General features: G+C 33.1%; 5 protein-coding genes across 9 annotated transcripts; 3 read left to right on the forward strand and 2 right to left on the reverse strand.

Moving 5' to 3' along the window:
• The first annotated feature begins 75,309 nt into the window (after positions 1–75,309).
• On the forward strand, positions 75,310–197,290 carry LOC145304516 (V-set and immunoglobulin domain-containing protein 10-like). Of its 3 annotated transcripts, none has more exons than XM_080146400.1 (9): positions 75,310–75,364; positions 91,445–91,516; positions 109,591–109,662; positions 144,969–145,013; positions 154,417–154,502; positions 155,861–155,935; positions 163,890–163,939; positions 194,946–195,056; positions 196,954–197,290. In XM_080146400.1, the coding sequence occupies exons 2-9, from the start codon at positions 91,510–91,512 to the stop codon at positions 197,003–197,005; spliced, it is 498 nt and encodes a 165-aa protein (XP_080002526.1). In that variant the 5' UTR covers positions 75,310–75,364; positions 91,445–91,509; the 3' UTR covers positions 197,006–197,290. The 3 variants fall into 3 exon arrangements, with proteins under 3 accessions (XP_080002526.1, XP_080002525.1, XP_080002527.1); XM_080146399.1 differs by lacking the exons at positions 194,946–195,056; positions 196,954–197,290 and adding exons at positions 178,350–178,460; positions 180,642–184,178; XM_080146401.1 differs by lacking the exons at positions 194,946–195,056; positions 196,954–197,290 and adding exons at positions 178,350–178,460; positions 180,642–184,178 and having other exon boundaries at positions 144,981–145,013.
• LOC145304515 (uncharacterized) lies at positions 98,804–105,929 on the reverse strand. Its single transcript, XM_080146398.1, has 2 exons — positions 105,653–105,929; positions 98,804–105,350 (listed from the first exon to the last, which is right to left on the reverse strand). Exon 2 carries the CDS (start codon positions 105,072–105,074, stop codon positions 99,459–99,461), a length of 5,616 nt encoding a protein of 1,871 aa, XP_080002524.1. The 5' UTR covers positions 105,075–105,350; positions 105,653–105,929; the 3' UTR covers positions 98,804–99,458.
• On the reverse strand, positions 129,976–136,494 carry LOC145304730 (uncharacterized). 3 transcript variants are annotated; one of them, XM_080146687.1, is made up of 3 exons: positions 134,991–135,500; positions 134,203–134,362; positions 129,976–131,075 (listed from the first exon to the last, which is right to left on the reverse strand). In XM_080146687.1, the coding sequence occupies exons 1-2, from the start codon at positions 135,400–135,402 to the stop codon at positions 134,211–134,213; spliced, it is 564 nt and encodes a 187-aa protein (XP_080002813.1). In that variant the 5' UTR covers positions 135,403–135,500; the 3' UTR covers positions 129,976–131,075; positions 134,203–134,210. The 3 variants fall into 3 exon arrangements, with proteins under 3 accessions (XP_080002813.1, XP_080002814.1, XP_080002812.1); XM_080146688.1 differs by lacking the exon at positions 129,976–131,075 and adding an exon at positions 136,186–136,494 and having other exon boundaries at positions 132,705–134,362; positions 134,991–135,277; XM_080146686.1 differs by lacking the exon at positions 129,976–131,075 and having other exon boundaries at positions 132,705–134,362.
• LOC145304518 (uncharacterized) lies at positions 169,694–177,269 on the forward strand. The gene is made up of 8 exons (XM_080146402.1): positions 169,694–169,725; positions 170,282–170,377; positions 171,259–171,350; positions 172,136–172,207; positions 172,929–172,988; positions 173,749–173,835; positions 175,581–175,637; positions 176,308–177,269. Exons 1-5 carry the CDS (start codon positions 169,723–169,725, stop codon positions 172,972–172,974), a joined length of 309 nt encoding a protein of 102 aa, XP_080002528.1. The 5' UTR covers positions 169,694–169,722; the 3' UTR covers positions 172,975–172,988; positions 173,749–173,835; positions 175,581–175,637; positions 176,308–177,269.
• Positions 197,291–229,292: 32,002 nt separating the features above from the next.
• LOC145304381 (uncharacterized) lies at positions 229,293–237,382 on the forward strand. Its single transcript, XM_080146257.1, has 12 exons — positions 229,293–229,310; positions 230,375–230,448; positions 230,731–230,895; positions 231,606–231,683; positions 231,847–231,911; positions 232,478–232,514; positions 234,040–234,072; positions 234,285–234,413; positions 235,665–235,754; positions 236,249–236,310; positions 236,546–236,624; positions 237,018–237,382. The coding sequence occupies exons 2-12, from the start codon at positions 230,382–230,384 to the stop codon at positions 237,035–237,037; spliced, it is 825 nt and encodes a 274-aa protein (XP_080002383.1). The 5' UTR covers positions 229,293–229,310; positions 230,375–230,381; the 3' UTR covers positions 237,038–237,382.
• The last annotated feature ends 50,976 nt before the right edge of the window (positions 237,383–288,358 follow it).

A 288,358-nucleotide genomic window follows, 5' to 3' on the forward strand; every position in this document is an offset into this window, starting at 1 on the left:
AAAGAATTACAACAGCGGGGTGTGTATCTATATAAGGGTAAGAAAATTAACCACCCTCTCACAAAGAAATACAACAGCGGGGTGTGTATCTATATAAGGGTAAGAAAATTAACCCTCTCACAAAGAATTACAACAGCGGGGTGTGTATCTATATAAGGGTAAGAAAATTAACCACCCTCTCACAAAGAAATATAACAGCGGGGTGTGTATCTATATAAGGGTAAGAAAATTAACCCTCTCACAAAGAAATACAACAGCGGGGTGTGTATCTATATAAGGGTAAGAAAATTAACCCTCTCACAAAGAATTAAAACAGCGGGGTGTGTATCTATATAAGGGTAAGAAAATTAACCCTCTCACAAAGAATTACAACAGCGGGGTGTGTATCTATATAAGGGTAAGAAAATTAACCCTCTCACAAAGAATTACAACAGCGGGGTGTGTATCTATATAAGGGTAAGAAAATTAACCCTCTCACAAAGAATTACAACAGCGGGGTGTGTATCTATATAAGGGTAAGAAAATTAACCCTCTAACAAAGAAATACAACAGCGGGGTGTGTATCTATATAAGGGTAAGAAAATTAACCCTCTCACAAAGAATTACAACAGCGGGGTGTGTATCTATATAAGGGTAAGAAAATTAATCCTCTCACAAAGAATTACAACAGCGGGGTGTGTATCTATATAAGGGTAAGAAAATTAACCCTCTCACAAAGAAATACAACAGCGGGGTGTATATCTATATAAGGGTAAGAAAATTAACCCTCTCACAAAGAAATACAACAGAGGGGTGTGTATCTATATAAGGGTAAGAAAATTAACCCTCTCACAAAGAAATACAACAGCGGGGTGTGTATCTATATAAGGGTAAGAAAATAAAATCTCTCTCAAAGAAATACATCAGCGGGGTGTGTATCTATATAAGGGTAAGAAAGTTAACCCTCTCACAAAGAATTACAACAGCGGGGTGTGTATCTATATAAGGGTAAGAAAATTAACCCTCTCACAAAGAAATACAACAGCGGGGTGTGTATCTATATAAGGGTAAGAAAATAAAATCTCTCTCAAAGAAATACATCAGCGGGGTGTGTATCTATATAAGGGTAAGAAAGTTAACCCTCTCACAAAGAAATACAACAGCGGGGTGTGTATCTATATAAGGGTAAGAAAATTAACCCTCTCACAAAGAAATACAACAGCGGGGTGTGTATCTATATAAGGGTAAGAAAATTGTTTGTTTTCTGTCTTTCTTTGACGTTTATTTGATGCATGTTTTACAAAAACCAAGCATAAGCATGGAGAGAGAGAGAGAGAGAGAGAGAGAGAGAGAGAGAAGGAGAGAGAGAGAGAGAGAGAGAGAGAATGAGGGGGGGTTTTATTACACTAGTCCTTAAAGTTTTATAATAACGTTTTCTTATTCGTTGGCTTAACAACCCTTGGGACATTGATTGGATTTTGATTGGTTGGTTTATTAAGTTCAGTGTCCAAATGATGTTTCAACAACTAATTGTAATCTACAGAAGGTGTAATTTTGTTTAACATCATTGGGGATGCATATCAATTTAACGGCCATTGTCTTATCCCTTTTGATCTCTGATGTAATACACAAACTAAGCTTTGGACAGGCAACAATATTCAAGAAATCAAAACAAAACACGGATGGCAACATCTAAAAGTAGCGTAGCACAAAAAAACGTGGATGTACAAACAGACAAAGTGAGTTATAGAGAAGATTTTTACTTGTTATAAAAAAAGGAGAATATGCCATAAATCCTTTATAACAAAATCTTGAAAACTTTTAGACGCTATGACAGACGCAATTATAGTTGGGATGCCCTGGACTTTTAACCATAAAGTTTTCTATATTTTGAATTAATTGTCATAATTTTGAATATAAAAGTGTTATTGCTATGCAAAATAAATGTCCTTGTTTATGTAAAAATAGGAAAAACACAAGTAGAATTTTGACCATAAGTAGCACAGCAAAAACAAGTTTAATAAGGAAAAAAAGTAATATATAAGTATGTATAAAACACAATTGTCTAATTTAGATAATTGTTGATAAATCACTAAAAATGACCATGGAGGGAGGGGACATTTGGCTGTTTATTACACCCATCCCAAAAGGCTCTACAACTTTGGAGACCTTTATTGAATTTTGATTGGTTATTGCATTCAGTTGAGTTTCCAAACGTTTTATTTTGTCACTTTGTGTGTTATCATTAAGGATGTACAATAATTTATCAGCCATTGTCCTATCCCTTTAAATCCGTGAAAAATGACACTCTCCATGAATATCGTAATTTGTTTAACTAGAATTGTCTTCTTCTTTGTTCTGAAATAGTGACGCCCGGACGTACAAGTAGATCATAATTTTAAGAATAGCTGCGCTACTGAAAAAAAGGATGTTTTATTTTGAATTTGTTAGTTGGAATAACTTTCAACAGGAGAAACATGGAGGATCAATATTTTGTTTACACAAAGAAATATAAATCCGTTAGTTGGAATAACTTTCAACAGGAGGATTTTGGAGGATCAATATTTTGTTTACACAAAGTAATATAAATCCGTTAGTTGGAAAAACTTTCAACAGGAGAAACATGGAGGATCAATATTTTGTTTACACAAAGAAATATAAATCTGTTAGTTGGAATAACTTTCAACAGGAGAAACATGGAGGAGCAATATTTTGTCAGGAATGAAGGTGACAATCATCTATTTATTAAGCTAGTCCCCAAAGTTTTTAATAATGTTTTCTTATTTGTTGGCCTAACGACTCTTAATGCATTTTTATTGGTTGATTCGGTGCTTGCTTACATGTGAAGACCGGAGCACCGAAAACCCCCCCCCCCCCGCTTAGTTTTGACAAAAATCAAAAATAAGGGGGGGGTAGTTTTTTAACCCCCCGCTTAGTTTTGACAAAAATCAAAAATAAGGGGGGGGTAGTTTTTAACCCCCCCCTTAATTTTGAAGAAAATCAAAAATAAGGGGGGGGTAGTTTTTTCACTGTATAACACGCCAGAAAGTTGAGTGAGGTAAATCAAGTAAATCCAGTATACCAGAGGGGAATGCTTATTACAGGGATATTCATGTTTTAGGGCATAATTTCCTTATTTATTGACTGATTTTAAAGTAAAAGTAAAAGGTTTTAATTTTGTGCGCACAAAATTAAAACCTTTTACTTTTACTTTAAAATCAGTCAATAAATAAGGAAATTATGCCCCAAAACATGAATATCCCTGTAATAAGCATTCCCCTCTGGTATACTGGATTTACTTGATTTACCTCACTCAACTTTCTGGCGTGTTGTACAGTGAAAAAACTACCCCCCCCTTATTTTTGATTTTCTTCAAAATTAAGGGGGGGGGTTTTGAACAAAAAGTCTTTGCCTTTCCCTGCACTTTTCCTCCTTGCCGTTTTCCAGACATTAAAAAACTACCCCCCCCTTATTTTTGATTTTTGTCAAAACTAAGCGGGGGGGGGGGGTTTTCGGTGCTCCAGTCTACCACATGTAAGCAAGTACCGTTGATTCATTGAGTTGAGTGTCAAAACAGTATAACTAATAATTGTAATCTACAGAAGAGGAAGTTTTGTATATATTCTTATTGGGGGATGTACTGTACATCAATTTATCGACCATTGTCTTCTCCCTTAAAGATCACTGATAATTTGCATTGATTTTTTTCATACACATATAACTCAACAAAACATTTTCCAGTATGGCTTCAATTTTATCCACTAGATTAGAACTGGTTCTCAGCTATGCTAAAATAATCCTGTTTTCTATTGTAAACAGCATTCAACGGATAATAAAATGTAAAATCATAATATTCAAACCAATATTGTAAGCCTGTGCCTTCGGCATCATGGAGCTCAAATCTTATAATAATCTGCAAGGATAGGGGTACCCTCCCCCAAGATAGTTATAAACCTTCCCAGGATCTATGGAGGGCTTTCCTGTAAAGGAAAACTATATCGGTTCAGCCATTAGTGAGATCCTTTGGTACACACAGACAGACTAACAAACAGCCAGAGATCCTTTTACTTTATTGTAAGGATTGACTTTTTTGTTGTCTTGTAAACACCTATAATTTTTAGATACACTTACATAACCTAAAATTAACAAAAAACAAAATATTGATCAAGACAAGATGGAACAAAGTTTAGAATTTATGCGAATTTCATGATTTGTTGGAATAAAAGTAATTTTGATACACAGCTGTTCATAGTGGTCATCATACTTGCAACTAATTTCCTATCCAGGGAGGGAGGGGACAATGGGCTGTTAATTACACTAGTTCCCAATGTTTTACATTAACGTATTCATGTTTGTTGGCTTAACTTTTTTGGGGACTTTAGTGAATTTTGGTTGGTTGATTTAATGATTCATTTAGTTGAGTGTCCAAAATTTTCAACCACTAATTTAATCTACAGCAGAGGTAATTTTGTGTATAATAATTGGGGATATACATCAATTTATCGGCCACTGTCTTATACCTGTAGATCTTAATTTCCTCTTCAGGTTTCTTATTTGTTTGCTTAACAACTTTTGGGACTGTTATGAAATTTTATTAGTTGATTCATTTAGTTGAGTGTACAAACGTTTTAACCAATATTGTAATTTGCAAAGAGGTAATTTTGTGTATAATCATTGGGGATATACATCAATAAATCAGCCACTGTCTTATCCCTTTAGATCCCTGTTTCCTACCTTACTTTGTGCTCTGAATAAAGAAAGTTTATAGTGATCATCATACTTGCAACCAATTTCCTCTCTTACTATGTGCTCTGTTTATAAAAAGTTTATACGCGTCATCATAATGCAACTAATTTCCTCTCACACTATGTGCTCTGTATATAGAAAGTTGATACTAGTCATCATACTTGCAACTAATTTCCTCTCACACTATGTGCTCTGTATATAGAAAGTCCATACTAGTCATCATACTTACAACTAATTTCCTCTTACACTATGTGCTCTGTATATAGAAAGTTCATACTAGTCATCATACTTGCAACTAATTTCCTCTCACACTATGTGCTCTGTATATAGAAAGTTGATACTAGTCATCATACTTGCAACTAATTTCCTCTCACACTATGTTCTCTGTATATAGAAAGTTCATACTAGTCATCATACTTGCAACTAAATTCCTCTCACACTATGTGCTCTGTATATAGAAAGTTCATACTAGTCATCATACTTGCAACTAAATTCCTCTCACACTATGTGCTCTGTATATAGAAAGTTCATACTAGTCATCATACTTGCAACTAATTTCCTCTCACACTATGTGCTCTGTATATAGAAAGTTCATACTAGTCATCATACTTGCAACTAATTTTCTCTCACACAATGTGCTCTGTATATAGAAAGTTCATACTAGTCATCATACTTGCAACTAATTTCCTCTCACACTATGTGCTCTGTATAAAGAAAGTTAATACTAGTCATCATACTTGCAACTAATTTCCTCTCACACTATGTGCTCTGTATATAGAAAGTTCATACTAGTCATCATACTTGCAACTAATTTTCTCTCACACAATGTGCTCTGTATATAGAAAGTTCATATTTGTCATCATACTTGCAACTAATTTCCTCTCACACTATGTGCTCTGTATATAGAAAGTTCATACTAGTCATCATACTTGCAACTAATTTTCTCTCACACAATGTGCTCTGTATATAGAAAGTTCATACTAGTCATCATACTTGCAACTAATTTCCTCTCACACTATGTGCTCTGTATAAAGAAAGTTCATACTAGTCATCATACTTGCAACTAATTTCCTCTCACACTATGTGCTCTGTATATAGAAAGTTCATACTAGTCATCATTCTTGCAACTAATTTTCTCTCACACAATATGCTCTGTATATAGAAAGTTCATACTAGTCATCATACTTGCAACTAATTTCCTCTCACACTATGTGCTCTGTATATAGAAAGTTCATACTAGTCATCATACTTGCAACTAATTTCCTCTCTTACTATGAGCTCTGTACATAGAAAGTTCATACTAGTCATCATTCTTGCAACTAATTTCCTCTCACACTATGTGCTCTTATTTAGAAAGTTCATAGAGGTCAAATTAGATGAGAAAGTTAAAGGAGTCATTTATTTTATAAAGTCAGTAGCAATATAAATTTGTGTTTCTTGTTTCTTGTGTTAAACATTTTAAAATAAATTACATGCAAGAAAAAATACATAGGAATTTTGTTTCATTTCTTTTTTATGTTCTAGGATACCAAAAATCCAATAAAAAAACATGCTAATGGCAGAAAAACTGCTTAACTTAAAGCTGATTTTTGCACATCATTAAAAACTGCCTACAAATCATCTTAAATAGTCAGTACTATAGCATGAAAAAATACGTGAAAAAAAACATTTATCCGAGATTAAAATATAAGACTTTAGTTTAATATATGATTCTTTAAAGTATATTTATAATTTTTATAACCTTCAAATTTTTAAAAGACTATTATAAGTGACTTCTCGTATTCATTCGAATCCGGTAGATAGGAACCGATTCTCATCCATACGAAAAAACTATGTCTAGTATCGAATTATATCCAGCTTTCTACGAATATAAAAATGAACAATCATAAGATTAATACCAGTTTTTTTTATCCCGTGCCTTAGGCACCTCGGGGCTAAAAAACTGGTTTTAATCTCATAATTGTACATTCTATATCCGCGATAAGCCGTTTATAATACGATGCTAGAAATAACTATTATTCTATTACGGGAAGATAAAAATCAATTTGTTATTGTCAAATGACAAATCAACGACTAAAAGTCAATTTCTGCTTGCACTAAGTAATCCCAAATATACAGAAACGGAAATCTTCAACCATTAAGAGTATTTATTCTAATACTTATTCAACATTATGTATTCTTATAAAGTAACAGGGTTCCCGTCTGTTTGTTTGTACCAAAGAATCTCGCCAACCACTGATCCGATATGGTTTTCATCTACAGGGTAGCTTCTCATATGTCATGAAAAGGTTTAAAACTATTTTGTGGGAGGGTACCACCATCCACACCCCTAAAAATATTTACACCAAAATTTGTATATCCCAAATATACAGAAACGGAAATCTTTAACCATTAAGAGTATTTATTCTATTACTTATTTAACATGTTACTTATATATTAACTTATATATTATATACTAATGCAATTAATGGCGTATACAAGGGGTTATTTATAGAATTAAAATGCCTTGACCGATAACAGGCCTAACTCATCACCATGTACAGTTAGAACTTCCACTGAAGGGTCGTGCAATCAAAGAGTTAGTTGTCAGCAATTTTTGAGATGTTAGAGTCTTAGGTCTATAAGGTCTATAAGGAAGCGTTAATGAAAAGGGGAACCATATCTATTTAGCGGTTTGTGAGATCTTAAGCTACCGACACACAAACTCAAGACAAGCATTGATAATTTTATATCACTGTAACACAAATTGCGATACACCCTTTAATAATATAACTTATTATAGAAAAGCCTCGCGACACCCTCTTTACTATCCTACAGGCTTTAAAAAGTCATACTCTCTTATTCCTGGTACCCAATGATTTCTTACTTATTTGTGTGAATCTAAGCAGAATACCCAAAGTTCTATTCCTTTATTCCTGGTACCCAATGATTTCTTACTTATTTGTGTGAATCTAAGCAGAGTACCCAAAGTTCTATTCTCTTATTCCTGGTACCCAATGATTTCTTACTTATTTGTGTGAATCTAAGCAGAGTACCCAAAGTTCTATTCCCTTATTCCTGGTACCCAATGATTTCTTATTTGTGTGAATCTAAGCAGAGTACCCAAAGTTCTATTCCTTTATTCCTGGTACCCAATGATTTCTTACTTATTTGTGTGAATCTAAGCAGAGTACCCAAAGTTCTATTCCTTTATTCCTGGTACCCAATGATTTCTTACTTATTTGTGTGAATTTAAGCAGAGTACCAAAAGTTCTATTCCCTTATTCCTGGTACCCAATGATTTCTTACTTATTTGTGTGAATCTAAGCAGAGTACCCAAAGTTCTATTCTCTTATTCCTGGTACCCAATGATTTCTTATTTGTGTGAATCTAAGCAGAGTACCCAAAGTTCTATTCCTTTATTCCTGGTACCTACTGATTTCTTACTTATTTGTGTGAATCTAAGCAAAGTACCCAAAGTTCTATTCCCTTATTCCTGGTACCTACTGATTTCTTACTTATTTGTGTGAATCTAAGCAAAGTACCCAAAGTTCTATTCCCTTATTCCTGGTACCTACTGATTTCTTACTTATTTGTGTGAATCTAAGCAAAGTACCCAAAGTTCTATTCCCTTATTCCTGGTACCCAATGATTTCTTACTTATTTGTGTGAATCTAAGCAGAGTACCCAAAGTTCTATTCTCTTATTCCTGGTACCCAATGATTTCTTACTTATTTGTGTGAATCTAAGCAAAGTACCCATAGATCTATTCCCTTATTCCTGGTACCCAATGATTTCTTACTTATTTGTGTGAATCTAAGCAGAGTACCCAAAGTTCTATTCCTTTATTCCTGGTACCTACTGATTTCTTACTTATTTGTGTGAATCTAAGCAAAGTACCCAAAGTTCTATTCCCTTATTCCTGGTACCCAATGATTTCTTACTTATTTGTGTGAATCTAAGCAGAGTACCCAAAGTTCTATTCCTTTATTCCTGGTACCTACTGATTTCTTACTTATTTGTGTGAATCTAAGCAAAGTACCCAAAGTTCTATTCCCTTATTCCTGGTACCCAATGATTTCTTACTTATTTGTGTGAATCTAAGCAAAGTACCCATAGATCTATTCCCTTATTCCTGGTACCCAATGATTTCTTACTTATTTGTGTGAATCTAAGCAGAGTACCCAAAGTTCTATTCCCTTATTCCTGGTACCCAATGATTTTTTACTTATTAGTGTGAATCTAAGCAGAGTACCCAAAGTTCTATTCTCTTATTCCTGGTACCCAATGATTTCTTACTTATTTGTGTGAATCTAAGCAAAGTACCCAAAGTTCTATTCCTTTATTCCTGGTACCCAATGATTTCTTACTTATTTGTGTGAATCTAAGCAGAGTACCCAAAGTTCTATTCCTTTATTCCTGGTACCCAATGATTTCTTATTTGTGTGAATCTAAGCAGAGTACCCAAAGTTCTATTCCCTTATTCCTGGTACCCAATGATTTCTTACTTATTTGTGTGAATCTAAGCAGAGTACCCAAAGTTCTATTCTCTTATTCCTGGTACCCAATGATTTCTTACTTATTTGTGTGAATCTAAGCGTGGCTGCCAAATATGGAGACACTCAACAACAAAAAACAAAAATGAAAACTTCCATGAAAAAGTTGAATAAGAAATTCAAGTTGATCCAATCACAAAAAAGTAGTAAGGTTATTTTATCTGATGGTCCGAATTAGCTGTACTTTTCAGGGAAGCTTTTTAATTATGTATTTTGGTAGATTTTTTGGCTATTTTAAGTTGTATTTGCTGCCCTTATCTATAGGCTAAGGCCGAAATAACTAATTTAAATAATAAGACAGCTCTTTAAAATAAAGATCAAATGGCCAAGAAGCTAAAAAATAAACATTTTTAAAATGATTTAAATGACATATGAGCATGGATTTAGAATTGCTACACTTTCAATATTTTTTATTTTATTTTACAAGAATCCTCATGTGAGGTGTTAAACAATAAGACCATTATATTAATTTTAAATATACGGCGAGGGCAGTAGATACACCCTTTATTTAGAAAAACTTTTTTCCTAATAATTTTTATATTATCAATTTATAGAAAGGGAATCTAAACTCTGTATAAAACACTTTACATGGAAAAAAAATGGAATAAAACACAAGATGATATAATTCAATTTTTCAACTTTTTATCGGCTCATGATTTTTCTATTGGATTTATTCCTTTCTAAAAGAAAAGGATCTAAAGGGATGGGAAAATTGCCGATAAATTGATGTACATCCCCAATTATGATGTACAAAATTACACCTTTCTGTAGTTTAAAATTAGTGGTTTAAACGTTTGGACACTCAACTAAATGAATTAACCAATTCAAAAAGTCCCCAAAGTTGTTACGTATATGAATAAATAGACCTAATTAAAAAACTTTGGGGACCAGTGTAAAAACAGCCCAATGTCCCCTTCCTCCTTGTATAATTGTACTTATATTTGAAATGAATCTGACAAAATGTAGATATGAAATAAAAGCAGGTAAACCTACACTCAAACACAACAACAATACAAACCAGCAGGGACAAGGGAATGTCTTTCTGACCAACAATTCTATTAAAATCATACAACATAATCACGAAACCTTTAAAAGTTTTGAATGTTATGGATGATTCAACTATTATCAAAAAGGGTTTATAGTAAAGTACATAAGGGTTTAAATTTGCTAAATCTCATCACTAAACCTCAATATTAAAAAAGAAATTAGCAGACAATTATTCAAAACAAACAACAGAATTCTTACTAAACAATTCAAAAGTAGGGAGATTAAAAAACATTTTTACTTACTTCCTAAAATTAAAATCTTTAATTTTTTTTCTTTTCCATAATATTTGTAACTGATTAAAGACAAAAAACAAAATATTTTATTAAATATTTACTTTGATGCATTTTCAAACACTTTTCTTTTACTTTCTTTTTCATGTTACTGTTTAAGGACATAATGACGTTCTTAGGACTTGATTATAGAGATGCTTCGCCTATAACACTATACCTTGTTGTAATAGGAATCAGTATTAAAAAAATCTGATGACTAGGATAATTTTAACATACAAAAACTTGTTGTAAAAAAAGTAAAAAATAAGCCTGTTTTAAATGGACGTATAAACTTTCTGGTAACGATTATAGAGTTGCTGCGCTTTCTAAGTGGTACCTAAAGGAATTAGCATGTAAAGTTTAAAATTGATAGGACAATTCTAACCTTTTTAAACTAACCGAAACAGCTAACTGTAACGGGAAGACAAACGGACTTACAGACTGACCCTAATTATAGAAAAGCTTCACTTTTAAAAAAGAAATAAACATAAAATACTAAATTCTATTTGACGAACAACTTAATAACAAATAAGCATAAAAAAAGATATATTGGTGCCTTACCACAAAGTTGCCTATTAAGCACTGATCCCCCTCCTTATTTAGATTATATCTTTTGGTTTCCTTAATGCTATACCAAAAGGAATCCCGCCCCTTTGATCATTTACAATTTGTTTTAAATTAATGGTAGGGAAAGTTGGGATTCTGTGCTCTACAAGGCACTTTGGGGATATTACCCATTTTTAAATTCTGTAAAAAGTTTGTAAATTGTTAATATTCGAGAAGATTTGTTGTTTTTATGTTCAAGTATTGCAGGACATGATAAATCATTTTATGATTTCAGGGAAGCTCCTTATTTACATTCCCTATTTTGACACTTCACTCCAACTTGTTTTGCAATTAGAGGCAAGATGTTGTCAAGAAATACCAAATTAAACCACAACAAATATTATTAAATGTATGATTTGGAAAAGCCCAGTTATGTAGTTTAGAATTTCATTGCTAGATGTCATAAAAACTTTTTTATTTTTAATTTTTAGCTGATATAAATATTTAAACAATCTTAAATATTTTTCAAAGTATTACAGCTATCCACTTTTTGGGATTTTCAATCAATTTTATTCACTATTTAACATATAATTTACGAGCAGTCTATGATTTAGATAAAATATTTAAGGTAAGTAAAATCTTTAATTTTTCCTGTCCAATTAAAAATTGAACAGGTAAATAAACTCTAACAATCATTTTTGCATGGCTCTTAGTAAAGTAAACAAAAACTGATAAAGTAATACTTGAGTTTCTTATCAAATTCTGCCAAAAGTTGCTTAATCTCATCATCTAGTTTTAACTGGAAATCTATGAAATCAGCTCTATAGCATTGTTTGCCAGAATAGCATTCCCTTGTCCCTGACAAACCAGAAAATAAAATTGAACTCGCAGTAAAAGTTTGAGTGTGCATTATCTTCCGCAAATGAATCATGATATGCATTAAATATATTATTGCAACATTGCCAGCTGCCTCTCCCCTTAACAATTTAATTTCATGTTTAACAAGAGTAAAGGCAAAGGAAACCAATCTCTCCTTTTGTGTCCAAACACCCGGGGTATTAGGTTAAGTAACACCCAACAAACATCCAACTAGACCTTTGTCTGAAACTGTGCATGGTAATGAGTTGCACTTTTTTTGGACCATGGCATTCCCCTAATTTCTTTAGTTATGTTTCAGTGTATAGCTGAGATTCAAAATCATCACCTCCCCCCCCCCCCCTCCACGATTAGCTGATGCGCAACGGTCGCCGTTCTACCTCTCCCCTTATCAACAGTATCTAAAGAGATAGCCATTTATTTCCAGATTTATTTAGTGCCTATAAAAAGGTGGTAAATTAAAAAAACTTTTTGCCTTAAAATCCCAAATTACGTCATATTAGAACAATGGAATATTCTAATATGACGCCCTTTTTAAAGGCACTTTAAAGAGGTTCGCGTATTTGATAATATGCGTAATAGATTGCACAGCAAAGTTTTGAATCCAAATAATAAGATTGGACAACAATACTTGTAATGCTATACACACTAGTTCACTGTGTGTCCCCAAAATATCACTAGTCCCCAAAGTTTTTAATCTAAATAATAAGATTGAACAACAATACATGTAATGCTATACCCACTATTTCACTGTGTGTCCCCAAAATATTACTAGTACCCAAAGTTTTTAATCCAAATAATAAGATTGGACAACAATACATGTAATACTATATACCCACTATTTCACTGTGTGTCCCCAAAATATTACTAGTCCCCAAGGTTTTTAATGCAAATAATAAGATTAGACAACACTACATGTAATACTATATACCCACTAGTTCACTGTGTGTCCCCAAAAATATCACTAGTACCCAAAGTTTTGAATCCAAATAATAAGATTGGACAACAATACATGTAATGCTATACCCACTATTTCACTGTGTGTCCCCAAAATATTACTAGTACCCAAAGTTTTTAATCCAAATAATAAGATTGGACAACAATACATGTAATACTATATACCCACTATTTCACTGTGTGTCCCCAAAAATATCACTAGTACCCAAAGTTTTGAATCCAAATAATAAGATTGGTCATACAATACATGTAATACTATACCTACTAGTTCACTGTGTGTCCCCAAAAATATCACTAGTACCCAAAGTTTTGAATCCAAATAATAAGATTGGACAACAATACATGTAATGCTATACCCCCTAGTTCACTGTGTGTCCCCAAAATATCACTAGTACCCAAAGTTTTGAATCCAAATAATAAGATTGAACAACAATACATGTAATGCTATACCCACTATTTCACTGTGTGTCCCCAAAATATTACTAGTACCCAAAGTTTTTAATCCAAATAATAAGATTGGACAACAATACATGTAATACTATATACCCACTATTTCACTGTGTGTCCCCAAAATATTACTAGTCCCCAAGGTTTTTAATGCAAATAATAAGATTGGACAACACTACATGTAATACTATATACCCACTAGTTCACTGTGTGTCCCCAAAAATATCACTAGTACCCAAAGTTTTGAATCCAAATAATAAGATTGGACAACAATACATGTAATGCTATACACACTAGTTCACAGAGTGTCCCCAAAATATCACTAGTACCCAAAGTTTTGAATCTAAATAATAAGATTGGTCATACAATACATGTAATACTATACCTACTAGTTCACTGTGTGTCCCCAAAAATATCACTAGTCCCCAAAGTTTTGAATCCAAATAATAAGATTGGACAACAATACATGTAATGCTATACCCCCTAGTTCACTGTGTGTCCCCAAAATATCACTAGTACCCAAAGTTTTGAATCCAAATAATAAGATTGGACAACAATACATGTAATGCTATACCCACTAGTTCACTGTGTGTCCCCAAAATATCACTAGTACCCAAAGTTTTGAATCTAAATAATAAGATAGGACAACAATACATGTAATGCTATACCCACTAGTTCACTGTGTGTCCCCAAAAATATCACTAGTCCTCAAAGTTTTGAATCCAAATAATAAGATTGGACGAGAATACATGTAATGCTATACCCGCTAGTTCATTGTGTGTCTCAAAAATATAGTCAAATAATTTCATAGGAAACCCTTTTAATAAATGAAAATCCTATTCTTTCTATTCAAATTTTATGTTACGGTCCTTTTGGGAAAAAAACTACCCTCACTTTTTTTCATTTCATTAAAAACAAAACAAAGATGTACAAAGCATTTAATATCTAAAAAACACGAGAATGTAAATATTCATCAGGTGCAAATAACAGAAATATAATACATCGATCCAATAATCCTATCCTATAATATTAAGTAGTCTGTAGCCAAATATCTTGGAAATGGCTGGTCCGAATGAGTAACTCTTTTCAGGTTAGGTTTATATCTGGGTTGTGGTGGTTTACGGCAACTTTCCTGGCATATCCGTTCTTCCCCTAGAGGCTAGTGGCGCATCAACTAGTAAGATATAGAAAGAAAAGCCAAACGAATATAACTAAAATATTTATCAAATTACTAATAAAATTTATGGGACACCCTTGTATGTGTATGTATTGTATATGCTTGCAATGAAAGATCCATCATAGGTCATACACTTCACATGTAATTGGCTTCTCAGGGATCTAAAGGGATAAGACAATGGCCAATAAATTGATGTACATCCCACAAAATTACCCCTTCTACAGATTACAATTAGTTGTTGAAACGTTTGGCCACTAAATTTAATGAACTAAGCAATCAAAATTAAAAATAGTCTCCAAAGTTGTTGATCCAACGAATTATACAACTTTGGGGACTAGTGTAATAAAAAGCCCAATGTTCCCTCCCTCCCTGAATTGGCTTCCACATTCAAGAGATTCTGTTTGACTTTGTCAAGTCAAGTTTTTACAGTACATAGCAGAATTTACATTATTAGAAATGGTGAGTAACCCCTAATTTTTAAAAACGAAGCTTTTCTATAATTAGGGTCAGTCCGTCCGTCCGTCCGTACGTCTGTAACGGATAGCTTTTTTCGTTAATTTAGGCATGTTAGAATTATCCTATCGAAATCAAACTTTGTATGGTGATTCCTGTAGTAGTTGGGTACGATTTAGAAAGCGTAGCAACTCTATAATCATTACCAGAATGTCCGTACATCCATTTTAAACATATTGATTTTTTAAATTTTTTAACAACAAATATTTATGTGATCTAATTATCCGATTAATCTGATTTTTGGTATACTGATTTCTGGGACAACAAAGTACAATATTATAAGCGAAGCAACTCTATATTCAAGTCCTAAAAATGTAAGTATGTCCATAAACATTATCCTGTATCAAGAAGTTTTTCAACAAACTAACTTACAATTTTGCTTCGAATCTTTTATATTCTGATTATTCAGTTCTGACACTATACGTGTTAATGTCCGTTTGTTCTACCGTTTCAGTGCTTCGCTTTTATGGATGTTGTCATCCTTGTTTATTATGATTTAAATTGATTTCAAGTTAAGTTAGGGGAAGGTGATAAAAAGGACGTTTATCCTCCTCAAACTTTAAAAAATACAATATATTACCCCACTCAAACATTTAAAACCCCTAATTTTACTCCAATCGATAATTTTTTTCATGTGGTTACCTTTAACAGTTAGGGAGTTGAATCTTTTTTTTTATAGAAGCAGAAATATAATCTATGATTATGGTTTTGACCCTCTAAAAACGTAATATACCATTCCACTTTCTCCTCTCTTGGTTATGATATCATCAACGCTGCTATGATTTTTGTAATCTACCATTCCGATTTTGCCTCTCTTGGTGATGATATCATCAATGCCAATACGATTTATAAAATGTACCATTTCACTTTCAAGAGAGGCAAAACTGGAATGGTGGTTTACACTTTTAACATCATAACCAAGAGAGGGGAAAGTGGAAGGGTAGATTACGTTTTTTAGAGGGTCAAAACCGTAATCATAGATTATATTTCTGCTTCTATAAAAATGGATTCAACTCCCTAACTGTTTAAAGTTCTTGAGAATAAGAAACATCTAATATTTTTTTGTATTTATGTACGTTATAGCCGAAATTCTACAAAAATAAAGCAACCCCCTTTTTTTTTTATTTGCACTGTTGTTTTTAGAGATATTAAAAAATGCCTTTTATAAATCTGGTTACATTTTTATAGAGAATGTGGACAATCATGTTTTTCATAATCCTTGTGGATGTTTCTCAAAACCGGAAAACACAGTTTATTAAAAGCGAAGCTTTTCTATAATTAGGGTCGGTCCGTCCGTACGTCCGAACGTCCGTCCGTCCGTAACGGATAGCTCTTTTCGTTAATTTAGGCATGTTTGAATTGTCCTATCGATTTCAAATTTTTCATGGTGATTCCTTTAATAGTTGGCTACGATTTAGAAAGCGTAGCAACTCTATAATTATCACCAAAATGTCCGTACGTCCATTTTAAACATGTTGATTTTTTACTTTTTTTAACAACAAATTTTTGTGTGATCTAATCATCCGATTGATCTGATTTTTGGTATATTGATTCCTGGGACAACAAATTATAATGTAATAGCGAAGCAACTCTATAATCAAGTCCTAAAAATGTAAGTATGTTCATAATCATTATCCTGAATCAAGCAGTTTTTCAACAAATTTACTTACAATTTTGCTTTGACTCCTATACATTTATATTATTATTATTCAGTTCTGACACTATACAAGTGTTAATGTCCGTTTGTCCTACCGTTTCAGTGCTTCGCTTTTTATGGATGTTGTCATCCTTGTTTTATTATTTTTTCAGCTAAAAGTGAAGTGTAAATAACCATTAATTATAAATCTACATAGAGTTTAAATATTCAGGGATCTAAAGGGATAAGACAATGGCCGATAAATTAATGTTCATCACCAATGGTGATACACAAAATAAGCTTAAAATTAGTGGTTGAAACGTTTGAACACCTAGCTTCATTAACCAACCAATCAAAATTCACAAAGTTATAAAGCCAACGGATAATAAAATGTCATAAAACTTTGGGGACTAGTTTAATAAACAGCCCATTTTCCCCTCTCTATCTGATTAATAATAATGGCAAGAAAATTTATATAGGTTATAATTATCATTAATCTAAGTAAATAATTGAAGTACATACCAAATGATGATAAATTAAATTACCCTTTCTGTGGATTACAATTAACTTTATGATTCAATTAATCAGAATTCACTAAAAGTTGTTAAACCAACGAACAAGAAAACGTTATTATATAACGTTGGGGACTAGTGTGATAAACAGCCCATTGTCCCCTCTCTCTTTGAATAATTATAATGCAAAGAAAATTATTATTAATCTAAGTCAATAATTGAAGTACATGCCAAATGATGATAAATTAAATTACCCTTTCTGCGGATTACAATTAACTATATGATTCAATCAATCAGAATTCACTAAAAGTACCCAAAGTTGTTAAATCAACGAATAAGAAACACTATTACGTTGAGGACTATTGTAATAAACAGCCTATTGTCCCCTTATTCTGCTTTATAGGTTATAATTATTATTAATCCGCATTAATAATTTTTCACTCCATCATCGTGGTGTGAAGTTACGTATTACTTACAATCACGCAATATTATACTGGGAGGGAGGGGACATTGGGCTGTTTATTACACTGGTCCCCAAAGTTTTATAATAACATTTTCTTATTCGTTGGCTTAACAATTTTGGGGACTTTAACTAATTTTGTCAAGTGTCCAAACGTTTTAGCCAATAACTTTAATCTACAGAAGGTGTCATTTGGCGTTTTTGTCATTGGGGATGTATATCAATTTATCGGCCATTGTCTTATCCCTTTAGATCCCTGCAATACTATACAGGGAGTAAGGGAGGGGACAATGGGCAATTAATTCAATTAAAGAGTTTTTGAAGAAAGGCCATGAAAACCAGAATAATCCCGAAAATATGGTGGAAATTGTAAAGTGATTGTTGATTAAATCTAGAAAACCATAAACTAAGAAAAAAGTTCCAAGAAAAAAAGCAATCATTTGAAAATAAGATTACCAGTATTACAGTCTGACATAACCATTTTGTAATTAATTACTAGAAATATCTCCCTGGATCTCTTCAGATGACAGGGAAAGAGAAAAGAGAAGAGGGGGCAAGTGTGATGTGAACACGGAAAAAAGGGGCAGGCAGGCGTGTAGCTGGATGGGCAAGTATATGACCTGCACGCCTTCCTGCCCCTTTTTATACTGTTTATTTCCCCAACCTCCCTTCTCCATTTCCCTTTCTCGTCTACTTTTAAAAAGGAGGTGGGGATGAAGGGAGTGAAATATAGTATGGGAGGGGGGCCGTGTATTTATATTTGAACTACTCTCTGTCTGCAAAACTATATATATTCAAAACTAACATAGCGAGTAAGTCCCCAAACTCAGTCAGAAACTGCTAAATTCTTGCACATTCCCTTTAAGCCAGTCCCCAAAGTCTGAGACTCCTAAAGATTGAATATTCGATCCATTGTCCCCTCCCTTACTCCCTGAATACTATAACTTGTATCAGGATTGAACCGAATTTTCGTAGTGCTCAAAAATTGTTTATTCTAAAATCACCTAAAAGTGTCTCCTGAAGAAGGTGGCACATAAAAAAAACTTTTGGCAGAATTATTCTGATTGACGTCATATTTTCTTCTAATATGACCTCATTCAGAACAGTTTGACCAAACTTTTTTTTAGGAGAATCTTTTACTAGCTCTTAGTATCACTTTGAAACCGATTAATATCCAGTGGATTAAAATCGGTTCTCAGCCACACTGAAAAGTTATGTATAGCATCGTATTATGTCGTATTAGCCCATGTCTTGGACATCTCAGGGCAAAAAAACTGGTTTTTATCTTATAATTGTACATTTCCATATACGCGGAATGTTGTTGTTAATACGATGCCATAACTAACTCTTCTAGTACTTTGAGAAAAAATAATTTAACTTATTTTTACTTGTATCCTAATTTTTATCAATATTTAGTTCTAAAGAAATATATGTATTGAGCTATTAACCTTTTCTGTGAATGTGTTCTTTATTATCATAGGATGCATTAATATTAATAATAAAAGATATAATAATCAAACAAAGATTATCTTAATGTATAACAAAAGAAAGAAAAAAGTTATCAATAAAAAGTTTTGATAAGAAGTCCATCACAAACCCATGAGTAAGCAAAACATTGAACATCATATGAATAGAATTAGCTGACTCTACATGGAATATTAAATTTAGAATATTAGGCAGGTAATGTATATAAATATATAATAAGCTGACTAAACATAGAAAAAAATGTTTAGAAATAAAAGCAAGTACAGTTCTTATTAGCTGAGTCTACATGGAATATTATGCGTAGAAAAGCAGACTGGTACTTTGTACTTGAGTTCACGAATAGAAGAATATTGTTTGTAGAAACGTATGCATAGAAATATAAAATCTAATAAGCTAACTGAACATAGAAATTTTTTTTTGAAACAGAAGCAGGTAAAGTTCATGAAAGGAATTAGCTGACTGAATATAAAAATGCTGAAAAACAGAAGCATGTACAGTCATAAATGGATTTAGCATACTCCGTAAATCTCTCATATTATTTTATGTGTGAAAAGCATGGCATGGGGGAACACTTGTTTTTGCATATAATCTATTTGCAAGTAATATATTTAATATTCACTGTTTTGATTTGAAACGATTTTGCTTGTATTTGTCTAATAATCTGTTATCTTATTCTATGTGTTCAAGCATGGCATGGGGGAATCTCATAACTCTAGTAAATATATTGTTAGGTTGTAATAATAATTAGATGATTTGATTTCTAACAAGTTTGCACGTACCTGTCTTGAAATCTTTTATATTATTCTATATGTTCAAGCATGGCATGGGGGAATCTCATAATAAGAAGTAATATAAGTTGCCTTATACTCTAATAACAAGTATTCAATGTGTTAGACTTGTGCCAATTTTGCAAGGACCTGGCTGGAAATCTTTTATATTGTTCTATGTATGAAAAGCATTGTATGGGGGAATACTCATAACTCGAGTAAATAGTTTTCTTATTCTCTAATAGTAAGTATTCAATGTTTTAAAATTTTTACATGTTTTGGTTGTACCTGTCTTGAAATCTATTATATTAATCATGTGTTCAAGCATGGCTTTTAAACTAGTAAATAGGTTATTGTGTTATAATCTATTGGTAAGCATTCAATGTTTTTGCTTAGACGGATTTGCTTGCACCTGTCTGAAAATCTCTCTTAGTATTCTATGTTTTGAAGCATAGCACGGGGAATAATCATAACTCAATTTTTTTTTTTGCTTTATAATCTATTTAAAGTAATCTATGTTTTTGTTTTTTACCTTTTTGCGTGTACCTGAGTTGAAATCTCTCATATTATTCTAAGTTTGAAAAGCATGGCATGGGGAAATACTCATAACTCGAGTAAATAGTTTCTTTCTTTTCCATTATTTCTAGTCAAGGGGAAACGAAACCATGGCAGGGACATTTATTCTCAAAATAAAAAAATATAAAAACTTACATGATGAATATTTGTATAATTAACCTACTTTTTGAATTTAACTTTATATCAAAGCTCTTTATTGTGCCATTTAAATAACCAATTGACCAATAGTAGGCCGGTAATACGTCATTTTTTATAGGCACATAAAAAGCTTCCTATGTTCATATTTTAATTTTTGTTTGTTTGTATGTTTATTGTTTTTCCGTAAAAATATCCATATTTTTGAAGAAAAAAACACGTCTACAATATTGTTTGCTAGTTAATATTATTATTCTTAATTCAAATTTTAACCATAGTTTGTGTAATATAAGGCATTAAATTAGCAACTCTAAACCAAGAACATTAGGTTATTCATACTTTTTAAACTGTTGATTTTTAATCTTTGAATTTATTTGATAGGTTAGAATCATCTGATTGATTTTATATTTATACATTGATTGATTAGACATGCTAGCATGTTTATGTTAGCTTGTCATTTTTTTTGATTTGGTGAGATTAACTTTTATGAATGAGGTCAACTTGTTTATCCTGATTATAAAGTAACATGATGCTTGTCTGTCTTTACCGAATGATCATAAATGTTTATAAACAAGGATGACAACATCCATAATAGCGAAGCACTGAAACGGTAGGACAAACGGACATTAACACTTGTACAGTGTCTGAACTGAATAATCAGAGTATAAAAGTATCGAAAGAGTCGAAGCAAAATTGTAAGTAAATTTGTTGAAATACTGCTTGATACAGGATAATGTTTATGGACATACTTACATTCTTAGGACTTAATTATAGAGTTGCTTCGCTTATTACATTATACTTTGTTGTCCCAGGAATCAATATACCAAAAATCTGATCAATCCGATGATTAGATCACATAAAAATTTGTTGTTAAAAAGTGAAAAAATTAACATGTTTAAAATGAACGTACGGACATTCTGGTAATGATTATAGAGTTGCTACGCTTTCTAAATCGTACCTAACTACTACAGGAATCATCATGCAAAGTTTGAAATCGAGAGGAAAATTCTAACATGTCTAAATTAACGAAGAAAAGCTATCTATCTCGGACGGACGTACGGACGGACCGACCCTAATTATAGAAAAGCTTCGCTTGAAAAAAAATTATCGAAACATAGATTAAAAAGAAAACTAGTTAAGTATATTGAGAGGGAGTGTCTTAGCATATGTTTGATAGTGCTCATTTACAGTGAGGGAGGGGACATTAGGCTGTTTATTACACTAGTCCCCAAAGTTTTATAATAACGTTTTCTCGGCTTAACAATTTGGATTGGTTGGTTAATTAAGTTAAGTGTTTAAACGTTTCAACAACTAATCTTAATTAACACAAGAGGTAATTTTGTGATCATCATTGGGGATGTACATCAATTTATCGGCCATTGTCTTATCCCTGTAGATCTCTGCCTAGCATATGTTTGATAGTGCTCAATTGATGACAATATAATACATATATCCTCTAAAGACAACCATCGGCTAGGAAACAAAAGGGAATATTATAACCAGTCAAATGTTCAGTTATTATTATAACTATAATTATGCAGTCCTATTAATGTCATTAGAATACTGGGATCTACTGCAGTTCACGGTAAAATATTGCTGGTAAGCAATATTTCCCAAAATCTATGAAATTTAAAGGCTGCTTGCTGCCAAACGGCTTAACGTACAGATCATGCCCGCACACTGTTTTAAGCGGCATAAGAAGGCCTACAAATAATCTGGAATAGCCATAAATCAATAATGCATAATTATCTCACAGGGCAGAGAAATGCGCGAAAAAGACCTATTTTACGCGTTTTTTCTTCAGTGAAGCTTTCCCTGTGCATAATTGGATCTTGGCTATTCCAGATTATTTGTAGGCCTTCTTATGCCGCTTAAAATGGTGTGCGGGTATGATCTGTACGTTAAGCCGTTTGGCAGCTAGCAATCTTTAAAATTCATAGATTTTTGGAAAAATTGCTTACCAGCAATATTTTACCGTGAACTGCAGTAGATCCAAAAAACGGCATGTCGATATTATGCCAGTCATGACAACTTTCCTTTAGGCAACTTAGTAGACTTTAAGAACATGAAATAAAATATTTTTTAGCCCTGTGTATATATTTATAAAAAGTTTCATTTTTAAGCATATTTGACAGCATCCATAAAAGCGAAGCACTGAAACTGTAGGACAAAAGGCCATTAACACTTATAAAGTGTCAGAACTGAATAATTAGAATATAAATGTATTAGAGTCAAAGCAAAATTGAAAGTAAATTTGTTGGAAAACTGCTTGATACAGGATAATGTTTATGGACATACTTAGATCTTTAGGACTTGATTATAGAGTTGCTTCGATTATAATATTGTACTTTGTTGTCCCAGGAATCAGTATACCAAAAATCAGATAAATCGGATTATTAGATCACATAAAAATTTGTTGTTAAAAAAGTAAAAAAATCAACATGTTTAAAATGGACGTACTGACATTCTGGTAATGATTATAGAGTTGCTACGCTTTCTAAATCGTACCTAACTACTACAGGAATCACCATGCAAAGTTTGAAATTAATAGGACAATTCTAACATGCCTAAATTAACAAAAAAGCTATCCGTTACGGACGGACGGACGGACGTACGCACGGACGGACCGACCCTAATTATAGAAAAGCTTCGCTTTTAAAAATAGCATGTCGATATAATGCCAGTCATGACAACTTTCCTTTAGGCAACATAGTTGACTTTAAGAACTTGAAATAAAATATTTTTTAGCCCTGTGTATATATTTATAAATAGTTTTATTTTTAAGCAAACAAGGATGACAACATCCATAAAAGCGAAGCACTGAAACTGTAGGACAAAAGGTCATTAACACTTATAAAGTGTCAGAACTGAATAATTAGAATATAAATGTATAAGAGTCAAAGCAAAATTGTAAGTAAATTTGTTGAAAAACTGCTTGATACAGGATAATGTTTATGGACATACTTACATTTTTAGGACTTGATTATAGAGTTGCTTCGCTTATAACATTATACTTTGTTGTCCCAGAAATCAACATGTCAAAAATCAGATCAATCGGATAATTAGATCACATAAAAATTTGATGTTAAAAAAGTTAAAAATCAACATGTTTATAATGAACGTACGGACTTTCTGGTATCGATTATAGAGTTGCTTTGCTTTCTAACTCGTACCTAACTCCTATAGGAATCATCATGCAAAGTTTGAAATCGATAGGACAATTTTAAAATGATTAAATTAACGAAAAGAGCTATCCGTTACGTACGGACGTACGGACGGACGGACCGACCCTAATTATAGAAAAGCTTTGCTTTTAATAAATATTTAATCTGAAGCGCTGGAAAGTGTCATATGTGACGTCATAAAATACGTCTACAAAGGATGAGATGAGAGGAAAAGTCGGAAAGCAAACCCCTTAAAAAGAGATGGATTCAGACGTATTTTTATGACGTCACGCATGACACTTTCCAGCGCTTCTTAAATCTTACGAAAGTTACATTTGATAGTACGTGTAAATAGTGGTTCTTATAATGAAAACGAAGTAGCGGGTTTTGTCGTATTTTCATATTAGACCGTGATAGGTTATTTTAGGTAAATGTTAATGTTTTCCCCGCAGAGTAAGGAAATAGGTCCCGCAGGGGCTATAGATAGAAGAAAAGCTACTGTGAAAATACTTTGTTTTCTTTCCATGATCCAAACATTTCAATCAAATTAACAAATATATACATATTTTTAATGAATAACTTCTGATATGAAAATAAGAAAATAAACTACTTCTTGAAGCCACTCAACCACTCATGCGAAAGGAGAATTTATGGAAACTCTCAAATTTTATTAACTGCGGAAAGCTGTCTATATTACGATGCGATAAATAACTATTTAAATAGCAACTTCTAATATGAAAAAAAAGAAGAAAATGAAATACTTCTAGAAGCCACAAGAACCAATCATGCGAGAGGAGAATTGAAAGGAGACTCTCAAATTTTTTTTTCTTTCTTCAAATTATAGAAAAGCTTCGCTTTTAATTTTAATAAATATAAAAATATAAACATATGCGACCCTTGCATACAGTGACTTTGTCTTAAAAAGGGTAAGAATTAGCCTAAAACCACCCCTGGACCTATTTGGAGCTTCTTTAAATTTAAATAACTCCAATAGTTCTGTAGTTACTGAAATCTTAAGCTTCAAACAAAAAAAACCTTACTACTTTATCTCATACGATAAAGTAAATGTAGGAGTATCCTTTGAGAGAAAAAAAGAAATAAAGCATGTTTATAACTTAATTATATTCTTCATGAAACTTTGGGTACCAGTGTAATTTACAACAAATAAAATAAAACAAAGGAGTCTCCTTTAAGAGGAAAAAGAAATAAAGCATGTTTATAACTTCATGAAACTTTGGGTACCAGTGTAATTTCTACAAATAAAATGAAATATAAGAGTATCCTATGAGAGGAAAAAAGAAATAAAGCATGTTTATAACTTAATTATATTCTTCATGAAACAAATGTTACATAAATGGCCGGGAATTTATATTCTTTAGGAAAAAAATATAGTAGAACAAGGTACATTTTTTCGGAGTTAAAAAGCAGAACTTCAAATTGTTTTCTAGTCATATTCTAGAGCAAAAATAACTTTGCATTGGTTGCAATACTCCCTATATCACAACCTATGAGTTATCATTAGGTTAAGTAACATCCAACAGAAAACCAAACCTTTGATTCAGACATTTTTGTGGATGTCCCTGTAAGGCATGGTAATGAGTAAAGTATGTTTAAGGGCCTAGTCATACCTATGCTCTCATTAATAATGTCCGAAATAGCCAGACATAGCTGCAGATGGTACCATTTTTACCATCTCATCATTGGGTCAAAACTTTGGGTCCTTTTATAAAATCTTAATCAGTTGGTCCAAACTTTTCCACTATATTTTAAATTCCTAAATGTGGTAATTTTGTTTATCATCATAAGGAATGTATCATCCATTGTCTTATCCCTTTAGATCCCCTGAGATAATATGTATATAAATGCATGTTTGATTTGGGAAAAATATTTGTTGGCACTGTGGTACTAATTGTTGAGCCATATCAAACCAAATTTATACAAATATTGAGGGGGCAAGTTGGGATACTAAAAACCACGGATCTAAAGGGATAAGACAATGAACGATAAATTCATGTATATCCCCAATTTATACAAATATTGAGGGGGCAAGTTGGGCTAATGAAAACCCGAAGGGTTTATTTTTGATGCTTAAATATTATATTTTTTTCGAGAGAGAGAGAGAGAGAGAGAGGGGCAACGGACTGTTTATGACACTGGTCCCCAAAGTCTCATGAAACGTTTTCTTATTCGTTGGATTAACAACTTTGGGGACTAGTGAATTTTGGTTGGTTCTTTCATTAAGTTGGGTAATCAATCGGTTCAACCACTAATTGTAATCTACAGAAGGGGTAATTTTGAGTATTATCATTGGGAATGTATATCAATTTTTCGGCCATTGTCTTATCCCTTTAGATCCCTGCATTTTTGTATCCCAACCCCTGGAATGTTTGAGCAGAATAAATCTGGATTTGGAAACTAAAACTAATAATTCAAACGTTTTAACCAGTAATTGTAATCCACAGAAAGGTTAATTTTGTGAATCATCATTGGATATGTACATCCATTTATCGGCCATTGTCTTATCCCTTTAGATCTCTATCTTTTTTGTATCCCAACCCCTGGAATGTTTGAGCAGAATAAATCTGGATTTGGCAACTAAAACCAATAATTCAACTCAACAATAAATATACACAAGTATAACAATATACATAGCAAAAAATAGAATAGCCAAAAACCTGCTAAAAAGCAGTCCGACCACCATGAATGTTTTATAGTTAATTGACCTCCTTTGTAATCTGATTGTTGCCGAAAAGTTTTAGCCGTGTAACTTGAATTGGAGCCGAGATAATTACATTTTCCTCACTTCGTGTCTGAAGGACATACGGACGGATATTTAGAATTATAGAGTTTCTTCGCTACTAATAAATATACACAAGTATAACAATATACATAGGTAGTAAAGAATATAATAATCAAACTCAACAATGAATATACACAAGGATAACTATATCAGAGAGAGAGAGAGGGGACAATGGGCTGTTTATTATACTAGTCCCCAATGTTTTATATAAAGTTTTCCTATTTGTAGCTTAACAACTTTGAAGACAAATGAATTTTGATTGGTTGGCTCATTAAATTGAGTGTTCAAACGTTTCAACCACTAATTTAAATATAATAATTCAACTCAACAATAAATATACACAAGGATAACAATATACAGGATGTTTTTTTTTAATAGAATAAAAGTATTGCTTAATTTTTCCCACTTAACCCATTAGTGCCGAGCGCCACTTTTATGGACCGATCGAGCTGAAAATCTCAGGGAAGCTTTGTTATGGTAAAAACGGAATTCCAATTTTTTGTTTTGCTCTAGTGGCGTGCACAGGAAAGTTGCAGGAAAACCCGGTTCGGCGCGAGTAAAGAAACCGTTCGGCATAGGTAACCGCTTTTGGCGTTTTTTGGTGCTTTCCCCCGGCATTAAAGCCCGTTTTCGACCTAAATACCCGGTTATTTGGCCCAAAAAATTTAAAATGTAATTTTTGAACGCCCAAAGTGAGATGAACACTTTTTAAAACTACGATACGATCCGTAATTGAAAACTACATAACCTCATGTAATTGATAGAGCTACAACTAACATACAAAACAATTTATATCACATTTAAGATTTTGGCTATAGGTACTGCCCATTTCGAGGAATTTTTAAAACTTTGATATTATATGTGGACGGGTATCTTTACTCGCGCCGAGCAGGGCAATAAAACTAGCGGGTATCTTTACTCGCGCCGAGCAGGAGCTATATAGAACTTAAAAAAACGATAAAAAAATCATATAAAAAATAATAATTTGAATAAAACGAATTCACAAATGAATGTAGTTGCCAATAAACTTTAAAGAAGGTGTATCAACTTTTTTTTTTATGGCTAGCCGGTTCTTTTAGTAAGTAGTAGATGTAAAATTTTTCATAGAATTCAGATATGCAATCGGTTTTTTTGTAGACCTCTTATTTTTTAAGTAATTTAAGTTTTTTAAAAAAATAATTAAGTCGGTTTTAAGGTACTAAAACGCAACAAAATAAAAGAAGAAAATGGCCAGTAAGAACAAAAATAGTAAGATCTTTAATTTGACACCTTACTTTTAAAATTCTGTTGAGTAATTATTGAAAAAATCTATTTTTTTAACCTCGGTTTAATAAAAACTTTAGACCTAAATATTTTCTCAAACAGACATAAAAAACATGGGTTCATATATACCTTTAGAATCAGAAAAATATTACGAATCCATTGTAAGCAAAATTGAAAAAAAGTAAAAAAATAAAAAAATATAAAAATGGCCAATTGTATTTTTTGTTCTGGCAACACTATCGTCTTCCCTTTTTTACCCCCTCTTTACCCCCTCTATACCCCCTTCCCATTTTTATACCCAATTCAAAAGTTAAGACGTTGCCTGTACAATATAATATGATATTTTCATATAATTCCTTTTATTGTAGTTTATATACTATATTGTAAACTTTTTTTTTCAATTTTGCTTACAATGGATTCGTAATATTTTTCTGATTCTAAAGGTATATATGAACCCATATTTTTTTACTTGTGAAATGATAAAATTGAGTTCAAAGTTTTTATTCTCGTGGGTTTAAAAAAATCGATTTTTTCAATAATTACCTGACAGAATTGAAAAAGTAATGTGTCAAATTAAAGATCTTACTATTTTTGTTCATAATGGCCATTTTCTTTCTTTTTTTTGTAGCATTTTAGTACCTTAAAATCGACTTAATTTTTTTTTTTAAAACTTAAATTACTTAAAAAATAAGAGGTCTACAAAAAAACCGATTGCATATCTGAATTCTATGAAAAATTTTACATCTACTACTTACTAAAAGGACCGGCTAGCTATAAAAAAAAAAGTTGATACAACTTCTTTCACGAAAAAAATCACTAACTTTACTTCATAAACAAAAAAGTTAGGAGGGGTATTTTAAAATCACCTCGTTTTTCTTGGTTTTCAAATTTTGTTGAGCTATACCGGCAAACGGAAGTAAGCAAAACTGCCTGCTCCAGGGGGAAATGAAAACCAGGGTAGTAGAGGGGGGATTCATACTGAGAATGATGCAATCCTAAAACTGAGAACCGTTTTTTTCGGCATTTTCTGGAACCAGGCGTTAAAAGCCGGTTCGTCACTAATGGGTTAATAGTGACAGAAATTATTTGTCAATATCTTATTTTCTTAATAGGCTTAATTAGGGAGTTTTTTATAGGAAAAAAATATTTCTAACTTTTCAATACCAAACCACACTAAATTCCAAGGTCATTATTTTGACCAAATAACTTTAAATACAGCTGACAGAACAATCTCTGTTTATAATTATTAGAACATTGAAAGATCTAAAAGAAACAGGCAATAGTCAAAAACAAAAATTCACAGGAATGAAGCGCGCGATTCTTAACAGGTTTTTGAAAATCGCTAAATATTTTTTTTTTTTTTTTAAAACTCCCTAACCCAATGAAGAAAATAAGATTTAGATTAATAACTTCAGTCAATGATAAGTGGGTTTAATTAAGCAATACTTTCGTTCTATTAAAAAACACCCTGTACATAGGTAGTGAAGACTATAATACTTAAACTTAATACTAATATATAAGCGGTCTGCTAATATCCTTGAAAGCTTTAGAAACCTTAGAAGCTCAAGATTTCAATAGCTGCTCAAACGCTGAAGTTCAGGGAAGCTTAACATAATTCCATTATTGGTTTTAAGCAATTTTAGTTCTAGATTAAATTTTTTCGGATGGTTTTAGGCTATTTTTGTACTACCCAATAGATTAAAGAGCCCCTAGATAATAAATTTGCATTTGTTATATTTGAATTTACCAATAACCTATTATAAACCATTTAAGATTTATTTACCTATCTTATTTTACCTTTTTTCTCCAACACACAAACACTCACACACACAAACTTTATACTCATGACGGCCGCAGACCACCCAGAAGCCCACACCTCCTAACACCGCTCTGAGTTAGAGTTAGTGATAAAAAATCTGTTAAAAGGTGGAGACCAACCCCCTTCCCCTTCCCTTGCATTCCCCTCTCTTCTCTTATTTTTTTTCTTTACCCCCCTTCCTTTTAATCACCTCTATTATCTCCTCACTTCCCCTTTTATATCTCCGTTGGCTCCCCACTTCCCCTTTTTATACCTCCGATGGTTCCCACTTCCCTATAATATGTTAGTTCCCCCATCTCTTTATACATCCAAAGAACCATCTTTAATTCTCTTATATTTCGGTGCTCTCATGCTTGAGCAAAAACAAGTATCTCATACAATTTTACTATAAATTGTTTGTTTTCTCTTACTCCTATGTAACAAAACATTTTAAGTCAAAGCGTTTATGTCTTCTTTGGTTGTTATGTAGCAGGTATCTAAAGGGATAAGACAATTGATGTACATCCCCAATTATGATACACAAACTTACCCATTCTGTAGATTAAAGTTACTAGTTGAACACTCAACTTGATTAACCAGCCTATCAAAATTCAAGAAAAGTTGTTCGTCGTTGTCGATGGGGGGGCTTTGGGGGGTACTCAAATTTTCAAAATAGAAAAAAATATTTCTAAGAGGATAACGCCTTGTTTCCTATAACATGTCTATCTAAAACTAAAGATAGCTGAAATGGCAAATCAGAATATATAGTACTTTTCAGGGAAGCTTTATAAATGTCCTTGGATGTTTTTTTTACAGCTGAATGATATCGCAACTATGTATTTTCTCTTTAGTTGTTGTATAGCCACACCTTTATTGCTGTGTTGGCCTGACTTCCTGTAATATAGCCACACTTTCCCTGCAATTACATCTGTTTTCTCTGTAGTTATCTCCGTATATTATTTCTAGCTTTTATGTAGCCACACCTGTAATGCTATAAAGGTGTACCTTGCTGTAATATTGCCACACCTTCCCTAATATTACAACTGTTTTCTCCGTAGTTATCTGCGTATATTATTTCTAGCTTTTATGTAGCCACACCTGTAATGCAATAAAGGTGTACCTTGCCACACCTTTCCTAATATTACAACTGTTTTCTCCGTGGTTATTTTTCTTGCTATTGTATAACCACACCTGTAATGCTATATTGGCCTACCTTGCTGAAATATAGCCACACCTTCACTAATATTACATTTGTTTTCTCCGTAGTTATCTCATATCTGCATATGTTCTTTCTTGCTATTGGGTAGCAACACCTATAATGCTATAATGGTGTTCCTTGCTGAAATATTGCCACACCTTCCCTAATATTACAACTGTTTTCTCCGTAATTATCTTTCTTGCTATTGTGTAACCACACTTGTAATGCTATATTGGCCTACCTTGCTGAAATATAGCCACACCATCCCTGCTACTTAATGTGTTTTCTTTGTGGCCACACCTGTAATGGTATTTTAGTGTAGCTTGCGCTAATATAACCGTAGTTACCTGCATATATTCTTTCTAGCTTTTGTGTAGCCACACCTGTAATGCTATAATGGTGTATTTTGCTGAAATATAGCCACACTTTTCCTAATATTATAACTGGTTTCTCCGTAGTTATCTTTCTTGCTATTGTGTAGCCACATTTGTAATGCTATAATGGTGTACCTTGCTGAATTATAGCCACACCTTCCCAGCTATTAAATCTGTTTTCTTTGTAGTTGTCTGCGTATATTCTTTCTTGCTGTTGTGTAGCTATACCTGTAATGCTATAATGGTGTACCTTGCTGAAATAAAGCCACACCTTCCATGCTATAACGTCTGTTTTCTCTGTAGTTATCTGCATATGTTCTTTCTTTCTATTGTGCAGCCACACCTATAATGCTATAATGGTGTACCTTGCTGAAATATAGCCACACCTTCACTGATATTACATCTGTTTTCTCCGTAGTTATTTGCATATGTTCTTTCTTGTTATTGTGTAGCCAAACCTATAATGCTATAATGGTGTATCTTGCTGTAATATTGCCACACCTTCCCTAATATTACAACTGTTTTCTCCATAGTTATTTTTCTTGCTATTGTGTAGCCACACCTATAATGCTATATTGGTGTACCTTGCTAAAATATAGCCATACCTTCCCAGCTATTACAACTGTTTTCTCCGTAGTTATCTTTCTTGCTATTGGGTAGCAACACCTATAATGCTATAATGGTGTTCCTTGCTGAAATATAGCCACTCCTTCCCTAATATTACAACTGTTTTCTCCGTACTTATCTTTCTTGCTATTGTGTAGCCACTCCTATAATGCTATAATGGTGTACCTTGCCAAAATATAGCCACACCTTCCCTGCTATTACATCTGTTTTCTCCGTAGTAATCTGTATATGTTCTTTCTAGCTAATGTGTAGCCACACCTGTTATGCTATAATGGTGTACCTTGCTGTAAAATAGCCACACCTTCCATGCTATTACATCTGTTTTCTCCGTAGTTCTCTGTGTGGGTTCTCCGTCGATACTCAACTCACACTCCGATGGTGGGCGTGTAAAACTACCAAATAAAGTAGTATTGATCATAAATATGCTTTATTATGCCGAGAGAGAGGGAACTATGAGCTATTTATTATACCACAAATCTTTATAATAACGTTTTCTTATTCGTTGGCTTAATATCTTTGGGGACTTTAGAAAATTTTGATTGGTTGGTTAATTAAGTTGAGTGTTAGAACGTTTCAACCACTAATTGTAATCTACAGAATGTAAAATTTTGTGTATCATCTTTGGTGATGTACATTAATTTATCGGTCATTGTCTTATCTCTTTAGATCTCTGATTAGTCATAAACATACATATAGTATCTAATTATGGGTGTATTTTTGGTATTTATTTGAAGGAATTAACTACTTTTGTAAAACCAATTTAACTTTGATAAAGTATAGTATAATTTTTGTTGTTGATAAAATTTTCAATTTTTTGTATTATTGATGGGACGCCGTACATCTTTCTTTTATACCATCCATTCTCTTTCTCTCTCTCTCAATCTCTCTTACTCTCTCTCTCTCTCTCTTTCTTTCTCTCTCACACCCATCTAAAGCTCTGAGAGAAGTAAAAATAGTTGATATAAAACCATAACAGTAACACAGTGAAAAGGCTGCCCGATACAGCCATCTACCTTAATTAAAGCCGAAATATATTATTATTTAATAATCTTTTAAGGCATTTACATGTTATTTCATACTACTTAAGTAGTAAGTATATTTTGAAATATAAAATCAAAAAAGACAATCTATAGATTTATTAAAGTTTTTTTGTAAATGATTATTTTTATAATTTGTCAGCTATGAAAACTTTTTAATAGCTATTAAGTTTCAGGGATCTAAAGGGATAAGACAATGGCCGATAAATTAATGTACATCCCCAATCATTATACACCAATTTGCTAGTAGTAGTTGAAGCGTTTGGACACTCAACTTTATGAACCAACCAATCATAACTCAATTAACTTCCAAAGTTGTTAAGCCAACGAATAATTAAACGTTATTATAAAACTTTGGAGACTAGTTTAATAAACAGTCCATTGTCCTCTCTCTCTCTCATAAAGTCGGCATAATGTCGTTGAATTGTCAGCAATGGACACTTTCCTTTGATGGTAAACAGTTAACATCAATAATTTCATTGGATCAACGACATGTAATTTGACAGAAATGACCAAATTACCAATTTTACAAATTTAAAATAAATGACCATTTTTATTTTACACTTTATAGTCAACATCATCTATCTAATTCATATTATGCCATGTCGATAAATTGTCAGTCACAACCATTCCCTACCACGGGGTCGATATAAATAATGTCCCTAAAAAACGGAATGTTATGAATTTGTCAATAATGACCACTTAATCATCGATATATTGTTGAATTCAATACTACTACATAAATATAGTTACCTACTATTAGCTACACTCCTAGAGGCCTCTAGAATCACTTTAAGAAAAGGTGCCGATCCTTTACTTTTAATTCTCAAAAGTAAATATAAACATTTTCTCTTTGAGAGGATTTTATGAGAACAAAAACAGTATCGGTTCTGCGGTTATCGAGATCCTTCAGTACAGACAAACAGACAGACAGAACCACAGTTTAAGATCTTGTAACTTTTAAGGAAAATATATTGCTCTGGCTCATAGTTATGATATTACTAAATTGCTGCTTAAAAATATTTTTACGCTTATTGTTTTTTTTTTTAACTGTAGATTTCTATTTACGTTTCTATAAGTAAATCATTTAAAGTATCTATTAGCTTTATACAAATATTTGAGGTGTTTCTAAAAATAATTTTAGTTAGTTCAAATAAGTTTTTAGGGTTCTTATTATTTTCTTTAGCTTGCTTCTATTGGCTTCAGAGTAAAGTATATAATGTAAATAGTACATACTAGCTTTAATCATTATATACTAGGTGTCTTTAAAATAACTTCAAACAATAATGTTTAAATAGAAACCTTTGTATTTCTTTTAGATATTAAATCCTTATATTAAAGTACCAGGTTGTATAAATGTGTGTCTGTAATCTCCCTAACTGCTGTAATGATCTGGTTTTCCTTTACAGTAAAACTTCTTATAGGTTCAGAAATGGTTTATAATTATCTTGGGGGAGGGTACCTCCCCCCTCCAAAAGAGGAATCACCCTTTGATAAAATAAACCTTAAACACCCCCATTAACTAAAATTAAAAGTGAAGGTTCTACTTACCCCTGTACTACACCTTCCATTAAGTGCCCCTTGAGGCCTCTAGAGGCGTAACCGCTAGTAGAAAATGCACTAAAAAGGTTCAGTTTTTAAAGTTTGTCCTTTTTTCTGGACACACTGTTATGCATAGCTAGAGCTAGAGAGAGACAGGGATCTAAAGGGATAAGACAATGGCCTATAAATTGATGTACATCTCAATGAGGATACACAATATTAATCCTTCTGTAGAGTACAATTAGTTGTTGAAACATCTGCCTACTTAAATTATTGAATCAAAAATTTAAAAAAGTCACCAATACTGTGAAGCCAACGAATAAGAAAACGGTATTATAAAACTTTGGGGACTCGTGTAATAAACAGCCAATTGTCACCTCCCTGCCTGAGAGAGAGAGAGCACAATACAAAGTAATATATTCATAAACAAATCTTTTTAAACAAAACTACATAAAGACAATTTAGGCACTAGATTTTATGTCGTAGAGTGCCTTCAACCATAAGATACTCTAAAAGGACTACCTTTTGTGAGATAAAATTATTAAACTGAACTGATTTTATTTTTTGATTTTAGCATTAGGGTGGCTTTAGGCTACTTTTCTGCCCCCTTCTTACCCTCTAGAATGCACAGCCCCTGGATGCTAGAGGCACAGCCGCTAGTTTATTAAAAAGAAAAATTATTCTAAAAATTATGAGCCAACTAAAGGAGCTATTTAAAATCAAGTACACTAAAACACTGAGGCATTAAAAAAATTTCTATTTTTGCAGATGTTTTGAATATAAGCATTTTTATGCATATTATTCTGTGTCATAAATACAAAGATTGACTTACTTATCTACCAAAATAATAACTATTGTATCAGAAATCTCCATAAAACGTTTGAAATCGATTTTTCATGGTTATATTCAGGGATCTAAATTGATAGGGCAATGGCAGATAAATTGATGTACATTCTCAATAATAATACACAAAATATCCCTTCTGTAGATTAAAATTAGTGGTTGAAACGTTTCAACACTCAATTTAATGAATCAACCAATCAAAATTCAAAAGTCCCAAAAGTTGTTAAGACAACAAATAAGAAAACGTTATTATAAAATTTTGGAACTGGTGTAATAAACAGACCAATGTCCCCTTACTATCTGGCTTCGCATACATGGATATTTAATTTCCTTTTAAACATTCTATGTTATTAACTCTAGACAATGCTTAAAAGACAAATACATAAAGAGAATTTCTTTTTCAAAACTTAGTCAAAATTTTAGTTAATGGTTTAAGTTATGTACAACTATATACAGAATGGGGATAGATAGATAAATAAAAAGAGATAAAAGAGCTCTGAAATGGAAGGACAAACGAACATTAACACTTGTAGATTGTCAGAACTGAATTAGCAAAATATTAATGCATCAGTACAAACAATATTGTAAGTAAATTTGTTGCAAAACTGCATAAATAGATGATACTGTTTAAGGACATACTCACATTTTTGGGACTTGTTTATAGAGATGCTTCGCTTATAACATTGTACCTGGTTGTAATAGGAATCAGTAATAAAAAAATCAGAAGAATCGGATAATTCTAACATACAAAAATTTGTTGTCAAAAAAGGTAAAAATCGACATGTTTAAAAAGGACATACGGACATTTTGATATTGATTATAGAGTTGCTACGCTTTCTAAATTGTACCTAACTACTACAGAAATCATTATGCAAAGTTTGGAATCGATAGGACAATTCTAACCTGTTTAAATTAACGAAAAGAGCTAACTGTGACGGACGGACGGACCGACCCCAATTATAGAAAAGCTTCGCGTTTAAAAATAAAAATATCATTTAGAAATCTGAACACAAATTTTTATGATTATTTGTATTGAAATAGCTTTAAAAAGATTTAAATAACTTTTGTTGACTTATACTTCATTTCATATTTGCTTTAGACTTTTTAGCATGGATCTAAAGGGATAAGACAAATGCCTAGAAATTGATGTATATACCCAATGATGATAAACAAAACTACCCCTTCTGTAGATAACAATTACTGGTTGCAACTTGTAAACTTACTAAACCAACTAATCAAAATCCTATAAAAGTCCCTTAAGTTGTTAAGTCAACGATTAAGAAAACAGTATTATAAAAGCTTGGGGACTAGTGTAATAAAGAGCCCAATGTTCCCTCCCAACCTGCTTTTAGACATTCTTTTTTTCTTAAAGAAATACTATTGTTGCTTAGTTTTTTGTGTTTGTGCGGGCAATGTTTATTTATTTTTTATTGTTTCCTGACAATAATTATATTGATAACTAGAATTAATGCAACTCATACAAGGAGAAATATATTCATTAAAGCGTTGATTAAACATTAAAAACAAGCATTTATAGACAAATATGATAATTTGATTTATAAGCATATGATATAAAGTAGTAAGTTTTTTTTCTTCTGTACTTTAAGATTTCGATAATTACTAGTTCTTCGCATAGGTCATGGGATGGTTTTAAGCTATTTTTCTGCCCTTCGTTAACCCTTTCAAATACAAAGACTCTAGATACTGATATTATAATAATGCATATCTATCTGAACGGTAAAAAACTTTTGAAATATCTCTCCAAAAAAAAGCTTAGTCATCTTTTTGTTCTGTATTTTTGTTAGTTAGATTTTCATAAAGTGTTTAATAGACAAATGTAAGTCATATATTTAAGAGTGAGAGAGGGGACAATAGGCTGTTTATTACACTAGTCCCCAAAGTTTTACAATAACTTTGCTTTTTGATTATTCTCGCTCATGCACTATATACAACTTTGAAGCATTGAAGTCAATTTATAATTTCAAATGGAATTGAAATAAAATTGCCTTTTTGATATATTATTGTTATAAGATTCAACTTTATTGATACATATTTTTAAACACATTTCCACTAAGAAGCTGCTTTTAGTGCCCATAAAAAGGTCGCCATACAATACAAATGACCATTGAAAGGCCAGTAAACATTTTCATTGGACATTTGTATTGTATGACGTCATTTTTATTGTAGGCACCAAAATTTGCTTCATCTACTAACACTAATACTCAGATAACGCTATTCTAATAGTAAAATTTTAAATATAGTCTTTTGTTGATATAATAACTGCCAAATGTATAATGAAGAAATACTTTCAAATAACAGTCGAATAAGTTAGCGCTGTTTATTATCTAGTAAAAATTAAAGAACTACTATTAATAAACCCTTTTATACGAAGTTGAAAGCTAATTTGTTTAATTTAATTTTTACTTAACAAGACGTGAAGCCGAGAAGAGAGAAAAGTTGGATAATAGGATTACAAAAGTTCTACCCCCTACCCTCATGAAATTTGACAGTGGAATATTTGAGGAGTTTTCAATTCATTACAAAAGTTCTACCCCCTACCATCATGAAATTTGACAGTGGAAAATTTGAGGAGATTTTAATTCATTACAAAAGTTCTACCCCCTACCCTTATAAAATTTGACAGTGGAATATTTGAGGAGTTTTTAATTTATTACAAAAGTTCTACCCCCTACCCTCATGAAATTTGACAGTGGAAAATTTGAGGAGATTTTAATTCATTACAAAAGTTCTACCCCCTACCCTTAAAAAATTTGACAGTGGAATATTTGAGGAGTTTTTAATTCATTATAAAAGTTCTACCCCCTAACCTCATGAAATTTGAAAGTAGAATATTTGAGCAGTTTTTAAAAATAAACGTTTAAATATTTCAAAAACACGCTTTTTATGTATTACCTCATGGATTTTTTTCTGTTAGATTTGAGGATTTTTTATAATTATACTCTAAAATTATCATTTGCAAGCTGCAATTATCTTTTTATTATACAAATTTAAAAACAAATAGTTTATATGCAACACACTGTAGATAGGTTATAATATCAAGCTATTTTTGGATGTAATCAAATAATTTGCTTATTTCAACATGCAAAGTATTTAGTATTATATTTAAACACTAAATTGTTCATTCATTTAGTAGAAATAAGAATTAAAAGGCTTAAAACATTGTTTAAAAAGTTAAGAATTACACTTCTTCAAATGAACCTCATATTAGATTGGAAATGCTTTTTCTAACATGAAAATACAAGAACTAAAAATATGAAAAACTTTAATTCAAAAATAAAAAGAGCATACCATAACACACACATATTTTCCAACTTTACAGAGTTCAAAAGTTCAAACCAATTAAAAACCTAAATAACATATATATAGAAAATTAACAAATTTAAAAGAAAAATCAACATTTGCTACTTGCTGCCAAATATTGATGTAATGATAAAAGTTTCATTGTGTTCAATATTTTGTACCCGGATGTTATCCTACCCCTGATTCAAAACTTTGCATGTACAATAGAGTGTTTAAAATAGCATGTGAAATTTAAATATTGTAAATTTTGTTTGATGTACTATTTATTTAGACTAAAAATAGTATATGTAATATGATCTAAAGTAGTAAACAAAACACATTTTTAAGTTTTATTTTTAGATTTCATTTTAAATTTTATTTATAAGCATTTCCATTTTATTTTTAGGTCTTATTTTAAAACCTTTCTACAGCAATTTACATTTACATTTTTGAATGTATATTCTATTTTTATAATATTTTTGCTGACTCAAAGAAAAAGAAGATTTTCTTCAGATGAATTTACAATTGTGGCTACTTGATATTTTGAAACCATCTAATGTACAACTACCAATTCACAATTGGCAAACTATTCGAATATTTCTTCCATCAGAATTGTAGCAAAATTTAAAATTTTATTTTCATTGGTTCGTAATTTTTTTAAGAAAAAGGCAATTTTATGATTCTCAATATTATCAAAGCAGACCTAGTCTTAACAAAATATTATTTTCTAATACAATTTAAATCTTTTTTAAGAGTGAAAAAAATATATATTCCTTTTCAAAAGTAACCCTAAGCGATAGGTTGTTTTTTACAGTAATTCGACTGAATCCAACAATAGTCCTTATCTTTTACACTGTGCATATAGAATTTTCTTATAGTGCCTATAGAAAATCATGTCATATTAGATTAGTCTATTATTCTAATATGACATAATTTTTTGGCTAAAAGTTTTAAAATTTAGTGCTTTTGAAAAAAGGGGATACATTTTAAAACTTTTAGCTAAAAAATCCTGAATTAAGTCGAATTAGAATAATAAACTATTCTAGAATGGTTAGAATTTTTTTTTATAGGCACTATAAATTATAAAGAGCTTTCTGCATATGAAAACACTTTTTTTTCTACAGTGTCAACGTTCTTAATGAAAATATTTAAATTTAAATTTTTAAAAGTTTTTTCTTTTAGCGATTTACAATTTATTATAAAATCCGCAAAAGTTCAATGGTGTGAAAGTTCTTACATGGTATGTAAAACATCTACTGCATTGTGTGTTTTATATATTTTTAGAACACATTAACCTTTATCAAATGTAATGTACAATTACATTTATACCATATATAGTAATGTTAAAGGGATTTTAATACTTTACTTAACCAATGTCTAAGAATAAAACATGAAAATTCTATTGTGTTTTATTTTGTTTAGTGGTATTTTTAAAAACATTTAAACAGAATAATATCGTAATAAATTGACACTTATTTTGATAGAACAAACTAAATAAATTATTTGTTAATTACTCTAGTCCCCAAAGTTTTATTATAACGTTTTCTTATTCGTTGGTTTATCAACTTTGGGGACTTTTGTGTACATAAATTTATCAGCCATTGTCTTATCCCTTTAGATCACTGATGTTTAAATCCTAAATTAACAACCGTCTGTTTCTGAATCTTTAAAAACTACGTGGAAAAATTAAGGTTTTACAGACTGACAGACGGTCACAAATTTAACTTAGTTTCACAACTAAAAAAGCAAACTGTAGTGGTTTTGATATATGACTGCGTATATCTTCATACAGAAAAAATAATATTATTTCTTCATACCCTTTGATAAAACAAGGATGACAACATCAAAAACGAAGCCTTAAAACGGTAGGACAAACAAACATTATAAGAGTCTCAGAACTAAATTATCAGAATATTTAAGTAAATTTGTTGTACAACTTCTTTAATACAGGATACTGTTTAAGGACATACTTTTATTTTCAGGACTTGAGTATAGAGATGCTTCGCTTATAACATTGAACCTTGTAGTAATAGGAATCAGAATTCCAAATTTCAGATTAATAAGATAATTATAACTTACAATAATTTATTGTCAAAAAAGTAAAAAATCAGTATGTGTTAAATAGACGTACGGACTTACTGGTAACAATTATAGAGCTACTACGCTTCCTAAATAGTCCCTAATTGTTATAGGAAGCATAATGCAAAGTATAAAATAAATAGACCTCTTCTAAAGAAATCTATTAATCTATTTAATTAGCTTTTGACAGACATCTACGGACCTTAGTAATTAAAGTGTAGCTTCGCTACTAAAATGTTTTGTTTGATAATCGATCAAAATATTTTGACATTTTGAATTATTTTAAATATCACTCTAAATTTTTAAAAATCTCCCTTTAAAATGAAATTTTTGAAAACACTTTTGTAACAAGTATAAAGTAATTAATATACCTTGGGGACTTTGATTAAAATTTGGTTGGTTGGTTTAATATGTTGAGCGTCCAAACGTTTCAACCACTAAGTACAATTTACAGAATGGGTAATCATTGTGGATGTACATCAATTTATTGGCAAATCTCTTATCCCCTCAGATTCCTCAATTCAATTTGACTTATATTAAAAAAATCTCTGATCATATCAATCCAAATCTTTCATAATTTGTTTATTTAAATATATTCACAATTTTGAAATGATTTTAATAAATTTAAATTCAAAATTGATGTAAATTAAAATTTTAGTCAAATTTATTGAAAGACTCTAAATTGTGTAATTTGATTAAATTCTTTTCACTTCTTTTAAAAACATTTTTATTATTTAATTTTGTAATAAAAAAACAAGGATGACAACATTCATAAACGCGAAGCTTTGAAACGGTTGGACAAACGAACACTTGTAGATTGTCAGAACTATAAATGTATAAAATCAAAATCAAAGTTTCAAGTAAATTTGTTTAAAAACTGCTGAAGTAGAGGATACTGTTTAAGGACATACTTTCATTTTTTTAGGCCATGATTGATAGAGATGCTTCGACTATAACATTTTACTATGTTGTAATCAAATGAATAGGATAATTATATCTAATAAAAAAATTGTTGTAAATTAGGTTAATATCAACATTTTTTTAATGGACGTTTGGACTCTCTGGTAACAATTATAGTTATGCCTTTATATGTCAATAAAACACCTCCACGTAAAAATTTGCAAAAATTTGCAGATCCAAATGCAGACACACAGACACCCTTCTACCTACTTTATATGTGACTAAATGTCCATGATTTAATGCATAAATTTGAAACAAGATATCGTTTGCATTTGGACAGATCTGTATTTCAAGTGTTTTTATAAACTATGTAGAAACGGGGATCTAAAGGGATAAGACAATGGCCTATAAATTGTACATCTCCAATGATGATACACAAGATTATCCCGTTTGTAGATTACAATTAGTGGTTGGAACGATTTGACCATTAACTTCATGAACCCTCCTATCAAAATTCATTATAGTCCCTAAAGTTGTTAAGCCAACGAATAAGAAAACGTTATTATAAGACTTTGGGAACTTGTGTAATAAACAGCCCATTGTCCCCTCGCCCTCTGAGAAATCTGCTTTTATTATTTTTTAGCAATATCAAAGGATAACCATTTACTATGTATGTATAGCTAAATGCAAGTGTCTCTAAATGTAAACTCTTTAATTTTAGGATATTTTAATTGGTAGATTTTTAAATAATAAGTTACCGCGTTTTTTCTCAAAAGGAAATGATTTATAATAAAACATCTATAGATTCTAAGAATGCAGGGGGCATTTAGTTGTTTATTACACTAGTTCCTACAGTTTTTAAATAACGTTTTCTTTTTAGGGACTATTATTGAATTTTGATTAGTCGGTTAATTCAGTTAAGTGTCCAAACGTTCCAACCACTAATTTTAATCTTGTCATTATTGGGGATGTACATCTGTTTATTGGCAATTGTCTTATTCCTTTAGAACCCTGAGAATCAATGACATATTTTCAAATGCCTTGTTGAAGTCAACACTACATTTAAAAATTATTTTTTTTTTAACTCTAAAAATTTCATCATATGCTTATAAAGTACATTAATTTCATCAATTAAAGTTATGGATTACATTTTGTTGTCCTTTTTATAAGATATAATTTCATATTTGTTCATAAAATCCAAGTTGGGTAGGGCACCTTTAACCATTTCATAAAGGCAAGAAGGTAAAACGGATCTTGTGTAGGGAAATAGACCTGCATTTGCTCCAGGAATAAGGGGAAAGGTCAGGGATCTAAAGGGATAAGACAATGGCTAGTAAAACGGATCTTGTGAAGGGAAATAGACCTGCATTTGTTTCAGGGATAAGGGGAATAGTTATCATTGTTTGAAGTAAAGTTAGGCTAATTATTTACAGATAAAGAGGGGACAATGGGCTTTTTATTACACTAGTCCCCAAACTTTTATTATAACGTTTTCTTATTCGTTGGCCTTACAACTTTTGGGACTTGTGCAGGGAATTTTTATTGGTTGTTTCATTAAGTGTTCAAACGTTTCAACCACTAATTATAATCCACAAAAGGGGTAATTTCGTGTAACATTATCAAGAATGTACATCAATATATCGTTCATTGTCTTATCCCTTTAGATCCCTGCTTTTAAACTATTTGCAAGCATACAGACAGAAAAACCAAAGCTTGTTGCTTTTTAAATCAAAACTGTATTATTATTTATTTCCTATCCCTTTCCCCCATTTTATTTGAATATATACATGGACCCTCCGACCTTAATTCTTAATGCTTTACATATATGTGTGTGTGTGTGTGTTTGTGTGTGAGTGTGTGTGTGTTTGTGTGTTTGTTTGTTTGTAAAGGCATATAAATAGTCACAATTTTCCCTGTTAATATGATATAATGATGCCATGCAAATTAAACTTTGCATCGAATGATTTCTTATCAAAATTTGTGTACACTTTAAACAATGATATTGTCGGATTGTATTAATATTCAGGGATCTAAAGGGATAAGACAATTGTTGATAAATTAATATATATACCCAATCATGAAACATAAAATTACCCTAATGATAGATTGTTTTTAGTGGTTGGAACATTTGAACCCTCAACTTAATGAACTATCCAATCAAAATTCACTAAAATCCCCAAAGTTTTTAAGCCAACCAATAAGGTAAAACTTTGTGGACTGGCGTAATAAACAGCAACTTTTCCCTTCTCTCTCTGGGTTATATTAGTGCATAATATAAACTATAAGAAAACGAAGTTTCCGGTTTCGTCGTTTTTTCACAGTAGCCTTTCTCCTATTTCTAGCCCCTGCGGGGGGCTCTAGCCATGCGGGGCATATTTTCTAACCCTGCGGGGCAATCATTAACATTTACTTAACCTAACCTAACCTAAAATAACCCTTCAAAAGCTACTGTGAAAATACGATGAAACCGGCAACTTCGTTTTCTTTCCATGATCCAAAAATTATTCATAGTTTAGCTTTGCTACTAAATAAAGATAATTTCTTTAGGATATAACATAAAATAAACCATAATTACTTCTCTATAAATGTTCCAGTGGCTCAATTTCTAGAATCTAGGAGCTCTATATTACTAGGAGGAGTAAGGAAAGAATGAAAATAGCCTAAAACCTAAACCAATGACCTATGTAAAGCTTACATACAGAAAAAAACAGAAAAAAAACTTAAAGAAAAGGTCCATTTAAAACTGATACAATAATTATCTTTTAAAAACTGGCATCCAACCTTTTATGAAAAAAAGGTTCATTTTAGAAAAAAGTCAAAATTATATTCTTTTTATTATTATGATAATAACTTAAAGTAAAAGACTGACAAGTAACTTTAGAATATTTTCTTTTGTTCTATTGGTGATCAAAATTAATACTAATGCTCTGTATACTACACAGGCTTAGTGAAGCTTTTAAAATATTAATGCCTATGATAGGCCGATAAACAGAAAAAATTACCAATGGCAGGCCAGTATACATATTTATTTACCAATGGTAGGCCAGTATGACGTCATTCGTTTACTTGTTCGTTTATCTACAGTATTTATATTTAAAATGTAAAAGTACTACAATGTATAAATTAATAATGCTTAATGTTGGACATTTTCTTACACTTCTCCTTTAATGTATTAATATAACTTTTAGTAACTTATTATAAATTTATTTATAATTAAAACATATATGCCCTTTATTATGATTCTAGCACCTTCACCACTAGATTCTAGGATAAGGAGGGCAATAAAATAGCCTAAAACCATCCCTACACTAAATTTAAAAATAAATAGCTTAAAACTCTTCTGGGATCGATCCAAATCTAACATAAAATGAAGAATTCAATCGGTTCACCGTTTAACGAACTTAACGGACAAAAAAAACCTTTCAATTAATATAATAGGATTATTGATATTGTATGCGACCTTAACGATTATTATCCCGTTATTTTAAACGATTTTGCTCCAACATCAATAACGATTGCATGGCAAATAACTTTGCAGACAACCTACAAACAAAAATAACTTGTAGAATAACCTTGCTTTTTAAACATTACTTTACAATAAAAAAAATAAATATTCCCGAAATGACATTTTTTGTGTTATTATTTATTGTTTATTTTTAGTAGCGAAGCTACTATAAAAATTTGTCTGTTTGTCTATCAACAAGTGTTATATTAAGGGTAGAATGAGCGGGGACAATGGGATGTTTATTACACTAGTCCCCAAAGTTTTATAATTATTACTTTTTTTTATTCGTTGGTTTAACAACTTTGGGACATTAGTGAATTTTGATTGGTTGCTTCATTAAGTTGAGTGTACTAACATTCAACCACTAATTGCAATTTATAGAAGTGATTATTTCAATTATCATCAATGCCTTGTCTTATCCCTTTAGATCTCTGCCTTAAAAATATATATCCAAGAAGCTTTGTCTAATGTTGACAAAATCATCCTTGTTTGTTTTTATTTATTTGTGGTCTTGAGTTTTCATGTTAATATTCAATATTGTTACTTATTATTACAGACCCACTATTACGCATGGAGAAAGGTTTAGGTAAAGAGAGTACCTAATAGAAAGCAGGCATGCCCTCTAATAGGTTCTCTCTAATATTTAATATTGTTACTTATTATTATAGACCTACTATTACTCAAGGTGAAAGGTTTAGGTAAAGAGAGTACCTAATAGAAAGCAGACATGTTCTCTAATAGGTTCTCTCTAATATTGTATATTGTTACTTATTATTACAGACCTACTATTACTCACGGAGAAAGGTTTAGGTAATAGATATTACCTAATAGAAAGTAAGCATGCTCTCTAATAGGTTTGCTCCTATTTTTGTTAGAAATCCATATATAAAAGTAACATCAACTGCGTCTGTCTGTATTGAAAGATCTCTCTGACTGCTGAACTGATTCAATTCTTTTTCACCTGGTAGCTTTTTTTAGGCCCTGGAGAGGTTTATAACTATTTTGTGGGAGGGTACTACAACCTTCCCAAGAAAAATTAAAAAATACATGCTCCTAGAGACCTCTAGAGGCGTATTCACTAGTAAAAATAAAGTTATGCGGTATTTCAGACGTTATCGCCTTTCTTTATTATTTTACTATTCCCTTTACTTCACCGAGTTTGCTTTTCGTGATTTGATCAATGTACTCTGGTGAACAATTAACAAATATATGTTTAAATCATTAACTTATTGTTATCAAATCATTTATATTATGGTGAGGAATAATAGTTTAACACGTAAATGTTTTTGAAGATAAAAAAATTAAGCCAAGTTCCAGGGATCTAAAGGGATAAGACAATGGCCGATCAATTGTTGTACATACACACAATTATTCCTTCTGTAGATTGCAAGTTTGGTCAATTAACTTAATGACCCAACCCATTAAAATTTTACAAAGGTCCCAAAAGTTATTATGACAACAAATTAGAAATTGTTATAATAAAACTTTGGGGACTAGTGTAATAAACAGCTCAATGTCCCCTCTCTTTCTGGTCAAAGTCACTACCTATTAAAAAACCTTAGGATTTGGGGTAAGATTGATGTCAAATCTATGTAACTTAAATCAAATTTCTAAGGATTATTCTAATAATATATAAATGTTATTAAATGTTAGATTTCTTCAGAAAGTCTTTTACAAGCAGTAATACCATTTTATATTAGTAATTATTTGTTAAATGCTTTTAAAAAGTCAAGCTGACTTAAAGTACTTATATTAGATTACATATGACAATTTGATTAGATTAATAAGAATAGAACTTTTATACATTTAAAAATAAAAATATAAATTAACCCAATATTATGTTAATTATAGAAAATAAATTTTAATGGCAAACAACCTTCTTACATCCTTATGTATCTCTATGTTATTTAAAAATGAGCAATGTACTTTGTTAAAGCTTTAGAATAGTTGTGCTACTAAAGAATAGAAACGACTAAGTTGTTCTTTTTTTACAAGAATTGTTGTGTTTAATCTAATGTTGGAAAATTGTAAAAAGACAATTTGCACAAAGTAAACAACAATATTTGGATCATGTAAAGAAGCAGCAATTGTATACTGGTCTATCATAGGTCATTTTTATTATATGACGTCATTTTTTATTAGGCATTATAAGCTGCTTTTTATGTAAAAGATGTAAAAAAAAGGGAAATTGCTGACTATACTGAAATTGTTCGAATATACGCTTTTTTATGTAAAAACTTGCAATTTTGTTGATATCAAGAATCTAATAAGACAATGGCCAATAAATTGATGTACATCCCAGTGATGAAACACAAAATTACACCTTCTTTAGATTACAAGATTAAATTGAAGGGGATTTCTCGAAATAAAGTCCAACTTTGGATTTCCAACTTAGATCAACATTTTCTTTCCTTAAGTTATAAAACTATAGTTTCATTTTCAATGTATTTCATAGATACATAAATACTGGTTTCTTTTATATTTAAACATCACTATTCAGGGATCTAAAGGGATAAGATAATGGCCAATAAATTGATGTACATCCCCAAGTTTGATATACAAAATTACCTCTTCTGTAGAACACTCAACTTAATTAACCAACCAATCAAAATTAATTAAAGTCCACAATGTTGTTAAACTTACGAATAGGAAAATGTTATTATAAAACTTTTGGGACTAGTGTAATAAACAGCCCAATGTCTCCATTCTCTCTGTAAATTGGCTTTTAATTGAGTCTTTAGTTAAAATATCAATTTAAAAATAAATGCCACTAAGTTGACAATTTAAAAAAAAAATAATATCTTAAATGTAAAGCTTTAAGATATAAAATGTACTTTTTAATTCTGATACTTCAAAGTCAAAAGACTAACATTAGATCAAATTTAATTTAATATGATATTTCTCTTGAAACCAACCCCATATTTTCAATTCTATATAGAAAGAAAAATTTTTTGTGTACGACAAAAAAGATCTCGTAAACTGCTAGACTGCTGGAAAGATTAGAATGATGAGTGGGCAAGTCTTAGGCTATTTTGCAGGGAGTGAGGGGACATTGGTCTGTTTATTACACTAGTCCCCAACGTTTTACAATAACGGTTTTTTTATTCGTTGGCTTTACACTTTTGGAGACTTTTACTGATTCTTGATTGGTTGGTTTATTAGGTTGAGTGTTTTAACAGAAAGGGTAATGTTATGTATCATCATTGGGGATGTATATCAATGCCATTGTCTTATCCCTTTATAACCCTGGAAACTTGTAATATAAACTAATATATAAAATAAAGGACATTGTATTTCAATTTCAATTCTCTTGTTTCACACACACACAAGATCACAGGGATAGGGATAACACAATGGCCGATAAATTGGTGTACATCCCTAATGATGATACACAAAATTCTCCCTTTCGTAGATTATAATTATTGGTTATACAGTTGGACACTCAACTTTATGAACCAACCAAGTAAACCAGTAAGAAAACGTTATTATACAACTTTGGGGACTACTGTAATAATTAGCCCAATGTCCCCTCCTTCCCTGCACAAGATCAGAGGGACAGGGATAGAACAACCAAAGATAATTTGATCTTAAAGAAAAACCGGTTTAAAGACATATTTCAAAAAACCAATTGAATAAAATGATTACATTATTTATAATATTGTGTCTAAAAAAAAAAAAATAACCATTCATAAAATTGACATACTAACTTTCTGGTAATGATCCAGGAGTTGCGGCGCTTTCTAAATAAATTGTAACTTACTGCCAAAGGAATCAACATGACTAGTTTGAAATTGATAGGAAAATTCTAAAATTATGAATATGCTATTTTTTTTCATTTAGTATACATGTCTATAACTGTTTCATTTTGGAATCTTTGATGTATAAACTATATATGATGTATATATTAGGAAACGTTCAAAACTTTTAATAAATGAACAAATTTTTATTTAATTTTAGTTTTATTTACAAAGAGCACTGAATCCATATATCCATCCATCCATCCATCCATCCATCCATCCATCCATCCATCCATCCATCCATCCATCCATCCATCCATCCATCCATCCATCCATCCATCCATCCATCCATCCATCCATCCATTCATCCATCCATCCATCCATCCATCCATCCATCCATCCATCCATCCATCTATCCATCCATCCATCCATCTATTCATCCATCCATCTAGCATATCTTACTATCTCAAAACTTAGTGACAAGCCAAATTTGTTGTTTTCATGTTGAACTTGTTTATTTTTCTACTTGTCTTCTTTGTTTTCTTTGGGGAGTATTTTATTTCTCTCTTGGGGTCTGCAAATTTGATTTTTCAAATTAGTACAGCGTTTTTTTACAGCACAAACTAAACAAGTGCAACAAAATTATTGTTTTTATTATGTCTTTTAATTCAGAGAGAGAGGGGACAATGGACTGTTTATTAAACTAGTCCCCAAAGTTTAAAATAACGTTTTCTTATTCGTTGTCTTGTAACGACTTGGAGACTTATTCGTTGGTTCATTTAGTTAAGTGTGGTTTTGATACCAAAAATAGGTGGTACAAAAATTGTTTTTATTATGGCTTTCAATAAGATTTAAAAGCCTAAATCAAATGATTTATTGGACTCAGAGAGAGAGAGAGAGGACAATGCGCTGTTTATTACACTAGTAACCAAAGTTTTCTTATTCGTTGTCTTAACAACTTTGGGTCCTTTAATTAATGTTGATTGGTTGGTTCGTTTAGTTGAGTGTTGAAACGTTTCAACCACTAATCTTAATCTACAGAAGTGATAATTTTGTGTATCATTATTGGGGATGTACATCAATTTATTGGCCATTGTCTTATCCCTTTAGATCCCTGTATTGAACTATAATGTGTACTTTCAAAAGTACAATATAAACTGTATATATATTGTTATCACTTCTCAACCTCCACTTTATAATGTTGTTGTTTTGTGTTTCAAGGATTTATTAAGTAGCAGAGATGCTCTTTAATCATTACCATTAGTTGAGCCCCCTGTTCTTTGGAAAAGGAGGTCAATAAAATAGCCTAAAACTATCCTAGGACCTTTGTATAGCTTCCCTTAAATGGAAAACTTAAGTTACTGAAATCTTATGCTGAAGAAAAAAAACTTACTTCTTTATAGAAAGAAATTGATATCAAGAAAAAGTAACGGTAATTAAATGTGTATGTGTGTGAGTGTGTACTAGTCTATGCAGATTTTTCTTGGCAAATCTGGAGCTTGTTATGAGATATTAAGAGAGATGTACATTGAAAACACCAGTGAAATCCTATCATATAAAGTAGTTAGATTTTTTTGTCTATGATCTACTACTGAACTGATTGGTTTCTCTATTTTAGGTAAGCTTTACATAGGTACTTTAATGGTTTTAGGCTTTTTTGTTCAGATTTAAGTCTATTGGACTGTTTTAAGCTATTTTTCTTCGAATATAGATCCCCTAGAATCTATGAGCGCAAGCTCGAGTTTTGTAAAAAAAAAGTACATGTATATTATTATTATACTTGTGAAATGTATAACAAGAATTTTAAGAGTTGAGATAAATTGGCCAAATATTTACAGTAAAGTAATCCTTCAAGTGTGCTTACAACTACTACTTGGAAATCTATCTATCTATGCAACAATTTTAGGAGCGAAGTTACTCTATAATTTGACACACCTGTCCGTCTGTTAGAAACTGCATAAGGGTGAATTCTTCAGTTGACTAAATTTTTTTTGAAGACTCCTTGTAACAATGCACCTTTAATAGGCATGATCTACTTGGTCGGTATCGATTTAAAGAAAATAAATTTTAGTTAATTTTAGCTTTTCATTGCAAAATCAATCAATATTATAGACTATTTAAAATATTAAAGAATTACTATGATTTTGAAATCTAAAAATATTTAGATTTAGGAAATAAATGAATATATATATACATATATAGAAAAACACATATATTTTAGCGTATATTGGCAGATAAAAAATATTAGTTAGATTAAAGGCTTAACTAAGATTAAACAGTCTTAAAGATTTATTTTCCAATACATTTACCTCTAAAAATTTGTATGTATTGAATAGATCGGTAGATAAGAAAAAACATATTAGATTAAATTGTATGCTTACCCTCAAAATGCCTAGAAAGCTCAGAAACCCTCCTTATTTTTAAATAAAATGAAATAGGAGGTGTAGGCCTTTACCCCTGTGGTGCTTCCTGAATTTAAATAACCTAACCTAGCCTGACCAAATGTGAAACACTTTGAGGGAAACCGCCAATTGGTGAATACAGATACCTGGATGACAACATTCATACGAATCATAAGTATGAAGCATAATGAATCAGTGACATAGACAAAATTACAATGATAATTATATATCTACGGAGCTCTTAATTATAGGTATTCCTCAACTTCCTAGGAATCAGTATTTCAAAATATATTTTTGATATTTAATAAGGAGAAAAGTAGGTATATTTAAAATTTTAGTAAAATTTGATGTCACGCTGTATAAATTCTACCAAATTGTTAAAGGATTCATTAGAACAATCCAAACATGCCATAATTAGCGATAAGAGGTATCTCAATTGGGCAGCCGACCTTAGATGAAGAAAATAAAATTAATTGATTTACTTCCTAGAAATCTTATCCATTTGCAGTACACATGTGTTGTGCTTATCAAAGGTTGCTGTTAAGAAAGGTGCTCTATAGTTTCCACTAAAATGTATCCAAAGTTAAATAATATTTCAGTCAAAGTTATGTTTTTTAATATTTCAGATTTGTCTATTTTTTTGTTAGAATTTCCAAATGTTATGATGTTATTTTATTTGTTGGCTCAAAAAACTTTGGGAACTTGTACTTAATTTCGATTGATTGGTTCAAAACTAGATGTGTACAAACATTTCAACCAATAATTATAACCTACAGAGGGGATATTCTTCTCTATCATCATTGTAAATCATTGTCTTATCTCTTAAGATCCTTAGTATTTTGATTTTGATAATTAAGATAATGATTAATTTAGTTTTGCTTTGCCATTCTGATTTTTGTGAATTTAAAATTCAAGTTTATTTTTTTGCAGAATTGTTAATTCACTATTAAGAAATGGATCAGGTTTTATGGTGCATGGTTTTCAGAGATGGGGTGAATCTTAAAGAGGAAAATCTATGAATATTCTTGGTTTCATATTCTTAATTAAGACCATATAACAGTATGAATTTAACCATAAGAAGCTTGCTATTGTTCTGTTAAATTCAATTTAAAAGTTTTAAAAAATCAGGTATTAAATATATGTTGCATTTTTAATAAGCTTTATTCTTCCGGCCAAAACTCTTAGGAAAGGCGAGAGAAAAATTTTCTTTTAAACTTTACCCATAGTTCTAGTTTTAATATTTTCTTTTCTTCAAGGAAGAGAATAAAATCAAGGAAAAAGGGATTTATGTGTGGGAAATTAAAAAAACAGGATGTTTTAACAAGAATAACACTATTAATAAAAGTTAAGCTCTCAATTGAATAGATAGATATGTATTTCAACATAAGCATACAAAAAAATATCATACATATTTTCTTAAGTTTGGTACTTTCATAACCTGGGTTGGCCGTTGCAAAAGATGAAAATACCAATTTTGGACAAACATATTCAGATACATTTTATTAGGTTTCGAGCTACATTAATAAGACAAACAAATATTCGAATACCATTTATTTCGAAACCAAGAAATTTAATGTTAATAAGAAGCTTATCAAAAATCAATACGATGAAAAAATATGCCCTATTTCATATTCTTTTCATGCATGGTTTTATTAGCAATTGGTGAATTTTATGCTAAGCTGCTGCAACCAAGTAAAGTATAGTACACAATATAACAATAATAGTTAAAAATAAGGAGGGAATATTTTAAATATTTAAAAATTTTAACTTTATATAAAATTTGTTTTTTAAAGCCTATGTTGATATAATAAAAGCAAAATAATGTGGTAGGGAGGGGAGGTAATTTATAGTGTACCAAATGTTTTATAATTATCTTATCTTATCCATCAAATTAAAAACTTTGGGTACTTTACTTAAACCTAAATTAGTCCAAACTTTTAAACCAATAGTTCTAATCTACATGAGAAGAGGAATGAATCTTTGGATGTACATTAATTTATTGTTTATTGTCTTTAAGATCTCATTCAAAAATTTAGGTGAAAATAAATAAGCTCTTTTCTACTCATATCATTATTTTTTTACTTTTATTTTCTAGAAAACCTTTTTCCTAATCTTGAGAGAAGAATGAATCCAGTTTCTGTGGTGTAAAATGCACAGCATAACCATAGGTTTATTCAAACAGAGAAAATTATCATGAAAAATAAAATAATTCCAGTTCCTTACAACTTTGCTTTTAAAAGTAATACAGCAATAATAAATCCCAAGAAGGAACAGCTACGATTTTAAGATAATCAGTTCCTAACACACCAATGGGTATATTTGATGGCTATATAGGCCATTTTTTTCTGGTAGGTATAGTCTAACTTCTTTTGCCTTTAGTTCTTTCCTACAACTATTTTAGATTAACATTTGAATATTAATTTTAAATTCATGATAGTTTTGAAAGGATGTTATTTAATAAAACATTAATATTGTTGTTATGAAGTGAGCATAATTTTAACCAACAACTCTATAGGTTTTTAAAATCAATCAATTACTAGAAAATTTCAGCTTTTATTCATTGAAAACATTTAGATTGTTAAACAAACTGTGAAAATGTCTGTACGGTAAAAGATGCCACAAACTTTCTTTTATTCAGAAAATTAATCCGCAAGCCTAATTTACATTTGTGAAGATGATTAGAGGGATTTTAGTGCAGATTTACTAATTCAATTTAAATCTATATCAAGGAAAATTTGTACAAGATTGGTAATTTTATTATAAATTCACTATTGGCTGTGGCTCTAGCTCTTAATGGCTGTTGATAAGGAAGGGTTCCACTAGGACTAAAACTATAAACAAAAATGTGTATAGTCCTTTTCGTGGCAACGCCTCTTAAGGGGCGCTTTGATTGTATTTTTACAGTAGCTCTTCTTCTATTTCTAGCCCCTGCAGGGGGCTTTAACCATGCAGGGCCAATTGGCTAACTTTGCGGGGCAATCACTTAACCTAACCTATCAAAAGCCATTGTGAATATACAACAAAACGACCCTTAAGAGGCATTGAAAGAGACTATACCCAAATAATTCTTAGAAAAGCACACTTTGATCAGTTTGGCCATTTTGGATATCAATTGTGTCAGATAAAGAATCCTTAAAAATACAGATTGCAAATTGCCATTAAAAATATAATCATAAATTAAAAGATTTTTTGTTATTTTAAGCAATTTTCATTGCTAGATTTTTTCATTCAATGATGTCAACTTCATTTTATTTCATACTGTAAAATATATTTTTTATAAATGAAAAGTTGTTGGTAGAATATCCTGGAAAAGTAAATAAATGTATTTCATCTAAATTTAAAATTTGCCAATAATTCAATAAACTTTTTTCAATATATCTGATTTGTTTCTAATATTTTCAAATTTGGATTGGTATTTGGTAGGAAACAAATTTGCAGAAACTTTTTAGAATTTTTTTCAAAGAGTTTAAATTATTTAAAAAGTTAGAGTACCATAAAAATCAAATGAAGTAAAATATTTAGTTCATTAGGTGAACAAGTGGTGCAATATTATTTTGCCTGGATCCTTATAAATAGTTTATTGTTAAAGTAGATTTACAATCTTAATTTCCCTAAAAGTTTGCCCTAATTTTATAAAGATTTCAGAAATATAAACAAATTACTGAAAACCCAATAAAAGTCAAACAGACCTACTAATAAAGTTCTATCTCCAACAATCTCCAAAATTCAATAAAGTCCCCTAGGTTGTTAAGCCAACAAATAAGAAAACGTTATTTTAAAACTTTGGGGACGAGTATAATAAACAGCCCAATGTCCTATCTCTCCCTGACAGCACCGGTCTTTATAAACTCCTCTCCGATATATATCTGGCTGAAATGGGATAAGCGAGAGAAAATTTGTTCAAATTAGGAAGATAATCAGACAAACTTTTTCCATCATCTTCCCATGGTCACAAATATAAACCCCCCAGGGATCTAAAGGGATAAGACAATGGCCGTTAATTGATGTACATCCCCAATTATGATACACAAAAATAAACCTTCGGTAGTTTACAATTAGTGGTTGAAACGTTTGGACAGTGAGAGAAAATTTGTTGAAATTAGGAAGATAATCAGACAAACTTTTTCCATCATCTTCTAATGGTCACAAATATAAACCCCCCCAGGGATCTAAAGGGATAAAACAATGGCCAATAAATTGATGGACATCCCGAATCTTATTATACAAAACTACCCCTTTTGTAGATAACAATTAGTGGTTGAAACGTTTGGATACTAAACTTAATTAACCAACCAATCAAAAATTCATTAAAATTCCACAAAGTTGTTAAGCCACGTTATTATGAAACTAAGAACTAGTGCAATAAACAGCCCATTGTCCCCTCTTCCTCTCTGACAATAGAGCGTTTCTGTTTGTCTGTCGTACTGTGGATCTGTCTTTCTATCCGTAATGCTAAACTTTATATTAAGAAAATATCTAAATGAATATGAAAACGAACAGTATTTAAACCAAATTCAGAATTTAAAAATTTATGATATATTTGTTATTTTAGTTTTAGTTTTTAAGGAATATATTTCAATTTCAGATAAAAATGGTATATAATAATGCTGTTATGTCAGATGAGTGAAATATATAGTAATAGTGTTAGGTAATTCTATTATAACTTTTAGCATCCAGGGCTCTGTATTCGAAGGATTTAAATTATCCTAAAACCATCCATGAACCTATGTGAGGCTTTCATAGAATGGAGCAATCATTCGGTACAGTAGTTATCAAAATCTTAAGCTACAGACAAAAGAACCTTACTACTTTATATACTAGATAAAGAGGTGCAGTGAAACAAAGTTCATGCAATTAAAGGGGCGAATTAGAGGGTCAAAATTTACAAAATATAAATATAAAAAGTAGTCTTCAAACTTTTCTACATAGAATAAATTTTTTAATCTCATTTTTTTTCTACTCTCAACAAACAGAAAATTATAATTTGAGACTTTTTTTTTTGTTGTAGCGAAGCTTCTCTATAACTTAATTTGTCTTTACGTATGTCAGTTAGTCAGTCCGTGACGCAATGACAAGATAGACGGCTAATAATTTCAGGGAAGACTGCATCAAGTCTACATATTTTTTTGTATGTCTGTCTGTCGGTCATAAAAATATAAACCTTATGTTTTAAAGGTTTTGTTATCAACTTTAAGCTTTTGCATACCGTATCTTTCTTTTCTTTTATATGACAACTGAACACCTTTTTTATTACTCATTTTGTCCATTTGTCTATTCCATGATTGTGCTTTGCTACTAATGGATTTTGTCATCCTTGTTTGTTCTTTTCATCTCTCATTTCTTACAGAAAAATAAGAAAAATTAGAAATGCTACATTAATTTTTTTACAGAGAGAGAGAGGGGACAATAGGCTGTTTATTACACTAGTCCCCGAAGTTTTATAATAACGTTTTCTTATTCATTGGCTTAATAAATTTGGGAACTTTTGATTTTGATTGGTTGGTTTATTAAGTTGAGTTTTCAAACGCTTTAACCTCTAATTGTAATCTACAAACGGGGTAAATTTATGTATCATTATTGGGGATGTATAACAATTTATTGGCCATTGTCTTATCCCTTAAGATCCCTGAAATTTTCCTCTGAAATTACATTCTTTTCTTTCACATCAAAACTGTTCGTCATTCAGGGATCTAAAGGGATAAGACAATGACCGATAAATTTATATACATCCCCAAAGATGACACATAAAATTACCCCTTCTGTAGATTAAATTAGTAATTGATACGTTTGAGCACTCAACTTATGAAACAACCAATCAAGGCTTTCAAGTTGTTAAGCCAACGAATACGGAAACGTTATTTAAAAACTTTTTGGACTAATCCCCTCTCTCTGTTTTTTTTTTCTCATCAAAACTGTTTGTAATTAGAGTCTGTTTGTCTGTCTTTAATTAAAAGTATTTAATGTCTGTAACTAAATAACTTATTTTCTCACTAACCGCTGAACCGATATGGTTTTCCTCTAAAGGGTAGCTTATCATGGGTCCTTGGAAGGATTACAACTAATTTTGGGTTGGGTACCATCTCCCTCCCAAGAGAAATCACCTTAGAACTCTCCCCTCTTCAAGTGCCCCTAAAGGCCTCTAGGGGGCGTAATAGCTATTTTTTTAAAAAGTAATGTTAGATATTTGAAAAAATCTTACTGTTTGTTCCATTAAAAATACACTGGTACCCAAAGTTGTATAATCATGTTTCATTTTCTTGAGCTCTAATTTTTTGGGTACTTTTCTCTTTAATTCTAATTGGTAGTTTCCATTCTAGTAGAGTCCAAAATTTTCAACCAATAATTCAAACTACAGAAGGGTTAATTTTGTTCATAATCATGTGGAATACATCAATTTATCATACATTGTCTAAGAAGACAATGTAGTTTTTGCAGGGATCTAAAGGGATAAGGCAATGGCCGATAAATCAGTGTACATTCCCAATAAGGATACACATAATTATACCTTCTGTAGATTAAAATTAGTGTTTGCAACGTTTTAATACCAACCTATCAATAAATCAACTAAGGTCCCCAAAGTTATTAAGCCATCGAATCAGAAAAAGTTATTATAAACTTTGGGGACTAGTGTAATAAACTGCCCATTGACCCCTCTCTGTCTGCACGAGAATACTATTTGAGAACAAAAACTATTATTGTTCATAAATAATGGTTTAGTATTTAGTGTTTCAACCACTAATTTTGGTCACAGAAGGGGTAATTTTGTGCATATAATTGGTGATTTTCATCAATTTAGCGACCATTGACTTATCCCTTTAGATCCATGCTAGTTATATCATGAGAATACTATTTGAGAACAAAAACTATTATTGTTCATAAATAATAATGGTTTAGAGTTTATTGGTTTTGCATTATGCAAGGTCTGTTCTACAAGAATGTACATTAAGGAATACAAGTTTTTAATAAAAATGAGATTTTAACTTTTATAGGCTATTTATTACACTAGTCCCAAAAGTTTTATAATTCCGTTTTCTTATTCGTTTGCTTAACAACTTTCGGGACTTTAGTGAATTTTGATAGGTTGATTCGCTATGTTGAGTGTTTAAACGTTTCAACCGCTAATTTTAATCTATAGAAGAGGTAATTTTGTGTATCATCATTGGGTATATATATAAATTTGTCGGCCATTGTCTTATCCCTTTAGATTCCTGACTTTTTTCATCCAAGATAATGCTCTTTTAAAACTCCTTTTGGTAAAAAAAAACTTGCAATGGTTGAATCCTGATTGGTGTGTACAAAGTAACAGTGTCCAAACTTTTCCACCAATATTCTTAACTTTTTAAGGGTCAAATTTGTCTATCATAATTGGGAAATTTGGAAACAATTTCTGGCATATATAGTCTTCTCAGTGATCTAAAGGGATAAGAAAATGGCTAATAAATTGATGTACATCCACAATGATGATACACAAAATTACCCCTTCTGTAGGTAAAATTATTGGTTGAAATGTTTAAACACTCAACTTAATAAACCAATCAATCAAATTCACTAAAGTCCCCAAAGTTGTTAAGCCAACGAATATGAAACGTATAAAATTTTTGGAGACTAGTGTAATAAACAGCTCAATTTCTTCTATCTTTCTGATTGTAGAACCTTTGTATTAACCAATCTATATTCCATAATGTGGAATTGTTTGTCTATATGACATATTCCAGACCCAACTTTCACACACAAACACATATACTCACACAAACACACACACCCAGAAACTTTTTATTGGTTTCTTCTTGAGTATTTTCCATGCCTTGAGAGAAAACATAAAGACAGTTTCCAGTATGGCTACGAAACCAATTGATATCCAGTAGATTAGAACCGGTTATGAGCCATACTGAAAAAAAAACATCATGTATACCATATAATTACAAACAATTTTCCACGAATATCAAAAGAAAAATCATAATTTAAATACCAGTTTTCTTAGCGTGTGCATTAGGCCCTTTGCTAACAAAACTGGGTTTAATCTTATAATTTTTCATCTTAATATCCGCGGAAAGCTGTTTATGGAAGGTGAATAAGAGTTCTTTTGTAAACTGTAAGACCAGACTATATGATTGAATTTCATTAGTCATAATATTCAAGGATTTAAGAGTAAGACTGATGGCAAAAAAGATAAACCACCAGTTCTTTTTCTGATATTCTACTAATATAAAAATGTTTGGTCCAAGGGAAAGGAGAAAATTGTTTATCTAGCATGGATAGAATAAGGATGCTATCACTTCTGTAAAAAAACTTTGATTAGAACTGATAAAATCAGAATAGCATGTTATTGATGGCTTAAAAGCAAAGAAACAAAAAAATAACAATCATAAGATCCTTGATCGAATATTAGAATGGATCTAAAGGGATAAGACAATGACCGATAAATTGATGTAAGTCTCCAATGATGATACACAAAATTACCCCTTTTGTAGATTAAGATTATTGGTTGAAACGTTTAGACACTCAACTAAATGAACCAACCAATCAAAATTCACTTTAGTCCCCAAAGTTGTTAAGCCAACGAATAAGAAAACTGTATTATGAAAGTTATTATTATTTGCCCTGTTAATTTTAATACAGAAATGATAATACACCATAGAAAAACTCTCTAGTTTTTCTCAGCCATATTTTCTTCCAACTAATAATTGCTATTTGGATTGATTTATGTACTTATAATCTATCCTCTCTTTTCTGTTTACTTTTTGGGTATAAAATCTTCCTGAAACTAGTGGTTTTCAGGGATCTAAAGGGATAAGACAATGGCTAATAAATTGATGTACATCCCAAATGATGACACACACAATTACTCCTGCTGTAAATTTAAATTGTTTTATATTTTCACAATTTATCTTTTCTTACTATTTACTTTTTGGTAATGCGTTTTCTTGAAAATGGTGCTTTCCCCAGAGAGAGAGGGGACAATGGGCTGTTTATTACACTAGTCCCCAAAGTTTTACAATAATATTTTCTTATTCGTTTGCTTTACAACTTATAATGAAATTTGATTACAATTTATCATCTCTTACTGTTTTGGGTAAAGAAAATTATTGAAACTATTAATGTTTCCATACACTTGTTATAACTAGAGAAAGAGGGGATAATGGGCTGTTTCTTACACTAGTCCCCAAAGTTTTAAAACCTTTTCTTATTTGTTGCCTTATTGACTATTATTGAACTTTGTTTGGTTAGTTCATTAGGTTCAGTGTTTAAGCGTTTCAATCACTAAATGTAATATACAGAAGTGGTAATTTTTTGTATCAACATTGGGGATGTACAACAATTTATTGGCCATTGTCTTATCCCTTTAGATCCCTACTTTTTTCAAGAATTTATGTTGTAAATTTTTCTGTCCATTTAAATGATTTTAAGAGATAAGACAATGGACGATAAATTGAAGTACTTAGTAATTGATTAGCAATTGATTAGCAAAACCTTAGTTTCTGTAGAGAAAAATTAGTGGTGGAAAGGTGTTGACACAACTAGAATGCATAGATGCGGATAATCGCTTAAAAATCTTTGGGCATAAAAGCATCAAATGAAAATTATTTTTATGAATATCCCCACTGATGATCCACAAAATTACACATTCTGTAGATTACAATTTTTTTCTGAGGATTAAGTATTATGAGTCATAAAAAAGACATACATTGAGACAAATTAATGAATTCTACATAAATCGAGTTCAAAGGTTTTTAAAAACTTTTTTATTTATTGAATATTTTTAAAATTATGTTGCTAAGTTAGATAGGCTTCTGCACTTTGGTGAAGATTCCTATTGCAATGGATTGATTGAAGACCTTTTTTAAATAAAGTTATATGGGACAATGATCCGTTTATTGCACTAGTCCCCAAAGTTTTATAATTACGTTTTCTTATTTATTGACTTAACAACTTTGGTGAATTTTGATCTGTTGGTATGATAAGTTGAGTTTTCAAATGTTTCAACCAATAATTTTAATTCACAGAAGGGGTAATTTTGAGTTTCACCATTGGGGATGTACATCAATTAGTTGGCCCTTGTCTTATACCTTTGGTTATTCTTGCTTTGCAATCCATGAACGTAATTATCCTTGTTCTCAGTAATACTTCTTGATATGTATATTCAATACAAAGTTTCCTCTATTCATGCAGATTATTTATTCATTTCTTCAGTGCTTCATACACAAAAAGTAGATTATTTTCATAGAAAAATTTTATAGAATATTTATAGTATTTAATATGAGAAAGTATGAATTACTGTATTTATTTTGAGTACAGGAATATGCCTTACAATATAATTATACTGGTGTCTCATTGGTTATTGATTGGCGGCATTTTGTTATAAATATTAATGCACTGCTCTTTGGTTCAACTATTTCAGAGCCATCCCCCAGATTAGGTATTTAATTGCTATTTTTCTATTGATTTTCAATACTTAGCCTTTTAAAAATAATGGCTGTATTGCTTTTTTAGATTTTACCATAATAGATTTTGTATTTTATACTATACATGGCTTTAAGGATCGCTAAATGAACGGTCTCCAAAAAAGTTGTCTTATTGTGTGTCACACTTTATGACATTTGACTTATTATTTTTTTGGAATTATAATAACAATTTGCAGCATGGCATCAAAACCAAATAATATCCAATGGATTAGAACCGGTCATATTGTAATTCTGAAAAATTATGTATAGCATCAAATTTAGGTGGTAGGCTAAGTATTGAGTAAAATTGATATTTATAGACATTCTTTCAACTTACTTTTAAAAATGTTTCCAAAATTTAAATGTAATACATGATAGCTAACAAAGAACAATAAACTTCTGTATAAAAAAGAACCTTATCTAAAATATCAAACCAGTTTAATAAATGTCACTGTATTTATGAATTGTATACCTTATTGTATTGCACCTTTTATTGAATTTTAAAGCAAGATTATTTATGAATAAATGCTCAAATACATATAGACATACAGAAAAAGCCCTAATACTAAAGCATTTGCACTTCTAGTAATGAAAAAAAAAACTAGAAAAGGTAAAGAATGATTATAGAAATATTGAATACATCTAAAAGAATACAATTATAAATATGATGTTATGTAATATTTTTTTCTGTACTCCAATTGCACCAGTACACTACATATCAGAGAGAGAGAGAGGGGACAATGGGCTAGTTATTACACTAGTCCCCAAAGTCTTATAACAACGCTTTCATATATATTGGTTTCATAACTCTGAGGACTTTGATTTTGATTGGTTGATTCATTAAGTTGAATTTTCAAACATTTCAACCACCAATTGCAATCTACTGAAGGGTTAATTTTTTGTAGAATCATTGAGGAGTTAGATAAATTTATCTGCCATTGTCTTATCCCTTTAGATCCCTGATTACATATACACATTGATATGTAAATAATCATTATCTTTCTCTCTCAATACATGATTATGCTATAAGCCATAAAAAGCATGCAAATTATCATAATTATAGCTAAGGGCTCAAAAACCAAATACCCAGGGTTGTTAAAAAGGTTATATTGTGTATAGGTTTTTGCCATGGGGTTTACAAATGCAAAGCAAAAGTATTATTACCTAACAAAATTATATTTTTTCATATAATTGTGATAAATTTTTTAGGTAACTGATTATTAATATTTGTTTATTGGATGGTAAATTAAACTAAAAAGATTTAAAGGATTTACTTACAACTCTTAAAATCAGTAAACTTCTATTAATTGTATTAATTACAATAATACCATTATGTTTACTATATTACAAATAAATAAAAGAGGTCTTTGCTGACATAATTTTTACTATGTTTTCATTCAAATATATGGCAAAAAGTTTTCCTTTCTAACATAATAAAACATATTTTAGCTCAGTATTATGACTTAATATTTGCAAGGTTAAATTTTTTATATTTTCAAAAGTAAATATTGAAAATATTAGATCTTATTGCTACTTGAATGTAAAAATTAGTCTACCTGTATACATGAACTTATCTAACCTAAGGTTTTTAAAAGTCCAGGTTATTCTTATTATGATTTGTGACTTGTTATAGTTGTAAACAAATTATGATGTTAATATTTGCATTACTATCAGAATGTTCAAGCCCACTGTTGCAAAATCAACAAGGATAATTATGTTCATTGATAACAGGGCTTTCAATAAAAAATTACAAAGAAAGGAGCAAAAAAGAGATGAAAGTAAAGGAAGAGAGAAAGGGAAATATAGAAGAATAATATACTTTATAGCTCATAAGTTAATGGAACAACTTTTCAACATTTTTTTTAGAATCCTAGTATTGAAGGTTGAAGCAGGTTTAAGGTTATTTTGAGGTGGTTAGGTTAAGTCTTCTATAAGAGGTATCCAAGTCCAACAAAAAAAATGTCTTTTCTTAGTTCACCCTACCTCGAAACTAAGACTAGGAATACAGAATAGGTTAAAGCCAGGATTCTTAAAAAAGAAAGAAAAAAAAGGAAAGACAGGTGAAAACCAAAAAGCATAAAAAGACAAAAAAGAGGTAGGTGGGTTATTATTAGAGATTCCTTATGGTCTCAAAAAGACAGTAAGTTGAGTGAATGGACATATGGAGTTCCCTAAATTGTAAAGAAGCTGTGCTGATGATAAAAAAAACAAAAGTTGTTGTTTGCCTAAGTTGTGAAAGTAATTATTCAAAAAAATATCTCCACCTTAATTACAAACAGTACTTATACAAATTTTAATTCATGACATAAGCAAATTAAAGCTGTAGCTAGGAGGGTCTTACAAATATACAACAAAAAGTTTCTTTGAATCTAATTTATGTATATTGGATAAAAATTGATTTTGAACTTAAAAAATTATATATGTAGATAAATATTGAAATTGCCATTGCAAAAAAATACAAATCATTATTTTTGCAACTCATTTTCTGCAAAAAAAGGATTTTTTTATATGAAGACAACTGCCTATTTATTTATATTTTTTTGCTCTTAAGTGGGGTTGAAAAACTTTATTAGACATGATTGTCTTTGTGAATTTTAAAGACTTTAGTTTTGTGCACAAACAACATTCCTATCATGATTTCATCTTTCATTTGCATTGCATATTTACAGGGAAATTGGGATACATAGTTTATACTTTTGTCTTGAAGATTTAATTGTGTATGGTTTGCCTGTTTTGCGTGTAAATTAATCGTTAATTTGACATCAAAGCATCAGATAATTTTTTAACATCCCTCTTATGACATGGTGACAATTTAGGGATTTAGAAAGAGAAATTGCTACAAGTTTTTTGTTAGATCATTTTTAAGTGAGCTTATTATACTTGAATATTAGAGTAAAACACAGAGGAAGAAAGGGTTAAATAACTGTATCTCCCCATTCCATCTGCCTTGTTCAACTTCTCTATTGGTTTATTGAAAATCAACCAATGGTGTCGCTTATATTAACACAGCCATGTAGCAGAACATAGTTTAGAAGCAGACGAAAAAGGTCTTTGAAAAAGGATGGGAGGTAGTTGTCTGTATATACATCTATACTATAGATCTGTTACTTGAATGATAAGTTAATGATGGCATTCTTTTGCTTTTCCCCCCAAATGTACAATAAATAGCTAAAATATTAAAAGTTGCATTTGTTCTTTTCCCTTAATAGCCAAAACAACAAAAATAAAGATTTTTAAGTACTTTTTTATTCTTTATATCCCTGCATAAATCCAACTTACCCCTTACCATCCTACCCTTGCTCAGTACAACTTACCCTGGCCCCACCAGATTTCCCTCTGCATTAATTTCCCTACCAACAAGGGCTACCACGTACATTAGTGGCGAATTTAGATGCAAGCTTTTTCCTAAGCTTGTTTTATTTACATATGGTTTTCCTATGATAATTTTGATTTAATAGAAACAGTTAACTGTATTATTTGAGAATAAAACGGTCTTGGAGGAAGAAAATTAAATAATAGTTACTTATCATATCGTATCATAGACAACTTTCCGTGGATATTAAAATGAAAAATTTTAAGATTTTAAAAACCAGTTTTGATTGCCCTAAGGGCTAGAAGATTGTATGTAAAACGATGCTATTCATGATTAGCCATACTAGAAAACAGAATAAAGTAGGAATAACAAAGGACAGACATACATTACACATACACACAAAACAGTGTAGAGTAGCTTCGCTCCTCCAAAAAAAGTAGGAGAAAACAAATTTAGTGTTGTTTAGAGAAATTCTATGTTTGCTGCAAACACTGTTTTTCCTATTTGCATTTTTTCTTAGGAAAAACCCCATAATCTTCAAGTGAACTACACCTCCCCAGCCCCCATAACACTTTGTTTTCTAGAAAGAGGGAGAGGACAATGGGCTGTTTATTACGCTAGTCCCAAAAGTTTTATAATAATGTTTTTTTATTAGTTGGCTTAAAAACTTTGGGAACTTCAACTTGAATTTTGATTGGTTGGATCATTGCACTATTTATAGTCTAAAGAAGGGTTAATTATGTGTATCATTATTGGGGATGTACATCATTTTTTCAGACATTGTCTTATCCCTTTAGATCCCTGCATATTGCCATGTAAAGTTAGACACTAAGGTCGAGAAATCAAAGGGTTGGTTAAGGTTTTCTATAGACTGTCACTTAATCTAATAAACTTAATCTGTCTTAGTCTAATAAAATCCTCTGTGCGAATCTTTATTTACTCTTAATTAATTGCTTAAGTTTTCAAAAACGTAAATATATATATAAGAATAAATAATAATACATTTTTTAAATGATTTTTAATAAAATATGATTGAGTAATATTGATTTTCTAAAATATCCAATTATTTTATTCACGGATTTAACATATTTTAACGCTGAAACGAATGGGAATCTACAATCTAAATAAAAAGTCAAATGCCTTTGCTAAATGCCAGCTGGTTAATTATCACATCTGATTTGTGACTTGTGCTACACATTAAAAGGGGCGTATAAAGGGGCGTTGTCGAAATCCTATGACTTTAATTGGGGGGTTTATGACCTCCAAAAAATCATTTATTATTCATTTAAATTTATACACAAATCTAAGATATCAACCTTCTTTACTGCCCCTATTTATTTAATAAAGAATTAAAACAATATATTTAACTTTATTTTAAACTAAAAAGGGATGTAAAAAATACTCCCCCCCCCCCCCTCCAGCAAATATATACGCCCCTGCTCCTAAGAATGATAGTTTATTTCTCAAGGGAAGTTCTATCAACATTATGCATTTTTAAACATTCAAAGCTTCTTTACAATACTTTTGAATAGGTTAAACTAGTAAATAGAGTAGTAAGCTTTTTTTTTGGCTGTAGCGAAGGATTTCACAAACCGATGAACCGATATGGTTCTCTTTCTTATATGTCCTTAGGTGTTTTTAGGCTTTTTTATGAGACTGGGTAAGATTTTAGGCTATTTTTCTGTACTTCCATATCCCTTAGAATATATGCTAGGGGCACATCTGCTAGTAACATGTATAACTAACAATGCCCCCAGAGGCTTTTAAAGTCCCTTGAAAAGGTAGGCAGGTTGACATAGCTTTAAGCAAAGTATCACAATAGTTAAGTCGTAAAATGTAAGTATATTCTTATTAAGTATTTTAAAATAGATTATAAATGAAATTTTATTTCTAATTTGTCAATTTTCGCTTTCATGGATGTTAACACTTTTGTTATAGTAATAGTTCAATTTAAACCAGCTTATAGTGACTATTATTGGCATTATAAGCTGCTTCGTTCAATTGAATTAATTCAAATATGGATGCGCTTCTTTTTGCAAATACATGTACTTGTTTATTGTTCAGATTATGCTAAAGAAAAGAAAAAATGCAAGATTTCATAATATCATTTATTTCCAGTGCAACAATATTTTCAGAACTTTCCCGTTTTTATAGTAGATCCAGGGATCTAAAGGGATAAGACAATGGCTGATAAATTGATGTTCCTCCCAAATGATGTTACACAAAATTATCTTTTCTATAGATTATGATAGTGGTTAAAACGTGTGGACACTTAACTTGAGGAACCAATCAATCAAAATTCACTAAAGTCCCTAAAGTTGTTAAACCAAAGAATAAGAAAACCTTATTATAAAACGTTGGGTACTAGTGTAATAAACAGCCCATTGTCACCTCTCAATCTGATATCCAAGTTGTACAGTAGCCACGCTTCCTAAAAAAAATATGCTTCACATTTCGCAAAATATTTTGTTTGGAATTTAAAATATAAAATTTTGCATAATATTGAATTACAGTTTTTGGTCAGTAGAAGTTTTTTTATCAAATAAAAAGAATTTATGATTTAAACTTTTTATACTTATTGAAAACATACTTATTATACTTGATATTTAATAAATATAAAACAGGGATGACAACATCCATTAGTAGCTAAGCCCAAAAAGTCATCATGATGTATAGCCAATACTATTATTGAGAGGTAGGGGGGCTGGGGAATTAGAAAAATAGAATAAAACATGTATAAAGCAACCCTGTTTTTGTATAATCCAGCACTTTACACCATAACTAGCTTCGAACCTTACCCTCTTAGGATTAAAATAAAAATTGAGTCTCCAACTGTATTAAATGAAATAACGTCCCCCCACCCCTTCACCTCCTTATTCTCTGATATAGTTTAGATAGCTTTCCTGTAAAGAACAATAAAGAGTGCTTCATGAAGAATAAAGTCTAAGTAAGGAAAATTTAGCATAAATTTCACCACAAAAGAAGAGACTTAAATTGAAAAGTAACTTGGAAAAGATTTCAAGTAATAAAATTGAATTGAATCTTTTTTACTTCCATTCACAGGCCAATCCTTAAATCTTTTTTTTCTTTTGTTGTAATTGTTGTTTTAAAAAGTCATGGAGAAGCTTGTCTTACAACATTGTAATATGTGGTCCTGGAATCAGTTTCCAAAAAACAGACGAATAGGATAATTATATCACATGAAACAATGTTGAGAAAAAAGTAAATATTATGTTACATAAACCATCGTGCAAAGTTTAAAATTGGTTTTATCATGTCTAAATTAACGAAAAGAGCTAACTGTTATGGATGGTTGGACAGACCCTAATTATATAGATAAGCTTTGCTATTAAGAAGAATATAGAAATATTTAAAGTTTTGAGAACTCGAGCTAACCCATAGACATTTATTTCCTATATAGATCTGACATGGATCTTGATGCAATAAAGTAAGCTTTTTTGTAAATGTAAAAAATTATAATTTTCTGTGTATTAAAAGTTGTCACAAATATATTATTAAATAAATTGACACCTGAAATAATGAATTAAGGATCGAACCCTGAGTAAATCTTTAGAACATCGTAAAATGATTTTAAAACTCCAACACTTTGTTTTACATTTACAATATACTGTCTGGAGAACTCGAGCTCATTCAATAAAAAAAGGTAATTTGTAAATGTAGAAAGCTGAAAGTTTCTATTTTGTAAAAGTTGTCACAAATATAGGTATTAAATAAATTGGCACCAAAAAGGTTTATTTAAGGATCGAACCCTGAGTAAACCTGTAGAACATCGTAAAAGGATTTTAAATCTCCAACACTTTGTTTTACATTTACAACTCTGGCACACAAAACTTATATAAACTTGGTCAGCTATCATTGCCGCTTTAAAAACATTAATGATAACCAGAGAGAGAGGGGACAATGGGCTTTTTATTACACTAGTCCCAAAGTTTTATAATTACCTTTTTTAATTGATGGCGTAACAACTTTGGGGACTCTAGTGAATTTTGATTGGTTGATTCATTAAGTTCAGTGTACAAACGTTTCAACCAATAATAGTAATCTATAGAAGGGATATGAACATTAAGGAATATAAGTTTTCCGGAATTTTAATGTAGGGAGTATATTTGAAATCTGCATCAAATTTTAAGGATTTTTTATAAAATTCGTTTTTTGTAAAATTCTTTATCTAAAAGCGGAGATACATTTTAAGTTAATTAATTTTGACCAATAGGATAGGTGGATTTTAAACTACCTGCGTTCTAATTGGTTGAATGATGTACGACATCCAATCAGAGCGCATATTTTTTAAATCCACCAATCACGGATGCCAAAATTAATTAACTTAATTTGTATTTCCGCTTTTAGATAAAGAATTATACAAAAAACGAATTTTATAAAAAATCCTTAAAATTTGATGCAGATTTCAAATCTACTCCCTACATTACAATTCCGGAAAACTTATATCTCTTAATGAACATTGGGGATTTTAGGCGGAAAGAATGGTTTACTAGCTTAGATAAACTTATATCTGAGATAATTCACCAGTATTTTATATACGAGGGGTTGTTAACCCCCTTAGTTAGCGCAGTAGTTAAACCCAGGTAGGGAGGGGGCAATGGGCTGTTTATTACACTAGTCCCCCCCCCTTAAAAAAAAAAACACGTTTCCTTTTAGCTTAATATTTACATTTTTTGGGACTTTAGTGAATATTGATTGGTTGATTCATTAAGTTGAGTGTTGAAACTTATCAACCACTAATTTTGATCTACAGATGGAGTAATTTTGTGTATCATCATTTGGGATGTGTATGAATTTATCGGCCATTGTCTTATCCCTTTAGATCCATTGATATTACTAGTTAAGGCAACGGCCAAAAAGTTTGTACAGTACAATCATTAAAGTCCTGAAAGTTTTTAGGTAACGAATGAGGAAAAGTGTTAATTAACCTTCGGAAACTAATAACTAAAGAAAAAGTACATGGAAAAAAACATAAAACGAATAAGCTAGCTAACTTAATATTGTAAAAAATATTTACCATATAAGACAATGGCCGATAGATTGATTTTGTCCCCAATGACGATACACAAAATTACCTTTTCTCTAGATCAAAATCATTGGTTGAAACGTGTGGACACTTCAATTAAATGAATCAACCAATCAAAATTCACTAAAGTCTCCAAAGTTGTTAAGCCAACAAGTAAGAAAACGTAATTATAAAACTTCGGGGACTAGTGTAATAAACAACCCAATGTCCCCTCTCACTCTGCATGATTTTACTATTTTTAAGTCTATGAATATAAAGGTATGTCAATATTATGTCAGCTATTGTCATCTTTATTTGAATACAAAATAGTCGATATATATAAGGTATTTATCGTATAGTATTATAGACAGCTTTCCACTTATATTAAAACAAAAAAATATTAAATTAAAATCAGTTTTGTTAGCCACTGTTCGTTTATTTTACTATTCGTGGAAAATTATCTGTAATTTGATGCTTTACAAATACATAATTCTTCATTAAGGCTAAGAACCGGTTCTAATCCATACTGAAAAAATTATTCTTACTTGAAGTAAAAAACACTTTATTACAACTCAAAATTGTTTTCCTTATACAGTTTTACAAAAAGAAAAAAGGGAAGAAAAAAATGTGCTGCAACATTTTCTGTTTTTATTTGATAAAGTTCTTCCTAGGTTATATGAACAATCATAAATTGTCAGTAGTTTCTGCAACAAGAAAGTTAATAGAACAAAAACAAATAGAAATGGGATGTATATTAAAACTTTGGCATCTATGTCCTCTAGCTCTATATTTAAAACTAGCGGCTAGGCCCCCTAGAGGAGGGGGGAGTTGAATTTGATAACCCATTTTTTTTTTGATTTATAAAGAAAAAGTAAAAATTGAAAACCCTCCCCCAAAATAGTAATTCTCTAGGACCTATGAGAAGCTACCCTGCTTAGAGGATTAGTAACTTTAACACTCTATAACTCATAGCTCTATTTAGTAAATACACTATAATATTTAACGTTCTACTCTAATATTCTAGAGGATTAGTAACTCTAACACTCTATAACTAATAACTCTATTTAGTAAATATAATATAATATTTAACATTATACTCTACTATTCTAGAAAGATTAGTATCTCTAACACTCTATAACTAATAGCTCTTTTTAGTAAATGTAATATAATATTTAACATTATTCTCTATAGTTCTATGAGGATTAATATATCTAACACTCTATAACTCATAGCTCTATTAAGTAAATATAATATAATATTTAATATTATACTCTACAGTTCTATAAGGATGAGTATATCTAACACTCTATAACTCATAACTCTATTTAGTAAATATAATATAATATTTAACATTATTCTCTATAGTTCTATGAGGATTAGTATCTCTAACACTCTATAACTCATAGCTATATTTAGTAAATATAATATAATATTTAACATTATACTCTAATATTCTAGAGGATTAGTATATCTAACACTCTATAACTGATAGCTCTATTTAGTAAATATAATATAATATTTAATATTATACTCTACAATTCTATGAGGATTAGTATATCTAACACTCTATAACTAATTGCTCTTTTTAGTAAATATAATATAATATTTAACATTATACTCTACACTTCTAGATGATTAGTATATCTAACACTCTATAACTCATAGCTCTATTTAGTAAACATAATATAATATTTAACATTATACTCTACATTTCTAGAAGATTAGTATCTCTAACACTCTATAACTAATAGCTCTATTTAGTAAATATAATATAATATTTAACATTATACCTTACAGTTATATAAAGATTAGTATCTCTAACACTCTATAACTCATAGCTCTATTTAGTAAATATAATAAAATATTTAACATTATACTCTACAGTTTTAGAAAGATTAGTATATCTAACACTCTATAACTGGTAGCTCTATTTAGTAAAGTTAATATAATATTTAACATTATACTCTACAGTTCTAGAAGGATTAGTATTTATAACACTCTATAACTCATAGCTCTATTTAGTAAATATAATATGATATTTAACATTATACTCTACAGTTCTAGAAGGATTAGTATCTCTAACACTCTATAACTCATAGCTCTATTTAGTAAATATAATATAATATTTAACATTATACTCTACAGTTTTAGAAGGATTAGTATATCTAACACTCTATAACTCATAGCTCTATTTAGTAAATATAATATAATATTTAATATTATACTCTACAGTTATAGAAGGATTAGGATCTCTAACTCTCTATAACGAATAGCTCTATTTAGTAAATAAAATTTAATATTTAACGTTAAACTCTACAGTTCTAGAAAGATTAGTATATCTAACACTCCATAACTGGTAGCTCTATTTAGTAAATATAATATAATATTTAACATTATACTCTACAGTTATAGAAGGATTAGTATCTCTATCATTCTATAACTCATAGCACTATTTAGTAAATATAATATAATATTTAATATTATACTCTACAATTCTATGAGGATTAGTATATCTAACACTCTATAACTAATTGCTCTTTTTAGTAAATATAATATAATATTTAACATTATACTCTACACTTCTAGAGGATTAGTATATCTAACACTCTATAACTCATAGCTCTATTTAGTAAACATAATATAATATTTAACATTATACTCTACATTTCTAGAAGATTAGTATCTCTAACACTCTATAACTCATAGCTATATTTAGTAAATATAATATAATATTTAACATTATACTTTACACTTCTAGAGGATTAGTATTTCTAACACTCTATAACTCATAGCTCTATTTAGTAAATATAATATAATATTTAACATTATATTCTACAATTCTAGAGGATTAGTATATCTAATAGTCTATAACTCATAGTTCTATTTAGTAAATATAATATAATATTTAACATTATACTCTACAATTCTAGAGGATTAGTATATCTAACACTCTATAACTCATAGCTCTATTTAATAAATATAATATAATATTTAACATTATACTCTACTATTCTATAGGATTAGTATCTCTAACACTCTATAATTTATAGCTCTATTTAGTAAATATAATATAATATTTAACATTATACTCTACAGTTCTAGAGGATTAGTATATCTAACACTCTATAATTCATAGCTCTATTAAGTAAATATAATATAATATTTAACATTATACTCTACTGTTCTAGAGGATTAGTATCTCTAACACTCTATAACTGGTAGCTCTTTTTAGTAAATATAATATAATATTTAACATTTTACTCTACAGTTCTATGAGGATTAGGAAACAAACATCAAATTTTTATATCAAAGTTATATATAGAAGTCATTTGAATTTCATGATTAGAGAGAGGGGATAATGGGCTGTTTATTAGTCCCCAAAGTTTTATAATGTCGTTTTCTTTTTCGTTGACTTTGGGGAGAATTTTTATTGGTTGGTTAATTAAGGTGAGGATGTATCATTGGGGATGTACATCAATTTATCGGCCATTGTCTTATCCCTTTAGATCCCGGTTTATGTTTGTTCTGTCTACCCAAATACATAGCACTGATTTACTAACAAGCTATTTATTATCTACAGGCTAGGCAGATATAAAAATAATGCTTATTATTTCATTAACAAAACTTCCTCATACAATTTTATAGCTAGAGTATAGTAGAGAGCAGATTATACTATCTACCTAAATACACAACTCTGATTTACTAACAAGCTATTTATTATTTATAGGCTAGGCAGATATAAAAATAATGCTTATTATTACATTAACAAAACTTCCTCATACAATTGTATAGTTAGAGTACAAACAATTAACACAGGGTTGATAAACAAAACTACCCCTTCTGTAGTTTTAAGCTAAAGTGTCTACCTAAATACATAGCACTGATTCACTAACAAGCTATTTATTATTTACAGGCTAGGCTGATATTAAAATAATGCTTATTATTACATTAACAAAACTTTCTCATACAATTGTATAGTTAGAGTACACACAATTAACACAGGAATGATAAACAAAATTACCCTTTCTATAGTTTAAACCTAAAGTGTCTACCTAAATACATAGCACTGATTTACTAACAAGCTATTTATTATCTCCAGGCTAGGCAGATATAAAAATAATGCTTATTATTACATTAACAAAACTTCCTCATACAATTGTGCAGCTAAAGTACAAATAATATACATGTTCTTTGAAAGAGGGTTATTTTTTTGAATAACTTTATGTGTTACCATTTAGTCAAATGCGTTTATTAAGTCATACTGTTCTTAATTTTGTCCAAATGATTATATATTTGAAATGGTAAAAATTCAGGAAAGTTTTACTTAATAAGTCCATTTGACTAAACGATAATAACTTTACGGTAAATGCGCAAATGACATTCTCTTTAAAAAATGTTTGAAAATTGACTCCCGGCGCCCCCTGTTTAAATGGATGTAAAATAACCGCGCTGACGTGTAGTAATATAATGAACTCAGCTATATTTAGAAAAAAATAGAATGAATTAAAATACCATTTTATATTTTTATAATGATCAGAGAAGGAGAAGCGCACTAAATATTTTATGCTTTATAATTAAGAACAGTTTGACTACAACCAAACTCCCAAATTGACGGGAAAAATGGTATAATATATGGTATAATATATATAGATAATTACATGTATGATATGTAGATCAATATATTATAGAGTTGCTGTGCTTTATAAAATAATGGTCAGCAAAATATGAATAAAATATTTTATTTATTATTTATTTTTTTGTTGGCTTTTTCCTTAAAAAAATAAAGTACATGAAATAATATTACGTTCATATTCATTTTATCCAGAGATCTAATGGGATAAGACAATGGTCGATAAATTCATGTACATCCCCAATTATGATAAACAAAATTACCTTAACTGTAGATTAATATTAGTGGTTGAAACGTTTGGCACTCAACTTAATGATCCAACCAATCAAAGTTCCCAAAGTTGTTAAGTCAATGAATAAGAAAATGCTATTATAAAACTTTGGGGACTAGTGTAATAAACAGCCCATTGTCATCTTTTTTTTGATTTTAAATACACTATTTCATTTCTGTACAATTTCGTTTAGACCTAGAAATTAATGTTCTGCTTATTAAGTTCTGACACTTTACAAGAGTTATTCTTCTTCTGATTTTAGAGCTTCCCTTTATAGTATGATGTCAACCTTATTTTGTAGAAAATTGTTTTTTTTTGTTTAATATATTACGTAGTTTTTATCGTTGTTTTAAACACAAAATATTTATTTTTATAACACAATTCTTTTAAATTTCAGATATAATATGTAAAAATGCTCTGAATTGACGTTTGAAACTTTTTACAAAACAGGTAAAAATTAATTGATGCACATCCCCAATGATGACACACATAACTACACCTATTGTAGATTAAATTTAGTGGTTGAAACGTTTGAACACTCAAGTCCCCAAAGTTGTTAAGTATCGAAAAAAAGGTTTTAAATAACTTTGGGGACTTTTGTAAAAAAAAAAACAGCCCACGGTCCCCTCTCTCTCTAATAAAAGCCATATTATATATTTAAATCTTTGCTACTTCAAAAATGAAAAAGCAAAAAGTTTGAAATATGAATGTTTTTGAATAGTCTTAAGCTAATAGTATTTATAGTGTTAGTGTTTGTAGCTGACGCTTTATAAGATTTATAGAGTTAAATATTTTTAGAAAATTTCCTTTTAGTATGATTTGTCCCCCACCCCCCAAAAAATCTTTTTATGGATAATCATTTGAAATAGTAGCTTTTGAAATGAATATGATACATAATGTTTAAAAGCTCTAACTTTTTATAAAAGTTTTTTTAAAAGGAGATGCGGAAAGTGTCATGTGTGACGTCATAAATATGTCTTAAAAGAAAGGATGAGAGGAGAAGAGTGAAAGGAAATACTTAAAAAAGAGATGGATTTAGACTTATTTTTATGACGTTAATAGACACTTTCCCTATCTTCAAAACAAAAATCTTTTTAATTAGAGTCAAATTGAATTTTGATACTGTTGAAAAATGTTGAAAATCGGACTTAAAAAGTCCAAGATATAAAACAACTCCTTAATGCAATCCGACTGTCGTTTTACTTAAATATGCTGCATTAGAATAAATTAGAATATTAGCTTTTTTAGCAGCTGAGTAGTAGCTTTTAACTTTTAACGGGTTAGTTAAAGTTTCATTCAATGATTTATGGATAATACCTACTTTAATTTTAATACAACACAAAGGCGTATCTAGTTATTGTAAAAGAATTTTTGGTGCTTTTATTTATTGTGATTTATTGTCATAAAGGTTTTTGGATCAATTTATCAAAAAAGCAAATTTCAAAAAGGGATAAGACAAAGGTCGCTAAATTGATGTACATCATGAATGATGATACACAAAATTATCCCTTTTTTAGATTAAAATTAGTGACTTTAACATTTGGACACTCAACTTAATGAACCAAATAATCAAAATTCAATGAAAGTCCCAAAGGTTGTTAAGCCAACGAATAAAAAAAGTTATTATAAGACTTTGAGAACTAGTGTAATAAACACTATTTATCCTTTTCTATTTATACTATTTTTCCCCTTTTAAACAACTGATTTATAACTTATTATCAAAGTGATTTTGAAATATAAAAAAAATTCAAAACATTTTAGATAAATTGATGTGTTAATATCTTGAAAGCAGTCTAAAAGCATTTGCTGCTTTAACACACTGTGTTTTAAATGGAAGGGGTGTGTGAACCCCCCGCCCCCTCTCCCAATTTCTCTGGCCCCATGGGAAGTAATAAATCACAATATGACATGTTCAGCATAGATGGAAAAATGTGTAAGGGGGGGGGGGAGATGAGATGGTTTAATTTCAGGAATTAATGGACTATAATTTAGATAGAGGGGACATTGGGCTGTTTATTATACTAGCCCCAAAAGTTTTATAATAACATTTTGTTATTCGCTGGCAACAACTTCAGTGTATTTGATTGGTCGATTCATGAATTGAGTGTTCAAACATTTAATCACTAATTTTAATCTAGAGACGGGGTATTTTTGTGTCCTCATCATTGGGGATGTATATCAATTTATTGTCCTTAGTCTTTTCTTTTTAGATCCCTGATAAAAATGTTACATGGCTACCTGAAACCTATATCTAACATCTACCTATTTCTTTTCCGATTATGGATGTCTTTATTTCCTGATTTTGTAATATATTGTATTATATTTACTACGGAGTCTACCCCCTTGTAACCCAAAATATCAGGGGTATAAAGGGATAAGACAATGGCAGATAAATTGATGTACATCTATAATGATGACACACAAAATTACCCCTAGATTAAATTAGTTGTTTAAAAGTTTGAAAACTCAACTTAACTTGATAAATAAACCAATTATAATTTTCAAAAGTCCTCAACGTTGTTAAGCCAAATAATAAGAAAACGTTATTGTAAAACTTTGGGGACTAGTGAATTCAAAAGCCCATTGTTCCCTCTCTTTCTGCCATAATATACTTTTCCACGGGATAGATGGTTTGTTAATAAAATTTCAGTGTCAAAATGTTTCAACCGATACTTTTATAAGATAACAGGGGTAATTTTGTTCACCATCATTGGAGATATATATCAATTTTCGTCCATTATATTAGCCCTTTTTTACACCAAACAACTTTGGAGAGTTTTATTGAATTTTGCATCATTAATTTTAGAGTTCAAACGTTCCAACAACTAATTGTTATCTATATAATGGGCTATTTTGTTTATCATCATTAGGAATGAATCTCAATTTATCGGCCATTGTCTTATCCCTTTAAATCCCTGATATATACCACAACTTATTTAACATATTTATGCAAAATAGAAGAATACAAAAATCAAACAATTTTTCAACCGAAAAATTATTATGTAGGAAAAAGTAAAATATTAGGATTATATTTTATTTCAAGATAAAATAAAGTTTTAACCCATTTTTATAAGCAAAGCATCTTTATGATAAAGGTTTCTGGTAGATAAGCTACTCTATAATTCACAATGTATGTCCGTTTGTAACGCTATTTAAGATAGATTGCTGATAGAGCATTCAGCATACAACTTACTTGGTCTGTAGATTAATTTTATTGGTTGAAAAGTTTGGACACCACTTAAGTTGGAACCTATCAATCATAATACAATAATAGTAACTGTTTTTTTTACCAAGATAATAGAGCATAAACATTGGATATCAGTTTAATTTACATCCCAATGACCACCCCCCCCCCTTCCTAGACTTTTATGTATGACGCTTGAATAGTTGGTGACAGAAATAGAAAAACTGTAGACTAAGTAAATTCTGTATTGACATCATTTACAGACAAACAGCCAAGCTACAATTAAAGAGTAGCTGCTCTTTCAAAAATCAACCTAATTATTAGAAAAATAAAATTAATAAAAATCTTGGAATCATAGGAAATTGTCTTGTACGAACCATCAATAGCTTTGCATAAAAAAATTGTTCTTTGTTGTCATAGAAATCAATATTCTAAAAACAGATTGAAATGCTAATTAAATTATATCACACAAATAATTAGTGTTAAAACTGGTAAAAAGCAACATGTTTTAAATAGACGTAGGGGCTTCATGGTAACGATTATAGAGTTGCTAAGTTTCCTAATTCATGCCTATATTGTGAAAAGTTTTAAATCGATAGGACAATTCTAACATGTCTAAATTAACAAAAAGAGCTAACCGTTCCGAAATGACCCCAATTATAAAAAAGCTTTGCTTTTATTAAAATAAATAAAAATGTTGGAATTAAAGAAAATTGTCTGGGACGAACCATCATTCATAGTTAAAGATATAGAGTTGACATCACAGGGCAGGGATCTAAAGGGATAAGACAATGGCCGATAAATTGATGTACATCCCTTATAATAATACACAAAATAACTCCTTCTATAAATTAAAATTAGTGGTTGAAATGTTTGGACACTCAACTTAATAAACAAACCAATCAGTCCCCAAAGTTGTTAAGAAAACGAATAAGAAACGTTATAATAAAACTTTGGGGACTAGTGTAATAAACAGCCCATTGTCCCCTCCCTCTCGCTCTGGTTGTCATCGCGGGGGTAGAAAAAAATGAGAGATTTATGATCTACCAAACAAAACAGGACTTTCGGGAGAATTTTTCAAATGTTCGCAGAAAATTGCAAAATTCTATTCTTTAAGTGTTTTTGTCTGTATCAAATGACCGATTTTTAATTAAAGCTTATGATAGGTCCAGGGAATATAATTTCAAATAACGTTGGTGCTTTTGTTCTAAATTGTGCTCTTTTATCTAAAACTATCGGCAATGTCTCTAAATAGTTCTGACTTCCAACCCCCCCAAGTAAAACTACAATTTTTAGGGGGGGGGGGGTTCTGTGGGCATTTGCTCTTGAGAGGATGTTGAAACCCTCCTTATTTTTATTAAAAAACCTTCCCTGGACCTACATGATAAAGAAGAACCATATCGGTTCAGTGGTTAGCAAGATTCCTTGATTCACAAGACATATAGACATCCTGTTACTTTTTATATAAGGATAATTTTTTTGGCAAGATTGAATGCCCATTATCTGTGTGAGACCCACACATAAATCAGGGAGGAAGGGGACAATGGGCTGTTTATTACACTAGTCCTCAAAGATTTTTAATCACGTTTTCTTATTCGTTGGGTCTACAACCTTGAGGACTTTTACTGAGTTTTAATTGGTTGGTTAATTAAGTTAGTGTCAACCAAAAATTATAATCTACAGAAAGGGTGATTTTGTGTAACATCATTGGGGATGTTCATCAATTTGTAGGCCATTGTCTTATCCCTTTAATCCCTGCCCACATATATACGCACAGAAATATAAAAATTAAACTACACAAACTTTTACACAATTTTTCACAACAAGATTAGGTACACATTCCCAGTGAGGGAGGGGACATTGGACTGTTTATTACACTAGTCCCCAAAGTTTTATGATAATCAACTTTAGGGAATTTGAAGTTTTGATTGGTTGCTTAAGTGTATACTGTTTAACGACATACTATTTTTATGACTGTATTATAGGAATGCTTCGCTAACAATATTGTACCTTGTTGGTCTAGGATTCATTTTTCAACAATTTAGATGAATAAGATAATAATAAAAATTTTGTTGTCAAAAAGTAAAAAATATGGCACGTTTTGAAAGTATGTACGTCATCTTAGTAACGATTCAGGGAGTAAGGGAGGGGACAATGGGCAATTAATTCAATTTAAGAGTTTTCAAAGAAAGGCCATGAAATCCACACTAATCCATAAAATTTGGAGGAAATTGTAAAGGGTTTGTTCATTAAATTTAGAAAATTATAAACTAAGAAAAAATCATGCAAAGCGAAATCACATCTTGTTTTTGATGAAATATATTGAGGTTTTATGGTGCGATTTTTATATTACAATATTATTGGACCCAGCCAACTGCTGGCTGGCTGGGCAAAAATATGAACTAATACACCAGCCTGCCCCTTTTTATCCAGTTTATTTCCCTTGCCCCATGCCCCCACCTCACTTCTCCTTTTTCCTATCTTGTGCTTAAAAAAAGGGAGATGGGAGGAAAGGGGTGTGAAATAGAGTATGGAGGGGGGGGGGGGGGCTGTGTATTCTCAACTCTCTGTCTGCTAGATTAAAAACTAACACAACGAGTAGCGGCATTTTATGCGCTAGTACCCAAACTCAGTCAGAAACTGCTAAATTATTGCACATTCCCTTTAAGCCAGTACACAAAGTCTAAGACTACTAAAAATTGAATATTCGATCCATTGTCCCCTCCCTTACTCCCTGGTAACGATTATAGTTTTACTACTATTTCTAAGTTTTTCTAATTGTAATAGGCAAAATTTGAAATCGATAGTACAATCATAAAATGACTTGATTATAGATAAGAGTTTTCCGTCATATAACCTTATTGTAGAAAAGCTTTGTTTTTAATAAATAAAGCTTTGATATAAAATAAAATTAGATTCCTATAACCCAAACATCCAATGTTAAAGTTATGAAACGATGTTTTATTGTTTTGAGTACCTCATACTGACTTATTATCTTATTAATGGATAAAGTTAGATTGAATTAAATATTATTTACAGCTGCAATGTTAGATGCTTGAGGCTGAATTTTTTAAAGAATTCAAGATATAGAAAACAGTAAAAGTGTCTGACTATGACGTCAGAAAAAATTAACAATTAACCAATGAGAGGCCGTTATATATTTTACCATTGTGAATACTGGCTTCTCATTGGTTAATTGTTAATTTTTTTCTGACGTCATAATCAGACACTTTTACTGTTTTCAAGATATACGGCCGATGTTTAAAATAAGATTCCCTGTAGCATTGATCATCCAACTATGGTCTGTATCAAATATCCAATTGTATCCAATTTATAAACTACTTGGTCCGTCGATGATACAACAAAAACATGTACAAAACTATGTATAATATATTGATTTTCAATGACGACCGACCAACTGGTCAGTAACTGACTTTGTCCGTTCAATAATGATATTTTTTGTACTTCAAAACTTATGAATGTTGTCAACCTTGTTAATATCTAAATCCAGCTACATATATTAGTTGTAAAATTAATCAGAGATAAGACATTGTTTGTGTGTTGGAATGTATTTCTTGTATTCCCTGGCAAGTCCGAACCCATTAATTCCCTTTTCCTTACACCAGAGAATGAGTGTGTTACGCCGCATTCCTAACTATCTCCGCGCGTCGCTTGTAAACAAACAAAAAAGACGCGCACTTTTCCTTTGATGATTCCCATGTGAGGAGCTACGTGAATGAAAATAATGTATTGGTTGAATATACATGCGCTCTAATCCGTGGAAGATCTCAAATAAGCCTTCCTGCTTAGTTTGACATCATATGTGGTAAGAATTTATCTTTTAATTCTTAATAATAAGCGTAGAATGGTACAAATTTATGAAGAAATTTAAATCATTAATTTTTCAACAAATAGACCATTTAACTGCTAAGTTTTATCATACGAATATTTTCCTTAATTTTATTGATCATTTTAATCTAAAATTATCAATTTCTGATGCGATTTAATATGTTTCGTGCCAATTTAAAGTTTTTTAGAAATTTTATATTTTTAATTAAATTGAAATCACGCAACCTCGATCTTACAAAAATAATAACCATTAATTTTATGTAATTAATTCTTATATTTTTGTTTTAGACTTACTGTTTTCATGGTAATAAATACACATTCGTAAACTTCGCTATGTTGGTCATTCGGAGGGCTTGGAGATAAGATTTCGAGAACGGCTAGGCATTGCGTTCCGAAACAGTTTGATAAATTGTACATGTACATAAATTGTAAATGTACATTCCCAATAAAATACACAAAATTACCCCTTAAGTAGATTAAAATTAGTGTTTGAAACGTTTGATCACTCATACGTTTGTGTCAACCAAACAAAATTCGCTAAAGTCCCCAAAGTTGTTAAGCCAACGAATAAGAAAACGTTGTTATAAAATTTTGGGGACTAGTGTAATAAACAGCCCATTGTCCTCTCTCTCTCTCTGAAAATTAGAACTCTTTAAAGTTATGTTATATATCCTCAGCAAAGTGTTAATTAAATTATATATCCAACATAATAATAAATACATGCATAGTAGAGCCTTTCCAAAAAGCTGAAATTAATGGAGAGTAATGTAACGATTGGGCATAATTATCTTTTATCATTTTTAGATGTATTTTTTTTTATTTTGACCACCAATTTTGACAATAGTTTTTACTTTCTTGTGATTTAGTTTTTGAATTATAGATTTATATGACAATTGAGCACAGTTAAACTTCCAAATAATTTAAAATCGATTAAGGATTTGTATATTCATTTGAATTTGAAAGCATAAATTCTTTTGATATTACCAGTCTTGTTATCCCTTAATTCTTTCTATTATACCAGCGCCCCAAGAGGTGTTGAAAAGATTCCCTCCTATTTTTGGTGGGTGGGGGTGTTCCACCCCCCAAGAAAATAGCATAAAACCACCACAGAACAAGTAGGTATATTTTCTGAGTAGAACCTATTCAGGTCAGCTGTTACCTAGATCTTAAGACTCAGACAGACGGACAGACAGACATCGTTCTACTTTGTTTTATAGATATAAACATAAAAAAGTTAATTAATGAACAAGTCTAATAAATAAATATATGTATGTAGTTCGCATAATTGCATTTCTCGCCTAATATTAATATTTATAATATTATACAAAATAGAAAATTAAATTTAATAGCAAATTTTAAGCCACATCAAAGCTTTTGGGGACAGGAAAGGAGGGGTCTTTTCACTGTTTATTACAATAGTCCCACAAGTGATATAATAACGTTTTCTTATTAATTGCCTAAACAACTTTAGTTTCTTTTATTTAAATTTTGATTGGTTGGTTCATTAAGTTGAATGTCCAAACTTTTCAACCACTAAGTGTAATCTAAAGAAGGTGTAGTTTTGTGTATCATCATTGGGGATATATATAAATTTATCAGCAATTGTCTTATTTATTTATATCCCAGTAAATTTAGTTAATTTATATTTCTTTGTTATTTCTCTTAATTTTTTTCGCGTATTTCCAGTTGTAATCAACTGCTCTCATTAGGTCAAATTTTTCTTAATTATAACCAAATGTATAAATATATCAAATGGTCCATAATTAATAACAGTTTGATTTGATAAGAGCATTTGACTACTACCCAATACCTAACTTTACGGAATTAAGCAGAAAAATGACCCTATTTGCTCTTGTAATATTTCCATATTTCTAATTTGTAGGAATACTTATTATAACTCCCTGGGGAGGTGAAGTTAAAATGATGGATAATTTATCTGGTAGGCAGCAGGAATCTAAAGGGATAAGACAATGGCCGATAAATTGATGTACATCCCCAATGATAATACACAATATTACTACATCTGTAGATTACAGTTTATGGTTGAAACTTTGGAAACCAACCAATTAAAATTCAATAAAAGTCCCTAATGTTGGTAAGCCAACAAATAATAAAACTTTGGGGACTAGTGTAATAAACAGTCCAATGTCCCCTCCCTCCCTGGATAATTTATCTGGTTGGCTGGATGATATACATTCCGACAGATAATCTAGAATACAAAGTAATATAATGTTTAATTGTATATCTGTAGTAACAATTATTTTTCCAGTATGGCTTCGAAACCGATTAATATCCGCTGGATTAGAACAATTTCACAGCCATGCTGAAAAATCATGTAAAAATAAAATCATAATATTAATACCAGTTTTGTTGGCATGGGCCTTCGATCCCTCAGAGCTAACAAAACTAGTTTTAATCTTTTTATTTCAATATCCACGGAAAGCTGTCCATAATACGATGCGATAAATAGTATTCAAGAAATCCAATAATTCTACAATTATAAATGGAATAAAATAGAAGAAGAAAAAAGCTGTTTTAAAACATTAAACTTTTTTTTTGCTATTTAAAATTTATTTAAACTAATGTTTGATATCATTTTTAGCTTTCTTAATTCAAACAATAAAATGAAAATCAATAGATAACTTATTTCAAATTTCCTGTCAATTGATTATAAAACCTAACATTAAATACTTTAATTTTTACTTTAATGGACGGACAGACATACGAACATACACTAGATACTTAGAAAATAGGTTTGCTGATAAAAGTTTAGCTGTTTTGCAAGTTGATTAAAGTGTTATCCCAGTCAATTAACTTGACATACTTGGAATATTATCAAACTACAAATTAAGTAACATTAGACAGAGAGAGAGAAAGAGAGGGAGAGAGAGAGAGAGAGCAAGAGAGGGGACAATGGGCTGTTTATTACATTAGTTCCAAAAGTTTTATAACAACGTTTTCTTATTTGGCTTAACAACTTTGGACTTTGATTTAAAATTTGATCGGTTGGTTTATTAAGTTGAGTGTTCAAACGTTTCACCCACTAATTGTAATGTACAGAAGTCATAATCATTTATTCGGCCATTGTCTTATCACTGCATATAAATAAAGAAATAATGTTTTCTGTATGCATACTTCTAATGCATTTAATAAGAGTAAAAGTTATTCTATTTCCCCCAAAAGATGCGGCAACCGCTCGCCAGCCGCATTCTAACCGCATCTTTATTGCTGCTTGGCAGAAAGATAGAGGACAATGTGCTGTCTATTACACTAGTCTCCAAGGTTATATAATAACGTTTTCTTATAGGTTTCTTAACAACTTTAGGAACTTTCTTATTGCTTTGTTCTTAAAGTTGTATGTCCAAACGTTTTAACCACTAATTTAAATCTACAGAAGGTGCAATTTTGTGTATTATTATTGGGGATGAACATCAATTTATCGACAATTGTCTTATTCCTTAAGATGCGTGTGCATTGCCTTATATAAATTACAGATTAAAAAATTTAGTTGATTTTTCTGCAAATTATAGAAAGCTGACGGGCGGGTGCCGAGCCCTGGTATCCCCCCAATGTTTTATTTTCTATTCTATTCAAGTCTATTGTTCTTTTTTGCATTGGTAGGAGAATTGTAGAATAGATTACTGCTGTGGGAATTATTATTTACGTTGTTCCATTGTCCCAAATTAAAAGAATATTTTATTTATCGCATTGTATTATAGACAGCTTTCCGCGGATATCAAAATGAAAAATAAAAGATTAGTGGGTAACAGAACTGGTATTAATATAAAGATTTTTATTTTAATATTTGTGGAAAATTTCCTGTGATACGATGCTATACATGATTTTTCAGTATGGCTTAGAAACCGAATAATATCCGCTTGATTAGAACCGGTTCTCAGCTATACTGAAAAATCATGTATAGCATCGTATTACAGACAATTTTCCACGAATACAAAAATTATAAATTAATACCAACTTCATTAGCCAGGGTCTTTGGCCATTCGGGGCTAACATAACAAGTTTTATCATATTTTTTATATCTTATATTTTTTATTTTAACTTCCTCAGAAAGCTGGTTATAATACGATGCGATATATTACTAATAGTTTATTATCGTCTCACTTCAAGCATAGTACTCTATTGGTTTAAACTTATTTGGGAAGTGTTTGAGGTTATTTTTCTGTGTTTGTATGTATATGCTAGGGTGTGCTTCCTTTTCTGTAGAAATATAAAAAGCTAAAAAATACGTTTTTAGCCGAAGTAATCAGAGAGAGAGGGGACAATGGGCTGTTTGTTACACTAGTCCACAAAGTTTTTAATAACGTTTTCTTATTCTTTGCTTTTGGGGCTTTAGTGAATTTTGATTGGTTGGTTTATTAAGTTGAATGTTCAAACGTTTCAACCACTGATTTAAATCTACAGAAGGGGTAATTTTGTGTATCATCATTGGGGTTGAACATCAATTTATCGGCCATTGTCATATTCCTTTAGAATCATGCGACTCTCCGGGGTATTTTTCCAAGGGCGAAAATATAATAAACCTACCTATCTGCCTTTTGAAATTTCGTCGTTATTGAATAAAATTTATTTTGTGTGGTAGTGAAGAAACACCTTCCGTTAGTGGGAGGGTGGGTGGGCCCGATTTGTGTTATTAAATTAGCCCACCAGGCCTAGCAATCAGGGAGGGAGGGGATAATGGACTGTTTATTACACTAGTCCCCAAAGTTGAATAATACCGTTTTCTTATTTGTTGGTTCAACAACTTTGGGTACTTTTATTACACTTTGATTTGTTTGTTTATTAAGTTGCGTGTCCAAACGTTTCATCCACTAATTGTATTCTACAGAAGGGGTAATTTTGTGTATCATCATTGGGGATGTTTATCAATTTATCGACCATTGTCTTATCCCTTGAGATCCCTGCCTAGGAATACTATTTTCCTTTTTTCATTTCTTAGTTTGCTGGCCAAATTTATTTACATACCAGGATTAAAGGATTGATTTAGTAAAATTTTCAAAAGCGAAACTTTTCTATTATTAGAGTCCGTCCGAACGAGACATTTAGCTTTTTTCGTTAATTTAGCCTATCAACTCTATAATCATTACCTGAATGTTTGTACGTCCATTTAATTTTTTTTATTTCTAACCTTTTTGACAAAAGTTTTTTGTGTAATAAAAAAAACCTTGGGTAATATTTTGTGTAATTTTGTAAAGTTGGTTGTATTCTTTTTAAGTGAAACTGTTCTTAGTTATGGACCATTTCATATATATACATTTGGTAATAATTAAGAACAATTTATCTTAACTAGTGCAATTGACCAAACGGTAACATGTAACTTATAACAAGGATGACAACATCCATAAAAGTGAAGCACTGAAACGGTAGGACAAACGGACATTAACACAGAACTGAATAATCAGAATATAAATGTATAAGAGTCGAAGCAAAATTGTAAGTAAAATTTGTTGAAAAACTGCTTGATACAGGATAATGTTTATGGACATACTTAATTTTTAGGACTTGATTATAGAGTTGCTTCGCCGATAACATTATACTTTGTTGTCCCAGGAATTAATATACCAAAAATCAGATCAAGCGGATGATTGGATCACATGAAAATTTGTTGTAAAAAAGTAAAAAAAATCGACATATTTAAAATGGACGTACGGACATTCTGGTAATGATTATAGAGTTGCTACGCTTTCTAAATCGTACCTTACTTCTACAGGAATCTCCATGCAAAGTTTGAAATCGATAGGACAATTCTAACATGCTTAAATTAACGAAAAAAGCCATCCGTTACGTACGGACGGACGGACCGACCCTAATTATAGAAAAGCTTCGCTTTTAAAAAGATACGCATAAATGACCCGTTTATAAAAAAAACTTACGCAATACAAAATCCTTTATACTTGAAATGTAAAAGTATATATGTATAGTATATAAATTAGGTAAATATGGCTTGTATTTATTTACATTTTAAAATTCAACATTTAAAAAATAAGAACAAATGTAATTTTCATGTCTGCAAAGATATCTGAAACGATTGGTATGTGTATATTTTAAAAAAAATGATTTTAAATATTATAATTATGGGCAGAAAAGTTTGAGCACTAAAGATTTGTATTTAATTTTCTGCCAACAAATGAGAGATCGTGTTTATAAAACTTTGGGTACCAGTGTAATTTACAAGTTATCTAAAGGGATAAGCCATTGTACGATATATTACCCTCGATGTTTATAAACAAAATCACCCTTTCTCTATATTAAGATTATTTTTAGTGAAAAGATTGGACACTTCTAGTTTGAAACCAACCAATCAAAATTCAATAAAAGTACACAAATTGTTAAAGCAAAGAAATGAGAGATCGTGTGTATAAAACTTTGGGTACGAGTATAATTTACCTGGGATCTAAAGAGATTTAACGATATGCATCCAAATAATTATAAAAAATTACCTTTTCTCTGAATTAAGATTATCGATGAAAATGTTGGAAACTACAGTTTTTAAATCAACCAATCAAAGTACCCAAAGTTTTTGATCAAACAAATGAAAGATTTGAAAAACTTTGGGTACCAGTATAATTTGGGTACCTCTCTCCCTGGTGGAGGGTTGATATTTTTATAGTTTTAATCCAGATAAAAGGTTGTGTATCGAGGAAACTTTGGGAACCAGTATAATTTGGTTACTTTGGAATTTATTACACTAGTCCCCAAAATTTTATAATAACGTTTTCTTATTAGTTAGCTCAACAACCTTGGTGACTTTTCAATAAATTTTGAATGGGTGTCCAAAATTTTCAACTAACCTTTGTAATCTATAGATATTTTGTGTATTATCATTGTGGATGTACATTATTTATCGGCCATTGTCTTATCCCTATAGATCCAGGGTTAATATTTCATAGTTTTAATCCAGATAAAAGGTTGTGTATCGAGGAAAACATTAGTATTCTAGAAACAGAATTTAGGGATAGGCAAATATTTTTTTATTATGGGCGTGCGCGGGAGAGGAGTGTATTCACCCAAGGAGGGAGGGGAAAGTTGGGTGTTTATTACACTAGTCCCCAAAGTTTTATAATAACGTTTTTTAATCCCTAACTTAACAACTTTGGTGAGTTTTAGTGAAACTTGATTGGTTGAGTGTTCAAACGTTTCAGCCATTAATTTTAATCTACAGAAGGGGTAATTTTGTCCGTCATCATTTGATTTTGTGTCATTATTGGGAATATACTTTAATTTTAATCCCCTTTAGATCCCTATGATTTTCCAATAATTACAATATATTAAGAAATTGTTAGAAGATCTCTTTATCTCTGCAATCATGCCAATTTAATATTTTACTATTTACAACCCTTTTTCATTTGCTAATATCAGTATATCCTGCAAAAGAAGGGTTCCTTAAAAAATGGAATCACATCCAAAGATCTAAAGGGATAAGACAATGACAAATAAAATAAGTACATCCCTATATTAATTTACAAAATTACCCCTTCTGGAGGTTACAATTAGTGGTTGAAACGTTTGGACACTGAACTTCATAAACCAACATATAAAACTCTGAATAAAAGTCCTCAAAGTTGTTAGGCAAACAAACGTTATGAAAAAACTTTTGGGACTAGTGTACTAAACAGCCCATTGTCCACTCTCTCTCTGATTTACACCCCTTTTTTCATTCTAATATGAATATATCCTGCAAAAAGAATGGTTCCTTCAAATATTTCAATCACATTACTGTCCTGGGAGGGAGGGGACATTGGGCTGTTTACTATACTAGTCCCAAAAGTTTTATAATAACTTTTTCTCATTCCTCGGTTTAAAAACTTTGGGGACTTTGATTGAATTTCGATTGGTTGGTGAATTATGTTGACTGTCCAAACGTTTTAACCACTCTACTAATTGTAATGTACAGAAGGGGTATTTTTTTTATAACCATTGGGGATGTATTTTCAATTTATTTGAAAGGTTTAAATTCTGTCTTTGATATTAGATATGAAGATTTTTAAAAATAAATTATTCTGATTATAAAAAGTAAATCGAGAAAATAAACGTACAGACCTCATTGAAATATCTTCTTTATAGAGAAGTTTTTTATCTCCTAAACAATTACAGTAAATTAAAGTACATTAATCTACTGTAATTGGCTTTAGAACTGGTCCAAAAATAAAGGAAATTGTATAGCAGAAACAATCTTCATAATTTAATATGTAAATTTACTTACCTTCTATTATAATGTACCATAGGATAAGGGTATCAGTAAATGAGGTACTTTTTTGGGATCTTAAGGGATAAGATAATAGACGATAAATCAATGTACTCACCAATGTTGGTACACAAAACTACCCCTTTTTGCAGGTTGAAACGTTTGGACACAAAAAAAATCAATAAATGTCCCCAAACGAATAAGAAAACAGTAAAATAAAAGCTTTGTAGACACATTCTCTCATAGGCTGTCAAATACACTAGTCCCAAAAGTTGTATAATAACGTTTTCTTATTAGTTTGCTTTTGGAGACTTTAGTAAATTTTGATTGGTTGGTTCTTTAGGTTGAGTGTCCAAACGTTTCAATCACTAATTTTAATTCAAAGAAGGTGTAATTTTGTGTATCAACATAGGGGATGTACAATAATTTTTATTTTCCTGCTACCTAATATACCAATCCATTTATTATAGATATTTATAAGATATTTTACTTTGTATAATAAAAGCAATTTGCATATTGTTTTTATAATTTTAGCTAAGGTAATAAAGTAATATAATAATCTTACTAATAGAAAGTAATCTTTTAAGTAATAATATGAATATCTTTATAATTTTATCAAGTCATATATCTATTTTTAAAATTTATCTATAATACAAAATACCCAGGGATCTAAAGGGATATGACAATGGCCGATAAATTTATGTACATTTTCAAATTCCAATGATGATATAAAAAATAACCTCTTCTGTATATTAAACTTAGTGGTTGAATCGTTTGAACACTAAACTTATTAAATCAACCAATAAAAATTCACTAAAGTCTCAAAGTTGTTAATCCAACGAATAAGAAAACGTTATAATAAACTTTGGGGACTAATGTAATAAACATTTCTTTGTCCACTCTCTCTCTCTCTCTCTCTCTCTCTCTCTCTCTCTCTCTCTCTCTCTCTCTCTCTCTCTCTCTACCTACCTATATAGAAACCGTTCTTATATTTCCTAAAAGTAAACTTCATAGCGGTTCTATCGGTATGCATATCTTTTTTCTACCATTAACTCAAGCCACGCAATATTAATTTTATAAATCTACGCATTTTTTTGCACACCCTTTATATCTATATATCTATCTATCAATCTAACTAAATATATATCTATCTATTTAACCATCTAACTATCTATCTAACTAGCTATCTAATTTTCTATCTATCTATCTCTCCATGTTTTAGATATTGTGAAAAATGATCTATCTATCTATCTATCTATCTATCAATATATCTATCTATCTCTAAATGTTTCAGATATTGTGAAGAATGATTGAATTATCGCAGCAAGATTGGAGATAAATGGCTGTACTCCTACGAATATGCAAGGTACTTGTTTTTCTTGTGCATGATACTAAGCTATGCCTGTTTATAGGCCAAGACATTCCCGTTACTCCAACTATTTATGTCGCGCACCTGACATAGCTGCAATAGGAACCATTTTAACATCTATAGTTAAGACGCGGTGTCGGGCCGAGAGTCGAACCTTTCGCTTCCCCAACGACGAGCGGATGCAGGTCTTGTTGTGTATGATACTGATTTATGCCTGTTTAAGACCAATGCATTCCTAAAATTTTGTAATTAAATGGTGCCTAAAATAGTTGATATTCGAACCATTTACATACCTAGCAACCAACGGTTGCGTTCAAAATTACGCTTTTTTGATGTGATTTAATCCCATAAAGTATCTATCTATCAAGCACCAAAAATATTCCAAGTCATAATGATATTACAATACAACAAAAACTAAAAAACAGCAATTTGTCAAAGTGAAAGAGTGCAAAATAATATCGGTTATTTGATTTTTATCTACCCCCATTAAATAGCGTGAAACCTGCCTTGAACCTTAGCAAGATTCTCAGTCCAGAAGTTTACAAGATTTATTTATACACAATTATGCATGTATATGTACAAAACTTCTTACTTTTTATACCAGCGGTTACGCCCCCTTGAAGCTTCTAGGGACATTTAAGGTTGGAGGGGGAATAGTCGACCCAACCCCTCATTTTTTATTAAGGAAAAAAGAAAAAAATTGTAATTGGGGGGAGTCATCTTTTATTTGGAGGGAAAAGATACCCTCCCAAATATAGTTAAAAACCTTTCCTGTAAAAATAAGAAACTTCACTCTTCAGAAAAACCATTTCGGTTTAGCGGTTAGCAAGATCCTTTGCTACAGACAAAGAAAGCTTACTACTTTATTTTTAGATATTTGCTATTATGCAAATTTTGTTGTAGTTTTCAATGCAGCCTGGATATAACTCTGATAAATCCATGCTCGATTAATTGCAATAAAATATCTCATTCAATATCCAATTCAATCTTCCATCCAAATTTCATACACCATCCATCCGTAAAAGAGAGAGAGGGGATAGAGTTTTCACAAAACTGTCAAATTTCACAGTGTTCCTGAAGGCAAAAGAAGTTTGACTGAACCCACAAGAAAAGCGGGCTATATGGCCATCAAATATACCCATTGGGGGGCCAAGAACTGATTTTCTTAATGCCGTAGCTGTTCCTTCTTGGGATTTATAAAAGTATTTCATTCAATATTCAATTCAATTTTCCATCCAAATTTCATACATCATCCATCCGTGAGGAAGAGGGGAGAGAGTTTTACAAAACTGTTAAAGAGGAACATTTTTGAAAATTATCTGTAAAGTTGTGTTAGCGTTTAGTCAAATGCGCTTATGAAGTCAAACTGTTTTAAATTATGAAAATTTCATATATAAATACATTTGGTGAAAATTTAGAACACTTTGACTTAATGAGCGCATTTGACTAAATGCTAAACACAACGTTACAGAAAATTCACAAAAAAATACCCTTTTTTATCAACATGAGACTTGGGTTTATTGTCACTAACATAGCGTTATTGTGTTAATATGTCAGTCACAGCCCATTTTATTTAATCCCTTATAGTCAATGTATAAATATTGTTGAAATCTATGAATCAACATAAGACTATGTCAAGTTATATTAATATATATATTGTCAATAAATAGTTGTATGTCGATATTTTGTCAGCTACAACATCTCTTATGTAAAGCAAAATTGTGTAAGTCGACAAAAATTAAAATATTTTTGGGCAAAGTAGGGAAAACCCTCTCTATTCTTTATACTATACACTGCTAAGCCGGCGAAATTAATTTCTAAGATATGTGCAGCATGTATTGCTATGTGGAATTTTAGCGGCTGTGGTTGAAGGTTTAGTTTACCGGCTAAAATGCTATTAAGCATTCTGCTGATTTTGTTATAAAGTGATAAAAAATTTGTAAAACAGCTGCAGTTTTGTAACATAAATTCAGCTGCCTTTATTGGATGCAACTTTGCTTTGATAAAACTTGGCACGGGGCAAAAGTGGGTTTTGGCGGCTGCAGCTGAATAGTAAACCAACAGCTTATGGCGGCTTTTGTGTTTGGTCCCCAAAATAAGTTTATAAACATTTTTTTTCTTTTTTTTTCTCGAGGCTATTTTTATGCTTTGATATGTGAAGTACTTGTGGCTAGGCCCCTAGAAGCCTCTATAGGCACTTAAAGGAGGAGATATTATGCGACCCTCCACTTTGCATTTTAGTTTTATAAATAAAATAAAAAATTTTGGGTTTTTAAAATTTTTGACATGGGCTACTTCTCTTGGGAGGTGACGGTGTCCTCACTCATTTAAAACCTTACCAGAACCTATGAAAAGCTTTTGTAAAGGAGAAACATATCGGCTCAGTGGTTAGCAAGATCTACACACAGACAGACAGATGTTACTTTTATATAGTGATAACTTCTAGAAAATTGACAACACGTAAGAATGAAAGATATTTTAACCCAAAACAATCTTTAAGTATACAACTTTATGAAATAATTATTAACAATCTTTGTACCGCAGTGCCCTAGGCATACATTTCCACACATTAAGGTCCATTCCCAACAACATTTACTCCTAAAATCACAATAAAGTTACAACCTGATTTGTCAATCAATGGTAATGAAAACTAGTTAAAATGTGGACCTTGAGACTTTGTAAACAATCGACTTATCAATGTTAGATTTATTTGTTTACAATTATGAACAACTAGCTCGGCTACGCCCCCATAGGCCTCTAGTTGCACTTTTATTTCTTTTTCTCCAGAGAGGGGGTTGGTGCCCTTCCCAAAAATAGATAAAATCATTCAAGGACCAATGAGAAGTTACCCTGTAAAGGAGAACTATATCGGTTCAGTGGTTAGCGAGATCCTTCGGTACAGACAGACATCCTATCACTGTTTTAAAGCAAAAATACTTATTTTGAATTAAAAGAAACCTATGTTAAGATATAATTTCAATTTTTCCTTTTTTATACAAGTAACAGAATGCCTGTCTGTCTATGTGTACTGACGAATCATGCTGAACGCTTAGCTGATATGGTTCTCATTGCCAGTGAAGCTTTTATAGGGTTTAACCTATATATGGGGAGGGTACCACCAACCTCCCAACAGAAAACATACCTAAATATTTAAGAACCCTAAAACTTAAGTTTTACCTATGAACATAATAACATTTACATAGAAAAAAATTATGTTTAAATAAAAAATTAATTTTAGATTTTGGCAAAGTTATTTTTATACTTGATAACATAAAATAAAAAAGTTTAGGATTTTATAGAAAATCAGATGCATTTTTTTCTGCTTCACATTGCTTTAGTAAAATATACAAGGACATCTTCAACCAAAAGAGCACAAAAAAATATATCATATTTGTATCTTATTCATTGTTTATTGTTTTATTGAAGAAAAATAATTTTTTCCCAAGGTATTTAAGTCAGGGAGGGAGGGGACATTGGGCTCTTTATCAAACTAGTCCCCAAACTTTTATTATTCGTTGGCTTTACAACTTTGGGGACTTTTTAGTGAATTTTGATGTGTTGGTTCATTAAGTTGAGTGTCAAAACTTTTCAACCGCTAATTGTAATTTACAGAAGAGTTAATTTTGTGTATCATCGTTGAGGATGAATTCAATTTATCGGCCATTGTCTTATCCCTTAAGATCCCTTGGTTTGAGTGGACAAGGGTTGATCTACCCTCCCTAAAAATATCCTAAATTTTTCGTTCATCTAAATTTACCTAAAGTTTTGATGTATAATTTAGACAACTTCCTGCCCCTAGGGGCAAAGACCCTTTTCGTCTGCAAGCAAATCTTTTCTTTTGTATTGACTCGGCTCTAATTATATTTCCAACGCTATTTGAGTTGATTTCAAAGCTCCAAAGATTCTGAGGGGAGAGTTACATATAGCTCATGCCACATTTGTCTAATTACAGGCGTTAAATACGTTACTACACTGGCGGATGGACGAACGGACGGACTGGTATAAACTTATGTTGTAGAGTAGCTGCGCTACGCAAAAAGACATTGACGAAAATTCCTTCGTTTGCAATTTGAAAGGTACACAACAAACATTCAGGATAAAGAAACAGGTATTGTACAGAGACCTAAAGGGATAAGACAATGGCCGAAAATTTCATGAACATCCCAAATTTGAAAGGTACACAACAAACATTCAGGATAAAGGAACCTGTATTGTACAAAGACCTAAAGGGATAAGACAATGGCCGAAAAATTTATGTACATCCCAAATTTGAAAGGTACACAACAAACATTCAGGATAAAGGAACCTGTATTGTACAGAGATCAAAGGGATAAGACAATGGCCGAAAAATTGATGTAAAACCCCAATGATAATACAAAACATCACCCCTTCTGTAGATTAAAATTAGTGGTTGAAATGTTGTAAAATCAGTTTTATGAATCAACCAATAAAATTCATTGAAGTTGGTAAGCCAACAAATAAAAAAAACGTTATTATAAAACTTTGGGGACTAGTGTAATAAACAGCCCAATGTCCTCTCTCTTTCTGCAATGCATGCCTTATAACTAACATACTTCTAGAGGCCTCTACGTCCATTTGTATAAAGGGAAGGTTAATTCTTCACCCGAAATAGATATAAATCTTCCTTGGACCTATAATAAGCTTCACTGAAAAGGAGAACCATTCCAGTTAAGTGGTTAGCGATATCTAAAGCTATAGACAAACATACCAACATCCTGTTACTATTATTTTCTTCTTATCTAGTAAATATTCTTTGGGTATCAGTATAATTGACAGTTCATTGCCTCATTCCTCCCATTATATCATTATATCTAATATGTTTAGTTAGAGAGAGAGAGGGGACATTGGGCTTTTTATTACACTAGTCCCCAAAGTTTTATTATAACGGTTTTGTATTCGTTGGCCTAACAGCTTTTGAAAGTTATGATGGATTTTGTTTGGTTGGGTTATTAAGATGAGCGTCTAAACGTTCCAACCACTAAGTGTAATCTAAAAAGGGGTAATTTTAAGCATTAATTTTGGGAATGTACATCAATTTATCGGCTATTGTTTTATCCCTTAAGATCCCTAATGCTCAGTATTTTTTCTAGCTAGTTTCTATTTCTTTTTATCCCACGAACAAACAAATTGAAACAGACATTGGAACATTTTTGTAGAAAAATTTAAAATGAAATGTGCACTCCACTTAGTTTTGTGCATTTTTTGTAGCAAATATACTCTATAATACGCTTTGTCTCTTCGTAAGTCTGTATGTATGTATGTCCGTCTGTTTGTCTTTCTGTCTGTCTTTCTGTCTGTCTCTCTGTCCATTTGTCTTTCCGTCTTTCTGACCGGCTGTCTATCTGTCTGCCTGTTCGTTCGTCTGTCTTTCCGTCCTTCTGACCATCTGTCTCTTATCTGTCTGTTTGTCTGTCTGTTTGTCTGTCTTTTTGTCTGTCTGTTTGTCTGTCTGTTTGTCTGTTTGTCCGTCTGTATGTCTGACCATCTGTCTGTCTGTTCGTCTGTCTGTCTGTTTGTCTATCCGTCTGTCTGTCTGTCTGTCTGTCTGTCCCTCTGTTCGTCTGTCCGTCCGACTGTCAATCAGTAAGTATTTTCGTCAGTCTTTAAAGCTATGGGGTATCCATTGAAGCTCAAATGTTTAGTGAAGATTCCTATGACGTTTGCACATCTACTTAATTGTGATGTCCGTCCATCTGTCGGTTTTCTTCAAAAGACATAAAGCTTTTTATATTGATTTCGTAACTTTCTCTTAGATTTTGCATATTCTTTTTTTTTTCTCGGTTATTACAAATTGACTTAGGCTCTATGAGTCTACAACTCACTTTGTCCGTTTGTCCATTTGATGATTTTTACACTTTGCTACTTATGGATGTTGTCATCCTTGTTTTAAATTTATTCAATTATGTTTGCTTTTCTCTTTAAAAGTGCAGCTTTTATTTCAAGGCCTTTGTATGTTTGTTAGTTTTAATACGTCTTATTGTCGGATATTTCGCATTAAAAGTATATATGCTATGTCATCGAGATGCTTTTAATATTTACAGATTTAAGGGATTTTACTGGATAAGACAGTAACATATTTATAGTATACATGTATATACAGATTGTCTCAACCATGACACTTTGGTTGAGCTTGACTTCCGAATTAGCGGGAAGTTCACGAGATCAGTTGGCGAACATACAAACCCCCAATACCAGGAACCATCAAGTTTCAACAGCAGGTTTGAATATAGATTTATTGATGAAATTATTTCAAAAGACCTGAAATTACAAGATCAATTAATAAACAGAATAAAATATTATTCGTTATCTTAAAACTTTGAGCACTAAAAAAAATCTTTTTCTTTTCTTATGGTTAAAGAATCTTTGGAAACTTTGGCTTTTAAAGGAAAATTATTTGGTTTAATAAATCATTGTTAAATGCAACAATAAGGCACATAAAAATTACTAAAACATATATTAATCATAATTAAGTTTCATGCTTAGCTGGCTAAAGCCTTTTTTTAAAACTACATATAATCGTCCTATACACCATACTTCTTAATCAAATTAACAAATTCTACCTGAAGCTCTTATGGTTTCAAATCCCTGATATACTAGGGTAGTTCACACTCAATGAGACCAATGATAGGCCCAATTTTGTTCTCCGCAATCTTCACACTCTCATATCTCATTCAAAAGTAAAGAACGTGCGCTTCAAAATAAACAAACACTCTATGCCGCGCCACATTATGAAAGGAAAGCCCTAAAAGACGACATTTGCGCTTTGTTTTTGGTTTAATGATAAGGAATTTAATTTCGAACTTGATAAACACAAAGCTTCCTCGAAAAGAGGTTAAGACACACCCCCCGTTTGAAAGTCAAATTAACTTCCTTAACGAGATTCAAGGTTTTTTTTCGCGCTGAGCACTAGCAACATTTCTCACTAAACTCAACTCACCATAATCACATGAGAATGGCCACATCCCGAAAACGTGACAATTTTGCTCCTAACTAAATGAAACCCCGTGAAATGCATACACAATATTATACTCCTCACTAGGACTCATAATACCTCACATTTTAGGATAGAAGGGTGGGGATTGGTTTGTACCATACAACATTCCATGCACATGACAATCACAAGATCACCTACACAATCCTAAAATAGATAATCCTATTAATCATGATGTTGTAAATATAACAACTATACTAAATAATAATCATTTCATAATCAATAGGCAATAAATCATTATTAATAAATCAATAAGTACCTATGAAATCAGGTTGAAATGTAAATGTAAACAATAATGTAAAAATAAAACGAAATAAATCTTAGACAAGAAAATTAAGATTTATAGGTACTTAAAACTAAATTTGTTAAGCATCAAAAAGAGTAGTAAGAAAAAATTTTTCAAAATCCTTGGGCAGAAAGTTTTTCAAACCTAATGAATAAGAACTGTAATATCTTAATCAACAATAAAACTTTTTAATACTTAAAGAATAGCAAAATAATATCTTCGTTAGAATTTTCATTGAAATTATGAAAAAATACCAATTTTTCTTTGTAAAAAAAATATGAGACTTTAAATATGAATTTTCAATCATTCCTTGATCTAAATAAAAATGTTTTACTTGATTGAAATTCATATATAATTTTTTAAAAAAAATCTGCTAAAAAAAATACTTGATTTTTTTCTTAGAATAAATATCGAATCACGCAACCTCGACACATTTATTCCTTTTTGTTAAACTTTTCAGGTAAGTTTTAAAATGAATTGTACTTTTGAAAAGAAATTAAACTCAATAAAATTAAATTTGAGCATATGAAATAGAAGAATATTTAATCGCATTTCATTTGATTCTTATTTTAGGCATAAAAATAGGCATATGAAAAATGTGGCTTTTTACTAAAAAAAACTCAATTTCCATAAAATAAGAATCAATTATTAATCATAATTTTTAACAACTGCCTGACTGATACAGCATGTTCTTCTAGGGGAGATTTATCTGTCAGTCTGAACAAGACTCTTGCCGTCTTTCTTCCATCCTCAATTCTCGTCACTCGGCCCATCCTCAAACATCTCATCAGCGGATTGGTACTCGTAACCAGAACTACATCTCCATCAGCTAGTGGCTCTGCCATCTCATCCTTCCACTTGGACATCCGTAATATCTTCGGTAGGATCTCCTGGCGGTAGGCAGTCCAAAACTGGGCAGATAAATCTTCCAACAACTTCAACCTGGAGGAAATTTGGTCCTCCGGTTTCATCGCCACATTGCACAACGGCTGGCGGTCAACATTTCCCAGCAGCTGGCCAGGGGTAATCAGCCGCCAATTCTCCACGTCGTTCGCAGCTTCAATCGTCAGTGGTCTGCTATTCATAATTTTGCTGACCTCCGCCAACAGCACCAGGAGCTCGTTGAAATTAACAGAACTATTCACCAACTTCTTGGACAGCAATCTCTTGGTTAATCCCACCATTTTCTCAGCCTGCCCAATATAATGGTGGGCTCGGGCCGGGATCTGAGACCAAGAAAACTCTACCTGGCTGCCCAACTTCTGCTCTAAAACCTTGCGAGCACCGGATAATTGTGTGCCCATGTCGCTTACTATGATCTTCGGCAGACAATGAACAGCTTCCAACTTGCGCAGGGACAACAGGATACTGCTGGTATCATACTTTTCCAAGGCATCTAACCACAACGCCCCTGAGAATCTGCAGACCACCACGAACACCCACACCTTCTTCGTTGCTGTCTGACTCCTCGTTTTGGCGGCAGCTCTCCTCGTAACCAGCGGACCCATCAGGTCGACTTGCACAGCTTCAAAAGGCCTGCTCGGGACCAACTTGTCAGGTAACACCTCCTTCATGGTAGCACGACATTCCTTAGCCCTCTCAACACTGCAGGGCCAACACTTCTTCACTTCCATGATGGCCAACCTCCTTGCCTTTACAATCCAGCACCAACGGCGGCTCTCAGCTAAAGTTCCACGAACACCAGAGTGAAGCTCAACATGCGCTTCTCTCATAAAAACAGCAGCTAACCAATTACCAGGCTCCAAAATTATTAAACCTGGCATGTCTTCAAATATCATTTTACGGCCGCCAGTCATGGCGTCAATGACTGGCTGTCCTCGACCAACCATTTTAAGAATCCTCATCTCCCTGGTCACATAATTTCCACCGGGACCAACGACAGGCCAGGTCAATGATACTTCATGCACTAATGGATTTAATGACGCATAATTGCCTTTAGCGTCATTTATCCACTCATCCTCTTGGCTTCGTGACACAATGAAAAGTTCCGCCGCCGCCATAAAATTGTACAAAGACGGCTTGTACACAGCATCTGCGGCTGCTACATGACTACCAGCGGCTGTAGCCTTACCTTCTTGTCTGCTCTTTAGCTTCTTCAACCAGGTGTTCGCAACTTGCAGGACAGCTGCCATAATACGCTTGGCCTGTCCAAATGATCTCCTGTGCTTAAACCTAAAGACATCTTCAGCGGCTTCTCCGGCAACTTTCATTGAACATAACTTAACCATTTTGGTATTCAACTCCTCTGGGGGTAAAACCTGCTTGACTTCTTCGGCAGTTTTCACCGGCCACGCACTTTCATCCTGGCGCAACCATTCTGGGCCCAATCTGTACCTGGAACCTGGTCCCAAATCTGATACTTTGCAGGTGCTTCTGGTGCCCAAATCTGCAACGTTTTGCGTCCCCGGGACCCACCTCCAGTCATCCTTGTTGGTCGCAGATTGAATTTCTCCAATACGATGAGAATTAAATGTGTTCAACATAGCACTGTTGGAAACTATTTGTGATAAAACACACGATGAATCAGTAAAATACATCACTCTGATAATATCAAAGGGCAGGGCATCTCTGACGGACTTTGCCAACCTTGTGGACATCTGGCACCCCATCAACTCAAGGCGTGGAATTGATTCACACTTGACCGGCGCAACTCTTGACTTGGTGGCTAGCAGAAACGTTTCAAATCCTTGTCTAGTTGGCCACCTCAAATATGCATTACTTGCATAAGCCTCTGATGACCCATCCGAAAACATCATCAAGGATGGAAGGCCAGTTGGTTCATCCGGAACCACACAACGGTCAAACTCCAATTTAGCGACCTCAGCTCTGTCCTCCAGCGACTGAACAAGTTCATCCCGTAGACTTTTTGGAATGAAATCTTGCCAGCCCAAATTCAGCAAACAGGTTTTCCGCAGGACAAGTTTAATTCTCAACAGAATAGGGCTGCAAAGCCCGATCGGGTCGAAGGTTTGGGCGGCGAACCTATGGACCATCTTCTTTGTCAGGTTCTCGTCCAAGGCGTCCTGGAGGTTGTACAAATCAGCATCCTCTTTCACCTTCCTTCCCTTGACTTTACCATCTTGGTTGACTCTTGTGGCGATGGACAACACATCGGTGGCTGGCTTCCATATCAGCCCGAGAACCTTGGTATGCTGGCAATCATCTCCAGAATAAATGACTTGTTTAAAGGAAAAACTACCTTTACCGATAATCCTGTCGGCCTCTTTCATCATCTCCTTAGCTTCTGGCTTCGATCCTGCTCCCGAAATAACGTCATCTATGAAGCTGTGCTTCTCAAGCTTGACTGCAACTGGAATCTGAGGTAACTTGAATTCCTCATCAGGGTAGGTAGGTATTTGTGGCTCCTTCCATAATTCAGGTTTGGCAACAATTTCACTACCATTTATTTGTCCCTCTCCATACATCTCCTTGACCTCTGCTTCACTCTTTCCGCCGAACAGGCGGGACGTCAACTTCAGGGCTGTAACTGCCAAATTTCCCGCAGCTAACTCGCCGAAATTTACAACTTTGGTCAGGTAAATTTCAAGTGGACCATCTGGCGTCGGGGAAAATAAAACTCTCTTCATCTGGCTGTCGAACTCTGTGGCCAGGATGGAGTTATAAAACTTGGAGATATCCGCGGTTATACCAACCTTGTAACCGCGGAAAAGCATCAAATGATAAAATATCTTCTGCATTGGCGGCGGGCCTCCCAGCATTATGTTATTAAAACTGGTACCCTTGAACGTCAGAGAACTATTTGCACACAATCGCATGGGTGTGGAACTTGAATCCTCCTTGAAAGCAACCACTATTGATGAACAAGACTTAGGTCCTTCATACTGCAACTCTTCAAGCGTGGCTTTTTGGAAAACGCCTCTTCTTATGGCGTCGTTGAATACCTCCACATACATTCCATAGGTACCTTCCTTGACCATCCTGGCACGATCCTTTTCAGCAATTTTGCGGGCTAAACTCTCATTGTAGGGTAAAGTGTGAGGATCTTCAATATAAGCATATTGACCTGTCCACTTGTTGGACTGCAAGTCTAGTGTTAAACCTGCCTCAATTATCCTCTGCCTCTCACGCTGGTCCCAGGTAGTGCCGTCGGCCATAGCCTTGCACTCTTGACAAGCAGTACATCCTGGACAAAGTGCCTGCGGCTGTATGCCAAACGATTCAGACGTCAGAAAGTCTGGCAAAGTGCCTCCACTGACACTGACAGCCTTATAAGCTGACTTTTGATCTCCAGCTCCACCATCAGCACTCGTACAGATAAAACCACTACCAAAAATGGTTCGCCACAACATAGACTGGCCCACTTTCTGGTAGGTTGAAGGAAACACGTCAGGATGTGTATTTCCAATGATGATATCTAAGCCTCCACTAATATATGTAAACCTTTCTGGCGGCATTTTAAATATATCGGCGGCAGTTTCGGGGTGGACCGAGCGCATCTCGTTGGCCCCGCCGAGGGTAGGCATGACAGCTGCCTCAAACTCCCTCAGATTGCCGTCCCTATCCTTCAAATAAAACACAACATTGCGGCAGGAAGACTCACTACCATCAGCTACAGAAATAGTTGTATATCTGCCGGTAGATTTCAGCTTCAACTTGTTGGATAACTTCTCAGACACAAGTGGCAAATTTGCCCCGGAGTCAAACATTACCGTGGCGTGGCAGGTGCCGCCGCCAGGTGCTACAACAGGAACTAACTGAAGTAAGAAGGTACAGGGGCTGGGTGCAGAACTTGACTTGTAAACTGTATTCACACCAGCACTAGCCTCATGGAGTAACCTGGAATGGTATCTGTCGCAATTATTGGTACCACAAACACCAAGCTTATCAGACTTATTACACTTGTCAGCAGTATGGCCGTCACACAAGCAGAGTTCACATAACTTCTTCTGCTGGACAACTTTCTTCCGGTCAACCACATCCATCTTCTTAAACGTGAGGCAACGGAAAATCGGGTGTTTCTCCTTGCAGCTCTCCACAGGACATGCACTGTTCCACTTGGAAGCCTTGCCCTTTCCAGCCTTTCCATTCTTATCGTCGCTGCGGCCAGATACTTGCGCGGCGGCAGCTCTATCACGATTTCTCTTGCCGGCGCCACTATCATAGGACATATCACCGGCCAACATGGCACCTCTGGTCCTCTCCAGCAGTTCAACAATCTTCGGGATGTTTGGTTGGTTCATGCTACCAAGCTCCATCATAATTTTGTCCCTCAAATTTTCAGGGCACTTGTCTTTAAAAATATGAATGAGAGTTAGGTGGTTGTAATCCTTAGCTGCAGAACCAACGATGGCTTCTACCTCCTGCATCATGCTCTTGAAGGTAGCAATTGCGCTAACCACGTCCACAGGTTTATCCACAGGTTTCATCTTGTTCAACTTAGTTAAAATCCTCATGAACCGGCGAGTGTTTGATAAAAACATCTGGTCAAGAAACGCCCATTGTTCATTGTGATCTCTAATCGCTGACACTTGCTTGCGTAGTTCCGGGTTGGTTATCACCTTCTCCATACACAACATCAGACTTAACCTCTGGTCAGCAAATCCATAACCAGAGCATAGATCCTTAAAGACCTGTTTAAAGTTTGGGTAATCCGTGTCAGTACCGTCGAACGACGGCAACAAACTGTTGTCCCAGCGCCCATACTGCGGGTTGGAACTCCGAATATCCACAGCAGACATACTTCTGGAGAGCATGGCAGGTGTCCCACTCTCATCCAGATTAGATGAACGACGTTCCATCTCTCTAAGCCTTCGGTACATATCACGTACTTCTTGGCGCAACTCCACGGAAATTTTAAGCACTCCCATGTCCATCTTCACCTTCTCAATGACGTCAAGGTTCCTGGCGACAGTGCTTGACCTCGCGTCATCTGAATCATTGTCAAGCCAGTACAGAATTTTTGTACACTGCTCCAACGACGCATAAACTTTATCTGCAACAGTTTTCTGCTCACTAGCTTCATCCAAATCACGCTTAAACTCGCGCAGCTCACTAGTCTCCACGGCAGGTTTTAGACTTTTTATTAGGTCAGATTGGTCCTTGACCTCACTAAAAATGTCACGAATTGATTTTACATTCACATTTTCACATGAACTAAAACTTTGGCAGGCTTTTAGATTGTCATAAAACAATTTTAACTGTTCATCAAAAACTTCTAGCCTTTCACTGCCAATAGCGATAGCTCGCTCAATTTTCTGCTTTTTGGTTAGTGGCATATTGATTCACTAGGTACTTATTTCACAGAAAAATTGTCACAGTTTATTGCATCAATAATTCACTAGATGCTATTGATCTCTTGATGAATGCTAACGCCTATTCATCAGATATTTTGAAATTGTCTCAACCATGACACTTTGGTTGAGCTTGACTTCCGAATTAGCGGGAAGTTCACGAGATCAGTTGGCGAACATACAAACCCCCAATACCAGGAACCATCAAGTTTCAACAGCAGGTTTGAATATAGATTTATTGATGAAATTATTTCAAAAGACCTGAAATTACAAGATCAATTAATAAACAGAATAAAATATTATTCGTTATCTTAAAACTTTGAGCACTAAAAAAAATCTTTTTCTTTTCTTATGGTTAAAGAATCTTTGGAAACTTTGGCTTTTAAAGGAAAATTATTTGGTTTAATAAATCATTGTTAAATGCAACAATAAGGCACATAAAAATTACTAAAACATATATTAATCATAATTAAGTTTCATGCTTAGCTGGCTAAAGCCTTTTTTTAAAACTACATATAATCGTCCTATACACCATACTTCTTAATCAAATTAACAAATTCTACCTGAAGCTCTTATGGTTTCAAATCCCTGATATACTAGGGTAGTTCACACTCAATGAGACCAATGATAGGCCCAATTTTGTTCTCCGCAATCTTCACACTCTCATATCTCATTCAAAAGTAAAGAACGTGCGCTTCAAAATAAACAAACACTCTATGCCGCGCCACATTATGAAAGGAAAGCCCTAAAAGACGACATTTGCGCTTTGTTTTTGGTTTAATGATAAGGAATTTAATTTCGAACTTGATAAACACAAAGCTTCCTCGAAAAGAGGTTAAGACACAGATAACTACCTCTCAACCCATTTTTCAAAATCATTTTTCGTCTGCTAGCAAATTGTTTTCTGTTACTTTGCTGTGTTAATATTCCCGACCCAATAAGTTGATTTTCAAAGACCCAATTGAGAGTCGGCACAAAGTCATTGGAATAGGAAAATACAGTTATTAAACCTCTTCCCCCTCTAGTGTATTACTCAAATATCGGATTTTTCGCATTAAAAGAATATGTGATAATTTATAGACATGCTTTTTAAAGGCCTCAGGAATTTCACTGGATAAGACAATGGACGATAAATTGTTATACATCTCTAATAATTATAAAAAAATTGTTGGTTGAAAAGTTTAAACGCTTCTATAATTTTGGATTCGACCATTCAAAATGCATTAAAAGTTTCCAAAAATTTCAACCAACCAAAGAGAAAGAGCATGTTATAAAACTTTGGGTACCAGTTTTTTTTACAGTTCCATTTTATATAATTTTATCGTTTTAAAGACTTTAATATAACCAATAGATATTTATTTTACATATATTGGATTGGTAGATTTAAAAAAAATATGGCTTCGAGGATATTTTGTACTTATTAAAATTATTTGATATTAATTTTAGTTTTCACTTTAATTAATTGGCATTCTCTGAATTGAATTACTTTAATCGTTTCTTTTGTCTGAGCAAACAAAAGCGTCTTTCAGTGAGGTATTTGATTTGATTGGGGTTCAGTTATATTCCTTATATTTTCAGGAATCTAATGGAATAACACAATGGCCGATTTATTATTGTGCATCTCCAATGATGATATACAAAGGTAGCCCTTCTATAGATAGAAATTAGTAGTTGAAACGTTGTTCACTCAACTTAATGATCCAACCAATTAAATTCATTAAAGTCCCAAAAGCCAACGAATAAGAAAATTGTATTATAGGACTTTTGGGACTAGTGTAATAAACAGCCCATTGTTCTTTCCTCTCCTAGATGATAAATGCGCAGCAGATTTCTCTTTTTTAATTTCATTAAATTAATTCAAACCCCTAACTGGCGTTATTGTAGATTTGTAATAGGGTAGAGGAAAATATGTTTTTTGATAATGTTATCTTAACTCTGGGGACTTTTGTGAATTTTGATTGGTTGGTTCATTATGTTGGGTGTTCAAACGTTTCAACCCCTGATTGTAATCTACAGCAGGGGGTAACTGTGTTTCAAATTTGTTGTTGTACATTAAATTATCGGCTATTGTCTTATCCTTTAGATCCCTGTCTAAAAATGTGAAAGTTTTTATAATTGAAAAGAAAAACAAAAGAGATAAAGAGAGATAAAGGCTTTTGTCTCTAGATAATATTATTGATAGGATAAATATTTTAGAACAATATAACATTATTCTGGTATCTAAAGGGATAAGACAATGGCTGATTAATTGATGTACATCCCCAATGTTGATACACAAAATTACATCTTATGTAGATAATAATTAATAATTGAAACGTTTGGACACTCAACGTATTTTAGAACAATATAACATTATCCTGGGATCTAAAGGGATAAGACAATGGCCAATTAATTGATGTACATCCCCAATGGTGATACACAAAATCACCCCTTATATAGATAACAATTAATGGCTGAAACGTTTGGACACTCATCTAATTGAACCAACCAATCAAAATTCAATATAAAAAGTTGTTAAGCCAACGAATAATAAAACTTTGGGGACCAGTGAAATAAACAGTCACCTTCCGCCCTGGGATAAATATTTTAGAAAATGTAACATTATCTTATTAACAAAGAGATATTTGTTCATTAAAAAAAAATAATGGTGCTTTCCTTCAAGGTGCCTGTTGAGCAAATCCCTTTTTTTTTGAAATAAATTGAAAAAAGAGGGGAAGGGGAGTTAGTTGTTTTTTCTATGTCTAACCCCTACATGGTATCTTTAAGCCTGTGAAACCTATTCTTGCTGTTCCTAAACCTTTTAGGGCTACCCAGTATCCAAAATAATCTTACCTATCCTAAAGTAGTAAAGAAACAAACAAAAATATGAGGTATATTTTCTTAAAATACCTCACTTCTCTTTTTAATAAATCATAATCAACACTTTTTTTGGATCATAATTGTATCTTAACAAATGCGTTTTTATAGCAGAAATGACTAATAGAGCAGCTTAGCTTACATAAACTAATCATAAAAGTAATTGTTTAATAAAAATAAAAATACTTTTAGACAATTGTCTATTCAAACGAAAATATTTAGAAAATTAATAAATTGTTTTTAAAAAATTTAATCAAATAAATAGTTTTATAAATTATAAAGCTACTTTTTCATTTGTCAATCTGTTAAAGTAACCCATACGGGATTGCATCTAAGCCCCTATCCACTGCACTGCCTAAACCTTGAGGTAGCTTTACTAGTTGATTGTTCAATCCTAACCTAACTTAAATAGCCAGGAATCCTAAGGGATAAGACAAAATACGATAAATTTGTGTACAATCTTTATGATGAAAAACAAAACTACCCCTTCTGAAGATTAAAATTTTTTGTTTAAAAGTTTCTAACCAACCAATCACAATTCATTCAAAGTTTTTAATTCGATGTCTAAAACGTTGGGCACAAGTTAATTTAACATCCAATGTACCCTCCCTTTCTAATTTGTCTATCATATGACTATCAACGTATATTATTAATATTGTCAAATGCTTTGGTAATATCAATATCTTACTAAATTACTAGCCTAACCAAAAATTTAAATTTAATTGACACAACAAAGTTTGTGTTGAATACCTAAATAATATTAAAATTAAAAATAATGTGCAAAATTATAGCACTTTCACCCAAACATATTGAATTCCAAACCCCCCCCCCCCCCCTTCTTACATTTCTTTTACCTGCTGGGAGATTTATCCCTGCAGAGTTTATATTGTATATTATTACAGAAAGGGTCTAAAATTGACCTAACTTAAGCAAACCCCCAAAAATTCATCCAAAAGTTTGTATGTGGTTAAAATGCTATAAGAGGGTAACAGTAACAAGCCGTTTTTACTCCACAGGGGGAGCATAGGCCGCTGACAATTTGTCAGTGTTTCTGTAACAATGTGGTTTTTTTTATGGATATTGGATATGGTTGTCAGCCCTAAGCCCTATGATTGCGATGTAAAGCGTCCATTGCCCATCATTTGCTATAAGAGGGTAATCACCAAAAAATAAAAAAATAAACCTTGTAATTCAAAATAGTTTTTGGAAAATCCAGCAAATATTTATATGGAAAATTACAATGGTATCAAAGTATTATTTTACAGTATCATATTTCTAACAAGACATATTCATTTCAGATGTATCATATAACAATATTGAGGAAAATTAAATTACCACATTTTTGATGACATATAAAAAGATATGTTTTTGCCCAGGCGCAGTAAATATAAACAAAATCTTGAAAAACCAGATATACACATCAAACAAAATTTAAATTTTGTATACATATCTGAAAACAAGCAATTCTTGTACTTTTTTAGCATTGCATTATAATGTAATTTTATTATGTAGAATGTAAAGATTGAAATTCTCACGCAGAAAAGTAATTATTCACGATATTTAAAAGAAACTCAACTACAGCAGTATTCAGGGAAGCAGAATGCTTCTAATGTCAGAGTTATTAACCATTCTTATTTTATTTCAGGTTTTTGGGTGTTGATATTGCTAGCACTGACCCGGCCGGGGCATTCCGGCGTCGTAGACAAAATATTACAAAGTAAGATTCTAAATTTTTTTCCCAGGTTTTTTGGTGTTAATATTGGTAGCGCTACCACGACCTGGCCATACCGGTCTCTTCGACAAAATAATGCATAGTAAGTTTCCTAATAACCCGAAACCATCCGTTCGTCTTGGGGGAGGTGAAAGTTCGAATCTTGATCCGACACAGCGTCATAACTAAAGACGTAAAACATGTTTCCTATTGTTGCTATGTCAGGTGCACGACATGAACAATTAGAGTAGGGGGAATGCCTTGGCCCATAAACAGGCGAAACTTATTACCATGAATTGTTAGGACTTCTCACACAAAGGTCGTGCAATCAAAGGGTTGGTTGTCTGTTGGATGATACTTAACCTAATATCCACCAGTGGTCGTTGGAGAATCGCATTCCATAGACAAGGGGAAGATGCTCTAGATTCTTTAGATAGTTACTTAAAAATCTGAGGAGAATGTTAAAATAATCATCTCAGGACTAAAATATTACTTTGTATTGCAACCTAAAAGATTCTCTATATTAAATAGCAATAGCTTAAATACTCAGGGAAAAGACAATGGCCGGAAAATTACTTTTTTATTTATACTCTTTTAACTAAAATGTTCAATTTTTAAAAAGAATCTTTAAATCCTCAATATAGATTTAAATATTGGGGGAAAAGTTTCGACACTGTTACTTTGAACGATAAGGGGATTTATAAGCTACTTAACCCTCCCCAGCTACCAACAAAAATGGTTAAACAAAAAAAAAAAAAAAATAAAAAAAATATTTAGGATTCTTTGTGCAATTAATCTGCAAAATTGAAAGTGTTTTCATTTCATTAAATTTAAATGAAACAATAACATTTAGTTCTCTAAATACATTTCATAATATTTCAATTTCTATGAAAAAATAAGGATAACAACATCCATAAAAGCGAAGCTCTGAAATCATGCGGTAAAACTTTTTAAAGTGTCAGAACTTAATAAGCAGAATATTAATTTAAATCAAAATTGCCTAAATACAGTAAATATTTAAGGTCTTGATTATTGAGATGCTTTACTTAATATATTGTATCTTATTGTACTAGGAATCAATGTTCCAAAGATCACACAAAGCGGATGATTGTTTTATAAAAACGGACGGACATACGGACATTCAGACTATAATTAATTATTTGTTAAAAAAGGGAGGGAGTTGACATTAGGCTGTAAATAATACTGGTACCCAAAGTCAGTTTTATAACACGTTTTCCTATTATGAGAAGTCTAAATTTGGGTAGTTTAAAAAATAGTTTAACCAATAATTTTAATCCATAGAAGGGGTAATTTTGTTTATCATAATTAAAGTAGTATAATTTCATCGTACATTGTCTTATACCTTAAAATCCCTGACTAAAAGACAAATTTTAACAGATAATTCTGATCCAGAGAAGGGGTAATTTTGTTTATCATATTAGAATGTTGTTCATCAATTTAACCTAAATTGTCTTATCCCTTAAAATCCCTGACTAAAAGACAAATTTACCCTGGTTTGGTTGAAATTGCGGGTGATTAATTTTAATTTGGAAAATTTACCGCGGGGGAAATTGATATTACAATAATCTAAAGTAGATGAATGTGTGTGTTTTTTTTTATGTAAAGTAAGATCTTATAAACGGTAGAAACTATTGGTCCAATTTTTTGGGGGCGTTTGAAGCTTTTAGTACATAATAAAAATTACGTAATACAAAACAAATGACCAAAGATAGGCCAGTATACATTTTACCATAGGTCAATTACAATTCCTATTTGAAGATATAGCCAATGTTGTTTCATTATACCCCATCGTCGCAGTAATCGCCATGTTAAAAAATACAAACGACCTAAAATAGTAAAATAAAATTTTTAATCACAATTTGTATCTAACTGTTACAGGAATCATCATACAAAACTTTAAATAGATATAACGATAAATTATGAGCACCATCAACAGAGAGAGAGAGGACAATTGGCTGTTTATTACACTAGTCCCCAAAGTTTTATAATACCATTTTCTTATTCGTTGGCTTAACAACTTTTGGGAATAGAGTGAATTTTGATTGGTTTGTTCTTTAACTTGAGTGTTCAAACGTTTCAACCACAAATTTAAACTACAGAAGGGGTAGTTTTTTTGTATCATCATTTTGGATAAACATCAATTTATCGGCCATTGTCTTATCCCTTTGTATCCCTGAAAGTAAAGTCCCGCCCCTCTAATTAATTATAAGCATAATACAAAGGTTTATTAGATGACAAAGTATGTGATGTATCATCATTGGGGATAAACATCAATTTATCGGCCATTGTCTTATCCCTTTAGATCCCTGAAAGTAAAGTCCCGCCCCTCTAATTAATTATAAACATAATACAAAGGTTTATTAGATGACAAATTATGTGATGTATCATTATTGGGGATAAACATCAATTTATCGGCCATTGCCTTATCCCTTTAGATCCCTGAAAGTAAAGTCCCGCCCCTCTAATTAATTATAAACATAATACAAAGGTTTATTAGATGACAAATTATGTTTATTAACTGGAGGTAATTGCATAGCTAGACAATATACAAAGAGTTAACCATCACAACCGCATAAAAACATGCTTATTAGAAAATATTATAGCAATGCCTCAAAATATAAGATAGACACTTAATCATATATACACGATATTTCATTCGTTGGTTTAAAAACTATATATATCTTTATTATGGTGTTTATGTTTATGTTAATTACTTGGATAATACACAGTTTTTGATGTTTTACCCCTTCCTTCACCTTTACCCATTTCCCTCACCTAATGTTGGAAAAACAAAGTGACCAATAAATGAGTTTCATGTTAGCAAGCTAAATTGACGATAACTTTTCTCCTGTCATAATATTTACATATATTCTATATATATTGTCTTTGAGAACTCTGTCTGAAATGTCAATATGCTGAAATTGTGTTTAGGCCGAAATTAGGGAACACCTATAACATATATACAGACAGGGATCTTGAGGGATAAGACAATAAACGATAAATTGATTTACTTCTAGATATATACAAAATTACCTCTTTTATATATTACAATTTATCGTTAAAAAGTTTATATACTCTAGCTTTATAGCAACTATTGCTTTTTTTTAAAGTCCCTAAAGTTTAAATCCAACATATTAGAGAATATGTTTAAGAAAATTTGTAGAATGATTTACTGTCCAATGTCCCCTCCCTTCCTGATAAATGGAGTGTTGTTATTTTCAGGGATCTGAAGGGATAGGACAATGGGCGATAAATTAATGTACATCCCTAATGATGATACACAAAATTACCCCTTTAGGACAATTGCTTGTCGTGTGGACACTTAACTAAATGAACCAAACAATCACAAATTAATAATTTCCCTAAAATCAACGAATAAGAAAACGTTATAACAAGACTTTGGGGACTAGTGTAATAAATAGCCCAATGTCCCCTCTCTTTCTCGTTATTTTGCTTAGTAACTTACCATATTTGTATACTAAATAAATATACAAGGGGATAGTAAAAGGTAAATGTGTTTTTAATCTTAATCTTTTTATCAATTTAGTTATGTTAGAATTATCCAATTGACTTTGCATGATGATTCCTATAACAGTAAGGTTCACATACATGAGCATAGCAACAAATTTGCCTATTTTTTTTTGGACTTATACATTTATATTCTGATTATTCAGTTCGGACACTTTACAACTGTTAATGTTCGGTTGTCCTTGCGTTTAGGAGCTTCGTTCTCATGGATGTTGTCATCCTTGTTTAATTTTTGTGTAATTACTTCTCCTGTAGTTTGAAATTATTATTTTCAAATTTGAGAACTACTAATCAAAATTCAATATTAGTACCCAAAACTAGTTATAAGTTGTTATATAAAACTTTGGGTACCAGTGTAATTAACAGTCCAATGTCCCCTCCCTCTCTGCAATAAACCCATACATACACATTCATATGCCAACCTTCCCTAAACCAATAAATCTTGATATAATTACCTAAATTAGTTATATGGTTGTTATAAAATTTTGGGGACTTGTTTAATTTATAATCCAATGTCCCCTACCTCCCTGTAATAAACCCATACATAAACATTCACTTTATATTATATACCCACCCTGTAAGATTCTAGAGTCAAAAAAAAAAAATATAACACCAACTAACAGTCTAGTCCATCCCAAACTTCTGGTGTGATAATAGATTTTTGCAATTATGACACCAGGCTACGGAAAGTGATACATAATCCTATACACACATTAGACATTGAGATATTAGTGGACAAAATCATTCATTTTTTTAAAAAGAGACAGAGGGAACAATTTGCTGTTTATTACACGAATTCCAAAGATTTAAAATGCCGTTTTCTCATTTGTTGCCTTTTTATCTATATTTATTAACTTTCATGGAATTTTGATTGGTTAAATCATAAAGTCGAAGGTCCAAACATTTTAACCATTAATTGTAATATACAAAAAGGGTTAATATTGAGTCTCAGTATTGGGGATGTACATCAAGTTATTGGCCATTGTCTTATCTCTATAGATCACTGCATACTTACTAAGTTGGAGTTATTGCTACCATATTAAATCTCTAATTGTCTTATCAGTCCAGAAATCTTCATAAATTTGATTTTTGTCCACATATATTCATTTCAGCCCATTGTGATATAAAGACAAAGTGTAATAACACAGTCCAACTAATTTTATATTAGACCGGCTATTTAGAGTTCTTGTAACTTGGTATAAAATGCAACCTGACTGTTTTTTTTGTGCTTTCACTATTAGTGCTCGTTGAGTACTGAAACCCCCCACCCTACTCCCTATTTTTGAAATATAATTGAAATAACACTGATAAATGTATCCCCCTCAGTAATTTTAAATTTATTTTAAAATGAAGGGGGGGGGGGGGGTATTAGTAATCAAAAAAGACTTTTTTTTTTATTTATTTTTATACATTTTTCAAAACTTGAATGTTGCTAAAAATAACTGCAGATAAATAGTAAAATTATTAGAAGACTTTAAATACAAATGAATAAAGAACATTTTTGTAACTCCAGCTCCAAAAAAGTTTTTCTTAAACATTTAGCTTTTGTCTATTATCTATTTACTAAAATACGCCCACTAGGCGATGTAAACACACACACACATACACACACACAAACACATACAAACACACACACACATAATTTGTGTATTGTCCTGTGTTTCTATATAATTATGCAGGAAAGAAAAAAGGGACAGACATTCTAAAAAATAAAGTGTTCCCCTTTTTCGAGTATGGCTTCAAAACAGATTAATATCCGCTGGATAAGAACCGGTTCTGTGCCATAATGAAATATTATGTATTGTATACTGTTATAGACAAATTTTGGTTATAGACAAATATATTTATCCACAGGGATCTAAAGGGATAAGACAATGGCCGATAAAATGATTTGCACACAATTGCCCCTTCTGTAGATGACAGTTTTTAAAACTTTTGGAAACTCAATTTAATAAACCAACCAATCAAATTCTTTAAAAGTCCCCAAAAGTTAGTTTAAAACTTTGGGGACTAGTGTAATAAACAGCCCATCGTTCCCTCCCTCTCCGATTCATCCATCCTTTTATTTGTTATACCTTTTTAGCCTTTTTTGTAAGATTTTAAAAAGGAATAAAAAGGTTTTGAGAATCTTTGTTACCATATGCTTAAATAATTATATATTCAATGAGCTAACAAACCACGTAAACAAAACAAATCGGTGTCCATACCTACTAAACCAATTATTTGGAACATTTTTTTCCTTCGTGGATTTTTAAAAATTAGGTTAATCCAAAATTGATGGCATTTGAAATTGTACAATTGTAATACCATCCATAAATAATAGGGCTCTTTAATTTAAAACAATTTTTAAGCAAACGAATAAAATACTGGTAATTTTAATGAAGAAAAAGAATCAGAAAACTAAATAAATAGAACTTGAATAAAGGGGCTCTCCAAGCCCCTTATTTAAAAAAATAAAATAATGAAAGTGAGGTGGTTGTTTTTTACTTTTGTTTGTTTATTTCTTTAAGTTTTTTTAGGTTAGGTTATATTGGGTAGCCCCGAAAGGACATAGGGAAAAAATACCCCCCCCCCATCCTCCGGAGGTAAAGCACCTTACGTAAATATATTGTCGCCAAAATTTAAGACAGACGCACGTTAAAAAATTAAAATTGTATATACGCTTAAATAATTAATTCAAAAGGACATATTTGATCATAAATATGTATTCTATTTTCTATCAAATGCTTTGCTAACTTCAAACTGCTCCTAATTCGTCAATTTAACTCATAATCTATTAAATTTTAAATGAAAGTTTCATGTATTGGCGATTCTTTTGTTTATTAAATACAATCATGTTAACAAAGTAAATTCTAAAGGTCATATGCTAATGTTATCTGATTTTAATTGACCAATAATAGGCCAGTATGACGTCACTAGGCACTATAAAAAGCTTCGAAATTCATGAAAAACTTAAAAACATTGTATCTATGTATATGAGAATATAAAATATTAAGAAAATGTGGAGAAAAGAGTAGTTTCCAATGTAAAATATATGCTCAAACCAATGTTGTAGTATAACATAAATCTTAAAACTTTAAGCAGGTTCTATAGCCATATAGAATAGGTACTATAACACAACATTATTTTGAATACCTGTTCTAAAATCCTTCTGTGATTAAATGAATTTAAATGTTTCTGGAAATCTTCTGTTAAGACACATTGCAAGGGTAAGCTGTATATTTTTGGAGGTCAGACAACTAGATATTGTTTAGATAGTTAGATAGATAGATACATATATAAAAAAAATAGTTAGATAGATAGATAGGTATCTTATAAAAAAGGTAGATATCCAGGATAGTTGAAATAGTCAGCTAGATAAGTCTGAAAAAAGTAATGATATATTAATATGTAAAATCCTAATAAATTAAAGTAATATGAAGTTTTCTTCTTTTCATTTGTACGTCTGTTAATTTAAATAGTAAAAATTAAGTTTTTCTTCTTTTACTATATATGGGTCAACGCTCTAAACCAAAAAAAGCGCATTTTAAGTTCAGGAGGCTTGGAAACTTTTATTTTGAAAACAAAAAAATGCTCTAAAATTTTATTATAAATGCTCCTATGACTTGGCCAGTAAAATGGAGCCAATCATTAACATATGAAATTAGAGCGTCCAGACAAAGAATCTTCAATCAAAGGGTTAATTGTTTGTTATAACTTAACCTAATATGCTTTGGTGAAAAATAATCTTTTTACTTATAAATGCATATAAAGTTACAAGTATAAATAGTTAGATAGAATGCAGAGAGAGATGGGAATATTGGCTTTTATTAACTCTTGTCCCCAAAGTCCTCTAATAACTTTTTTTAGTTGTTGACTTAAAAACTTTAAGGGCTTTAGTGAATTTTGATTGGTTGGTTTATTATTTTGAGTATTCTAACGTTTCAACCACTAATTGTAAAAAGCCTAATTTTGTGTATCATCATTGGGGATAAACATCAATTTATTGCCCTATCCCTGGATAGAATGACAGAAAATATCAGGGATCTAAAGGGATAAGATAATGTCCAATGAATTAATATACATCCCCAGTGATGATACACCTCCTGTACATTATAATTAGTGAATAAAACGTTTAAACACTCAACTTTATTAACCAACCAATCAAAGCTCAATAATAGTTTCAAAAGTTGTTTTGCTAACAAATTAGAAAACCTTATTTTCAAACTTTGGAGACTAGTGTAATAAACAGTCCAATGTCCCCTCCCTCCTTGTATAATATGTTGCTACTGCTGGTTTGTGACAAAAACAATATGAGTGAAAGGAAGGAAAGATGATATCTATCAAGGGTAATAGTCTCATACAGGGTGGATACAATATGAGAGAAAGGAAAGATGATATCTATCAAGGGTAATAGTCTCATACAGGGTGGACACAATATGAGTGAAAGGAAAGATGATATCTATCAAGGGTAATAGTCTCATACAGGGTGGACACAATATGAGAGAAAGGAAAGATGATATCTATCAAGGGTAATAGTCTCATACAGGGTGGACACAATATGAGAGAAAGGAAAGATGATATCTATCAAGGGTAATAGTCTCATACAGGGTGGACACAATATGAGAGAAAGGAAAGATGATATCTATCAAGGGTAATAGTCTCATACAGGGTGGACACAATATGAGAGAAAGGAAAGATGATATCTATCAAGGGTAATAGTCTCATACAGGGTGGACACAATATGAGAGAAAGGAAAGATGATATCTATCAAGGGTAATAGTCTCATACAGGGTGGACACAATATGAGAGAAAGGAAAGATGATATCTATCAAGGGTAATAGTCTCATACAGGGTGGACACAATATGAGAGAAAGGAAAGATGATATCTATCAAGGGTAATAGTCTCATACAGGGTGGATACAATATGAGAGAAAGGAAAGATGATATCTATCAAGGGTAATAGTCTCATACAGGGTGGACACAATATGAGAGAAAGGAAAGATGATATCTATCAAGGGTAATAGTCTCATACAGGGTGGACACAATATGAGAGAAAGGAAAGATGATATCTATCAAGGGTAATAGTCTCATACAGGGTGGACACAATATGAGAGAAAGGAAAGATGATATCTATCAAGGGTAATAGTCTCATACAGGGTGGACACAATATGAGTGAAAGGAAGGAAAGATGATATCTATCAAGGGTAATAGCCCCATACAGGGTGGACACAATATGAGAGAAAGAAAAGAAAGATGATATCTATCAAGGGTAATAGCCCCATACAGGGTGGACACAATATGAGAGAAAGGAAAGATGGTATCTATCAAGGGTAATAGTCTCATACAGGGTGGACACAATATGAGAGAAAAAAAGGAAAGATATTATCTATCAAGGGTAATAGCCCAATTCAGGGTGGCCCAAAAATTTTCTAGAAAGCAAGAAAATAATGTATGTTAAACTATCGTTTAAAGTAGACACACTTTTAGATATATATTTATTGACGCTTTTTTTTGGGAAAGAGGAGATTTTTGATAGTAGGGTAATTTTAATTGTATCGCTTCAAAAATTTGTTTTGTAGGGGTGTGATTCCCCTCAACCTCCCCCCCCCACTTAGACACCCTGTAGCAGAGGGAATCATGTTGCAGTCGGGACTTTTATTAATTTTTGGACACCTTGTAGGATACTAATCCTCTTTCTAGTAGTCACCCTGTATGATATCTATCTACTGAGAGCATGATGTTGCAGCCATGACAATTATTCAGACTTCTTTTCACATAATTAGTTGCTATAATACTCAAGTCTAGCCCACTTTCTAGGGGACACCCTGTGGTATATCTATCTATTTAGTTTCTATTGGACACCCTGTATGATATTTATCTACCGAGGGCATCATGTTGCAGCCATGACAATTATTCAGACTTCTTTTCACATAATTAGTTGCTATAATACTCAAGTCTAGCCCACTTTCTAGGGGACACCCTGTTAGATATCTATTTACTTTTCTATTGGACACCCTGTATGATATCTATCTACCGAGGGCATCATGTTGCAGCCATGACAATTATTCAGACTTCTTTTCACATAATTAGTTGCTATAATACTCAAGTCTAGCCCACTTTCTAGGGGACACCCTGTGGTATATCTATCTATTTAGTTTCTATTGGACACCCTGTATGATATTTATCTACCGAGGGCATCATGTTGCAGCCATGACAATTATTCAGACTTCTTTTCACATAATTAGTTGCTATAATACTCAAGTCTAGCCCACTTTCTAGGGGACACCCTGTGGTATATCTATCTATTTAGTTTCTATTGGACACCCTGTATGATATCAATCTACCGAGGGCATGCTGTTGCAGCCATGACAATTATTCAGACTTCTTTTCACATAATTAGTTGCTATAATACTCAAGTCTAGCCCACTTTCTAGGGGACACCCTGTGGTATATCTATCTATTTAGTTTCTATTGGACACCCTGTATGATATTTATCTACCGAGGGCATCATGTTGCAGCCATGACAATTATTCAGACTTCTTTTCACATAATTAGTTGCTATAATACTCAAGTCTAGCCCACTTTCTAGGGGACACCCTGTTAGATATCTATTTACTTTTCTATTGGACACCCTGTATGATATCTATCTACCGAGGGCATCATGTTGCAGCCATGACAATTATTCAGACTTCTTTTCACATAATTAGTTGCTATAATACTCAAGTCTGGCCCAACTTTTCAGGGAGAGAGGGAACATTGGGTGTTTATTTCAGTATTATTAATGTTTTCTTATTCGTTTGCCTAAAAACTTTGGGGACTTTTATTTCATTTTGGTTGGTTGGTTCATTAAGTTGAGTGTGCAAACGTTGCAACCACTTATTGTAATCTACAGAATGGGTAACTTTGTGTATAACTATTGGGGATATACATCAAGTTATCAGGAATTGTCTTATCTCTTTATATCCCTGACAACTTTCTCACAAATATATATTTCTTTTTTTCTTCTTCTACTTAATACTTAGGTTGACATTGGATACAGCAGTTAAACTTTTTTATGTTGATTTAAAAAAAAATATTCTACAATATCAAGTAGTAGATTTTTCCCTGTAGCTTAAATTTGATATGTTTTTCAAATTGTATATGTAATTTGTATATTGGGGTGGTTTATGGCCACTTTCCTAGCATACATTCTTCTACCTCCCCTAGAGCCTAGGGGCAAAGCCATTTGTTATGATATTAAACACAGGCAGCTACGCCCCTAGAATCTTTTTAAAGGCACAAATGAGGGGTAGGGAAGAGGAATCTAATAGACTGAAAAGTTCAAATGTGGTAAAGTTGGTGTTTTAGAGTTTTTTTTGTGTTTTTGAGGTTTATCGTAGAAAAAATGGACTTAGTGAAAATCAGGGTTCTAAAGGGATAGGACAATGAACGATTGATTGATAAAGATCCAAAATGATGATAAACAAAATTACGACTTCTGTTGATTTAGATTATTAGTTGAAAGGCACCCAAAGTATTTGAGGCAACGTATAAGATGTTAGAAAACCTTGGGTATTAATGTAATTTTCAGTCCAATTTCCCCTCCCCCTCCTTGAGAGAGAGTATGTTTGGTAGATAAGTAGATATAAAACAATAATAATAGCACTATAATAGAAAATATAATGTAGCTGTCAAAGAAAGATTTACAGACTAATCCGGATCATATATTATAATAATAAAAATATTTCCAGTATGGCGCTTAAAAACCGTTTTAAATCCGGTGGATTAGAACCGGTTCTCAGTCATACTGAAAAACCATGTATAGCATCAAGTTATAGACAATTTTCAACTAATATTAAAAGAAATATTATAAAATTAATACCAGTTTTGTTAGACCGGGCCTTCGGCCCCTCGGGGCTAACATTAACTAAATTATCTTATAATTTTTCATTTTACTATCCGCGGAAAGCTGTCTATAATACGATTCGATAAATAATTATTACAAGTACACTATACTTCATAAAAAAATGCTCAAACAAATTCGATTATGTTCATAAATGGCGAAGCTTTAATTTGAAAGTTTAAAATATTTTAGCTGGATATTGTACTAATAAAACTTCAGGAACATTTATGCATTGTCTTAACTCTTGAGATCCCCTCTTTTTTCATATTCATAGAAAAGGGAGGATAGATTAGTTCATCGTCCATTGTCCTAAACTAATTCTCCGTCGTACTGCATTACTTTTATAAATATTTTATTTCAATGGCATGACCTCTTATATAAGACTTGTAGCTGTGAGATAGAGAGGGGACAATGGACTGTTTATTACACTAGTCCCCAAAGTTTTATAATAACGATTTCTTATTCGTTTCTTATTCTTAACAACTTAAGAGGGCCTTGAATTACTTTTGATTGGTTAGTTTATTTAGTTGAGTGTTTAAACGTTTCAACCACTACTTGTAATCTATAGAAAGAATAATTATGTGTATAATGATTGGGGATGTACATCAATTTCTTGGCTGCCGTTGTATTAAAGTTTATTATATATTGGGTAAAAATAGCCGCATACTCCAATTAATGAAGTGTATTGTGTGAACTAAAATTTTCTTTCAAAACTAATTAGCGTCAAGTAATAAAGTTTATTAAACTTTCTACGCTTTACTTACGTGGCTTTTTAACCGCTTTTTTAAAAAAGAGAAGCTGCTATATAACTAAAAAACGTTTGAATAATTTTGTTTATCATAATTTGGGATGTATATTGATTTATCGTTTATTGTCTTATTCTTTAAAATCCCTTAATTTATACGCAGTTTATACCTACACAAACAATTACGTAGGAAAAAACTGTCCTTGTCTATATTATAATCAATATATCTATGAAACTAATTATTATTTTTAATAAAGAAAGTCAAGGGTTGAAGTTTGCTTTTATTATGGCATTGAATTATATTGGATAGCAAAAAAATCTTGAAAAAAATCAAAGCTTGCTTATTTTAAGTTGTTTCTTAATGTCAGCCTGTAATCGTAAATCAAGATATTGTCTTTGCGATTTTAAACTGCACACATCCTATTTATGAAATATTTGAAATGATAATTCCTATGACGACGGGGCATAATATTATACATTTAGCATTACTAAAAAATAAGATTTAAAATGTAAGTATTTCTTCTATACATGAAAGCGTTACAGCTCTGCAAATTATAATTGTATAATTGTTATTTTTGCAACACAAAAGTACTAAACCAATTAAAAGATGTGTAAAATGTTGCGAGGGGAAAAACACCTGTTTTTAGATAAGAAGAAGGAAAAATGAAATTATTGTATCTCGTTTAAGTACAAAATAGCAGACCGTGATATATTTTCTCAAGAAAAAAAAACAACACTTATTTATGCTATTATGTAAAGACGAAAGTTTTTTTTTTAAATATCATTACTAAGAGAACGGTATCGGGATGGTGTTAGACTACTTTATTTTAAGATTTAAGTCTTTTTGATTAATTGAGGTTATTTTAGCTGACACATTATTGGAATACTTATATTTGAAAGGATTTGAAAAATAAAGTGTAATCCAATTGTGTGAAGGAGTAAAGGTTTTTTGTCTAAAGCTTAAAATTTCTATAACTACAGAACCAACTACGTTCTTGTTTTTAGATTAGCTAACTCTTAGGACTTTAATTCTCTATCACTGACTATATATAAAGAGAAAGAAAAACATTTTTTGTCATAAGAAAAATATAAAAACAAGGATGACATTGTACCTTGTTGCAATAGTAATCATCATTCCAGAAATCAGATAAATAGGATGATCATATCATACAAAAAATGTTGTGAAAGGTTAAAAAATCAGTATGTTTTAAATGGATGTACAGACATTCTGGTAACGATTATAGAGTTGCTACGCTCTCTAATTCGTACCTAACTGTTACAGGAATCATTATGCACAGTTTGAAGTTTGATTAATTAATGAAAAAATCTAAACGTTGCGGACGGACTTACCGACCCTAATAATAAAAAAGCTTCGCTACTAAAATGAATACTTGGTACAAACATGGAATTCCTTTTCTAACATTATTTCTGCATTTTCATATTAAGACCCATTTTTTCCTTTCCTTGACCTCTCAGTTTTACTTACAAGGTGTACCCAAATTGTCAGGGATCTAAAGGGATAAGACAATGGCTGATTTCTTGATGTACATCTCAAATGATGATACACAAATTACCCCTTCTGTAAATTACAATTAGAGGTTGAAGCCAATCAAAAACCCGAAAGCATTTTCATATTAAGACCCATTTTTCCCTTTCCTTGACCTCTCAGTTTTACTTACAGGGTGTCCACAAATTGTCAGGAATCTAAAGGGATAAGACAATAGCTGATTACTTGATGTACATCACCAATGATAATACACAAATTACCTCTTCTTTAGATTACAATTAGAGGTTAAAACGTTTGGACACTCTAAAACTAAATGAACAAGCCAATCAAAAACCCCAAAGCATTTTCATATTAAGACCCATTTTCCCCTTTAATTGACCTCTCTGGGTGACCACAAATGCCGGGAAGGAGGGGACATTGGACTGTTTATTACACTAGTCCCCAAAGTTTTATAATAACCTTTTCTTATTCGTTGGCATACAAACTTTTAGGGGACTTTTATTGAATTTTGATTGCTTTGTTCATTAAGTAGAGTGTCCAAACGTTTCAACCTGTAATTGTAATCTACAGAAATGGTAATTTTGTGTAACCTCATTGGCCATTGTCGAACACAGTAATAGTGTCTGACTGATTATGACGTAACAAAAAAAATTATCCAATGAGAGGCCACTATAAATTTTACCATTGGTCAATAACGGCCTCTCATTGGCTAATTTTTTTTTGTTACGTCATAATCAGTCAGACACTATTACTGTGTTCGCCATTGTCTTATCCCTTTAGATATATCAACATTTATTGCCTTATAGTCGATAGAATCATTAAATTTATATTCAACTCATTAAATGGTTAGTATATAAAATTAATAAAATCAATAAAAAAATCTTCTAACTTTTTTTTTGAAAAAATGAACGAAATAACGTTGGATCACAAATATTATTTCGTTAGACACACACGAAAATGAGATAGGATAAATTTGCTGTGTGTATGTATATTTGTCCTAAATGCATATAGCCAATGGAAATAATATTACTATGGATAAAGTATCATAAAAAAATGGGCTATATCATAGATTTTGGGAATATAACGTCTTGCTATTAGATTAAGTATCATTTTTAACAAACAAACTCTATCATTATAAAACTTTTGTCTGAAACTACTTAGTGTGTTTAGTACTGAAATATAGTCTGATATAGAACCTTATCTAAAGGGATAAGACAATAGACCCAATGATTATACACAAAATTACAAAACACACAAATTTTCTGTAGATAAAAATTAGTGGTTGATACGTTTGAACACTCAACCTAATAAACCAATAGATCAAAATTAACTAAAGTCCCCAAATTTGTTAAGTCACAAATAAAAAAACGTTAAAATAAAACTTTAGGGACTAGTGTAATAAACAGCCCATTGCCCCCTCTATCTCTGTGTTGGTGTATCCGGTATTATTACATCCATAATGCATAAACATAGCAATTCTCCAGTTGAAAGTTAGTATCCATGTACGTATTATTAAATCCATAATGCATAAACATAGCAATTCTCCAGTTGAAAGTTAGTATCCATGTATTATTACATCCATAATGCATAAACATAGCAATTCTCCAGTTGAAAGTTAGTATCCATGTATAATTACATCCATTATGCATAAACATAGCAATTCTCCAGTTGAAAGTTGCATATAAACATATTTTTTATGTAAATAATTACAGTAATGTGCAGAAAGCATACCAAAGATGTTGGAAAAAAACAAGGATGATAACATCCATAAGAGCGAAGCTCTGAAACGGTAGGATAAACGAACATTTACACTTGCCAGAAATGAATTATCAGAATAAAAATGAATAAAAGTTTTTTAAAAACTGCTTAAATACAGGATAATGTAACTGCTTGTAATATCAATATCAAATGCTACTTTAAATTCAAACTTACATTAACACTTTAAAATCGTTATAAAAAATAATATGTAAGACACTTCTATTTAATGCCTTTCAGTTTATTTAAATTTGAATGAAATTTGTAAATAGATACGGAATGCTACTCTTTTTATAAATGTATTATATTGTAGAAAAAAGGCAAAAAAACAGAATAAACAGATGACGCAACAGTGCAGTGGGAGAATAGTTACTGATCGCATCGTTTCATAGACAGTTTTCCGTGGATATTGAAATATAAAATTGCAAGATTATACGAGTTTTGTTAGGCCCGAAGTGATTTAATTTTATGATTTTAATATTAATATTCATGGAAAATTTCTGTAATACGATGATATATATAGCTAAGAAACGGTTCTAATCCAGCGCCTAGCAATCGGTTTGGAAGCCGGTTACTGAAAAGGGTGAATGCTGTTTCTAATAAATTGTTTTCTTTCTTAATTATCTTTCTTAATGATTCCGACACTGTTACTATTAACATAGTTTGTGTCAGGGATTTAAAGGGATAAGACAATGGCAGATATTTTGATGTATATCCCCAATAATAATACACAAATTACCCATTCTGCAGATTATAATTAGTTGATTAAACGTTTGGACGCTCAAAAAAAATTAAAATTAAATAAAAGTCCTTAAAGTTGTCAAGCCAACGAATAAGAAAATGTTATCATAAAACTTTGGAGACTAGGGTAAAAAACAGCCTACTGTCCCCTCTCTCTCTCTACCTTTATTCCCTGGCGTATTTATCTGAATGTAATATATACAACCTTCATTCCAACTAACAAAAATATTTCGTTTTGTTGACCTTGTTCTATAATTATAAATCAGTTTTTATATGATGATTCCTAAGAATATAAGACACAGTACTATGATCATAGGATATCAAGGGTTATATAAAAGAAGATTATATTATTGAAGTTTTGCAATTGATATTATGTTTACTTAACATTGAAAGTGGTGTCAAGACCCAGTTACACACCTAGCAACCTCTAGGGGCACTTAAGGTGGGAGGGGAAAAGACACTCTCCTCCATACTTGCTGGGGTGATTTTTTTTATTAAAACAGTTAAAAACCTTCCCTGGATCTGTAAGAAGCTTCACTGTATTGGAGAACCATATCGGTTCAGCGGTTACCGAGATCCTTCGCTACAGACAAAAAAAAGCTATAATAGGATTTATTTGTTATTCTTAATTTTTACTGTTAAAAAAAGTTAATATTTATTTGTGGGTGTGTAAAAACAGCCGCTACCCCCTTTGCCCAAGCCAGCATGTAATTGCAAGGTCGCAGTATATGGATCTTGGGATAAGACAATGGACGATACATTGATGTTCATTACCAAATTGTAGATAAAAAATCATCGGTTGAAAGGTTTAGACAGTATGTAAGTCTAAACCAACCAATCAAGATTTAATAAAAGTACCCAAAATTGTTAGGCCAACGATAAGAAAACGTTCTTGTAAAACTTTGGGGACTTGTGTAATAAACAACTCATTATACCCTCTCTCTCTCTCTCTCTCTCTCTGATACCAAATGATCTTATGGGATAAGACAATGGACGATAAATTGATGTTCCTTGCTAATGATGATAAACAAAATTAACCGTTTTTTTAGATTAGAATCATTGGTTGAAAAGTTTAGACACTGGAAGTCTGAACCAACCAAATTAGATTTATCGAAAGTACCCAAAGTTTTTAATCCAGCAAATTTGAAAACCAGTAAATTATGAAAAATCTAAAGAACTCTTAGCGAAATGAACAATAATTCTAACATTATTAGTAAAACCAATAAAAAATGAAATCCGGAAAAAAACATATGATAACAAGGATGATAACATCCATAAGTAGCGAAGCTTAAAAATTATGGGTGAACATCGGGAAAAAATAGAAGTCGAGAAAATCATAAGAACTAAAAAAATAGTGGTATGTATGTAGAATGTAAACTTATTCAATCCCTAAATTTTTTGGCTGTCTATCTTTAATAGGAGCCTAGAAAATTACGTTTCAACCATATTATTACGGACTGAATGACTGACTGACGGACAGACAAAGTAAATTGTAGAGTAGCTTCGCTATTTAAAAAAATACACAAAAAACATTCATTTTGTAAAAAAAACTTCTATTAAATATTTTACTAACTTTTAGGAAAAAGATTTGAAAAAATAAAATAAAATAAACCAATAAATTTGTGGAATTATAAAATACGGCAAAACATTTGTGGTAATACGACACCCAGACGGACAGGCCGTTTGCAGAGTTGCTTCGCTGTGACTTATGATAACAAACCCCCCGCACTAATCCTATTATATCACCATCCATCTCATGACCGCTGTTGACCCCGCACCCAGCGGTCAAACTAGCCTGCCTAAATGTGGGGAGGGGACTCAAACATGCAACTATCACGAGTCCCTCACGCGCTTATATAATCGGGAGGCGTTGCCTCCCCTTTTACCACCGCTGCCCCCACAGCCTGTCTACCGTCGGGCGCTAAGCCCTAGCGCCCCACACCCCCTTCAAACCTAACCATTGTTATATTTTGTTGTATATATATAGTAAACATAACTTGTAAATATTATTCAGTTTAAATATATAATTTCTGTATGATTGAATCCTGCTTGTTTGTTTGGTAGAATACTTAAAGGCTAGGGCTCGTTGAATCCGAACTCGTTACCCCGTGGGCCGAGAACGCTCGGCTTACCAGAACTTGGTGTCAGCGTGTTTCAATCGAGCCTTACAGAAACTAGCCTATTCTACCTCTGATTGGACCCTTTGGCAAGTAAGGGGACAATCAGCCGCCAACTGACCCGTGAGACGGCCTTTTTAGGTCGAATTTCCATCATTTTGAACGCAATATGTGGGCCTCTGGCCTACGGCAAGCAGATTTAGCCTGCTAAAAGCGCCAGTTAAGACGCTTTTTCCGTGTCGTGTAGGAGTAGCGCTAGGTGCGCAGCCACGGCAATCGGATAATTTAGCTCAGACGGCTACAGAACTGAGTCTAAATTGGCAAGTGTAGCTGGGACAAGCCCCAGGACACCCAGGCCAAACCTACGAGACAGACAGCTGGGTGCTGGTCTCCCTAAGAAGGCAATGTGTGGCTGCGAAGCTTCAGCACACAAGTAAGCCCTACCACTGCGACGGATAGCAGATTTTGAGCCACAGGCACGGCAGGACGGGACATTCCCTGCCGCTGCCTCCCAGGATTCGAACCCGAGGCGCTGCAGGACGGGCCATTCCCTGCCGCCATTTTCGGGATTCGAACCAGCGGCGCTGTAGGACGGGTCATTCCCTACCGCCGTCACCCCTCTGAACCTTGCAGGACGGACATTCCCTGCTGCCAGTGCTTCCAGAATCACACCTAGAGCTCCTAGTGATAACAACACATCAGTGTGTATAAATGTCAACCAAGTGATAAAAATAAATATAAAATTGTTGACCTAGTGATAATTAATAAGCTCTAGTGATTCGAAGCTACAGTCTAAGCCACCATGGTAAGCGATACCACCATAGCTGCGGTTCGGCCACCACCGAAGTTTCTGCCAACCCCAGCCGAACGGGAGGCCCCCTTGTCTCAAGGGCAGGACCTCCACTTCCCCTGCCATATCAGGGTGAGGTTTCCTACTCCTGACCCTGCCCAGCATGTACAGGTTGATGCCATGATCGATTCTGGCAACCGTGTACCAGGGTCTGCTGTAATTTCTGAACACCTCATGCACGCAATGGGCGTGCAACGCATGTTGATTCCGGACAACACCCAAATCCTGACTGCTAACGAGGAAGGCCAGCCCCTCCAGGTAATAGGAAAATTGAAAGAATTATATATGGCAGTCTCACACACTCTTATCCTCCATCTTTACCACGTAACTGTGGTCCGGAACCTCTCACACCCTCTGAACCTAGGAGGGTATTTTCTCAAGGAGTTCGGAACTAGGCTCTGTTTCGACATGCAACCACCTTGCTTGTGGGCGCGTGGGGAGTTTATCCCACTCCGTGGCGTCCCCATTGACCAGGAGACAGCCGAGAGAGAGCTAAGCTATGAGGGGCCTCTGCCAGGCCCCCTGCCTGAGCAGCCGCGTGTGGTTGAGAAAGGCACACACTGGGTGGACGCTGAGCTCAACGCACACAAGGGAGCTAACCTGCTAGCCATGGGGTTGCCCCCAGTGCCCAAGGTGCCAAGGGAGAGCCTGCCAACAACGTTTCCTGAGATTGCCAGCCCTCCAGAACCAATCTTCTCCGCCGACACCTTTATCAACGGCCAGCCGTGTCCACCTGGCCCCCTCTACCTGGGACCTCCAGCCAGTCCACCAGCCAAGCCCGAGTCCAGACCCGTCAAGTCGCGGTCTGATGTACCCGGAGCCACACTCAACTCTCAGGCCCCAGCCTCTCCCGGCGCCGTGCCCGTCAAGTCGCGGCCGGACGCCCACGGAGCCAAAGCTGGACCCAGCACTTTGGCCTCTCCCAGCGCCGAGCCCGTCAAATCGTGGCCGGACGCCCCCGGAGCCACACCTGGCTCCGACACGTCAGCCCCTCCAGAAGCCGAGCCCGTCAAGTCGCGGCCGGTGGGTCCCGGAGCCAAAGCTGACCCCGCACCAGCCACGTATAGGCTGAGCGCTGTCACTCCAACTGATGGCCAGCCACCCCAGCTCCGCACAGCCAATCGGGTGGTCCTGCCTGGCCGCGGGGTTATGGCGGTCCCTGTTGAGCTAGTAGGCCATCACACCATTGTAATTGTAATTTATTTTCCTGTGCAATAACTGCTCGCCTCGTTTTATTGCACTGCAGCATTACAGGCCTAAATGACCATTAGCATCACGTTAACAAAATATGGCCCTACTTATATTAGAAATAGTGTACATATTTAATAGTAATAATTTTAAAATAAACTTAGCCTTATTAATCACAATATTCTAAGTTAGGGGCGCTTGCACTTTGTTGATGCTGGTACAAAGTGTTTGCAATATTTAAAATAATTTATTATTATGATATTTGCATATAATATATAGACAATTGTAGGTTAGGCTTGCTGCTGCGTTGAACAGGTTGCTGTGTCCACTTTAAAGGTTCACCTTAGCCGAAAACAGGTCGGCTCTTAGAGGTCTGCTTTTACGGCAGTACCCTTCTGGGGTTCCAGGTGGGGGCTAGCTGTCCAACAAAGGTGCTGCGGTTGCAGCTGGGTATGTGTGTGTGGAGGTGTGTGTACTTCGACGTTGTCAGGCAATTCACTGCTGCGTGCCAGTGTGAACCCGTGCCGTCAGCGACTTCAGGGGGGTGCTGTGTTGCGGTGTGGTGGGTGTGCCAAGTGCCGTGTCCCTGTGACTTCCAAATTCTCCAATTGGTCAGGTATCTAAAATAGTAGAATTTGGCTGCCCCCAGGGGGGGACAGATATAAAAAGATATAAATAGTTAGATGTTTTGAGACAGTCCTTTTAAGAGTAAGATGAAAAAAATGTAATTTAGTTTACCATTTTTTAGTGGTGGGACATATTTATTCATGTGTACTTTTATTAAAGTATATTGTACGTTGAGTACAAAAAGTGGATAGAAATAATGTTGGTTTAATCAGATATGATACATAATTATGTATAGACGTTGACTTAGTATGATTAATAAAAAATCAAAAAAAAATATATGCTAAATAATGCATAAGATAGTAAAATAATAATAAGTAAACTTAGAAGTAAATATTACGAGCGAAAGTAGAATTAACTAAGATTAGATGGGGTTACAATTAATTGGATTTCTAAAGAAATGCTACAAAAAAAAGAGAGGACTACAAAAATGACTTCATGCAGCATTTGTTCCATAGTTCTTCTTATCCCTTATTTTCCTGAAAAATAAGTTTATTAGTTTATGTTATTAATGAGGTGGGTAAATAGTTTTTTGGAGAATAATTTCTTGTTCTCAATATTCTTTATATTTGCTGGCAAATTATTAAATATACGAGGAAATTTATATAATGGAGTATTCATAATGTAAGTGTTAATATTAGTTCTAGTAGCAAAGTCTTCATTGTTTCTTGTTGGGTAATTATGAACATTATTTGTGAAATGCCAACAATCATTAAAAACTTTTGGGGCTTGGTTATATTTAAATGAGTGCATAAATTTACACACATTGTATGTCATAAGTTCATTTACGGGAAGTATTCCATATTGTTTAAAAAGAGGGGATGTAGGTTCTCTGTTATTTTTAGTTTTTGCAATTATTCTAATGCATGATTTTTGAAGGATTTTAATTGGTTTTAGTGTTTCTTGGTTTACTCCCGTAAATAACATTATGCCGTACTCAATTATACTCTTGCAGTATGATGAATATAAAATCTTTAGATGGCGTTTATTTAGTAAATCTTTCATGATTTTTAACGAGAATACAGCTTTTTGCAATCTAAGGTGTAGGTTGTCAAAATGTTTCTTATAATTCATTTTTTCATCTAGTGTAATTCCTAGATGTTTGGCACTCTGGTCGTCCTTGTTCTGATTAGCATTGCAAACAAGCGAAAGTTTATTGATTTTGCTTTGGTTATTTTCACCAAAGGAATTTGTATTAATATAGACAGGAAAATCATTTTTTAAATTAATTTCTTCTTGAGAAAAATTCTGACGTGGGGTGGTAAAAATGATTACTTTCGTCTTTTTTGCATTGATGATCAGACGATTGGACGCATACCACTGTACAATATGTGGTAAAGTGTCATTTAGTGCATTTATTAAGTCATTCAGGTTGTCTTTAATTAAAAGGGTTAAGGAATCATCTGCAAATAAATTAAAAATTGCATTGGCAATGGCATTTTCGATATCATTGATAAAGATTAAAAAAAATAATGGGCCTAAAACTGAGCCTTGTAAAATGCCCAGTAAGATCTCACGAAGGGAACTGCATTTCCCCTTAAAGTAAACAAATTGTTTTCTATTAGAAAAATAAGATTTAATTAGATTTAATGTTTGACCTCTAATGCCATAATGGTAAAGTTTACTGAATAATATTTGATGATCAATAGTGTCAAAGCACTTTTGAATGTCGATCAGTACTGCACCACAAATTTTTCCTTCTGCTTGAGTGTTTGCAATTAAGTTGCTCAAGTTAAGGAGATTGTGTACAGTACTGATCGACTTTCTGAATCCAAATTGCCTATCACTAAAAAAATGATTTTCTTCTAAGAATTCTAGGATGTTATTGTAAATGATTTTTTCAAGGGGTTTGGAGAAATTATTTACAAGGCTAAGACATCTATAATTATCAGGGGTGGAGGGATCTCCCGCCTTAAATAGGGTTATACATTTGGATATTTTCATACCTTCAGGGAAGGTACCACTGGAAATAGCTAGGTTATAAATTGCATTTAGGGGAACTGAAAGGGGTGCCGCACAATTTATTATGGTTTTCATTGAAATGTCATTTGCATCACATGATGTTTTTGGGAAACAACTGGTTATTGCATTGAAAGTTGTAAGTTCATCTAAAGGGGGGATGAAAATTGTGTCATCAATTCTATTTGGTAGAAAATCATAATAATTGCGGTTAGTAATAGGAATTTGATCTAATAAACTGGTTCCTAGAGTTGTAAAATAAAGGTTAAATTGATTGGCAATTTCTATTGGATCTGTAATTTTAACATTATTGATCAGCAGATGTTCAGTATCAATTTTATTTTTATTTATATTTAAAGCTTCTTTTAAAACTGACCAGATTTTTCTCCCATCTTTCCCAGCCTTAATTATTGCATTTTGGAAATAGTTTTGTTTGGCCCTAGTAAAACAACGTCTTAATTCGTTTCTATAACGTTTATATGCAAGAATGTTGTCTTCAGATTTGTCTTTGTGTTGTTTATTGTATAGTAGATGTTTAAAGTTTCTACATTTTAGAAGATGGTCATTTACATGATTTTGATGGTGGGTGGTCTTTTTTTTGGGTTGAATGTTTTTTTTTGGACAATATACATCATAAAGACCCCTGAAGACATCATAGAATTTGTTATAAGCTAAATTTACATCGGTAGCATGGATAATTTCGTCCCAGTTTTGTCTATTTAATGCTTCTGATAGGGAGCGAAGATTTTCTTCAAATAAGGCACGTTTTTCAAAGCTATCATTTGATTTTTGTTTAGGAATTTTTGTTTTGAAAATATTACACAAAATAAAATGATCAGAGATGTCGGAAATTATAGTTAAAGATTTTTCATGGTTGGGTATGTAATTTTTCATAAAGAATACATCAATGAGGGAAAAGGAATGCGTAGTTACGCGAGTGGCTCTAAGTTGTGTATTTAAAAACCCAAAAGTTGTCATTATATCAACAAACCTACTAGCATTACTTGTAGAGTAGGTCTCAAAAATGTTTAGATTAATATCTCCGCATATAAAAATTGGTAAGTTAATATCATTTACTTGTTGCATTAGATCAAGAAAAATATCAAAAAATTGTTCAAGCTGCTGGGAGGTTTCATGGGGGGGACGGTAGATGTTAATCATAATAAAGTGTAGATTATTGTAGGAGATTTTTAGACACATGCATTCAAAAATGCCTTCTATAAAATAATTTTCAAATAATTCTTTATGCTTAAATTTGTTATATAAATAAAAACCTATGCCGCCTCCTTTGGATTTGATTCTGTTTTTACCAGTCCAATTATATTCATTTAATTTAATATAATCCAAGTTAATTTTAGAACTAATCCAAGTTTCTTGGAGACATAGGACACTTGGAAAAATATTTTTATTGTTTAAATTATAAATAAAACATGAAAGATCATTATGCTTTGCAAATAATGATTGAGTGTTAAGTGAAAACAAGCTTAAGTTATTGTTGACATTACTTAATTCTTGGGCTATGTCTAATTCTGAGATATAATTGCTTTTTATATTCATTTCAGAACTGAACTCAGCCCAATCACCGTAAAAAATGGAATCTAAACAGTAGTTGGGATTCTGCTCAAAAGCATCTATATTAATTTTTACCTGGACCATTAATCAGGTTCTTGGGAATAGGAAGTGACAGGGGGGCACAGTAACACTTGCACACCGCTAGCAACACCAACAACTTCAGACACTACGACACCATCCGCTTCGCACACAACAGTTTCAGGCTTGACTCGATCTTGTACACACATTCCACACACTAAAATATGGGTACATATATAAATTATAAGGTACATATATTGTTATTAGGGGGGCTCATTCCCATTCAATGATATGATAAATAGATAGATAGATACATAGATAGGTCGATATATAAAAATTGAGCATTGACGTGAATAATGATTGTATATTTAAAGGGAGATTTTTCATACACAGTCCCTTTAAGACAGAATTCAGCATTGAGTTAAAGATAGAGAACAAAATTAAATTAAGTGGTTGAGACATAGTTTAAAAGTAAAATGGATTTGATCTCAAGTGCCAACAGGCGCCAGCTATGTAAGTATGCTTTATTATTGCATGCTTCCAGTAGCGTGGTTATTTGCAGTTTATACATGATTTTATAATAATAAAGCCCAATGGCACCGCCATAAAAACTCTATATGTGAATTTTTATGGGCAGCTGTATATTTATGTATAATTTGCACAACATAAATATAGATCACAATTGTTATTATTAAAAAGGTGGTTATGATGGTAATAGCGTAATTCTGGATACAACTTTTTTATATTAATAATAATATTAGAGTGAATAATGAAGCGTACTTTTTTTAGGCTTTAATGAGTGGAGGATAAGCAAAATTTTGATCATAATGTTTAACTTTTAATACCAGTTTTTTTTATTTTGGCATTCCTGTCGGGTTGGTCCCTGTTTTGGCTGGCGGCTGAAGTGCCAGGGGTTGAGCTGTCGCCGTCAATGGTAGCGCGACTAGCTGCTCCCTTCTTCTTGCCAGTCTTAGGTTGGATGGGGAGGGGAGGATAGTCATCATTGTCAGGATCCATTTGGGCAGGAGACTGACTGTCAGCATTTTTCTGAGGTTCAGGTTCAGGCTGCATTCTGCTGCTGGTGGTGAGTTTGGCAGCTGTCCGTAGCTGTTGGAGGTCAAGCTGAACATCACTGAAAAATTTCTTTAGGTCAGTTTTAGCTTCTTTATCCATTTCAAATGCTAAACGGAAAAGATCAGATTGATGGGCAAGGGCGTCAGGGACAATCTCATGGAGGGGGGGAGGTGGTTGGACCATGTTGTACAGATCAGAGCCATATGGATTTTGGACTCTATACCATTTGGTTTCCCCTTTTGGCTTAAATGAGACTCCCAAGCCCTGGATTTTGCAGGCATCTACTAATCCAGACTCATAGAGGTAAGTCATGGTCTGTCTGTTTAACCCAGACAAGTCATGGCTTGCCTTCAGTTTTAATGCTTTGTTGTAGGGGGTGGCACCGGGGGCAAGTCTTCTGTTGTTATAGCAGCCTTTGATATGGGCATCAATTACGCTTTTTTTATGAGTCATAAAAGCATAAAGAACTCTGCGTGAAAAAAACCGATAAATGAATTGTGGGGGGCCTCGGTTTTTTGGTAGGGGGTGAGAGTATTCTACATTATAATCAAAGCTTGTATCAAAGTTTTGAATCAAGCCTGATCTAATGGCTTGGCGAAGGGAGGGCTCAATGATTTTGTTGTAAACATGCTCGTCGGTTATTTTATTTGTGGGAGTGGTAGGATCTTGAAAACAATGAATTCTTACCGACCATAGGCGATTTCTTTGCTCAACCATTGATAATTGAGTGAGCATGTATTGAGTAAGTTTGACGTGCTTACTCTCCCTAGCCTCAAAAGATTGGATTGATAAATCAATCTTATCATTTAAAATACTGTAGCGTCTATCTTCAAATTCCTCCTGGCTTATTTCCCCATTGTCCCTTCCCTGCTTTAGATCACTTAATTGAGCACTATAGTTGGATTTTATAATGTCAAGGTCATTACGCATCCCAGTTAAACTACTTTCTATTTTATTAAATCTTACCGATATGGTGTCATCAATTTTCTTGAGCTCAGAGCTGAATTTTGACTCAATTAGTTTTGACAGTTTATTGTACAAGTCTGAATCAGTGTCACTAGATGTTGATGGAATAACAGCAGTTTGTGTACTAGACAATAAATTTGAGATTTCATTCTCTGCCGGCATGTTTATGATGGATTCAACCAATAATAAAATAGAAAGCTAGCGTGTTTAATGGGTGTAATGAAAAAAAAACCTGTATCACAAAATTGACCGCTCAATTTTCACCACTTAATCCAGTTAGTACTCGTAGCAGGGGGAGGGGTGGGGTGGAGGATTATATCATTGAAGGGGGGGGAGCAGTGGAGCTACTCTATACACATTGGAAGCATTGTGGATAGATGTTTACTCCTCAAAGAATAACTAACTAACTAACTCCGCAAGGATGCCATTCAACTAGCTGCCCCAGAACAGAGGTTTGGGGAGGATCTTGTTATTCCAGAGGGCCTGTATGCCCACAGGCCTGGCTCTGCCACTGTGTTTAGAGTACTGGTGGTCAATGAGGGGGAGGTGCCCCTCTTGCTGGATGCTGGCCTCCCAGTGGCAGGGGAGCTGGTCAAACCTGATATTTTAGAGGTCTCTGATACGCCTCCCCCGCGTCTCCACTCGTTCCAAGAACCTGCTGAGCCTATAGACATGCAGGAGTTGTGGGAGGCCCTGGAGATGGAAGACAATGAGTTCCTACGCAAGGACCCCTTGCTCAAGAAGGAGGTCTGGACTATGTTGTCAGAGTACAGGGACGTCTTCTCCAATTCTACCCCCGGCTGCACAGATGTGGTTGAGTTGCAGCTGCGCCTCAAGCCAGGGACCCAGCCGATCCGCCAGAGATTTAGGGATCTGAACCCGCGGCAAGAGGCTGAACTGGAGAAACAACTGGACACCTGGCTAAAGGAGGGAGTTATAGAGCCGTCAGACTCCGCATGGAGCAGCCCCCTGGTGCCCATCAAGAAGAAGGACGGGAGCACCCGCTGGGCCGTCGACTACAGAGCCCTCAACAAGTGTCTGGAGCTGGACAGCTACCCCCTGCCTAGGATCCAGCAGTTGGTGGAACGAGCTGGCGGGCACCGTGTCTACAGTGCTTTAGACGCGGTGGCCGCATACTACACCATCCGTGTGTCCGAGGACAGCCGGCCCTGCACCGCCTTCACCACCCCCAGGGGCTTGTATCAATGGAAAAGGATGCCCTTTGGCCTGGCTACGGCACCGTCTGTCTATTCCAGGTTTATTGCAGGGGTCCTCAACCCACTAGGCACAGCCAACCTCCAGTCATACCTTGACGACGTCCTGACCTTCCACCAGGATACCTGGGCCCACCTGGCCAGGCTCCGAGAGGTCTTGGAAGCCCACCGTAGGGGAGGGATCCGCCTCAAGCCAGCCAAGACCAAGTTGTTCCGATCCAAGGTGGATTATCTGGGTCACACCCTCAGCCGTGAGGGGATAGCCATGCAAGAGGACTATATTGACCGCATCTTGGACTGGCCAGCCCCTAGCACCCCCAAGGATTTGCTGGCGTTGCTGGGGTTCTTTGGATACTACCGCCTGTTCATCCCAGAGTATGCAGACCTCACCTACGAGATGAATCGGCAGAAGACGGCCAAGGCCCTAACCTGGACGCCTGAGATGGAAGCCCAGCTGCTGCAACTCAAGGACAAGTTCCGCAAGGCCCCCATCCGAGCGCCGCCCAGGTTTGATTTGCCAGCGGTGTTCCAGCTCACCACAGATTTCAGCAGCCGCGCCATCTCTGCCATACTGAGTCAATGCCAGGAGGGCAAGGAGAGGCTGATTGCCGCCGTGGGGCGCAAGACAACCGACCCTGAGACGCGCTACCCGTCCTGGAAGGGAGAGATGGCCGCCATTATGTATGGGATCCGAAAATTCCACGGCATCTTGTCCTACCGCAGCTTCCAGATCAACACTGATTCCTCTGCCTTGCTACAGATGAAATCACTGAACACATCCACAGGGATGGTGGCCCGCTGGCAGGAGGAGCTAGCGGCCTTAGACTTTACCGTCTGCCACAGGCCTGGCACCCAGAATACCAACGCCGACGCCCTCAGCCGCCGGGAAGATGCCAACATGCCAACGGCTAGCGCCAAAGAATTAGCAGAGCAGGCTGAGTATATCCACAACCTTTGCCAGCTAGGGGAGGCCGCAGCTAGCCGGCCTCCTGCCGCCCGACTGGATTCAGCTAGAGTATTGGAGGCCCAGACACAGGACCCCCTCCTGCTCCGTGTCCGCCAATGGGTGGCTGATGGCAAGGCCCCAACCAAGGCTGAGCTGCGTGGCAAGGAACGAGACGAGCAGCAGTACGCCAGTCGCTTCCCCGCCCTGGGGCTTGACGAGCACGGCTGCCTCACCACCACTGACCAGACTCTGACAGGAGAGAGGACAAGATACCTGCTGCCTTCGGCCCTCCAGCAGGACGCGTTCTTTCTAGCCCATGGGACCCCCATGGCTGGGCACTTTGGGATGGACGCAACTATCGCCCGCGTTGCCATGCACTTCTGGTGGCCCAACCTGGCCCGTGACGTCCGCCTGATGGTACAAACCTGCCCTGAGTGTGTCCAGAAAGTTACCAAGGAGAGGCTGAAGCAGGGGATCCACGTGCCCTCCCGCCAGGGGTATCCACAGCAAGTCCTATTCATCGACCTGGTGGGGCCACTGCCAGAGACCCCAGCTGGGAACCGCTACATCCTCACCTGCCAAGATGGATTCAGCCGGTTTGTCAGCCTCTACGCCATCCCCAACAAGCGCACCCTCACGGTGGCTGAAGCCCTGTTGCACCGCCACCTGGCCACGTTCGGATGTCCCCTGAAGATCCATTCCGACAATGGAATGGAATTTACCGGCCAGGTATTCCAGGAACTGGCCTCCAGGCTTGAGATTGGCCTGACACATCCACCACCCTACAACCCGCAGTCCAACCGAGTGGAGAGGTTTCATAGGACGCTCAACACAGGCATGCGCCTGTTCCTAGACAGAGACGATAACAACTGGGAGCCCCACCTGCCTGCCATCGCCTTTGCCTACAACACCAAGGCCTGCAGATCCACTGGCGTGACCCCGTTCCTGGCCTTCTTTGGGAGAGAGGCCAAACTTCCGGTGGACATGGTGCTACGGCTGCCAGAGACCGAATATGCTTCAGTTCCAGCTAACGTCCAAGCTCTCTTGCAGCGCTACTATGCAGTGTATGATGCCATCCAGCAGAAGGAGGAGGGAGCCATCAGGAGGAGCGCGGCAGCTTACGAAGGCACGGCCAAGTATGAGGTTGGAGACTTGGTCTGGTACCTGGCCCCCCGCCTGGTGCCAGGGAAGGCAGCCAAGATTACCAAGAGATGGACTGGCCCCTGGAAAGTAGTGAGGAAAGCTACAGAAGTCCATTATGTCATTAAACCTGCCTCTCCAGTAGCCAGGATCTCAGAAGTTACCGCGCATGTAGGCCGACTGCGCAAATACACTGGAGATGTGACTGCCCACCAGATCCCAGAAGACATCCAAATTGACATGGACGGCGACGAGGATGCCACCGAGCTGCCAGTTGGAGCGGCGGCGCCCGCAGCTAGCAACCCAGGAGAGCTCCCAGTGCACCAGCCAGCCGCAGCCGCCCCACAGCCTAGCGGCCAAGATCGTGACCCAGTGGAGGAGAACCTGCAGGAGCAGCCCAACGAACCACCGCCGCCGCCGCCCGCTCCAGAGCCACTCAGAGATGCCATCTGGAACCCTGACGCGGACATGGAGAACCTGCCAGCCAGCAGCGAGCCTGTAGGAGAAGAGCCGGCCACGGCGATGGAAGAGGCCGCCCCAGAAGAAGAAGAAGAAGCCATGTGCCCCCTGCTGATGACAGCCATCCCCATCCGGGTAGGAGCTAGGAGACCAAGCAACCTGAATCAAGCAGGCGCCCCCATGGAATTCTATGCACCCTTTGCCATCACCATTCCCCCCTTAGGAACCACCAGAGTTTGCCTAGGCCTCCGTGTCCAGCTACCAGCCGCGACAGAACTGATCCTGCAGACGAGGCAAAATTTCCAGCGGCGAGGCTTGGCCGTCGCCAACCCACGCCTAGAAGCCAACCAGGAGCTGACAATGCTGATCACCAACCACAGTCAGACCGAGCAACGAGTGTCCCAGGGAGCCTGTGTAGCCCGAGCTGCCCTCCATCGAGCTGTGCCCCAAGAACTGCCTGTCCGGCGCAGGCATAGGCTGTCGTATCCCCAGGTTCAAGGCCTGGTGGCTCAGGAGCCACGCAACCCTTGAAGGGGAGGTTGTGGTAATACGACACCCAGACGGACAGGCCGTTTGCAGAGTTGCTTCGCTGTGACTTATGATAACAAACCCCCCGCACTAATCCTATTATATCACCATCCATCTCATGACCGCTGTTGACCCCGCACCCAGCGGTCAAACTAGCCTGCCTAAATGTGGGGAGGGGACTCAAACATGCAACTATCACGAGTCCCTCACGCGCTTATATAATCGGGAGGCGTTGCCTCCCCTTTTACCACCGCTGCCCCCACAGCCTGTCTACCGTCGGGCGCTAAGCCCTAGCGCCCCACACCCCCTTCAAACCTAACCATTGTTATATTTTGTTGTATATATATAGTAAACATAACTTGTAAATATTATTCAGTTTAAATATATAATTTCTGTATGATTGAATCCTGCTTGTTTGTTTGGTAGAATACTTAAAGGCTAGGGCTCGTTGAATCCGAACTTGTTACCCCGTGGGCCGAGAACGCTCGGCTTACCAGACATTTAATATCAAAAAGTTTGACCAAAATTTAAAATATATTTCGTAGAATAGATTTTTATTAAAAAGTTCATACAAACCGAATAATTAATTCGGCAATTCTATAAAAATTTTAGAAATGTATGATAATCCTTTTTAAAAGCGAAGCTTTTTATAATTAGGGTCGGTCCGTCCGTTCGTCTGGGACAGTTAGATCTTTTCATTAATTTTAAACAGGTCAGAACTGTCCTATCGATTTCAAACTTTGTATGATGATTCCTTTTCGACAACAAATTTTATATGTTATAACTATTCTATTTATCTGATTTTTGAAATACCGATTCTTTTTTCAACAAGTGTTAATGTTCGTTTGTCAACCCATTTTAGAGCTTTGCTTTCATGAATGTTGTCATCCTTGCAGGATAGCTTCTCATAGGTCCTTAAAATGTGTATAACTAGACAAATTATTTCTTAAAATACATATTTTAAATAAAATAAAAACATTTAAAATGCCACTAGAGGCCTCTAGGGGCGTAACCGCTAGTATTAATAACAGCATTACAAAAAAATAATATCTTTAAGATTATACATATGTTAAAAATATGTCATCAAGACCACTTTGATTTATTGGTTGAAAAGAAAAAACACCGTTTTTTTTGATGACACAAATTTTCTTTTTATTTAATTCTGTGAAATGAAGCATTTAAAAACCTTTTTCTCTCCAGAGCGGCCCTTCCGGATATTACAATTTCTATAATATTTATTTAAGGTTTTAACAAATAAAAGAATTGGAAGATTTTTTTTACAATTTTAGAAGGTTTTTTTAAAATTGCTTTAATTTTTTAATTATTTTAATTTTGCTGTAAACGAAAGTGGGAAATTTCTTTGTTCTTAATCGGATGCAAGTAAAGTTTTAATATAGTGCCTATAAAAATGACATCATACAATACAAATGACCAATTATAGGCCAGTACAAATTTCATGATTAAGGGCTGTTATTATACTAGTCCCCAATGTTTTATATTAAAGTTTTCTTATTCGTTGGCTTAACAACTTTAGGGACTTTTACTGAATTTTGATTGGTTGGTTTATTATACTTTTCCACCACTAACTGTAATCTACAGATAGGGTAATTTTGTGTATCATCATTGGGGATGTACATCAATTTAGCAGCCATTGTCTTATCCCTTTAGATTCCTGCTTTTTTGTACTGTGGCTTTTTCTAGCAGGCACAACTGGATTATTCAGGGATCTAAAGGGATAAGACAATGGCCGATAAATTGATGCACATCCCCAATGATGATACACAAAATTATCCCTTCTGTAGATTACAATTAGTGCTTGAAACGTTTGAACACTCAACTAAGTAAACAAACCAATTGAAAATTCAATAAAATTCCCCAAGGTTGTTAAGCCAACACATAAGAAAACGTTATTGTAAAACTATGGGGACTAGTTTAATAAATAGCCCATTGTCCCCTCTCTCTCTTTACAGTACAGCCTTTTCTACCAGATACAACTTATGGCTCAATTGTCAATCGTGTTATATTCAACTCAGGGATTTAAGGGATAAGACAATGGCCGATAAATTGATGAACATTGAACACCCCTAATGATGATCCTCGAAAGTCCCTCTTCTGTAGATTACACTTATTGGTTAAAACCTTTGAACACCTACGTTAATGAACCAATCACACTATAGTCCCCAAAGTTGTTAAGCGAACGAATAAGAAAACGTTATTTTAAAACTTTGGGGACTAGTGTAATAAACAGCCCAATGTCCCCTGCCTTCCCTGGTATTATGGCTGAACTGTCAATGGTGTTACTTTTATATCTGCACAAATTCTAGAAATTAAAAATAATCCCGAAACCAATTTCCAATATGGCTTTGAAACCGATTAATATCCGCTGGATTAGAACCGGTTCACAGTTATACTGAAAAACCATGTATTGCATGTTATTACATTCAATTTTCCACGAATATTAAAATAAAAATTATAAAATTAATACTAGTTTTGTTAGTCCAGGCCTTCGGCCTCTCGGGGCTAACAAAATTGGTTTTAATTTTATAATTTACTATTTTAATATACGCGGAAAGCTGTCTATAATACGATGCGATAAATAACCAATTCATTTAATTTATAAATTTTGGTATTTATGCATTTGAAAGCTTCTTTGGAAAGGAGATTTAAAAGATTTTAATTTCTTATACAACTAGAATGAAAAAATTCATTAAAGTAAAGCTTAAAATTAAATAAATCATTAATAACATTAGTATCAATTATGGATCGCGTCGTGTTATAAGCTTTCCGCGGATATTATAAATAAAAATCATAAAAGTAAAACCAGTTTTGTTAGTCCCGAAAGGCTGAAGGTGGTGGCTTACAAAACTGCTATAAAGTATATGGTTTTATTTTAATATTTATGGAAAATTTTCTTTAACACGATGCTATACATAATATTTCAGTATGGATGATGTCCGGTTCTAATCCAGCGGATATGAATCGAACCCATACTAGAAAAATATCATAAAACTTCTCTAATCTATTATAATTTAAGAAAAAAAAGTATAAATATTCCATAAACTTGTATAATACCTTTCAAAGCGTTGAAATTGACCAAAAAATTGGAAGACAATGGACAATAAATTAATGAAAATCCTCAATGATGATACACAAAATTACCCCCTCGGTAGATTAAAATTAGTGGTTGAAAAGTTTGAACACTCAACTTAATGAGCCAACCATCAAATTTCCAAAGTTGTTAAGCCAACGAATAAAAAAAACGTTATTTTACGACTTTGGGGACTAGTGTAAGAAACAGCCCATTGTCCCCTCTCTCTCTCTGCAGACTTTATATTTTTAAAAAATATAGAATTCTTTTTCATGATAAAAAATCTATTTTTTGTGTATGAAATATAAGATATCGTGCTGAAAAACAATTATATTTTTAATTATCTTTCTTATTACACTTTTTATGTACGTAAATCGGTATGGAGATAATTCAGAAGCGTAGCTACTTTATAATTAATTTGTTGTCTGCTGATGAATGGGATGTTTACACTAGTCCCTAAATTTCTATAAAATCGTTTTCTTATTCATTGGCTTATCAACTTTGGGGACTATCATTTTAAATTTTGATTAATTGGTTCATTTAGTTGAGCGATCAAACGTTTCAGCCACTAATTTTAATCTATAGAAGGGGTAATTTTTGTGTATCCTCACTGGGGATGTACACCTATTTATCGGCCATTGTCTCATCCCTTTAGATCCTTGAGATTTGTCACTCACAGGAAGGGAGAGGGCATTGGACTTAAAATTATACTGGTGCCCACTTTTGCATATTAATAAGCACAAAAGAATTGGGGACTTCTACTAAATTATGATTGGTTGGTTCAAACTAGAAGTGTCCAAACTTTTACACCAACGTTTTCCATATAAATTTTTCTTGTTTTGTTTTAAACAATTCTTGTTTATTGATGGAATATAATTTTTATTTGGTATTTCATGATTTTATGTAATTGACCTTTACTAGTAATAATTACAATAATATACATAATAAAATATTTATCTATCTATCTATCTATCTGTCTATCTATATATCTATCTATCTGTCTATCTATCTATCTATCTATATATCTATCTATCTATCTATCTATCTATCTATCTATCTATCTATCTATCTATCTATCTATCTATCTATCTATCTATCTATCTATCTATCTATCTATCTATCTATCTATCTATCTATCTATCTATCTATCTATCTATCTATCTATCTATCTATCTATCTATCTATCTATCTATCTATCTATCTATATATCTATCTATCTATCTATCTATCTATCTATCTATCTATCTATCTATCTATCTATCTATCTATCTATCTATCTATCTATCTATCTATCTATATATATATCTATCTATCTATCTATCTATCTATCTATCTATCTATCTATCTATCTATCTATCTATCTATCTATCCAACTATAGAGCAGGTCTCAATGATTATTAATATAAAGTGTTTCTTACAGGATCCAAGAACGTGATGAAGGTTCTTCTGGAAAGTAAGTACACATTTTCTTTTTAAACAGCTAAGCTTTTCTATGATTAGGGTCTGTACGAACCTACGTCACTTGTAGCTCGTTAATTTTAGGCATGTTATAATTGTTCTAGCTATTTGAAACTTTGGATGATTATCCCTATCACAGTTAGGTATAACTTAGTAAGTGAAGCATCTCTATATATAATCAAGTAAAAAATGTAAGTATGTCCTTAAACAGAATCCTGTATTTAAGAAGTTTTGCACCAAATTTACTTACAATTTTGTTTAGTCTTATGCATTAACATTCTGCTAATTCAGTTCTGACACCCTACAAGTGTATATGTTCGTTTGTGGAAATCATTACTTTGCTTTTATGGATCTTTGTTTTTGTATTATTGAATATAATTGCTTTAATATATGTCTCATATCGGGCTAACAAAACTGTCCTTAGTATTAAAATATATCATTTTACTATCCACGGAAATGTATATTTTTAGTAGCGAAGCTACTCTATAATTCACTTTGTCCGTCCGTCCGTCCGTCCGTCCGTCAGTCAGTCCGTCAGTCAGTCCGTCCGTAACGCTATGGGGGAAATGGGATTTACTCAGCTCCTACAAAAGATAGAATTCTGAAATTTTTTGACAACATTCCCATAATTAAGGAGCACAATTAACTATAAAACATCACTGGCGGTCGGACGGCTTTTTAGCAGGTTTTAGGCTATTTTTAGATTTTCTACATTTTCCCCCATATCTTTGGTGTTTATGGTCCGATTTTCAAAATTCTTTCAGTTAAAGATATCAAAATTAAATTTTCCGTCGTTTGAAGAAAATAACAATAACGGTCAGACTGCCTTTTTGCAGGTTTTTAGCTATTTTTACATTTTCCACCATATCTTTGGTGTTTATGAACCGATTTTCAAAATTTTTTCAGTTATAGATATCAAAATCAAATTTCCCGTCGTTTGAAGAAAACAACTATGAACGTCAGACTGCCTTTTTGCAGGTTTTTGGCTATTTTATATTTTTTTTACATTTTCTCCCATATCTTTGGTGTTTTTAGTCCAATTTTCAAATTTTTTTCAGTTAAAGATGTTAAAATTAAATTTCCCGTCGTTTGAAGAAAACAACAATAATGGTCAGACTGCCTTTTTGCAGGGTTTTGGCTATTTTCAAATTTTTTACATTTTTCCCCATATCTTTGGTGTTTATGATCCGATTTTCAAAATATCTGTTTTAGATATCAAAATTAAATTTCCCGTTGTTTGAAGAAAACAACCATGACGGTCATTCCCATCCACGAAATTTTGTGCTTCGCTACTTATGGATGTTGTCATCCTTGTTCAAGTTTATCGACCCCTTCTTTCACTTTAATAAAGTTTTTAGTAGGGAAGTCCGTCAGTCCGTCCGTAACGCTATGGGGGAAATGGGATTTACTCAGCTCCTATAAAAGATAGAAAGCTGCAAATTTTTGACAACATTCCCATTATTAAGGAGCACAATTAACTATAAAACATCAATGGCGGTCGGACGGCTTTTTAGCAGGTTTTACGCTATTTTTTTATTTTCCACATTTTTCCTATATCTTTGGTGTTTATGGTCCGATTTTCAAAATTTTTTCAGTTAGATATATCAAAATTAAATTTTCCGTCGTTTGGAGAACCAACAATGACGGTCAGACTGCCTTTTTGCAGGTTTTTTTTGCTATTTTTATATTTTTTACATTTTCCCCCATATCTTTGGTGTTTATGGTCCGATTTTCAAACTTTTTTCAGTTAAAGATATCAAAATTAAATTTCCCATCGTTTGAAGAAAACAACAATGACGGTCAGACTGCCTTTTTGCAGGTTTTTCCCTATTTTTATATTTTTACATTTTCCCCCATATCTTTGGTGTTTATGGACCGATTTTCAAATTTTTTTCAGTTAAAGATATCAAAATTAAATTTCCTGTCATTTGAAGAAATCAACAATGACGGTCAGACTGCCTTTTTGCAGGTTTTTGGCTATTCTTTTATTTTTACATTTTCCCCCATATCTTTGGTGTTTATTAATCGATTTTCAAAACTTTTTCAGTTAAAGATATCAAAATTAAATTTCCCGTCGTTTGAAGAAAACAACAATGACCGTCAGTCCCATCCACGAAATTTTGTGCTTCGCTACTTATGGATGTTGTCATCCTTGTTTATAATATAATGAGATAGTCCAGTTGAACAAAATATATAATTCTACTACAATTTCATACTGTGTAAATTAAATTAAAACTTTTGAGACAAAAATTGAATTCCTAGTTATGTAATTTAGTTTGTTATACAAACCAACCAAGTGGAGAGAGAGGGGACAATGGGCTGTTTATTACACTAGTCCCCAAAGTTTTATAAAAATGTTTTCTTATTCTTTGGCTTAACAACTTTGGAAACTTTTATTGAATTTTAATTAGTCTGTTAATAAGTGGAGTGTCCAAACGTTTTTACTACTAATTGTAATCTACATAAGGGGTAATATTGTGTATCATTATTGGGGATGGTCATCACTTTATCGTCTACTGTCTTATCCTTTAGATCCATGTAGTCAAACACTTCCTAAATTTTGAAAATATTGGTACTTTTTAAAATTTAAATTAAAATAAGGGTGATGGGTATGTCCTGAGGGTTCTACCCCTGCGGTGCCCTTATCCTGCAGGTTTATCCTGTAATAGATTTAACCTAACATAACCTAAAAGTAATAAATAAAACTTATACTTCCCTTATTTTCATTTTTTAGCTATGGTATAAAAGCCAAAATGTTTGCTTTTTACAATTGTCTGTTATGTAAATTTAAGTTGCATAACATGTATTTGAAAGTTAAATTACATATAGTTTTAATTTACTCCTCTTTTCTCTTTCTTTCTCACTAATTCTCTCTCTCTCTCTCTTTTTCTCTTTATCTATCTATCTATCTCTCTATATAGTTTTAATTTACTCCTGTATTATCTTTCTCTCTACTTTTATCTCTCTCTCTATATATATATATATTTCAGCGGCTTCGCCCCCTAGAAGCCTCAAGGGGCACTCATGTGTGGTGGGTTAGAATTCGACAACTAAATTTTTTATTTTAGTTTTAAAAATAAGAATTTAAAAAATGTTGTTTTTTTTTTGGGGGGGGTAATTTTTATAGGGGAATTTCTCTTGGGAAGTGGTGGTACCCTTTCCTCAAAAAGTTATATCAGGATATATATGTATATTATATTACGTATTAGCAGCTACGCCCGTAGAGGCCTCTTGGGATACTTAAAGGGAGAGCAGGTTGATTTTGACAACCTAATTTCCTATTTTTTAGATTTAAAAAGAAGTAGAAAAACCATTCGGAGATGGGAATTTTTTTGGAGGGGGTATAGTAGAATATCCCCCTTTTTTATTATAGTTTTAAAAAGAAATTCATTTATTTTTCTTTTGGGGGTGTGTTGGCCCCTAATAAATAGCTTAAAACTATCACAGGACCAGTATGTATATTCCCTGTTTAGTAGAGCCCAATTGATTCAGTGGTTACTAAGATCTTAGGGGTTAGACAGACAGACATATCGTTCTACTTTGTATTATAGATATACAGACAAACAGACGGATATGTAAAACTTTACTAAAAAAAGAAGGAATAATGTTTGTATGCTACCAAAACTGGTGGTTGGCAATTTCTTTTATACATATTTACATAAGGGCACTTTCCCTTATAGTGCCTTGTCGAACACTTAGCACCCGCCCCCCCCCTTATTTTTTTTATTTAAATTACTTGGATAATGAACAGAAAACGAAGTAGAGGGTTTCGTCGTATTTTCACAATAGCATTTGATAGGCTATTTTAGATTAGGTAAGGTAAATGTTAATGATTGCCCCGCAGGGTTAGGGCCTCCAAAGGAGCTAGAAATAGGAGAAAAGCTACTGTGAAAATACGACGAAACCCGTTACTTCGTTTTCTTTCCATGATCCAATATCTTTAGGTCAGGTTAGGTTAGGTTATATTTGGTGCTTGTTAGCCTCGCAGGGTTAGTGCACCGCATTTATAAGGTCACGACGGGGTAAAACATAGCCTTATTTTTAATTTATTTTAAAAATAAGGAGTGGGGGGGGTGTTAATTGCTCTATTGACACTCTATGGGAAAGCATCTACATAAGTAGTAAACATTACATTACATACATAGGTAAACATTACATAGATAGATAGATAAATCAGGGATCTAAAGGGATAAGACAATGGCCGATTTTATGATGTACATCCCCAATGATGATACACCAAATTATCCCGTCGTTCGGAAACTTGATAAGCCAACCAACCAAAATTCAATGAAAGTCCCCAAGGTTGTTAAGCCAACAAGTAAGAAATATATCAAAATACTTTGGGGACTATTGTAATAAACAGCCCAATGTCCCCTCCCTCCCTGTAAAACATAGATTGATAGTAAGATAGACAAAAAAGTTATATATATTGTAGAAATATAGATATAAAAACCTTGGCTTGGTTGAATGAATATATTGATTAATAATACAAATTAGTCTGAATCGACTAAGAATATTACAAAATAATGGTTCAAAAATTTGGACACTCCCAATTTGGAACCAACCAATTAACATTCATTAGAAGTATCCAAAGTTTTAAGAAAAACTTTGGGTACCAGTATAATTTAAAGTCCAATGTTCCCTCCCTTCATGTTATATTTGTTGTAAAAACATATTTTTTCCATATTTTATGTATCCATTTACATATTAATATATCTTAGGAAAAAATAGAGAGATTGGGCTGTTTATTGCACTAGTCCCCAAAGTTTAGTAATACAGTTTTCTTATTCGTTGGCTTAACAACTTTGGGGACATTTACTGTATTTTGATTAGTTGGTTTATAAGATAAGATAAGATTTAAAGATAAGATTTATTTTCCCCAAAGGTACAACATATTTTATTAGATATATATTATAAATTATGTTACTATGCTTGATTTGTTTGATTCATCTGGTTTGTTGTGTTTGGTGCAGGTTAGATAATAATATACATAATAACAATTATTAAGTACCTAGCATGGAATTGGCCGAACTTCATCTCCACCTAGTTACCAGGCCAGTTTAAATTGAATGGAGACAATATTTTACAATAAAAATTCCATGCAACATTGTACCAGATAGTTGGCATAACCCTTTAAGGGTTGTGGAGCCACTGGTGTACTTTGACGCTTGCCAAGCCGATACAATGTTATATGTGCAAATAAATAATAATCTTAACAATGAAACAATATCTTGCTGTGTATTTCAGACATCCTCCTACTATCAGTTGCAACTTCTCCAAGCGTGAATTCGGAACAATTAAGGAACCAAAACCTCCATAAGGAGTCGCTATTCCCGTTGAGATCCCTTTTCAGCTCCAAATAGACAGTTTCCTTTAAATCAAATTATTTTCATTATAGAGTGGAGTTTTGTCCGGGTTTTAAGGACATCTCCACACCAATAATTACAGGGTAACGGCAAATTTCGCGATAACACTTGGTCCAATCCAAAAAATCCAAAAAAAAACCAAAGAAAAGTCCAAAAAAGGACAAGAATACCCTAATAATAATCATATCGTGTACTTAAGTGAACAAGGTGTAATGGTTGGTTTCGATTCCTACGGAATCTGATTTTTATTTTTGAGAATGGATATAAAAAATCCTAAGAATAGGTCATATGCGATTCCTACGGAATCTGATTTTGGTATTTTGATAATGGGAGTGTGTCCCTAAATATGTATGGTTCGATTCCTCCGGAATCTGATTTTTGTGTTTTGAGAACTGGTCACAGCATGGCTGTGAATGGGGCAACAAAATGGGAGAGGAAGAGGGGGGGGGGGGAGGGGGTTTTAAGGGAAGGCGAAAACGTATCATTAATCCATTGATTCCACTCCTTTTGAAGGTAAAAGGGTGAAAGTGGGTCATGTTAAAAAAGACTGTGGCGTGCTATTGCGCGCGTAATTTGGTTATAGCTTTGCTTTAGTGAGGTTTAAATCTTACTATTGTTTAGACACGAAATGTTCGGAGAGGAAGAATACCAACAAATGTGGCAGCCGCTACGCAATAGATTGACAATAACATATGAACGACTTCTCAATATAGTTAATGGTGACAATGTCAGTGACGAAGTACGTCGTGAGGTAGCCCGTCTTCTATACCAACAGGGTTATTTAGAAACCGAGTTGGCCCTCACACTATACAACCCAAACAAGGACATGGAGTTTCATGAAGCTAAATTGGGTGAAATTGCTGAGCGGATAACTGCTCAAGAGGGGGCCTGTCTCCAGCTATAGTTCCAGAAGTTGGCCATTTCCGGTTTGAACCAGTTACGGTCAAGTTCTCTACGACTTTATATACAAGATATCCACATGATGTTCACAAAAATCAACAAAAATCAACAATGAATCAACAGAAAAAAAACTGCAAAAAGTTACTGATATGGCTATTGAAATATAAAATTGTTTTTGAAGAATAATACAGTTTAGTTTTATCCAAAAAAGTAAAAGTATTAAAAATATCATAAATTATCATAAATTCATTGATTTGTTTAATAAATCCTAGATATCTTGCTATGAACTTTTATTTTTTTTATGAAGGATGTATAGAGTAATAGGATGTCTGTTAATATTTCGCTATGGATTAATTTTCATTAGCATAAAAAAGTGAAGGAATTCAACAGGTTAGGGGGAGGAGGGGGGGAAAAAACTAGAAGGGGAGTGGTGGGTGGTTTGTGCGCGGCCGTGACTTCCAGCTAGACAGACGGAGCGGCGCCTATCGTTTGGTATATACTGGGGGGGAGAAAAATAGGGGGAGGGGGGAAGAGTGGTTTTCCGGTAAAGCACGGCAGAATAAAGCAAAAGAATAAAGCAAAAGAGGGGGCGGGGGGGAGACAATTGGTTGTAAAGCATAGGGGGAATACGCGGGAAATCGGAAGTAGGGAAAGTTATTTATTAATTAATAAGTTAAATTAAGATTGAATAATGCATGGTATTAAGACACAAGGGGGGTATAAATATGGGGGTGGGTAGGGTCAAAGTTCAATTGTCTCAGAAATGTCAGATCAAGAAGAGGAAGTTGGACAAGGCCAAGGTGCTTTACCGGATGGGGCGCCGGAAGTTCCGGAGGAGGCTGGAGGAGAAGAAGATGTTCCCCTCCAAGACCAGGTGCAGGAGCTCATCGCCATGTTGAACTCAAGCGATGAAATCGATGATCCTGCACCCGTGCACGGCGTCCAGCAGCTGCTGAACCTCGCGGCAGTGCCTGATCTACTCCCATTTCCGGGGGTAGACAGGCGCTGTCTGGACCTCTGGTTTATGGTCAAGAGGAGGTTAATGGGCGTCGTGTACGAGGGCGACAGACTTATGTGGAGGAGATTCCGCCAAGACGCCATCGATGAGGAGATCCTCCGCATGATGTACTCCAACTATGGGTTAGTCGTGAGGCTAATTTCAGTAATGCCCACGTACGCCCGCTCCTTCCAGGCCAACATGGATTCCATCGCCACCATGGACCGCTTGGTCACCGTCCAGCAGGACCTTGTGGAGGAGCTCCTCCAACAGGAACCCGACGACGTCGATGACTCCAGCGACTACGACGAGTAGATGGCTATGCCCACTACATGAGCTTAACCAGTCCAGTCAGCGATAGTCATATATTAAACAAAATTTTCGATATCTAAATTTGAATAAATAAATATATTTTTGGTCAAAATTATGAAAAAACTTTGTTATTTTTTTTATTAGATAAAATAGAGGTAGAGGTTGCGCGATTCGTTAGTTGCTTGATAAAAAATATATAATATAATAGAAGAAGTCAAAGTCAAAATATAAAATGTAAAATGAATAAAGTGGATAAGAAACAAACTATGCTAAAGCTACTCTATACATAGGTATGTATGTCGGTTCCTACGGAACCTACTCGTTGAGATTTGAGGTTGAATGTTCAAACGTTTCAGTATAATCCATAGAATTTTGAGTATCATCATTGGGGATGTACATCAATGTATCGACCATTGTCTTATCCCTTTAGATCCCTGGTAAAAAAACACTTTGGTAAAGCAACCCACCCATAGATACTTAACTTAATATACAGAAGGGGTAATATTGTTTCTCATCATTAGGGATGTAAATCAAATTATCGACCATTGTCTTATCCCTATAGATCTCTGGAAAAAAACACTTTGGTAAAGCAACCATCTGAATATAAACAAGACGAATAAACATACAAACCTTTCGACAAACAAAATAGATAAATACTTAACTTAATATACAGAAGGAGTAATATTGTTTCTCATCATTGGGGATGTAATCAATTTATCAACCATTGTCTTATCCCTTTAGATTTCTGGAAAAAAAACACTTTGGTAAAGCAACCCACCCAATATAAACAAGACAAATAAACATACAAACATTCCGGGCAAACAAAATTGATAGAATGTGGTTGAGATCTAGTAGTCTGCAAATATACGCAAGTTTTAAAAGTACAATGGCAAATAAACACTAAAAAAATCAGAGAGAGAGAAAGAGAGGGATTAATGGGCTGTTTATTGCACTAGTCCCCAAAGTTTTATAATAACGCTTTCTTATTCGTTGGCTTAACAACTTTGGGGACTACAGTGAATTTGATTGTTTGATTCATTACGTTGAGTGTTCAACCACTAATTTCAATCTGTATTAGGGTTATTTTTGTGTATCATCATTAGAAATAAACATCAACTTATCTGCTATTACATACCTTTAGATCAATGGGTTAAAAATCTTGTATATTTTTTCCCTAATAGTTGTATTCGAGAAAATCTCTTATGTACAAAATTTGTGCTATACATTATCGGACCCTAAATTAAGCAATCACCAGTTAGATAGACAGAAAAGTACAAGGAGAAAAAGATATAATAATAGATAGAGGTAAAAAGATAGAAATAGATAAAAAGTAATTTAGATAGAAAAACAGAAGGAAATGATGATTAGGATGGTATCCGAAAGATAATGAAAATAAAAAAGATAGAAAATCTAAGAGCATACAAAATTATGTCTTTTTCTGTTTTTTATTTTTGTCTAAAATGGTCTCTCTTTAACCTCTGGTGATCACAAAATGATATTGGAGAACCTATCCTATTATATATCTATCTATCTAGTTGAAACCTGCGGGGCTCCCAAGATACCCAACATAATGTAGAACCTAACCTATTATATATCTATCTATCTAGTTGAAACCTGCGGGGCTCCCAAGATAGCCAACATAATGTAGAACCTAACTTATTATATATCTATCTATCTAGTTGAAACTTGCGGGGCTCCCAAGATACCCAACATAATGTAGAACCTAACCTATTATATATCTATCTATCTAGTTGAAACCTGCGGGGCTCCCAAGATAGCCAACATAAAGGAAAACCTAACCTATTATATATCTATCTATCTAGTTGAAACCTGCGGGGCTCCCAAGATAGCCAACATAATGGAGAACCGAACTGCCAAACCCGGTGATCAAATTACATTCAATTGCAAGGTAAAACAAAAGTTACATATTTGGCAGCTCTTTATTGTGCCTATAATAAAATGACTTCATACAATACAAATTATCAATGATAGGCTAATTAACATACTAAATATTACCAATGGCAGTCCAGTATGCGTTTTAATTGACAAATGGTAGGCCAGTATGAACTCTTTTTTTAAAGGCACAATGAAAAGCTTCAAATATTTGTCTGCTCCTATACATGACCACTCTATATAATTATTAATATTTTACAAAAGGACAAAAAAGGAGATAGTAGACAATTTTTTTTTGTCTTCAATAGCCAATATCAATTTAAATTTTTAATTAGTACTTGATAGTATTAACCCTCTCGGGGGGGGGCGTTGAACCCCCCCCCCCCTCCGTTTTTTTCTATCTCATTTTCTGTGTGTGAAAGATAAAGAGCCCAAACTGCGTGACTTTTTAAGTTTGGGTATGACACATAACTGAGAGTTGTAATTTTTTGAATATCGGCATTCTGGCGGGAACAGGATGCCAGCAAACCTGGCAGGGTCATCCAGGTAAAGAGCAAAACTATTTTTTTGACTAAAACAAGCATTTTATCATACCAAAATACTAAAATATCCTCTAGTAGTACATCCTTATATGAAATACAGGTGTTCAAGTCACTTTCAGGTTCCAGGTATGATCCTGCAGGTCCTGATCCTCCAGGTCTCCAGAAATCTTTAAAAGGCTCCTGTGGCCGCAATTTTTGACTTAGAGACTTCAAATTTTAAACTTAAGCTTTTCTTACATGTCTACATAACGTATAAAAATTTTCTAAAGATCCGCCGCCGTTTTCCCGCCGACTGCGGTGGCTGGCAGCTGCCAAGTACAGCTGCGGCCGCTGAAATCTATATTTTGATATTTCTAATGTAAAATTTACATAAAGATAACCATTTTCTGGAAAAAAATTGTTCATCTAGCTTCAAAAATAAGAAAATTACAGCCGTTTGAAATTTTTAAGTAAAAAAAGACCTAAAAACACAGGTTGTTAAATAAAAGGGTGAAGGAAGCGAAAATTGACTTAGACTTATAAAAGGTCGGAAATTCATTATCAAACAGGGGACTTGCACAAAAAAATTTAGCCCTTTAGCTCTAATAGGAACTGATATAATAAGGCCCCTCCCCCCCCCCCCCCCCCGACTGATTAAGGTGCGGCAAGGGGCCCGACTGTAAAGGGTTAGGGTAGACAGCAAAATTTAAGAGCAATGAGTCGTTTGATCACTGATCATATATAAATGTTTGAACGTACGTAATGTATTTCTGATTATTCATTTTTTATTGATAATCGTGATTTTCTCAGGTGCTATATAAAATATCTGCAATAAATTATTATTTACATTTAGGTTGATATGTCTTGTATGGTATCTACAATCAATTGGTATCACGAATTTGAAAATGGGACTGAAATACAAATTAAGGTACAGAACTTTTAGCTTGTTTTCTGTCCCTCTATATGTCCGTCTGTCTGTCCGCCGGGTGCTACAGCCTTGGATATCTTGGAACAATACAATGTCCCCTCTATCCAAACGCCCAACATCCTTTGTCCTAAAGTCCTAACTGTCAGGGATCTAAAGGGACAAGACAATGGACGATAAAATTATGTACATCCCCAATGATGATGCATAAAATTACCTTTCTGTAAATTAAAATTTCTGGTTTAAACGTTTGAACACTCAACCAATCAAAATTCAATAAAAGTCCCCAAAGTTGATAAGCCAACGAATAAGAAAACGTTGTTATAAGTTTTTGGGAACTACTGTAATCCCTGAAAGTTAACCTATTCATTGATGATCTACTAAAAATATACTTTATACTTTATAAAATATACTTATCTAAAACTACTTAAAAATGTCTGAAGATAATATTAAAATATTTTATAAATATGATCATTTTAAAATTATTGAATTTTTAGACATGCAAAGTCTTTATCATGGGAATAAATTTAGATTCTTCTAAGAATATAAAAATGTTTTGGGAAAAATTAGTAGAATATTTCTTATTTTTCCTGCTCTTAAGTAGAATCAAAGAAAAAGGGGACAATTATAGTCCCCAAAGTTTTATAGTAACTTTTTCTTATTCGTTAAGAACAAGTGAATTTTAATGGTTGATTCATTCAGTTGAGTGTATAAACGTGTCAACCACGAATTATAATCTACAGGAGGGTTAATTGTGTGAATCATGTAAATATCTGTCAAAATAGTCTAAAACTCACAATACTTAAAATAGATTGATTTAAATGGTAAAGAGTATTAATTTCCTAAGCTTTAACACTTATACCGAATTGTTACAGGACATACACAATTTAAAATAATATTGCTAATCCAATATGTCTAATTATAAGGAAAGACGAACGGACATACTTAATGTAAATAGCTTCGCTTTAAAATAATCAGATTTCACTTTTCTATCTCTCATTTTTTTCAAGAATTTTCCACTGTCAAAATAGTCTAAAACTTACAATACTTAAAAAAATAGATTGTTTTAAATGTATAAAATATTATACCAAATTTTTACAGAACTCGACACAAACAATTTTAAAATGTTATGATTAGTCTAATATGTCTAATTAAAAGATCAGTGCTACACGTTAAGAAAGACTGACGAACACACTTAATGATGTAGATAGCATCGCTTAAAAAAAGAGTTAGATTACACTTTTCTCTCTTTCTCTCTCTTTTTTTCAAGAATTTTCCACTAAACCGCAAGTATTTCTTTGGAATCCTTAACTTTACACTTTTATATACCACTTCAACTATAGATAGAAAGATGGATATATAGATGGGTAGAACGGCAGATCAATAGTTAGATAGATAGTTATATAGATCTGAGGTTAGATAGTCAGATATATCCCATAATATAAAGTATTTGCTTTTTTTGTCTAAAGTTTGAGATCTCTAAAAATGCTTGTCCGAATTGGTTGCACTCTTCAGGGAAGCTTTATAGATATCTTGATGTGGTTTTAGGATATCACCTAACTTACATCGCCCAACATCATAGCTAAGGGTCGAAGCAACTATTAGTTTATTTAAGTAGTTATGATTTTTTTTATCTAAAGCTTAAGATTAACTACTAAGCCTATTGGGAGCTTCTATATTAGGTAAGCTTCACAAAAGTCTTTTGATGGTTTTAGGCTATTTAATTTTCATATACATGTACATAGAAGTCTGGCTGATAGATAGCTAAATAGACAGATAGATAGATAGACAGACAGGTAAATAGATAGATAGATAGACATAATATTAGATTATAAAGTGTACATATAAGTCTGGCTGAAATCAAGATAGATAGATAGATAGATAGATAGATAGATATATATATATAGATAGATAGATAGATAGATAGATAGATAAACAGATAGATAGATAGATAGACATAATATTAGATTATAAAGTTTACATATAAGTCTGGCTGAAATCCAGATAGAAAAAATATATAGATAGATAAATAGGCAGATATATAGATAGATAGATAGACATAATATTAGATTATAAAGTGTACATATAAGTCTGGCTGAAATCTAGATAGATAGATAGATAGATAGGCAGATAAATAGATAGATAGATAGATAGACATAATATTAGATTATAAAGTGTACCTATAAGTCTGGCTGAAATCCATAGGTAGGTATATAGATAGATATATAGATAGACATAGAGATAGATAGATAGATAGACATAATATTAGATTATAAAGTGTACATATAAGTCTGGCTGGAATCTATAGATAGGTATATAGATAGATAGACAGATAGATAGATATATAATTAGATAGATAGATAGGCATCATATTAGATTATAAAGTGTACATATAAGTCTGGCTGAAATCCAGATAGATAGATAGACAGGCAGATAATTAGATAGATATATAGGCATAATATTAGATTATAAAGTGTACATATAAGTCTGGCTGAAATCCATAGATAGGTATATAGATAGATAGATAGGCAGATAATTAGATAGATAGATAGACATAATATTAGATTATAAAGTGTACATATAAGTCTGGCTGAAATCCATAGATAGGTATATAGATAGATAGATAGGCAGATAATTAGATAGATATATAGGCATAATATTAGATTATAAAGTGTACATATAAGTCTGGCTGAAATCCATAGATAGGTATATAGACATCCAAATAGATAGATAGATGGAAAGATAGATAGATAGAAAGATAGACATAATATTAGATTATTATGTCAATATATACGTCTGGCTGAAATTCAGATAGATAGATAAATAGACATCCAAATAGATAGATAGATAAACAGACAGATAGATAGATAGACATAATATTAGATTATAAAGTGTACATATAAGTCTGGCTGAAATCAAGCTAGATAGATAGACAGACAGGCAGACAGATAGATAGATAGACATAATATTAGATTATAAAGTGTACATATAAGTCTGGCTGAAATCAAGCTAGATAGATAGACAGACAGGCAGATAGATAGATAAAAAGATATAATATTAGATTATAAAGTGTACATATAAGTCTGGTTGAAATCCAGAGAGATAGATAGACAAGCAGACAGATAGACAGACAGATAGACAGACAGATAGATAGACAGATAGACATAATATTAGATTATAAAGTACATATAAGTCTGGCTAAAATCCAAATAGATAGATAGACAAGCAGACAGATATATAGATAGGCAGATAGATTGATATATAGATAGACATAGAGATAGATAGATAGATAGACATAATATTAGATTATAAAGTGTACATATAAGTCTGGCTGGAATCTATAGATAGGTATATAGATAGATAGACAGATAGATAGATATATAATTAGATAGATAGATAGGCATCATATTAGATTATAAAGTGTACATATAAGTCTGGCTGAAATCCAGATAGATAGATAGATAGATAGATAGGCAGATAATTAGATAGATAGATAAACATAATATTAGATTATAAAGTGTACATATAAGTCTGGCTGAAATCCATAAATCAATATTGATAAGAATATAGTAAAGTAAGAATAGGAATAGGAATTATTAAAAACAGTTGGATCATGGAAAGAAAACGAAGTAGCTAGTTTCTTCTTATTTTCAGAGTAGCTGTTCTTCTATTTAAAGCCCTTACGGAGGGCTCTAACACTGCGGAACCAATTTTCTAACCAGGCGGGCAATCATTAACATTTACATAACCTAAAATAACCTATCAAAAGCTACAGTGAAAATACGACGAAATTCGCTACTTCGTTTTATTTCCATGATCCTTTACAGTGAAGCTTATCATTGTCCAGGGAAAATTTCTAACCATTTTAAGGGTAGGTTACCTATACTCTCTTAAGAAAAATAGACCCTAGAAAATATTAGTTCCCCCCCCCCCATACCTGAAAAATTTTTCAATGGCATGGATCTTTAAATGTATAGCCGTTGCCGCTGCCAGAGGTACAGCCACTAACCTAATAGCAATAGTTCAATCAAATTGGCTACGCGTGGCCACAAATCTTTAAACCCCAACCACTTTTTGACTTTTCAGTAAAAATATGAAGAAGAAAAAATAACAATAATACGTAAAAACTTCAAACATTTAAAAATCCATGTTTTATTGGCAGCACTGGCAGAGGCGACGGAAACGGCTACGGCCACGACTACTGCCACGGCTACAGTTACACATTTAAAGATCCAGCTCATTTTTTTTTTCAATGTCAAGTTTTTTTTTTATAAAAAGAGTCCTTATTCCAAAATATAAAAGTTATTAATGTAGTGTCTATATTGTGGTTTAACAGGTCTAGAAAATATATACATACAGCTTTCTTATTTATAGTCTAATTTTAAATTTAAATTGTAAATACAACTTTCTTATTTATAGTCCAATTTTAAATTTTAATTCTAAATCCAACTTTCTTATTCATAGTCTAATTTTAAATTTTAAAATACTCTTATCAAATTTAGGTTTAAGTCATATCAATCATTATAATAAAGTAACAGGATGTGTGTCTGTACCAAAGTATCTCGCTAACCGCTAGAATGATAAGGTTCTTCTTTTATGTAAAGCTTCTTTCTGTAGTGTCTATATTGAGGTTTAACAGGTCTAGAAAAGATATATATACACAGCTTTCTTATTTATAGTCCAATTTCAAAAATATTAAATCAAATTTTAAGTCGAAACAATCCTTGAAAACAGTAAAAGTGTCTGACTAAGACGTCAGAAAAAATTAACAATTAACCAATGAGAAGCCAGTATTTACAATGGAAGGTTTATAACTATTTAGAGGCAGGGTGCCTCCACTCTCCCTTTAAAATCGCCCCTTTTTCTTTTGAAAGTGGACCTCTTCTTCGCTAAAGAGCCACTAGAGGCCTCTATGGGAGTAGCCGCTAGTTAAATATAAAACTATCAAGTTAACTAAATAAAATAAAAAAAACTTATTATTGTTTCTAAATCAATTTTATATTCTAAACATTTATTTTAAGATTGAGTGATTTTCCATTATAAATTGCTTCACAGTAAATAAGTTAATATTTAATTTGAAAATTTCTTTACTAAAAAAATAAATGCTCTTCTATTGCCTAAAAAATTTTCCTCAGGGATCAAAAGGGATAAGACATTGCCCAATAAATTGTTATACATCCCCATTGATGATAAACGAAATTACCCCTTCTGTAGATTAAAATTAGTGGTTGAAACTTTTGAGCACTTAACTTAATGAAACAACTAATTAAAATTCAATATAGTTCCCAAATTATTAAGCCGACGAATAAGAAAACGTTATAATAAAACTTTGGGGACCAATGTAATAAATAGCCCAATGTCCCCTCCCTCCATGATTTTTCCTATTTTTTGGTAAGAAAAACAATTTCAATAAGTGGGATTATCTATAATTCAAACTTTTAATGTATCACTAAATTATTTATAAAAAAAAGAATTTAGCTACTTTTTGGAGGTTTCAAAAACAAACAACTCTCCCCTCTCCCCCTTACATAAAACTGCGCCGCTTCTCTTTTAAGCATAATTTAAATTTAAATTTTATATTTATAATTATAGAGTTATAATCAGGCAGCTACCTGGATCCTCCTGTTGGAGACCTTTTTCGTCTGCTAGCAAATTTTCTTTGCTCTTTTGTGGCGACTTCGATGTGTAATTATTCCCGTGCGCTATTGTTTGATTTTTAATAGATAGTCGACTCTGTTATTTAACCCCTTCCCCCCTCTTTTTTTTGAGTAGCGAAGCTACTCTATAATTCCAAATGTCCGTCCGTCTGTCTTTCTGTCCGTCTGTCTGTCCGTCTGTCCGTCAGACACGGAAAGGGGGAAACGTGATTTTCTCGGCTTCTATTCAAGATAGACAGCTAAAATTTTTAGTGAAGATTTCTATGATATATGCCCATCTAATCTATACATTGTTTTGTCCATCTGTCTGTTATTTGGGGTGCTGGATCGATTTTTAAGTTTTTGTGATTTTATCATCTCCTTTTCAAGATAGAGGGCTGAAATGTTTAGGGAATAATTAATTATACATTCTACATGTTCTTACAAAGTTTTATTAAGATTTGTCTATTAACTACGGTGCTAGATCGATTCCTAGATTTTTAAGTTTTCATGATTTAAAAGGTTTGGTGATTTCTCTATTTACCAAGTTTAATTTGTATTGTATGACATTGCTCTATATTAAATGTTTTCCCGATATCCATTTATTATTTTTTAGTTTCGCTACTTATGGATGTTGTCATCCTTGTTATTCTAATATATCAAAGCAAAAACAAAATTAAAATGTTAAAATGGACTTGCTAGTAATAGTTGTAGAGTTACTACGGGAAAAAAATAATAACTTTTTAAAAGAATTCGTATTAGTTAAAAAGTATTACATAAAAATCAATATACTTGTAAATATTTTTTCTTGATTAAAGTATCATAAAATAAATTCTAATAACATTAATCTTTTTTTTTCATTTTAAAAAGATATCAGTTTACATGAAAACGAAGCTCTTGAGAGTGCCTATAAAAAAGGGAATAAATTTGAAAAATCTTAGCCGAAATGTACCGAATGACGTCATATTAGAATTATTAACTTATATAATATGACGTCATTCGGGTTACTTTGGCCAATTTTTAAAAAATTTTTCTCTTTTTTATAGGCACTATGAAGGGCTTCCAAGAAAAAAAATCCTTTTAAATTCTAGAATTTTGCTATAACGAGTGAACTGCATTTTTCTAACCACTTAAGAAGATTGAAAGTTTCTGGAAAGACTTTGAATTAACATGTCGTTTCAATGTAATATAGACACACAGACAGACAGACAGACAGACAGACACACAGACACACAGATAGACAGACAGACAGACAGACACACAGGACACACAGACAGACAGACAGACACACAGACACACAGACAGACAGACAGACACACAGACAGACAGACACACAGACAGACAGACAGACAATCAGACAGACAGACACACAGACAGACAGACAGACAGGCAGACAGACACACAGGCAGACCTATGCACATACATACAGACAGACAAACATACAGACATATGCACAGACAGACAGACACACAGACAGACATACAGACAGACACACAGACAGACACAGACAGACAGACACACAGGCAGACAGACACACATACAGACACACAGACAGACAGACACACAGGCAGACAGACACACAGACAGACACACAGACAGACAGATAAAAACACAGACAGACACACAGACAGACACATAGACAGACACACATACAGACAGACATACAGACAGACATATGCACATACAGACAGAGACACACACAGACAGACACACAGACATATAGACAGACAGACAGACACACATACAGACATATGCACATACAGACAGACCTGCAAGCCAGGGATCTAAAGAAATAAGACAATGGCTGACAAATTGATGTACATTCCACATGATGATACACAAATTTAGCCTATTTGCAGATCACAATTTGTAGTTGAAACGTTTGGGCAATCAAGTCCCCAAAGTTCTTAAGCAAACGTGAAGGAAAACGTCATTATAAAGCTTTGGGGACTTTAGTAATAAACAGCCCATTGTCCCCTTTCTCTCTCTCTCTCTCTCTCTCTGCAGACGTATTTACATACAGACAGACATAATTATCATTAGCTCTAGCTGCAATACCATATACACATGAAGTTATATTTACCTAACTAAATTTATAACAGATGTAGGGAGGAATGGGACATTATTAATAACACTTGCAAATAAAACAAAAATCTATTATTGCCTAATATCTTTGGACTTTTTTATTAAATTTTACAGATTCCACACTAACTTTTCAACGAATAATTTTAAACTACAGGACTTTAAAATGATTAACGTTAACTAAAGAATAGTTTTGCTACTTTATTCTAAGCTTATTAAATATTAATTTTTTTTTTCAGCGGCCCGGAGATAGAGGTCAACCAGATATTCATATTATCAATTCAGTAAGGTTAGTATTTTTTATTTTTGATAAATAAGCTTCGCTACTTATGGATGGTGTTATTATTCTTTTTCTTTTATAAATCTATTAGCGGCTACGCCCCCTAGAGGCCTCTAGTGACACTTGAATTAGATTTTTTTAGAGGGGGGGGTATTTTTAGAGGGTGATTTCTCTTGTTTGTACCCTCCCCCAAAATAGTTATAAACCTTCCCAGGGCCCATAAGAAGCTACCCTGTAAAGGAAAACCTGATCGGTTCAGCGGTTAGCAAAATTTCTTGGTACAAACAAACACGCAGACACACAGACAGACAGACATCTTGTTTCTTTATTAAAAGGATTTATACACGGCTTCTTTTTATTATTCAATCTTGCTTAGTGTTAGAAATCAAAAACTTTTATGAAATTATCATTTCTTTTTTAAAAGCTTTATTTATAGAAAAATAAGAAAAATGTTTTTTTTGTCATTGAATATAAAAGGTTATCATAAGAATAGTTATTTCTCGCATCGCATTATAAACAGCTTTTCGCGGATATAAAAATGTACAATCATAAGATTAAAACCAGTTTTTTTAGCCGCTAAAAAAAACTGGTTTTAATCTTATGATTGTACATTTTTATATTCGTAGAAAGCTGGATATAATACGATGCTAGACATAGTTTTTTCGTATGGATTCGAATGAATACGAGAAAAAAATTATATAATTTTAATTTGAATGCAATGAAAAGATCTTTTTTAAGGCTTTAAAACAATAACAAATTTATTTATTTTTTTATTTATATATAATCATTATAAATTAAAAGAGATTTCTAAAGAAAATAAGTCTTTTTATAAGTTAACATTAAAAACTTTTTTTTAGGTTAAAGGGAGTTTTAGGTTTTATAATTAGTCAAGGACGTCCAAGCTTTTTTTTTATTTAGGGGGAGTTTAAAATTAAAAATAAGAATTTTTTTAAAGCTTTTTATTCGGGGAGGGGGGGGGGAGTAAAAAGTAAAAAAAGAAACATTTGTTCTTCAAATGTTTTCAAATTAATACTTGCAACTTTAGTTCTACTAATCTTAGTATCTCCCACATTGTTCTTTTCACTTAATAATTGTATTTACAGTATGACTTCGAAAGCTATCAATATCTGCTGGATTAGAACCGGTTCTAAGTCATACTGAAAAATCATGTATCGTATCATATTATAGACAAGTTTCTACGAATATAAAAATGTACAATTATAGTATTAAAACCAGTTTTGTTAGCATGTGCCTTTGGCACTTCAGGGCTACAAAAACTAATTGTAATCTTATAATTTTACATTTTTATATCCGCAGAAAGCTGTTTAGAATACGATGCAATAAATTACTATTCTATTTTAGTCCTGTGAATATTATTAGCCCGTGCCTTCGGCATCTCAAGACTAACAAAACATATTTATATCCGCGGAAAGCTGTTAAAAATATTCTATTCTATATTTTAGTCCTGTGTATACAGGGGTGTACACATGTTTGGCCAAGAATGTGATTGGCCAGACCCAAGCCGCGGCCTATATTTGCAGATATCTGTTTATAATTGACGTATGAGGGGATGTACAGACAGACTGCGAATTCGAGTATAGAGTAGCTCCGATACAATTTAATAATCAATAATCTAACAAAGTATTTCTAAAAAATACACATTTATTAAACATATAAAACTGGTTAGAAATAGGCAGATTAATGGGATTATTATTATAGGATATATTTATTAGGATATCAATTAAAGGCTTGGACGTCCTGTTTCTTAGTTAGGTAAGAAACGACGTACTTAAACACGTGGGAAATATAGATACCGCCAGCCTAGACATATAGGCTTGTATCTAACCGAATGCAGACGGGAGGAAGCGTATTCACTCTTTGGCCTGCAACAATCAACTAGCCCTCAACACAGCAGGATGGAGTATGGTGACGGTTACAAGTGGAGGTCTGACTCAGCCAGAGAAGTATAGGAATGTGAACAGGGATAAGGATACATAAACTTGGGTGTTGATTACCACACTTGCCCCCTCTGAGGGAATATGAAATATTCCCTCACAGTTGACCTGCACGCCGGCTTCTGCGGGTTGATGTGGTACTCGCAGGTTCTTCGATTGCGGCCATAGCCCTCTCTACGATATCCACAGGATTGGGTTCAGCGGGAGTAGGATTTTCTGGAGCTGCTGGAGGCTCTGGAGCAACAGCATTCTGGAGGGCTAACATGCCCTCACAGGGAGCCGTGGCTACTGGATCTTCAGAGGCAGCGCCAGCCTGCGGATTAACAGGCAGATCAATTCCAGATGGAAAGAGCTCACTGATTTGAGCATCGAGCTCTGTGTCACTGTTTTCCTCTGCAGGATCCAGGACCTCTGGATTGCCTTCTCTATCGGTGGGCCTGTACTCATCAGAGCACTCAGAACCGCCATAATGGGAGATCAGCTCAACTCCATCATCATCTGGCCGGGGTACGTCCCCAGCGGGAAGAGATGCCTCTATGGGTGCCACATTCTGCCCAGGTACATTCATTACATTACAACGAGTATTAATATATTTAATTACCCTGTCAGAGTTTTGGTCCAACAGTCGACTAGTGGCCTCAATAACCGTGGTCATTCGTGATTTTAACTCAACGGTCGAGTCCTCAGAGACGGTGCGAATTTTGTCGCGCAAAGTTTTGCGGTTCCGCAGTAATTCTGCGGAAATTTCAATAAGGCGCTTGCCATGTTGTATATATGCTTTCTCAACAAATGAAGCATTGCTAGCAATTTTAGTTTCCAGACTTCTCTGGAAGGGGAGAAGAGCTTCCTCCATTGCTTCTTTTACAGTGGAGGATAGGACTTTTTTCCATTCCTCAGCGGTCACCCAAAAAGCCTTAGGCTCACTTTTGTTTTCTGCTAATGTCTCTTTCTTTTTAGGGGGTAATGGAGGCGGTTGAATTTCCACCTTAGCCTTTTTGGCTACTGGGCCGCCGCTGCCTGTTGGTGTTGGCGGACGTTTTTCTACCGCTTTTGGGGCAGATTTTACGGCGACTACCTCCAATTCAGGTGAGGCACTACGTTTTGGCGGCGATTCCACCCGATTTTTTTGCGGTTCCCCTCCCCTATTTTGTTCCATTAGAGGCCTGGTTCTAGACCTGGCTTTATCGGAATATTCGTTGGCTTCTAAGTTTTTAGCCTGCCGCAATTTTTCTTGCAAGTCTAGGAGTTCCTTTGGAACATCTTTTCTCGCGGTGCGGTAAACGTGGATTGACTTTGAGACACATTGCAGTTCACTGAGGTTTTCAGGGTTGCGCGGCGGTTTTACACGCGGCTGATACCTGTTTTCATCAGGTTCATAGTAGGCTTCCTCAGGGCCGCCCTGGGGATAGCCATGATTGCTGTCATAGTAATAGTCCTCTTCATTGTAAAGGGGTGCCTCTTCATATTCTCGACGGTATGAAGAGTGACCGGCCCCATGGGAGTGGTGAAAACCCCTTGAAAAATTCCGCCTGGGATATCCTAAAACAAAAATAATAAACTTAAAATTAAGGGTCATTAATTCCTTATACCAAATAAGGAAATATTTTTACAAAGACGACCTTTAGGGACGACAATTTTATAGGTATATATGCTTGATACAGGTCGTCCGTTTTTGAGGGGATTAGTTTTCCCCATTATTTGTAAAATCCCGCAATTCGTGCGTTTCACTCGTACCTCCTTCTTTGTACGCGTGAATTTTGGTGCAGGCTAATATGTAGATAATAAAAGCGACGCATAATAACGACCCTATTCCTGTAAGGATGGCTGCTACTACAAGCACTATATGATACCAAGTACTGGATAGAAAATCAACCACCTTATGATACGTTTGAATAAACCAGGAGTCAGTTATTTTTACTTCAAAATTATTGGAGTCTGCGGCAAGTTGGCTGAGGTATAATTCCTCGGCACTTTCTGAGAAATTAGTTTTTTCTAGGCTTTGCCAAGAATGATATAGAAATAAGCTAATCGGTTTATCCATAAGATATTGATTTACATTTAGTATTTGCATACCCTGCCCTTGATTACCAAGGAATTTTCCTTGGTACAAATGTAAGAAAATTGGATTTTCGGCACATTTAGTCGGGGTTAAATGGGTGGTATTAACCAATCTGCGCGAAAATGGGGATATTCCCATAGTCTTATTATTGATTGAAACCGAAAAATGATCCACAAAGCAGGGTAAATTTTCTCCCAAAGAAACATTGATTTTAAGACTGTCGCACTGTATTACTAAATCCAGCTCACCGAGCGCCCTAACTAGTTTTTTACGATGAGTCTGAATACTGCTTTTAGACAGAAAATGGTTCTGTAAACAGCGAGTTTCGGGGACAATTAATTTGTTATATTGTTGGTAGGAATAGAAAATCTCTAGTGGTAACATATCATCTTTTTCTTTAGCGTTTAAGAGTGGGAAATATGGTTTTATAGCATTTGTGAACCATACCATTAAGTTATCAATATTAGTTTTGTAATAAAATAATTCGGGAATTAGACTTTCAAAATGTTTTTTGTCTTTAAGTTCTAGTGCTAGAGTAATTTGGGGATCGATCACTAGATATTTTTGGGTACCCTGTTCTCCTTCAAATGTAAACAATGAAATATTAAAGATGTCTACCGTTCGCCAAGGAGAAGTGAATTTTTGTGCGCTATCAGTTTTATCATCTGAGATAATTCTATCGTAGCCTAATCTCAGATTGTGATCTAAACAATTGTTTCCCACCCAGTGACTGCCCAGGTAACAGCCCGCTTTTGTTTGTAATAATTCAACAGGCTCAGCCTGGACCCCTATTTGTTTTTCCTCAAATGTCCCAGGGATAAAAATGCCGTTTATGTTTACGCCGTTCCCCTCGCAGGCGGGGTCGATGCCGTTAAGGATGTTATTGGGGTAAGTAAGTGTCCCGTTTACCAGGAAACGCGTGTATGACATCTGGTGTTCATACACTGAGACTGATTTTCCTTCAAAGTTAAATATTTTAGTTTTGGACATGGTGTAACAGTCTTCATAAGTTACGAGGTTCGGTATCTCTACAAGAGCTGGAGCAGCGAGGTGTATGTGGCTATATCTGCCACAATACCAGTAATGAGTACTGGTTCGGAGGTGGCAACGAATTCCAGGTATAATTTTTCTTTCAACCTTTTGCAGCAGGTGAAATTGTTTTTGTTCAATATTAGTAATATTAAGAAACGCAGCGCATTCAGAGATTTTCAAACGCGGATTTTCGTTTGCTACACATTGAGTCGCATCTATTTGTATTATTTCGGACGCATTTGATTTTGCCAAAATAATAAAAAGCCCCAAGAATCCCAAAATAAATTTACCTCGAGCTCCTGGTGCCTTTGCCAAATGATGCTGCATTTTATTTTTATGCTTCTCGTTTTTCTCTGAAATATGTTAATTAGTTAGTTTTAACATATATTTTTTTTGTTTATTTTCGTTATTATACATACGTAGATTAAGCTATATACATTTGCCACCTTGGTTTTATATAATACATTTATATACATTTTATTTTTTCCTTTTAATTGGGTTATGCAGTCCGATTTGGACATGTATGCGGTTATCCCCCCCTTGTGACCTAGTTTTTCTTTCTTCTTCTAATATATACTTGGGTACTATGCTTTGTTTGTTAACGTTAATAACCTTTTCAGGGCTGGATTGTTTGGGTCTTTGTGCGAAGAAAGAAGCCTCGGACGGGACGGTTTCTTCCAAGAAACTATTTTCGACGTGAATTTGAGGACCGCCAGGGGGTTCTTGGTCTTTGGGCTGTGACTCAAATGGTGAGTTTTTTTCCATTATATCCCCTCCCCCATCACAATCCACCTCCCCCTGGGGTAAATCCTGACTAGTTTCAGGGTTTCCTTCTATAAAATCGTCACCATCGTTATCTAGGTAGGTAAAATCGTCATTTTCCATACCTTTATTATCGTTTATTTCGGTTTGCCTGGTATTATCTATTCCTAAGGTTATTTCCTCAGACGGGACGATTTCCTGAATAGGAAAGACGTTAAAGGAAAGTGTTTCCCCCAATAATTCTACTTTAGAATCTATTTTCCGTATTTTATCTCTACTAACAACTTGGTTAGTTTTTATTGGATTTGATCCAAAGGGACTGAGCTCAAAAAGGGCCTCTGAGAATTTTTTTGTTACAATAAAAGGACCCCCATAGAAAGATTGCAATTTTTTACTGACCCCTATTTTGACTAGGTTAAAAAATGCAAAGACCACGTCGTTAACGAAAAGGGGAGATGAAGCCTTCCTAGATTTATTTTGAAACTCTAAATAAATCTTAGATTTTTTGGAAACCTGTGCAATAATTTCTTCCAAATTTTTTAGGTAGTTCAAGTAAGACCTGCAGTCAATGTCCTGCCTTTTCTGCAAGATTGGAGAAAAGAAATCGAGATTGAGAGTTGGTTGCCTGCCGAACATGAGGTAATAAGGCGTATACCCCGTTCTTCTAGACGTACTAGAGTTAATTACAAAAGTGGTCAAGGCTAATTTTCTTGCCCAGTCTTTACTTTCAAATCGGTCATCCGATCTTAGACCTGCATAAATGCTTTGATTATGCCTTTCACATGGGTTACTATTAGGGTTTCTTGGGGGAATAAGTTTAGTTTCGATACCCAGTTCATCCATAACCTTTTTGAAAACTTCCCCAGTAAAATTTGTTCCCCTGTCACTTCTCAATGACCGAAATAAGCCGTAGATGGGTACCACCTGTTCAAGGATGACCTTCACCGTGCTTTCCACGGTGGCGTCCTTGATGGGGTGAGCGATAATATACCTAGAGAATAGGTCAACCAGTATAAATATGTAACGGACATGTTGTCCTTGAAAATAGTTAGGGGTTAAAGGACCGATAAGGTCTACTGACACCTGGCCAAAAATCTCGTGACTAATGGCTGAATGGGTGATAGGTTGCTTGTGTTTAGGTACCTGTCCTATTTTTCTTAGGCAGGTAATACAATTTTTAATGCGTGATTCGACAAACTTATTAATTCCTATAAGGAAGAATCTTTCATTTATCTTGCGTGTTGTTTCGTTAACCCCCTTGTGACCTATACTATTATTATGTGCCAATTCAAAAACTTTATTATATAATCCAATGGGTACGACGGGTCTTTCAATGAATGTTCCATTGCTAAGAGGTTGTCTAAATATTAGAAGTCCTTCCATAACGTATAAATGTTCTATTAATTTAAAAAGGACCTCTTTCCGGCCGGTTAGTTCAGCTTTTTCAAAGCTCGACAACTTCTTTTTTTCAAATATCCACCTACGAATTTCAGATAATACTTGATCTTTTTGTGTTTCAGATTGCCAAACATTGTTCACACCGACTTCCGAAGCCGAATGTAACTCAAAAATCTGGTCTTGGTATGGGCAATCCTGTTCATAAGGATCCAAGGTAAATGAACTAGTACATTTTTCACAATCGGTTTCCTTATGTTCTTTGCATAAAAATTGCCCTCTAGATAAATTGTCGGCATTACAATGGTCCCTACCCTTTCGATGAATTACTGTAAAGTCAAAACTTTGGATGAAGTAAATCCATCTTACAGTTACACCATTTATTGTTCCTTTTTGCCATTTTTTGTAATGAACTAAGGAAATCGAATCTGTACGCACAATAAAGTTTCTGAATCTTAAATAATGAAGAAAGGTTTTAAGAACAAATACTAGACATGCTAATTCGCCTTTATAACTTGGATAATTTTTCTCTGCCCCGTTACATTTTTTGGAACATATTCCAATAATTCTTTCTACCCCCCCCTGATTTTGGCTGAGAATTCCAGCGAAATAACTCGTAGAAAAATCTACGTCTACTATAAAGGGGTTAGGATTATCCCACTGGGGGTAGCCTTTACTTATAGAATTTGAGAACATATTTATGAAATTTTCCCAATCTTTTGATAGGGAATTAGTCCATTCGATAATTTTATCGTTTCTGTGTTCATCTAGGGTACAAGAATTTTTCGCATAGGATGGGAAATAGGCCCTATAATAATTGGAGAAGCCCAGGAAACGCTGGAGTTCCTTGCCTGTCCTGGGCCTGCTCCAATTTTTAATTTGTTCTAAATATTCGGGGTTCATTTTAAGTCCTTGGGAACTGACTATATGACCTAAATATGTACATTCGGATGTGAAAAATTTACATTTGGCTAGATTTAACTTAAGTTTTGCTATTTTTAGGACTCCGAAGAGTTTTCTGAGATGTTTCAGATGTTCCTCAACATTCTTTGAGAATATAATAAGATCATCAAGGTAAGATATTATAAATTCATATAAGCCAGGGATAAGGGTTAGGACTTTGTCCATCAAGTGGCAGAAAACACTTGGCGCGTTACACAGTCCAAACGGCAGTTTCTTGAAAAGATACTGCCTGTTAAGGGCTGTGAACGCGGTCAAGTGTTTACTTTCCTTCGAAATGGCTAGCGCATGGAATGCGCTAGTCAAATCGAGGGTGGTAAATACATTACCAGTGCCTAATTTTTCTAAATTACTAGAAATCAGGGGAAGGGGCCAATTAATTTTTCGTGTTACACTATTAAGCGCACGAAAGTCGATAACGAACCTAAGCTTGCCTTCCCCCCCAGCCGTCGGTTTTTTCTTTACCGCAAAGATTGGGGAGGACCACTCGCTGTAGCCCTCCTCAATGACGCCCCCCCTTAGCCAATTTTCAATTTGTTCTTTTAATTTGGCTTCGTATAATGGGTTTAACTGAATGTTCCTAGCCTTAATAGGTTTAGCCCCGGGGATCAAGTCTATTTTATACTGTAAGAGGTCACAGTTACCGATATCGGCATCGTCAGCCGAAAATATATCAAAATGATCAAGGCATAATTTTACTACCTTTTCCTTCATTCCTGGGTTATTTTTGATAAGATCACTATTTTCTAAATCTAATTTTTCTTTAATGAATTTAATTCTTTTAAGAAGTGTAGTTCCTGATAATTCATTTATTTGATTAATACTTTTATTGCAGGAATTTGGGGGATCTGATTCGAATTCAAAGCAATATCCAACTTTAACGTTATCCAATAAGGTAATATTTTTTCCTGCTAAATTAACAAAATTTACCCAACATTCTCCTTTCTCATTTACATTATAAATACCCTCCATAAGCATTAAGCCGTTATGGCTTGTCATTTTAGAATTATTTGGGGATATATACAGCTTCCTATTTTTCTGATGAATAGGAATTGTTATCACCGTTGTATTCCCCCCCGGCAAGAATGTTGTTTTCTTTGCTAATTTTACGCATGTTTTATTTTGTTTTAATGTCCCAGTACCCCCCTTGTTACTCCAATTTATTCCCGGGATAAGGGAGTTTTGTTCCGTATGAACATTATTTGTAGGAATTAAGGGTATGTTTTTACTTTCTTCAACTATATTAATTGTTGAATTTTCTATGGGGATTTGCTCGCCAGTGGGGAGCTCAAAGGAGAACTTATCTAATAATAAATTAATACGATTAACTTTGAGAAATTCATATCCTAGATTTATGATTTTAGACGTCGTTTCAGGGATGTAAAACGTTTCTTCGAATATTTTATCTGACCCATCAAAGCTGAATTTTAAACTTACATGTCCTATGATATTTACTGGTTTTAAATCTACAGACAGAGCGCTAAGATTGGCGGGGGTGAATGTGATTTTGTTATCATCTAAGATTTCTCTAGAAATAAGGGACCTAAAGTTGTTTCCTGTATCCACTAAAGCGTGTTGCAGGAATTCCCCCCCCACGGGATTAAGAACTTTTAGTTTTGCACAGATAGGCATTATAAAATAAATTATATTTTTAGTCGAAGCCTAAGATGCATATTTTCCAAGATCCCCACCTCAGCGGTTAGACGATGGTAATCCTCACACAGAGACTTCCTGTGTTCCAGGTATAGTTGTCTGTCGAAATTTTTTAAATAATGAAATGTTTTAACAATATGGTTAATTGTTAAAATAATTTTGTATAGCTTTCTGGGTTTCATTAAGTTTTTTATCAAGCGCTTTTCAGCTCCAGAAATGTCTCAATAAGCATGAGAATGTTAATAGTTCTAAAGAAACTACTTAATTTTTATACGGGTCCTTATTTATATACTTGGATATATGATAGAAACCTATCGGAATAAAACTGAACTAAAAAGTTTTAAAAGATTGAAGGGCTACAAAGTAGCTTAAAAATAAGTGTTCAGCTTGCAACTAACAAGACATTAAAAACAGACTGACTTATTTTTTGACTTACATCTGTATTTATACAAAATATATTGTCATTAGTCAGTATCTGATTCACGATACAAATAATTTAAGGTTAGCGCTAAATTATAGCTTAAAAATTATTAGATATGGTTAATATAATAAAGAGGGTCAATGATGACTGGTTTATTATTCTGATATTGTTAGTATTTATACTTAATTTTTTCCACCTATGGGGTAGAACAAGCTTATATATTTACTAGAGTATGATTAATGCTGAAATCAGCTTAAAAAAATAGGATGTGGTTTGTAGTAACTGCTTTGGTAGTAACTGGCCTCGATTAATCATGTGCATTCACTTTTATATAGACTTTTTATTCCACTGGTAATCCTAGCGGAAGCTAATAGAACTAACTTTATTTCATTCTGCTAGTAATCCTAGCGGAAAATAATTTAATCAAAATGTTTTAAGATTTTATTAATCACATCTTAAGTGATTAAAGATTTTAATTTTTAAATGCTGCTTGATTGCAGCTCAAAAATGAGTAAATGATAACAACAAAGAACTGAAGGACAACTGAATTAGATTTGAAAATTTGCTTGTATTTATACAGATTTTCCATAGACCCCCCCCTACTTAATCTTATCATTTACTTATACGGACCGCGGTAGCATTCTAGGCGACATCTTTCGGATACATAATAAATTAAATATAGTTCTATTATTGTCACTGTACAAAATGCAATAATATTTATCCATATGGATAAGTTATTATACATAATTGCTGAAATATTTCAGCTACAAAAATCAGAGGCTAAGAGTGAGCAACTCTCAGATAAAATTGATACTGAGGGTTCAACTCAAAAATCATTGTTTATATACAGATAATTCGCTTAAGTTCCCCTAGCGGTTAAAAGTTGAACTAGAATGTTTTAGGTTCTACTATATATACATTCAGAATATACGATATTTACATTTTAGATAGGTCATGCGATATTAAAAATAAATACTACTAAATAGAAAATAGGTATTCACTTATTAGCTTCTTGATAAAGACTATTAGATTTTTAAAAATGGAAATATTAAGTGCATGTGAAATGCTCCTCAGGTTACTTCCCTATTTCCCCCAATTTCCTGTATCAGCTACATTTGGATAGGGAAAGGAGGGGGGAGGAGTTTATTTTGTGTTGCTTAGTCAGACTTAATAACAATAATTTGTTTTATTTTTTCGCGCCAAAGCATTGCTTGGCAAGGGATATTTGATATTAAGGAATTTGCAAGCTTAGCTTGGCATGGGATATTTTGTTTATCTTTCATATCAAAATATGAAACTCATTCAGCAAATTTTTATTTTCTGGGATAGGGACAATTAATATCGCATAAATCCACTTTTATATTTAGTGGACGTGATTTTTAACAATCGCTTGTACATATTTATCTATTTCAGATTCTTCGCTGGCTTCCTGATCCATTTGGTTGATAGTTTTACGCGCATACTGCTCAGGTATTTTATTACTATTACTTGGAGTTTTTCTAGGCGTGAATTTACTCCGTGTTTTACCAAAGCGGGACTCAGGATTTGGGGGCTCCCCAGCTTTCTTTTTGTTGCAATTCTGCACTACATGGCCAGGGATATTACAATGCCAGCATTTAATATTTTTACTCCTCCCATTAAAGGCTCCTATAACGCCCTCGATTTGATCCCAAGCGATAGGGTCATCCTCATGGTCTACCCAAGAAGGAACCTCGTCAGGTTCTTCGGTTAAGTTTTCCTTATACATTGCCGTGTTAGTGGGGATATTATCTTCGATAATACTGATTATGGGTTGTTTTTTCGTTTCCGCAGAATTTTTAGGTAGGAACATTTCCATGGCTTGAGAATAGCAAGCCGAAAGGTTTTCCTTGCTAATATGGCCAGACCCATCCCAGTTAACGTATCTCTGTCCGAGATTAATAAGTTTATTCAAGTAAGCGTTGTAATCGTCCAAAAATTGCATGCTCTCAACATAATTGGCCATGTCTATGGCAAGGTTGGTATACAGCAGATTTTTGCTAACGTTAAGATAGAATTCTTTCCACTTCTTTTTAGGTATGAGACCAGGATTCATGAGTTTGAACACCCTAAGTTTGTTTTCAAAATAGGTGTCAAGGGGTTGATTAGTCTCCTGTTTTAGGTTGTAGAAGTACTGAGAGGCTACTTCTGGATCCGAGAAAGGAGTGACCAGCCTCCTAATCATCAGGTAATAACTTAAAGCAGATAAGGCCTGATTTCTTTCAGGCGTAATTAAGTCTCCTAATCGTTCCCCTCTAGAGTCATAAATTCGCTGGTATAAAATATCCTTAAAAAGAATTGGGTCACAGATTCTGTATGTCTTTGCAACCCTCCACATATTAGAAAAGAAGTTATCAAAGTCAGCCCTACCGTCCCACCTTGGGGCATCCCTCGCAAAATCGGAATCCCATTTTTGTCCCTTAATAAAGCATTCTTTAATAAAGTCATCGTCGGCGGCGCTAGTTGTTGCCGTTGCGGCTGTGCCTGTGTTTGGCGTATTTCTTGTAGAGGGTCTTGTTGCTACATTGGGTGCAGACCTTGTAGGTCTACGGAGGGGTTCTAACGATTTAATCCTATCAGGGATAAAGGGAATCCTTTCTAGCAAGGTTTTTTCATATTCAGTTAGAGAAGTTTCTCTTACATTCATCCAATTGTCATTATCCGCCGGACCTATAAAGCCTACAATTGAATAGGCCATACAACCTGGGGCTGTCATCCTATCCTTGGCGACCCATTCAACCACATTTATCTTTTGCTGGACCGATATCCGGTCATAAAAAGTGGCATTAATTGAATCATCACCTATGGTGTTAAAATGAGTCATGTTAAGACTTTCGTTTAACGTTTTTTCCGCAAACAGTGGGCCAAGATTTCCGTCCGCTGGGAGTTTTGATACTCTGCGTTTTAGATCTAAAATGTCGGTGTCGGCTAATAATCTGCGATGTGATTCTGTGTCCTTAAACCCTGCCCATTTTGTTTCCAATTCGAGCTGCATAATCTCGGATTCTTGTTTTATTAGATCTCTATAATGTGACGAATATTCGTTTAACTTATCATTTAACGCTTCCGATATGAGATCTTTGATTTTTTCAGGGGAAAGCGGGTCAGCCTGCTGCTGCTGCTGCTGCTGCGAGGTGCCAGAGACGGCCGGAGCCGGCGGAGGCGGCGGTTTTTGTTTATCATCATTTTTCTTATCGGTCATGGTGCTGGAGTGTAGTGTTCGTTAACACTGATTTGTCTACCACGAAACTTTTTAAGAACTTGGGAATATCCCTTTCTTCCTGTTTTAAGGAGAAAATATGGAAATGTGTGAAATTAAATACTAGTGTGAAAATAAAAGGCGGGTTCCTTTTTATCTTTATTTGGCAGTTTGCCACGAAATAATTATTATAGATATTCTGTAACAAATTGTTACTGTAAACCGTTTCCGTGAATAAACTTAGTTATCAGAAAAATATTAATTTCACTTTGCAATCGAAGCTACTTTACAATTTAATTTTGTCTGTACGCTAATTATCCAAACCTTCCCCCCTCAAAAAATGAGTGGTAGACAAGACTGCGCCAAAATGACGTATGAGGGGATGTACAGACAGACTGCGAATTCGAGTATAGAGTAGCTCCGATACAATTTAATAATCAATAATCTAACAAAGTATTTCTAAAAAATACACATTTATTAAACATATAAAACTGGTTAGAAATAGGCAGATTAATGGGATTATTATTATAGGATATATTTATTAGGATATCAATTAAAGGCTTGGACGTCCTGTTTCTTAGTTAGGTAAGAAACGACGTACTTAAACACGTGGGAAATATAGATACCGCCAGCCTAGACATATAGGCTTGTATCTAACCGAATGCAGACGGGAGGAAGCGTATTCACTCTTTGGCCTGCAACAATCAACTAGCCCTCAACACAGCAGGATGGAGTATGGTGACGGTTACAAGTGGAGGTCTGACTCAGCCAGAGAAGTATAGGAATGTGAACAGGGATAAGGATACATAAACTTGGGTGTTGATTACCACATAATACTATTCCTATTTTAGTCCTGTGGATACAGGGGTGTACACTGTACACATGTGTGGCCAAGAATGTGATTGGCCGGACCCACGCTGCGGATTATCCACGGATATCTGTTTATAATACTTTTCCTATTTTAGTCCTGTGGATACAGGGGTGTACACATGCGTGGCCAAGAATGTGATTGGCCGGACCCACGCCGCGGCCTACCTGGCCGTCAACAAGGCACACACTCTTCTTCAGGGTCACAGGTATAAATAGATAGATAGATAGATAGTTATATAGATAGGTAGATAGATAGATAGATAGAAGGGGTGGCTGGACCCACGCCGCGGCCTACCTGGCCGTCAACAAGGCACACACTCTGCTACAGGGTCACAGGTAAATTAATTTTGTGTATAACTAGCGGCTAGGGGACTCCTGGGGCATTTAAGGGAGGGAAGGTGAAGTGGTGTTAAGTTTTAATTTTAATTGATAGAACAAAAGTGACAAAAATAGATAGGGGGGTGGAGTATTTTTTTCTTTAGTTGGTTAAGGTACTATCCTTTTTGATAAGTTTTAATACTTCGCTGAACCTATTGGGAGCTCACTGGTTGGTAAAATCCTAATCTACAAACAGACAGAAATGCGTCCTGATACTTTCGCAACAAAGTAATAGTAGACCAAATATAATTCTACAGAGAAAAAGCGATAAAGCTTATTTTAGGTAATAGTTTAAAGTAAGATTTGGACATTTGAAAATTTTTAAATAAGGATCTTCTGGTCCAATATTTTCTGTTATATTTATAAAAAAAAATATACTTTTGATTAAAGAAAGGTCCCCGTTCTGAAACTTTTATAAAATTTTGCCTCCAGAGGCTAGACACTAAGCCACGAGAGTATGTAATATATTTCATGCTAAAATTAGACAAATTCATTTCGTGGTAAAAACTATTCAACTTTCTTACTTTCTTACATTTATTTCTTGGAGGCAAGAAACAGGGAAATGTTTTTTTAAGATACTAGCGGCTTCACCCCTAGAGGTTTCATCAACCTAATTTTTCGTATTTTAGATTTAAAAGAAATTTTTTTTTTTGGGGGGGGGTATTTTTCATTTTTTGGGGGGTTGGGGGTGTCCCACCCCCCAAGAAAATAGTTATAAACCTTCCTGGGACCTATGAGAAGCTACCCTGTTAAGGAGAATCCAATCGGCTCAGTGAATAGCGATATCCTTCGTTACAAACAGACAGACAGACAGACATAGTTTTACTTTGTATTATAGATTTATAAGTATTAATTAATTTCTTTACTGCTTAATTTGCTTGTGGAGTTAAATTTTCAAACTATATTAAGGACTGTAACAAAAATGTCTCTTAGATTTTGATTATCAAATTAGTCTGGCCTATTTTTATCATTACTTTCTATTATTTCCTTATTCTCATAGAAACAGGACTAAAATGTACAATAAACCTAGCTTTAATCCAAAACTGAATTGATTCAAACAAATGATTGGTAATTTCAGCTGATTTTTTTCGTGATTTTTTTTTGGGGGGGGGGAAACGCTTCGTAGTAAAGACAACCTTTTATCTGCCCCCCAGATATCATTTTATAATTATTTTGCTTCTTGGTTACAACTTATTCCTGCATTAAACGTTGAAATTATTTACATATACCATAGGTTAAATTCGTTTATAATAATTAGGACAAAGAAGATTTTTATTCAATCAACCTATCCCTATATCCCAGATGTGTAAGACCTTGATAATAAAAACACCAGGGGCGGATAAAATATTACATTATCATATTGTTTAAAAAGCAAAGATACTTTCTTCTTAGGTAATTTTACTGCTAGTAAAATTTAGCTATAAAATAAAAAAGGACCTTTTGAGAAATAAGATTTAAAAGGAAAGTTACATATTTTTTATCTCTTCAATGGATTGATTTGGACATAAATGAATTTTTTTAAAACTAATAAAATTAGACTCATGTGAAATGGTTTGTAAGGTTATATTCATTGAAATGGATATAAAAAGAACACCTGCCATATGCAGGCTAGGGTTAGGTAACAAAAAGTAAACTTAAACAATTATGTAGATGATATCAACCCTATACAAGAAACCAATGTTTTAAACTAATATAACAAGGATGACAACATCCATAAAAGCGAAGCTCTTGAACGGTAGGACAAATGAACATTAACACTTGTAGAGTTTCATATCTGAAAAATAAAAATATAATTGTATAAAAGTCAAAACAAAGTTGTAAGTAGATTTGTTAAAAATCTGCCCAAATACAGAATAATGTTTAAGGACATACTTACATTTTTAGGACTTGATTATAAGATGTTTTACTTATAACATTGTATGTTGTTGTCCTAAGAATCAGTTTCACCAGACGGACTGACAATAATTATTTAAAATCTTCGCTTTTAAGAACAATAATTTTTATTTCAGGTTTGAATCCCTACTCTGCTTATTCCTGTCACGGCTGCTACTGCTAAGATAGCCCTAAATATAATAAACATGTACAAATAACATTAAATACAAATGGTGGCTAACTAAACCCCCCTCCCCCATCTATACATATATTCTTCCCTCTCCATAATAAACCTAGCATAAATATACCTACTACTGCGCCCCCCTTTGTCCTTTTTTTTGTGTATGTGGCTTATTACTATATTATGTGACCCTTGTGTTGTTATTGGAGACTCCCTTGAGGATATTTTAGTTGACAATATTGACTGATAGAATGTGACTTATATTAAGGGATTCTATATTAAAAATTGTGAAATAAAATGATGATTTGATATGGTAATAAAAAATAGGACAATGAAAATTTTGAATTGTTTTCAATAGAAAAATAAATGTGACACACAGTCAACCACCTTTGTAAAATCGTAATTCACTTATCTGTGTTTAAAATAGAAATTTCAATTAAGCTGCTTATTTAAGGATTAAAAACTTTAAAAAAAAAAATATTTATTAATTAAAAGTCAGAATGTAAATTAAGCAGCCTAAAATGATTTGCTCTCAGTATTGTGTTCAAATTAGTTTTTAATAGAATACTCATCAATAAGTGCTTATAGTCTTTGTTTTTTTTTAATTAAGAAAATATTTTTTTCGTAAATTTTTCAGAAGGATAAAAATTATCTAAGTAGTTATGTGGGTGTAAAATTGTTTAAGGTGTAATGATGATAAATAAAATACATTTTCTGTTCCAACAACTTGTTATATTAAGTGCTTTTCTAAAAAATCACGTTTGAAGAGGGTGAAAAAAATAATATCGTTTCTAAATATTTGTTGAATGTAAAAATAATAACATTTTTAGTTTTAAAAAGTAGTAAATAAAGTTCTTTAATTGAAATAGTCGCAGATAGAATCTATTTGTAACTATTTTTTACATTCTGCTTAGATAATCTAAATGAGAAAAGATAATGCACAATAAATTTTTGTCACGAATAAAACATAATTATAAAACAACCAACCCATTGAAGCAGTTTTTAGTGCCTAATAAAATGACGTCATGCAATACAAAATGACCAATCATAGGCCAGTATATATTTTACCATTGGTCAATTACAATGTATACTGGCCTATCATTGATCATTTGTATAGTGTCATTTTTTATTAGGCTCTGTAAGCTGATTCCAACCCTTTTATTTCCAACCTAATAATTGAAATTTCACAAAACTGTAAAAAAAAATATTTTTTTTTGTAGAAATGTGGATTAACCATAAGCATATGAATGTAAGGTGCCCTTTTTTAAAAAAAGCATAAAATGTTTTCAGATCAAGTTTGACATATGAAGGCAGGTATTTTTGTTTGAAAGATGCTGAAAAATCCCTTCCCTCATACACTTGATCCATATTTCTTATGACTTCTTTACCCTACTTACATTTTTCATTATTCGATTGAGAACTTGACTTAGATATTGACAGCACAAAATAAAGAATCTAAGTTAATTTCTCAATTGCAAGTGTTATTATTATATAAATTTGTTGTATTATATACATTGTATTTGGAATTCATATGATTTTGGAAAGCATTACAGATTACAAATTATAAAAGCAATGCTAAATATAATATGGTAAAAATTTTTATTTTAAGATTGAAAATAAAATTAATTTTATCAAATCAAGGTGTAAGGTACAAAATCTTAACAATAAAAAACTTTATGCTTTATGAGAGCTTTTATTTCATAAATCTTTACTTTTCAAAAATCATTAAGATCCCAAATTATGTTGTTGTAAACTTGTGATGGTGATTGCACAGTTACATGATTTATTTCAATCTAATTTTTTGGGGGATGGGGGGCATTACAACTGGAAAAGGAGTTTTTTATTTTTCAAATTATATTTTATAAATTGTTACTTATTTCATTAAAAAAAACATGAAATGGTTAATTCTTCCCAAGAAAATGCTTTAAAGTGATCCTGAATGACTTTTAAACTCTAAACTCTAAAAAAAGCGTTCATGTTCACTTTAACCTTTATTTAAATGTTACTTTGTTTTTGATTAAAGTAATAAAATATGTTCAATGATTATTTAATACGCTTTATATTACATAATTTCAAATAAAATTATATTGATTACTGCATTTATTAAGTGCCAATAGAATAGTCTTGTAAAAACACACTCCACCAAATATTGGTTAAAAAAATCCTTTGCAAAATTAATAGCTGAAGTTCAACTAGGCCTAGAAATAATCTGAAATATGTTGCTGTTGCTCTGACTATTTCAGATCATTTATGATCCTTATTAATTTTAAAATTTATAAAAGGAAAGGTGTGTTTATTAAAGTAACTTAGGCCTTTTATATGTTCCTTTTGTAAGTGTTTTAATTTGTATTTCAATTGAAAATAAATGTAAAACTTGCCTTCAAATCCTCTATAAAAAGATTTTTGTTAAAAATTTTAAATTATCGAATAAAACATATGTATGTTGTAATTTTTGGTGGATTGAAAATGTAAATATTTTAAGCAGAACAGACAGAAAAAAAATCTAAAGGGATTATTTGATTGAGTTTTAGCTTAAATCATAGTCTGTTTTAATCTAATTCTAAATATTATTATTTTTTTAAAATTTTGATTTTCACTTATTTTAAAATCATTTAAAGGTTGTTTTCTAAATTATTCATAAAAATTATTTTTGTCAAAAGTGAGTTAAAACTAAGTGATAGAAACTAATAAAAAATGTTAATGATTCTTATTTAAGTAGAGAATTTATATAAAAAAGATTATATCAATAAATCTAATGTAAGATTTTCTTTATATATATGAATGTTAAAAAAATGTAAATATTCTTTAGTTAATTTTGTTAAAAAGACTTTTTATTAATCATTTTTGTTAAATAAAAAATAATAGAACGGTTAATCAAAAGCTATTAACTTCCATTTAATTTTCTTAAGAAATTAAATATAATAAAATTAATTTTTATTTTATGATTGGTTTTTAAGTAAACTCTGTGTAACTATAAAATATTAAAAATAAAACAGTAAAGATTTGAAGAAAAAAAAATAAGGCTTCCAATCCCTAAAAAAATAAAACAATATTTTACAAAAGTTTACTTAAAAACCAATCCATTAAACCAAGCAAAGATTAAGAATAGTGATTTATCGCATCGTATTATAGACAGCTTTCCACGGATATTAAAATGAAAAGTTATAAGATTTAAACCAGTTTTTAAGGCCTCAAGGGGCCGAAAGCCTGGGCTAACAAAACTGGATTTTAATTTTATGCATATATTTTAATGTTCGTTAGAAATTGTCTGTAATACAATGCTATACATGATTTTTCAGTATTGCTAAGATCTGGTTCTAATCCAGCAGATATTAATCGGTTTCGAAGCCATACTGGAAACAATTTAATGAATGCTCATAATTAAATGAAAAAAAAACTAATCGTTGTAGGTTTTATGAAAATATATCATTAATGTTTTTGTTTTTTTAAACAAAACTGTGTAAGTTAAATAATAAACTGTTTGTTTTCCAAATATCTTCTTTTTTTAAGCAAAGCTACTCTATAGGTTGTTCAATTGGTTCGTTTGTATGTGGTATATGCCTTTTTAAAACTTAACATTTGATAAAGTCGTATTATCAAATTATCAGCTTTCCGCGGATATTAAAATTACAAGGCAAAAATCATTTCTGTTAGCCTCGAGGGGCCGAGGGACCAGGCTAACAAAATTGGTATTAATTTTATTATTTTTATTTTATTATTCGTGGAAAATTATTTTTTTAAAGAAGCTATACAAAATTTATCAGTATGACCGAAATCCGGTTTTAATTCAGTGGATATTAGTCGGTTTTAAAACCATACTGGAAATACTATTATAAGCAAAAGAAAATATGCTAATAAAAACACTTTAAAAGAAAAAATCTACTGATTAATTCTATATCTACAACTATGAAATAGTTGTCAGGTCTTCTAATGGATAAGACAATGGCTGATTAATTGTTGCACAATCACATCCCCAATAATGGTAGACAATTAAAATAAGTCGCTAAAACGTTTGATCACTCAACTTATTGAGTCGACCTTTTAAGATTAACTAAAGTTCCCAAAGTTGTTAAGACAAATGAATGAGAAAACGTTGTTATGAAACTTTGAGGACTAGTGTAATACAGCCAATTGTCCCCTCTCTCTAAATAGTTGTACTTCTGATGACCTTTAATACTTCATACAGACGTTCCTCTCAGGGAGTAAAAGAGGGGACAATGGGCAATTAATTCAATAAAAGAGTTATCAAAGAAAGGGCATGAAATCCAGGTTAATCCAATAAATTTGTAGGAAATTATAAAGGGATTGTTAATTGAATAATAGATTTCCATAGCGTCATGTAAAGTGAAATCACAACTTGTTTTTTTATGAAATATATTGAGGTTTTCTGGTGTGATTTTTATATTGGACCCGGCCAGCTGCTAGCAAGAATATGACTGCCCCTTTTTATTCTGTTTATTTCCCTTGCCCCCACCTCCCTTCTCCCTTCTCTCCGTCTGCTACATTCCAAACTAACACAACGAGTGTTTATTTCCCTTGCCCCCACTTCCCTTATCCCTTCTCCCCGTCTGCAATATTCAAAACATGCATAACGAGTAGCGGCATTTCATGCGCAAGTACCCAAACTCAGTCAGAAACTGCTAAATTCTTGCACATTCGCTTTAAGCCAGTACCCAAAGTCTGAGACTCCTAAAAATTGAATATTCGATCCATTGTCCCCTCCCTTACTCCCTGCGTTCCTCTTGTATAAATCAGGAATAAGAGAACAATAAGAAACTTGAAGTGAACGTTGCCTTGAAATTAAAATAATTAAATTGAAAATAAGCAAAAAACGAGATTATCTTGGGAGGTTTCTTCAATGGGCTGTATATTACACTAGTCCCCAAGTTCTAATCAATTTTCAAGGCAAATAGAAAGAATAAAATAACAATAATTTGCCTTGAAAATTGATTAGAATTACAGATAGAGAGGGGGGACAATGGGCTGTTTATTACACTAGTCCCCAAGTTTTTGAAATAAATTTTTCTTATTTGTTGGCTTAACAACTTCGGGGACTTTAGTTAATTTTGATTGGTTGGTTTATTAAGTTGAGTGTTCAAACGTTTCAAAAACTAGTTTTAAACTACATAAGGGGTAATTTAGTATGTCATCATTGGGGATGTACAAAAATTTATCAGCCATTGTCTTATCTCTTTAGATCCTTGTTTGTCTATAGTTATTTAATTCTTCCTTTTTCCCTTAAAAATTGAATAACATTACCAACATGAAATGTCATGTAGGAATATTCAAAATAATTGCTTAATTTCATTCTAAATGTTACACTTAAAAGGACTGTTTGTGGCAAAAATAAATTTAACAAAATATCTATAATACAAAGTAGATCGTTTTCTATTGTCAGTTCGCTAAAATATTTTTCACAATCTAAAATCTAGTTGAAAAGATTATTTTATATTAAATGTAGAATAGGGAACTATTCAAATATTAATTTTCTAAAAGAAGGTGTATCAACTTTTTCACTTTTTATTTAAGATAGCTAGCCGGCTCTTTTAGTAAGTAGTAGATGTAAATTTTTTTATAGAATTCAGATATGCAATCGGTTTTTTTGTAGACCTCTTATTTTTTAAGTAATTTAAGTTTTTTAAAAAAATAATTAAGTCGGTTTTAAGGTACTAAAACGCAACAAAATAAAAGAACAAAATTCCCTCTTCTGTAGATTACAATTATTGGTTGGACACTTGACCCATCGAAATTCGTTAAATGTCCCCAAACTTTGTGGACTAGTAGGGTAATAAACAGCCCATTCTCCCCTTTCTTCATGGGTAAAATACATATGAGACATCTTTTATTTTCGGTGAGTTTTAAAAGTGAAGCTTTTCTATAATTAGGGTCGGTCCGTGCGTCCGTCACACAGGATAGCTTTTTTCGTTAATTTAGGCATGTTAGAATTGTCCTATCGATTTCAAACTTTGCATGGTGATTCCTTTAGTAGTTAGGTACGATTTAGAAAGCGTAGCAACTTTATAATCATAACGAGAATGTCCGTACGTCCATTTTAAACATGTTGATTTTTTTACTTTTTTAACAACAAATTTTTATGTGATCTAATCATCCGATTGATCTGATCTTTGGTGTTGATTCCTGGGACAACAAAGTATAATGTTATAAGCAAAGCAACTCTATAATCAAGTCCTAAAATGTAAGTATGTCCATAAACATTATCATTTATCAAGCAGTTTTTCAACAAATTTACTTACAATTTTGCTCCGATTCTTATACATTCGCATTCTGATTATTCAGTTCTGAAATTATAAAAGTGTTAATGTCCGTTTGTCCTACCGTTTCAGAGCTTCGCTTTTATGGATGTTGTTATCCTTGTTTTTATCTAAAGCTTAAGATGAACTACTAAGCCTATTGGGAGTTTCTATATTAGGTAAGCTTCACAAATGTCATTTGATGGTTTTAGGCTATTTCATATTCAGAATCAAGTCTTAGGGTCGTTTTAAGCTGTTTTTTGTTAGCACCTATCTGCCCTTTTGAATACAAAGCCCCTTGATACATGGACAATTGGCATAGGTAATAAGATAGATAGATATAGAGATAGATAGGTAGACAAATAAATTAAGAGATTAACATAATATTAGATTTTAAAGTGTTGTACATCTAAGTCTGGCTGAAATCCAGATAAATAGATAGACAGGCAGATAGATAGATAAACAGATATATAGATAGATAGATGGATAGATAGATAGATAGATAGACATAATATTAGATTATAAAGTGTACATATAAGTCTAGCTGAAATCCAGATAGATAGATAGATAGGCAGATAATTAGATAGATAGATAGATAGACATAATATTAGATTATAAAGTGTACATATAAGTCTATCTGAAATCCAGATAGATAGATAGATAGGCAGATAATTAGATAGATAGATAGACATAATATTAGATTATAAAGTGTACATATAAGTCTGGCTGAAATCCATTGATAGGTATAGAGATAGATAGACAGATAGACATAATATCAGATTATAAAGTGTACATATAAGTCTGGCTAAAATCCAAATAGATAGATAAACAAGCAGACAAATATATAGATAGGCAGATAGATAGATATATAGATAGACATAGAGATAGATAGATAGATAGACATAATATTAGATTATAAAGTGTACATATAAGTCTGGCTGGAATCTATAGATAGGTATATAGATAGATAGACAGATAGATAGATATATAATTAGATAGATAAATAGGCATCATATTAGATTATAAAGTGTACATATAAGTCTGGCTGGAATCCAGATAGATAGATAGATAGGCAGATAATTAGATAGATAGATAAACATAATATTAGATTATAAAGTGTACATATAAGTCTGGCTGAAATCCATAAATCAATATTGATAAGAATATAGTAAAGTAAGAATAGGAATATGAATTATTAAAAACAGTTTTACATTTAAAGTAGGAAGCAGCTTATAGTGTCTAATAAAAAATGACGTCATACAATACAAATGACTAATGATAGGCCTGTATACAATATAATTGGAGGTAAAATGTATACTGGCCTGTCATTGGTCAATTGTATTGTATGGCGTCATTTTTATTAGTAACTATAAGCTGCTTAAAATTATGAATTTCCTTGGTCCGGTTCAGTTTTATTTTTTTTTCATTCACATGATGTTATTTTTAATATATTATAAAATAAAAGTAATAAGATTTCTGTCAGTGGCTTAAGATCTCGTTAACCAATGAACCGATATGGTTCTTCTTTACACTGAATCTTCTCATGGTACAGGGAAGGTTTATAACCATTTTGGGGGAAGGTACTACAGCCTCCTTAAATCCTAAAAAATTACCCCCCCCCCTTTAAAAAACAGCCTAATTTTACAATAAAATTTTAATTCCAATTTTTTGTCAGTGCAAAATTTTTTTTTATAAAAAGAGTCCTTATCCCAAAATATAAAAGTTATTAATGTAGTGTCTATATTGAGGTTTAACAGGTCTAGAATATATATATATATATATACAGCTTTCTTATTTATAGTCTAATTTTAAATTTTAGAAATCTAAGTTTGAGTTAAAACAATCCTTACATAAAAGTAAATTAATTTCTGTCTGTACCGAATGATCTAGCTAACCGTCGAACCGATAAGATTCTTCTTTAGGGTGGAGCTTCTTAAAGGTCCAGGGAAGGTTTATAACTATTTAGTGGCACGGTGCCTTCACTCTCCATTTAAAATCGCCCCTTTTTTCTTTTGAAAGTAGACCTCTCCTTCACTAAAGAGCCACTGAAGGCCTCTATGGGCGTAGCGCTAGTTAAATATTTAGCTATCAAATTATGTCTTAAAATAATAAATGTTTCTTAATAGATTTTAAATTCCAAATATTCCGTGATTTTCCATTATGAATTGCTTCACCTTAAATAAGTTACTATTTTATTTGAAAATTTCTTTGTTAAAAAATATCTTATCTAAAAAAATACAACAATACAACCGTGCATTACAAAAATAAAACCTTTAATTTTCTAAATTAAAAAAATATATATCTATTTCCTTTTATTTTAGAACATTTTTAAATTAAATTTGGAAGATTTAATTTTTGAAAAAAAATTAGGACGTTTTACTTAAGAGATGTCGCATTAGGACGTTTGTCGGTGTACCAAATAATCAAATTCAATAAAGTCCCAAAATCTATCAAGCCAAAAAATTAGAAAACGTTATAATAAAACTTTGGGGACCAGTGTAATAAATAGCACAATATCCCCCCCACCCATGATTTTTCCTTTTTTTTGTAAGAAAAACAATTTCAATAAGTGGGTTTATTTATAATTCAAACTTTTAATGTATCACTAAATTATTTATAAAAATAAAGAATTCTGCTTCTTTTTGGAGGTTTTAAAAACAAACAACTCTCCCCTCTCCCCCTGATATAAAACTGCGCCGTTTCTATTTTAAGCATAATTTAAATTAAAATTTTGTAACTATAATTATAATCAGACAACTACCTGGATCCCACTGTTGGGGACCTTTTTCGTCTGCTAGTAAATTGTTATTGCTCTTTTGTAGCGAATTCGATGTTTTAATATTCCCTACGCTATTGTTTAATTTTTAATAGATAGTCGACTCTGTTATTTAACCCCTTCCCCCCTCTATTTTTTTGAGTAGCGAAGCTACTCTATAATTCCAAATGTCCGTCCGTCTGTCTTTCTGTCCGTCTGTCTGTCCGTCAGACACGGAAAGGGGGAAACGTGATTTTCTCGGCTTCTATTCAAGATAGACAGCTAAAATTTTTAGTGAAGATTTCTATGATATATGCCCATCTAATCTATACATTGTTTTGTCCATCTGTCTGTCATTTGGGGTGCTATATCGATTTTCAAGTTTTTGTGATTTTCTCATCTCCTTTTCAAGATAGAGGGCTGAAATGTTTAGGGAATAATTAATTATACATTCTACATGTTCTTACAAAGTTTTATTAAGATTTGTCTATTAACTACGGTGCTAGATCGATTCCTAGATTTTTAAGTTTTCATGATTTAAAAGGTTTGGTGATTTCTCTATTTACCAAGTTTAATTTGTATTGTATGACATTGCTCTATAGTAAATGTTTTCCCGATATCCATTTATTATTTTTTAGCTTCGCTACTTATGGATGTTGTCATCCTTGTTATTCTAATTTATCAAAGCAAAAACAAAATTAAAATGTTAAAATGGACTTGCTAGTAATAGTTGTAGAGTTACTACGGAAAAAACATATTTTTTAAAAGAATTCGTATTAGTTAAAAAGTATTACATAAAAATCAATTTTTTTTATAAATCATAAATATATACTTTTATATCTTTTTTCTTGATTAAAGTATCATAAAATAATTTCTATAAGTTTGTATGTCTTTAAACAAAAAGACATTAATTTTTTTTCATTTTAAAAAGATATCAGTTTACATGAAAACGAAGCCTATAAAAAAGGGAATAAATTTGAAAAATCTTAGCCGAAATATCCCGAATGTCATATTATGATAATACATTTATCTAATATGACGTCATTCGGGTTACTTTGGCCAATTTTTTTTTAATTTTTCCCTTTTCTTATAGGCACTATAAAGGGCTTCCAAGAAAAATAATCCTTTTAAATTCTAGAATTTTGCTATAACGAATTAACTCCATTTTTCTAACCACTTAAGAAGATTGGAAGTTTCTGGAAAGACTTTGAATTAACATGTTGTTTCAATGTAATATAGACACACAGACAGACACACAGACAGACATACAGACACACAGACAGACACACAGACAGAAAGACAGACAGACAGACAGACACACAGACACACAGACAGACACACAGACAAACAGACAAACAGACAAACAGACACACAGACAGACAGACTGACAGACACACAGACACACAGACAGACACACATACAGACAGACAGACAGACACACAGACAGACACACAGGCAGACACACAGACAGACACACAGACAGACAGACATATGCACATACAGACAGACAGACACACAGACAGACACACAGACAGACAGACAGACAGACACACAGACATACAGACAGACAGACAGACACACAGGCAGACCTGCAGGTCAGTTATCTAAAGGGATAAGACAATGGCCGATTAATTGATGTACATCCCACATGATGACACACAAAATTACCCCTTGTGAAGATTAAAATTAGTGGTTGAAATGTTGAAATGGTTGAACACTCAACTTAATAAACTAACCAATCAAAATTTAGAAAAAGTCCCCAAAGTTGAAAAAACATTATTATAAACTTTGGGGAATAGTGTAATAAACAGCTATTTGTCCCATCTTTCTATAAATGTAGACACAGGCAGACACACACACAGACAGACAGACACACAGGCAGACCTATGCACATACAGACAGACACACACACAGACAGACAGACACACAGGCAGACATACAGACAGACAGACATATGCATATACAGACAGACACACAGGCAGACACACAGACAGACACACAGACAGACACACAGACAGACACACAGACAGACCTATGCACATACAGACAGACACACACACAGACAGACAGACACACAGGCAGACCTATGCACATACAGACAGACACACACACAGACAGACACACAGACAGACACACAGGCAGACCTATGCACATACAGACAGACACACACACAGACAGACAGACACACAGGCAGACATACAGACAGACAGACATATGCATATACAGACAGACACACAGGCAGACACACAGACAGACACACAGACAGACACACAGACAGACACACAGACAGACCTATGCACATACAGACAGACACACACACAGACAGACAGACACACAGGCAGACCTATGCACATACAGACAGACACACACACAGACAGACACACAGACAGACACACAGGCAGACCTATGCACATACAGACAGACACACACACAGACAGACAGACACACAGGCAGACATACAGACAGACAGACATATGCATATACAGACAGACACACAGACAGACACACAGACAGACACACAGACAGACACACAGACAGACACACAGGCAGACCTATGCACATACAGACAGACACACACACAGACAGACAGACACACAGGCAGACCTATGCACATACAGACAGACACACACACAGACAAACAGACAGACAGACACACAGACAGACAGACAGACACACATACAGACATATGCACATACAGATAGACACACAGACAGACAGACACACAGACACACAGACAGACAGACACACAGACAGACATATGCACATACAGACAGACAGACAGACACACAGGCAGACATATGCACATACAGACAGACCTGCAGGTCAGGAATATAAAGGGATAAGACAATGGTTGACAAATTAATGTACATTTTACATGATGACACACAAAATTACCCCTTGTGAAGATTAAAATTAGTGGTTGAAATGTTGAAATGGTTGAACACTCAACTTAATAAACTAACCAATCAAAAGTCCCCAAAGTTGAAAAAAACGTTGTTATAAACTTTGGGGACTAGTGTAAAAAACAGCCCATTGTCCCCTATTTCTTTAAATAAATACATACACACATACAGAGAGACATTATTATCAATAGCTCTATTTGTAATAACATATTAATATACCTAACTAACAAACTATGTATGTCTATTTATAACAAATGTCGGGAGGGATAGGACATTGTAAATAACACTGGCACCCAAAACAAAAATCTATTATTGTCTAATATCTTTGGGCACTTTTACAGATTCCACACTAACTTTTCAACGAATAATTTTAAACTACAGAACTTTAGAATGATTACAGTTAACTGAAGAATAGTTTTGCTACTTAAATTTTAAGATTAATAATTATTAATATCTTTTTTCAGCGGCCCGGAGATAGAGGTCAACCAGATATTCATATTATCAATTCAGTAAGGTTAGTATTTTTTTTATTTTTTATAAATAAGCTTCGCTACTTATGGATGGTGTTATTATTCTTTTTCTTTTATAAATCTATTAGCGGCTACGCCCCCTAGAGGCCTCTAGTGACACTTGAATTTGATTTTTTTAGAGGGGGGGTATTTTTAGAGGGTGATTTCTCTTGTGGGTTGGTGATACCCTCCCCCAAAATAGTTATAAACCTTCCCAGGGCCCATAAGAAGCTACCCTGTAAAGGAAAACCTGATCGGTTCAGCGGTTAGCAAAATTTCTTGGTACAAACATACAAACAAACACACATACAGACAGACATCTTGTTTCTTTATTAAAAGGATTTATACACGGCTTCTTTTTATTATTCAATCTTGCTTAGTGTTAGAAATCAATAACTTTTATGAAATTATCATTTCTTTTTTAAAAGCTTTATTTATAGAAAAATAAGAAAAAGGTTTTTTTGTCATTGAATACAAAAGGTTATCATGAGAAAAAAAATTATATAATTTTAATTTAAATGCAATGAAAAGATCTTTTTTATGGTTTCAAAACAATAACAAATTTATCTATTTTTTTATTTATATATATTTAGAGGTTTTATTATTAGTACCGGCATTAAAATGATATTAAGACATAAAAAAAAACATTTGTTCTAGTGTTAAGTCTAAACTAAATTTTAAAATCTATACTTACAACGTTAGTTCTACGAATCTTAATATCTCCCACTTTGTCCTTTACATATATTAATTGTATGTATTTCCAGTTAGACCTCGTAACCGATTAGTATCCGCTTGGTTAGCCCCGGTTCTAAACCATACTAAAAAATCTTGAATTGTATTATATCCAGTTTTTTACGAATATAAAAATGTACAATTTTGATATTGAAACTAGTTCGGGGCTAACAAAACTAGTCATAATCTTGTAATATTACATTTTTATATCCGTGGAAAACTGTTTATTATAGGATGGTCCAGATACATATTTTTCTGGATACTGGATATCCGGCTGTTTTAAAATACAGGATATCTGATATCGGATATCCCACCAGATAATCTATTCTATAACTATTCTACTTTTTTAGTCCTGTGGATGTGCTTTGAAACCGGTTCTTATAAGTTATAATTGTACATTATTATGTCTGCGGAAAGCTGTTTATAATACTATTATATTCTATTTTATTTTAGTCCTGTGAATATTATTAACCCGTGCCTTCGGCAACTCGAGGCTAACAAAACATTTTTATATCCGCGGAAAGCTGTTTATAATACCACTTTCTATTTTTTAGTCCTGTGGATACAGGGGTGTACACATGTGTGGCCAAGTATGTGATTGGCCGGACCCAAGCCGCAGCCTATATCCACGGATATATGTTTATAATACAACTATTCTATATTTTAGTATTGTGTATACAGGGGTGTACACATGTTTGGCCAAGAATGTGATTGGCCGGACTCAAGCCGCAGCCTATATCCACGGATGTATGTTTTTAATACAACTATTCTATATTTTAGTCCTGTGTATACAGGGGTGTACACATGCGTGGCCAAGAATGTGATTGGCCGGACTTTTGCTGCGGATTATCCATGGATATCTGTTTATAATACCACTTTCTATTTTTTAGTCCTGTGGATCCAGAAGTGTACACATGTGTGGCCAAGAATGTGATTGGCCGGACCCTTGCTGCTGATTATCCACGGATATCTGTTTATAATACGATTATTCTATATTTCAGTCCTGTGGATACAGGGGTGTACACATGCGTGGCCAAGAATGTGATTGGCCGGACCCACGCCGCGGCCTATATATGGGGATATCTGTTTATAATACTATTCCTATTTTAGTCCTGTGGATACGGGAGTGTACACATGCGTGGCCAAGAATGTGATTGGCCGGACCCACGCCGCGGCCTACCTGGCCGTCAACAAGGCACACACTCTTCTTCAGGGTCACAGGTATAAATAGATAGATAGATAGATAGTTATATAGATAGGTAGATAGATAGATAGATAGAAGGGGTGGCTGGACCCACGCCGCGGCCTACCTGGCCGTCAACAAGGCACACACTCTGCTACAGGGTCACAGGTAAATTAGTTTTGTTTAAAACTAGCGACTAGTGGACTCCTGGGGCATTTAAGGGAGGGAAGGTGAAGTGGTGTTAAGCTTTAATTTTAATTGAAAGGTAAAAAGTGACAAAAATAAATAGGGGGTGGAGTATTTTTTTTTCTTCAGTGGGGTTAGGGTACCATCCTTTTAGATAAGTTATAATACTTTGCTGGACCTATTAGGAGCTCACTGGTTGGTAAAATCCTAATCTACAAACAGACAATCACACATGCAGCAATGCGTTCTGTTACATTTGCAACAAAGTAATAGTAGACCAAATTTAAAATTCTAAAGAGAAAAAGCGATAAAGCTTATTTTAGGTAATAGTTTAAAGTAAGATTTGGACATTTGATAATTTATAAACAAGGATCTTCTGGTCCAATATTTTCTGTTATATTTATAAGAAAAATATATATTTGATTAAAGAAAGGTCTTCGTTCTGAAACTTTTCTAAAATTTTGCCCCCAGAGGCTAGACACTAAGCCACGAGAGTATGTAATATATTTCATGCTAAAATTAGACAAATTCATTTCGTGGTAAAAACTATTCAACTTTCTTACTTTCTTACATTTATTTCTTGGAGGCAAGAAACAGGGAAATGTTTTTTTTAAGATATTATATAAGTTAAATTTATATTAAATTTAATTTCTTTACTGCTTAATTTGCTTGTGGAGTTGAAGTTTAAAAATATTTTAAGGATTCTTAAAATTTTTGTTTAGCCGAAGATTCTTATATTACATTTTAAGACAAATATGTATAGACTTAATACTTAAATTTTACTCCTTAATTTAACTTAAATCTGAACGAACATTGCTAATATACAAATTAAAAATTGACAAGTGTTTTGTGAGATATTAATAGTCATACTCACAAAGACTCAACTACTTTTGTTTAATTGGTTCCTGTTTATTTTAATTTTAATTCATCTTTCCTTTCCTATGTTTACTTTATATTTTTTTCTTCATTCTTATAGTATGCCGGACTGAAATGCACAATGAACAATATATAAACCTATCTTCAAACAATTGAAACCCTGAAAGAAATTTTTTGTCAATCAACATAACCCTATATCCCAGATGTGTAAGACCTTGATAATAAAAACACCAGGGGCGGATAAAATATTACATTATCATATTGTTTAAAAAGCAAAGCTACTTGCTTCTTAGGTAATTTTACTGCTAGTAAAATTTAGCTAGAAAATAAAAAAGGATTTTTGAGAAATAAGATTTAAGGGGAAAGTTACATATTTTTTATCTCTTCAATGGATTGATTTGGACATAAATGAATTTTTTTTAAACTAATAAAATTAGACTCATGTGAAATGGTTTGTAAGGTTATATTTATTGAAATGGATATAAAAAGAACACCTGCCATATGCAGGCTAGGGTTAGGTAACAAAAAGTAAACTTAAACAATGTTTTAAACTAATATAACAAGGATGACAACATCCATAAAAGCGAAGCTCTTAAACGGTAGGACAAATGAACATTAACACTTGTAGAGTTTCATATCTGAAAAATAAAAATATAATTGTATAAAAGTCAAAACAAAATTGTAAGTAGATTTGTTAAAAATCTGCTTAAATACAGAATAATGTTTAAGGACATACTTACATTTTTAGGACTTGATTATAAGATGTTTTACTTATAACATTGTATGTTGTTGTCCTAAGAATCAGTTTCACCAGACAGACTGACAATAATTATTCAAAATCTTTGCTTTTAAGAACAATAATTTTTATTTCAGGTTTGAATCCCTACTCTGCTTATTGCTGTCACGGCTGCTACTGCTAAGATAGCCCTAAATATAATAAACATGTACAAATAACATTAAATACAAATGGTGGCTAACTAACCCCCCTCCCCACTATACATATATTCTTCCCTCTCCATAATAAACCTAGCATAAATATACCTACTACTGCGCCCCCCTTTGTCCTTTTTTGTGTATGTGGCTTATTACTACATTATGTGACCCTTGTGTTGTTATTGGAGACTCCCTTGAGGATATTTTAGTTGACAATATTGACTGATAGCATGTGACTTATATCAAGGGATTCTATATTAAAAATTGTGAAATAAAATGATGATTTGATATAGTAATAAAAAATAATAAATAGGACAATGTAAATTTTGAATTGTTTTCAATAGAAAAATAAATGTGACACACAGTCAAACACCTTTGTAAAATCGTAATTCACACATTATTGTCTTTGTTTAAAATAGTAATTTTCATAAAGCTGCAGCTTATTTAAGGATCAATAACTTAAAAAAACTGGTTATTATTAATTATATTTCAACATGTAAAATAAGCAGCCAAAAATAATTTGCTCTAAGTATTGTGTTCAAATTAGTTTTTAATAGAATACACATCAATAAGTGCTTATAGTCTTAAATTTTTTCAGTAAACAAATTTTTTTTGATTTTCCTTTTTTCAAAAAATATAAAATTTAGCAAAGTGGTTATGTTGGGTGAAAGTGTTCAAGTTTTATTTACATTCTGCTTAGATAATCTGAATGAGAAAAGATAATGCACAATAAATTTTTGTCACGAATAAAACATAATTATAAAACAACCAACCCATTGAAGCAGTTTTTAGTGCCTAATAAAATGACGTCATGCAATACAAAATGCCCAATCATAGGCCAGTAAATATTATACCATTGGTCAATTACAATGTTTACTAGCATTTGGTGGCATTTTTTATTAGGCTCAATAAGCTGCTTCCAAACCTTTTATTTCCAACCTAATGATTGAAATTTCACAAAACTGTAAAAAAAAATATTTTTTTTTGTAGAAATGTGAATTAACCATAAGCATATGAATGTAAGGTGCCCTTTTTAAAAAAAGCATAAAATGTTTTCGGATCAAGTTTGACATATGAAGGCAGGTATTTTTGTTTGAAAGATGCTGAAAAATCCCTTCCCTCATACACTTGATCCATATTTCTTATGACTTCTTTACCCTACTTACATTTTTTATTACTCACTTGAGAACTTGACTTAGATATTGACAGCACAAAATAAAGAATCTAAGTTAATTTCTCATTTGCAGGTGTTATTATTATATAAATTTGTTGTATTATATACATTGTATTTGGATTTCATATGTTTTGGAAAGCATTACAGATTAAAATTATAAAAGCAATACTGAATAGAATATGGTAAAAAAATTTATGTTAAGATTGAAATTAAAATTAATTTTATAAAATCAAGGTGTAAGGTACGAAATCTTAACAATAAAAAACTTTATGCTTTATGACAGCTTTTATTTCATAAATCTTTACTTTTCAAAAATCATTAAGATCCCAAATTATGTTGTTGTAAACTTGTGATGGTGATTGCACAGTTACATGATTTATTTCAAGCTAATTTTTTGGGGGATGGGGGGCATTACAACTGGAAAAGGAGTTTTTTATTTTTCAAATTATATTTTATAAATTGTTACTTATTTCATTAAAAAAAAATAACATGAAATAGTTGATTCTTCCCAAGAAAATGCTTTAAAGTGATCCTCAATGACTTTTAAACTCTAAACTCTTACAAACTAAAAAAAGCGTTCATGTTCACTTTATTTAAAATGTTAATTTGTTTATATTTTTTGATTAAAGTAATAAAATATGTTCAATGATTATTTAATACGCTTTATATTATATAATTTCAAATAAAATTATATTGATTACCGCATTTATTAAGTGCCAATAGAATAGTCTTGTAAAAACACACTCCACCAAATTTTGGTTAAAAAATTGTGTTGCAAAAATAATAGCTGAAGTTCAACTAGGCCTACAAATAATCTGAAATATGTTGCTCTGACTATTTCAGATTTTTTGTGATCCTTATCAATTTTTAAAAATCCAAAAGTTTGTCCAGTAAAGGTGTGTTAAATAAAGTAACTTAGGCATTTTATATGTTCCTTTTATAAGTAATTTAATTTGTATTTCAATTGAAAATTCACTGTAAAACTTGCCTTCAAATCCTCTATGAAAAGATTTTTTGTTAAACATTTTAAATTTGTGAATAAAACATATGTATGTTGTAATTTTTGGTGGATTGAAAATGTAAATATTTTAAGCAGAACAAATAGACAAAAATCTAAAGGGATTATTTAATTGAGTTTCAGCATAAATCATAGTCTGTTGTAATATAAATCTTATTTTGAAAACTTTTTTATTCTAATTCATTTTAAATCATTTAAAAGGTTGTTTTCTAAATTATTCATAAAGATTAATTTTGTCAAAAGTGAGTTAAAACTAAGTGATAGAAACTAATAAAAAAATGTTAATGATTTTTATTTAAGTAGAGAATTTATATAAAAAAAAGATTATATCAATAAATCTAATTTAAGATTTTCTTTATATATATGAATGTTAAAAAAATGTAAATATTCTTTAGTTAATTTTGTTAAAAAGATTTTTTATCAATCATTTTTGTTAAATAAAAAATAATGGAACGGTTAATCAAAAACTATTAACTTCCATTTAATTTTCTTAAGAAATTAAATAAAATAAAATTAATTTTTATTTTATGATTGGTTTTTAAGTAAACTCTGTGTAATTATAAAATATTACAAATAAAACAGTAAAGATTTGAAGAAAAAAATTAAGGCTTCCAATCCCTAAAAAAAATAAAACAATATTTTACAAAAGTTTACTTAATAACTCATCCATTAAAGCAAGCAAAGATTAAGAATAGTGATTTATCGCATCGTATTATAGACAGCTATTAAAATGAAAAATTATGAGACGAAAACCAGTTTTAATAGCCTCAAGGGGTCGAAAAAAACTAGTTTTAATTTTATAATTTATCTTTTAATATTCGTTAAAAATTGTCAGTAATATGATGTTATACTTGATTTTTCAGTATTGCTAAGATCTGGTTCTTATCCAGCGGATATTAATCGGTTTTGAAGCTATACTGGAAAATATTTAATTTAGAATGAATGCTCATAATGAAATGAAAAAAAAAAACTAATCGTTGTAGGTTTTATGAAAATATATCATTAATGTTTTTGTTTTTTTTAAACAAAACTGTGTAAGTTAAATAATAAACTGTTTGTTTTCCAAATATCTTCTTTTTTTAAGCAAAGCTACTCTATAGGTTGTTCAATTGGTTCGTTTGTATGTGGGTTATGCCTTTTTAAAACTTAACATTTGATAAAGTCGTATTATAGACAGCTTTCCGCGGATATTAAAATTACAAGGTAAAAATCAGTTTTGTTAGCCTCGAGGGGCCGAGGGACCAGGCTAACAAAATTGGTATTGATAGTTTTATTTTTATTTTATTATTCGTGGAAAATTATTTTTTTAAAGAAGCTATACAAGATTTAACAGTATGACCGAGATCCGGTTTTAATTCAGCGGATATTAGTCGGTTTTGAAACCATACTGGAAATACTATCATAAGCAAAAGAAAATATTTTAATAAAAACACTTTAAAAGAAAAATCTACTGATTAATTCATATTTCTACAATTATCAAATAGTTGTCAGGTATCCAAAGGGATAAGACAATGGCTGATTAATTGATGCACATCCCCAATGATGGTAGACAATTAGAATAAGTGGCTGACACGTTTGATCACTCAACTTATTGAGTCGACCTTTTAAAATTCACTAAAGTCCCCAAAGTTGTTAAGACAAACGAATGAGAAAACGTTATCATGAAACTTTGAGGACTAGTGAAATACAGCCAATTGTCTCCTCTCTCTAAATAGTTCTACTTCTGATGACCTTTAATACTTCATACAGACGTTCCTCTTTTATAAATCAGGAATAAGAGAACAATAAGAACATTGAATTGAACGTTGCCTTGTTTTTAAAATAATTAAATTGAAAATAAGCAAAAAACGAGATTATCTTGGGAGGTTTCTTCACTTGCTTGTAATTCTAATCAATTTTCAAGGCAAATAGAAAGAATAAAATAACAATAATTTGCCTTGAAAATTGATTAGAATTACAGATAGAGAGGGGGGACAATGGGCTGTTTATTACACTAGTCCCCAAGTTTTTGAAATAAATTTTTCTTATTTGTTGGCTTAACAACTTCGGGGACTTTAGTTAATTTTGATTGGTTGGTTTATTAAGTTGAGTGTTCAAACGTTTCAAAAACTAGTTTTAAACTACATAAGGGGTAATTTAGTATGTCATCATTGGGGATGTACAAAAATTTATCAGCCATTGTCTTATCTCTTTAGATCCTTGTTTGTCTATAGTTATTTAATTCTTCCTTTTTCCCTTAAAAATTGAATAACATTACCAACATGAAATGTCATGTAGGAATATTCAAAATAATTGCTTAATTTCATTCTAAATGTTACACTTAAAAGGACTGTTTGTGGCAAAAATAAATTTAACAAAATATCTATAATACAAAGTAGAACGTTTTCTATTGTCAGTTCGCTAAAATATTTTTCACAATCTAAAATCTAGTTGAAAAGATTATTTGATATTAAATGTAGAATAGGGAATTATTCAAATATTAATTTTCTAAAATTTGAAATTTAATTTATTTTCTTGAATATATAAGATACAGTGTAGCAGGGGATCTAAAGGGATACGACATTGGCCGATAAATTGATGCATATCCCCAGTAAGAATACACAAAATTCCCTTTTCTGTAGATTACAATTAATGGTTGGACACTTGACCCATCGAAATTCGTTAAAAGTCCCCAAACTTTGTGGACTAGTAAGGTAATAAACAGCCCATTCTCCCCTTTCTTCATGGGTAAAATACATATGAGATATCTTTTATTTTCGGTGAGTTTTAAAAGTGAAGCTTTTCTATAATTAGGGTCGGTCCGTCCATCCGTCCGTGCGTCCGTCACACAGGATAGCTTTTTTCGTTAATTTAGGCATGTTAGAATTGTCCTATCGATTTCAAACTTTGCATGGTGATTCCTTTAGTAGTTAGGTACGATTTAGAAAGCGTAGCAACTCTATAATCATAACGAGAATGTCCGTACGTCCATTTTAAACATGTTGATTTTTTTACTTTTTTAACAACAAATTTTTATGTGATCTAATCATCCGATTGATCTGATCTTTGGTGTTGATTCCTGGGACAACAAAGTATAATGTTATAAGCAAAGCAACTCTATAATCAAGTCCTAAAATGTAAGTATGTCCATAAACATTATCATTTATGAAGCAGTTTTTCAACAAATTTACTTACAATTTTGCTCCGATTCTTATACATTTATATTCTGATTATTAAGTTCTGACACTATATAAGTGTTAATGTCCGTTTGTCCTACCGTTTCAGTACTTTGCTTTTATGGATTTGCTCTATAGAGTCAAAACCCTGCGCTGGCAACCGGTAATTACGCAGTTTTGCCATTCATGACGCACCTTAATATTCCATAATATTCACGATATGCATATTACTTAAAACTAACATATATTATTATCTATAATACAAAGTAGAATGATGTCTGTCCGTCTGTCCCTTAAGATCTCGGTAATCACTGGATCGATCGAATTCTACTCTTCAGGGAATATACCTACTGGTCCTGTTTTAGGCTATTTTTTGGGGGGAGTGGGACACAACCAACCCCCCCAAAAATAAAAAATCCCCATCATTTTTTTTTTGATGCAGAAGATACCAACTATTTGGTGCTGCACCACATGTACTACATCTAGATGCTAGGGGTAATTTAAGTATGGATAATGGAAGCAGCTTACAGTGCCAATAACAAAAATTACGTCATAGAATACAAATGACCAATGATAGGCAGTATACATTTTATTTGGCCAATGGTATGACGTCATTTTTATAGGCACTATATACAGCTTCTGATCAATGATAAATAAGAAGGACCAAGGAAATCTCCTGCAAAAAAAAATTTCTTTTTTTTGGTTGGTTGCGGGTGTTCCACCCCCCAAGAAAATAGCCTAAAACCACCACAGGACCAGTAGGTACATTCCCTGAAGAGTCCGATCGGTTCAGTGGTTACCGAGATCTTAAGGGACAGACGGACAGACAGACGGGCGGACAGACAGACGGACGGACAGACAGACGGACGGACAGACATCAGTCTACTTTGTATTATAGATAGTCTTAACCTTAAAAATAAAGTATTAACAGGGTACAAACAGTATTTTGTTCTATTTCCAAATACCAAGAAGTATTTCTTTTAATTCCCTGTCACCAAAACACTAGTTTTATAACCGTGTTTTCTTATTCGTTGGCTAAACAACTTTGGGGGCTTTTATTCAATTTTTGTGTGTATCACCATAAGGGATGCGCATAAATTTATCAGCTATTGTCTTATACCTTTAGATCTCTAGTACATAAAGTATTTTGTTCTATTTCCAAATACCAAGAAGTATTTCTTTTAATTCCCTGTCACCAAAACTTTTCACAATTTTTAAGAAATGTATTTTTAAAAGTTTTTGAAGCCTTTCATTTTTTTTCGTTTCCATTTTATTTTGAAAAAAGCAAAGCTTTTCTATAATTTTAGAATTTATGAGTAATTTAGATTTTCTTATTTTGAATATTTTGTCTGTATATATGTATATCTTACTAAAGGTATCCTATTACATAAACACGAAAAAAAGCTTAGTAAAGAAAGTCTTTACTAGTTTAAGCCAAAAATATAATATTCAAACATTTATGATTTTTCCAGTATGGCTTTGAAACCTAAAATTTCTGCTGGATTAGATCCGATTCTTATCCTTATTGAAAAATCATGTATAGCATCGTAATACAGACAATTACTATGAATATCATAATAAAAATTTAAAAAAATCGATACCAGTTTTGTTAGACCTAGCCTTCGGCCCCTCCATGGCTGAAAAAATTGCTTTATTCTCAAAGTGTTTTATTTTAATATCCGTGGAAAGCTGTCTATAATACTACTTGTGCATAAAACTGTCCTTGTTTGTAAACTGACCAAGTTCTCTAAAATGCAATCTTTTCCAGGGATAAGACAATGGCCAATGAATTGATGTACATCCGCAATGGTGATACACAAAATTACCCTTTCCTTAGATTACGATTAGTGGTTGAAACGTTTGAACCTACCAATGAAAAATAAACATAGTCGCTAATAATGTTAAGCCAACGAATATGAAAACGTTATTATAAAACTTTGGGGACCAGTGTAATAAACAGACCAATGTCCCCTCCTCCCTGAATCTTTCCCCCTTCTTATTCTTTTCTTTTATTTCACTTTTTATACAAAGTTTCTTTTTAAAAAGAGATTCTAGATTTTAGAAATCTAAACTTAATGTTTTGATTTGCAAATGTTTAAGGGGGTTGCTTATTAATAAGACAATGGCCAATAATTTGATGTACATCCAAAATGATGATCCACAAAATCACTCCTTTTGTAGATTGAAATTTGTAGTTGAAACATTTGAACGCTCAAATAGATTTACCAACCAATTAAAATTCCCCAAAGTTGCTAGGCCAATGAATAAGAAAACGTTACTATAAAACTTTGGGGACTAGTGTAATAAACAGCCATTTGTCCCTTCTCTCTATTTGCTGTCTATACTCTAATTTCTATTATTTGAACTTTGTATTGAGTATCTGCCAAAGAAAATCTTTCTAACATACATATTGCATTTTTATATAGGGAGGGAGGGGACATTTGACTGTTTATTAAACTGGTCCCCAAAGTTTTTATTATAATGCTTTATTATTCGTTGGCTTAACAACTTTGGGGACTATATTACATTTTGATTAGTCGTTCCATAAAGTTAAGTGCTCAACCGCTTATTGTAATCTACAGATGGGTAATTTTGTGTATTATCATTGGGGATGTATATTAAATTATCGGATATTGTTGTATCCCTTTAAATCCCTGAATTTATACATTTCTTTGAGAAAACCAATATGCCCTTTTTTAAAACTTGTAGCCAAGATTTTTGGGAAAAGTGTAATTAAAATTAGTCTGATTTTCTTGGGTAAAATCCCATGGTTATTGTATGTCCGTTTATTTTGCTTTGACTAAGAAATATATATTTTCTTGGCTGCTATGAAAAATAGACGTCAGATTTTTATTGCGAAGAGCAATAAGAACCTACCACTATATCTAAAGACGTTACAAATTGTTCCTACTGTTGCTATTTCAGGTTTGCAACTTAAATGGGGAATGCCTTAAACCGTATCTCGTTCTCTATATGAAATTTAAGGCTATTATTAATCACTTATCTGATATAGCAGCAGAAAACGTACCGCTTTATCTTCATTAAAACTTAGAACAAACTCATCTCAATAAATTTTCATCGTTGATTTTAAAAAGATTCAGTGATCTAAAGGGATAAGCAATGGCCGATACATTGATGTACATCCCCAATGATAATACACAAAATTACCCATTTTGTAGATTAAAACTAGTGGTTGAAATGTTTGAACACTTAACTTAATAAACCAACCAATCAAAATTTAGTAAAAGTCCCCAAAGTTTTATGCAACGAATAAGAAAATGCTATTACAAAATTTTAGGTACTATAGTGATAAAAGCCCATTTCCCATCTTTCTCTATGCCTCTCAATAAATTTTTATCAATGATTTTAAAAGATATCATTTTTAAAATTTTGTCAATATTTCAAAATTAATTTTAGATTAAATTAAATTTTTGTTGACCAAAAAAATTCCCGAGAAAAAGTCTAGTTTTTCTATAAAAACAAACACTGTTATTGATAAAATTTTATAGAAAAAGAGGGCAGTAATATAAATTTTAATATCATGATTGGCTTGCCTGAAAACAAGAGAGAGAGAGGGGACAATTGGCTGTTTATTACACTAGTCCCCGAAGTTATATAATAAAGTTTTCTTATTCGTTGGCTTAACAACTTTGGGTACTTTTGAATTTTGATTAATTGATTCAATAAGTTGTGTGGTAAAAAGTTTCAATCACTAATTTTGATCTAAAGAAGGGGTACATTTGTTTGTCCTATTAGGGATGTTCATACATTTATCAGCCATTATCTTATCTCTTTAGATCTCTGGCAGAAAACGCACAGCAAGTGGCGTGCAAAACAGTCTGACCGTCAGTTGTAGAAATGCTACTCTGTAATTAACGTCCGTCCACCATTATCTACCATCTACATCTATAATACAAAGTAGTACGATGTCTGTCTGTCTGTCCGTCTGTCTGTCTGAAACTTAAAATCTCAGTAACCACTGAACCGATTGGGCTCTACTCTTCAGGGAATATACCTACTGGTCCTGTGATGGTTTTAAGTTATTTTTCCAATTTTTTATGTTGATTTTTCTTTCTAAATTTAGATAAAAAGAATAGGTTGATCAAACCACTTGGGGCAAAGCCCCTAGAGGCCAGGGGCGAATCCGCTAGTTATTCTTTAGAATAATTAATATTTTCCAGTATGGCTTCGAAATTGATCAATATCCACTATATTAGAACCAGTTCTCAGCCATACTGAAAAAGCATGTATAGCATTGTAATAAAGATAATTTTCCACGAATATTAAATTGTAAATTATTAAATAATACCAGTTATGTTACCTCGGGCATTCAACAAAACTGGTTCAAACTTTATAATTTTTAATTTTAATATCTGCGGAAAGATGTATATAATACGATGTGATAAATAACTATTAACCTATTCACTTTTCCTTTCCTTTCATGAATGAACGAAAAAAAGAATATTTGTATTTTGATTTCCAATTTCCAAGTGTCTGTCTTTCCCTCATCATATTTATAGACTTCCTGTCAGGGATATAAGGTGATAAGACACTGGCCGATAAATTGTTGTACATCCCCAATTATGATAAACAAAATTACCACTTGCGTATGAACACTCAATTTGATAAACTAACCAATCAAAATTCATTAAAAGTCTCAAAGTTGTTAAGCCAGCGAGTAATAAAACATTATTATAAAACTTTGGGGACTTGTGTAATAAACCACCCACAATATCCCCCCCCCCACTCCCTGCATATTTATAGACTTCTTCCTGTGCGGGTGTCCCGACAATTCCATTAAAATTTTAAGCGCACTAAAAAACACTGGCCGATAAATTGTTGTACATAAATATATAAAAGTCTCAAAGTTGTTAAGCCAGCGAGTAATAAAATATTATTATAAAACTTTGGGGACTAGTGTAATAAACCGCCCATTGCTCCCCCCCCCCCCCTCCCTGTATATTTATAGACTTCCTGTGCAGGTGTCCCGACAATTCCACTAAAATTTTAAATACAATAAAAGCAGAAATTGACAAACGAACAAAGTGAATCATGAAGCAAAGGATTATTGGTCACTAAAAAGGGAAGAAACAAAAGAAAGAGGACAAAAGAATAGATAGATAATAACTTTTTTTAAAATATCCAAAAATATGTCTTTTATACCAACAGGCAATGTAAGTTGCATAGTTAATAATCTTTGGAAATGGGTTTCTTAACAAATTATATATCTATAATACAAAGTAGAACGATGTCTGTCCGTCTGTCTGTCCGTCCGTCCCTTAAGATCTCGGTAACCACTGAACCGATCGGATTCTACTCTTAGGGGTATCTACCTATTGGTCCTGTGGTGGTTTTAAGCTATTTTCTTGGGGGGTGGGACACCCCCATCCCCCCAAAAAACAAAAAAATCCCCTCATTTTTTTTTTTTTTTTTTTTTGTAAGAAATATACTTGGTCCTTTGTAGAAGATTCCTTTGTGGAATATATCCTTTGTGGAAGATTTCCTTGGTCCTTCTTATTATTTTTTTTTTTTACAAATTTCACCTTACACTTTTTTTACCATCTCTTGGGGCAAAGCCCCTAGAGGCTAGGGGCGAAGCTGCTAGTATCTTATATAGCAGCAGAGAAATAACATTTTTTCCGTAGTATTATAAATTTGAAGTATATAATTTTGTATTTTGATGTAAATAAACTTTTAAGAAGGATTTTTATTTATCTTATATGGTCAGGTAAATATGACCAAAAAACGTATATTATATTTTGCTTTTTATCATAGATTTTTTAAGTTTTTCCCTTTGAATATGAATTATGTAGATAATAAAATTAGTTTTATGTCATCTCTCTATAATATCATTCATATACGGGAGATGTGCATAATTAAGTTTTACAAAAATAGGGACAACTATGTATAGATAAACTTTTTGATTCTAGACTTTGTAGATGCTGAAGATTCTAAACTATGTAGATATGCTTTAATCAAAACTAAAACGACCAAGCTAACATTGCTTTATTCACTTCTACAGAAAACAAAATGATTTGAAAATTATTGCTAAACTCAAAATATACCTTTATGTATTAGAATAGTGTACTTTTTAAAAACAGGTTGATAAAACAGGTTCAAAATTATGATATACTTTAACCCTTAATTGTCTCATTTATAGTGCAAGAGAGATAGAGGAATTTTTTAATATCTCCATGCTTGCGGGCACAGGATGCCAGCAAACCAGGCAGGTTCATCTTTGTAAAAAGCAAAAATATTACCAAAATACTAAAATATCCTATTGTAGTACATCCCAATATCAATTACAGGTTCCATGTATGATCCTGCAGGTTCTGATCCTCGAGGTCATAAGAAATCTGACCAATTAAGCTGCGAAAAGGGGCCTGACTATTAAGGGTTAAGAATCTGCAGACTGTGTGGACATTGTAGAGCCTAGACTGCAGAGATATTGTAGGTCTGTGAAATAGGCATATTGTCAGAGACAGAGAGGGGACAATGGGCTGTTTATTACACTAGTCCCCAAAAAATTTTAATAACGTTTTCTTATTCGTTGGTTTAAGAACTTTAAGGACTTTTATTGATTTTTGATTGATTGATTAAAAAATTTAGTGTTAAAACGTTTCAATCACTACAAATGTAATCTACAAAAGGGGTAATTTTGTGTATCATCAATTTATCAGCTATTGACATGTTCCTGCATCCATGATTATAATTCCATTGATCCATGCATAATTGTAGCATAAAGATAATCATATTATTTACAAACATTAACATATCCCTGTATCCATGATCATAATTCCATTGATCCATGCATAATTGTAACATAAAGATAATCATATTATTTACAAACATTAACATATCCCTGTATCCATGATCATAATTCCATTGATCCATGCATAATTGTAACATAAAGATAATCATATTATATACAAACATTAACATATCTCTGTATCCATGATTATAATTCCATTGATCCATGCATAATTGTAAAATAAAGATAATCATATTATATACAAACATTAACATATCTCTGTATCCATGATTATAATTCCATTGATCCATGCATAATTGTAACATAAAGATATTCATATTATATACAAACATTAACATATCTCTGTATGCATGATTATAATTCCATTGATCCATGCATAATTGTAACATAAAGATAATCATATTCTATACAAACATTAACATATCTCTGTATCCATGATTATAATTCCATTGATCCATGCATAATTGTGACATAAAGATAATCATATTATTTACAAACATTAACATATCTCTGTATCCATGATTATAATTCCATTGATCCATGCATAATTGTAACATAAAGATAATCATATTATTTACAAACAAGGTTGATAACATCCATAAAAGCAAAGCTCTGAAGTAAGAAAAACGAAAATTTACACTTGTATTTTGTCAGAACTAAATAAGCAGAATTTAAATGTACAAGTGTAAACAAAATTGTAAGTAAATGTGTTGCGAAACCTATTAAATATCTTATATATCTTGTATCTTATGCATGGAATATAATTAATTCAACCGTTATCATTATGCAAAATAGTTGTAGAGTAGCTTCTGTTAATAAAAGAAATTATTCACCAATTATAAACAGAGCCAAAAGTTAAGATGGGGGGAAAAGGTCAGAAATAGATAAATATAGAAAGGGTGGAATATCAGGGATCGGAAGCCTCACGTAAGCCGCGCATAAGCCTCAGTTTTAAACCTGCTTGTGAGCAGAAAAAAAAATTTCAGAAAGAAGGATTGTCTGCTAAAGAGCCGTTTTATACATCCAGCTGAATTTTATTGTGATAAAATCACAATTTCACTGAGGCTTACACGCGGCTTACGTGAGGCTTCCGATCCCTGTGGAATATAATATACTGTTACACAATTGTCTGGTTATAGCTAGAATGTTTCTTTTTCAAATACTACTGGCTTCGTCCCTACCCACCAAGGAGATAGCCCAAACTTCTGAAGAACCAGTAGCTGTATTCCCAGTAATGTAGAGCCCAATTTGTTCATTGGTTGCCGAGATCTTAAGCTGCAGGCGGACAGACAGATGGACAGACGTTTACACTATACTGAGCTGGATCTTTAAACCATTTCAATGGTGCACCAAATCGGGGTGAGCCAACTTTCCACCAATGAGAGCACAGCATTTTACGAAATGCTAAGCTGTGATTGGCTGAAATTCGGCGCACCCCGATTTGGCGCACCATTGAAATGATTTAAAGATCCAGCTCTGGATACTGTTAAACAATTGTCTGACTATAGCAAGGTTGGTTCCTTTAAAATACTCAAAGAGTATAGATTCCTATGTACTGTACGTACAACCCAAAAAAAATTATCCCAAGTAGATTAAAAAATTATAGATAAAGGTTTGAACACTGCAAGTTTTTACCATCCAATTTAAGATTTGATTTGAATAAATTGTCCTTCAACACAATACTTACGTCGACATATAGGGAAGTAGGGAAGTATTCAGCACAGTAACACCTAATATGCAGGGGTCTAAAGGAATAAGCCATTGGCCTATGAATTGATGTACTTCCCCAATGAGGATAGACAAAATTACCCTTTCTCTGTAGATTACAATCAGTAACTTAAATGTTTGTACACTCAACTTAATACAATAATACCAATCAAAATAAAATAAAAGTCACCAAAGTTGTTAAGCCAACAAATAAGAAAACGTTATTATAAAATTTTAGGTACTAGTGTAATAAACAGTCCAATGTCTCCTCTTCCCTGATAACATCTAATATGCATAATCTATATGTAATATTAATATTATTGTCATATTCAAATATCTGCGTAATGTAGTAATTTTGTGTATCAACATTAAAGATGTACATCAATTTATCAGCCATTGTCTTATCCCTTTAAACCCCTGACAATAACACCTAATATGCATAATCTATAGGTAATATTAATATTATTATTATTGTCTTATTCAAATATCTGCGTATATCAAAACTTAGTTGGTTGTTAAAGGAATTTGGCATTAAAAGAAAAAAATATTATGTTTAAAATATTTTTGCTTTAGAAGGAACCTATTATTATCACATTTAACAATCCTAATTCTGTAGATATTGAATCTAGTATTGTTAAAACTTTTTTTTTAAATTTTTTTCTTCGATAGAAATTATCTATGATATCTGTGAACTTATTATTGAAAACAATCCTATACTATATAAGCAATAAATTAATAATATTCAAATAATATTGAATAATACCTTATATATTAAAGTATATTAAATGAAATATAACGATGGGTAAACATTGATAAACATTTAGTGGATCAAAACACTTAAACCAACTACCTCTAAAAAGTTATCCTAGAAAAAGTGTTCTATGACAACTTTAATATTTTATGGGGAAGGGGTATTCTCCATGCTTTGAGGTACAGAAACCTGAGGGTAGGGGAAGAAATTGTTTACAAATATACAATTTTTTTTACGAAAATTAAACAAAATATTTAGATCTTAAGTGACAAAACAGCCTAAAGTTAACAAATGTCGAATAATAAAATATTACAACCTTTATATCTAAGGAAGTGTATTAAGGATCTATTCCAGGGCTCGGCAGCCGCAGCTTGCACAATATCTCTTCTTAAGGAAGCCACAGCTAGCACAATATATCTCCTTAAGGAAGCCGCAGCTGGCACAATATCTCTCCTTAAAGAAGCCGCAGCTGGCACAATATCTCTCCTTAAGGAAGCCGCAGCTGGCACAATATATCTCCTTAAGGAAGCCGCAGCTGGCACAATATATCTCCTTAAGGAAGCCGCAGCTGGCACAAAATCTCTCCTTAAGGAAGCCGCAGCTGGCACAAAATCTCTCCTTAAGGAAGCCGCAGCTGGCACAATATCTCTCCTTAAGGAAGCCGCAGCTGGCACAATATCTCTCCTTAAGGAAGCCGCAGCTGGCACAAAATCTCTCTTTAAGGAAGCCGCTAATGATATCATCCAGAAAAGAAGCGAAAGTTATGGCAAGTTTATGTAGTGTAAAACAGCAGAGAGAGATGGGACAATGGGCTGTTTATTACACTAGTCCTCAAAGTTGGCGAAGCCTAATCTGTCCTACTTTTGATTCCTGTGACGTTATAAAAATGAGGGAGAAATGAGGATAAGTGGGAAAGAAAATACCTAAAAAAGATATGGATAATACCTCATTTTTATGACGTCACAGGAATCAAAAGTAGGTATTGATTGGGCTTCGTTTCAAAGTTTTATAATAACTTATTCGTTGGCTTTACAATTTTGAAAAATTCAGTGAAATTTGATTGATTGGTTAATTAAGTTGAGTGTTCTAATGTTTTTGTGGTATGCGGCAACTCTGGACCATGCAGAAACCAAGACATTATAGTGATGCTACGCACCCAGCTAAATCCTGTTATTCTACAATTGTAAAGCCACCTGAAAATATGTCAGATAACGGTATTGATTTCATCTCTCAGTTGTCCTGCAAATGGAGGGAGGGGTGTTACCCCTCCCTCTCCCATCTTAAGCACCGGAACCTTCCCCTTCAACCACCAAGTTATCAGCACCACCTCAACCCTGAGGATAAAGGATCTAAGCCTTCCCTCACTTGATAGAATCACCCCCCACACAGACTGTTGTTGTCACAGTAATCATCAAACCTTCCCTCTTTAGTACCCAGACCTACCACTCAACCCCTCTATGCTTATCTACCTATTGTGCTGTTCCATGGGCTATCCTGCCTTCCCCAGACAGGGATAGCTATCTACCTAACCATTGCAATTATCTATGTTTTACTTGTCTGATTTATCTTTAACTATCTTTATTCCTAATCCATATGTATTTATATTATGTTGTACAACTTAGTAACTCTTAGACCTTCAATAAAGTGACAACTGAAATAGATGTTGATTATTATTTAGTGAATGCTAGAGAAGCGTAGCTTCTCTATAGTAAGGTGTCCACGTCTGTCACACTGCCGTAATCTAATTGAACTCCGGTGTCTGCCATTTATCCTCGGCGGATACCACAACTTTTGGTGACAGCTGTGTGAGATTACGGCAAACCACAAGTGTAGAGCAGACGCGCAGCTGAGGCTAAGGTACTCCCAGCAGTGAAACTGGCAAAACTGACACAAGCAACCTGAATTACCCACCCTGGATAGCAAGGTCTAACTCTGTATCCGGCAGTTGTGGAAGCAAAACTGGCAAAACTGACACAAGCAACCTGAATTACCCACCCTGGATAGCAAGGTCTAACTCTGCATCCGGCAGTTGTGGAAGTGAAACAGCGAAACTTGACGGAGAACCGCGAGAAGCGCCGACATCTAACGGAGAATTGAGCGCTCAAAGGGCTGAAACAGGCCTGCGGACTGGCTGAAACAAGCCAAATAAGTGCAAACGGCTGAAAATAGGCCAACCTTACTGCAAGAGATAGCAGGATCCGAACCAGCGGCGCTAGCAGGACGGGACATTCCCTGCCGCCATCAGCCGGATTTGGATCAGCGGCGCTAGCAGGACGGGACATTCCCTGCCGCCGATAGACTGAAACAAGCCAAGGATTCGAACCAGCGGCGCTAGCAGGACGGGACATTCCCTGCCGCCAACAGTCGGATTCGGATATACGGCGCTGCAGGACGGGACATTCCCTGCCGCCGATAGGCTGAAACACGCCACATAGCTGCGAGAAAACCAAAGCAGAGAAAACTACGTCAACTCCAAGTATCCTGAGAGGCTACAACGCAGCCACCCATCTAGAAAAAACAGATATTATATCACATTGCAGGGATTACCACCCTGGTGTGATGGCTAAACAATAGATTTATGAGCAAAGATTGGCAAACAATTTGTTGTGTTGTGATAAAACTAAAAATAGAACAGGCTTGGATTTATTGTGTATTGTGATAACAACTAAAAATAGAACAGGGTTGGTAAACAAATCCGTTATGTAATTGTGATAAGGACAAAAATAGAAGCTAGATGTAATATAACAAATGCCCTGATACACAATCTAATCACCTCAAGCCTACAGCACAACAACAATACACCCCTTATCTCAGAGGAAAGGGAGGGGCCCACTCTCCACTGAAGGAAATACAATCAAGGTGACATAATAGATAAGCCTAGGATTAAGGAGAGAGGGCACCATTACTTCATCACACAGTTATCTCAAACCCACAGCACTCCCCCATTCCTCACAGGGGGAACGGACAGATTTACCCCCGTCCCCTCACGCGCTTCCCCCCTCCTACCCACACTAGACTAAGTCCGCCCACGGTGTGGAGCTAGTGGCCGGGAACACAGAGCGCCATTTACGGGTAGCGCAACGGAGTGCGGAAATATCATAAAATTCAACGGACAAAGCGGACCAACGAGAGAGCGAGTTGAGGGATAAGTGCGCGTTTTACCTGTGTGCGCGGATTGACGGTGCGTAAGCGCGCTGCAAGGAAAGGAGATTTCACGCCCACACACACACACACACACACACACAGGAGAGGGGCCACTCTATAGCATACAACAGAGATATTTTTTTAGGAGAAAAACTTGCAAGCTCCTCCCTCCCTATCTACAGTGTGATAAGGAAAACTAAACCAGTTCCTTAAACCCGCTCAGACCCTCAACATCTTCCTAGCCCTGCCAACCCTACTTCAAAGCTGAGTGGTTAGTGAAACAAATATATGTATATATAAATACCCAAGTGATAAATAGTGTTGTTTTTTTGTATCATGGGTGCAAGTAAGTGAATACTAACCTCACCATACAACACTGGAAACTGATATGGTAACTGAACGAAAGTACGCCCACCCTGTGGGCATAGCCTGACTTGATGCCCCACACTGGGCAGTGGTGGTGTGTACCTGAACCATCGACCCTCATAGTTGTGAACTATATACAGAGGAAGCGTGATTTTTTTTGGAGCAAGGAGGAAAGCTAGCTAGCTCTGGGGATATTCCTATACACGTATCTATATATATGGGAGTGTAGCCATATATATATAGATAGCCTACCTATCCATATATCTACTAGCGGATACGCTCCTAGAGACATCTAGGGATACCTAACATATTCCCTTTTATCTTTAAGCTAAGATCCGCTGGTTATCACAGAAATCAAGAGCTATACTGGAAAGGAGAACAACTCAGGCTCAACAGTTAAACAAGACGCTGGCACCAACAGACCAACCCCCTGCTACTTATCATGGGGACGCGCCAGCCACAGAAACTCTTGAGCCAGGAGGACCGAGCCTACGGCTACGTGGACTACCACCCTAATTACACAGCTATAGTATTTATACTAGGGGTGAGCCGGCTCGAACCTCCTTGCGGCGCGGCTACTCTACTCTGCTCCTATATCTGCAAGATAAGAAATGGTCAGCCCCTAGCCAGACGTGCGGCAATAGAAGACATTCCTGATTGGGCATTAACTGTGTGCCTAGGCCTGCTGCTGGCACTGTGGTGGACAGAAGTCTTCATTTGTACCAGAACCACCAACATCTGTACCCCACCACTCTCTGCTTCTTCATACAAGATACTGCTTCTGTTATTACTTTGGCCTACTGTGTTGAGTACAGTGAACATCAAACACATGCCAGGTCACAGACCCCTGGTCCCTGAGATGCCCTTGTCTGGAAGGGTGACTGAATGTCCGCTGCACAGCTCCTGTTCAGCTGGTGCTCAACGCACGAGAAATGGCGATACTGGACTGGGGATTGTTGAACCTGTAGGTGTCCTCCTGGGGGTGTTGAACGATGCAACTGAGCCTAATGAGAAGGTGACAAGCTTCAGAGACTTAGTGGCCAGCCCCAAGATGGACACTACCACCAGAACTGAGACTCCAAAGGGGCCCAGCCCTAGGGCCAGTACCACCTGTTTCTGGGGTGGAAAGGTCCTCCCTGGCGCTGGCCTCACCAAGCTGGAGGATGGGGAGCTGTCCCAGGGGAATAGGCTCTTCACCCAGATGCCCGACGCGTACCTGGGGGTGGGGGAGCCGCCACCCAAGCCTCCCTGGGAGCCCCCAGGCATGGCACGACTGGGGACCGGCCTAAGGATGGGGAATGGTGACCTGCTGCAGTGGAAGGCTTTACCCAGCACGAAGGGAGCAGGGTTGACCAGCAGCAGTGAGGCTGTTCCCCCACACTCCAAGACCAGATGCCTCTACTCTGTTGAACCACTGCACATGTCCCAGCCAAGACCCCCCATGCTGCTGAAGATGGAGGCCCACCAGGATGCAGAGCTCCAACTAGGGAAGTCAATAAGAAGGCCACCTCCTGCCAAAACCAGAACCACCGCAGGGGCTCCCCACCAGCAGCTGACGGAGCCTGGCAGGGACGCAATACCAGCTGGCAACTCTGGCCCAACTCAGGTGGCTACCAACAGCCTGCTGGCAGTCCAGAATACAGTTCAGGCTACCATCAGTATGGCATCTTCTGGGCCTTGCTGGTTCAACTGTGGGTACCTGTCCACACACTGGCCACAGGTACCCCCCAGAGATCATAGCCCCCCTTCCGACTGGCACCATCAACGGCCTTTGCTACCAACCACCTGGCGTACCCAGAGGCAGGATCCCTCATGTGGAGAAGCACCTGCAGAAGCTAAGGCCGAGGCTGGCCTCGCCACCCAGGAGAGGAGAGCCGCTGTTGGATGGAAGGGACCTGTGTGTATGGGGAGGAGGCTGAATGTAACCAAGGAGCCACCACAAGCAGCCCAGCACCGCCTGACCCCTAGTAGGGGAGACCCTGTTTGTCAGCTGGTGCCCCAACTGGAGGAGGAGAGACCTGGCAGGTTGATACACCCTGGGGAAGCCGGCCTGATGGGACCCAGCTGGACGAAGGGGCGCTGCCGCTTCAACGGCCACACAGCCGCCAAGTGTAGAACCGGTTGGGACCAGGCAATGAAGGAACACCAGGCCGCCCAACAACCTGCATGCAACCAGTCTGACACCCAGGTCCACCTGGAGGGAGATGCCCAGCCGTCACTCCAACCAGCTGCCGCCGCTGGGGCCGCGGCTACCCAGGAGTCTGTGTCTCAGATTGGGACCATAGTGGCCAGGATCAACGTGCTGGGAGGAGCGGCTGAACCCAACCGGGTTGGCCTGGACCTCAGCCTCAACCACAGGGGACCGGTGTCCGTAACCCCTGTCACCCCCAGCAAGAGCCGAGGGGCGCTACCCAGCGCCACCGGGACGGGGAGGCCCTGGCGGCCGCCGAGTGGGAGAGGCAAGAGGCGCTAGCCAGCAAGTCTGAGTCGATGTATGGGACGCCAACCGGCGTCGCCACCTGGAAGGAACGAGAGGTGCTTCCCTGCACCACCAAGCTGATGTCTGGGGCGACAACCGTCGCCGCCACCTGTGAAGACTGGGGGGTGCTATCCAGCGCCCCACGCTGGTGCCTGGGGCGACAACCGTCGCCGCCACCGAGAGATCTGGACCCCTGTGAAGACTGGGGGGTGCTATCCAGCGCCCCCACGCTGGTGCCTGGGGCGACAACCGTCGCCGCCACCGAGATACCTGGACCCCGGAACGAGCCCGCAGCCCCAGAGGAAGGGGTGACACCCGTCACCCCCAGCCAGCCAGAGCCCCCAGCCAGCAGGGAGAGTCCAGCTGTCCCTCACCCTCAACTGCATCCAGCTGTCTACCTCCCTCAACCAAGCCAGGGTAATTGTATTGCACCGGTGTACCAGGAAGTTTGGGCTGGGTCAAACTTGCCTACGCCCCCTGCATCTGCCCCAGGAACCAGGATATCAGCCATTACCAGCCAAACTGAAGAAGCGTTGACCGCTGCCTGGGGAGTAACTCAGCTAGATGCGCCAAGTGCCGAGCCCAACCATAGAAGTAGAGGATCCCCAACAACTATGTCTACCCAAGATGGAGACGATGTGCCTGGACCCCTTCAGGCTAGGGGAGGAAATCCGGAGCCTTGTGCCTCCAGTCCACCAGCAGCAGTGGCCGTGGATGGGCCTGTCTCCCAGCCAACTAGAGCGGAGCCACCCTTGCAGATCCAAGACAGCCTCTGGCATAAGGGATGGACTGTTACCTTCCCCTACCCCGCAGGTCTGACTGCCATGCACCACCCTGCCAATGTCCAGGATGAGCCTGAGGGAGGCAACGCTCCTACAGTATGGCAACCACCACCTGCCCGCGTTGACAGAGACCCTGGAAGCCGAATGAACCTGACCAGCCCCGAGGGCGAAGAAGCTGCGCCTGCATCCAGTAGCCAGCCTGCCAGCAGCAAGGTGACCAACACGATGGAGACCACCAGCCCAGTAGAGAAACCTGAAGAGGTGTATACCAGGCGGCTGTTGGTCCAAGCCCCCTCATGTGCTGTGCCACCCCTGGAGGTTGCCAGGGTGGCCTCAGAGGTACACATCCAACGGCCAGAACATCCAACAGGACCAGCTACTCCAGCAGATATAGCAGATTCCGTTCGACCTGGGGAGGGCTGGAGTCCACCACCGTTCAGCAGCTGGTATCCTGGCGGACCCATTCCACAAGGACAACAAACTGAAGGCCGCAACCACTGTCGGAAGTCTGGCGGTGCAGACAACCCCTCCCAGCCTTCCGAGGGGAGAGTTGTGGTATGCGGCAACTCTGGACCATGCAGAAACCAAGACATTATAGTGATGCTACGCACCCAGCTAAATCCTGTTATTCTACAATTGTAAAGCCACCTGAAAATATGTCAGATAACGGTATTGATTTCATCTCTCAGTTGTCCTGCAAATGGAGGGAGGGGTGTTACCCCTCCCTCTCCCATCTTAAGCACCGGAACCTTCCCCTTCAACCACCAAGTTATCAGCACCACCTCAACCCTGAGGATAAAGGATCTAAGCCTTCCCTCACCTGATAGAATCACCCCCCACACAGACTGTTGTTGTCACAGTAATCATCAAACCTTCCCTCTTTAGTACCCAGACCTACCACTCAACCCCTCTATGCTTATCTACCTATTGTGCTGTTCCATGGGCTATCCTGCCTTCCCCAGACAGGGATAGCTATCTACCTAACCATTGCAATTATCTATGTTTTACTTGTATGATTTATCTTTAACTATCTTTATTCCTAATCCATATGTATTTATATTATGTTGTACAACTTTAGTAACTCTTAGACCTTCAATAAAGTGACAACTGAAATAGATGTTGATTATTATTTAGTGAATGCTAGAGAAGCGTAGCTTCTCTATAGTAAGGTGTCCACGTCTGTCACACTGCCGTAATCTAATTGAACTCCGGTGTCTGCCATTTATCCTCGGCGGATACCACATTTTAACCACTAATTGTTATCTACAGAAGGATCTCTAGTGTGTGTCTTCATTAAGGATGAACATCAATTAATCGGCCATTGTCTTATTCTTTTAGATCCCTGTGACTGCCGAGCCCCGATCCTTGAAGCCATTGTAACTGTAAAAGTACCAATACATTTACCTTTATAGGCTGTAAAATTTGGATATTACATTTATTCAATTCTTTTTTGCATACCTTCTAGCTTATCTTTCTGTGGATTAAAAAGCGTAGCTACTCTAAAAGGTACAATTAGAAAGCTGAGCAACTCTGCAATCGTAAGCAGAAAGTCCTTAAGATCATTAAAAACATGTTGATTTTTAAAGTGATCTAATTATCTGATTTTTGGATTTCTAATTCCTATTACAACAAGTTACAATGTTTTAAGCCCAGCATCTGTATAACCAAGTCCTTTAAATGTAATTATGGCCTTAAACAGAATGTTTATGAAGATGTATCAGGTTTGGTTGTCTGTTTTCTATTATAAATATTTAATTGAATCAATACACTCAAAACTAAATTTCAAGGACCTTTTAAATTTTGACTCTCATTCACCAATTTATTAATGCTAGGTGTTTATTCATTTTAACACATTTTTTAAAAATTGAATTTTTCGAGCTGCTATTATAAGCATTGACAATCAAGCTTGAAGACCTACAGCATTAAATGTCAGAATTTAGTAAAAGTTGTTGAGCCAATCACCTAGAAAAATTGATTGTATAACTTTGGGGACTAGTGTAATAAACAGCACATCATCCCCTCTCTCTTAAAGGTTTAATAACATCCTGGGATCGCCATGATTAAATGTTATTCGTCAATTATTATAGGAATCTATACCTCAAAAATCGAAAAGAATAGCAGCTTATAGTGACTAATAAAAATGGCATCATATAACCCAAATGACCAATGATAGGCCACTGTGCATTTCGCCATTGTTCAATTATAATGTATAATGGCCTATTGTTGGTCAGTTGTATGACTTCATTTTTTAAAAGGCACTATAAGCTGCTTCTCGAAAATGGGTTAGAAAAAGAGCATTTTTTGCTAAACATTTTGCTGTTTTTAATGAGAATCTTATTACAATATATTTGCATTAAATTCAGCAAATGTCCCCGCCAATTCTACAAAATTCAATTTGATGCAGTTTTTTTTAAAAAGAATTCACAATTTTCATCTTGTTTGTCTTGGCTCCCGTTCCATAGAGAGAGAGGGGACAATGTGCTGTTTATTACACTAGTCGCCAAAATTTTACAATAATGTTTTCTTATTCTTTGGTTTAACAACTTTTAGTACTTTTACTGAATTTTAATTGGTTAATTTATTAAGTTGAGTGTTCAAACGTTTCAACCACTAATTTCTAAATATAGAAGGGGTAAAATTTTTGTGTATCAGCATTGTGGGTGTACATCAATTTATCGGCCATTGTCTTATCCTTTTAGATCACTGCTTGGCTTCACTAAATACAAAAAGTCATCAGTAGAAGTAAATATCCTATTTCTAGATTTTGGCTCGATATAATTATCTTGCTATTGGCTAGGTTTATTCAATGTTTATTTACTTTCTTTTGGTTATCTGAATTCTGACTATTAACCCTATTCTTCCATTATCTTCACCCTGACGATTTCTTTCTTTAAACTATTTTAGGATCTTAATATTTTTTATTTCAAATTATCGTCCTGAAAGGGTTAAAATTTTTAGTTAACTGTTAAATTTTAGTTCAATATCTGACCACATTACGCACGTATCACTAGTATCCAATTATTTTTAAACTAATTTTTTTTTTATTTACTATATTATAAATTCAAATTTTCTGTTTTATGGATAGAAATTCAATACTTCAATATAATTCAAATAGCAACATGAAATAAAAAAATGAATTTATTCTTCATACAGTAAAATAATGGGTCTTATCGTTCTGGTCAGTGAGAGTTTATTACTGATTATTGGAGCACTATGAGTTTTAAACATTTATTGCTTGGAAAACTTGAGCTCATATATAGACATTTATTTCCTATATAGATCTGTCATGGATCTTGATGCAATAAAGCAGGCTGTTTTTTAAATGTTAAAAATTGGAAGATTTCATTAAACAAAAGTTCCCGCAAATTATAAGTATTAAATAAAAAGTAGTAAGGTTTTTGTCTGTAGCATAAGATTTCGATAACTACTGAACTGATTGAGTTCTTCATTTTATGGAAGCTTCTTATTAGACTGGTTTATTGAGATGGTTTTAGGGTACTTAATTTTTATATCCAAGTTTGGTTTTAGCTTATTTTCTACTTTCCTTACTCATTCGAATACACAGCTCCTAGATGCTACGAGCGCAGCGGCTAGTTACTTCATCTAGAATAAGAGAACTCTGATCATTGATTATTAAAATTATTGGTTGAAAAGTTTAGAAACTTTTATTTTAGAACTAACCAACCAAAATTCACTAAGAGTATCCAAATATTTAAGCCAACGAATATGATGACGCGTATATAAAACTTGGTTACCATCCTTGATAATAACTGTGTATTGTTAATTTACTATTGAATTTAAAATGAATCTAGTACACTTTGAATTTTAATAAAGGTGGGAAAATTTTGTTCACATTAAATTTGTTGGAAAATGGCTCAAAATTTCAAGTTTGGTGGGGTGCACACTGCACATTAGTTTTTTTTCAGGGATCTAAAGGGATAAGACAATGGCAGATAAATTGATGTACATCCCCAATGATGATACACAAAATTAACCCTTCTCTACATTATAATTAGTGGAAGAAACGATTGAACACTCAACTTGATGAACCAACCAATCTAAATTTGATAAAAGTCCCCATTGTTGTTAAAACTAATAAGAAAACGTTATTATAAAACTTTGGAGACTTGGAAATAAACAGCCTATTGTCCCCCCTCTCTCTCTAATTGGTTTTAGTCGACTATATTAGATAAAGAGACCATAACTGACAAATTATCAAAATGGTGTTTTAAATGACATTATTCTGAAATTCAAAACTTTTAACAAATTATCAATTTGACTAGATAAAACTTGTATGTCTTTTTTAGATCATACCTTATTCTAACAAGAATCCTCGTACGTAGGCTTAGAAACCCATAGAACTATTTTAACATCCTCAAATAAACGATCAAAACAAAACGTTTTCGACAGACGGACATCCTTAAAATGTAGAAGAGTTTCGCTTTGAAATAACTTTAATATGCATGATCTCCTCCCAAGTTTTTAGTTGGTGAGCTTCTCTATAATTCACTATGTCTGAACGTCAATCAGTTAACGCTGATTTTTTTTGTGAAGATTTTTTGTGAAGTTTTTTTGTGAAGACTTTTTATGAAGATTTTTGTGAAGACTTTTTGTGAAGATTTTCTGTGGAGATTTTTAGTGAAGATTTTCTGTGAAGATTTTTTTTTGTGAAGATTTACTGTGAAGGTTTTTAGTGAAGATTTTCTGTGAAGATTTTTTGTGAAGTTTTTTTTGTTAAGATTTTTTTGAACATTTTTTGTAAAGATTTTTTTGAAGATTTTTTGTGAAGATTTTTTTGGAGATTTTTGTGAAGATTTTTTGTGAAGATTTTTTGTAAAGATTTTGTGAAGATTTTTGTGAAGATTGTGAAGATGAGAATCTAGTATGTAATTTACTTTGTCCATCGGTTAGTCAGCCATGCTCCATTGTTTTTACTAATATAATCATACTAGCAGCTACGCCCCCTTAAGGCCTCTAGGGGCATTAGAGGAGGGGGTTTTATATCAGTTCAACGATTAGCAAAATCCTTTGGTACAAACAAATAGACCGATAGACATCCTGTTACTTCCTTAGAAGGATTCTTTATTCTAACAAATCATCAAATATTTTAAAATCTTCAGAGGTGGATTCTTTTAAAAAAATTGCCCCACTAATCGCTTAGTGGGGCAAAATTGTTTTCGTGAAAAATCCTCCAAAATCACATTTTGTTTTATTTTTGTAGATTTTTAATTTTTTTTAAGAATCCACCTCTGGTCTGTATCACTAACTATGATTTATTTGTGCTTCGCTACTTATGGATGTTGTCATCCTTGAAGTAAAAATGTATATAAGGACCAAACTTATGGATGTTGTGAATATGTATATAAGGACCAAACTTATGGATGTTGTCATCCTTGATGTAAATATGTATATAAGGACCAAACTTATGGATGTTATCATCCTTGATGTAAATATGTATATAAGGACCAAACTTATGGATGTTGTCATGCTTGATGTAAATATGTATATAAGGACCAAACTTATGGATGTTGTCATCCTTGATGTAAATATGTATATAAGGACCAAACTTATGAATGTTGTCATCCTTGATGTAAATATGTATATAAGGACCAAACTTATGGATGTTGTCATGCTTGATGTAAATATGTATATAAGGATCAAACTTATGGATGTTGTCATCCTTGATGTAAATATGTATATAAGGACCAAACTTATGGATGTTGTCATCCTTGATGTAAATATGTATATAAGGACCAAACTTATGGATGTTGTCATCCTTGATGTAAATATGTATATAAGGACCAAACTTATGGATGTTGTCATGCTTGATGTAAATATGTATATAAGGACCAAACTTATGGATATTGTCATCCTTGATGTAAATATGTATATAAGGACCAAACTTATGGATGTTGTCATCCTTGATGTAAATATGTATACAAGGACCAAACTTATGGATGTTGTCATCCTTGATGTAAATATGTATATAAGGACCAAACTTATGGATGTTGTCATCCTTGATGTAAATATGTATATAAGGACAAAACTTATGGATGTTGTCATCCTTGATGTAAATATGTATACAAGGACCAAACTTATGGATGTTGTCATCCTTGATGTAAATATGTATACAAGGACCAAACTTATGGATGTTGTCATCCTTGATGTAAATATGTATATAAGGACAAAACTTATGGATGTTGTCATCCTTGATGTAAATATGTATACAAGGACCAAACTTATGGATGTTGTCATCCTTGATGTAAATATGTATATAAGGACCAAACTTATGGATGTTGTCATCCTTGATGTAAATATGTATATAAGGACAAAACTTATGGATGTTGTCATCCTTGATGTAAATATGTATACAAGGACCAAACTTATGGATGTTGTCATCCTTGATGTAAATATGTATATAAGGACCAAACTTATGGATGTTGTCATCCTTGATGTAAATATGTATACAAGGACCAAACTTATGGATGTTGTCATCCTTGATGTAAATATGTATATAAGGACCAAACTTATGGATGTTGTCATCCTTGATGTAAATATGTATATAAGGACCAAACTTATGGATGTTGTCATCCTTGATGTAAATATGTATATAAGGACCAAACTTATGGATGTTGTCATCCTTGATGTAAATATGTATATAAGGACCAAACTTATGGATGTTGTCATCCTTGATGTAAATATGTATATAAGGGCCAAACTTGGTCTCTCTTAGTTTCATTGAAAAACTTATAAACTTTTATAATAAATTTTACATAAAAATGTCCAAAACTTTAAAGATTATGTATTTTCCTTTTTTTTTCTTTTACAGCTTTTTTTACATGTTTAATTTTAATTCATTATTTAATTTTAGGGGGGGGTGGGTAAATTTATTCTTGAGGCGAATTCACTTATACGAGTTATACGTAAATTTGTTGAAAAACTTCTTAAATACAGAATTCTGTTTAAGGACATACAAACATTTTTAATACGGGATTATAGAGATGCTTCGCTCATAATATTATACCTTATTGTAATAGGAATCAGTAATCCAAAAATCAGATCAATCGGATGGTTTTATCACATAAAAAATTGTTATTAAAAAAGTAAAAAATCAACATGTTTAAAATGGACATACGGACATTCTGTTAACGATTATAGAGTTGCTACGCTGTCTAAATCGTACCTAACTAATACAGGAACCATCATGCAAAGTTTGAAATCGATAGGACAATTCTAAGATGCCTAAATTAACGAAAAAAGCAGTTATAGAAAAGCTTCGCTTAAAAAAATGTTTCACTTTTGCCTCATAGACGGTTGTACAGACATATTCTTACGTACAAAAAATAAGCATTAAAAGCCTTTTCATAACACTATTTTATTTTCCACAATTACATTCAAATCAATTTATTTGACCTTAGATCCGACAAACACCCGATCTCGGACAATTATCCTCCACCGGGAAAATAAAATATATATATTATAATATAGCACTGTGATATAATTTACAATCATAATAATTTTGGTTAAGAAATTTCATTTTCACAATAAACATGATGGTTATTTATTTATTTCCCATCTAATCATGAAAGCATTTTAAGATATTATTATTATTATTATATTGTTATAAGATACAACATAATGATTAAGCGGATATTGCCCATGTCAGATTGTCCATTGGTCTAATCTTAACGAAATAGACACAGGACGAATCTCCAATAATGATAAACATTATTACCTCTTCTGAAGATTAATATTAAAGGCGGAAAAGTTTGGATCCTACCAACCAATTAAAAAGTACCCAAATAATGAGAGGCCTTTTCAATTTGCAAATTTAATATTTAAATTAAACAAATTTTATTTTAATATTATTTAATTATTGAGGTCAAATAAAAATAATTTAAATCTTCTTTAAATTATAGCAATTAATAAAGCTAATAAAAATAGAAACATTTGTAGACATAAAGCCAATTATTTGCAAGGCTAAAAAATTGTCTGAAATGATTTGCATAGACAGTATTTTGCCAAAAAGGTGCTTAAATCACACCAGAACATTTGGAAACTACTCCACCCCTTAAAACAAAATATTGGTGCTAATTTACATAATTTTCACTTCACCCCATCAAGTGTTAAGGGGGTTGAAGTCCCAAGTCAATTTTGGAGTTTTGGAGGTAGAACCCTATGGGGATTTTTAAAATACCCCTAATTAATGGAATAATACATCCTGAGAACCCCCTTCTGCACGCCTCTGTCTGATATATATGTGCATTAGTTTTATTTAAATTTAAGTTTTGGATCAACTGCAGTTCACGGTAAAATATTCCTGGTAACGAATATTTCCAAAAATCTATTCTAAAGGCTGCTAGCTGCCAAACGGTTGAATGTACAGATCATGCCCGCACACTATTTTAAGCGGCAGCATAAGAAGTCCTACAAATAATCTGGAATAGCCATAAATCAATAATGCAAAATTACCTCGCAGTGCAGAGAAATGCGCGAAAAAGACCTATTTTACGCGTTTTTTCTTCAGTGAAGCTTTCACTGTGCATCATTGGATCTTGGCTATTTCAGATTATTTGTAGGCCTTCTTATGTCGCTTAAAATGGCGTGCGGGTATGATCTGTTTGGCAGCTAGCATCCTTTAAAATTCATAGATTTTTGGAAATATTCGTTACCAGGAATACTTTACCGTGAACTGCAGTTGATCCTAAGTTTTAAATATCCACGCGTTTATTAAATGCGAAATTTTCATCATTTAGGAATAATCGCCTGTCCGTTGGTACGTCTGTGATGGATAGCTTTCTGTCTATTTATGCATGTTAGAATTGCCCTATCTATTTTTAACTTGTCATGATGCTTACTGTAACAGTTTTTAGAATCTTGATAACAATTTTCTATATGATTGTTATAAATTTCCTTTTCAATTGATTTTTTATATTCCCAAAACTTTAAGGTTGTAAGCAAAGAATCTTAATATTTAAATTAAGCATTACGTATTTTTTAAAAATTAGATGCAGTGTGTATTAAAAACCCTTTGATATGTTCGCCTTCGCTTTTGTGGATGTTTTCATCCTTGTTTTGTATTCAAAGCTCTAATTATTGCGACCGTTTAATGTCCTTTTAGAAGAAACATTTGTTACAAATCATCATAAAATTTAGGCATGATAAATTTTCAATAGAATTGAACGTAAAATAAAATAAAATCGATTGATTTGTTGGTCAAATAGACATAATATATCTAGATGGTCCATTTGACCCCAAAATTTTTCAAACTTAAAAAGGGATTCCATAGCCTACATACAGGTTTTGTCATTTGCTTTACACTATTCTAAAAAATAAATTTTTACACGATATAAGGCACTCAACAAAAGCTTTATCTTAATAAATACGACTATTCATAGATGACTCATTATGCGACCGAAATAAAAAAAATATGCCCTTTCCTACCTAAATCCGTTCACAATTTTAACCAATGACATGTCTGAAATGTACCTATTTGTTGATTTAGAGAGTATGTCTCTAGATTATCTCTATTGTAGGTTTAAATTTACATTTATGTATTTTTGAAAGGATTCGTAAGATATTGACAAAGTACTTTAGGTTATACTGATACCCAAAGTTTAGAGGTTCTTGAGGTGATGGGTTGAATTTGTCTCCATCAGCATTTTATTTTAGTTTCAAAAAAAAATGTTTCCCGAGAGTTTAAACCTCCCACATACAGCTTTAAATCTTCCGAGGGCCTATGCGAAGCTACAATGTAAACGGGAGCCATTTCGGTTTCGTGGTTAGCTAGATCTCTCGTTACATACAGACAACTAGGTAAGTTATTTTGTCTGTAGTCTATTTTTTTTAAAGCTACTGATTCAATCGAGTTCTACATTTCAAGGAAGCTTTTCATTGTTCTTAGAAATAGAATACTATTAAGCTATTTTATCTATAGGTTTAGACTATTTTTTTAGGGCCGCATCCACTTGTCCTTTTAAAATATAACAGGATTTGTATGTGTGTCTATCTGTACTGAAGTATCTCGCTGAACCGGTATGGTTCTCCTTTATAATGTATCTTCTTATGGGTCCTGGAAAGGTTTATAACTTTTTGGAGGGAACTACTACCCTCCCAAGAGAAATTGCCAAACTGTCACTACTCATTTTTTAAAAAATCTTTGAAGACTAAAATTAAGAATGGGATGGGTCGAATTCGACCCCACCCCTTTCTCAATTACCACTAAAGGTTATGTCTAAAGTTATAAAAGAGTAGGTTTGCTAGAAAAATAAATTCAAATGTTTTTTTTTATATATATGTAAACTTGGCCAAGTATTAATTGACGCCTTCGTATTTGTCACATGTTTTATATTATCTATACACTATTGGCAACGCCCCTAGAGGCCTCTAGGGGAACTTGAGGATGGGGGAGTTAAATACGTAAACTAATTTTTTAAAAAAAAAGTAAAAAAAAGTAGGGGTAACTTGTTTCTATGGCCGATTTATCTTGGGAAGGTGTGGTATTCTCCCTCGAAATACTTTCCAGGGCCTACGAAAAGCTACCCTGTTAAGGAGAACCCGATCGGTTCAGCGGTTAGCGAGATCCCTTGGTATAAACATACATAAGACAGATATACATCCTGTTACTTTATTATGAGGATATTTCTAAAACTTATTAGATAATCAGGGATCTGAAGTGATAGGACAATGGATAATAAATTAATGTACATCCCCAATGATGATACATAAAATTTCTCCTTTGAAGCGTAAGTTTAGTGGTTTGAACGTTTGAACACTCAACTTAATAAACCATCTAATCAAAATTCACTAGTCCCCAAAGTCAATAGCCAACTAATAAAAAAACGTTGCCTGTGTTTGAATTTTTTGAAATAAAACACTTGTTTATGGTAATAAAAGTGAATTGGAAATATGTAAAAGTATTAGTCTCTGTTGATTCTTGCAGAATAGAGGTAAGCCACTTTATGTTTAATTGCTTTTCTAAAAGCAAAGCTTTTCTATAATTTGGGTTAGTTCGTCCGTCCATCCATGAAAGAGCCCATATAAATGGTGTGCAAAATAAAATGGAGAGCTTCTTAAAATTCAAATACTGTTAGAACCACTATAAGCTCTAGTTTTTAGAATATAAAATTGATTACTGTGCTACTTATATTTTAGGAGATACATAGTAAAATGTACAAAATCATTGATGATTAAAGTATGGGGTGTGGAGAAGGAAATGTTACATTTGTATATTCAAACTGCGCGGCTGTGTTAATTGTAGAAAAATCTAAGGATATAGTTAGAAATGTCATAAGCTCTAGTTTTTGGACATATAAATACTATTTTTGTGCTATTTTTAGTTTAGGAGCTATGTTAAAAAATGTGAGAAAGGATATAAAAAGTTTTAAGTCAGTTGAGAGTAAGACATTTAACTACATACATAGCACATGAATCTTTCTCATAATGACTTAAACTAAAGCTGATAGCAGTTCTAACAGTCAGCATAACATTTTCCTTTACTTAAAAGTCAAGTTTTTAGTCAGTTGGAACATTTTACAATGTATCTCCTAAAGTATACATAGCACAAGAATCATATTAATTTAAAACACTAGAACTTATAGCTGTTCTAACTGAATGCAAAACATTTTTTTCTTTAAACAAAAGTCACACAATTTGAATTTTCAAAAGGTCCAAATTTTTTACAAACCTTTATAAGCCTTGTAGCGTATTTTTGTCACATACCTAATCAAATTTCATAAAAACCTTTGTCATGAAAACTGATTCCACAAGGTTGTTTTTGTAATAAACGTACACTTGTCATAAAGTCAATTTTGCAATCTATTTTGTAAAGTAGGTTAGGTCTGTTTAATTGCACAGTTTTAAACCTTTTATACCTTTCTAACACCTGTTCCCGGGAAGGTCTTTAATGACAAATATACTTTTTATGACAAGTTTTTTTGTGATAAAATTGTACTGAAAATAGTGATCAGCAGTTTATATTGTTATAATGCCATAATGTTTATTATATATTTAGGTTAAGGATGAATATAGTGTTATTTATCTCGATTATTTTCATTGGTATTACACTGAGTGTGACCAATGAACAAGGTAAATGAATTTAATTCAAGTCTTTTTTGATTTTAAAGATTTAATTTATTAAAATGCAAGATGTATAAGAATTTGAAATCTTTATAATAATAATTTTTTTTTTAAAGTGATTAGTGAAATGTTATTAGACTAAGTTCTCATTTTTAGTTGCTCTTACACAAATTTCCAGTTGAGGATTTAATTACAAAGATTCTAATATAAGGCTAACCATTATATGATGTATGGATAGACCCTTATTATAAGTTTTTCCTACACAAACCATAACTGTGTTTTATTTTTTAGGATCATTATGCGAATTATCAAAAGGAACTCCGATTACTGTAAATAAGGTTCTTGGAACTTATTCTACAGCCAATGAATGTGCTCAAGCTTGCAAGTCGAAGAAAAGTTGCTTAATTTGGCATTTTGATAGAAAATCTGATGAATGCAGAATAGTAAAACTGAAAAGTAAGTATTTTAATAAGCAAAAGATCAATAGTATAATCATTACTAGAGTTGGCTCAATATAACTATATCGCTATTGGCTAGTTTTCTATCTAAGTACATATCTATTTATCTATTTCTCAATAAATCAATTTTCCTCCCCCGCCATTGCTATCTAAAAGAAAGAAGTAAATATTTATTAATTTAAATGATTTTAAAAAGATTTTTTCAATTATATTTTTTTTCACATTACCATCACCAAAGGGTTAATATGATTAAAATTTTAGTTTTAATATTTTAACACAAAGGAAGTGTCGCCACAATCAAATTCATTTAAAATACAGTTTTCTTGGATTTACTCTATTATGATCGTATATTTTTTATTTATGAAATAAGGATTAAATACTTCAATGTAATTCAAATATCTACATGAAGTGATGAACTTAATTCATTCCATAAACAAATAGGATAAAGGTCTTATCGCTTTGGTCAATGAGAGTTTAATGAGGATTATTGGAGCACTATGAGTTTTAAACACTTTACCACTGGAAGACTCGAGCTCATTTATAGACGTTTATTTCCTATATAGATCTGTCATGGATCTTGATGCAATACAGCAGGCTGTTTTGTAAATGTTAAAAATTGGAATATTTCATTAAATAAAAGTAATCGCAAATATACTTAGTAAATAATGTATACATTTTAGGATTTTTTCTCATATTTGTTCTTTCTAGTAAATGATGACAAGCAAGGGGTATTTGGATTTAGCCTATGTAACACAACAATTCAACCTTCAACTCTCCCTGGTCTAGGTAAAAAATAAATTAATACAAGAGACTGTTTTAAGGCTGATTAAGATAAACAAAGGTTTGGAATTTGTAGTAGAAAACTTACACATAATTGAAAAGACTGGTAGGGTCAATTATAGAACAATTATAAAAAAATAGAGATGGGTTAAATAAGTGCTGTATTTAGAAAGTCTTCTGGATGAAGTGAAAAATATTAGTAGAGCAATAGCTGGTTTGGAGGAACAAAATCAGGTAAATATAATTTCATCAAATACAGTAAGAAAACTTTCCTAAAAACAATTCTTCCCTGTTCTTATTAAGGACGCTATTATTTATGGTTTAAAAGCTAAATATAGATTAATTTGATATTAGAAGACAAGATATCATCCTATTAACCCTTACAGATCGGGAGGGGGGAGGGGGCGGTTTCCGTTATTTGCCGGTTTTCGGCGATGATCAGAAAAAGTTTTTTTTGTTATGAAAAATAAAAGTTCCACCTAAAATTTGGCAATCCTAGCTTTAAAATTGTTTAAACTGCTGTTTTAATATATAGCGGCTGGCCGCTAAAAAGCGGCTAAAGAGCGGTACTTTTCTCTAAAAATGCACATGAATCACCAGAATTTTTTTTATGTCTCTATTTGTAACAGGAGCCAATGTAGAGGGGGGGGCTCTTAGAGCCCCCCCCCCCTCCCAATCTATTAAGGTGGGAACTAGGGCCAGATCTGTAAGGGTTAATTAATAAAATTAACAAATTTCATAATATTGATTTTGAAATTTAGATTATATTTTTTAAATAATATAAATATTGATTTATTTAGGATTTGGGCAATGAATTGAAAACACTGATTGTAACAGGTATTACATATACTGTATATATTTAAAGATAATATATTATTGATTTTATTAATTTTTTAAAAGAAGGCGTCTTAACTTTTTGAATTTTTATTTTAAATAGCTAGTCGGTGTTTTTAGTAAGTAGTAGATGTAAAACTTTCCATAGAATTTAGATATGCAATCGTTTTTTTTGTAGACCTCTTATTTTTTAAGTAATTTAAGTTTTTAAAAAAAAAATGATTAAGTCAGTTTTAATGTACTAAAACGCAATAAAAAAAGAAGAAAATTGCCATTATAAACAAAAATAGTAAGATCATTAATTTGACATCTTACTTTTTGAATTTTGTCAGGTAATTATTGAAAAAATCGATTTTTTTGAACCCACAAGAATAAAAAAACACTTCAGATTTAAGTTAAAGCTAAAATGAAGATAAACATACTTTACAATTAAAGTCTCTATAAAAATATATTCTTTTTTTACAAAAAAAAACATGATAGCTGTTTTGAGCTTAAATTGAAATTAAACTAATGTTGCTTAACCCTTAACGGATGAAAACGCCCCCCCCCACTCTGTTTTTTTCTATCTCATTTTCTGTGTGTGAAAGATAATGAGCCCAAACTGCGTGACTTTTTAAGTATGACACATAACTGAGAATTGGAATTTTTTGAATATTTCCATCCTGGCGGGCACAGGATGCCAGCAAACCTGGCAGGGTCATCCAGGTGAAGAGCAAAAAAATTTTTTGGCCTAAAACAAAGCATTTTATCTTACCAAAATACTAAAATATCCTCTAGTAGTACATCATCATATGAAATAAAGGTGTTCAAGTCAATTTCAGGTTCCAGGTATGATCCTACAGGTCCTGATCCTCCAGGTCTCCAGAAATCTTAAAAAGGCTCCTGTGGCCGCAATTTTTGACTTAGAGACTTCAAATTTTTAACTTATGCTTTTCTTATATGTCTACATAAAATTAAAAAATTCATAAAGCTCCGCTATCTTTTTCCGCCGACCGTTGACTGCGTTGGCTGGTTGCTGCCAAGTACACCTGTGGCTGCTGAAATTTATATTTTTATATTATTAAATTTGCATAAAGATAAACATTTTCTGCAAAAAAAAAATCTTCTAGCTTCAAAAATAAGAAAATTACAGCTGTTTGAAATTTTTAAGTAAAAAAGGACCTAAAAACAAAGGTTGTTAAATAAAAGGGTGAAGGAAGCAAAAATTGACTTTGGCTTACTTAGGGTCGGAAATTCAATATTAAACAGGGGACTTCACAAAAAGATTTAGCCCTCTAGCTTTAATGGGAATTGAGATAATAAGGCGATTAAGGTGTGGCAAGGGGCCCGACTGTTAAGGGTTAATAATGAGATCCAGGAAGCAAAAACTTTACTTGACTGCTATATACTTAGAAAATTTATGGAACCACACAGCTGCTTTTGACCGTAAAATAGAATAGGGGGGGGGGGCGTTCTGGCCCCTTCCCTATCTTAAAAGGGATAAGATTTTTTAAAGTAAAGCATCAAATGTTATTTAATATTTTTTCAGGATTGTGCAGTGGGTATTTTGATTCAAACACTGGTAAAATAATTTTGTTTATCTTTAAATACACTAAATGAATTTTTATCTCCATTACCAAATAAATGATATCATACTTCAATATCATTTTATCTATGTTTCATGCATTCCAATCATACATTAAAAATAGAAAGTCTTGAACTGATTTCTCACAAGGCTACATTCCTGTAAATGTGCAATAAATGCATTTAAACAACAAATTAATCTTTGTACAGGAACATGTTACACATACAAAGTGTTCACAGGTGTTAACAGAAACTGGACTGATAGTAGATCACAATGTCAGGCAGCTGGCGGAGACCTTGCTGACATCAGGTCCACAAATGAATGGGAATCTGTGAAAGGTTGGAGAAATTATTTTAAAAGATAATTAATAAAGGGCATTTAAAAACAATCCAATCGCTTCACTCTCTTCAATATAAACTCTACAGTTTTGGTCAAAAAATGACCCAAATCATGTCCAAGCAATGACAATGAGAAAACACTATTGAATTTTGATTTCTATTGACCTCTCCTGACCACTACAGCTCGAGTCCTAGCCCTTATGGAGAATTTTTCTTACTCTGAGATTACAAATCAACAAATTGTCTTAAATACTAAAAATCTTGTAGTCAAACCCCATTATGCAATGGGCAATTAATTCAATTTAAGAGTTTTCAAAGAAAGGCCATGAAATCCAGATTAATCTAGAAAATGTAGAGGAAATTGTAAAGGGTGTGTTAATAAAATTTAGAAAACTATAGAATAAGAAAAAAGTTCCAAGAAAAAAGGCAATCATTTGAAAATTATATTACCAGTATATCAGAGTGACCTAACCATTCTGTAATTGATTACTAGAAAAATCTCCCTGAAACTCGTTCAACCCATATTTCTAGATTTTAAATGCCAGTATACACAAGAATTAAATTTAAGTTGTTAGATTAGGGTTCTGAGATTGTTTATTACACAAATATCACAATAAAGTTTTTATCTATGAAATGATATTTTTTGGAGAAATTTTTTTATTAAACCAGCCATATTATAAAAAACTCTTACGTCTGCTATATTCAAAACTTAAACAGCGAGTAGCGGCATTTCATGCGCTAGTACCCAGCCCAGTCAGAAACTGCTAAATTCTTGCACATTCCCTATAAACCAATACCCAAAGTCTGAGACTCCTAAAAATTTAATATTTGATCCATTTTCCCCTCCCTTACTCCCTGATTTTTTTGTTAGTTTCTGAACAAAACTGTAGGGTTTATATAGAAAAGAGTGAAGCCATTTTTTATTCTAAACACCCTTTATCTTTTATTGTTTAGGTCCGACATAAAACTTGTAAACTATTTGGTTCATATTGTTATTTTTAGATTTTAATTCTCTAATACGTCCTACCTAAGATATACATCTTAACTGATTTTTGATAATTATCATCTAATATATACCTAACTGTTACAAGAATCACGTTGAAGTTGAAATGAATGTTACAAGTCTAACATCCTTAACTAATCAGTACATACCAATTAACCCTATTTACAGGAAAGCTTTACTTTTAATAATCTTAAAACTTAAAATAGACCTAGTATCATGACAATCTAAAATTTAGTATTGTTATTTAGAAGTATTGAGTGAAAGTTATTCTACTGCTTTCCTTGGTGGTAGTGATGCTCAAGAGGAAGGAAATTGGGTATGGACAGATGGATCTCCTGGTATCATATTTATAAATTAGCTGTAAGACAGACATGAATATACTACTTTTATTAAAAATTTTAAAATTGCTTACACTTTTATACCAGCTGTTTCTCCCAGGGTCTCCAAGAGCGGAGCCCTGTAAGTGGGGGAAATGTGTTCCTTGCCATATTTTCTTTTGGTTTTAATTAGGGGAGTAGGAATTGATTGGGCTGTATATTATGTTTTCTTGCCCATATCTTCTATGGGGGGCCATATCAATTAGTCCTTGGATTCTTTATCATTCCTAATATCTTTAATTATTGTGCCATTCTTTCTTTTTTCTTCTCCTTGAACATTTGCTTGATAGTTCACTTTGTGTCAACTAAAACTAAAATTGAAAGTTGTGTGTTTCACTCAAGGGACCTTTAGAGGCCTCTAAATATGTAACCGCTAGTATTACATACAGTAATATTTTAGATTTAATTCCTTAGTGTATTTAAATCACATCAAAATTTAATTTTGTATTATTTAGTAACATTCTCTGATTGGGAGACTGGTAGACCTTTAAATGACACTTACTACAACTGTATGGTGGTAAACAAATTTTTACAATTTTACAAATGTAACATTCAAATTGGTAAATATTTCTCTAACCAAAGAGTTTACCAAACAAATAAACCCTAAGGTTTATATTTGATTTTATACATGCGGTATTAGGGATAATCACAAAGAAAAAAGGTGCCTACAGGGGATGAAAAACTAATGTCATGAAACTATTCAGTCCCATTAATGTAAGAACATGATTAAATGTTAGATTTTAAACTTCCAGGCAAGTTATTACTACAGTTGGAGGTGGGTTGATGATCCATGTGATACCTACTACTCAGATACTCTGTGTAAGATACCAGGTAATTAAAGTTTTCTAAATTGTGTACTTTAAATTAAAGAAAATCCTCCTTTTTAAGAAGCTTTTAAAATATGCTTTAGATAAAATAAAGCAATGAAAATTAAAAAATACAATTTTTGTTTATTAAGAAAGTCATTATTTAAGACACAAAAGTTAATTTATGAAAATTGTAATAATTTTTTTTTAACTTGCCTTTTTAATGAAATATTTTTCCATTTATCTTAATTGAAGTAACACCCATAAGACAAAAAAATACCTTATCTGGAAGTCCTTACTCTTAATGTTATTTAGTTGTGCCTGTTTATGGGAAAAGGAATTCATAATAAATGTTTATAAACAAACAGAAAATGCTCTTTAAGGAAAGGCTTAAATTATTTAATCTCTTTTATTTCAGAACTATCATTACAGAACTAAACAGAAGATGACCTTGGACTGGAACATGAAATGGAGAATTATATTTATCATAATAAAAACAGCTTTCCGCAGATATAAAATGTATAATTATAAGATTAAAACCAGTTTTGTTAGCCTGTGCCCTCGTCATCTCCAGGCTTACAAAACTGGTTTTAATCTTATGTTTGTACATTTTTATATTTTTTTGAAAACTGGATATATAACAAAACAATACAATATTTTTCCGTATGGCATAGAACTGGTTCTAATACAGTGGATATTAATTGGTTTCAAATCTATACTGGAAAATACATTTTAATATTTCTTTCTTTAATTTTCAAAATTACGGACAAAATATATTATTTTTGGCTTAAATTTGTTAATCACTATTTAATTTTTTACAAAGATATATCTGGCTGCAAGTAGACAGATCAGCTTCTGAGGTGCGCCAGAAACATTGCTTTTGGTTTATAATGGCGGTAAAATCTTGATTTAAAGGGACTGTGAACGTAAATTTTTCTCATCTTACTATCAAATCTTAACATTATCTCATTCATAATATCTCACAGATAGAGCAAAACGCGCTTTTGTTTGCTTAAAAAACGGCTTTTTCCGACGATTTTTATAAGGTACAGGGAAAGGAAGGAATTTTCCGTATTATATAAAATGTGCATTAAATTGCTTTTTTCTTCCATTATAGCTAAAATTAAACTTTTTCAGATAGTTCCTGATTTTTCCTAACAGTTAAGCTGACTTTTAACATAATCCTTGCTTTAAACCAATGTATAGTTACTTAGAAATTGATAAAATAAGCAATATTTTTTATTGAAAACCAAATACAATAACAAACCTAGAAACAGGTTTTTTTATTAGTATCGAATTAACTTTAGATGGCCCATCTCTCGCCCACCTTTAATTACAAATTTGTAAATAATAAAGACGCAATATTTCTGTATAAACAGTCTGATAAAAGTGTAAACTAATTCTCGAAAGTGGGTTATTTATTGTCCGACACAATAAAAAAGGATATTATTATTTTAGATAACCTATGAGATTCAACCCTTTGTAGACAGTAAGGTATTTTTTTTGTCAATAATACGAATTTAAAATAGGTCTTTATTACCTAATTACTACGTTATAAAAAAACTAATTGGCAATTTTATATCATAAAATAAATCCTTAACAGTAAGTAAATTGTTTCAACTATATATGACAAGTTAAATATCCCTACAAACATTATAAGAAACAAAAACGTTCAGATTTTCCCTGTTTTTACCTTTTTCCCTCCCAAAATACCATAAAATCAAGGCATTATTCCTGGATATTTTTGGTAATAGGACGGTTTTGGTTGATCAGTGTAGTGAAATGTGCTTAGAAAATGTTAAGATTTGATAATCAGATGAGAAATTTTTACTTTCACACTCCCTTTAAACAATTGCCAGGACTTTAGCAGCCAATTTACGTATTGTTCAGAGTTTCTGCAAAAAGCTAGAGGACACTTGGGACATTGATGCCACCATTAAGTGGGTCCCCAAGGACAAGGACGCCGCCAGGACAGTCATGGACACAGGGTTCATCGTCATTGTGAGGAGAAGTGTGGGGGAGGACCCTACTAAGTCTAGGCGAGGGATCTTAACTGTCATGAGGACTCAGCACCCTGCGATGTGTCAAAAATCTCCATGGAGTGGCTAACTGAACTGTTTTGACGTCGTCACCAAGTATTTGTGGGCTCCTAATTCACCAGACCTTAATCCGTTGGACTATTTTGTGCGGGGCTACGTTGAAACTCATGTCAACAGACAGCCTCATACCAACAAGGCCTCCTTCTTAACCTCCATCAAGGAGGTATTCCGCTCCATGGACAGGGACATGCTGATTAGAGCCTGCAAGCTATTCAGAGGCCATATTGATGCCAACGGCGGTTATATTGATTATATGTATAACTCAAATATGTACGCTAGTCCCAGATATGATTTTCAATAAAATATTTAAAAATAAATGATTTGTGTTGTTTTTTGTAAAGAAAAAAATTACCAAACAGTTTGATCCACGCACCCTGTATATGATGTTTATCTGTCTTAGAAATATATCTGGTAATAGAAATCAGCCAGATATCCGGCCAAATATGTTTCCAGCTCAACATTAATATATGTATGATGTCTTTTGTAGCATGACTGACAGACTGACGGCAGACCAAGTAAGTTGTACACTGCACAGGCAAATTTTACAACAACAAAATACAATCTATCTTAAATAGTAGCTGAGAAAATAACATTTCTCCTAATACCACTACGGACAAAGTGAATTATAAGTTAAAACAACGTTTTATGTATATATGAGCATAAGGAAGTATCAACATAATCTAAAAATTGTTCAACAAAATTGAACCAATCGCATGTCTCCTTGCCAAAAAACAAAAAAATCATTTAAAATAGATATAAATACAGGGGGTAAAATTTTGTCCACATGGTTGGAAAATGCCTCAAATTTCAAGATTTGTGTAGTTTTTGTGGGGGTCACATATGATTGTCAACCTGTAAAATCTTGTAAACAGGTGAACGTTTTTATTGACTTTAGTTAAGGAAAGACTCATAATTGTCCTTTGCAGGATTAAACTTTTTGACTTTTGCAAAACTAAACTTTTAAAAAAATAGTATGATAAGGATCTAAAGAGATAAGACACAATGATGATAAACAAAATAAACTCTTATGTAGGGGCTCTATATTCTAAAGGATATGGAAGGGCAGAAAAATAGCCTAATATATATGAGATAAAATAGCCTAGAACCATATGAGACCTATGAGAAAATTCCCTGTAAAGAAAAATCATAACGTTTCAGCGGTTAGCCAAATCCTGCTGTACAGAGTGACATCATGTTTCTTTTATATAAGGATTGGAGGAAAAGTTTGGAAAATGTTACTTTGTTCAAGAATCCTATTTCAACCTTCCCCCCCCCCCCCCCAACAATTTCAAACAAACCAATCACAGAACGAGGTTTTAGTACTTTTGGGGGTAGAATCATTTACCGTGCATTGTGCATTGCAATAACGTTTTCTTATTCGTTGACATAACAACTTTGGGGACTTTAGTGAATTTTGATTGGTTGATTATTAAGTTGAGTGTTCAAACGTTTCAACCACTAGTTTTAATCTACAGAAGGGGTAATTCTGTGTATCATTATTGGGAATCATTTTATAGACCATTGTCTTATCCCTTTAGATCCCTGGGTATAAAGGTTAAGCAAACAGTGTTAGTGTAATAGACAACCTCTTAACTGTTTGTCCATCTATATCTATCTATCTGTCCATAGCTATCTATCTATCTATCCATAGCTATCAGGGATCTAAAGGGATAAGACAATGGCCAATAAATTGATGTAGATTACAATTATTAGTTTAAAATATTTGTAACCAACCAATTAAATTCAATAAAAGTCTCCAAAGTTGTTGACAACGTTGTTAAAAAACTTTATGGACTAGTAAAATAAACAGTCCAATGTCCCCTCCCTCCCTGCATATTTATCTATCTATTTGAACAGAAGCAAATATTTGTAATGGACCCAAACTCTTAACCATACAAAACACACAGTGGCCTAAAATTTAGATTATTCGCACACAATGTCTGAACGTGTCATATTTTTTGCGTGATATAATTTTGTGTTTTTATTAGAAAAGAGCAAAACTCCAGGTAAAAAGAAATGCCAAAGTTATATGAAGGGGCGTGCAGAAAGGGGGTATATCCATTTCCCTGCTAAAATTAAGAGGGTTGTATACACCCCCCACCCACTTAGGCGTCCACCATGAACACAGCAATAGTGTCTGACTGATTATGACGTAACAAAAAAAATTAGCCAATGAGAGGCCACTATAAAGTTTACCATTGGTCAATAACGGCCTCTCATTGGCTAATTTTTTTTGTTACGTCATACACACTTTTGGTTGTATTAGAGTGGTGTATTATGGAGGTACACCACTCTAATACAACCAAGGGACCAGACTTAAAGAAAAAAATTACACAAACTTTTTAAATCTAAGGGTATTTAAAAATAAAACTAAACAAAGGTTACACTCCCCTTGAATTTAAGGGAGATGTGAAATTTTTGCGATGCGTGCATAAATTTTCCTATCTATTTTTTAATATATTGACCAGAAGCGGAGTGCCTCGAACCCCCTGATATAAATTACAACACCTGCATTAAACATACCTTAAGCTCACACCCTCTTACTTTTTGTTAAAAAGGGGGTGTCTAAAATCGTTATTTAGGTTAAAATAATTTTAGGGAGGTGTCAAAATCTTAGGGTGCCCAAAACAGCCTCCACCCCTCCCTTCCACTTCTGACAAAACCCTGTGGACGCCACTCTTGATAACATCCATATCTTAATTATTAACTAAAAATATCCCTTCTTTTGTTGAAAGTATTCTCTAGTCTAAAACGACCAAGCTAATATTGCTTGATTCACTTCTACAAGAGACAAAATGAATTGAAAATGATTGCTAAAATCGAAATATATCTTCATGTCTTAGAATAGTGTAATTTTTTTTTAAAATAGGTTGAAAAACATACTAACTTTAAAATATTCAACTTTGGAACATTGTGTTTCTTTTTACCATTGGCATAAACAGCCAGCAGCCTCTCTATACAAATATATATCCTTACCTTTACATACTATATAAAATAACTAGCGGCTACGCCCCTAGAGGCCTCTAGGGGATTTTAAGAGGGAGAGGAAAAGTCGACCACCCACACCCCATTTTCAATTTGAGCTTTCAAAACATATGTATACTAACAATTTTTTTTGTCGGGGGGTTATCTTTTATTGGGAGGATGGTGGTACTCTCCCCTAAAATAATTATAAACCTACCCAGAACCTATGAGAAGCTACCCTGTAAAGATGAGCCATATCGGTTTAGCGGTTAGCAAGATATTTCCGTACAGACGGACAAACAGATATAAGGATAAAGATAATAGGTCAGATAGCTAAACATAAATGAATCTATAGCAGCCCAGTAACGTAAATGGGGTAAATAAATGATGAGCTATCGCTCCATCATTTATTTCCTCGGGCAAAAAATATTCATTCCTAAACAAAAAACTGGATAGGAATATCATTTTCATTCAAACAAAAACTCATTTTTACGCTAAAATGTGGTTTAATTTTGGTTTTTAATTTTCATTTATTTCTCTAAAGTAGTCATTTTTTTCCCCGAGGTAATTATGCTTTCTTTTAGTAATTAATAAAAATTCTAAAATCTTCCTAAAAAAAAATTAAAATCTTCAAAAAAAATTCAAAAATCTTCTAAAAATATTTTCTCAGATTTTCATATAAATATGACTGTATAGACATGGGAACTTCAGTCGTGCGAGGCTTGTGGTGCAGAACTGAGATTCTGTTCACCAGTTGCCATGCTCGGGGAAAAAAAATGACTACTTCGGGGATAAAAATGATACCAGGGAAAAAATGATACCTCAGGGAAAAAAATGACTACCTTGGGGAAATAAATGACTACCTCAGGGAGAAAAAAAGAATATTTACATCTACTATTTAAGGGGTCGGTTATGTGAGAATGTCATTTTCTCAGCCGCTAATTTAAATAGAAGGCTGATTTCTTTTGAAATGACCTAAGAGACCTAATTAAAGAGCTGTTTTGAAAAGATAGAACTATTTATTTTTTTTATGTTGGTATTACAAGTAAATAAATGAAGAAAGAGAGAGGACAATGGGCTGTTTATTACACTAGTCCCAAAGGTTTAACAATAATAACGTTTTCTTATTCGTTGGTTTAACAACTTTACTTTAACTTTAATTTTAATTGATTGAATTAATAAGTTGAGTGTTCAAACGTTTTAACCACTAATATTAATCTACAGAAAAGGCAATTTTGTGTGTCATCATTGGGGATTTTTTATCCCTCAGACCTCTGATAAAAAGTTAGAATTATGCAATTTTGTATGTTGATATAACATGTAAATAAATGTCTAATTGCAACATTATATCATGCTGAGTTTTATCTCATATTTACTAGAGATATAAAGGGATAAGACAATGGCGGATAAATTGTTGTACATTCCCAATGACGACACACTAAATTACGTCTTATTGAAAGTTTAAACACTAAACTTATCAAACGAACTAATTAGAATTCAGTGAAAACCCCCAAAGTTGTTAAGCCAACGAATAAGAAAACATTATTATTATAAAACTTTTGGTACTATTGCAAACAGACCATTGGCCCCTCAATCTTTGCATATTCACAAAAAAATATCTTAATTTTTGTGTTTGTATCAAAATATCTTGTTACCTAGAGTGAGAGGGGACAATGGACAACAGTACCTAAAGTTTTATAGTAACGTTTTCTAATTCGTTGGCTTAACAACTTTGGGGACTTTAGTCAATTTTGGTTGTTGAGTCATTTAGATGAGTGTTTGAACGTTTCAACCACTAATTTTAATATAGAGAAGGGGTAATTTTGTTTATAATTATTGGGGATTTATATCAATTGTCTTATCCCTTTAGATCCTGATATTAACACAGATAGGCCTCTAAACAAATAAATTGGAAAACCCGAAAATAAAATTTTACTTTCTAAACTAAAATTAATCCCAGGATTTTGGTTTCATGATCAAACCTTGCCTACAAACAAACAAACACAGACAGACAAACAAACAGACAGACAAACAAGATAAAACAAATTACACAGATAAACCAGGGAGGGAGGGGACATTGAGCTATTTATTTCACTAGTCTATCTCCAAAGTTTTCTTATTAACCTTGAGGACTTTTAACGACTTTTGATTAATTGGTTAATTCAGATGAGTGTCCAAACGTTTCAACCACTAATTGTAATCTACAGTAGAGGTAATTTTGTGTATCATCATTGTGGATGTACATCAATTTATCGGCCATTGTCTTATCCCTTTATATCCCTGCAGATGAACACTACAAACATGAACAGACAAACAAACACACTGACAAATAAATTTGTTTATCCTTAACACATATTTAGTTTACAGGGTGTTTAAAGCAATTGAAATGTAGGTTTGCTTGAAATTTTGAAATAGTTTTTGGTGAGAAAAAGTTTTTTATGTATAATCCCTACAGGTGCGCTAAACTAGTGGGGCTACCATATTTCCAGTATAACCTAACCTGCCTCATTAAAAACTATCACATAAATTTTTAAAAGAAAGTTAGGGCCGATATCACTTGAGAGGGTTGTGGTACCCTTGCCCAAAATAGTTATAAACCATCCCAGGACCTATGAGAAGGTGAACGAGAATCATGTCGGTTTAGAGGTCAACAAGTTTCTTCGGTACAAACAGACTGATTGAAGGTTTTTTCTCTGTAGCATAATATTTGGATATCATTTAGCAGAGAAATAACATTTTATAATTTTTCACATTCTGTATTTTCAAGTTTAGGATTTGTTTTCCTTTTATTGAATACACAATTTTTCTATGCAGATGAAAGGATCAAGGTAAAAATCATGGCTCGGGAGCCGCGCTTCCACCGCAACAACGCCTCAAGTTTAAAAACAGTATGGTTACTTTGTTTTTTTTTAAACGAGAATTTGCAATATTTTGATCAGGTTCAGACTTCCAGCTCATTTTTTAGAAAAAATATAAATGGTTGGATTCTCTGAGACTTATAGGTAGCTGACGCGCGGCAGCTGAGCCCTGTTAAAAATTCTCAAATATTCAAATCTTGGATATGTAAACAAGAAGAGAGATGATTCTTTCCCCCAAACTTTGTGAATTTGTTCCTTCCATATTTTTAATACCCAAAAGAAGAATTTTGTTTTTATGTATCAAAGTTTATGAGAAGGAGGGGGGAGGGTGGTAAATAATTTATGAAAAAATAATAAATAATCGTTCATTTACAATTAAGTGGGGAGGATGGGGATTTCCAAGTTGATTTTTAGCTTTTGCATTATCTTTCTATCTTAGTTTTACAGATAGCAGTTTTACACCCCTCCCCCCCTCCATTCTTTCAAATGAGGTTATCTGAAGATGCCCATACAGATATAATTTACCTAATAAATATCTATTTGGATATAGTCATTCTAGAACTTTTATATAATTATATGTAGCATATAATTTTGTCATATTATATAATTATCTTTTTGAATGTTTCTACATGGAAAATTTTTTTTTATATAGCCAAGTACAAGTAAAAAAGATTGAATAAAATATCTAAATATTAGCCCAATACCGATAGCAATGTGTATATCTAATTTAAATTATATTGTTAGAAAAAAAGAATTTAGCCAACAAAAAAAGTTCTTGAAAAGCAGAATTTTAAAAATTGATTAGGGGACAGCGGAAAGTGGCATGTGTGACGTCATTAAAATATTTCTATTATCCATCTCTTTTTTTATGGATTCCCTTTCTCACTTTACTCTTACCCTTTCTTTTAGGACGTATTTTTATGACGTCACACATGACACTTTCAGCTGTCCCATTGATTGATGACTTGGTCTTTTTACTAACATGACAGACAGACAAATAGACTGACTATATCTTTTTTAAAATCCATTTTTTGATATAGGAAAAACACTAAAATACATTCACAGATGTGTTATAGGGAATTAATAAGATGTTTTTACACATTAACCAAAACTCAGTATAGAAACCCACTTCTCCATGATCCTAAATATTTTATAAACAATCAGAGGCTTGCACTAGGAAATAATCCCCTTCTCTAAATGGTTTAAACAGAGATGTCATCCAGAAACACAGGGCCTAGAGGCTAGATATGCAGCCTAGCCATTACTTTTATAAAATTGTATAGTGTATTTAAACGTGTCTATCTAAATAGCTTTACTAAACTTTAAATCTAAATATATATCTAGAATTTTATGGAGTGTCTTTATAGGCCAATAAATAAAGTTAAAGAATAGAGAGACATTCAATTTAGAGAGAGAGGGGACAATGGGCTTTTTAATACAATAGTCTCCAAAGTTTTATAATTATGTTTTCTTAAACGTTGGCTTTACTACTTTAAGGACTGTATTAAATTATGATTAGTTGGTTAATTAAGTTGAGTGTTTAATGTTTGAACCACTAATTCTACTCTATAGAAGGGTTATTTTGTGAATCATCGTTTGGGATGAACATCAATTTATCAGTCATTGTCTTATCTTTTTAGATCCCTGCATTCAATTACCTAGTATGGGAAAGACAACCAACCCTTTGATTGCACAAGGTTTTTCTTGAAGTCCTAATGTGCGTGATAATGATTTATGACAGGTTATTGGCCGATGCCCCTACTCATTTTATTGATACCAATTGCATGGCAAAGTATCAGTTGGTACTATTTGAAAATATTCTATGTTTCGCACAATTATTCTCTATTGATTTCATTAAGGGTGTTTTTGTAAAAGGTGTCATTGCTTAATATTTTTAGAAACAAATCAACAGTTTTGGTCTCAAAGTTATAAAAGTTTTATAATTTATTCTAAAGTAAAACATAATGATTGATATTTTTACTGTTTTATTGCATTAAAATATCATCATTTGTTTATTGTCCTCTTCTTGCATTTACTTTATTATATTATTATATTTGTTTTTGAGTATATATAGTCCATATTGTTTTCAGCTCATGCATCTTCTTGTAGTATACATCTATTTTTAAACATTTTTTGGCCAATATATGTAAATTAGATTTATACTTCAACAGTTTTATTGGATATTTGTTTTCCTAGATGTCTTCCTATTTCTAATCAGGGATCTAAAGGGATAAGACAATGGCAGATAAATTGATACACTTCCTTAATGATGATACCTAAAATTACCCCTTCCGTAAATTACAATTTACAATTACAAATAAGAAAACGTTATTATAGGACTTTTGGGACTAGTGTAATAAACAGCCCATTGATCCCTCACGCTCTGCATAGATGTCTTCATATTTTTGAAGCACAGCTACTATATAAAAAGAGGAATTTTTTTTGCGTATTTTCTATAAAGTTGTGTGTTTAGTTCAACTGTTCTTAATCATGAACATTCCATATATACACATTTGGTCAAAATAAAGAACAGTTTGACTTAATAAGCGCATTTGACTAACACCCAACTTCGTATATGAAAGTGGAAGTATAAACTTTCTGAAGAAAAGTACAATAGTGTACAAAAAAACTAGTTCGAATAAGGGATGGAGACACATTGGACTGTAAAATACACTGGTATACAACGTTTTCTATGTCAGCTTTAAAACGTTGGGGTCCTTTATTGTGTTTTTTTTTTGTTGCTTCCTAACCAGTAGTATCCAATAACGTTAATCAGCAGAGAGGATAAATTTGTTTATCATCAATGGGTGAATTCATCAATTTATTGCTCACTGTATAATCACTTAAGATCCCTGAACTCAATTTATATCTAACTCATCTTTAATTTAATAATGTGTTAAACTATTTATTTTGCATTAAAGTAAGAACACTGTCTTTATATTTAAAGGTGTTTTTTCGATTCCACTAATTTCTAAATCTTGCAATGATACACAAAATAGCCATGCAGGCGTTTATCCTCAAAGTGTCTTTTGAGCACAGAAACTGAAGCTTCTACCTGCTGCCTCCTCCAATAATAAATTATAGAATGTGTGGAAGTAAACGCACACCACATTTGTATAAGATAACTGAATTATCAAGGATCTACAAGGATAAGACAAAGGTCGATAAATCCCCAATGATATTCATAAATTACTTCTTTTTTACATTTCAATTAGTGGTTAGTAATTAAAACGTAATGAACCAACCAATCGAATTTCAATAAAAGTCCCCATAGTTGTTGTGCCAACGCTATTGTAAAACTTTGGGTACTAGTGTAATATCCCTTCCTTTCTTGAAGATAACTGAATTATGCTTACTACACTATACTTAGATGACAATTACCTTATCTTAACCACTTATAGCAGAAAGAGAGGGGGAAATAGACTATAAAAAAAATTTCTGAAAACTCTTTGCGCCATCTGTTGGCACAAAGTTAAACCCGTGACTGTTTCGTAACACGTACATTATTGGAAAGGTAATAGGTTGGAATCACGGCCCGACACCCAGTCGTAACTAAAGACGATATAAATGAATCTTACTGTTGATATGTCAGGTGCGGTACATGAACAGATTAGGTGGTATGCCTTGACTTGAATCAGGTGCAAATCATTACCATGAACAATTATCACTAAAAATCCAAGGGTTCATTGTCTACAGGGGTGTTTGGCTGTTTGATTATGCACTTAAACATTTGTGTTAATAGTAGAAAAATACTACGCATACCGTTAGAACCGCTAAGAAATCTATTTTTAGGAAATATAAAAACGATGCATGTGCTACGCATAGTTTAGGAGCTAGGAGTTAAAATGTCCCAACTGACTTAAAACTTGACTTGCGAGTAAATTTTGGGACATTTTACCATCTGGCTCCTAGATTATTTGTAGCACAGGAACCGTTCTTATATTTCCAAAAAATACAGTTCATAGCGGTTCTAATGGAATGCGTAACATTTTTTTACTATTAAAACAAGCCGCGCAATATGAAATTTTTAAATGTAGGCATCTCTTTTTGCAATATTTCTTCTCTAATTTTTAGTTATATTTTAAAATTTACTCGCAAGTCAAGTTTTACATCAGTTGGGACATTTTAACATGTAGCTCCTAAACTATGCGTAGCACAGGAATCGTTCTTATATTTCCAAAAAATAGACTTCTTAGCGGTTCTAACAGTATGCGTAACATTTTTCTGCTATTAACACAAGCCGCGCAATTTGAATTTTAAAAAGGTACGCATTTTTTTTTGCTCACCCTTTAGGTTTTAACACTCTAAGTATTCTGTTAATGTTCATTTGTTATTTTGTCTGATTTTAGAGCTTATTGATGTTGTCATCCTTGTTTCTCAAAATACTTCCCCTGTTTTAATATCAGAGATCTAAAGGGATAAGACAATTGCCGATAAATTTAAGTACATCCCCAATGATGATACACAAAATTACTCCTTCTGTAAATTAAAATTAGTAGTTGAACACTCAGCTTACTTAAATAAAAGTCCCCACAGTTGTTAAGCCAACAAATAAGAAATCTTTATTATAAAATTTTGGGGACTAGCGTAACAAACAGCCCAATGTCCCCTCCCTCCCTCCTTGTGTTAGTGTTCATGACCAAAAGTAAATTGTTAAAGAGAAATTTTAATTTGTTAAAAGGAAACAAATTAGATTTCTTTTACTCTTCAGGAGATAGCAAGACAGGGGTATAGGAATAGGATAATGGCGGATAATTTAATCCTCCTTCATATAATGATTGTATAATATCTTTAGTACCTTAGGGGGTAAGACAATTAAGGTAAATTGAGATCCATCCCAAATGATAATAAACAAAACTTCACCTGTTTTAGATTAAACTATGGGTTAAAATTATTGGATACTTCTATAGTTTGGATTCAACCAATCAGAAGTCAATTAAAATACCCAAAGATTTTGAGTCGACATAAAATTTTGGGTACCAGTGTAATTTACAGTCCAACGTCCCCTTCATCTCTTGGCATCTTGAATAATTATTCAATGTAATTCTTCAATGTTTTTCAAAGTTTTCCAATGTTTTCAATGTTTTCAATGTTTTTAATGTTTTTAATGTTTTTAATGTTTTCAATGTTTTCAATGTTTTCAATGTTTTCAATGTTTTTAAATGTTTTTAATATTTTTCAGTGTTTTATCATGTTTTTCAATATTCTATCATGTTTTTCAATGTATTTTAATGTTTTTAAATGCACTTCAATATTTTTTTCATTGTTTTTTCAATGTTTTTAAAAAAATTTAGAGAAAAAATCATCCAACAAAAAAGCCTTGAGAAAAAATCTTCCAATGAATACATCCAATAATTTTACGATAATCCTACTAGTGCTACGTGTAAAAAGATCTTTTGTAAACTGTACTATCTCTTAATAAGGGCCAATAAATTGATGTACATCCCCAATGAGACACACAAAACTGCCCCTTCTGAAGATTAAAATTAGTGTTTAAAACGTTTAAACACTCAACTTAATAAAGCAACCAATCATAATTTAGTAAAAGTCCCCAAAGTTTTTCAGTCAATGAAGAAAACGTCAATATAAAACTTTGGGGACTAGTGTAATGAACAGTCCATTGTCACATCTCTCTCACTCTCTGACTATCTCTACAACCCTGGAATGTAAGGAACTATCTCTAGAAATTTACAAATTTTATCTTATTTTATTTTCAGAAACTAGCTACTTTAATTCAAATGTGGTTGGAGAAATAAACAAGGATGACAACATCCAAAAAAGCGAAGCACTGAAACGGTAGGACAAAAGGACATTAACACTTATATAGTAGCATAAATGAATAATCAGAATATAATGTAAGTTAATTTGTTGAAAAACTGCTTGATACAGGATAATGTTTATGGACATACTTACATTTTTAGGACTTGATTTAGAGTTGCTTCGCTTATAACATTATACTTTGTTGTCCAAGGAATCAACATACCAAAAATCAGATCAAATAAAAATTTTTTGTTAAAAAAGTAAAAAAATCAACATGTTTAAAATGGACATACGGACATTCCTGTAATGATTATGGAGTTGATACGCTTTCTAAATCATACCTAACTACTTAAGGAATCACTATGCAAAGTTTGAAATCGAATGGACAATTCTAACGTGCCTAAATTAGCGAAAAAAGCTATCCGTTACGGACGGACGGACGTACGGACGTCCCGACCATAATTATAGAAAAGCTTCGCTTTTAAAAACAAGGTGCAGTACATCCGTAAGTAGAAATGCCATAACAGCCTTACATCTTAGGGATCTAAAGGGATGAGACAATGCCCGATAAATTGAAGTACATCCCCGAGGATGATACACAAAATCACCCCTTCTGAAGATTAAAATTATTAGTTAAAACATTTGAAAACTCAATCTAGTGAACTAACTAATTTAAAATTCACTAAATCCCAAAAATTATTAAGCCATCGAATAAGAAAATATTACTATAAAAATTTGAGGGGCTAGTGTATCAAACAGCCCCCCTCTCTCTGGATTTTTTTAATACAATTGATAGATAGATAGATAGATATGAGTATGCACATTTCTTGTTTATATTCTAAGAACTTTTTGTTTGTCTTGTTCAACTAAAGTTCAAAATGATATGGTCAATTTATCTATCTACCAGCGTCTACGCCCCTAGAGGCCTCTAGTGTCACTTTGAATTCGATAGCCCGTTTTTTATTTTTTAATAAAAAAATAAAATGTTTTAAATATTTTTCTATGGGCGATTTCTCTGGGGATGGTGGTGGTAACCTTCCCCAAAATAGTTACAAACCTTCCTAAGACCTATGAGAAGCTACCCTGTAAAGAGAACCAATTCGGTTGAGCAGTTAGCGAAATCCTTGGGTATACACAAACAAACAAACAAACATGCATACATCCTAATACTTTATTATAAGGATTTTATTAAAGTTTTTTTATCATTTCAATAAGATCACCTAATCCGATTAAGTTCTTCATTTTAGGGAAGCTTCAAATATGTTCTGTAATGAAATATGCTTTTTTTTATTTGTATAGTCTTTAAAGTTTTTTTAGACCTTTTTGTTTTATGCTATTTTTACTCTGACCCCTCCCCCACCCTTTCACTTGGAATATAATGTTCATAAAGCAAAACAGATGTTTGATTTACATCTCGAATAAAATATCGAAAAAACCATAACTCTTAAAAAATTTGTAAGTCGTTAATATATCAGCCGTAAATTGCCATAAATATCGAAATAGATAGAACTAATCTAGATAGATAAATAGAAACCAAATATAGAAATTTAAACTAGATAGATAGATAGTGAGAAAGACAGGTAGCAAGTTAGACTACTGAAAGGTTTTCCCAACTTATATTTAAATCCTTTCTAAAGATAATGTATGCATGCCACTCTCAGCTGTCATGTTAAGCTGGCGGCTGCATCATATTTCAAAGGGCACTCCTAGACTTTCACATGTATAGAAATTATATTTAAGGAGACACTCCTAGACTTTGATATATATAACACTCTCATCTGACATGTTAAGCTGGCGGCTGCAACATACTTCGAAGGACACTCCTAGACATTGAAATATCTATTACTCTTCTGTATCCAGAAATATATTCATTTTTAGGGATACTCTCAGACTTTGATATATATATGCCTCTATTCTGACAACATATTTGAAAGGAAACTCCAAGGCATTGAAATATCTTTAAGAGGACACTCCAAGACTTTGATTTATATGTCCCTATTCTGAAACTTTAGCTGGTTGGCTGCAACATATTTTAAAGAACACTCCTAGATATTAAAATCGGAGGGGAATCAACACAATAAATTTTGGAAATATCTCTTGTATACTATCTGAGAAATTCAAATTTTTGTCAAGTAAAACACAGCATATTGGTCTAGTGTAGTATTACCTACAAATAGTATAATAGAATAAAAATCTAAAGTACATGACTGTCCTTTTTAAATGTTAGATTAACACAGTTAGGTTGAAAAATGCTATATTTGATTTATGCACTTTCTACATGTACAGGGAGGGAGGGGACATTGGGCTGTTTATTACACTAGTCCCCAAAGTTTTATGATTAGGTATTCTTAATCGCTGGCTTAACAACTTTAGGGATTTTTTAAATTATAATTGGATGATTCATGAAGTTCAGTGACCAAACGTTTTAAAGGACGCCTGCAAGAAATACCACGCTTTAACTGCTGAAAGACTGCCACAAGTAGACCCAATACCCCAAATTTAAAGCCTTCAGCTTCAATAACAAAAAAGTTCTAGGCAATTCAAAATATCATTTTAATTACAATGAAATTTTTGAAAGATTTCAATGCTCATAAAAGAAAAATCAATATTAAATTACGTCGCCTAGACACAAAATTATAACCTTATCTTTGTCAGAAACTTAGATTGCCGGTAACTGATTACATTTTTACAATAAAAACACCACATTTCATAGTCAAAATCTATGAAAAAAATTCGATTTAAGTTGCATTTTTAAACGAAAATCATAGCGGAAACAAAGGGGGAAACTATTACAATCTCGGCTGTGATTGGTTGTTAAGCTGATTCAGCCTTCTGATTGGCTACAGTACACTCGGTACAACACAAGTTAAACTTAATTTTTTTTTAATGATTTTTACTATAAAAATGAGTATTTTTATTGATGCTGTGAGTATTGGTGCAAAAAATATGACATAACAAAAAAAATTGGCCAATGAGAGGCCACTATAAATTTTACCATTGGTCAATAACGGCCTCTCATTGGCTAATTTTTTTTGTTACGTCATATTTTTTGCAACAATACTCACAGCATCTTTTTATTGTAAAAATATAATTAGTTACTGGAAACCTAAATTTATGACAAAGATAAGCTTATAATTTTGTTTCTAGGCTACGTAGTTTAATTTCAAAGTTTTCAACATGAGCATTGCAATTCTTTCAAAATTTTCATTGTACATAAAATATCATTTTAAAATGCCTAAAACTTTTTTGTTATAGAAACTGAAGGCTTCAAATTTGGGGTATTTGGTCTACTTGTGGCAGTCTTTCAGCAGTTAAAGCGTGGTATTTCTTGCAGGCTTCCTTTAACCAATTATTGCTATTAACAGACGGGAAATTTTATGTATCATCATTGGGGATGTACATAAATTTAACAGCCATTGTCTTATCCCTTTAGATCCCTGACTTTCTACAGTACAGGTAGGGAGGGGACATTGGACTGTGAACTATGATGCTACCCAAACTGACAGTGCACATAGGGGCAACAAGGGGCAACAATTCACCACCCCCAAATCAAGTTTTAAACATTCTATGAGCATTATCATACCCAATGTACATCAGATTTCAAAGGAATCGTAAAAATACGCTTTTTAAGTAAGCATTCTAATGCATGGAAGTCAAGAAATGCAAAAATTTTCTTACAGAAAAAGGCATACTTTTTGTGTTTCACCAACTATTTTAAAAGTATTATAAAATCTCTTAGAATTAACGTAATTAGACAAAATAACTTCTGATGAGTCATGCATTACATATATTTTGACAGTATAAAAGAAAAAAACACAAATTGAAGAAATTAGTCTTAAATAATTCTAGTTGAAGTCAAGATTTTAGTTTTTATTTGTTTGTTTTTTAATCAACATTTTAGAAGACAGTAAGAGGAAACATGTTTTCACTGGTTGCCACCGACTAAAAATACGATATTTGATTACCCAAAGACATATCATAATCGCCTGTACTGGTCTCATTTACCCCCCCCCGCGCCCCCGTAGGGGTTTTTAGCCCGTTTTCTGAACGTGGGTGCACGAAAAGCTTGTAAGAAAAGGCGTTTAAATGCGCTTTTAAAGTCAAAACTTAAGATATAATTCAAATAAATAAAAGACACAGAAACATAGACATATTGGGAAATATTTATTCTGACTTAGAATTAAAGTTAATAATAAATATTTTCAAGTTCTATTGCACTAAATGATGGGGGGGAGAGGGGGGGGGGGGGCTAAACCTAAATCTAAACCTCTTTATGTTTGATGTTTTAATGTTACTAAATAATCGTTTCTATAGATTATTACAAATATCAGGGATCTAAAGGGATAAGACAAAGGTCAATAAATTGTTGTACATCCCCAATGATAATACACAAAATTACCCCTTTTGTAGATTAAAGTTAGTAGTTAAAACGTTTGAACACACAACTGTAAAACTTTGGGGACTAGTGTTATAAACAGCCCAATGTCCCCTACCTCACTGCGAAAAGGTAAAGTTAATATGCAAATAACGTGAGGTTCTTATAATCATTCTAAATTTGAATTAGCAAGTAGTCTATCTGTCTGTCTATTGGTAATGCTTTGTTTTTAAATTATGTAGTTACAGGGTATTCATGTTTAAAGTCAGCAGTTTTATTTAGAAAGGGAGGGGACTGTTAATTACACTAGTCCCCAAACTTCAAAGTTTTATAATAACGTTTTTATATTCGTTAGCATAAGAACTTCAGGAAATTTAATTGATTTTTTATTGGTTGGTTCATTAAGTGTTGTTGATGAGTGTCAAAACTTTTCAACCACTAATTGTCATCTACAGACAAATAATTTTGTAATATAATTTATTAAATATGTATTTATTAAATATGTATCAATATTGGGGATGTACATATTAATCGGTTATTGTTTTGTTCCTTAGATCCCTAGGTGTTAATATATAATACAAATTAGCTTGATGTCTGTTTGTCTGTCCGCCCATCCCTTAAGATCTCGCTAACCACTAAACTGATTGAATTCTACTCTTCAGGGAATATATCTACTGGTCCTGTGGTTGTTTAAAGATCTTTTTCAAAAATAAAAATCCCCCTCAATTTTTTCATATTTCTATAATTAGGGTCGGTCCGTCCGTACGTCTGGTACAGTTAGCTTTTTTACTTAACTTAAACAGGCTAGAATTGTCCTATCGATCTCAAACTTTTCATGCTGATTTCTTCAACAGTTAGGTACGACTTAGAAAGCACAGCAACTCTATAATCGTTACCAGAAAGTCCGTACATCCATTTATAACAAGCTGATTTTTACTTTTTTGACAACAAATAATGGTTTTGAATGTTAAAAATATCCTATTCATCTGATTTTTTGAATACTGATTCCTATTTCAATAACGTCTATTGTTATAAGCGAAGCATCTCTATAATCAAGTCCTAAAAACGTCAGTATGTACTTAAACAGTAACATGTATTTAATCAGTTTTAATTACAATTTTGTATAGACATGCATTAATATTCAGTTCTGACACTTCACAAGTGTTAATGTTCGTTTGTCCTTCCATTTTAGAGCTTCGCTTCTTTCATGGATGTTGTCATCCTTGTTTAATTACCTCTTGTGGCAAATCCCCTAGAGGCTAGGGGTGAAGCCGCTAGTATACATATAAACAGTAAACAAGAATCATAATATCATTATAAATATAGATATTAGTTTAAAAAATTAGGTTAATCATGCCCACATTTATAATGGATTTATTAAACATAAAAATAAAGTGAAACTTGTAGCTTGCTAAAATAAGGATCCCCATCCACCCCCATTTACACCATCCCCTCCCCTCCTACTGAAATGAATTCCATGACCCCGAATTTGACACTTTGAACACTAAAATCGGACTACAATTAACCTAGTTACACTTTAAAGGGCCCAAAAAGCTAGTGATAGGGTAGCTGCGCTACTAAAAAATTATCATATTGCTCTGATAACCAAAACCCCTAATTAGACATTTTAAACACGAAATTCAAGATAGTTGATGGATAGATAGATGGATAGATAGATGGATAGGTAGATGAATAGATATATGGATAGATAGATGGATAAGTAAATGGATAGACAGATGGATAGATGGATGGATAGATAGAGGGATAGATTGATGGATGGATAAATTGATAGTTGATGGATAAAGAGATGAATAGTTGATGGATAGATAGATGGATCGATATATAGATGGATAGAGAGATGAATAGATAGATGGATAGATAGATGGATAGATAGATGGATAGATAGATGGATAGATAGATGGATAGATAGATGGATAGATAGATGGATAGATAGATGGATAGATAGATGGATAGATAGATGGATAGATAGATGGATAGATAGATGGATAGATAGATGGATAGATAGATGGATAGATAGATGGATAGATAGATGGATAGATATATGGATATATAGATGGATAGATAGATGGATAGATAGATGGATAAATAGATGGATAGATAGATGGATAGATAGATGGATAGATAGATGGATAGATAGATGGATAGATAGATGGATAGATAGATGGATAGATAGATGGATAGATAGATGGATAGATAGATGGATAGATAGATGGATAGATAGATGGATAGATAGATGGATAGATAGATGGATAGATAGATGGATAGATAGATGGATAGATAGATGGATAGATAGATGGATAGATAGAAGGATAGACAGATGGATAGATATATGGATAGATAGATGGATAGATAGATGGATAGATAGATGGATAGATTGATGGATAGATAGATGGATAGGGTAAGGGGGGACTATTTTCGGGAGGGGTTAATCTTGTAATTTTCTATCTACCTTCATAATAATAGGTAGATGAATAGATATATGGATAGATAGATGGATAAGTAAATGGATAGACAGATAGATAGATGGATGGGTAGATAGAGGGATAGATTGATGGATGGATAAATTGATAGTTGATGGATAAAGAGATGAATAGTTGATGGATAGATAGATGGATCGATATATAGATGGATAGACAGATGGATAGATAGATGGATAGATAGATAGATGGATATATAGATGCATAGATAGATTGATAGATAGATGGATAGATAGATGGATAGATAGATGGATAGATAGATGGATAGATTGATGGATAGATAGATGGATAGGGTAAGGGGGGGGGGGCTATTTTCGGGAGGGGTTAATCTGGTAATTCTCTATCTACCTTCATAAAATGACCTTTATCTCCATGTTCCTTTCAAATGACAGAAAAAAACATAAAAGCAAATTTGTTTGTTGTTAAATTACCTACAAAAAAGTATAAAATGAAATTTTTGTGAGATGAATTTTAAGGGTACTAAATAATTAAATCCCCTTTTTGGTTGATTTGCCCCAATGTGCAGTGTAATACAGATAGCTAGGGCTCGGTAACTGTTACATTTTTTTCGGACAGTCTATCACTAAATATGTATTTAAATTGGTATATTAAATAATGTTTACATTGCTTACTAAAATAACCACAAAATACAAGGATCTTAAGGAATAAGACAATGGGCGATGAATTGATACACATCCCCAATAATGATAAACAAAATTACATTTCTTGTAGATTAAATTATTGGTTTATAAGTTTGGACACTACTGGGACTCCAACTAATTAAAATTAAGTGAGTACCCAAAGAGAATGTTTTTATAAAACATTGGGTGCCAGTGAAAAAAATCTTAATTGCCATAAATGTATGTTTGAATTCAAGCATTTTTTTAAGATATGATTGTGTCAATTAAAATAATTCATTAGTTTAAATCAAATACTACAATTACTTTTCAGATAATTTTATCCTGAATGTTTGTTTTTTTGTTTGTATGTATTTTTTATATAAATACTCAATCTTCTTTACCTATTTTTATCCACAAATACAAGGGATTTAGTAACAAATACATTAATATTACTGGGATCTTAAGGGATAAGACAATGGCCGACTTATACATCCCCAATGTTAATACACAAAATTACCCCATATGTAGATTACAATTAGTAATTGAAACATATCGATACTCAATTTAATAAATCAACCAATAAAAATTCATTAAAAGTTCCCAAAGTAGTTAAGCCTTCGAATAAGAAAAAGTTAGTGTAAAACTTTGGGGACTTGTGTAATAAACAGCCCATTATCCCCTCTATCTCTCTTAATTTTCAATGCATACTTACAAATAAAACAGGGCTAGAAACCTATAAATTAAAATTTAAGTGCCATATTTGATACTATCCGAAATAATACTATACCAGTAATCATAAATTTAAATGTCCAAAAGCACTACTAATACACAGATATCCAACTATGTATCTAACCGTATTTTTATTGAGTTAATAATAAGGGAAATCACTACTAATACACAGATATCCAACTATGCACCTAACCGTATTAATTGACTGAATAATAAGGACACAGTGAGTGAATAACTATGAAAAACCCTACCAATACACATATATCCAACTATGTATCTAACCGTTTTATTGAGTGAATCAGTACTAATACACAGATATCCAACTGTGTACCTACCCGTATTTATTGAGTAAATAATGAAATCACTACTAATACACAAATATCCAACTATGTACCTAACCGTATTTATTGAGTGAATAATGAGGGAAATCACTTGCTCTGCAATGAGGCGTGAAACTACTCTATATTATTATTCAACCAAACAGACAGGTACAGCTCAGGGATCTAAAGGGATAAGACAATTAAGAAGTACATTCCCAATGATGATACACAAAAGTAACCCCTTTGGTAGATTATAATTAGTAGTTGAAACGTTTGTACACTCAAATTGATTAACCAATCAATAAAATTCAATAAATTGTTAAGCTAACTAATAAGAAACCGTTATTATAAAACTTTGGGGACTAGTGTAATAAACATCCCAATGTCCCTTCTCTCCCTGGACATGTACAGACTTAAGATAAATAAACAAGAATAATTATGTCCAGGAAGTGATGTAATATTTCTATAATATACATTTAGTGGTAATATTGTTTTTTTAAAAAATTAAAGATTAAAAGTATTTTTTAAATAAAAGTAAAAAATTAATCCAAATAAAAATTTACTACAAAAAAATATGGATCTACTGCAGTTCACGGTAAAATATTGCTGGTAAGCAATATTTCCATAAATCTATGAATTTTAAATGCTGCTAGCTGCCAAACGGCTGAACGTACAGATCATACCCGCACACTGTTTTTAGGGGCATAAGAAGGCCTACAAATAATCTGGAATAGCCATAAATCAATAATGCATAATTATCTCGCAGTGCAGAGAAATGCGAGAAAAAGACCTATTTTACGCGTTTTTTCTTCAGTGAAGCTTTCCCTGTGCATAATTGGATCTTGGCTATTCCAGATTATTTGTAGGCCTTCTTATGCCGCTTAAAATGGTGTGCGGGTATGATCTGTACGTTCAGCCGTTTGGCAGCTAGCAGCCTTTAAAATTCATAGATTTTTGGAAATATTGCTTACCTGCAATATTTTACCGTGAACTGCAGTAGATCCAAAAATATTTCATTTATACAAACATAAAATACAGACCAATGAACAAATAAGATATATGTATAGTTTTGTAAAAGTAACATGTGTGTCTTCAGCTTAAGATCTGGCTAACAGAGAATAGATAAGAATGGCATTTTTTAAAAATTTATGTAAAATAAGTAAGTTAGACTAAATAACACAGTTTAAAAAACCAACGGCATTAGCTTAATGCTGTCGGGGAGGTGTCGGGTTCCTCAAGACCGAATCAAACCGCTTCAAACTAGAGACGTTAAAAAAAGTACCTACTGCTGCTATGTTAGGCGTGTGACATCATTAGTAAGCGTAGATGGAATGGCTTGGCAAATAAACTGTTCAGATTTCCATAGGTCGTGCAATCAAAGGGCGAAATTTGACACCCCAAATATGACACTTGGAGTATGTTTCAAGGTACGTGGAGAGGTCTAGAACCCGAAGCGACACCAAGCCTCCTTTTTTGTACACATTTTAATATAATCTTATCTTAGCTGTATGAAGAAAAATAATATAATTAATTTTAAAACTCTACTTTTCCTCAGAGAGAGAGGGGACAATGAGCTGTTCATCATTACACAAGTCCTCAAAGTTTTATTATAATGTTTTCTTATTCGTTGACTTAACAGCATTTGGGACTTTAGTGAATTTTGATTGGTTGGTTCATTAAGTTGAGTGGTCGAATGTGTCAACCACTAATTTAAATCTACAGAATGGGTAATATTGTGTTTCATCATTTGGGATGTACAACATTTTATTGGCCGCTATCTTATCCCTTCAGATCCCTGTCTTTTCCTACTTTTATTTTCAAAGAACAATTATAGGGTAAAAGTTTTGGTGTAAAATTTGAAAAGTTCTTGGTATGATTCATTAATTTAATCATCTAAAAGGATGGAGAGATACGAAAGTTGAAGAAAAGTTTATTTTCTAGTATGGCTTTGAAACCAATTAATATCCACTGGATTTGAACCATGTATAGCATCGTATAACAGACAGTTTTCAACAAATATTAAAATAAAAATCATAAAAGCAATGTCCGTTTTGTTACCCCGCACCTTCTGATTCTCAAAGTTAACAAAACTGGTTAAGAGGTTTATTCTACATTAATGCAAAAAAATAGTCACATAATAATGACGAAATATTGCTTTGTCTTTATTATTATTTTTGTATGTTATATATAAAAACACACAACTGCTATAAAATAGTAAAATTAGATTGCACTTAAGTACCATTTTGAGAGCATCTGTAAATAAATTATTGTAATTTTAGATACCATACTCAAAATAATCCTTATAATAAAGTAAAACTATCTCTGTCTGTGTGTGTACCGAATGATCTCACTGAACTGATATGGTTCTCCTTTACAGTGTAGTTTCTAATAGATCCTTGGAAGGTTTACAGATATTTTAAAGAAGGGTACCAGTACAAAACATAATTAACCCAATCTAGCGACGATTTTTTGAGGGGGTTAAATGGCTTATCTTTATATATATAGATTGAAAAGAAATCATTTTACTTGCCCCTAGAGGCCTCTCAAGGTGTCTTTAATATTCCAGAAAATCTGTAGAATTCCTCCCATAACTTATGACACAAACACTAATATTGTATCTTTGATAAAAATATAGACTTGACCACAAAAATAAAGATAGTCATTTATTTTGAAATTCACGAGGTATGATAATATTTCAAACCACAATAAAAGATTATGATATTAAGCAAAAAAAAAATTTATTAATCAGTTCTTGCTAAACAATGACAATGAAAATACTTGTTTTGATACCTCTGATGCTAGGGCTTGTCTCCACAGTCAGTGGTAAAAGCTGTGTTGGATCTATTGTTGGTGCAACATGGCATATGGATGGAATAATCCATGCAAAATATGTCAGTTCTGTAGAAGAATGCCAAGAAGTTTGTACTGAATATCCTGACTGCAGAGGATTTACTTGGGTCCAAGAAGAAGTACTAGGTAATTGCCTCATGTTTAATGAACTAAAAGATCTCCGACCATGTGCAGGCTGTCACAGTGAAACCTGGCCTGAAACTATGAATTCTACCTGCTCTGCATCTGCGGATGACATCATTGATGAGTTCAATGTTGATTCACTTATAGAATGTGCTGATTTGTGTTATGAATTTGAGGGGTGTGAGGGGTACACATGGTACGACCGAACAACCCCATTTCCTGGGTTTTGCTTCCTCTTCTCGAGCTGCAGTGAAAGCTTGCCATGCATTGGCTGTTCATCGGGTAAAGTCAACTGCTTCAGTGCTCCTCAGTGCTACCAATACAACATACTGGATGAAGAAAGTAGAAATCTTATAAATCATAATCCTGACAATCTAGGTTATGCAGATGATGAAGGACATGTGTACACCAGTGGCAAATGGAAGGGTACCGGTTACTATCGTTTTCAGGAACCTGCTGGTATCAGGATGCCGAGTAAGTCACCAGGGGACTATCATTGTGGTACGTATAAACCGGGCTATATAAATGACCCAGAGGGCCAGTTGGATGACATTGAGGTTGGAGTAGAGACTGGGGCTGCCGTCTGTTTTGATGATTATGAAGCAGATTGCATCTGGAAATATAATATTACTGTGACAAAATGCCCTGGAGATTATTTTGTGTATCTGCTTGACAATACTCCTGGGTTTCACTTCAGATATTGTGCTTCACTTTAATTCATGAATTGTAGTATTCTGATTTGCAAATATACCTAATAAATTCATTTTCAAAACATTTTTCTTTTTGTTATTGTTCAAGCTAAATGATATTTCTCTATTGAATACTTAAAAATCTGACTTTATTATACTAAGCTTTCATTATTTTATCTAAAAACTTCATATAAAAAAAGATGGTATAAATTAAAATATCTTACCTGACCAAAACTTAAGTTTAGACATTATAAATATGAAAATTACATAAATGGCTGGGAAATAATTTCTTTAGTTTTTCTAGAAAAATAATCTATCTTGCTTAAAAAGTTCTAGTCTCCCAGAAGATAAAACTTTGACATTGAAAACAATTTTAGATAATAAAGAAATTAAATTTTTAGTAGCAATCATTTTGTAACTTGAAAATATTTGTTCAGACTTTTAAAACATTACATACCTAATGTATTTTCTATTATAGTAAATAAGGTTTTTGTATGTAGCTTAAGAATAAGCATATATGGGTCTTGACAGGCTATTCAATTTTGAATCAATCAATCAAACAGGCGACCAGTTAAAATTTTAAAGAATTGCAGTTGTTCATTTAATTCTTATAAATAATCGATAGTTATCATTGTTGTAACTTTTTTGGGGGTCACCCCACATAAAATCAAAAGATTCCTATGTGACACAAAGACTCTCCCGACTTTTTTATCCCTTTGTGACAAAAAGAAAATCGTCAAACTTTTTGTAGAACATCCTGTATAAAACAATCTAAAGTTGTTTTCCTCTTGTTCATTCTATATAAACCTATTTATGGTACATCCAGTAAAAAAAAAGAAAACAATCTCTCCTGCTAATAATTTTGTATTTTCTATCAATCTATGTGAACCTATTTATGGTACAATTTGACACATACAAAATGTTGCAACATTATTGGGGTTCACCATTTCTGTATGTAGAATTACATTCCCTAGTATGATCCAAATAGATACCTTTTTGAAAAAAGAAAATCTTCCTACTTTTTTTTTAGAACATTATGCACATAAAACAATCTGTCTGTAACTTTATGTATTTAGAATTGCATTCCCTAGTATGAAACAAATAGATACCTTTGTGACAAAAAGAAAATATTCCTACTTGTTTGTAGAACATCCAGTATATAAGTAGGGTTGAATTGGAAGAATATTTGGCTTTATACTGGATACCGGATATCCGGATGATTTATAATATTGGATACATGGCAGATTACCAGATATCTGGCTGGATAATCAGACATTGAAGTAGCAAAAAATAAGTTTTCTTCAAAAAAATTGTGCTTATAACATTAAAAAAAAAAGGTTAAACGTATGTCGATCTGTATGTCCGTATGTCCATCTATACTAGGGTTGGGCCGGATATCCGGTGTGGCCGGATATCCGGCCGGATGTTTTCAATATCCGGTATCCGGATATCCGGTGTGGCCGGATATCCAGCCGGATAGTTTCAATATCCGGTATCCGGATATCCGGTGTGGCCGTATATCCGGCAGGATAGTTTCAATATCCGGTATCCGGCTGGATATCCGGCCCAACCGGATATCTGGCCCAACCCTAATCTATACATCTGAATATCCGGCCCAACCCGGTCGAATAAAACAATCTATCTTGCTTCTAAAGTTGCTTTTGTGTCCCTTGAGACAAAACTTTGACACAGACCATTTATGGAGATTATATTTTTACAAACCTTCACAAACAAATAACTTTTTTTTATGATAGCAGCTACTCTAGATTTGCAGGTGTCTGTCTGTCTATTATACATAACCATTTACAGATACTTTGATACTGATAGATTGATAGATTACAATTTGTTCTTCTTTTGACATTCATTATTTAAATGTATTTTGCCTATTAGTTGTGCTATTTTGACTTTCTTGTTTTTTAGCAGTTTTCAGGCTGTAAGTCAGATGAACTGGTAGGGCTTTTGTAGATCACATAACCAAGGACATTTAAGGTCTTTATAAGAAATTCAATTTTTTCACCTCAACTTTTTCTGCCTTTGCATTACAATTAATTTTACTAAATACATTGGAACTTATGTCAACATATCATTAAATTTGTTTATCTAATTGTTCAGAACTCTTTACAAAATATAGTAATGTTGGACTTCTGTTATAATTAGAATGGTTTTTTCCTTGCGTTTGGATTCCATGACAAAGGAAAAAGACATTTAAAAAAAGTATATGCATTGTTTCAAACAAATTACAACTCTTACACAAAAGTAACATATGATATCTAGGATATCTATATAAGTCTCTGTAGCTTATTTAAACTGTAGGGTCGACTTATCCCTTCCCCCCTCTTTAAATTTACCCTAGAGCCCTCTAGGGGCTTAGCTGCTTGTATGCATTATCTCAAATACTCAAAAGGGAAAATATATTTCGCATAAAAGCCTTGAAATGAAAAAAAGGAAACATTATTGAATGGTTGATATATAAAAAAATATATGAAAGACTTAATTTTAAACATACAGAACCAATTTTTCAGATTTATCCAAAAAATAAATATTAAAATGAAGCAGCTTATAGTGTCTTATAAAAATGACGTCATACATTACAATAATACATTTAATCATTGGTCAATTACAATATATACTGGCCTATCATTAGGCATTTGTATTGTATGTCCTTATTTTTTATAAGGCACTATAAGCTGCTTTTTAATTTGATGGTGATATTCTTTATTCACAGTTTCATTTTTAGCAAACATTAATCTTTATGAAAAAGCCTTCTTACCACCCAAATACAACAATATACAGGGTCAACAAAAAATATCTGGAAAAAATTAATCAATCCTTGCATAAAAGTAACATGATCTGTGAGTGTTTGTAAATACCAAAGGATCTTGCTAACCGCTGAACCGATATGGTTCTCCTTTACAATGTAGCTCCTCATAGGTCCTGGGAAGATGTATAACTATTTTGTGGAGGGTATTACCACCCTCCAAAGAGAAATCACTCCTAGACCCACCATAGACCTCCATAGAACTTTTTATTATTTATTTTAAAAGTAAAATAAAAAATGGGTTGTCAATGCTATCAATGATTTTTGAAATGCTACAAACCTGTTCTAGTCCAATGAATAATTAATGTTTCTAAGCCATACTGGAAATTGTCATAAGAAGATTTCACATTCCATACTCACATAAGTAGTCAGGGATCTAAAGGTATAACACAATAGCTGATAACTAAATGTGCATCCCTAACGATGATACAAAAATTGACCCCCTTCTCTAGATTACAATTCGTGGTCAAAACTTTAGGACACTCAACTTAATGAAACAACCAATCAAAATTTATTAAAATTCCCAAAAGTTGTTTAGCCAACAAATAAGAAAACGTTATCATAAAATTTTGAGGACTAGTGTAATAAACAGCCCAATGTCCCCTAACTTTCCTTAAAAATCAAATTTGTGAAGGTGAAATTGTTTTTTCTTGCATCGTATTATAAACAGGTTTTCAAGGATATTAAATGTACAATTATAATCTTATGATTGTACATTTTTATATTTGTAGAAAACTAAATACAATATGATGAGACATCAGTAAATTTATATTGTAAGGCATATTCCTGTATTAAAAAAGATACAGCAACTCACACTTTCTCGTATTAAATACAAGAAAAAGTTTTCACAGGACCCTGTACATGAAGTTGAAGTGTGAAGATTAATTACTCGAATGAGAAACTGAGAGTCCCAGTAATTTCAAACACGCGCCAAAACGCCAATCACACCAAGAGAAAAATAACCAATGAGGCATGAGTAAAATTATATTGTAAGGCATATTCCTGTATTTAAAATAGACACAGCAATTCGCACTTTCTCGTATTAAATACAATAATAAATTAATAGGGTTTTCACAGGACCCTGTACATGAAGTTGAAGTGTGAAGATTAATTACTCGAATGGGAAACTGAGAGTCCCAGTAATTTCAAACACGCGCCAAAACGCCAATCACACCAAGAGAAAAATTGTGGCATTCTTTTTTCTTAAAATTATTTCCTCTTTCTCTTCATGCAGGGAGGGTGAAGACGTTGGGCTGATATTACACTAGTACCCAAAGTTTTCTATAACTTTAAAACATTGGGTACTTTAATAAAACTTAATTGGTTAGTTCAATAGCTAGTAGTGTGAAATAATAAACTTAATTTCAAGTAGGGGTTATTTTTTGTATTTTCATTGGGGATGTACATCAATTTATCGGCCATTGTCTAATCTCTTTAGATCCCTGCTTTCTAGTAGCGCAACTACTCCATAAATGTGTTGTTTATGTACGTCTGTTTGTAAAACCATGCAAGGAAAAGATAATAGTCAATATATTTTTAAAAGCGAAGCTTTTCTATAATTAGGGTCGGTCCGTCCGTACGTCCGTCCGTCCGTAACGGATAGCTTTTTTCATTAATTTAGGCATGTTAGGATTGTCCTATCGATTTCAAATTTTGCATGGTGATTCCTTTAGTAGCTAGGTACGATTTAGAAAGCGTAGCAACTCTATAATCATTACCAAAATGTCCGTACGTCCATTTTAAACATGATGATTTTTTTACTTTTTTAACAACAAATTTTTGTGTGAACTAATCATCTGATTGATCTAATTTGTGGTATATTGATTCCTGAAACAACAAAGTATAATGTAATAAGCGAAGCAACTCTATAACCAAGTCCTAAAATGTAAGTATGTCCATAAACATTATCCCGAATCAAGTAGTTTTTTTCAACAAATTTACTTACAATTTTGCTTTGACCCTTATACATTTAAATTATGATTATTCAGTTCTGACACTATACAAGTGTTAATGTCCGTTTGTCCTACCGTTTCAGTGCTTCGCTTTTATGGATGTTGTCATCCTTGTTTAGAATTATTTAAGAATATGAATGAAAAATATTGTTTATTCGGTGCGTTAAGAGCACAAAATGTACATAATACATCTTAATTAAATTAGCGGTCACGCCCTTAGAAGCATCTAGGGTTACTTGAAGTAATTGCTAGCGGGGAAAGATGACTTTTGATTTTAGTTTCAAAAAGATTTTTTTTAATTTGAGGAAGTGGCAATTTTCTAGGGTTGATTTCTCTTGGGAGAATTGAGATACCCTCTCCCAAAATAGTTATAAACCTCTCTTAGGCTTCACTGTAAAGGAGAACAATATCGACTCAGCAGTGAGCGAGATCCTTCGCTAGAGATAAAAAGATTACTGCTTTATATAATAGGATTACAGGCATACCTACATATGAAACTTGAAGAGCACCTTCGCAGCTAGAAATGCACAAATATCTGGGTCAACTACAAATTCGTGTTTCTCATAAATAATCATAAAAATTTAGATTTTTATGATAAAAGTAGTAATACTCATAAAAATTATGCATCTAATTTTTACAACAAGGTTATTTCTATTTTCCATTTATTCTTTTTCTTTTTTTAAAGTTGGACAATAATATAAATTATGATTTTTAAGAGACTAGGTCCGTCCGTCCGTAACGGTTAGCTCTTTTCGTTAATTTAGACATGTTAGAATAGTCCTACCCATTTCAAACTTAGCATGATGATTCCCATAATAGCTATGTACGATTTGGAAGCATAGCAACTCTATAATCGTTACTAGAAAGTCCGTACTTCCATTTACAACATGTTGAAATGATATTTAACCTTTTAACAGCAATTTTTATGTTTTATAATTATGCTATTATTTGATTTTCGGAATAATGATTCCTATTACAATAAAGTATAAGGTTATAAGCGAAGCATCTCTATAATCAAAACCTAAAAATATATGTATGTTCTTAAACAGTATCCTGTATTTAAGCAAAAAAGCTGATAATGTTTTTTTTAATTAATGAAAGAATTATCCTATTTTTAAGAAAGTAACTCAACTTTGGTTTCAAATGAAATAACTTTCAAGCTCTAAATATTTAAAATGCGTTAGATTTAACTTTAGCAATTATAAGAAAGATTCATAAAAGAATTAAATCATTTTTATCAAAAGAACTGAGGTGGATTCTTAAAAAAAATTTGCCACACTAATCGCTTAGTAAGGAAGAATTGTTTTCGTGAAAAATTCTCCAAGATCACATAATAAATCTACAAAAATCTTATGTTAATAACCCTTCTTTTATTTTGTTTAAATTTTGTATTTTTTTTAATGTGATTTGATTTTGGTGGATTTTTCACGAAAACAATTTTGCCCCACAAAGCGATTAGTGGGGCAAATTTTTTTAAGAATCCACCTCTGGTTAATAAAACGAGTGTTTAGGTTACGAATAGTTAAACATAAGTTGGTTTTATATAGGATCAGAATTTTAAGTCTTTATTATTTAGTTTAAAATGTTGTCATGAAATTCTACTTAATTAAGCCTTATAAACCACACAAAACTTTTTAGAAGGGGTTCAAAAGTACCTGAAGACTTTTTCTGGTTAAAGCCCCTGGTTCACTTATGCGGATAAACACTCTATGCTTTTATAAAGCTTCATTCTAGTCACAATAATATCTATCTCTTGGGGGGGTTTTAGAAAAAGTGCATTTAAAAATTGTACACTCAAGCGCATTCAAAATGGCTACCCAAACAGCAAATTATTGCTCCATCAATCAATCACATTGGGATAAGATAATAATAGCTGAGGACCAACATAAAGCTCACGATCTTGACACAGAAAGATAGATAGTTAGATTAATGGATAGATAGATAAATACAGATATACAACTAAAAAATATTCTACTCTTTAGATATTAAAATATCTATTTTAATTTTATTATTCCCTCTCAAGTTTAACGTCTGTGGAAATTGCAATTATTCTTAGAAAAAAAATTCTGTAAAAATATTGGATGTTGTTACTACAATACCGCATAATCATGACAAGAAAAGCAAAGATTATTTATTTAAAATTTTGAACAACTTTGCTTTTATAAAGTCAGTTATGCGGTAACTCCTAGTGGGTGAAAATTGAAGTTGAAATTTTTAAATCTAATTTTCTCAAAAACCGCTGCATTTTAGATTTTATTGAAAAGTGAAATGAAGTTACCTAACCTAGGGTAATGAAATGCACTATGTCCCAATTTAGGTTCTGACACTAAAGTCAAAGCACCTTCGAAGGCACTGTGTCTATGATATAAAGTATTAAGGTTTATTTTCTGAAACTAAAGATCTCATGAATATTAGTTGTACTTTGTAAGGAAGCTTTACAAATATCTTTTTATACATTGGTGATGCTTTTTACATTTTCATTAGGCTGTTTATTATATTAGTCCCCAAAGTTTTATAACAACGCTTTCATATTCATTGGTTCAATAACTTTAGGGCCATTATTAAATTCACAAATTCACAAATTGTAATCTACAAAAATTGTAATTTTGTGTATCATTATAGGGGATGTTTATCAATTTATCCCTTTAGATCCCATGAATATTACACTAGTCCCCAAATTTTTATAATAATGCTTTCTTATTCGTTTGCTTAACAACTTAAATTTTGAATAGTTGGTTCATTATGTTAAATGTCAATCACATTTTATCAATCACAATTTATAATCAACTGAAGTTGTAACTTTGTGTATCATCATTGAGGATAAATTTATCGGCCGTTGCCTTATCCCTTTAGATCCCTGGTATATTACACTAGTCCCCAAAGTTTTATAATAATGCTTTCTTATTCGTTGGATTAAAAACTTTGGGGACAATATTTGCAATAAAATGTGAACACTTGTAAAACTATTGAAAGGAAATGATTATCTGTCAACTATGTTTGTTCTAACTTTATCAATCTATCTATCTATACCTATCTATCTATCTATCTATCTATTTATCTATCTATCTATCTATCTATCTATCTATCTATCTATCTATCTATCTATCTATCTATCTATCTATCTATCTATCTATCTATCTATCTATCTATCTATCTATCTATCTATCTATCTATCTATCTATCTATCTATCTATCTATCTATCTATCTATCTATCTATCTATCTATCTATCTATCTAACTATCTATCTATCTATCTATATATCTATCTATCTATCTATCTATCTATCTATCTATCTATCTATCTATCTATCTATCTATCTATCTATCTATCTATCTATCTATCTATCTATCTATCTATCTATCTATCTATCTATCTATCTATCTATCTATCTATCTATCTATCTATCTATCTATCTATCTATCTATCTATCTATCTATCTATCTATCTATCTATCTATCTATCTATCTATCTATCTATCTATCTATCTATCTATCTATCTATCTATCTATCTATCTATCTATCTATCTATCTATCTATCTATCTATCTATCTATCTATCTATCTATCTATCTATCTATCTATCTATCTATCTATCTATCTATCTATCTATCTATCTATCTATCTATCTATCTATCTATCTATCTATCTATGTTAGCCTGGAAGGAACGGGCGTACGTGGGCATTACTGATATTAACCTCACGACTAACCCATAGTTGGAATACATCATGCGGAGGACTTCCTCATCGATGGCATCGTTGCGGAACCTCCTCCACATCAGCATGTCGCCCTCGTGCACAACGCCCATCAACCTGCGCTTGACCATAAACCAGAGGTCCAGACAGCGCCTGTCTACCCCCGGAAATGGGAGTAGATCAGGCACTGCCGCGAGGTTCAGCAGCTGCTGGACGCCGTGCACGGGTACAGGATCATCGACTTCATCGCTAGAATTGAGCATAGCGATGAGCTCCTGCACCTGATCATGGAGGGGAACATTTTCCTCACCTCCAGCCTCCTCCGGAATTTCCGGCGCCCCATCTGGTATAGCACCTTGGCCTTGTCCTACTTCTTCTTCTTGATCTGACATCTTGGAAACAATTGAACCTTGACCTTACCTACCCCATATTTATACCCCCTTTGTGTTTTAATACCATGCATTATGCAATCTTTAATTTAAATTATTAATTAGTAATACACTTTCCCCACTTCCGTTTCCCGCGCAATTTTCCCCTATGCTTCACAACCAATTGTTTCCCTCCCGCCCTTTTTTCTTTTATTCTACTGTACTATACCAGGAAACCACTCTTCCCCCCACCCCCTATTTTCTCTCCCCACCCCCCCCCTCTGCACATACCAAACGATAAGCGCCGCTCCGTCTGTCTGGCTGGTAGCCACGACCGCGCACAAACCACTCACCACGCCCCATTTTCTCCTCCTCGTTTTCCCCCCCCTCCTCCCCCATACCTTTTCAATTCCTTGATTTCTCTCCCTTATTTAACTAGTCTCTCACTTCATCAACTTATACTTTTTATCCTTACTTTTTTTTGATGCTAATGCAAAATTATTCCATAGCAACATATTAACAGACATCCTATTGCTTTATACATCTTTCAAATAATAAAATAAAAGTTCATAGCAAGATATCTAGGATTTATTAATTAAAACAAATCGATGAATTTATGGTACATTTTAAAATTATATTTAGCTCTTTTTTTTCAAATTTTAACAGTATTATTTCTCACAAAACAATTTTTTCAATAGCCATATCAGACACATCTTGTAAACGATTTTGCAGCTTTTTTTTTCTGTTGATTATTGTTGATTTTTGTGGATGTTTTGCGGATGTTTTCGCGGATATTTTTGCGGATATCTTGTATATGAAGTCGTAGAGAACTTGACCATAACTGGTCCTGACCGGTAATGGCCACTTTCTGGAGCTAAAGTTGGAGACAGGCCCCCTCTTGTGCAGTTATCTGCTGAGCAATTTCACCCAATTTATTTTCATGATACTCCATGTCTTTGTTTGGGTTGTACAGAGTGAGTGCCAACTCGGTTTCTAGATAACCTTGCTGGTATAGTAGACGGGCTACCTCACGACGCACTTCCTCACTGACATTGTCACCATTAACTATATTGAGAAGTCGTTGATATGTTATTGTCAATCTATTGCGTAGCGGCTGCCACATTTGTTGGTATTCTTCCTCTCCGAACATTTTCGTGCCTAAACAACAGCAAGATTAAAACTCCACTAAAAGCTAAGCTATGACCAAATTGTGCGCGCAATAGCACGCCACAGTCTTTTTATCTTACCATGACCCACTTTCACCCTTCTCTTCCAAAAAAAGTGAGATTAATGGATTAATGTAAACGTTTTCGAGCACAAATCACTCTCCCCTCACCTCCCCTCACCTCACCCCCCCCTCTCCCACCCCCCCCCCATATTGATGCCCCATTCACAGCTATGCTGTGACCAGTTCTCAAAACATAAAAATCAGATTCCGGAGGAATCGAACCTTACACATTTAGGGACACACTCCCATTATCTCAAAATACCAAAATCAGATTCCGTAGGAATCGCACATGACCTATTTTTATTTTGTACATTTGTACATCAGAGGATTATCATATCCCTTCTCAAGAAATAAAATCAGATTCCGTAGGAATCGTAACCAATCATTACACCTTGTTCACTTAGGTACATAATACGTTATATATTAGAGTATCTTATTTTATTCTTGGATTTTTGGATTGGACCAGCGTTATCGCGATATTTATCGTTATCCTGTAATTATTGGTGTGGAGATGTCCTTAGACCCGGACAAAACTCCACTCTATAATGAAAATAATTTGTTACAAAGGAAACTGTCTAGGTAGAGCTGAAAGGGGATCACAACGGGAATAGCGACTTCTTTTGAAGGTTTTGGTTCCTTAATTGTTCCGAATTTACGCTTGGAGAAGTTGCAACTGATAGTAGGAGGATGTCTGAAATACACAGCAAGATATTGTATTCTATCATTGTTAAGATTATTTATTATTTATTTGCACATATAACATTGTATCGGCTTGGCAAGCGTCAAAGTACACCAGTGGCTCCACAACCCTTAATGGGTTATGCCAACTATCTGGTACAATGTTGCATGGAATTTTTCTTGTAAAATGTTATCTTCATCCTATTCGAACTGGCCTGGCAACTAGGTGGAGACGAAGTTCGGCCAATTCCATGCTAGGTACTTAATAATAGTTATTATGTATATTGTTATCAAACCTGCATCAAACATAACAAAACAGAAGAATCAAACCAATCAAAGCATAGTAACTTAATGCATGATATATATCTAATAAAATATGTTGTACCTTTGAGGAAAATAAATCTTATCTTATCTTATCTTATCTTAATAATTATCTGTCAACTATGTTTGTTCAAACTTTTACTAAGATTAGTGGCAGCAGGGATCTAAAGGGATAAGACAATGGCCGGTAAATTGAAGTACATCCCTAAATACCCCGTCTGTAGATTGATTTCAATTAGTGGTTGAAACGTTTGGACACTCGATCTTAATTAACCAACCAATTTGAATATAGTAAAAGTCTTAAAAGTTCTTAAGCCAACGAATAAGAAAACATTAATATTAGACTTTGGGGACTAGTATAATAAACCAGGCATCTAAAGGGATAAGACGGATGCCGGTAAAGTGATGTGCATCTCCAATGAATATACACAAAAACTCCTTCTGCAGTTTACAATTAGTGGTTGAAACGTTTGGACACTCGATCTTAATGAACCAACCAATTTGAATATAGTAAAAGTCCCAAAAGTTCTTAAGCCAACGAATAAGAAAACGTTATTATTAGACTTTGGGGACTAGTATAATAAACCAGGCATCTAAAGGGATAAGACGGATGCCGGTAAAGTGATGTGCATCTCCAATGAAGACACACAAAAACTCCTTCTGCAGTTTACAATTAGTGGTTGAAACGTTTGGACAATCAACCAAATAAACCAACCAATTAAAATTCAATAAATGTCCCCAAGCCAACGAACAAGAAAACGTCATTTTATAACTTTGGGGACGAGTTTAATAAAACGCCAATGTCCCCTCCCTCCCTGTTTTAGTGTACCAACTAGAATTTTAACTGAAAACTTTTCATCTTAGCTTAAACTTAATAACAATTGAAGATTAATCTTTATTCTTTTATTAGAAACTAGCAGCTACGCCCCTAGAGGTCTCAAGGCGGGAAAGGAAGGTTTTTTTCTAGAGGTGATTTTTCTTGTAAGGATGGAGATACCCTCTCCCAACATAGTTATAAACCTTCTCAGGACCTATGAGAAGTTTTAATGTAAAGGAGAACCATATCGGTCAAGCGATAAGCGAGGCTCTTCCACACAGACAGTCACTCACTATATATCCTGTTACTTTTTTTCAGGATATGGATATTTTCAAATAAACAAAGCAAGTAAAGATTACAAAAAGGAGTGAAATTAGATGCTACTGGCGAAACTAATAATAGTAGGAAAAATAAAATAAAAAATTATTGGTAATTTAAGTTTTTAAAATTTTCAACTCTGGTGTAAATAAAAAATTTTCTTCATTTTTTAAATTATCGTCAGTCCGTACGTCCGCTTGTCCGTAGGTAAATAAATCAGACTTGATAATTCCTGTAACAGTAAGGTATGATTAGGAAGGTGTAACACTCCCTAATTATTACCACAAAGTTCAATTTAAACTACAAAGGGGTAATTTTTCATGTATTTTCCGTTAAGTTGTGTGTTAGCGTCAAATGCTCTTATTAAGGTCAACCTGTTCTTAATTATGGCTAAAAGTATATATATATATGAAATGGTCATAAAAGTAAGAACAGTTTGATTCAATATACAACTTTAGGTCATGTTAAGGAAACGAAGTTGCGGGTTTCGTCATATTTTCACACTAGCTTTTCTCCTATTTCTAGCCTCTGCGGGGGGCTCTAACCCTGCGGGGCAACCAACATAACCTAACTTAACCTAAAATAACTTTTCAAAAGCTACTGTGAAAATACGACAAAACCCGCAACTTGACTTAAAGAGTACATCTGTATAGACTTTATACTGTTATATGTTAATGGATTTTATAACAGTAGTAATGCAGGGTTCTAAAGGGATAAGACAATTGCCAATAAGTTAATATATCCACAATAATGATACACAAAATTACCACTTCTGTAGATTACTATAAGTAGTTGAAACGTTTGAACACTCAACTTAATAAAGCAACCAATCAAAATTCAATAAAGTCCCCAAACATTATTATAAAACTTTGGGGACTAGTGTAATAAACACTCAGCCCATATTCCCTCTCTCCCTCTGATATTAATGGATTTTATAACCGTATTAATTGTTTAAACCATTACAACTTGAATTCTAATGATTATTTTATTACATAGGTTATCATAATTTTTAATAATTAATTAAGATTATATTTTATTCAATATGGGTTTTTCTTATAATTATCCTTATATAAAAGAAACATGATGTCTATCTATCTGTCTGTCTGTGTGTGTGTGCATGTCTGTAGTTTAAGATCCCACTGACCAATGGACTGATATGGTTTTCCTTTACATTGAAACTTCTTATAGGTCCAGGGAAGGTTTACAACTATTTTGGAGGAGGGTATATTCACTCTCTCAAGAAAAATTGCACATGGAAAAAATTTTCCACCTAAAAAAAAAATATTATACTTTTCTTTTTGAAACAAATATTTAAAGTGGAGGTTATGTTAGCTAATCATATAATCATTTGTCACTAGTGGTCAATGAATTATTGACCAGTAATTATCAACCATTTAGTTTTTTACATAATGTTTTGCTTGAAGGTTGTCCTTAGACTTTTTCTAATTTTTAGGTATCAAAGCTTTAATAAAAGAACATTAAATGTTTGTCAGTCTATTCTTGTAAGATATTTTGTTTGTTTTTATAGTAGCAGCTACGCCCCTAGAGGCCTCTAGAGCCATTTGAGGAGAAGGAGTGGAATTCAATAACCCATTTTTTTATCACAGTAAAAACTGAAAAAACTTTGAGGGGGAGAGAGGATCTTTTATTTATTGGGGGGGGGGGGGAAGTCAACGACCTTCCCATTTTTATTTTGAGTTTAAAAAGATTCGATTTTCTTTGTTTGGGAGGGGAGAAATTTTTTCTAGGGTCGATTTTTCTTGGAAAGGTTGTGGTACCATCCCTTTAAAAAGTTATAAACAGACAGATAGACGTCCTGTTACTTTATTATAAATATTCTACAAATGTCAAATGTAACAGTTATAAATTGGCTTTTAGTTTTGGTAAAATAGATTTAATTAAAATGAAAAAAAGGCTAATTTTTTTTACATATTTTCCGTAAAGTTGTGTGTTAGCATTTATTCAAATGCGCTTTTTAAGTTAAACTGTTCTTAATTTTGACCATTTCATAATGTACATAAATATACATTTAGTCAAAATTAGAAAAAGTTAGACTTAATAAGTGCATTTGAATAAAGTATAACACACAACGTTATGGATAATATGTGAAAAAAATTATTCTCTTTCAATTAATTGAAAACTTGTTTATCTAGATGCTTTTATTCTTCAAATGGTGGAGTTATGGAGTATACCAAGGAGAGAGATAAAATATAATAGAACATTATCTTTATTTTAGAAGTATGAATTTTAATAACTCCATCTGTGCTAAGATAAATGTCAGCATATTTCAAATTTTGTTTCACACTTAATTTTATCGATAAATTTATGAGTACTGTAGCAACTTTAAAAATCAAGTTTTCAAAGCAATTTTTTTATCAAATTTAGAAAAAAAAATTGTCATAATTATCAGGGCCAACAATTCTATTAAAATCATACAACATAATCACGAAACCTTTAAAAGTTTTGAATGTTATGGATGATTCAACTATTATCAATAAGGGTTTATAGTAAAGTACATAAGGGTTTAAATTCGCTAAATCTCATCACTAAACCTCAATATTAAAAAAGAAATTAGCAGACAATTATTCAAAACAAACAACAGAATTCTTACTAAACAATTCAAAAGAAGGGAGATTAAAAAACATTTTTACTTACTTCCTAAAATTAAAATCTTTAATTTTTTTTCTTTTCCATAATATTTGTAACTGATTAAAGACAAAAAAAAATATTTTATTAAATATTTACTTTGATGCATTTTCAAACACTTTTATTAACCCTATAAGGCAAGTTAAGACAAAAGTTTCATATTGATTCAATAATTAAAATACATCTTAAAAATAAAATTTATTGTTCATTACTTATTAAAACAAGGATGACAACATCCATAAGCGAAGCTCTGAAATGGAAGGACAAACAAACACTAACTCTAGTAGAGTGTCAGAACTGAATAAACTGAATATTAATGCATATGTCTACAAAATTGTAAGTAAATTTGTTGCAAAACCGATTAAATTCATGTTACTGTTTAAGGACATAATGACGTTCTTAGGACTTGATTATAGAGATGCTTCGCTTATAACACTATACCTTGTTGTAATAGGAATCAGTATTAAAAAAATCTGATGACTAGGATAATTTTAACATACAAAAATTTGTTGTAAAAAAAGTAAAAAATAAGCCTGTTTTAAATGGACGTATAAACTTTCTGGTAACGATTATAGAGTTGCTGCGCTTTCTAAGTGGTACCTAAAGGAATTAGCATGTAAAGTTTAAAATTGATAGGACAATTCTAACCTTTTTAAATTAACCGAAACAGCTAACTGTAACGGAAAGACGTACGGACTTACGGACCGACACTAATTATAGAAAAGCTTCGCTTTTAAAAAATAAATAAACATAAAATACTAAATTCTATTTGACGAACAAATTAATAACAAATAAGCATAAAAAAGATATATTGGTGCCTTACCACAAAGTTTCCTATTAAGCACTGATCCCCCTCCTTATTTAGATTATATCTTTTGGTTTCCTTAATGCTATACCAAAAGGAATCCCGCCCCTTTGATCGTTTACAATTTGTTTTAAATTAATGGTAGGGAAAGTTGGGATTCTGTGCTCTACAAGGCACTTTGGGGAAAATTACCCATTTTTAAATTCTGTAAAAAGTTTGTAAATTGTTAATATTCGAGAAGATTTGTTGTTTTTATGTTGAAATATTGCAGGACTTGATAAATCATTTTATGATTTCAGGGAAGCTCCTTATTTACATTCCCTATTTTGACACTTCCCTCCAACTTGTTTTGCAATTAGAGGCAATGTGTTGTCAAGAAATACCAAATTACACCACAACAAATATTATTAAATGTATGATTTGGAAAAGCATAGTTATGTAGTTCAGAATTTCATTGTTAGATGTCATAAAAACTTTTTTTTATTTTTTATTTTTAGATGAGATAAATATTTAAACAATCTTAAATATTTTTCAAAGTATTACAGCTATCCACTTTTTGGGTTTTTCAATCAATTTTATTCACTAGTTAACATATAATTTACAAGCAGTCTATGATTTAGATAAAATATTTAAGGTACGTAAAATCTTTAATTTTGCCTGTCCAATTAAAAATTGAACAGGGAACTAATCTCTAACAATCATTTTTGCATGGCTCTTAGTAAAGTAAACAAAAACTGATAAAGTAATACTTGAGTTTTTTATCAATTTCTGCCAAAAGTTTCTTAATCTCATCATCTAGTTTTAACTGGAAATCTATGAAATCAGCTCTACAGCATTGTTTGCCAGAATAGCATTCCCTTGTCCCTGATAATTATAAACAACTAAGTAGTTTTAAACATATATCGAGTATACAAAAATGCTTTGTGATCACCTTAAAACTTAGTCTGATCCTGCAACAGTTAGGTACAAGCATAGCAATTCTATAATCATTATCATAGAATCTATTTGCTTATTTTAAATTAGTTTAGTTTTCAGATATTTTATTAAATTTTTTTTTGTTTTTGATATAATTTAAAAAAATTATTTTGATACCTAAAACAATTAGGCACAATGTAAATAACAGATCTATAGTATAGATGTATATACAGACAACTACCTTCCTTCATTTTTCAAAGACCTCCTTCGTCTGCTTCTAAATAATTTTCTGCTACTTAGCTGTGTTAATATAAGCCATATTAATACAAGAATGACAACATCCATAAAAGCGAAGCGCTGAAACGGTAGGACAAACGGACATTAACACTTGTATAGTGTCTGAACTGAATAATCAGAATATAAAAGTATAAGAGTTGATGCAAAATTGTAAGTAAATTTGTTGAAAACTGCTTGATACAGAATAATGTTTATGGACATACTTACATTTTTAAGACTTAATTATAGAGTTGCTTAGCTTATAATATTGATAATATTGAACTTTGTTGTTCAGGAATCAGTATACAAAAAATCAGATCAATCAGATAATTAGATCACATAAAAATTAGTTGTTAAAAAAGTAAAAAAATCAACCTGTTTAAAATGAACGTACGGACATTTTGGTAATGATTATAGAGCTGCTATGCTTTTTAAATCGTACCTACCTACTACAGGAATCACTATGCAAAGTTTGAAATCGATAGGACAATTCTAACATGCCTAAATTAACGAAAAAAGCTATCCGTTACGGACGGACGGACCGACCCTGATTATAGAAAAGCTTCGCTTTTAATAATACCAATAGTTGATTTTCAATGACCCAATAGGAAGGTTTCACAAGACGATTGCGATGGGGAGATACAGTTATTTAACCCTTTCTCCCTGTAGTGTTTTACTCTAATATGTAAATAAAGTAAATTTTTGTTTGTAAGTTTGTTTGTCCTTATGATTTATTAAAAATTGTTTTATCTCAAAAACTGAAATAGGTGGATTTTCCAGCTGGAAATATAAAAAGTTGGAATGAAGGTGGTTCTTAAATACATTTTATAGTCATTTACAGTATTTACAGTATAGACAGCTTTCCGCTGATATTCAAATGAAAAATCAGATTCGTTTGCCTTAGGGGGATAAAGAGGAAGAGGGAAGGGAAGGGAAGGGGAGTGCAAGAGTTGAAGATAGAGGGGAAGGGGAAAGGGGGAAGGAAACATGTGCTTAAAATTGAAAGGATAGCAAATTATAAAAGTAAATATAGTTGGCTGGATCCAAAAAAAAATTTAAGAACCACAATTGATAAAGTGTCAACTGTATCAACATCAACCCAGATGGGCTGTGGTATGGCATGCTACAGGTATGTACAAAACTTAACCACGATTGTAGAACAGGTAGCGCATCCTTGAATTGAATAGGTGCAACTCATTACCATGCACAGGTAAAACTTTTCAAACAAAGGTCTTGCAATATAAGGGTTGGTTGAGTGATGGGTGTTACTTAACTTAATACCTCAAGTGTTTTAACAGAAAAGGAGACATTTGGCATTTCAAATGACTTGGACAGCATCCCTGCCCATATGAGGTAATTGAAAAGATACACAACTTTAAACATATATATGTATACTGAATCATAAAAGTGTTAATCGAAACACAAACATTGTCCAACCAACATCAATGATAAAACATCATTCTGACAGGGATGCTGTCCCTGACACTCAAACGCCAGGTCCAACAACCCAGGATAATTAAGGGGAGCCAAATGTATCCTTTTCTGTCCAAACACCTGGAGTATTGGGTTAAGTAACACCCATTAGATGACCAATAAGCATTACAAGTTTTCTAAAATTTTCCGATTTCTTTATGGTTAGGGTCAAAAACATAATCAACATAGGTAATACCAACTCTATGATTGCACAACCTTTGTCTGAGCCGTAGGAACCATTATTAATGTCTTTAGTTATAATGTGTTCTTAAGCTGAGATTCTAACCTATTACCTCCCTAATGGTGAGTGGATGTGTTAAGCCTTGGTTGTTAAAATAGAAACATACTCTCTATAGCAGCCAATAAGAAAACAGTATGGGAACAATCTGGCAAATTTCATTTCATTTACAAAATTAGTCAGTTAGAAGTGGTCATATAAAACTTTGCTTGATTGAATTATATTGTGTAAAAAAGTCTTCTCTTGTATAATGTGCAGTATGTAAAAAAAACATACCTAATAACTTAGCTATGAATTGCTAATTCTTAGGATTAAGTTATATTTCGGGAAATCAACAAAAAATTGATTTACTCGTATAATTGGAATGAATTGCATATAAAAATAAATAAACTAAAGGGCTCATCTGCATTGTATCCCTTTTTAAGTTTGATAGATTATTGGTCCAGTTTGACCATCTAGATATACTAAATCTATTCATATATTTAATTTTCTATTTTTATATTTTTAAATACATCAACATTATTCAATAAGCTTCTCCACATGTTTTCCAGAGCAGAGAAAACTGAAGATCAAAAATGTGAAATCTTCAGATTTGAAGAGATCACAAAAACCTGTTACTTGGGACAGCTAAAGGAAATTGATGTATCTTATTATGTGATTGAATACTTGATTGTATTTTTTATTTTAATGCTTCCAATATTGACAAAAATACTGTTTTGTATACTATTGCTAGATCCCAAAATTTACAAATACTTTTCTTTCATTGAGAAAAAAAATATAAAAGGGAGTGAAATGTTTTCACAACATAAATGGAATTGGTGAATGGTAAGGGAAGGTGAGAGGGATGGAACTTATTAAGACCTTTCAGTAGAGGAATGCCATTTATTATGACCTTCTGGTAGATGAATGGGATTAATTAATACCTTTCAAAAGAGTATTAGAAAATATTAAGAACTTTGAGTAGAGAAATTGAATTTATTAAGACCTTCCAGTAGAGGAATTGAATTTATTAAGATCTCCTGAGAGAGGAACAAAATGTATTTTGGGTCTCGCAATAGAGGGTTGGAATTTTTTTTACCACTAATTTTGGGGGTGTTTTTCTTGGGATAAATATTTTTAACTGGTGGATTATATTTACTCAATGATACATTTCTTTTTCTTAGAGAAATGATAATTCACATTTATCTGCAAAAACTATAAGTGTTTGGGCAGATGAATCTAGATTTTGCCATGGAGAGCCAACACCAGTACCCAATGGAAGATGGATGTGCCATAAAAGAACATCATACATGAGATGTTACCTGTTCTGTGACACAGGTTATTTTTCTTTTTTATTTAGTAACAATAAATGAGTGTAGATGTAAGTGTGTGTAAAATGTAAAACAACTACCTCCCCTAAATAGCAAGGAACTTTTAGCTAGCAGACAAAAAGGAATTTGTTTTCTCAAGTAGCTGTTTGTAGCTTTTGTGTGTAGTGTTTATTGATTTGGTTAGCTTTTCACTAAAGTATAAAAGTGGTTGCAAATTATTAGCATCAACAGGTTGTTCTAAAAGTTTAAGTTTGTCAAAATTATTCCAGTTTCTGTAGGTAAACATGAGTTTTATTAAGGATACATACCTGACAATAATGGAGTGAAATGCAGTAATAGGAATGGTCAGATGGAATGGGACACTCTTAAACCAATTAACCAATGTAAAAAGTCAACAAACATTATCATGATTGGAAATTATCAGATTCCAAGATACAGGAATGTTATCATATACATTTGATTAAATTGAAAGTAAAAAATTAGCATTATATTTTGTGGTTTTTTATCACTTGATAATTTGAATTTCTTAAACACTTCACTTTATATATTATCATATTAAAAATGATAAATATTAAACCAGATAACTAGTAAAAAACTAAAGAACATTGATAATATTATTAATATATCAGGGTACAACAAGTAACATCAACAGCAGTGAAAGAAATGCCAGTTTTTTGGCATCCTACTGATAAATATTATCAATATCAAATAGATGGAACTGTGCAGATACTATCTGCACATGCGCTTTACTGCTCAAGCGGATTTTGTTATCCTTATGACTTTACTGGGTCATCACAAAGGTTTAATGTAAGCTTTGATGATGGAATGTCTGCCAATAGAGTAACATCTGTAAGAATGAGCTATATCTATATTATAACATCCAAAGATTCTGAAATAGATATTTTCCAACTGACCAATGATATAAAAATAGCCCCAACTGCTATAAAAAGAGTTACAATCGAATGCAATACAATAGTTGGATTATCTGTTAAAGGAGGTTGTGCAGTAAGATTTACTGACTATTCCTTCCTTTACATTGGAGGATATAAAGCTGTTGAAGTTGAAATAATCAATTACTCTTACAAACAGCTGCCAGGAACTCTGAGCCATAAAAGAGAATATTTTGGGTGTGATGTTGTTGTCATTGATGGTGTGGAAACTGTACTTGTAGCTGGTGGCAAGGATTCTGAAGCTTCAAGGACAAGTGAATATTATGATAGAAATGATAAAACTTGGAAGCTCACAACTGGAGAACTTAAATACCCCAGGTAATAATACCAGTGACCATGGCTCAACACTTTGCATATCATTGTCGCAGGGGTGATAGGTTTAAATCTTGTTTGGCACCGCATTATAACTGAAGACATTAGAAATGGTTTCTACTGCTGTCAAGTATGGTGCAAGACACAAATAGTTAGAGTAGGGGGAATGCTTTTGTTTTATTTCTAAAATCAAAACAATCTCTAATTGTTAAAAAAAAAGCCCATAGAGGCCTCTAGGGGCATAATCGCTTATTCTTACAAAAATAAAATATTTAAGGTGGTCCCATGCTGTTGTAACAACAAGTGAAGGTACCTTTGCTGTTGGTGGTAATAATAGCATCACTGGGGTGGAGGTGTTCGAACCAGTGACCAAAGTATGGGTAGATCAGCCAGGGTTGAAGACTAAACCTCAGACACATTTCGCAGCAACTGCTACTTATTATAAAGGCCCTTAAAAAGGCTCAAAAAACAATCTGACGTCATAAGAATGAGGGACGAGGAGAGGAGGAGTGTGAAAGAAAATCCCAAAGAAAGAGATGGATAATCCCTCATTTTTATGACGTCACATTGAGCGACTTTCGCTGTCGTCACTTATTATATTAGTGTTTAATAATTTTTTGAACATTATTTTTCTTGTTTTATTCATCTTTGACGTTTTCAATGAATTAAATTTCTTATTGAATTAGTTTACTTCACTAGATATGTACCTATTGTACTAAATATTATCTACCTATTAATTTGTTTACTACTAGCGACCTCTAGGGACACTTGAAAGAATGGGGTGGGTTGTGGAAATATACATTCCACTTTCAATTTCAGTTTTAAAAGAAATTAAAAAATTTGCTCAACTGTTGATCTATCTATTTGTCTATCTATCTCTCTAATAGTCTATCTATCTATCTATTTGTCTATCTTTCTATCTAATTGTCTATCTATCTATCCTTCTTTTTTCTATGTATATATCCATCTATATGTCTATTTATCCATCTATTTGTCTATCTATCAATCTATTTGTCTATCTATCAATCTATTTGTCTATATATTATCTATTTGAGTATACATCTATCTGTTTGTCTATCTACCCATCTATCTATCTATTTGTCTAACTATCCAACTATTTGTCTAATTTTCTATCTGTTTGTCTAGCTATCTATCTATTTGTCAATATATCTATCTATCCATATATTTGTCTATTTGTATGTCTATCTATATATTTATCTATCTATCCACTTTTTGTCTAAATATCTATCTATCTGTCTATCTATACATCTTTTTGTCTATCTATCTATCTGTTTGTCCATCTATCTATATATTTGTCTGTTTATCCTTCTGTTTGTCTAACTATCTATCTATTTGTGTATCTCCATATGTATCAGTGTATGGCTATAATGGTAGAAAATCAAAGCTAATTCTAGCTTTGGGATGCAATGCAAAACCTAGAAGCTCCATGGATTGGACATGGTGTCAATTGTTTAGAATTTAGGTCACTTTCGCTTTTACATATAATGGATTATTTAGTCTCATATAAAACCATTTTTAGTTAAACTAATGCTAAACCCCCTTAAATGTAAAATAATACTTCAAAAGGCTTAAGTGTAAGAGGCTGGAATAAAGACAAATCTGTTATTTTTAACATTCATGGAAGGCCTTGGCCCAAAAAAAGGGGAAGCTCATTACCATTCACAGTTAGGACTTCCAAGACATTGCTTGGTTGGTTAATTAAGTTAAAAGTGCAATATTTTCAACCAATAACTGTAATTTACATAAGGTGTTATTTTGTGTATCATCATTGGGTATGTATATTTATATATTGGCATAATTTATAATTTATAATTATAAATTTATAATTTACATAAGGTGTTATTTTATGTATCATCATTGGGTATGTATATTTATATATTATATTATATATATTTATATATTTATAAATTATATATAATTTATAGGCCCTTGGCTTATCTCTTTAGATCATAGGTCTGTATGTCCGTATGAACGTATATCAGTAAAACAATTAACAGATGTACGGCCGACTCTTATTTCAGAAAAGCTTTGATTTTAAAGATAGTCAGTTCAAGTAGTAGAGTGATTACTCTAATGATAATGTCTAATATGAAATTCTGCAGGAGGATGGCAGAAATTTTCTAGTTTTACACATTAGAGTTATTTAGAGCTGTTCTTTCAACTTTTACTCGAATCAAGTCCATCACATGAAGTACTGCCTTCATATTGTTGTTTCACATCTATGTTTTATCTGTGCATTATTAATAAATATGCTTTATCTATTGCAATCGTTATAAAATAAAATAAATCCCTTTATGAATTTAAATTAATAAAATCATAGTTTTTTCTTGAGTTTCAGATTTATGAAAAATGGGTTCACACTATAGTTCTTCTCTTATAATTCTATTGTTCAAGTGTAGTTCATGGTGAAATATTCCTGGTAACGATTATCTCTAGAAAATCGATGAGAATCGTTACCAGAAACATTTTACCATGGACTGCACTAGATCCAAATAGACATGCAAGTTTCATGTGCATCCGTGGAGCAGCCAGCTGCATCTTCTCTCAAGATTTATGTGACAAGTCAACTTTTACAATTAAAAGTTTTTGACATATTTAGAAATTGAATCACTTGACGGGTCATTTTTTACCCGAGATACATCACATATCCATCCCCCCTTATTCACCTTCCTCCTTCCCCCCCTTATTTTTGCCCTTTTTCCTCCACTTTTAAACATTCTCATTTTTGGTCAAGAATTGAATATAGATAGATAGATTAATAGATAGGTAGATGGACATATAAATAGATAGTTTGATAAATAGATAGAATAGATACATAGATGGTTAGTTGGACAAATAGATGAATAGATAGACAAATTGATGGATAGATAGACAAATAGATGGATAATTATACAAATAGATGGATAGATAGACAAATAGATGGATAGATAGACAAATAGATATACAAATAGATGGATAAACATACAAATAGATGGATAAACAGACAAATAGATGGATAGATAGACAAATAGATGGATAGATAGACAAATAGACAAATAGATGGATAATTATACAAATAGATGGATAGATAGACAAATAGATGGATAATTATACAAATAGATGGATAGATAGACAAATAGATGGATAGTTAGACAAATAGAAGATCTCAGCATATAAAAAAAATTAGTTTAAAACTAGTTTTGTTAGCTCCAAGATGCCAAAGGCACGGGCTATATTAATCAGTTTCGAAGCCATACTGGAAAAGAATTTACTCTAAAATTAGTATGTACTATACAGTAGAACTGTTTATAATTTTTTTTAAAGTTATTAAAATTAACAGAAGAATGATGTCTGTCCGTCGCTCTTCCTAGATGGAGCTAAAGTTCTGGACTTATGGGTAGGGATCTAAAGGAATAAGATTATGGCTCATAAATTAAACTCCAAACACAAATTTTTCTCTTAAGTAAATTACAATTATTTGTTGAAACGTTTAGACATTCAAATTGATCAACCAATCAAAATTAATTTGAATCAACATCCCCCTCCCTCCCCCCTTCCCAAAATTGGCAAAAAATCGCCTGAAAGTTTACAAAGTGGCGAATTTCATAACATGCAAAATATGTCGAGGTTTAACCTCACTCCATATTAGGGCAAAGCCCCTATATAGAGACAAGGGTCGGGGTTATTAGTTTAAATTTTTGCATAGACTGAGGGGAAAATGGGCTTGTCTGCAGAGTTTTATTATAACGTTTTATTATTCTACAAATGGAGTAATTTGTGTTTATCATTGGGGGTGTACATCAATTCATTGGCCTTTGTATTAGTCCTTTAGATCCCTGAAAAATTTGACTGATCTACAAAATAATTTTTTTTTTATAATATTTAAAGGAATTTGAAGCAGTTTGAACTAAGTAAAACATTTGATGTTATATTAGAATATATATTTATTGATGTTACCTAGATTAAAGTAAAGTAAAACCAAAAGTATAAATATAACCAAAATGTGAATCTTTTTACATAAAAAAAAGGAATATAGTTTGGTTCTATTGAACTGCATAAAAAGCTTGTGAAAATATCTGTATACATATTAGCATGGCTCAAAAATTAGAAATCTATTTTCAACAATGCATCCCTATAATGCGTCAGTATTTCCGTATAAACGCAGAGAGGGAGGAGACATTGGTTGTTTATTACAACAGTCCACAATGTTTTATAATAACGTTTTCCTATTTGTTGGCTCATAAACTTTTAAGACTTTTTGATTGGTTGGTTCATTAAGTTAAGTTTCCAAACGTTTCTATCATCAACTTTAATACTACAGAGGGGATAATTTTGTGTATCATCATTGGGTATATACATCAATTTATCGGCCATTAAAACAATTAACAGACAAAATTTTAAAAGCAATAATCAATTATCAGGGCAGGTCTTTAAATCCTCCATTTGATAAGTTGATATGCCATTCTCAATAGTATTTTAGCTTTTCCTCGTCAATGTTTATCTACTGATAAAAGAATTACAAAATGAAAAATTAAACAGATGAGCAGTTTGAAACATGTTTTGGAAAACATTGAAATAAACCTAGGGGAAACATTGAAAAACATTTAATCAACCTGAAAAACAATGAAAAACATTAAATAATTTTAAAAAGCATAGAACAACATTGAAAACATTGAATAATAATGAAAAACATTTTAAAACCAAGGTAAACAATGAAAAACATTGAAAAATATTGAAAAACATTACATAACATTGA

This window comes from Acartia tonsa, chromosome 13 (assembly GCF_053477335.1).
Source record: "Acartia tonsa isolate MP-2025a chromosome 13, ASM5347733v1, whole genome shotgun sequence".
Taxonomy (NCBI): Eukaryota; Metazoa; Arthropoda; class Copepoda; order Calanoida; family Acartiidae; genus Acartia; species Acartia tonsa.

Excerpts from the sequence above, each read along its gene's own strand:
- LOC145304516 (XM_080146400.1), top strand. Across the intron at positions 155,936-163,889 it reads GGACTGAAATACAAATTAAG|CGGCCCGGAGATAGAGGTCA; the intron begins GTACAGAACTTT and ends TTTTTTTTTCAG. Across the intron at positions 195,057-196,953 it reads ACTCTTCTTCAGGGTCACAG|GTTTGAATCCCTACTCTGCT; the intron begins GTATAAATAGAT and ends TTTTTATTTCAG.
- LOC145304515 (XM_080146398.1), bottom strand. The coding sequence starts at position 105,074 with ATGCCACTAACCAAAAAGCAGAAAATTGAGCGAGCTATCGCTATTGGC.
- LOC145304730 (XM_080146687.1), bottom strand. The coding sequence starts at position 135,402 with ATGGTCCAACCACCTCCCCCCCTCCATGAGATTGTCCCTGACGCCCTT. Across the intron at positions 134,363-134,990 it reads TGCCAAAATAAAAAAAACTG|TGTGTGGAATGTGTGTACAA; the intron begins GTATTAAAAGTT and ends CCCATATTTTAG.
- LOC145304518 (XM_080146402.1), top strand. Across the intron at positions 170,378-171,258 it reads GGTTGCCTGCCGAACATGAG|ATTGCCAAACATTGTTCACA; the intron begins GTAATAAGGCGT and ends TTTGTGTTTCAG. Across the intron at positions 172,208-172,928 it reads AATATAATAAGATCATCAAG|GAATTTGGGGGATCTGATTC; the intron begins GTAAGATATTAT and ends CTTTTATTGCAG.
- LOC145304381 (XM_080146257.1), top strand. The coding sequence starts at position 230,382 with ATGAATATAGTGTTATTTATCTCGATTATTTTCATTGGTATTACACTG. Across the intron at positions 231,912-232,477 it reads GTTTGGAGGAACAAAATCAG|GATTTGGGCAATGAATTGAA; the intron begins GTAAATATAATT and ends TGATTTATTTAG. Across the intron at positions 234,073-234,284 it reads GTATTTTGATTCAAACACTG|GAACATGTTACACATACAAA; the intron begins GTAAAATAATTT and ends ATCTTTGTACAG.